This window comes from Sciurus vulgaris, assembly GCF_902686455.1.
Source record: "Sciurus vulgaris genome assembly, chromosome: 4".
Lineage (NCBI taxonomy): Eukaryota > Metazoa > Chordata > Mammalia > Rodentia > Sciuridae > Sciurus > Sciurus vulgaris.
The window spans coordinates 55,112,905-55,346,235 of NC_136464.1; the positions used below are offsets into that span (position 1 = coordinate 55,112,905).

General features: G+C 44.2%; 4 protein-coding genes and 2 long non-coding RNA genes across 15 annotated transcripts; 4 read left to right on the plus strand and 2 right to left on the minus strand.

The window, feature by feature from the left end:
- Positions 1–8,468: 8,468 nt before the first annotated feature.
- On the plus strand, positions 8,469–13,417 carry LOC306659526. Its single transcript, XR_013763325.1, has 3 exons — positions 8,469–8,721; positions 12,743–12,818; positions 13,109–13,417. It is a non-coding gene; the product is annotated as an uncharacterized lncRNA (long non-coding RNA).
- A 3,677-nt stretch (positions 13,418–17,094) lies between these two features.
- DDIT4 (DNA damage inducible transcript 4) lies at positions 17,095–19,347 on the minus strand. Its single transcript, XM_079137131.1, has 3 exons — positions 19,076–19,347; positions 18,694–18,952; positions 17,095–18,421 (listed from the first exon to the last, which is right to left on the minus strand). The coding sequence occupies exons 2-3, from the start codon at positions 18,890–18,892 to the stop codon at positions 17,928–17,930; spliced, it is 693 nt and encodes a 230-aa protein (XP_078993257.1). The 5' UTR covers positions 18,893–18,952; positions 19,076–19,347; the 3' UTR covers positions 17,095–17,927.
- Positions 19,348–19,481: 134 nt separating this feature from the next.
- On the plus strand, positions 19,482–21,043 carry LOC306659525. Its single transcript, XR_013763324.1, has 2 exons — positions 19,482–20,429; positions 20,804–21,043. It is a non-coding gene; the product is annotated as an uncharacterized lncRNA (long non-coding RNA).
- Positions 21,044–50,563: 29,520 nt separating this feature from the next.
- Positions 50,564–64,312, minus strand: ANAPC16 (anaphase promoting complex subunit 16). 2 transcript variants are annotated; one of them, XM_079137143.1, is made up of 5 exons: positions 64,173–64,298; positions 62,568–62,612; positions 58,710–58,876; positions 53,070–53,144; positions 50,564–50,845 (listed from the first exon to the last, which is right to left on the minus strand). In XM_079137143.1, exons 3-5 carry the CDS (start codon positions 58,849–58,851, stop codon positions 50,730–50,732), a joined length of 333 nt encoding a protein of 110 aa, XP_078993269.1. In that variant the 5' UTR covers positions 58,852–58,876; positions 62,568–62,612; positions 64,173–64,298; the 3' UTR covers positions 50,564–50,729. The 2 variants fall into 2 exon arrangements, with proteins under 2 accessions (XP_078993269.1, XP_078993268.1); XM_079137142.1 differs by lacking the exon at positions 62,568–62,612 and having other exon boundaries at positions 64,173–64,312.
- On the plus strand, positions 62,855–169,751 carry ASCC1 (activating signal cointegrator 1 complex subunit 1). Of its 9 annotated transcripts, none has more exons than XM_079137110.1 (12): positions 62,855–64,104; positions 66,092–66,236; positions 67,856–67,955; positions 72,650–72,747; positions 75,090–75,268; positions 102,185–102,321; positions 110,342–110,461; positions 123,386–123,510; positions 125,081–125,116; positions 126,192–126,277; positions 159,957–160,114; positions 160,824–161,166. In XM_079137110.1, the coding sequence occupies exons 2-11, from the start codon at positions 66,125–66,127 to the stop codon at positions 160,071–160,073; spliced, it is 1,110 nt and encodes a 369-aa protein (XP_078993236.1). In that variant the 5' UTR covers positions 62,855–64,104; positions 66,092–66,124; the 3' UTR covers positions 160,074–160,114; positions 160,824–161,166. The 9 variants fall into 9 exon arrangements, with proteins under 9 accessions (XP_078993236.1, XP_078993240.1, XP_078993235.1 ...); XM_079137114.1 differs by lacking the exons at positions 62,855–64,104; positions 160,824–161,166 and adding exons at positions 64,371–64,488; positions 158,065–158,131 and having other exon boundaries at positions 159,957–160,085; XM_079137109.1 differs by lacking the exon at positions 62,855–64,104 and adding an exon at positions 64,372–64,488.
- On the plus strand, positions 169,640–193,688 carry SPOCK2 (SPARC (osteonectin), cwcv and kazal like domains proteoglycan 2). The gene is made up of 10 exons (XM_079137146.1): positions 169,640–170,095; positions 185,576–185,621; positions 185,868–185,982; positions 187,223–187,337; positions 188,728–188,842; positions 189,264–189,383; positions 189,960–190,178; positions 190,761–190,823; positions 192,499–192,636; positions 192,752–193,688. Exons 1-10 carry the CDS (start codon positions 169,907–169,909, stop codon positions 192,895–192,897), a joined length of 1,266 nt encoding a protein of 421 aa, XP_078993272.1. The 5' UTR covers positions 169,640–169,906; the 3' UTR covers positions 192,898–193,688.
- Positions 193,689–233,331: the final 39,643 nt, after the last annotated feature.

The following is a 233,331-nucleotide window of genomic DNA, read 5'->3' on the forward strand; positions in this document are numbered from 1 at the left end:
GAAGCGAAGTCCCAGAGGAGAGGGTAATCACAGGACAGTGTGGAGTGGCTGAGCAGGGGGCGCCTTGCCTGCGGATGTAGCCTTTTCCAGGTTCTGGAACAGGCTTTTTTCCCCAGAGCTGGGCAGTTACCAGCACCAGCAAGGCCAGTTAGCTGGCAGGGTTGGGTTTCCTGTCCCTATTCATGGCCCTCAGGCTCAGAGCCCCCTCTGCACCCAGCTCTCCTGTGCTGGGGAAAGTGAATGACTCTTACTGTACCTTGGGTCCCCCTACAATGTTGCCCATGGTGGCCTGTCAGCAGGTGCTGTGGAACTCATGACTTACTCGTCAGATTTCTTCCTCTACTCTCATCATGGAATTGGTCAAAGAGGCCTTCGAAAAAAATGTTCCTCTGAGACTCCCTTCGTGCCAGGCCCTTTGCTGGGAGGCAGGGGTAGGGTGAGTGAAAGAGGTCCTGCCTTCCAGAAGCCCACAGCTGAGCCAGGGAGATCCACAGAGGTACTGACCACCCTCTCAGGGCCATCCCAGCTGCAACAGAGTTGTCTGAGGCTCAGCTAGGGCTTGGAGGAAATGGTCACCTCTGCTGGGGGGTCTCAGCCTCCAGAACAAGGAACTTCTGGTGGAGCAAGAAAGAAAGATGTTTGATTCTTGGGCACCAGGAAGAGGCGGGGGCAGGGTTCTCTGTCCCAGCTGACCTGCCTCATTAAACATGACATGTTTTTGACCTTGGTGTCACTGCCTCATCAGCAAGGGTGGACAACATCAGGATGGCCGCACAGGGGTTTCCAAGACAAGCCACCACACTAGGGAATTAAAGGCCTCCAGAGTTCTGCTGGGACCCAATGCCAGGCCCCAGGGCCCAGGCAGGTATCAGTTTCCTTGTCTGTGAAATGGGGATAATGAACCAGGTTACCTTCCTCTTTCCTGGGAAGAGGATGATGTTAATGAATACCCAACAACGGATGTGACTATACCTAAGACCAAATGCAAGCTGCCTAGAGGCAAGGGTATGGCTGGGGTAACTCTTGGTTCTCTCTTCCTGTCCCGGACTGGGGACAGTGTAAGACCCACAATTCGGCTCTTCTTGGTTCCCACCTTGCCCTGGGTGGGTCCTGGCCAGAAAGCCCTGGTCTGTTTGCTGAGCAAATACCCCACTCAGTCTTACCTAAGACGCCCTCGCAGTGCCATGGATTTCTTGGTCCCTTCTAACACAAGATCCCTACTCAGAGTCCCTTCTCTAGGCAGCCCTCTCGTCAAGCGTGGGCATGCTGGGGCTCATCTCCGCTACTGGCATTTGTTAAGGAGTTAGGTTCTAGTTGGGGGACAACTAGAACCACTTCTGACCTCCACCCCATCCTAGGATGAAACTGGGGCCACAGTTCCCAGTGGGGCAGGCCCTGGGAAAAGGAGGCTCCGCCCAGAGGAGGCCTCGAGACGTCGCTCTCTGTTGCCATGGCAACCAACGGACACCCCCGCGAGCTTCCTCATTGGCCACTGAGATGGAGATTCCCGCCTCTGCCATCTGAAGGGACCAACCGAAAGCAGAAGGGGTTAGACCCCCGCTGCGGGATTAGCGGGTGACGCGGCGCCCCGTCGCGCTGCCGGGCCCACCGGCACGCGATCCGGTCCTCAGAGCCACGCGGGCTGTGATCAAACTGAGTCCCAGAGTCGGTGGGGCCGGGGGTCGGGGCCGGCGTCTCGCAGGGCGTTCCGGCGCGGCGCCGGGGACGCGAGCCGGTGCTGGAGCGCGAGAGGCAGGCGCTCCTCCCTGCGCTCGGCCGCGGGGAGGCTGGCTCCGCGGGCCGAGGAGCGAGGCCGAGGCGGGGCAGTTCTAAGGACGCGGTGGAGAGGATCCCACTAGGGAAGTGTGGCCGAGCTCCCAGAGGAGGAAGGAGCCTGGGCTCGGAGTCACACAGCGCGGGGTCGAATCCCGGCTCCGCAGTCACCTGCCGCGTGACCTTGCGCGCCAGTGCCTTCCCCTCTCTGTCTCCTAGGGGTGGAGGAGGAGCGGACGGCTGGCATTTGGTGCTGATCCCGGTGGTGAACACCCCAAGAATTTTCTCTCCCATCAGTCCCTCAAAACAACCCTGAAGTGCGCCTGTAATCCCAGTTGCTGGGAGACTGAGTCGGGACGACAGTGAGTTCAAGGCCAGCCTGGGCATTAGCGAGACCCCGTCTCAAAACAAAAACATTACTCCCACTAGCTAGATGAGGACACTGAGGCTCAAGGGAGCCACGTGGGAAAAGCCCAAGGTGGACTTAATTCCCAGACGTGAGTTGGTGGTTATCTGGGGGGAAGTAGGAGGTGCAGATCCCACCCCGCCCCCGGGCGTCCTGGTCGGCCCGGAAGGAAGGGTTCGTGCCAAGCTGTGAGACTTGGGTGGTTTCCTTTAACAAAACTGCGTCAGGCTCTCTCTGGGGGTTTAACTGCCAGGAACTGGTGACAGCGCTTTGACTACAAGAGATCAGAGAGGAGAGAAACCCAGCCTCTTGGGCAAAATTCCCTATGTCAGATTAAAGAAGATAGAGCAACCCCCAGCCCCCCACTTCAAGGGTAGGAGGGGAGAGGCACTTCTTTCTCTCCTAAGAAACCCGGTTGAAGTTCCCTCTGGAAGCCCCATTTAAGAATAACAGGCCCTTTGAACAGTCTGGCTAGGGGTGAGCCCTGGAAAACAGCACTGATGTGACTGGACCAGAAGAGTGGGCCCTGGACTTGGCATTAGAATGAGCTTAATCTCTGCGGCTCAGCTGGGCATGACACGTGCCTGTAATCCCAGCTGCTCAGAGGCTGAGGCAGGAAAATCTGCAAATTCCAGACCAGCCTCAGCGATTTAGCTAGACCCTGTCTCAAAATAAAAAATAGAAAGCGCTGGGGAATATATATAATTCAGTGGTAAAGTGGCCCTGGGTTCCAGTCCCAGTACTACCAAAAAAAAAAAAAAAAAAAAGGTCATCTTTTTTTGGTGCCAACTTGTATCTGCTTAGGTCAGGCAAGGTGTTCAGATCCCTACAGAAGGTGCCCTCCCAGAGTTTCCAGAAACCTGAAGAGCCACAAGAAGAGGCTTTTGCCCAGATTCCCTGCCAGTTCACTTCCTGGGGCCAGTTTGCCCTCTAGTCATTAGCAAACACTTTGGAAGCACCTAAAAGCTGATGTTTTTTGAGCCTGTAGTATGTGTTAGGTTGTAATGTTAAGTGCTGGACCCTGATCAACCCTTTTAATAATCAAAATAACCTTTTTTTTTTTTTTTTCCTTCTGAAATACTGTCATTGTCATCCCCATTTTGCAGATGAGGAAACTGAAGTTCAGAGAGTTAAGAAAGTTCACCATGTGAATTTCAGACTGTCTGATGCAAATAACTCAAAGCCCGACTCTAACTGGTTTATGCTAAGAAGGGAACTTACTGGCTCATTAAACTGAAAAATCTAGGCATAGCTTGATCTGGAGACCACAAAATATCAGAAAGACTCCTTTCTCTAAACCTTTCCACTCTGCCTTCACTGCCCTAGGATCCTATTTGGGCTTGGTCAGTGGTCTGCAGCTGCACATTCATATCCCAAGTTCTAGTTCAGTAGAAAGAGGTTCCCTGTTGGGTCATTGCAACACAGGTCCCAGGATCCACTCTAGTTGAACAGTAGGGGACATGGGATCATGCTGATAAAAGAGGCAGGGCAGGAAGAGTTTGGTGCTGATTGGCAGCTCTGGTCACAGGCCCCACACCTGCAGCCTCCCCTGTACCAGTGGGGTGAAAGAGACACTGAGGAATGGGTGCCAGCTGCTAACTCAACCTGTGCCCTCCCATGCTGAGGTCGCAGGGTTGTGCAGTTGAAGGAAGGTGGGGGCTGGGCTGGAGCCCCAGCAGTCTGACTCCAGCACCCACACCCTGATACCTTACCCCTCTCACCACAGGTACCAGCATACCCGTGCTAAGGTTTCACCATTCATGTGGAAGGTGAACCTCCCTCCCTACGAGAGAGCCCACTCCTTCCTTACTGGTGCCACGTCAGTGCTCACCACATCCGGTGCCCATTGGCCTCCAGCCCTGCCTCCTGTTGGTCCCTGGAGGGTCCTTGGAGCCTTTTTGATAGCTGCAGCCTGTCTATTGCCTGCCATGCCACCAAAGGCCATCCATATTTAGCCAGAGTTATGCACTATCCTAGGGACCAATTGCTTCCTTTTTCTCCGCACAGGGAGGAGTTTCCTTGGGGCTTGGGACTCCGGTACCCTGTGTGGTCCTTCTCTGGGTCCAGACAGCATATTTATAGTAGGCAGCAACTGTGATTTTGAGGGGCCGTGGGAAGGCCTTACCTCCTTTGTTTTTCTCCTTATTGTTTTAAAATTTCATCATTAGATGGGATTCCACTCCTTTAATTCAGTTAAGATTCAAATGTGCCTGAAAGAGGGAACATAGTAGATCTTACTGTTTGTTCACACTTTAGGGTGAAGTAGACTACAGAATCCTTCTGGAGGACTGGTTTTGTTGTCATGAAACTTATTCATTGTGCCTACTCTGTGTCCTGCACACATATTATCTCATTTAATCCTCATAGCAACTCATGAGATAGGTATTACTAGTCTCCCTGTCTTGAAGACGGGGAAACTGAGGCCCAGGGAGGTTAAGGGTCTTGCCAAATGTCTACAAGCAACAGAGCAGGAACAGGAAGGCAGGAACCTGTTTCCAGAGCCTGCCCTGCCCATCCCTCACTCCACCAAGCTCACCCCTAGAACTTGGGTTTGCAAGTGTATTCATGCACATCTTTTGGACCTCCCTGTAATTCAGCAAGGGGGTTGGGGTGATCATCTCCATTTTCTGGAGAAGAATGTTAAGTGGCAGATCCAGGACTTAACCCCCGTATGCTCAGATCAGTGTTCCTGCCTGGACCCTCTGAGAGATGAGCCCCCTGGGGTCCTGGGACAGGAGGGAGAGCATGGTAGGGATGAGAAACTGAGATCCCCTCCCCCCTTCTTCTTCTTCTCTGCCCCTTCTCTTCCCTCTCACCTTCCTTCTACTCATTCATTTATCCATCTGAGCGCCTACTAAGCGTCAAGGCTGTGGGGAGAAGCCAAAAACCAGAACAAATGTCCTTTATAGGACTGACAGTCAACACACACACCCGCTTCTGGCTCTTTGACTGTAGCTCCCACGCTGGAGACAGCCCGTCTACCATCTTCCAGCACATCCCTACCACCAGAAGCCAGGCCGTCCTCATCAGAATATGAGTAGGGAAAGGCCACCTCACCAGGCAGGGACAGGCTGGCACACCTCGGGGCCTGTGGATGGAAACTCCCAGGGACTGAGGGAGGGTGGTTTCACCAGAGGTCCCATAAGAGGAACCCGGGCCTGTGTATGGATGTGGAGGGTGACAGGGGGCTCAGCTAGTCTCCCCCAGTGCTCTTTCCAGTGTGACTTCCTCGAGCCTCAATTTCCTCTTCTGTTAATTGACCTGTTCCCAAGTTGTATCTGGTTAGCTGCTTCAGCCTCTGACTTTCTCTTTTTTTGGGAGGTGGGTATTGGGGATTTAACCCAGGGGTGCTCTACCACTGAGCTACCTCCCCAGGCCTTTTAATTTTTTAAAATCTTGAGACAGGGTCTCTAAGTTGCTGAGGCTGACCTCAAACTTACAATCCTCCTGCCTCAGCCTCCTGAGTAATCCTTCTGGTTTTCTGACAGTGATTACATTTCCTAGTTTACAGATATGGAAACAAGACAAATGTTAGAAATGTGACAAGAGCCCACTGGGTCTTTTTATTTATTTATCTACTTATTAATTTATTTTATCTTGCTGTGTTGCCCAGGTTGGTCTCAGATTCCTGGGCACAAGAGACCCTCCTACTCAACCTACTGAGCACTGAGACTACAGGTGCAGACCACCAGACTTGGCTCCCCACCTGGTCTAGAGTCTAGGTATCTCCACTGTATGCCAGAATCTGAGTTGTGGCCTGGAAATACAGCAATAGAGATTTGTTCCACTTCTAGGACCACCGGTACTAGTAGGGGTAATAGACAAGGGAAGACGTGATGGTAGGACAAGAAGACTTGTTTAACAGGCGTGGAGGCTGCTCGGGATTGCCTTGGTCCCCACACTTTGGAATATCTAGCACAGCAAATGTTTGGGGGCTGAAGATTTGAGGTGGGGTCCCTGATCTCAGATCAACTGGGATGCTGACTGAGAGGGCAGTTGGAGATCCCCACCTTCATAAAACACAGACCAGTTGGGCACAGTGGCAAACACCTGTAATCCCAGCAGCTCAGGAGGCTGAGGCAGGAGGATCATGAGTTCAAATTCAGTCTCAGCTAAGCCTTAGTTTAGACCCTAAGCAACTCAGCAAGACCCTGTCTCTTAAAAAGACCTGGGATGTGGCTCAGTGCTAAAGTGCCCCTGGATTCAATTTCTGGTACCAAAAATGAAAAAAAAAAAAAAAAAACCAAAAAACAACAACAAAAAACCACACAGACCAAGTATATTCTCAGCCTCTGCCTGCTGATCTTAGGCCATGATCTGCCTGCCGGGAGTCTCAAAGTCTCAATCCCAAGGGTTTCCTTGTCTTGGGTGGTTTCCAGCCCCACCTACTTTCCTGGAGCCCCAGTTCATCCATCATTCCTGCCAGGCGTTTACCACTGTCACTCTGAGTAACTCCAGGGACCAGGGTGACCTCACCTGATCCTGATTCAGTTTGAGTCACTCTCCCCATTTCTGGAAGGTGGCCCTCAGCCATTCTGATCTCATGATCACTTGGACACCTGGGGCCTGTGGGAGAGGCAGGTCCCCAGCCCAACTCCCTCTGGTCAACCAGGTCTGTGTCATGCAGGGGATATGGGGAATCCTGAGAAGGAACCCCCGCTATTCAGCTTAATTCACACCCTCTAAACTCATATGTGACACATGCCTCTTCTGTTTTTAACAGGAAAAGAACTTTACCTGGGGAGACTTTTATTCACTGATCATTCAATTCATTGAGGTCGGCGCTCTGTAGACATCATCAGAGACTCGCAACACATTCGTCCTCATTTCCCAGATAAAGAAATGAAGCTAAGAGAGGAGAGGACTTTTTGACTCGAATGTGCTAAGTAAGCACTCTACCTCTAAGCTATACCCCTAGCCTGAACTTGATTTCTTCAAGGTCATAGAGCAAGGAAGTAGCCCAAGTGGGATTGGAACCTGGTGCAATTGACTCCAGAATTGTTTAACCAAACTGCACACCTGACTACCCCTGCAGCTGCCAGGTAGGAGAAGGAAGAGGGAGGTCACTCCATCCACCCGCCTGAGCCTGTTTACATCCTTTGTGCTGGTGTTGGAGGGGATCAAAGTGCTGATAGCAGCCAACATTGGTTTTCCCCTGTGGCCTGAGAGCCACCACTTCCCTAGTGTCACAGGCTGCCAGACCCAGGGGAACCCCACCGGAGGCATCCACATGTGAGGGACCAGACCTGGGCTGCTTGGTGGGAATCTGCCCCTCTCGTTGTCCCCCTCCCCCATCGCTGGTCCCTGCTCTGCTCAGATTCTCTCCCTACCGGGCTCCTGATGACAGTCTGTCTCTCCCACTTATCACCCTCATGCCAGGTGAGGTGGTGCAGTCCAGAACCATGCCACCCAGTGCCAGTGCTGCTGGCATGCACGTGCAGCTATAGAGCACTTGCAGTGTGACTTGCCCAGCTGAGGATCAGAATGTTTCATTTTACTTAATTTTAATTCATTTGCATTAAGGCTTTTAAAAATTGTTTTTAGTTGTAGATGGACACAATACCTTTAATTACTTACTTACTTACTTACTTAATTAATTAATTTATTTATTTATATGTGGTGCTGAGGATCGAACCCAGTGCCTCACACATGCTTAGGCAAGCTCTCTACCACTGAGCCACAACCCCAGCCCCTACATTAAGATTTAAAAAGTGATGCTCAATTCAGTTATTAGAAAAATGTTTATATATTCTTGGAACAACTTGGATATAGGTGAATATACTTTTTCAACTACAAATTTTATGAGATCTAAATACAGATTATTTTCTGGTGAAAATTTTGCAAGGGCTGTAAGTATAAAATAGGCACCAGATTAGTCAAAACAAATGTAAAATATCTCATTAATATTTTATATTGATTAATGTTGAAATGATAGTAGTTTATCAGCTTAAATAAAATGTATTATTGAAGTTAATTTCATCTGATTCTATGTTTTAATGTGGCTGCTGGAAAATGTTATGTTACTTATACAGCTAATATTATATATTTCTGTGGCGCAGTGCTAGCCTGGAGGTTAATCATGAAGGTTCAGATTCTATTGCTGTGTGTCCTTGAGCAACTTAACCAACCTCTCTAGGTCTCAGTTTCCTTACCTATAAAACAAGTAGCACTTCCCTCATAGAGTTGTTCAGAGGAATATATGAGGTAATGTTTGTAAGGCTCCCAGAATATATTAAGTACTCAGAAAAAAAATCATGATAAACTTCCTTTAACCATGACACTTCAAAGTGCAAGTCAGTGAATCTCAACAGTATATATGGAGCCTGCTGTTTACCAGGTCCTGGGAATTTGGTAGAGAACATGCCCAATAATGCCTCTTCTCTCAGGGCACTCCCTGACCACTAAACAAAGACAGGGTTAAGTCAGGTGCTGTGGAGAAACTGAAACTCAGAGATGTGCAGAGGGTTGCTGCCTTAGCAGGGTTGGCTTCCCCGGGGAACCCAGGCACTTGAGCTAAACCTGAAGGACCAGGAGCCAGCCAGGTGACTCTCTGAGGGGCGGGTGTTCCTGGCAGAGGGAAGGGCTGGTGCAGAGACCACAGCCCCGGGCCTGAAAGGGCCGCCTGTCCTCTGTTCCGTGGTCTGCCTCGCCATGTTTTCCATGTCCTGCATCCAGCTCTTTCCTGGCCACTGCACTGGCCCCGTTTTCATGGCAACCTTTGTAAAACTGGTCACATCCTTCCCCTTCCATCTGATCTGCACTAGCTCTGCCCACGCGACTCTCTCCCCTCCTTTGACCCGCCAGCCCTATTCTGGGACGTTTCCCTGAGGCTTCTGCCCCCGCTGGTCCCTCTCTGGGACTCTTCTAGACTGGCTACTTGGTCGGACACCACCCTAGTGGGGCCCACAACCCCCTCTCCTCCTTTGCTTCTTTCTAGGTCAGTCTGCCTCCCACACCTCGCCCCTCTCCCAGGGCAGGACAGAACTGGGTCTCCCCCGCCTCCAGGAATGGGGCTGAGCCCCTTGACAAGCCGGTGGCTTGCCAGAGCCCCACTCTGGGGACACAGAAGGCAAGTCTTCCCAGGCAGAGTGGAAAATCCCTTGCTGGGGGAAGGGCCGTGGAAATTTCTTCTTCACGTCCTCCTTCCAGACTTGGACTAGTCCCAGAAAGCAGTCAAGCATTTACCCAGTGACCTGCAAGGCGGCTCTGTTCCTTCTCCCCACCCCCACCCCCGGCGTGGACTGGGGAGAGTGACCCGTGGGGCTGGGGAAAGTAGCGACCAGACAGCTGGCAACTGACCCCTGCCTTAAAGAAACACTCTGAGACATCACCCAGTCCCCCTCTCTAGGTTCAGGGATGAAGAACAAGGACAAAGGCAGAATTCTGCAAACCACAGGTCACCCCATCCTGGGCCAAGCTTGTTCTGCAGCCCTTGTTTCCTGGTTTCTTCATCTGTAAAATGGGAATAAGAATAATATTATTTACTAGCCGGGCACGGTGGTCTGGCACTATAGTCTGGCACTGTAGTCTGGCACTGTAGTCAGGCACGGTGGTGCAGGCCTCTAATCCCAGTCACTTGGGAGGCTGAGTCAGGAGGATCGTGAGTTCAAAGCCAGCCTCAGCAAAGGCAAGGTGCTGAGCAACTCAGTGAGACCCTATCTCTAAATAAAATACCAAATAGGGCTGGGGTGTGACTCAGTGGTCCAGTGCGCCTGAGTTCAATCCCTGGTGCTAAAATAATAAATAAATGAATAAATAAATAAATAAAATCACCTACTTCATGGAGTCAGCGATATAACAAGTGAGCTGAAGCTGGAAATTTATCTGGTAAATCCTGGTTATTTTCTTCCCCAGCCCCGAACCTGCCTTTCCCTGTAGCCCCATGTGGAATGTGCAGTTCTCAGCCTGTGCCTGGGGACCTGCCCCCTGGTTGTTTATAGATTGTGTCCACAGCATACCACCTGCTACTGTTGTTTTGTAACAGGGTCTCACTGTGTTAGCCCTGGACGACCTGAGCTCAAGCGATCCTCCAGCCTCAGTCTCCCAAGCAGCTGCATTTTCAATTGTGATAAAGTCTAACTTGTCTGTCTTCTCTTTTATCACTTGTACTTTTGGTGTCCTATCTAAAAAATCACGGACTAATCCAAGATTATGAAGATTTACTCCTGTATTAGTGCTTCCATTTAGGCCAGTGATCCCCTCTGAAATACTTTTTGTGTATATACACTTTTTCCAATTTATTTATTTTTATTTGATTCCCTCCATTCTTTATTGGTACATGACAGTTGTACCTAATGGGATTTATTGTTAGATATTCACAATCTAACAATGTAATTTGACCAATATCGATCCCCAACTCTTCCCCCTCCCTCCCTGCCTCTCACCCCTTGGTCCCTTTCCTCTGCTCATCTCCCTTTGATTCAGATAGATAGATAGATAGATAGATAGATAGATAGATAGATAGATAGATATAGATATAGATATACATTTTAGTTGTAGATGGACACAATGCCTTTATTTTATTTATTTTTATGTGGTGCCGAGGATCGAACCCAGTGCCTCACAGGTGCTAGGAAAGTGCTCTACCACTGAGCCACAACCCCGGCCCCTCCCTTTGATTTTCGTGCAATCCACCCCCACCTTTCTTTTCCTCTTTCCTCTCTAGCTTCCACATATGAGAGAAAACCTACAACCCTGAACCTTTTTGAGTCTGACTTAACTCACTTAACATAATGGTCTCTAGTTTCATTCATTTTCCTGCAAATTACATAATTTCATTTTTCTTTATGACTGAATAAAAGTTCATTATGTATATATAGCACATTTTCCTTATCCATTCATCTGTTGATGGACACCTAGACTGGTTCCAAAATTTGGCTATTGTGAATTGTGCTGCTATAAACATGGGTATGCATGCATCACTGTAGTGTGCTAACTTTAATTCTTCAGGATAAATACGGAGGAGTGGTATAGCTGGGTCATATGATGCTTCCATGCCTAGTCTTTTGAGTAAACGCCATACTGATTTCCATAGTGATTGTACTAATTTACAGTCCTACCAACAGTGTAAAAGTGTTCCTTTTTCTCCACATCCTCTCCAGATTTATTATTATTTGTATTCTTGATGACTGCCATTCTGACCAGTATGAGATAAAATCTTAGTGTAGTTCAGATTTGCATTTCCTTAATTGCTAATGAAGTTGAACATTTTTTTCATATATTTGCTGGCCATTTGTATTTCTTCTTTGAGAAGTATCTGTTTAATTCATTTGCCCATTTATTAATTGGGTTATTTGATTTTTTTTTTTAATGTGGTGCTGAGGATTGAATCCAGTGCCTCACATGAGCTATAATTCCAACCCTATTTGATTTTTGTTGGTGTAAAGCTTTTGTTTTGTTTTGTTGTTTTTTGGTACTGGGAATTGAACCCAGGGATGCTTAACCTCTAAGCCACATCCCCAGTCTTTTTTATCTTTAATTTTGAGACAGGGTCTCGCTAAAACGCTGGGGCTGGCTTTGAACTTGCGGTCCTCCTGCCTCAGTCTCTGGAGCAGTTAGGATTACAGGCATGTGCTACCACACCCAACTGGTATAAAATTTTTTGAGTTCCTTATATATTCTAGATATTAATCTATATCAGAAGAGCAGCTAGCAAAGATTTTCTCCCATTCTATAGGTTCTCTCTTCACATTCCTAATTGTTTCCTTTGCTGTGCAGAAACTTAAATTTGATGCCATCCTGTTTATTAACTCTCGGCATTACTTCCTAAGCTTTCGGGGTCCTGTTGAGAAAGCCATTGCCCGTGCCTGCATACTAGAGTGCTGACCCTACATTTTCCTTTAGGAGGTGCATAGTTTCTGATCTAATTCCAAGGTCTTTGATCCATTTTGAGTTGATTTTTGTGCAGGGTTGAGAGATAAGGGTCTAGTTTCATTCTTCTACAGATGGATACCCAGTTTTCCCAGCACCATTTGTAAAAAAGGCTTTCTTTTCTCCAATGTATGTTTTGGCACCTTTGTCAAGAGTCAGATCACTGTAGTTGTGTGAGTTTGTCTCTCCACATATGTATATACATACTTTAAAAATTTTTTTCAGGGGCTGGGGATATAGCTCAGTTGCAGGCAAGCACAAGGCCGTGGGTTCAAATCCCCAGCACCACAAAAAAAAAAAAAAAAAAAAAAAAAAAAAAAAAAAATTTCAGATCTGGGAGTGTAGCTTAGTGGTAGAGCACTTTCTCAGCATGCCCAAGGCCCCAGGTTCTATCCCTAGAATCACTGCTAAAAAAAAAAAAAAAAAAAAAAAAAAAAAAAAGTCAGGTTTAGTGAGATATAATTTACATTCAATGAAAGTCATAAATTTTAAGTGCAATTAGTTTCAGTTTCATCTCTCTCTCTCTCTCTCTCTCTCTCTCTCTCTCTCTCTCTCTCTCTCACACACACACATACACACACACACACACACACACACACACACCCCACCCTGTGGTTTTGGTCCTGGGATTGAGCCAAAGGTTGCTCTACCACCGAGTTACCTTCCCAGTCCTTTTTATTTATTTTGTGACAGGGTGTCCCTAAGATGCTGAAACTTTCGATCACTTTCGATCTTCCTGCCATAGCTTCCTGAGTACCTAGGATTACAGGTATGTACCACTGCAGCTGGCCTTTTTTTATGCTTTTACTCACTCTAAATTTTTGGAAAATTTTTCTTAGGAAATCAAAGATAAAGAGAATTGAATGTGTGCTATTTTTTTCTTTTCCTTATGCCCTACAGTTTTACATGTGTGTGTGTGTGTGTGTGTGTGTGTGTCTCAGAGAGAGAGAGAAATATTTTAATATCAGCTTCTTTAGGGTTCCCCATGCATCCAGTTATATGTAGTTTGAATGAATGAATGAAAAAAAGAAGTAACCATCTCCCAATCTCTACCTTCAGAGCCACCGGCACATCATGGCCACAGGCTGCAACTGCTGCCCGAGAAGTTGCCATGAAGCTGCCGAAGGTTGGGAAGGAACTGAGAATTTCTCAGCTGGCTCCTTGCATGGATGTATCTGGGGCTTAACAATCTGCTTTCTCATTTGTGATTCCTTCATAAAGAGACCCCCATTTAAAAATAATTGCAGCATCCTCTAATGATCTATTCTTTGGGCTTGACGTCTGTGTCTTGTGTTTCCTCAGCCTTCTCCTGGGGTGTCCTGGCAGTTACTTGGCTACCTCCAGCAGCACAAGCAGGATGTGGTTGACCCAGATGCACTTGAGCTGGGGAATCAGGAGGGCTTGGAGATTAAGTGAGAAGCCTGGGAGTAGGAGACCACACTTCCCAGCCTGGCCCTTCAGGCCCACTCCCTAAGCCGCCCTGAGCCTTGGCCTTTCCTATTGAAACATGAGGCGCAGTGAAAGGAGCCTCGTACACAGCCCTTAATATAGTTCAGACATGTGGCTGTCTGAGCTCGTTTCCCTAAAGTGATATTTTCATAAGAATCTAGTAAGGTTGGGCTGGGGTATGGTTCAGAGGTAAAACATGTGCTTAGTATGTATGAGGTTCTGGGTTCAGTCTCCAGCACCAGGGGACAAAAAGTATTAAGGTCATATGTGTAGACATGATTGTTGCTAAGATGGTGACTTTTTTTTTTTTTTAGTCATCAAAGGAACTTTGTTTTATTTATTTACTTATATGTGGTGCTGAGAATTCAACCCAATTCCTCACAGATGCTAGGCAAGTGCTCTACCACTGAGCTACAACCCCAGACCAAGATGGTAACTTTGAAAAGATTTTAGAGGAAAGCAAAACCAGAGGGAAAGAGAGCCGCAGGGTTGGGATAGGAGGATCCTACTAAATGATGCTTACTGTGCAGCTAGCCTCACCACTGCTTAGGCCACTGCCCAACTGCTGGCCTCCTCTGCCCATAGTGAACACCAGCTAGCTCTTCTTTATAACATCTTCACTATTATCCCCATTTACAGATGAGGGAACTGAGGCTTACAGAGGCAAAGTGACTTGCTCCAGTTTATCACCTAAGAAATGTCTGAACCAAGATTCAAACTCAGATTTCCCCAATTGTAATACATATGACCTTAACCAGTAAGGACACTACCTCCCTCTAAGACCTCAGCCTTCTGTCTTCCTCTAAATTAGGCAGTAGGCATAGCAGAGAGGGCAGGGACTATTTCTACCCTCCTTCCTTCTCCTTAACCTGAGAGTCTGAGATTGATGGAAGAATCTTATGTTCTCTGAGCCTAGGGAGAGTGGGATGCTTGAGGGTTCAGACAACCAATATTTAGTTGACTACCATGTGCCAGGCCCAAGGGGAACATAAGACTATCCCACAGAGCTGTGTGGATGCAAAACAAATATCTACAGTGATATCAGAAAAGTGCCAAGATTTTGCCAGACATGATTTTGCATGCCTATAATCCCAGCAACTCGGGAGACTAAGGCAGGAAGATTGCAAATTCAAGGTCAGCCTGGGCAACTTATTGAGAACTTGTCTCAAAATAAAAAAATTTAAATAAGGACTGGAGGTGTTACTCAGTGGTAGAATGCCCCTGGGTTAAATCCCCACTGCCCCCCCCCCCCCCGCAAACAAAACAAAACAAAACAAAAAGCAAACAAAAACTTGCCAAATTTTTAACACTGTCATTGTGAAAGATAAAGATGGTTGCGGGGTTGAGTCATAAAAGGGCTGCAGCTTGCTCTGGGCATTAAAAGGGCAGGATTGGCAAAGAAAACAAAGTGACTGCATCCCTAGTGGAGAGCACTAGAATCAGAAGAGTTTGCATTTGGGGAAGTAGGCAGACTATGCTGATCTGTACCAAAATAAGACAAGCGGTGGGAGGTAAGCCTGGGTAGGGAGTACAGGGCCAACTATCAAAGGATTTGAAAAGCAGACAGTGAAATCCGGCGGAAGCTATTGCAAGTTCTAGAGCAGTAACACGATGAAGTAGAAATAGGAATAAATAGGGGAATCCTATATAATGGGAGTTAATACAAACTTTATGGTTCAAATAGAAGAATTCCTGAGAGCATCTTCCTAAGTCGGATTTTCTGTGTAAGATGTGTGTGTGGTACTGGAGATTGAACCCAGGGGTGCTCTACCACTGAGCTACAAACCTAGCTCGTTTTATTTTTTATTTTGAGACAAGGTCTCACTAAGTTGACCAGGCTGGCTTTGAAGTCATGCTCTCTCTGCCTCCAATTGCTGGGATTGCAGGTATGCTCTACCAGGCCCAGCTATATTGTATAAGTCTATAAATTTTATTTACTTTCAGGCAAAACAAGAAAGAAGCCCAACACCTGGGGCAAAACTCCCTGCCACTTCTTAGGAGACCTAAGGCCTAATTGACTTAGGCCTCAGCAAGTTTCTTCCTTTGCTGTGAAAGCCAGGATTCAGGCCTCTCACTTGGGCACCCTTTGTCCTGCCTGGGAAACTTTCAGGCCTTGTGAGGATGAGGAAAGCCAGTCTTGCTTCAGGAAAGCATACTAGTTGAGCTCTCTGGGGGATCCCAACCATTACTCCTGTCTCATTCTGAACTTCTCCAGAAAGGAGCAGAGTATGCTCAATTGCCTCCATGGCTTGGAGACGGGTCACCGGGCCTTCCAGTTCCTGCCTCCAAATACCAGTAAGACTCTCAGGAGACAATAGAAGATGATCTTCCTTGTTCTTCTTTTGAAATTAGGAAAGTAGGGGCCCCTCAGACATCACTCAAGTGCTCAACCTGTATCATTTCCAGCCCTGAACCCAGCAGGCTGAAAGGCCAAGGTCAGCCCTTGTTCAAGAAGATGGCTATTCAAGGGCTTGGGCCTCTACTGATCTGTAAAGCATTACAAACCCCTGCCCTTCCATCCAGAGAGTGGCTATTAGGAGAATGTGCTAAGAATGGTGGTGGGAGGCCTTCCTCAGACTATGCTCTGGGCCCCTTCTCTGTTGTCATCACCTTCCATTCGCTAATCTACTTCTAACCCAAGTTCATCCATTTTGGGGAACAACTCATGCAATTCTACCAAAGAGGTGTGAGTCTTCTAAGCCATTCCAAAGTTCAGGAGAATCCCTTTTGAAACCTAGGTTCCTGGGGCCCTACTCTTCCCTCAGGCCAAGGGATCTGTATTAACCAGGGCCCCAAACAATCTGACTCCACAATCAAGTGGCAGAACCACTGTTTTATAGTCTTGGGCAAACAAGGCCTGTCTGGGACCAGGAAGAGAAACAAAGGAGATAACAACTCTCCAGAGGCCAGTTGGTGTGGGAGGGAGGGAGAAGTGGGCAGGACTGTAGCCTTCAGCTGGCCCAATCTCAACTTCTCTGATAAGGAAATAGGGGCCCAGAGAGTGCCTGAGTCCAAGTCACCGAGGGCATTGTCTTACACAAAGTTGTGTGTTGGTGGTTCTGCACCTGTCTGGGCCACACCTCCTCCCAGGCCACTCAGGTCCCTCTGAGCCCTAAGTTCCTTGTCTAGTGAGAGGCTTGCAGTTCTTTTCAAACTCCTCCTTTTGATCTTTTTTGTATCCAGGTATTAAATTTGTAATTTTAACTTCTGCAGACCAAGTAGAACTATGACTTTTCTCATAAGATGATAAACAATCTCTTCTTTGGGACCTTAGGCTCAGGAGGCCGTTGTGCCTGGACCTTCTAACTCAAGCAGCCAGGTGAACTCTCCCTGTTGAGACTGGCTTCCAGGGAGGTCTGACTCACCCCTTACCTCAGGGTGCTTTCCAGCACGTTCCCCTGGTAGCTTTCAGCCAGCACAGAGCCAAGGGAGCCAGGGTTCTTGGCACAGATAGCACAGTCCATATACTTGTTACCAGACTGGCAGGCAGTCCCGGAAAGGGCCAGTGGTGGACCCTAGAGTCTGAAGAAACCTACTTTTTATCAGCATCCACCCACCTCCTTTCCATTTCAGGGCACTGATAAGATTCAACCAACTGTTTTAACAAACATGTTTATTAGAAAAGTAAAAAATATTGCATAGGTCTTAATACTTGAACATCAAGTGTATTCATGAACAGTGAGTATCTTCATGTAAACAGTTCTAGATGGAAGACCCAGATGGCACTCCTCTGGGGAAGGGGTTCCAGCCCCCAGCCCCACTCAGCCCCATCCCCTCACAGTTCAACTCTCCAGAAATGGGGTGGGGATGGGGTGGACGCAGCTCTCAGGTGTATTTTTTCTTCAAGTGTCAAAGATCTCAAGTGATCCCAACACCTGCCCTTCCTTCTCTTACATTCATGCGTCTGTAAGATAGCTGCCTAGAACAGGTCAGTAGTGAAGCTCCGATCCCCAAACAAAAGATACAAAAAAACAAACACACTTGGTCCCTTCAGACCATGATACAAACTGCCTCCATGACCTCCCCCCTCCCTCCTGGTCACTACCATGAACACACAACCCTCAGAGGCCAGAGCAGCCCAGCTGCCCTCCTGCCTGTCACACCACTGTTGTTCTAACTGTCAGTAATAATAAAAATAATAAGGTACATGCTACATACACATCCAGCCAGAAGCCTGGTTGGCCCGAAGCCTTTGTTTCATGCTACAGTACTGAGGGGCATTTGCCCCACTGGGGAGCCACCTGTGCAAGACCCAATGAGCTTCCCAAGAAACACTACAGTCCCCCAACTCCATCTCTTTCCCTCAGGTGGCTGTTGTCAGTTTTCTAACACAGGCATCAGTCCCTCAGTCACTGCCTGCTAGTCTCTACCCCAAAAGGTCCATTGTCTCTGCCATGGAGGGCACTGTGCCCCCCACCCAGGCCAAAGTTCAACACTCCTCAATGAGCAGCTGCTCTGAGCTGTACAGCTTCTTCTTGATGACTCTGAAGCCTGTGCTCAGCGTTAGGGACTGGCTGAAGCCAGGGACGAAGGGAGAGTTGGCGGAGCTAAAGAGCCCCTGGATCTTGGGCCAGAGGCGAGAGTCCAGGCGCAGCACGAGGGTCAGCTGGAAGGTGGGCACCAGACTGGGGTCGAGGGCCAGCTGGCCCACACTGTGGCAGCTCTTGCCTTGCTCCACGCAGACGTCCAGCAGTGCCCCCCGCAGGCCGCAAGGCTCGCTGTAAGCCAGGCGCAGTAGTTCTTTGCCCACCTGGCTCACCAGCTGGCCGGGCATCAGCAGGCGAGCAGGGCGCCGCGAGCCCAGTCGCGCCTGGGACAGGCTCTCCTGCAGCAGCTGCATCAGGTTGGCACACAGGTGCTCATCCTCCGGGTCGCTGAGCAGCTCGAAGTCGGGGAGGGACACGCCATCCAGGTATGCCGAATCTGGAAGGGAGAGCACACCAGGAGGGGTATTAGAGCAGCTTCCACGGGAGATTTACAGGCGGGGGAGGTGCTGTTTTTCTAAGAAAGCAGAGACTCTGCCCAGTTCGCGCATCAGTTTCCGCTCCACACTCTATACACTCTACTCCAATACCCACCACGGGCAATCTGGGCCCTGTTGGGATAGGAAGCCAAGATGGTTCTGACCCCTTCTAGAGCGGTGCTTCCTCACCTCCCCGGACCCTCGTCTCGTTCAGCACCAGCCCACTGCTCACCTTCCTCCGGCCCGAAGCCACTGTTACTGCTGTCCAGGGACTCGCAGTCCGAGCTCTCTAGGCTCGCGCAGCGGTCTAGCCCCTCCTCTCGGGCCGCCGACCCCCAGGCTGAGCGCGGCGGCCGATCTGGGGTGGGAGTTCGGGACGAGGATGAAGAGGAGGAGGAGGAGGACGAGAAGCGGTCCCAAAGACTAGGCATGGTGAGGTCGGACGCCAGGACGTTTGCCGATGAGCACAGGGTACCGGAGCTCAGAAGCCGCTGAAAGACAAGAGGGACACCGCGGAGCGTCAGTCTGGGGTCTGGACGAGACTGCGAGCGCTGGGACTAGTACCGCCGAGGCCGTCCCACGCAGAGAACGGTACACGCAGAAGGGCCACTCACCAGCTAGTGCGGTCAGCGAGAACTGCTGGGACAAGTGCGTCCTGCCGCTTGAATGGGTTGCGCGAACTGGTGCCAACCACCGAGCGCTGCCCAGACCTGTCCCTTCAACCCACTCGCACCTCCCCCTTGGCCTGCTGAGATCCCTAGCACCAGCGCAGAGCAGCCTATAAGGTCTAGAGCGGAGAGGCCACGCCTCCTCCTCGCCGCGGTCCAATCCAGACCCGGGAGTGTGGCCCACCTCGGCCAATGGGCTCCGGGCGCACGTTCGCAACGTTCTCTCCTGCCCGGTGACAGCGGCTTGGCCCCGCCCCTCTTGAGCCCCGGAACCCTCCCGGCAGAACACCGAGCCGTGGCCACGCCCCCTTTCTGGAAGGGATCCGCGGCAGCTGCAGCTGCCAAGGTCGCTGAGGGCGCTCGCGGCAGGGGAGGATCAAGGAAAGACTTGTTTATTATAGGGTCGCGTTGCTGGGGGAGGGGGTAGCCTGTGACCGAGCTCGAGGGAGACTGGGGAGTGTGGGGGGCGGCGGGCAGGAAAAACTGTTACCCTAGCATCTGGGAGCCTGAAACCTAAAGGCACAACTGGGCGCACAGTGGATGCCCGTGGGACCGCGGCGCGGGGGGCAGACGTTAACCCGGCCGGCTCTCGCGCACGTACCCCACGCAATCCTTGCCTGAAGAAGATCCGGATGCGGGGTGGAATCCAAAGCCTGAGCAGCTCTGGGCTCCGTGCTCCCCCACCCCCGCGGTCCCACCTGCCTGTCGGCTTGTTACCCTACAGCCCCAGAGGATGGGTTCCTGAGATCCGTGCCCCACCCCCAAAACGAGCCTGGCCCCCAGCCCTGTCCGCTCCCGCTGCACTACTGTTCCCAAGGAGAAGCCTTGGGTAGGTAGTCATAGGAATTCGTTTACGGGCTCCGGCTCCTAGCGCCTGGTCCAGGGGCTGAGAACAGGGACCCACAACAGACCGACACACTGACCCACCCGCGGGCCCTAGGGACTGACAGCAGCGCTGCCCGGCCCCCGCCTGCTGCGGCCGAGAGCCCGGGGCGTCCGTCAGGTCCTAGAGCCCTTTGTCCCCGCTTTGTCTAAAAGACTCAGAATTCATCGGGACCGGGAAACCGATCTTCAGACAAGCATTGCAGAGAGTGCAATGGCCATCCCGGGTTTCGTCATTCAGGCGGGGCCACAGGAAATTTGGCCTGGCAGCGATGCTCTAGGGCCGATAGTGGTTGCTGAGGGTGGGAGGAGGTTTGGACGAACTCGACCTTTATTTCTTTAGAGGTTTATCAATCCAGGACACGCGGACACTGATGGAAGAGAAAACCAAACTTACATCAGACACTCTGGACCGCTGGTAGGAGCCAAACCTGATCGGATAGACGAGCCTCGCTCCAGGGCAGACTTGCGCGTGACATATGACACATGCCAGAGAAGTCAGGCCACTGCCATCTCCAGTCCCACCACACCCCCACCCCCAATTTTTATTTTTTTAAAAAAAGCCCGACTATGGGGCAAACTAAGACTTAGTACCGCAAAGGTCCAGAATCCAAGCCCTACACTCCAGCTCCCATTTACAGGTGGAGAACCACTTTGGGGACAAATTTATGGGCGGGGGCGATCAGGGGCCTCAGATTAGGAGATAGCTGCAGAATAGAATAGTCTTTAGCTCTGGGGCTTCCAAGGCCTGAACACTGACCACCTCTTCCTATGCCTCATCCTGTCCTTTAGGTTCTGCCACTTGCTGGGAGCCTTAAAGACACCAGATCAAGGTGATTAGATGAAGGAGGAAGAGGCTGGAGCAAATCACCCACGACTGTGGTGGAAAGAAAAGAGTTGGGGATGGCGGTGTGTGAGAGTCTTCCTGTTGCTCAAGAGAGAAGATAAGGGAATTAATCTACCAGAGGAGCATCCATTTTCCCATTAGGCTGACTGAGTTGGGGACACCTGAGCCAGCTGAACAGACTAAGGTGGTTTTCTTCTTTTTCTATTTTGTGTGGGACATGGACCCAGGGCTTGATGCATGCTAAGTACAGCACGCGCTGGACACTGAGCGTCACCGCTAGCCCTTCTTTTTCTTCTTTCTCTCTGTCTCTTTTTTTTTTTTTTTTTTTTTTGGACAGGAAAAAAAGAGAGAAATATTTCAGAAAAATTTTGAACATTAACTAAGAAAAACAGAAAAAAATTTAAGTGGATATTAATAAGCAAAAGTATCCAGAGTCAGTTTGGGAAGGTCAGTTTATTAGGAATCACTCATTCATCCATCATGGACTATGTGCCTAGAGGTGTGCCCAGCATCTTTTTTTCATTCACTGTCTCTTTAATACCTATTAATAAAACAGTTTTCTCCCCAATGGGAAGTGTGATGTTAATAGGCACTGGGTAATTTTCTTTTCAAAAGAAATCCATAAATGTTGCTCCCTGCCACCCCTAATAGTGGAGAGTGATGTACTCTACTACGAGCTACATCTCCAGCCCTTTTATTTTTTATTTTGAGACAGGGCCTTATCAAGTTGCCCAAGTTGACATCTAACTTGTGATCCTTCTGCCTCAGCCTCCCTAGTTGCTGGGATTACAGGTGTGTTCCACCCCTCTGGCTGGTTTCTCTTGTTTTTTAGTGTGTGTGGGGGGTGGGTAGAGGGAGGACCAGGGTCCTAGCCCTGGAGGTGTTTCCCAGAGTAGGAGGGAGTGTGTTTCAGAATAAACAACCTCCTGACAGAGGCTTAGGATGGAGGGGTCACTGGCTTCCCGTGTGACCCACATACTGAGATGGAGGGGGACGAGGCCCTATATATTGTCTGCCAGGAGAACCTTTGAATCTAGAAGCAGGATTCCTTAACTTAACCCTCTGTGGAGCTGGAGTGAAGGGTCTCTGGAGCTGGAAAGCCTGATCGCTGCATCATACACCCTTTTCTGCCCTGAGCACTGCCCTCCACCCCCATGGAGCCCTTCTGGGAAGGGCAGTTCAGCTTCCAGCCTCTGAAACCAGGCTTCTGCAGAGCCCTCAGAGAACCTGTAAACTTGCATTTGGAGCTGGCTGCAGGCCAGGCTTGTCCGGACTTGCTTCCACCGGCGCCCCTACCCCAACCCTTCACTCTTAGATGCCTCCTCCTCTCACACTCTGCATATCTCTTATTAATGAGTGTTTCCACTTGGAACGCTCCAGGATAGTGTCCTGCTCATCTTGCAGTAGTCAGCACTGTCCAGGTACATAGTAGAGGCTCAGTCAATGTCCCTTGGATGAATAATGAATGAACACATAAATGGATGGCTAGGTGAAGCTCAAAGGTGGCTTCTTCCAGAATTGCACAGATCTACACCTGAATAGCCAGGATCTAGCTGGGCCTATGGGATGGCCTTTCAGAGGACCTTGATGCTACCTTCCAGTCCCCTTTCTGACAAGCACTGCCAAGGGCCTTGGACATGTTTGAACATTTCCATTTCAGGTGGGGTCTGGCAGCAAGGCTTCTAAGCAACTTAGTTTTTCCAGCTGGAACATAGTCAGCAGCCCTAGGAAGCGAGGGAGAGGTGGCACAGTACAGAGGACTTTCCCTTTAAGCCTTAAAATGGTATTTTTTTGTAGGGGGCAGACTGTGCTGGGGCTTCACCCCTGCTAGACAGATGCTCTATACCCTTAGCCTAAATATTTTTAATTGAGTTGAGGATCATATATGGAATTCACCATTTCAAAGTAAACAATCAGTACATTCAAAATGTTGTGCCACTGCCACCTCTGATTCAAAATATTGTCATCGCAAAGGGGACAGTGTACCCATCAAACAGTCGCTCATCTCAAAACACCTTTGACGTTACTTCTGAGTGGCTTACTCTGGAGAGTAGTGTTCCAGTGTGCAACATGGATTCTACATTGAGGTGACCCTGGTGGGAGACTGACCCACCTGCTAGCAGGAGTGGGCTATTGTTGCAACCTAGGCAACTCAGACTTCTGGAGCTGGTGACCAAGCCCCACGTTCCAGTCTCTGTGTCCTGGGCCCTGACCATGTAGAAACCCTGTCTCTTTCTGGGTTGTGCTCTATTCCCGTGGGACCCACTGCAGGCTGCAATTTAAAGTCAATGAGCACTCCCTCCCGGACACCTGCCCCTCCCTGTGCAGGCGGTTCCTGTCCCATGCACCCGTTCCCAGGGCCTCTGTCTGGCACATTGCCTCAGTCGGGTTTGGGAAGTTAAACCAGATCTTGGAGTGGGGGTGTGATTCTGGGAACCCCAGAATTCAAGATGGGAACCCCCGAAGGCCAGCCAGCTTGCCTGTACAACTTGCAGTGCCTCCTCAGTCCTTTGGAAACTTCTTCTGGGGATAGTGGAGGTGGAGTGGGGAGCCAGTGGGTCAGGGCTGTGGGGAGAGGGTGGAGTGTTGGTAGGAGGTGGAGACAAGAAGCGAGCAAAAGTCTTCCCAGGCCGTCTCTGGCTCTTTTACTTAAAACAACAACAAACAGCTTGGTCAAAATAGCAAGATTATAAAATGCACCTGGCTTCCTAGGACGGTTTTTGAAAAGCTGTGACAGCCTAGGGTTTCAAGTAGGGTTTTGATTGTTCTACTGAAGGGTGAGTTAAAAACTCAGTGGGGAGTCTTTTTGCAAATGAAGCTGCTTTTTGAAATGGAAATACTAACAATACAATGTATTGCAGCCTTTCAAAGAAGCTTTTAAAATTTGTTATCTACGAGCACCCTGAGGAACAAATATAGTGACTTCTACAGACAGGACACTAAAGCCCAGAGAGCCCAGTAATCCTTCCATCAGCCTGGGGCTTTCAAGCCTAATTAATAATTGGAATCAGGATTTGGGGTGTAGTAGAGCTCGAGGTTAGCATGCACAAGGCCCTAGGTTCAGTCCCCAGCAAGCACATGCACATGCACTTGCACACACACACACACACACACACACACACACACACCCCAACACACACCCCAAATTGGAATCACTGGGGGAGGTCATTTCCACAAGCCCAATCTGAACTGGGCAGGTTAGGCGTGATCCTATTATACAGAATCATCTAGGAAATTCTGTGCTCATTTTTAGTTAGGATGTCTGTTTTCTTGGACAGAAAAACAGGGCCTGGAATGAAAGCTGGGTGGCTCCCCAGCCTATCAAAGGCCTCCTTGTGGAGGCAGGGTGGGTTATGGGTGGGTGAGGGCATACAGCTGCAGAGACAAGGCCCACACATGACAATAGTGAGCTCACAGATGGCCAATTCTGTTACAGAGTCCTAAGTTTCACAAGAAGTCATTTCCTCTGGGGACAGGGCAGAGGTAGTGTTAACTCCACAAAGGGCTGGCTTGATAAACCACTCATGTCCACCGACTGAAAGAAGACTTGGGAGCTGGGAGAGCAGCTTTAGGATTCTGCAGACCCATGTTTATTCCCGTCAATAGCAGAGGTCCCCACAGCCCACTCATCTCATTCCCACCAACCAGGGTGATCAAGGGAGTTGCCTGAGCCAGGTTTAAAACCTTGTCCTTCTGTCTCTTCATTAACCAGTGGTTCTCTAGAAGGAACCCCATCTGCTTTAGTACCAGCTTTCTGCCAGCTTACTAGAATCCTCTTCCATCCTGGGACTGAACCCTCATGAAGAAAGAAAGTAATGAAGGAGGAGGGCTAGGCAGCCCCCTCTTATTTAGTACCTGAAGCCTAAGTTAAATGACCGGTCATTTCCTGAGGCCAGCCCAGGCCCTGCCAGTCAGGGGACAGAAGTTGGTAGGCCTGAGTTGACTGTTGCGCACCAAGGATGAACAGGCTGTGCAGCCCTGATGCAGTCCCCAGAAAGCAAAATGTGTCTTTGAAGCCCAATATTTTTATGAAAAACAATATAACTCTGCATTCTATTTTATATTTTATCTGTTAATTTTAGTAGCGAACTTTTAAATTACTTACTATTGAAAGTAATCTCTCCCTCCAAAAATATGTTAATAAAAAGAAACACTGTGTTTATCCTGTGGCTTCATGAAGTTTTAAGATTTTCATAACCCAGTTTTGAAAATTCAGAGCTAGAGAATCTCAAAGGCCTCTTCAACCTCCACAAGGACCACAGCAAAGGAAAAAGATATGACAAGTTCAGTGAACCTGCTGTTCCAAAAATTCCAGGCCAAAAAAAGACTAAGAAAAAAATGACCGGGTTTGGCCTGTAGGGGGTTCACAGTCAGGGGTCTGGAGGAGGCCTCCCTAGTGGAGAAGGCCTCTACAGAGGGCTCAGCACTTTCTGAGGGTCTCCAATTGTCAAATATCAAAGGGGGAATGGGGGGGCGGGGAAGGATGGACTTTGTTCCTCAAGCTAGGGAGTTGCGGGGTGATGGCAAGGATGATCAGATGTCACAGTGTGGGCAGCCAGAACCCAGGCTTACCGATGGCCTAGACAGCCAAATCAGCTTACTTTCTTTTTCTCTTTTTTTCAGAGAAGAAACTGTATGTGTGTGGTGGGGGAAGGAGGGCTGTCCAGCCTCTGAGTCTCCCAAGGGGCTGGGGTGGTGAATAGGGCCAGATTAGGGTGTTTCAGCACAGAGATTTGCTCTCACTTTTAGGACTCTGGCATTAGAATGAACCTTAAAGTGTTCGAATGTTAGGGCCAGCAGGCCTGGGGGTGAACCCTGTCTGCTTCCCCACTCTACTGAGGAGGAACTGAGCCTTAGGAGATGCAGTTAGGCCTCAAGAAATTCTCAGGAATTTTTCTTGCCCTTCCTGGGAACCCCTTCCTCACCCCTTTGTTAACCCTCTAACTCACCCAGGAAATGCATTTTTTTTTTTTTTTTTTTTTTTTATCTCCAGTGACCTTAGAAGTCAAAGGTTTGGGAAACTCAGGTCTGTGCAAAAGGCAGTCACCCAGGGTCCGCATTCTGGACCTTTCTTTGGAATTCTTTAACTGGCAATTGGCAGGAGCTGCCAGTCCCACCTGACAATTTTGCCACCTCCTCACAAAGATCTTTGACCCATATGGGGTTTCATATCCTTTAGGATTTTTATACTCTGCTAGTAAAAGTCATATTTGCACAGCATATGTGGACAGGTCAGGGTTCATCAGTATTATTTTACAGGTGAGAAAATGAAGAAAGTTCAGATAGGTACAGTGACTTGCCTAAGGTCACACAGCCAGTCAGCATGTCCTGATCCTTGGCCACCAAGGCTTCTAATTATCAGCCAAAAGGGAATATAAAGGCTGGAAGGGGGGATGTGGAAGGGGGTGCAGAACAGGTGGAATGGACACCTGCAATCCTATGGAGTTGTTGACACAAAAACTTTCTCTGGGGTTGGCTCTTGTTTTATCTGATCAAGTTCTTCCTCCTCTTGCAGAATTCAGCAGGGCCTAGCCGTGCTGACTCAAATGGCTAGGCAGATTGACACCCAGGGGTTTCCCTCTGGCTAGACACCTTCAGTTCCAGAAGTAACAGTGATTTTCTCACCACATTCCCCCCTCCCAGAATTCTCTCCCTGAGGACTCAGATGCCCCACAGCAAGGCCCATCTGGGAAGGTGTGAGAAGGGGGACCCCCTTCTGGCTCTAGCTGTTCCATTTGCATCCACAGAGAGACAGACATTGACACAGGAACCCAGGAACTACTGCTGATTTATTTATTTATTTTTTTTTTTTTTAATTTAAAATACAAATGCAGAAACCGGTCTTGGTCTTGGTCGCCCATGCCTGTGACCACGCTACTGGGGAGGCTGAGGTAGGATGATCCCAAGTCTGTGCCCTGGCTCAGCAACTTAGGGAGACCTTGTCTCAAAATAAAAAATAAAAAGGATTGGGATGTAGCTCAGTGGTAGAGGGCCCTGGATTCAATTTCCAGTATCCAAACCAAACCAAAAATGTAGAGAAACAAAAACTTGTAGGGTCGGCTCTGGGAACTGGTGCCTACAAGAGCTTAACCCACTTTCCTGAGGTCCGCAGTGGCTTATCTGGGGCCAGGGGGGATCAAGGCAGGGAAGACCCCCGCTCCCTCCCGCTTCTCTCCCACAGCCGAGGTGCGCCTACAGGGGAGCCTGGCCGCTGAGGTGACAGATGCTGAGCAGCTGACTTGGGGGAGGGGTCTTTCCCCACCACCCCCTGCTGGGGGGTAGCGAGAACGTGACTTGGAGAACGTGCGTCTGGGGAGGGGGGAAGGCTGGGGATTGAAGGCGAGTGGGACCAGGAGAGGGGCGGGGCTGACCCGACCCCGCCCCCCGCGAGAGAAGGTAGGCTCCGCCCACCTCCCGGGAGGAGATGCTGAGCTCAGCGCTTCGGGGGCGGCTGCTGAGTGGGGGCGGGGCGGCGGGGCCGGCGCCTTTCTGGAGAGGGCGAGGGGGAGGGGGAGACGGAGAGGCCGGGAGGCCCTCACAGCCCTGAGGCCGTAACGAGGGGGTCCTGCTAACAAAGCCATCTCTGTTGCGCTGGGGGAGGCCTCCTGGGTGCACGCAAAACCTAAGGGGTGTGCGTGAGGGGGTTATCTGTGAATCACTACCCTAAACCCTGGCTTAACCCGTCAGAGAGGCCAAACCGCTGTGCTCCCTGACCTCCGGGTTTCCGTGGTGGTGTTAGGGCGCAGGGGAGCAGGGCCTGCCCCTGTAGGACTGCAGTTCAGCATGGCCCCAGCCACCTCCAGCAGGGACTTTTATTTAAGGCAGCCTTGTAAAGAGCAGAGCAGATCAGCTTGGGAGGGGAAGCAAGCAAACCCTTTGTCCCCACCTGGCACAAATGGTTACCCAGGGCAAGTGGGTGGGGGCTATTTTTGAGCTGACCTACATACCTATTTGCCTCTTTATCTTTTTATTATCACACATGGTTATTATGGGAGCTTTTCTTTAGCACTTGGTGCAGCCTCCGTGTTTGCTGAGGGCTGCACAATGAAGCGTGTTGCCTCACTCGCCCAGGAAGTTTTAAGAGTGTCTGGGCCTGGGAAGAAGGGCATCAATGGGCCTGCAGAAGCTTCCCCAAGCTCTTTCCCCGTGGAACAGCATCCCAGCCCTGATACAGCAGACTCCAGAGCTGGTCAGCTGTGGAGGCAGAGAATGAGATTCAGATTTGGTAACACTGTCTCTGGGTTTTCCTGGGGACTTCCTAAAGCTTTAGGAAGCTTTAGGTTTTTGCCAGGTTTGACCCTGTGATCCTGCAGCCCCACACTATAGCTTTCCTTTATAAATGCAGTGACAGCCACAGAGAGGAGTGGTCAGACGTGGTTTGGGGTTTGCTGCACTGATTGTAGAGACACCTCTATTTTCTTAGGTCCAGGTAAGGAGAGCTCAACCTTTTGTTTGCCCTTGTTCAGCCTCAGTAGGGCCTCCCTCTCCATTGCCTTTAGAGAAAGTCTGTCTCCTTGCCTCAGCCCAGCAAGCCTCCAGGGTAGGCCCTTGCCTATCTCTAGATTCATCTCCCTCCCACAGCCCAGGAGGGGGAAATCACATATGCTTCTAATTACCTCCGAAAAGCTCTTAAATTTTTCATAAAGTACAGTATGCCTAGCTTTGTGTATACACTTTGCACGGTAATATGTGTGTAGATGTGCAAAATATATACAGCCACAGAAGGTGGATCATAAAGAGAACATCAACAAGTATAAGCGTATAATTTACAGTATTTTTATCATGCTAAAGAGAGGCAGACATATAGACCTGGAAGTGAGGCTGTCAGAGGTAAGATAGATTTCTATCTTGTCTTATTGTGTGCCCCCTCTGGGGCAAGGAATCCTTGGCTCCTGAGAAGAGTTGGGGAGGGGGATGCTTACACACATTAACCTGCTTTCTTTCATTGGGATTTTCCTTTCAACACTGATATAATTGGCTTTGCCCAGGTTCCCTGTGCCCTGAGGGGTGCCATTCCTCCGAGGTCTCAATCTCCTTCCAGTTTGTTCCTACCATCACAACAATTACAGTCAGCCCTCCATATCCATGGATTTGACCAACTGTGGATTGAGAATATTCAGGAAAGAGAAAATCACATCTGTACTAAACTACATTCCTTGCCATTATCCCTGAACAATACAGTATAACAGCTATTTACCTAGCATTTATCTTGTTAGGTATTGTAAATAATCTAGAGATGATTTAAAGTATATCAGAAATTAGGCATAATTTATATGCAAATCCTATGCCATTTTATATAAGGGACTAGAGCAACTAGAGTGTGGGTGGGTTGTGGTATCAGCAGAGAATCTGGAACTTATCCTCCATGGATATCAAGAACAACTGTACTACCTGAACATGGTCACACACACCTGTAATCTCAGTGGTTTGGGAGGCTGAAGCAGAAGGATCGTGAGTTCAAAGCCAGCCTCAGCAGTTTAGCAAGGCCCTAAGGATGTGGCTCAGTGGTTAAACCCCCTGGGTTCAATCCCCAGTAAAGAACAACTGTATTTCTCTCAGATGTCCTAGCTGCCACCCACTGTGTCAGCTCATCTCTCCAGGCCAGGGTCCTTCAGGATGCCCTCCATGAACAGATTTGGGAAGATCCGTGCCCCTTTCTGGGGAATGAAGGACTGGTCATCAAGGCCAGAGCAGAGGCAGCCTACATGACTGCAGCTGAGTTGTTTTCTTCTCATTCAGTAGCTTATATTAAAATGATCCTGTCCCGGGTCTGATGCCCCATCAGACTGTGAACTCCCTCTAGTGAACATATATTTTATTATTTTTTTATTTTAAAATTATTTTTGATTTTTTTTTAGTTGTTGATGGACCTTTATTTTCATTCATTTATTTATACACAGTTCTGAGAATCAAACCCAGTGCCTCACACATGCTAGGCAAGCCACAACCCAGCCCCATGAACATTTATTTTAGATTTGTGGTGCTGGGGATTGAATCCAGGGCCTTGTGCTTGTGAGGCAGGCACTCTACCAACTGAGTTATATCCCCAGCCCTATTTTAGATCTTTAAACACCTCACCATTATCATACCACTCCCCTCTACATACCCTGTCCCAGTGTCAGAAACATATGGTATATAGACACAATGAGGATTTGACCCAGAATTGAATGGAACTAGAGTCTGCTCATGACTCGAGGTCCGAGTGGAATCAGCAAGAGATCTCCCCGGACAGTGGGGAACTCCGTTTCCTACGACCTTGGATAACTCTCATTATTGACATAGAAAGTTAAAATGGAAAGGGGGATTTCCCTTATTGCACCCTGGAGGAGACTAAATGGGAAGCGTCCAGAGTGACACAGGATGGGAACCAGATCCTATGGTCTGCTGGCATCTCTCCATTGTGTCTATCATCTTTCAGAGAGGCTTTCCCGGTGGTCCCCGTCCCTTCTTGCACTCTGCGGGTAATTTCCAGTCTTTTTATTTGTGTGTCTCATGCCTCCCTTTGCCACTAAACTGCAAGCTGTAGGCCAGGGACTGTCTATTTCATCCTAAATCTGCCACTGTCCAGCCCAGGGGCTTTCCAGCAAATGCGTGGGAAAAGAAAGAATGAATGAGTGTTCCTGTGGCCTGAGGCCGGAGAACATTTCCCTGGGGGGCGCTGAGGCTGCACCTTGCCAGGAGTTCCAAGGCCACACCCTACCTCGAGGAACTTAGCACGGGGGAGATAGACACCTAGTAAATGACCTTGACACGGAGGAGATGTGTAACCTGGGAATGACAAATCAGAATCAAGCAGTGGTGTGGATAGAGGATTAGAGGTTTGAGACCCAGGATGGTGGACCAGTTAGATAGCTTTTGCAAATATGGAAAACCACCTCAATGTTTCTGGTGGGAAAACATTTAAATAAAGTATAGTACATCCAAATGATGGAAAACCACCGGGCGTTCAAAAGGGAGAGGTAAAGAAGACTGCAGCACATACCTACAATCCCAGGGCCTTGGGAGGCCCATTCAGGAGGATCTCAATTGCCTCAGCAATTTAGCAAGGCCCTGTCTCAAAATAAAAACGTGAAAAGGGCTGAGAGTGTAGCTTGGTGGTAAAGCACCCCTGGGTTCAATCCCCAGTACTGGAAAAAAAAAAAAAAAAAAAAAAGGGAAATTTAGCTGGGGATGGGGTGCATGTAGCTCAATGGTAGAGTGCTTACCTAGCATGCCTGAGACCCTGGGTTTCATCCCAATACCTTAACAACAGGAAAAACAAAATTAAAAAGGAGGGGAGAGTATATTTTTGAAAGATGTCCAAGATACACTTGGGTGAAAAGAACAAACCACAGAACAATTTGTACACTATAATCCCATTCTGGAGGAAAAAAAGAGCATTCCCTTGTGGACACATGCTCTTAAACATGCCAGCAAACATCCAGGACACGGGGAGACTGTACACAGGGTTATCTCTGAGGGATGGAGAGGCTTTTTTTTGGTACTGGGGATTAAACTGGGGATAAACCACTGAGCCATATCCTCAGCCCTTTTTAGTATTTTATTTGGAGACAGGGTTTTGCTGAGTTGCTCCGGGCCTTGCTAAATTGCTGAGGCCGGCATTGAACTCACAATCCTCCTGCCTCAGCCTCCTGAGCAGCTGGGATTACAGACGTGAGCTCTGTGCTGGAGAGGCTTTTACTTTTACTCTGCGCCTCTGCACTGTCGGATTTCTACCATGAACACAATTACTTTCACAAGATTTTTTTCAGGGGGCAGGACTAGGGATGAAACCGGCCCTTGCACATGCTGGTAAACACCCCACCACTTAGCTGCATCCCTCACATAGCGTTTTTTTGTTGTTGTTGTTGTTTGTTTGTTTGTTTTTTCTATTCCAGGATTGAGGGCCTTGGGCAAAGAGGTGGGGTGACTGGTATAGTGGAGGCCCAAAGAGAAGTCCTGCAGAGAGGGGAGATGGACAGATTCCTTGGCACCTCGGGGTATGGGACGTGGGAAGCACAGTGCCGTGTGGGAGAGGCTCATTTGAAGTGTCTGACCTCCACCGTGCCCGTGACCCTGCGCTGAATCGAGGCCAAGGCCAGGAAACTCTGTCATTGGAGGAAGAAGGGCTAGGAAGGGAAGAAAGTCGACCTTTAGGACCCCACGGATTCCCTGGCCGTCAGCACCATCCTTCGGTACAGGCCGTTCTAGCTGCGGCAGGGAAACAAACAGACCCAGGAGGGGCGGGAGCCAAGCCTGGCGGGAGGAGGTCCTCGTTTTACCAGTGGCGGTGCGGGCCCTCCTCATGCTTGCTTTGTGGCTGCCGCCGGCAGGCCAGGCGAGCATCCAGGCCCCGGTGAAAGGCCAGGACTTCTGGCCCCTTCTGGAGGCTCAGCCCCTTCCCAGGACCCGGAGCAGAGGAAGCCAGAACAATGCTGTTCATGGAGAGATGGGGGAGAGAACTGAGTGGGGGCTGGAGAAGGTTCTTGGCTCAGATAAGCTAGTAAAAGCCAGCAGAAGGTCAAAGATAGAGGAATGTTCTGTGACTTCTAAGAGAGCAGCTCATTTATCTCATAAACACTTGCTCAGAGCTCAAATCCAGTTGTAATATTGTCCCTGCACAGAGCTGGAGAGGGACCTGCAGGGGGACTGTGCTTGGAGTCTTGTCTCCAGGGTCTTTCCGTGAAAAGCCCCCCACTGAGCAGCTGAGGTTCGTCGTGCCTATTTAGTCTGCACTAGAACCTTCTTAAGAAGGCATTTTTACAAAGCAAGAAACTGAGGCTGGGCAGGACGTGCCTTGCCACGACCACCTGGGGGAAGCTTTAAGGTGGAATTCCAACCTGGGCGTGCCTACGTACATCCCACTTATAATTTGGTTGCTTGGGGCTCAGAACACATTTTCCCATCGAAATAATGCTGTAAGTGGTGGTTTGGCGGCCACAGTGGCCTGGCTCACCCCAGGGACAGCCGGAATTAATTCTATGTTTCAGTGTGGTTGTGGATGAATCAGGCTTCTGTGGGCTAGCCTGGAAACCCACAGGAGAGGGGAAATGCATTGGAGGGTGTGCCCAGCTGGGAACTCTTGCCCTTCCTATAGCGCCTGACTCAGGGTGAGCAGGGGATATGGTGGCTTGGGAGCACTTGTCCGTTTCTGGAGCGCTGCCAGCAAGCTCTGGTGGGTTACTGGTTCAGAGGAGTGGGGCAGGGGCAGGTTATAAGACAGAGTGCTACCTGAGCACGGGGGTTAGTTTTCAGACTCTGGAGATTGTGAGTCCTTTCTTTCTTTTACTACCTTCAGCTCCAAACAGTCTTCTTCAATCTTCTTCCTCTGGATGCAGCAAGGTCTAGGGTTCAGGGCAGCTACTGTGAGAAACAAGGATCTGACCAAGGTTTATAGTGACTTCAGGGCAAGCATTCATTCAGTCATTCAACAAACTTTTGCCATGAATGTACTGGGCACTATACTCATTCCTTCATGGAATTTCTCAAAGAATCCTGGACAGGAATGAATATGGGTCTCAGACCCAGAATCTTAGCATTGGAAGGAATATTTTTACAGACAGAAATTGTAGTCATTCATTAGTTCAAGAAGCCATGTGTTATGCTAAATATGGGAGATCCACAAAGCGTGAACACTGAGGTCTAGAGAGATGGGAAATGATTTGCTTAGTGTCTTACTCCAAGGTCCTAGTGCCTGGACCAGAACCTACTCCATCCAGTCTCTCCCCTTGGCCTTCCTGTCTCAGTGTGTCCTAGCCATCTTTTAGGATTCTATATGGGGCCCAAGGCCTAGGGAAGGACCACAGAGAAGCAATGGGTTTCTTTCTGACTGGAAATAATAATGATGCCTGGGTGCTTCCCTGGAGTGAGGTGTGAGGGATTTTCTTGCTGCTGGAGTTCAGAAGTCTCCAAAGAGGTCCCTTGGTTTTCTCAGTGAACCACTTGCTTTCTAAACTCTAGGGTCTTCACAAGCACTTTTAGCTTAGCTTGAACTGTTTTCCCAGCCTCCATCTGGTGAATTCTTGTGTATGTGTGTGTGTGTGTGTGTGTGTGTGTGTGTGACTAGATATTAAACCCAGGGGCATTCTACCACTGAGCTACATCCCCAGCCCATTTTATTTTTTATTTTGAGACATAGTGTTTCTAAGTTGCCAAAGCTGGGTTTGAAATTGTGATCCTCCTGTCTTAGCTGGGACTACAGGCATGTGCCATTGTACCTGGTTCATTCTTTTTAAAAATACATTTGAAAACAATTTTATGTAGTTGACATAATAAACTAAGCATATAAAGAGTATGCAATCTAAGATTAACATTTGTAAATTGGCATACAGTGATTGTACAGTTGGGTGCAGTGGTGCACACCTGTAATTTCAACTACTCTGGAGGCCGAGGCAGAAGGATGCAAAGTTTGAAGCCAGCCTCAGCAACTTAGAAAGACCCTGAGCAACTTAGCAAGACCCAGTCTCAAAATCAAACATTAAAAGGGCTAGGGATGTGGCTCAGTGTTAAAGTGCCCTAGGTTCAATCCCCAGTACTTAAAAAAAATTATGTATTTATGGGTTAGAGTATGATGTCTCAGTACGTGTATACAGTGTGTAAGGATTAGATCAGGTTAATTGGTATATTTAGCACCTTAAACATTTATAATTTCTTTGTGTTGGAAACATCCAAAATCTTCTCCACTAGTTATTTTGAAATATGCAATTAATGGTTGTCAAACATGGTTACCGTGCTGTGCTGTGGAATGTTCGAATTTACTCTTCATATCTACTTGCACCTCTCTCTCTCCCTCTCCCCTCTGGCTAATTTTTTTTTTTTTTTTTTTTTTTTTTTTTTTTTTGTAGTTGTAGATGGACAGCATGCCTTTACATGCCTTTATTTGTTCATTGTTTAAAATTAAGCATTTTTTAAAAATATTTTTTTAGTTGTCAATGGATTTTTTTTTTTTTTTTTTTTTTTTTGTGGTGCTGGGCATTTGAACCCAGGGCCTTGTACTTGCAAGGCAAGCACTCTGCCAGGTGAGCTATATCCCCAGCCCTGGGTCTTTGTTTTATTTATTTATATGTGGGTGCTGAGAATCAAACCCAAGCACATACTAGGCAAGTGCTCTGCCACTGAGCTGCAGCCCCGGCCCTCTGGCTGATTCTTAACTTCCTTCCCCTTTGGGCCTTAGCTTGACAAGCTCTTCCTGAGGAGGCACTTCTAGGCCCTGAGTGTTAGGTCTCTGCTCTGTGCTCATCCACAGCGTTCTGGGCTTCCATGAGCCCTTGGGATTCTTTTTATTTCTTTTATTCATTTATTTCTGTTTAAAAATTTTTTTCATACATGTATATAGGGTAATAATATCTGTCTCATTCTACCGTCTTTCCCCTCCCCACCTCCCCACTCCTCCCCTCACTTCCCTCTGTATAATCCAAAGTTCCTTCATTCTTCTCTCCCCACCCCCCGACTATGGATCCACATCTGCTTATCAGAGAAAACATTCGGCCTTTAGTTTTTTGGAATTGGCTTATTTCATTTAGCATGATATTCTCTAGTTCCATCCATTTACCTGCAAATACCATAATTTCATTCTTCTTTGGTGCTGAGTAATATTCCATTGTGTATACACCCACATTTTCTTTATCCATTCATCTGTTGAAGGGCATCTAGGTTGGTTCCATAGTTTAGTTATTGTGTCTTTCTTTCTTTTTTCTCCCTTGTGCTGGGGATTAAACCCAGGTTCTCACCATATCAGGTAAACCCTCTACTACTGAGCTATGTCCCCAGCCCTTTTAATTTTTTATTTTGTGATGTTCTCGCTAAACTGCTCAGGTTGGTCTTAAACTTGTGATCCTTCTGTCTCAGCCTCTCGAGTAGGTACTGAAATTACAGGGGTGTGCCTCCTTTCCTGGCCCCTCAGAATTATTCTTATTGGATGTCTTTCTTTCTGGACTGTGATCTCAAGGAGGGGCCTTCCTATGTTGGTGTCCTTGCATGGGGTAGCTGTGTGTGCATTCGATGTTGGTGCCTGGTACAGAGGAGGTTCTCAGTGCTTAGTTATTGAACGACCCTAACCCATTGCTGGAGGAAAGGTCTTCTGGCAATTGACTGTCCTTCAGGTCATTCAGCAACTGTAGATCATATCCAAGGCCAAGGGTGTGATTGGTTAAAGATGACTTGGAAAGAGATGCCTACAGTCTGATAGGGGAATTTATAATCCAGAACGTACTTGGAAAGTTGCAAAAACCTCTAGTAGCCAGAGAGCCTGTGGTGTGGTTTCGATGTGGTTTGAGTGTGTCTCCCAAAGGTTCATGTGCTGGAAGCTTCCACCCAGTGTGGAAGGGTGATGGGACTTTTAAGAGGTGGGGTCTAATGGAAGGTAATTAGGTCGTGGAGACTCAACCTCATGTTTAGATGAAAGAGCAAGGGTATTGTTATAAAGTGAGATCATCCCACATGCTCACCCCTTCTGCACAGGATTGATTCTATTTCCATTTTACTGCCATGTGGTGATATAGCCAGGGAATGCTTTCCAGGATGCCAGCACCATGCTGTTTAGACCCTCTAGCCACCAGAACTGTGAGCCAAGTAAACCCTTAACTTTATAAGGTACCCAGCCTCAAGTATTTTGTCATAACAGTACAAAATGGACTAAGCTCCCATTCTTTCCTATGTGTATATGTGAACTTTGGCAGAAAGACTAGGGGAATCATCGTTGTGTATATTTGCCATGGTGTTGCAGGGTCCTTCCTTTTTGTGTCCTTATCTTTTTAACACCCTGAATTCATAATCTGAAAATTGGCTCAGATATGAAAGTGGGCAAGAAATGCTAACTTTTTTTGTGTGTGTGGTGCTGGGAATTGAACCCAGGGCCTTGTGAATGCAAGGCAAGCACTCTACCAACTGAGCTATGTCCCCAGCCCCCATTCCCTCCTAAGTCCTCTCTCTCTCTCTCATTGTGTCTTGGCTTCTTGGACTGTGACCCAGTGCCATCTTGAGCTCCAGGACCCTGCACAGCACTGGACAATCCAGAGCCTGGTGTGGTAGCTACACAGGCTGGTGGTGGCAGTTCGAGGAGTCACGCAGGCAGCATACGATCGAGCTCTGGATCACCTACTCTTAACTTGCAGCTGTTTTAGAGGCTTCATTAAGAAAGCACCTATTGAAGCTGAGTGTGGTGGCACACGCCCGTAACAGCTACTTGGGAGGTTGAGGCAGGAGGATTGAGACCAGCCTTGGCAATTTAGGGAGACCCTGTCTCACAATAAAATAAAAAGAGCTGGAGATGTAGGTCAGTGGTAGAGCACCCCTGAGTTCTAGCCTTGGTACCACTAAAATAAATAAAAAGCACCTATCGGGGCTGGAGAGCAGCTCAGTGTTAGAGCATATACCAGGTCCTGGGTTTGATTTCCAGCACTGCAAAATATATAAACCAATAAAAACTTTTATAAGTGCCTATTTTCAAACTTCTCCGGAGAGAAACTTTGAAAGCAAGAGCTTACATTCATTTCAAGGGTTTGAAATAATGCCTCAAAATCTTTTACTTCTGAAGTGATAGGAAACCTATATCCAGCAACCTCTGACAAATACTGGTGAGGTGGCACACATCTGTAATCTCAGCAGCCTGGGAGGCTGAGGCAGGAGGTTGGAGAGTTCAAAACCAGCCTCAGCAAAAGCAAGGTGCTAAGCAACTCAGTGAGACCCTGTCTCTAAATAAAATATGAAATAGGGATGGGGATGTGGCTCGGTGGTTGAGAGCCCCTGAGTTCAATCCCCAGTTCCCGCCTCCAAAATAAATAAATAAATAAATAAATAAATAAATAAATAAATAAATAATTGGATTTCCAATTTCCCTGAACCTCTGCCCTGTTATCCCCAAGATATTTTTGTTATGAAGGATATGAAGTGTCCACAGGCCACACACATAGAAGATGCTTTGGACATGTGGGATGTGACAGAATCTAAGTGCTCATAGTCCACCAGCCCTGTAGGGAGGACACAGTGGAAATGGCTCACTCAGGTGCAGCAAGGGCTGAGGCCTGGAGAGGCACAGCACTAGGACCCAGGGGCCGAGTGAGGAGCCAGCTCAGCAGGAATAGTGCACAGCCAGAACACAATGTTCTCGGTGTACCCACAGGAAACCCCGAGAAGAGAGCTGCGCATGGCCTCTGCTGGGCGTGTGCTGCTCTCAGTCTTTTATTCTCTTTCCTAACCTTGGTCCCCACTTTCACATCCTGTAACCTGCAAAGCTTCCCCGCCCCACCCCTCTGGGCTGGTCCCAGGCCTCAGGAGAGCAATCAAGGCAGGAAGCCCAAGGCCTTGCCCAGTTTCACGTTTTCAAATAAGACCCTTTTGCTGCTAACCTTGGTTTCCTGAATGGACCGTTTGTGATGGAAACTTTTTACAGTGCAGAAGCCAGACACGGGACAAAGCTGTGCTTCCAACCTTGGCGAGGGTCTTGGCCCGGGTGCAAGGGAAACAGCTGATGGTGCAGGGTCACCTCCTCCCTTCCTCCCTAAGGCCAGGCCCCACCTGGGCGGGGGTGGGCCCCCACTGCCGCTGCATAAATCAGGAGGAACTTGGAGCTGTCCTGGAAACCAGCGCCAAGTTTGCTGCAGAACATCCTATGATGTGGTTCCTAGTTTTTATTTCCACGAATGCTATAATATGTTGTCCCACTGAGCTATTTTTATTAAATGAAAAGTTTTTTTAAAAATTAAAAAAGCAAACCTCTGCAAAACCCACAGGCCTGTGACAGGGAAGGACAAGGTGAACTTTTCACTTCCTTCCCTGCAGCCTATCAGCTCTATCTGTGGTTTGGTGTCGCCCACACTTTTGTGCTATATTCAATCTCAATTTTTGCCTTTTCTTTCTGAGGCCACAAGAACAAGAACAAAGCTGGTATTTTTTTTTTTTTTTTTTTTTTTTTTTTTTTTTTTTTTTTTTTGTACCAGGGATTGAACCCAGAAGGGCAGAAGGGCTCAACCTCTGAGCCACATCTCCAGCCCTCTTTATTTAGAGACAGGGTCTGGCTGAGTTGCTTAGGGCCTTGCTAAATTGCAGAGGCTGGCTTTGAATTTGTGATCCTCCTGCCTCAGCCTCCCGAGCTCCTGGGATGACAGGTGGGCACCACTGTGCCCAGCTAGGCTCTTAAACCTGTGTCACTCCCACAAGTTATATGGACCCCCACCAACCCCTAGCTAGGGTCTTGCAAAGCCCTAAGCAAGGGGATGTGACTCAGGGTGAGCACTTGCCTAGCATGTGTAAGGCTCCAGGTTCAATCCGCAGTATTTTGCCAAAAAAAAAAAAAAAAAAAAAAAAAAAGACTTCTAGTGAATTCTCCCAACAGATTGCAAAATGGAGACCCCCGGCCTTTTGGCCAGCCCTAAGCAAAGTCAGGCCCAAGAGTGAACAGCAGGAGAGTCTGCAAGAGGGCCCACCAGAAGTCTAGCAAATTCCCAGCCAAATTCTGGCCAACTGTGCTGTTGGGGGCCCTGCAAGTAAGGAATAGAACTCTATGTGATAGATAGACTGCATTTCTGGCCCCTTAATTAGGGTCCCAACCATTGAAAATAAGACTGTCCTAACAGGAAGCTCCATTAATAGGGCTCCTTCCACTTGGGTGTTTCAGAGCCTTTTCCCAATTATCAGTTGGCGAGAGTGTGTACTCACTTTGGGTCTATAAAGAGATTTTGTGTGTGTGGGTGGGGAGTACTGGGGATTGAACCCAGGGCCTTGCACATGTAGACAAGCACTCTACCACTGAGCTACATGCCCAGCCCCTGTGAAGAGGTTTGACTGGGTGCTCCCCTGACTTGCCCAAGCTCACAGATGCCCTTCTTAGGGTAGGGCTTCCAAAAGCAGGTACCCCTGGGGTATCCCTCTCAAGGTTTGACACTCCCAAAAGACCTGGATTCTAGTCTTAGTATGACCAGTGCAAGTCATTTTCCATCTTGAGTCTTTAGCACACTCACTTAAGGAGAGTTGGGTTATACATCGCTTTTGTGTATTGAATTGTGTTCCCCTCAAAATTCATATCCTGAAGTCCTAATCCTGGTACTTCAGAGTGTCGGTTTATTTGGAGATAGATTTTTTTTTTCCTTTGATACCAGGGATTGAATCCAGGGACACGCAACCACTGAGCCACATCCCCGCCATTTTTTATATTCTATTTAAAGACAGAGTTTCTCAGAGTTGCTTAGGGTCTTGCTAAGTTGCCAAGGCTGGTTCTGAACCTGTGGTCCTCCTGCCTCAGCCTCATGAGCGGCTGGGATTAGTCTGCCACTGCACCTGGCTGCAGAGGTCTTGTCAGAGGTAATCAAGTTAAAATGAGGTCAGTAAGGTAGGCCCTAATCCTAATCCCAAAGGACTGGTGTCCTAATAAAAGGAGACATGCATAGAGGGAGGACTATGCACAGGGACACTGGTAGAAGATGGCATCTATAAGCCGAGGAGAGAGGTCTGGAACAGATTCTTCCCTGCTGGTCCTCAGAAGGGAGCAACCCTATTGACCCCTTGATCATGGACTCCCAGCCTCCTGAACTGGGAGATAAGAAGTTTCTGTTGTTTAATTCATGTAGTCTGTGGTATTATTATTATTATTACTACTGCTACTACTACTGTTTTTGGATGGGGGATTGAACTCGGGGAGCTTTACCACTGAGCCACATCTCCAACCCTTTTTTTTTTGTTTTGAGTCAAGGTCCCACTAAGTTGCTTAGGGCCTCACTCAATTGCTGAGGCTGACCTTGAGTTCGCGATCCTCCTGCTTCAGCCTTTGGAGTCACTGGGATTACAGGTACGCACCACTGCACCCAGCTCTTAGGCTATAGGGTTCTTTCTGGCCATCCCTGCCATATCTTGGTGGCTCCCTGCCATTCCACATAGCCTTTCTATTTCCCTTCCCAGTGAGTAAGTGACATCATGTGTGGGAAGTGCTTGGCACAGTGCCCACATACGGCGACTTGCTAAGCATGGTGAATGTTCTCAGGCCCTGAAAACTACTTGGACCCACCCTGAGTCCCTGTGTACCAAATGAGAGGCATGTGTTCCCAGCCCACTCTCCTCCTTCATTACTGAAGACTTTGCCACCCCAACCCCCAAGCAGCTTTCAGATCTAACAGCCGTGTGGCATGGTGGTGCAGCCTGTGATCCCAGTGACATGGGAGGCTGAGGAGGATCACGAGTTCCAGGTCAGCCTCAGTAACTTAGCGAGACCCTGCCTCAAAATAATAAAGGACTAGAGATGTGGCTCGGTGGCAGAGTGCCCTGGGTTCAATCCCCAATATGAAACAAAACAACCACAAAAAACAAGAAAAACCCCAAACAAACCAAACCCTGAAAATATTCAGTTGGCACCTTCCTGGAGCCCAAGTCTTTTTATAATTATTTTTCGAGGTACTGAGGTTTGAACCCAGGGGTGCTCTACTATTGACTTATAGCCCACCCCCTTTTAAATTCTGAAACAGGGTCTCCCCAGGGAGCCCCAGCCAGCCTTAAACTTTTGATCCTCCTGCCTCAACCTCCCTAGTCACTGAGATTACAGGTGTGCGCCATGCCTGGCCCAGTTCTTTTTTTTTTACTATTTATTTATTTGTTTATTTTTTGGTTCTTTTTAGTTAGACATGACAGCAGAACTCATTTCAGTATAATTACACAAGCAGGGAACACATCTTATTCTGGTTAGAGTCCCATCATACAGATGTGCATGGTGGTGGCATTTGCTGTGTTGTTTTCATATATGTACGTGGGACACTGTCAGATTCATTCCTCTGTCTTTCCTTTGCTATCCCCCTCCCTTCCCTCCATTCCCCACTGTCTAATCTGCATTTCTATTCTTGCCCTCGCAGCCCCCTCTTATTGTGGGTTAGCTTCGACCTATAAGAGAAAGCATTCCACCTTGGGTTATGTGGGACTTTCTTTCTTCACTTCGCATGATAGGGAGAGAAAGGCTTTCAGGGCCCAGATCCATCCATTTGCTGGAAAATGTCATGGTCATTCTTAATGGCTGAGTAATATTCCATTGTGTATATATACCACATTTTCTTTATCTATTCATCTATTGAAGGATCCCTAGGATAGTTCCATAGCTTAGCTATTGTGAATTAAGCTGCTATGAGCATTGATGTGGCTGGTCACTGTAGTATGCTTATTTTAAATCCTTAGGGTATATACTGAGGAGTGGGATAACTGAGTCAAATGGTGGTTCCAGTCTAGTTTTTCTGAAGAATTTCCACACTGCTTTCCAGAGTGATTGCACCAATTTGCAGTTCTTTTTAATTTCCAGGTTTTTTTTTTTTTTTTTTAATGGAGGCTCATTTTGGCCACAGAACCTGCAGGTCTAGGAAAGATTGAAGAACTCAGGGTGGAAGATTGTTTCTCTATCCTGGGGTAAGAAATTCTTTGCCTGTGGATGAGCTGGTCCCCAGGGTCTGGAAACCTCTGGGGCTAGGCCTCATTTGCCTGACGAGGACGATGGCTGGAAAGGTCCTGAATTGGTCTTGACCACTGCAGGTGTCAGGGGCTTATGCTTTCAGACCGCAAGGCACTGCCTTCCTCCTTGATCCTCCTCCCTCCTTCCAGCTTCCAGGATGAATCCCCCTTTGTGTGGAGAGATAGTATGGGGACAGTGTCCTGTGTTCTTTCTGAATCCTGAGTCCATGGGTCTCTGGAGGCCATTAGGGTCCTGTCCTCGAGCTGCACTCTCAGGCTGGTCAGAGGGTCTGATTTCCTTTCCATTATCAGGAGTCCTTTGGGGAAGCATTCTGTGGCCTAGGGCATTGAAGTGGGGTCACAGGATGAGCCTCCAGTCCTCTCTGGGCAATGACACTGGTCTGGGATGATAAAGTCCGAGGTTATGTTACAATCCTGAGTTGCTCTGATTTTGTAGAATATTCCAGATTGACTCTGTTTTGGAAACTCTGCAGAGAGTTAAGTGGGGATTGTAGGACTTGAACAGCCCCCAAACATGACCTTTTGGTTTGCTAAACAAATGAAATGCCTGTATGGTTTATCTTCAAATCTGTGCCCAGGGATTTCTGAGAACAGGAGGAAGAGAAAGGCTTTCAGGGCCCAGGGAAGAAAGAAGCAGAAACCATCTGGGGGGAAACATCTCTCGATGATGTCTATATGCTTTAAATTTGCTCACTCCAGGCTGCTTCTTATCCTGGTTTCTGGCTCTGAGCCCAGAAGGGAGGTTCTTTCAATAATTCTCTCTGAGCTTAGGACGTATGCCTTTCCCTAAAAGTCAATAAATAACTACAGAGCTGTGAATGCTTAGTTTCTAGACAGCAGAAATCCTGTTCCCCACCTAGTGGTCTGCACAGGTCACATCTGATGCACTACAGCAGACTATGGCCCTAACCCTCCCGGGCTGGAGGAGTCTGCTTCCCCAGTGATTTATTGTGAGTGTCGGGATTCTTGGCTTCTTTCTTAGGCGTCCCCTGGCTGTTTCAGAGAAATGCTCTTCTGATGGAAAGTGCAGCATGGTGAACAAGACTCAGAACAATGTGCTTCTTGCTTCCTTCTCCTGAGACATCTCACCACTCCCCTGTTTACGCCCGGCGTTCCAGCCACACCAAATGACTTGGAGTTCCACAGACGTGGCCCTGGCTTTGCACATGCTGTCCCCTGTGCTCGGGACACTTCCCCTCTCTGCTTGGTTAACTCCCATTCGTCCATCACACTTGCGCCCAGACTCGCCTTCCGGAAGTTGTCCTTGTCCCCTCCTCAGCATTCCTGGCTCCCACAGCTACCTGTGTAGACCAGGGCCACGGATATATCCCATTGTGTGCATTTCCTGTTTCTGTTTACTTGTTTGCTTTCTCCCCTGGTCCAAGTGGCTTCAAAATTCAAGCATGTGGGCTGGGGCTGTGGTTCAGTGGCTGAGCACTTGCCTAGCACCTGTGAGGCGCTGGGTTCCATCCTCAGCACCACATAAAATTAAACAAATTAAAGGCATGATGTCCATCCGCAACTACAAAAAAATTACAAATAAAAAAAAATCAACTCCAGAAGAGTCACATTTGATGTCACCCCTTGCACTGACTTGTTGGACCCCAGAATGAGGCTGGGGAGTCTGTATTGTTATTTAGCTTAATTATGAGGACAGCCAGGTCTGGGGACTACCGCCTTCTCCTTCTGTTTTGGATGGAACCCAGGGCTTCGTGCGTGCTAGGTAAGCACTCTACCACGGAACTGCATCTCCAGCCCCTGACCTTTTGTTTTTGTTTCCCTGCATGCTACTTGTGCCATGTAGGCCCTCCATATATATTTCTTTCTGGCAACCTCTCTTATTTTCACTTCCCTTCCTCTCCTGCCTAGACCAACAATTTGCTGATGCCCTTGCCATTACCATGCAAAACCTTAACCACCAACTATTTAGTTTTTTCCATTCCCACTGCCAGGCTGTGGACTTCCCCAAAGATTGTGCTATGCAGTTCACAGACTCTGAGTGCAACAGGGCACTAAATGTGCCTGGTGAGCCTCCTGACCCTGGGACAACTCCTGACCCCACTATTCCCACTTCCTCCTGCCCCTTACCACCGGCAGTATTCTAGTTGCCTCCTCCTTCACAGAGAAAATAAAAGCCACCAGATGGGAGCTCCCTGGACTTCCTGCTACCTCACCTACACATGTGCTCACATCAGCCTTATTCTTTTTCCCTCCTTCACTCCAACCAGGTTCTGCATCCCTTCTCCTCCCACTTGCCCAGCAACCTTACCCTCAACTGTCCCTTTTCTCTGACTCTCTCTGGACTCTGTGCTGTCTTGTCCCTCATTTTTGCCACCCTTTTCTGCTAAAGTCTTGAAGGTCTTCTAGAGTTGGTCCCATCTTTTCTCCTTCCACTCATCCTCCTACCCATAGCTGAATGGCTCACCCCACTAACCCCTGAGGTGGCTATGCTCAAGACAAAGTCACCAACAGCCTTCTTGGTAAGACCGAGGTCTTCTCCATCCCTTCTCTCATGGAATTGCTTGGCTGCGTCGGATACTACTGTTTGCAGCCTTCTCAAAAATTCCCCCCCCTGGTTTCCGTGATGCCACATTCCTGCTGTCTCTCTGGGGACTTTTTGCCAGTTGATTTTCTGGAATCCTCCTCCTCTGCCTTCCCTCATATGTCACTGGTCTTGGGAGATCCCTCCTTGGTGCAATTCTGTTCTCACTCCATGGGCTTTCCCTCTGGGTAATTCTATCCATACCCTACCTTTGGTTTGATAAACATCTCTAGGCTGGTGAGCCCCAAATCTAACCAGCCCAGTCCACACTCCTATCCTGTAGGTCTAGAGCTGACTACCGGATGCCTCCTTGAGCCTGCTCCTCTCTCTGTACCCTAATCTTAGTGAATGGCGTGACTAGTCCCTCAGTTCCTATCTCAAGAAACTTGGATGTTTTCCCTGAGTTCTCCAAGTTCCACCAGCCACCAAGTCCCGTGGAGGACACATTTGAGTAATCAAATCAAATTGGTCCTCTTGTCCCCACATCTTTTTTTTCTGGCAGTGGTCATCTCTTTCTGTATTTCTATACCAGCTTCCAAGAGATCTGGATCTGAACACCACTGATCCTCCGTCATTCCCTCCTACTGAGTTTTCTAAAGTGTAACCAGCTTGGAGTTCCCTTACCTCGAGCTCTTCAGTGGTTCCCCACTATCCTCTGGTTGAAGTTCAAATCCTTAGCAAAGTGCATCAGTCTCCTCTCCTGCCCTTACACTCTGAATCAACCGTGACAAACCATCTGCAGCCCTACAAAAGCACAATGCTGCCGCTCACCCCTGGGCCTCTGCACATTTCATCTCATGCCCTCCACTTAGAAAGTCCTTCCTTCCCACAACTGCTTTTTCTTCATAGTCCTTCTAGAAAGTCTTCTCTGATCTCTTGCCAAGATGGATTAGTTGTCCTTGCTATGAGATTTTATAGTACTTCATGCTTCCCCTGATCAGAGTTTTTACACTTAAATTATCTTTTTCTCTTAGTGTTTATGTAAACACCTTGAGGTTAATAACCATGTCTTTTTTGGGGGGGCGGGTACTGGGGATTGAACCTTGTAGTGCTCTACCACTGAGCTACATCCCCAGCCTTTTTTATCTTGTGTCTATCTATCATCCATCTATTTCAGATGCTGGAGATCAAACACAGGGCCTCACACATACCACGTAAACCCTCTACTACCGAGCCACATTCCCAGCCTCTTTATATTTTATTTTGAGACGGTCTTACTAAGTTGCCCAGGCTGACCTTGAATTTGTGATCCTCCTACCTCAACTTTGTGAGCGCTGGGATTACAGGGGTGTGCCACCACACCTGGCCTGGGTCTCGTTCTGTAACATCCTCAGCATCTACATATGCTAGACACAGGAAGTGCTCGGTAAGTATCTGCTGAAAGAATAAGACATCTGAAAAGTTACATCCCTCTCTTTCTTAGGGTAATAAATTGTATGTTGCTTCATTACCTGCTCTAGACAGCTTTATTACAAGGAAATAGGCTAAATTGGGAAAACAAGTCCTCCTAGGAAACTTGACTGGAGAAACTAAAGCATCTGAGAGGTGGAGACTGGCTGCGGATGCCTGCACATGGCACTACCACCAGGCCCGTGTGCAGGAGCCCATGAGGAGGGCGGGGAGCCACCAGCATCATCTGCCTTGGCTCATCACACACACGGTCATGTGAAACATGGCTGCTCTGGAAGAGATTCCATTTGTTCCACAGCTTCTACCTGACAGTGTAGTAGTAGCATTATAGAAGGAGCCTGGGCCTCAGCCTGGGTAACAGTTTTCCCTCTGCCCACTAATTATCCGAATTGCCTCAGATATTACTCCATTATGGATTTTACACTGGAAACAGTAGTTTCAAAAAAAAAAAAAAAAAAAGGTAAATGCTCATATATGTCATTTATCGCTTAACAAATACCTATGTAAGGTATAACTCAGTGGTAGAGTACTTGTTTAACGTGCATGAGGCCCTGGGTTCTATCTCTAGCACTGAAAAATCAACACCTTGTTATATACCTACTATGTGCGGATGCTGTCCTAGGTACTGGGATCTGGCAGTGAATGAATGATCAGGCTGCAACTTCCTGTCTGTAAGCAAGGGGGGAACTACATGATCTCTCCCAGCTTTAATGATCTGAGACCCCACTTTGATCAGATGTGAACAAACTTATGCATTGAAGGGCTAATGGCAAAACAGCAGGCTCCAGTCTTCCTCCCCCTTCTCCCTTGGAGCGACCTCCCTCCCAAACTCAACATTGGGAAAACAAGAAAAGGATTAGCATCATTTATGTTCTGCTTGCAACCAGATTTAACTCTCCCAAGTATCTGTCATTTAAGACTTTTATCTCTTTTGTGGAATGAAAGGTTTTGCCTTGGTCAGAACTTCAGACAATTACAAGGAGGCCTGGCAAGTTAGTTTAGGCAAAGGTAGGTGCTTTGGCAAAGGACAAAGCACAGTATCTCTCAGGTTTGCAGGAAAGGGCAGGTCACTGGTCGTTTCTCCCTTCTGGGAGGTAGGGCTCTCTTGGTCCTATTTCCTTTCCTTCACAGAGGTAAAGGTCCTCAGCCTGAAGGTGCCAAGTTTCTACCACTTCAGTATCTGGTGCCCTAATTAGGAACAGAGGATTCGAGAGAGAGCCTTGGACCCTGAGTCTGATATATAGTTCAAGTCCACTGTCATTCCAGGTGAGTGACAGGTATGGGATGGTACTAATACATAACATTCTAAAGTGTTTCGGGGGAAACTCTGGATTTTTAGCTGGGTGCAGTGGCACACACCTGTAGTCCCAGCTACTTGGGAGGCTGAGGCAGGAGGATCATTTGAGCCCAGTTCAGGGCCAGTCTGGATAACATGGAGAGATGCTATATCAAACAAACCAAGAAAACCAACCCTCCACAAAACTCTGAACCTTAATGTTGCCACTGGATAATTAAATGTGAAGTAAAAATGTTTCAGTTTTTTACTATATAAAAGTAAACGAGCCATTGTTTATTATTTATGTCTCACTACTATGAGACACCAGTTATATGGAGTTGTCAGACTGATAACGAACAATTTCTTATCAATAGCAAGCTCTGACTTCAGATTCTGAAACATATGAACCAATGGGCAGAGACAATCCACAAGACCCAGCTCCCTTGTTTATTAACTGCAATACTGCATTGATATCTTACCTTCTCTACCCATTTCTTCAACTGTAAGTTACTTGTCTCATTTATCACAGGATTGATGTGAGAAGCCAGACAAGATATGTAAAAATGCTCTGGAAACTGCCAACTGTTTTATGCACAGGAGGCATGTCTCCATCAGCCTCCCAAGGCTGGCTAGCTGTGCAGTCCTGGTTGCTGGCTGCCCTCTGACCTCTTGCCTTCCTTCTTGCTCACTCAGGTATCCCCAGCCTTCCCTAGCACCTAACAATATTTCCCCAACTCTGAATCTTAAGAGTATATGTGGAAAGCTGATTCTTGTCTGCTCCTGAAGGAGCCGTTCCTCCATCATGCTTGAAAGCCCTTCTTACCAAGACCTGGAAGGAAGAAGGGAAGGTAGTGATAAGACTTATTTTCTCCAGGTAGTTAATTCATTTTATCAATAAGAGGTTTTAGAATTTTTCTCTGTGCAACGTTCTGAGCTGGGTTCAGTGATAAAGCATGATCTCAGCTTCACAGTCTGGCAGACTTGAATCTGCATCCAGACATGACCAACCTTAGCTGTGCAGACTTACTCTGAACAGATGAGCCACAGGGCCCATCTCTGAGCTCAAAGTATGGTACCAGGAGTTGTAGATGATAGGACATAAAGATCAATAGAAGGTGCAAAGAGGGAGATGCCATATTCAAAAACCAGTGAGGGTCTTGTTCTTGACAGGACTCAAGAAGTACCTGAATAATCGAGGTGAACACTGAAAAAATTTCAGTTCAACTTTAAGATCTCTTTTTTTGGACCAGGGACTGAACCCAGGGGTGTTTAATCACTGAGCCATATCCCCAACTCTATTTTGAGGCAGGGTCTCACTACGTTGCTGAGGCTGGTTATGAACTTGTGATCCTCCTGCCTTAGGGTCCTGAACCACTAGGATTACAGGTGTGTGCCACTGCATTGTGCAGATGTCTTTAATTTCTAAGGTCATAAAAAGAAATATCCAGCTTAGGAGACATTCTGTTAAAAACTCAAATACTGTTGGGCATGGTAGCACATGCCTGTAATTCCAGCAACTTGGGAGGCTGAGGCAGGAATATCACAAGTTGGAGGCCAGCCATAGCAACTCAGTGAGATCCTGTCTCAAAATAAAAAATAAAAAGGACTTGGGTTTAATCCCTAGTACCCTCCCCCCCCCCCCCCAAAAAAAAAGTTCAAATACCAAAGTGTAAAGATGGGGTGATGCAGTGTCTGTTCTGCACAGCTTTACAAATGAAATAAGAGAGATTGTGATCACTTCCCAATTGTCACTGAAGTTCTAATTTAAAGGTTTATTGCAGTGCAGGTTATTTTTAGTTTTTCCCTGGTTATCAGCAAGATGACTGGTGATAAGCAGCAGGGAAATAACTGCTTTTATACATGTGTCTTGTTTTGGTTGAGTGATATAAAAAGGTGAGCTTGTAGTTCTCTGTGGTTTGCTTTAGAGACAAGAATAGCAAGCTGAGCTATCAAGCAACTCTGATTTATCCCAGGATCCTACATTCCTTCTGTCTGAGTTGTGTGACCTGAGCAGGTCTTCATCTTCACTGGGCCTAGACTTTACCAACTGAGTGAAGTCACCCGCTCCCTGTCAGGTAGTCTGTGTTAAAACATTTTGAACTCCTGAGATTAAGATTAATTGCTACTGGGATTATATTTATTTATAATTAAGCAACTCTAAGAAGGTCAGGCCTAAGTTGTTTATGAGGAGAAAAGCAAATGATAAGGCAAAATATGTATACAATGTAATAAATGATTCCCCTAATTGTGCAGTGTAGACACTGGGATCCCCTGCAGAGAACCCAAAAGCAAAGCAAAACCAAACCCCACTTCTCAGCCTTCCAGGTTTTCCTCTATAACGGGTACAAAACCTACTCAGATACTGATAACATAAATTTAGACCCTTCTACAAAGGAAAAAAATCTGAAGCAAAGCAAATCTACCATGTGCTTAGGAGAAATAGTTTTTAGATTTTTGTAAAAAGTAACTTGACCTCTTTCCCTATACCAAATCCCACGGACGTTGAAAGGATAAAAACACCAATCTGGAGTGCTTTCAAAGGCTTTGCTACAGAATTGCTTGAGTCTACCAATGAGCTGAATGGAAGAGTTCTGTGTTTAAAAGGATTTTGCTCACTGTTTTATTTTTACAACTGTTGCTATATTAAAAAAAAAAAAAAAAAAAAAAAGTTTTTTTTTTTTCCAGTATGTCTAGAAGAGGTTAGAAAAAAGTAGAATCTATAGAATGTCTAAAAATAGGAAAAAGAAAAAAAAGAACATTTAAAAATTCCTCATTTGGATAGGTCCTGAGTTGAAATCACATTCCTCTGTGAAAAGAAATGTTTAGGTCAGAAAAGTATAACTATAGATCCTCACCTTGGACTTCACCGGTGAAAAATTTCCAGGCACCGTATGACGGACAGAGTGCATACCATTTAGTTGGCTAATTCTGGCACAAATCCTACTTAGCTTGTGAAAATTTTATAAATATCTCTTAAACCCAAACCTCCTGGCTCTCTGAAATTGATTGTCTTAATCTGATTCCCAATATTTTTTTAAACAAATAAACATTTTCCCTGCAAGATCACATATTTAAGTATTTGTTGGCTGTGGATAGATACAGGGAAAGCAAGTAGATGTGAATTAGCAGTTTGGTGATACAGCCGTGAATCTGAGAGGCTGCATAAGCTGTGACAGTCTCTTGCCGGCTCTGCTCTGGCTGGGCTCCAGGGGAGACCATCTGGGCAACATCAACCTGAGGAGGGCGTGAACCCCAGCAGCTGCTCAATGGGTTTAAACCGCCACTCGTCGGCCTCCAGCTCTTCCACCAAACCAGCTAGTTTTTCCATCCGAGCAACTTGCTGATCTGTAGAGTCAAGGAGATATTACTACACAACAATGTATTTCCCATGACACTGTCACCAACCACCAACAGGATAACTGGTTTAAAAATAATTTCTAGTTGGATTTTCCCCCTCAATATTTTGGTAATGGGGTCTACTTATATTGATCAGAAAATTTTTCTTTTTCTTTTTTTTTTTTTTTGGTACAGGGGTTTGAACCCAGAAGTAGTTTACCACTGAGCTCCATCCTCGATTCTTCTGTTTATATTCTTAAACTTTGAGGGAGGATTTTGCCAAGTTGCTGAGGATGGACTCAAACTTGTGATCATCCTGCCTCTGCTACCCGAGTGGCTGGGATTACAGGATGCAACGCCAAGAAAACTTTAATCTTAGCCAAGTGCAGTGGCACACACCTGTAATCCCAGTGGCTCGGGAGGCTGAGGCATGAGGATCGTGAATTCAAAGCCAGCCTCAGCAAAAGTGAGGTGCTAAGCACTCAGTGAGACCCTGTCTCTAAATAAAATACAAAATAGGGCTGGGGATGGGGTTCAGTGGTTGAGTGTCTGAGTTCAATCCCCAGTACCACCCCCCAAAAAACCCCTTTAATCTTAAAAAATAGAAAAAACCATTCCCAATCATTCTCCATTCATCTTCACTGCCTTCCCCACCAGCCTCAGTGCTGGAGAGTAAACCCAGGGCCATGCACATGCTAGCTCTACTACTGAGCTACATGACCATTTCCCATTTTAACTGCTTTTGACCACACAGTTGAAACATTCCAGATCAAAATAAACATTTACTTAATCATTCTGCATATTTTCAAGTATAACATGTAGGCATTTTTTTCTCTTGTAGGTGTCATGCAAAGGATCTCAAACTCTCATCTCCCTTCTTCATTCACATCATAGCAGCCTCAGTGACCAAGTTTTCTTATGGAAGGTGACTTCTGTACTCTATTCTTTTTCTAAAAAGGTTTTACAATGCTAAAAGTCCATTATCGGGCTGGGGATACAGCTCAGTTGGCAGAGTGCTTGCCTTGCAAGCACAAGGTCCTGGGTTCAATCCCCAGCACCGCAAAAAAAAAAAAAAAAAAAAAAAAAGTCAATCATTGCAGGCCTGGAGACATAGCCTCAGTGGTAGAGTGCTGGCCTAGCATGTGCCTATGCCTGTGTCAGATCCTGGGTTCTATCCCTAGTACTATGAAAAACAAAACCAATCATCACATTTTTGCTATGTGTTCTTTTTTTGCTGTACTGGGGATTGAACACGGGGTGCTTTACTACTGAGCTATATCCCCAGACCTTTGTAAATTACTTTTTGAGTCAAGGTCATGCTAAATTGCTGAGGCTAGCCTCAACTTTGTGATCCTCCGGCCTGAGCCTCTCAAGGACCTGGGATTATAGGCAAGTGCCAGCATGCGCAGCTGTGCCCTTTTCTTAGTTGTTTTTGTGGTACTGGGTATTGAACCCAAGTCCTCATTCATGCTGGGCGAGTGCTCTGCCACTGAACTATATCCTTAGACCTGTTTTATTTATTTATTTATTTATTTATTTATTTATTTGGTAGAACTAGGGATTGAACCCAGGTGTGCTTTACTACTCAGCTACATCTCAGTACTTTTTATTTTTAAATTTGAGACAGGGTCTGCTAAGTTGCCAAGGTTGGCCTGAAACTTCTGATTCTTCTGCCTTAGCCTCCTGAATGGCTGGGAATATAGGTGTGTGCCACAGTGCCCAGCCCTGTTCTAGCCTTAAAGAGGACTCATCCTCCATGCCATAGTGATTCAGTACTGGAGTGGGGGCAACTACGGCTTTCTCCGCTACGTAATGCTTTCCATGGAGAAGTGGTGTGGTGGGGGAACAGTCCCCTGATGTATGAAGGCGTAGATGGGGCAGAAATCATACTATAAAGACCATGAGGTATACACAAATGCTTGAAACTGAAGAGGTAACACGTGGAGGACAACAGTAAAAGGTTTCAGAAAGGAAAGGAAAAGACAACACAAGAGGAGCAGGAAGTATCAACTTCCCTAGAAAACCAACCCCTCTGACTCCAACTTTAAGTTTCAATGCAGACATTCAGTCTGATCATTAAGACCTTAAAATGTTCTTTCATTTAAGAAGTCCACTTAAATAATTTTGCTGAGTTTGGGGGGTTTGTTACAGCATGCCGACTTTGAAGAATCTGCCTCCCTCGCCCTCCATGAATGTATTTGCAGAGCCAAGTACACAGCACGCAGGTGCTTACCGTGTTTCACCTGTTTGAGCGTGGATGCCACTTGATAACTGAAAACAGATTCACAGAGGAATCTCTCAGAGCCATCTATAAATAAAAGAGGAAACAGTTTTAATCTGCTCTACAGGTTTTATGGCTTCAGATAAACCAAGTAAACCTGACCATTCTTTTCCCTGCTTTTACATTCCAGGTCTTCTTTTCAGTGTTAACAAAAAGGATTTGTGTTTTAATTAGAACTAATACCGCTCTGTCATAAAGGCTACTTCTTCTATACCTAGAATGCTAAAATAGTCCCTCTACTTGTTTAAGAGTTTAAAAATAGTGTTTAAAAAAACAAAAACAAGAAACCTCAGTGTGATGGACTGGTCAGCATTTTCCTCCTCCCAACCTGATAGTTTCTTAATGTTCTCTTCTGTGCACCAGGCAAACATTGCAGTTGACACATTTGACCATGTGGCACCTGTGCTATCAAAATACAAAGTTTCACACAAACTCCAAATCATTTTCATTCTAAAAAACAAAGCTGAGGGAAAAATCTTTGTTGATTTTTCATATATCAAACTACATCAAAACACTGCTGGGAACTTTCATTCTGTAAACACAAATTTTAACCTTGATTTTCCAACTGAAGCAAAACACTGCAATTTGGATGACGATAAGAGTGTGGTGCAAGTTCAGAACCTAGAACTGTCCTGGTGCCAAGGACTGCCAATGAGGAGGTGGCTAACTTGGTCACCACAGTACTTGGAAGATGATTGTGTAACAGCATTAGTTCATGTTATTCCTTGTCAGGAAAAGGCTGATACAGCAAAACATAGCCCCAAAGATACATATTTCACGTAGGAAAATTAGATTTTTTTAAAGGGCAGCAGTCACCACTTGGGGGTATATATCTTATTGCAGAAATTGTACAACAAATGGAGAGGGAGGACATTGCTGTCTTTTTTGAGGCAATAGTATATGCCAGCACTACCAGATGTCAAGCATTCAGCCATCAATCATGGACTAGTGTGTAGGTCAGGTATTAAGTGACAAGGGGAGAGGACAAACACTTTCTGGCCTCATACTGAGTTTCACACAGGCAAACCTTTCAGAAGTCATGGTATCAACTAGAAAAGCCACAGATATTGTATCCAAATGGCTTGAATACACAACTAGGAGGGCTTTCTTCCAATGCTATTTTCAAACTGATGCCAAAAAAAAGAAAGAAAGTATAATTCTTAAGATGTACATTATCTTGAAATAGAGTTACAGTCTGCAAATCCACATATTGTAAAATACATAGGATACAATTCCTTCTCTTCCCACTTCTCTGACTGAATGTAAATCATTTGTAAGTACACTGTATAAATTAAGCTGAGCAAAACAATTTTTTCATTTTAATTAACTGTACATTATGATGAATATCCAAAGATCCAGTTAGTTTATTTTTTGGTGCTGTGGACTCATGCATGCTAAGCAGATGTTCTACCACTGAGCTACACCCTGCCCTGGACTATCCAGTTTAAAGATCTAGGCATGCTGATTACATCACTGAGTTGGGTTTTTTTTTTTCTTCTCAAGATAAGAACAATTGGCAGCACACACAGTGCATAACTATGAATTTCACTATGGGAAGAGGAACTGTTGTGAACATTTGATATCAATGATGCAATTTTTTTTAAAAAAATAATGTTTTCTTTTTCTTCTGCTCCCCCCACTTTTTTTTGGTGGCACTAGAGATTGAACCCAGGGGTGCTATACCACTAAGCTACATCCCTAGCCCTAGTCCTTTTTAGATTATGAGACAGGGTCTTGCTAAGTTACACACACTGGCTTTGGAACCTGGAATCCTCCAGTCTCAGCTTCCCCAGTTCTGGGATTACCGGAATGCACAAATCCATCTGGCTTCAAGTCTGATTTGATTCTGAACTTTAGGATCTCACACAAGGTAGTGGGAATTACGAGCTGTAAGGATCAAGCCAACATGTGGGCAGAAGCTCTTGGAAGTGCTGCCTCTCACTTATATTTTAATCATAGATGTTATTAAGATAAAATGCTTACATTACAACATTTGCATATTTTCCTCGGTAATCAACTTCAAAGAAAAAAAAAGTAAGTTTATCTTTCAAAAGGGTACCTACATATCACTCTGCCTATCAGACACATATTACATGCCTATCAAACATACTTTTGTTGATCTGTAGCTCTGTATTAAGCAAAGTCCACTGCTTCTTAGCCATATCCCATTAGATGTGCTATCTGTACCAACCTAAAGCTTGGAATTTCTCCAGAGAGAAGTCAGCCTGGGGCAATGTGTCTTCCATTTAGAAATTGTAATCAAATCCTTTGTAAAACATCAAGTAGCAAATACATCTGCTTTCCTCTTCATGGATGAGCAAAGGTTATAAATGGCGAACAGTTCAGTAAATTGCTCAAATCTAATACTATCACTAACTCCAATAAATATTATGCTAACAAATTCATTTAAAAGACTACTACCTCACCAGAAGGAAATTAGACCATGCCAGATAGTATATATTTCAGTGGACAACAAAGTCACTAAATACAGCTACTTCTGAACTAATAACTCGTTTAGGATAATCTTAGCCAAGGTCAGGAGAGCTAAAATCAGCTGTATGCTGCTCATGTGGGGTGTATGTTATCAGAGAGCTCATGCTCCAAAAAGTTAATTTGCAAGTTTAACTACAGGTTATTTGGATTTATTATCATCAACTTGGGAAGCTGCAATGGCAAATTGAACTGAAGATTATAAACAGCATCTGACCCATCTCCTAGCTACTTTTGTTCCTTACTCTTTACAAGCAATCCTTCCTATTTTATATTTCTACAATTGTAAGAAAAATGGTTCCCTGCATGTGTATTAGATTAATTGCATAATAATACCATCTATAAACGTGGTAGAAATGCTTCCAAATCTAACATCCTAACCAACACACACTTAGGAGTGTTGTACTGGAAGATGTATATAGGCTATATGAAATACTATGCCATTTTGTGGAAGAGACTCCAGTATCTGCTATTTTAGTATCCATAGGGGTGGGGTGTATTAAGTGGGAGGTAGGAAGGAGGTGTGGTGTGGTGGTAGGAGTAGGGTGCTGGTGGTCCTTGAACAAATCTCCTGTGGATTCTGAGGGATGACTGTACTCTTCAATTTACTATGCTTGAATTGATTAAGATAGTCCAGGGACTGCCCTCTGGTTTTTTAAATTTTTGTACCAGGAATTGAACCCAGGGGTGTTTAACCACTGAGCTATATACCCACCCCTTTTTAAAACTTTTTATTTTGAGACAGGGTCTTGCTAAGTTGCTTAGGGCCTCACTAAGTTGCTGGGATTATAGTCGTGAACCACCACAGCTGGTTCTGTTATTTTTTTAAGTCTGTTTTTAAGTGTAAACAGTTTTAAATTACTGGTGAAATTTAAAAGCTAAGAAGAACTATGATTGCCTTGTGAATTTGAACTAAATTAAAAGAACCTGACACAAGCCAGGCATGGTGCCACATGCCTGTAATTCCAGCAACTCAGGAGGCTGAGACAAGAGGATTGGAAGTTTGAGGCCAGCCTCAATAACTTAGTGAAGCCCTAAACAACTTAGTGAGACTGTCTCAAAGTACAAAACAAAACAAAACGAAAAAATGCTAGGGATGGAACCAACCCCCCCCCCCAAAAAAAAAATAAATAAATAAAAGCCAAAAAAACCAACATACTCCTCCATGAAGCAGTAAAAATGGATAGACTATAACTTGTTAGAACATCAACATTAAGACAAAGTTCAGTAGCTTTTCTTCCTTAATGTTTCTACATAATCTGGTACATCCTAACAAAGAATGCTGATAGCTTTAAGACTATGGAGGTACCTCTAGTGTTAAAATTTCTCTTGTAGGTAGAATTTAAATGACTTCAAGATAATCTTAGAGTGCTATTTTTAAGCATCAATTTCTCTTCTGCTGCTATAAAACTCATTAAGCAACTCAAGTGCCTTCAACTTTTGTTTTGTGGGAAACTTCCTTAAAACCACATCCGCACATAACTAAAATCATAATATATTTTAAATGCCAAATATAGTGAACAAGGCCCTGTTTTCTACCTCCACTCAGAGTTGTGAAATTAACTTGAGTATTTCTGTTTTGTAGTGGTACTGAGGGTTGAAGCCAGGGCCTTGCATATGCTAAGCAAGCCCTCTACCACTCAGCCATATCCCCAGCCCTTCCTATTGCATTTTGAGATGGGGTCTTGCTAGGTTGTTCAGGCTGACCTTGAACTTGTGATCCTCCTCCCTCAGCCTCCAGAGTAGCAGGGATTATAGGTGCTCAGGTGCTAACTTAACACAAATGCAGATAATGAAAAGGCAAAAGCCTAAGCACACACACCTCAAACATCTTATTCACTATATGTGCTGCCTGGTCACTTATTTCACTTCCGATCAGAACCTCAACAACTCTAGACAGCCTAATGCTCCTGGAGTCTTCCCATTTTTCCTGTCATAAGTGATTCTTCATGTTTGCCCTGAATGGCTGGGGATGTAGCTCAGTGGTAGAGCACCTTTCTGGCATGTGCAAAACTTGGCTTTGATCCTTAGCACTAATAAAAAAAACCAAAGAATCAGCTCTAGTGCTTGGCCTGGTTTAATGCAAAACTTTGCTTTTTATTATGCCTGATATAAATGAATAAAGAACCCCCCAACTCCTGATACAGTTTGTTTCAGAGACATTCCAAGGTTAATTTAAAATATATTTATATAAATATGCTAGATTTAGAGCAAAAAAGATCAATATATAAATAAGCATCAAAGTGCTTACTTAAGTAGATTTTGAGTCCTTAGTAGGTTCTTTGCCAATGTTTTTCAAAATATGGTGAGAAGATTACCCTCATGGAAAGGCCCTAAATGTTGGTCAAAAATGTGCTAGACTAATTGTGAATCTCTGAAGTTGGCCCAGCAAAGTGCATTTTAAATAAGCTCCTCAGGTGAATTTTAAGCTCCCTATTAAGAATTATTAGTCTTGTTCCTAAAGTGACAGAAATCTCAAAATTCCAGTTACCCATGCTGATTCATGCTTACTGACTGTACCCTTATCTTGACCAGCCAGTTTGCAAATGTTAGCTGAATAAGATGGAGGATGACTACGTAAATCTCTCTGGTGCAGACAAACCACACTGCATGTCACACAGTGGGACGGGGAATCATCTTTACCTAATAGTGTATCAGTTTTTTTGTCTCAGAACCTCTCTGGTGGGGCTTATCTGTCTGTAGATTAATTACATTAGAAAAAAAAAAAAAAAAAACACATTAAAACTTACTAACAATTGAGAAGTGGACAGGGGCCAAGATAAAGCAAATTGGAGAAAGAGACTGAGAATTCCGGGCTCCAGTGCTGACTCTGCCTTTAACATGATCAAATCACTTTTAATGTTTTTGGATCTAAGGAACTCCAGATGACCTCCCTGCATTCAAAAGTCCTTTTTAGCATCAAAATTCTGATTCTGGAACAAGAGTTATGTTTGAAGATATTACTTTGGATGTGGAAAAGAGATGAAATGTGGAGCTGAAGTCAGGGCAAACTCATCTCTAATCTACTTAATAGCTTCTTTCTAATTAATATTCATTGCAGGTCTGAATCCAGTTATTCAGCAAAAAGCAGCATGAGATCACCTTCTAACATCTCTCCAGCTCCTTTGGGGTAGGTGAAAAGGGCTTTCCGTGGTGGGGCAAGGTCTGAGACACTGAAACCCGATGCAGTAACAGAACTTCCACTGACCCCACCAGCTGAAGAGGAGGATGAAGAGGCTGCCATTTCTTCTAGAGGAATTCTCACTTCACTGAAGAGAAAGAAAAACAGCAATTGGCAAGTTTATAGATGGAAGACTGACAACATTTCACTCTAGCTGCTGTAAGGGCCAGCATATCATTTTGTAAAGAATTAGCTCTCCTTTTTTTCTAAAGTCTCTACTTCCAACAATCTTTTATTGAAACTTCAGGCCAAAATGTCATGCAGGTTTTGAAATGAAAATATGCTTAACAATAGTTTGTCTACTAAAAAAATTACTTCCTACCATTAGCAAACTGTTTATGTCATTTGAGGTGGACTGTAGGTGATTTATAAATTATGGCAGTGCCAAGACAAAAATGTGATTGAGGACATAAATTAAGAGGTTAAAACAATTATCTTCCATAGGACAGTTTGTCTTGGATTCATCCTGACCAAACCACACCAAGAAGTTCACTCATAAAATTTTCCAAATAAGATTCCAGAATAACACTGTGTTCTGTTCCCAGGGAAGGGAAATTGGTTAGGAAATACACATTGGCACTTTCACCAAAATTAAAAAAAAAAAAAAAAAAAAAAAATTTAATCTAAATGTAATACCTGAATTTATCACTTGGTGGCGTCCCAAAACTGGAACAAAATAGCTCAGGAAATGAATGATCCTGGAAATCCTGGCCTTTTATTACTATAACATCTGTGCATGTTTAATCCTTTGTCTCATCAGAAAATTCAAATGGAGGGCTGGGGATGTAGCTCAGTTGGTAGAGTGCTTGCCTTGAAAGCACAAGGCCCTGGGTTCAATCCCCAGCACCGCAAAAAAAAAAAAAAAAAAAAAAAAAAAATTCAAATGGAGCCAGGTGTGTGACACACACCTGTGATCCTAGCTAGTCAGGAAGCTGAGGCAGGAGGATCCCAAGTTCAAGGCCAGCATGGGCAACCTGGCAAGGCCCTGTTTTAAAATAAAAAGGGTTGGAGGAGACTGCTCAGTGGTAAAGTACTCACTTAGCATGCGTAAAGTCCTGGGTTCAATCCCCAGCATCCCAATGTAAATGGGGTAATCTGTACTGAATACATGATTTCCTAAAAAATGTTCAAAATGAGAACACTCTGGCACAGAAGCTTATGCCATTATAACAAAAGATTCTAAAGTATATACTTTCTATTTAATTTATTTATTTTGTGGTACTGGGGATTGAACCCAGGGTGTTTTCCACTGAGCTCTATCCCCAGACCATGACGTTTATACTTTCTAAAAGAAAAAGATCTAGCACCATGCTAATAGAAGTTTCTGCTGTAATGGAAATGTTCTAATGTTTTATTTCTGCACTGTCCTATGTGGTAGCCACTAGTTTCATGTTGTGGCTATAAATTAACTGTGCCTGAAGAATTATAATTTCAATTTTATTTAATGTTAACTAAAATTTCAATAGCCACATATGGCCAGTGGAGTTCTAGTATTTAATTAAAAAATGACTTTAGCCAGGTATGATGGCACGTGCCTGTAGTCCCAGATACTCTGAGACCAGGGAATCGAGAGTTCCAGGCCCAGCCTTGGTTACTGGTTGATTTTTCTTTTCTTTTCTTTTTTTATTGCAGTAGTTGGGATTGAACCCAGGGCCTTGCACATGCTAGGCAAGTACTCTACCGCTAAGCTACATCCCTAACCCTTTTTAAAATTTTATTTTGTGACACGGTCTTGCTAAGTTGCCCAGGTTGATCTTGAACTTGCAATCTTCCTTGATGCAGCCTCCTGAGTAGCTGGAATTATACGAATGTGCCACAGTGCACGGCATGATTAATTTTGGTTTTTGAACTTGAGCCCAATTAAAAAAAAAAAAAAAAGACTTTAAAAGGATTTAAAAAAGTGAATTTCCTATGCAATTTTAGTTGAAAGTCAGGGGCTGTGCTCAGTATGAGAGTGCTTTCCTAGTATGTACAGGCCCTGTGTTCAAGCACTAGTGTGTGTATGGGGGAGAATCTCAGTTAAATATTTTTCATTAACTTTTTTCCTTGATAGTTGTAAAAAGAATGGGATTGTAGCTCAGTGGTAGAGTGCATGCTTAGTAAGCTTGAAGCCCTGGGTTCAAACCTCAGCACTTACAAATAGGAAAAAAAAAAAAAAAAAAAAAAAAAGGAGGGAAAGCTATGCTAATATAAATTCTATCGATATAAAACATCCAGCTTCCTAGTAAGGAAAATAATATACTGTACCTGAAATGTTGGCTGTGTCCTTAATTTTATGATGATGATTTAAGGCTGTCAGAGAAGCAGAGCTTAGTTTCTAAGTACATAAGTAATACTGATTAATACTGAAGTAGAATATGAGAACAGTAAGGCTACTGCTATAATTAAACCATCAGCCTATTAAAAATGCAAATTGATTAATGACATTTTTAATCTTGTTACTAGATTACTTTTCTTTTTTCTGTGCTTTGATAATTTTCCACATTATATTCATATCCATAGAGTCAACAACTTTTCAAGTTAGATACATATCCAATCTTTGACCACACTGGGTCAAAATATGGTTTGATAAGTTTTTAAATGCTTTTTGAAAGAATTTAAGCAGTAATGGACCAGTCCAAATCTCTAAATGGATTCCTGGTGGGATTCAAATAAAGCATACACACAACTTAGCCACCTTCTGGAGAGTAGCTTAGTCTCTTATTTCCCACCAGTTCAGAGTAGAACCCACTGTGAACTGTTTCTATATCTCACCTAAGATTTAAAACTCTAATCTTTTTCTTCCCCCCCGATAAATGCTCTATTCAGCTGAAAAGCTTTTATACTTTATATTTTGAGATCAGCTGCTCAGCAGAGCACCTAAGCAACTGCCAGAGTGAGGCCAGCTTCAAAAGCTAGCCACAGTGTGACTTCTAAACTGAATATAATCAAAGGGACTTCCTTTTATCCTATTTTATTTCAATTTCTCAGAACTACTATCATTTCATACACAAGACAGTCAGGGTTGAAAAATGGAGCACAGAATTAGAATTAGCATAAAGGTAACTTTAAATAAGCAGTTTTCTGCTGAGGTGGAAAGATACACCTAAGCAATTTCCAATTCTATAGTTTTTTTTTGTGTGTGTGTGTGTACGTGTGGTGCTGGGGATTGCAGGACTCCATGCCTACTAGGCAAGTGCTCTAAGTAAAATTTTGTTTTGGTGCTGGGGAATGAACCTAGAGCCTTACATATGCTAACCATATTCTCTACAACCGTGTGATATCCTCGTTCCCTAGGTTGTTTTGATGCTATCAGCAAGTCATAAATGGAAGTAGTCTAACAGTAAACTCTGGATTATAACTGCTCTCTAAGGGCAGGCATTAACTAATCTGTCTGGACCTAGCATATTGTGTGGCCTATAATAAGTGGTTGTTCATGTAAGTAAACATTTGGGGAACAAATTAAATATTTCACAGGAAACACAGATTTCTCAAAGGTCATTTAATCCAATTTCCTCTTTTTATAGATGATAAAATGAGGCACAGAACATTGTAGCTTATCTGCTGTAACATTTTTGAAACAATAGCTTTTTTGATAGGTTATGTGTCATGTTCAAGGCAAACTCAGCATAGTGGTTAAGAACTGACCCCGATGCCAGTCTGCCTAGGTTTGTGTCCTGTTTGTTTTTCTCTTCTTTCTGGTAGTGGGGCTTGAACCCAGGGCCTCATGAATGCTAGGCAAGCAAATTCCCATTGAGTTACATCTTCAATCCCATGTCTTGGTTTTGCTAAGTACTTACATGACTCTGGATAAATCACTTCATTGTTTTATTTCTGTGGTCTCACTAGTTAACAGGGGAATAATAATGGCATATAGATGTTATGAAGTTGAAATTAATAACGTAAAGCAACTGGAACAGTTTCAGGCTTGATAAACAATATTAGCTATTCAAAAATTATTAATGGATATTTACTCCTGAATCTTTTTTTTTTTTTTTTTTTTGGCATTGCGGATTGAACCCAGGGGCACTCAACCACTGAGCCTCATCCCTGGCCCTTTTCATATTTTATTTAGAGATAGGGTCTTGCTAAGTTGCTTAGGGCTTCACCAAGTTGCTGAGGCTGGTTTTGAACTCATGATCCTTCTGCCTCAGCCTCCTGAGCTGCTGGGATTACAGGTGTGTGCTACTGAGCCAGCTACTCCTGAATCTTTTTTTCCTATAAAGTTACTAGTTCATTCTGTATACTATATACCAACATACTTATGGGAAAAGTTTTATTTCTCTCCATCCGACATAGGCACAGCTAGATCAGAGAGAGGGAAATGTCCTCTATTATGCACTTGACATACTTCACTATTGAGTTATACCCTCAGTCCTTTCATTTTATGGTTCATGATCTTAGGAGGAAGTTTGTGATTTTGGGAAGAGGGTAAGTACTGTTTTTCTAACCCCAAGACCTGGTACAGAACCTGTATCATTGTGTTTTCTGGATGAACGATTTATAAATAACAGTTATGATTTACAAATAACAGAAACAGGGCCAGAAGCTCAACAAACGTTATGCAGGGGACACAGAAGTTTGGTGTCATGAGGGTTGACATATCATGTTTTCTTTTTCTTCCTCGTTGTGCAGATGTATTTACCCAACTCTGTCTTCCACTAGGTTGCCAGGCCCACAGAAGGTGCTCTGTAAGATTTTGCTGAATAAATTTTGGTAATGAAGTATCCTAGGACTTGGCCCTATCAGGGAAGCTGGGACTATTGGCAGTATACTCATAGGAAAGCAACGACATTTTGGGAGACACAGTACAGCTCGATTAAACATTACTTTAAGTAAGACAGGGATGACCTCATATTTATAAACTACTTTCCTTTCTTGTAGAAACATGCCTATTTTCTTAAAAAGGATTCTTCCTTTTAGAAAATGGCTCAACGATAGATGGAAAATAGGCGAAAAGTTCCCGTTGTAATTCAAAGGCAAGTTACTACAAGCAATCGTTAAATTCATCAACAAAACGTTCTAATGTATTCCACTTAAACAGCTGGATTACGATCCAAACCAAATAGATGCTACCGCTATAACTGGGTGGAGAGGCAGGCGGTGGAGAGGGGAGGGGTCCAGAACTTCAGTGGTCTCAAGCTGACTCCAAGCCAAGGTAACGTCCCATCCAGCTCAAGCTCAGTCTCTAAAAAGCGACGCCAAGCGGCCGCCCCACTGCGCAGGCGCCACTCCTTGACGCGCATGCGCATCCCGTCCTGCGCGGCCTGGGAAAATTCCCTTTTCCACGCCCGCTGGGGCAGTCTCCTGTCTCCTCCGTTTTTCTAGTCCGTGCAGGTAGGATCCCAGGGGTCAACTCCCTTCCCAACAAGCTCCCGAATATCTTTGAATCTTCACCTACTTACCTCAGCGGCTTTTGCACTTGCCCCTTCAGCCCCGCCCCCCGGGCCAGCCAGAAAGGCCGCGCTTACAACGAAGGGACGGCGGCGTGCTCACGCTTACGCAGAGGTAGCCTACGGCGGCGTGCGCGCCCGTGTTGTAGTGGGCGTGGCCGGGGCGGAGAGGAACTGAATACCCGCTTCCGGAGATGACTTCCGGGTCTCTAGCCTCTTATGGGTGCTTTGGTTTTCTTATGGCTGCTGAGCGCTTTTTCATTCCTACGGTTTGGCGTAGTACTTTTTGGTTTGCTTTTATGATTCAGGCTTTCAGTTTCCCCTAACGGTATTGCAGAAAGATCCTGCTTTCCTCTTCCTCTCCAAATCTCCTTTTCCCCCTTTCTTCTAAGCAATTACACAGCCCAGGGCGGTACAGGAAAGGTAGATGCGAAGTTTGCAATCTCTTCCTCCAGAGCTCGTAGTCTGAGGACCCGACCTCCGTGGAGAAGACATTTTGTGTGTGTGTATGTTGGTTGGAGGAGGGTCCTAGGGGAATACAGAACTAGGGCGTAGTATCAATGGACTATTGCTAATTATCATCCCTCCTCCTCCATCCGGTTAGATTTACTCCATGTAATTCCACAAAACCTCTGCTTGTCTCTAAGCAAATTGCCAGTTAAAGGGACTTGCTGAGGGTTGGACTGAGGATTAGTGTGCTTAATAAGGATTATGAATATTCTTTGGAACTCTTAGTAAGTTTTGGGGGCTTGAAGACTCTCCAAGCTAAATTAAAAAAAAAAAAAAAAGATTATCCAAGCTGTATGTAATAGGGACACTGGGTAAACTTAATCATAGCTAGCCCACAAGGGACTTTTGTTTCTGAATTTATTTTTTTTTGTGGTGTTGGGGATGGAACCCATGGCCTCATGCATGTTAGGCAAACGCCATATACCACCGAATTACATTCCCGTCCTCTCCGAAATCACTGATTTATTAAGTAGTGACTAGAAACTTGGCTTCTTGGTAGGCTATGTACCATTTGTTGAACAGTGGCCTGAAGAAATTGGATTCCTTTCCTTTGCAATGTATTGGTCTGAGAAACATATTGGTTAAGCTTTTTTCTTATACTGGTGATTGAACCCACTTTACCACTGAGCTACATCCCCAGTCCCTTTTATATATATTTTTTATTTTGGAACATGGTCTCCCTAAGTTGCTGAGGGTCTTGTTACTAAATTACTGAGGGTGGCCTTAACTTGATATCCTCCTGTCTCAGCCTCCCAAATTGCTGGGATTACAGGTGTGCACCACCTGCTAGTTAAATTGTATTTTCACAAGCAACTGGAACTGATTGTTAGTTATATATTTCTAGCACTTCTGAAAGTTCTTAGCCTTTACCCCATGGATAAGTACATTAAATAACTTTTATTCTCTTAATTACAATATTCAAAGGGTTAGATAAAAGTTGAAGTTTGCAATTTACTCACTTTAGGTTAAAGTAATGAAGAGACTTCTGTTCTCTCTTTTAAAGTCATGGGCCCAGCTGGTTAAGGTGATGCATGCCTGTAATCCCATGAGCTCAGGAGACCGAGGCAGGAGAATCCCAAGTTCTAGGTCAGCTCGGGCAACTTAGTGATACCCTCTCTCAAAATAAAAATCAATTGAAGTCATGAGCAGGCTGTATATAAAAGCTTTTTAATCATTTTTTTGGGGGGGGTGAGAGTTTATTTATTACCTTGCTATCTAGAATAAACCAGGAATGGAATGGAATACTGTGGAAAATACAACAATTGACTTTCTGTTGGAGAAATCAAATGGAAATCAGTACTTTTGCTTAGGATATACTGTGAATAATGCCCAGTTATATCATTTTAAGCCTATATAATGACTCATGAAATAGATATAGGGTTTTTATTTCTCATTAAAAAATATGGTAATTTATTTTTCAGGATTTCGATAGAATATTATTTGGAGACGGTGTCATGGAAGTTCTGCGCCCACAGCTTCTAATAATTGATGGACGAAATTACAGGAAGAACCCTATCCAAGAGAAGACTTACCAACATGAAGAAGATGATGAGGATTTCTATCAAGGTAATCCTAGTTACTCTTAAGTCAGGTTAGAAGTAAAAGGTACTGAGCTGTGGATGTAGCTCAGTAGTAGAGTGCTTGCCTAGCATGTGTGAGGCCTGGGTTCCATCCCCAGCACCACAAAAAAATAAGTTTAGGAACAAAGGTGCCTCATGGCCTAGCTATGGTTAAGTTCAACGGTGTTCCTACCACACACACACACACACACACACACACACACACACAGAAAAAAAGAAAAAGAAAAAAAGGACTTTTGTAGGGGCAGTTCTTCATTTTGTTTCACTATATTTCTGTATTGGCACTAAAATTGGAGATGTTTGGCTTCTCATAGTCAAACATTGTGTGGATGCAGGGTTACTGAGTTTGTTTGACTGAGGCCTTCTTGTAGTTCATAAGTCATGTTTAATCTTTGTTCAGAGACTCAAATGTTACACGGGGTAATTATAGTAAATATTAACCTCTAATATTCTGTGACAAAGTTAAATTCCTTTTTCTGTGATGTAATACATACTATACAAATAAATGAGCATACATAAAGAATTAGTCCAGAGACAATAAGGTTAGCAGTTAAAATTATGTTATTTTTCTTTTTTGTAGTCACAGATTGACCATTCCAAAGTTACAACTAACTTTATTTTAATATGGGGTAATTTTAGGAAATAAAAAGTTTAGATAGGTTGTAAATATTTTCAGGATAATTACCTTGAACTTGGATTTAATGCATAAACAGGGCCTTTGCAGATTTTTTGTGACTTTTCCCTTTTTGGTTATGAGCTATTCCATTGACCCTAAGGCTTGAGGGTCAGTATGCCCTATCATCCTCTTCATTCTCTTATCAGCCTTGAGGCACTCATCTTCTTCATCTGTCCTCTTTTCCCTATGTTTGGGCTGAATGGAGTAAGTTCTCCTAGTATCTCATTCACTGAAGTAGTCTTGTGTCTTAGTACTAAAAAATCACTGAATTGTATATTTATTTTGGAGTACTGGTGATTGAACTCACGTGTGCTAGTCAAGTGCTCTACCACTGAGCTGAATCTCAGCCCTTTTAATTTATTTTGAGCCCGGCTCTCCTTTTATTGCCAAGGCTCTTCTCAAACATGTGACCTCAGCCTCCCAAGTAGCTGGGATTACAGGTGTGTGCCTCTGTGCCCAACTGAATTGTATACTTTAAAGAGTGAATTTTATGTTATGTGAATTATAAAAAGATAGTAAAAAAAAATTGGTTATTGTAGCTGAACTTTCTTTTTTTATTTTTATTTTTTTGGTGGTACTGGGAATCAAATCCAGGGCCTTGCACATGCTAGGCAAGCACTGTACCTTTGAGCTACATCCTCAGGCCTTGTGTCTTAGCTTTTTAAGAGAAAATAATTAAATACTGGTATGTATATGCCACTTTATGAAGGTTCCAAGACCGAAAGATTTTAAATAGTCTTTTTTTTTTTTTTTAAATGAATTTCTTCCAAGAGCAGGTCAGCAGGAATATCAGATCTGTGTTCTGTGATGTAATGTGTTGGGATATTCTTTATGCCTGTCCTTTGTGTTTTTAAAACCCTGTGAGAGATTGACAGCTGGGGAGAAGGAGCAGCAGCAATTCTGAGGAGTTACTGTGGTTTCTGTTGCAGACCCTATGGAGTATGCTGATGAGCCTTGTGATGCCTATGAGGTAGAGCAGACCCCGCAAGGATTCCGGTCTACCGTGAGTGCTCCCAATCTGCTCTACAAGTGAGTGAGTGAGGTCCCCAGCAGATCACAGGGTGGCACTTCCAGGAAACTCAGCAGGAGGCTGACGCTCATCTTCCACACTTATTTCCATGTTTGCTTAATGATGGCGTAGTATTTTATGACCTAAAATGTCAAAGGCCTGATTACAGATTAATTTCATTATACCATGTATATTGCCACTTCTTGTTGATATTACCTCTTAAATATCTTTTGAATCCACCACTTATCTCTGTCTTCATTGTTAGCCCTATGCCTTTCCTGTGGATTTCTTAAAATAACCCATTTACTGGTCTTTACACATTAGTTCTTGCTCTTCCAAGGCAGTTCTTCACATTGAAGATTGAATGATCATTTTGAAAGACAGATATGATTATTTTACCACCTCTGTTTAAAATCCATCAGTGACCTTCCGTTGAAGATGGAATTCTAGTCCATTACAGTAGTGGCCAAAATCTTGAGCATGACCTAGGGGGAATCCTCATTTTTTATTCTCAGTTCACACCACTCTTTCCCTGGCTTTGACTGATACCCACCTGGTGTTCTTCAGTTCCTCAAATGTGCTGTATTCCTTTCTACCTTAGAACTTCTGCATATTCTGTTCCTTTTGCCTTAGAATCCTCCTCTTTTTCACCCAGTTACATTCTCCTTCCTTAGGGAAGCTTGCTTTAACATCAGTCATTCCTGTCATCTGCATTGATTTCTCTACTGTTAGCATAACACTTCTACTTTTCCTTTATAGCATTTATCACAATCTGTGTTTGTATTTGTTTGTGTGCTATGTGATGTCTCCTTCTCTAGGTGGGAAGCTTCTTGAGGGAATGAACGTGTCTAATCAATTAACTCCTAATGTTTATGAAAGATTGCTATGATTTTTCAAGGGTTTTCTTTTCTTTTTCTTTTTGTAGTGCTGGCAGTCTTGAACACAGGGCTTTGTGAATGCCAGGCAGGCATCTACCACAGAACTACACCTCCAGCCCCAGGATCATCTTTATAAATGGCTTGGAAGTTTGTGATCATTGCAGTCTGTGCTTGTTTGTCTGCATGTTTGCCCATGTTCTGTCCCATATTAACCACTAATAGAATATCGTCAACTTATGTGGCTGACTTTTGGGCTTACGCCTTTGAGCATAGACTGGTCTATGACATCCATAAGTTATTGTTATTGTTTTTCTGTGTTTTATTAGATGAAATAGATCTATTTTAGGAGGAGATCTACAAATGTGGAATCATATATTTAATCTCTTTTTTTTTTTTTGCGGTGCTGGGGATTGAACCCAGGGCCTTGTGCTTGCGAGGCGAGCACTCTACCAACTGAGCTATCTCCTCAGTCCCATATATTTAATCTCCAATCAGCAAATATTTCATTTTCATCAACCTTGAGAGCATTTTGAAATACTTATTAATGATCAAATTCTGGAATGTAGCCAATAGGAAACTAAAACTAACCCTGAGTCCTTACTGTCTTCTCAAGCTATGATAACATTTTTCCCTAAGAAACATAATTTTACAAAGTTGTGACTCAGTGTCCTGACCAAATCAGTGTAACGTGTCTTAGTATGTCTGCTACCTCTAAGTTGTGTAAAACTTCCTTAGAAACCTGATTCTAATGTGATCTTTTGAATTTCATATATTCTGAATTCTCATTATATACTAGATGACTTGCATATTAGATTAGATGTTGGCTATGCTAAATCTAATTAATAGACAATATTTACTGGAAAATTTTTTCTTTCTTTTTTTTTGTTTTTCAATTGAACCCAGGAATGCTCTACCATTGAGGTACATCCCAGTCCTTTTTATTTTTTGAGATGTGCTCTCACTAAGGTGTCGAGGCTTGCCTCAAACTTGCAATCTTCTTGCCTTGGCCTCCCTAGTTGGAATTAATTAACACATGTACGTACCATCTGTCCAGCCTACTAGGAAGATATGTTTTCTTTCTTCCTCTCCCTCCTTCCCTCCCTCCCTCCCTCCCTTTCTTCCTTCCTCCCTTCCTTCTCGTCCTTCTCTTCCTTCCTTCTTCCTTTTTTTCCTTTCCTTTCTCTCTCTTTCTATTTTTTAAAATATTTTTAGTTGTAGATGGACATAATAACTTGATTTTATTTATTTTTTTATGTGGTGCTAAGAATCGAACCCAGTGTCTCATATGCACTAGGCGAGCGCTCTACCACTGAGCCACAACCCCAGTCTGAAGATTGCTTATAAATCATTTCCGTAGGCTAATTTGGGTCAAGGAAGAAATTATTTGACCAAACTAATTTATAATCAAAACCTAATGATGGCAACACTTGTCCATGGATAATCTAATGGTGTGGTTCACGGCCTCAGGTGCACTTTAGGATCACCCAGGCAACTTTAAAACTCTCAGTGCTTAGGTGCACCCCAGACCAGTTAAATCAGTCTTTGAAAGTGGAATCCAAGCATCATTATTTTTTGAAGCCCCTGCCCCAGATGATTCCAGTGTGTAGCCAAGACTGAGAACCATTTGATCTGGTAGGAATCTCCACTTACGTATTCAACCAAGGAGCTACCTTTTCAATGCTTATCTGTATTATTGTAGTGAATATTTTAGACTTCCAGGTAAACCTCTTTTGAGAATTGACTGCACTTTTAACATAGGCTTAACAAGGATATCATGGACTGTGTGGAGCCCTGTGGCGTTCCTGGGAAGCTCTTTCATATATGATCACATTTAATCTTTGCAATAATCTTATGTTATCGGTATTATTCTCTCTGTTTTTTTTGTTCATTTGTTCTGGGGATTGACTCCACTTTGCACATGCTAAGCATATATTCTACCACATTTACTCTATTTTTGTGAGGGAAAAAATAGGCCTAGAATGGTTAAATGACTTGCCCAAAGCCTCTTTGACTTCAATCACTTTTTTTTTTTTTTTGGTGTAGTGGATTGTACTCAAAAGCACTCAACCACTGAGCCACATCCCCAGCCCTTTTTTGTATTTTATTTAGAGACAGGGTCTCACCAAGTCGCTAAGTGCCTTGCCGATGCTGAGGCTGTCTTTGAACTCGTGATCCTCCTGCCTCAGCCTCCTGATTTGCTGGGATTACAGGTGTGTGTCACCATGCCCAGCCCATCCACTTCCTTTTTTAAGGTACTGAAGCCTACAGTATTATTAACAGTTTGAGCCAACTACAGTTTGTGATAGGTATGTCTGCTAGCCACATACCAACAAATGGGAGCTTGTTTGAAGAAACTTCAATCCTCTTTTTAAACAAGTTCTTCATTTTTATTTTTCTTTTTCTTTTTTGTGGTGCTAGGGATTGAACCTACTGTCTTGTGCGTGCTAGATGAGCTACCCACTGAACTACATCCACAACCTAATATATTATTTGAAAACAAACACAAAACAAAATAAAAACCAGAGTAGGGAAAGGAGGGGCGATAGGAATAGGAAAGACAGTAGAATGAATTGGACATAGCTTTTCCTGTGTTCATGTATGAATACATGACCAGTGTAACTTCACATCATGTATAATCACAAGAATGGGAAGTTTTACTCTATGTGTGTATGATATGTCAAAATACATTCTACTGTTATGTAAATCTAAAAAGAACAAATTATAATTAAAAAAGAGTAGATCTTAATGGAAATAATTAAACTTGGTTATTCCACGTAAAAACAAATGAGAAAAGAGTGTAGCTTAGCATACGCGAGGCCCCAGGTTCAATTCCCAACAGCCCTTACCCCAGGATAGTTTTAGATATAAGTTACCCATAGTATTGGTTGTGTAATGAAATCATATGAAATCATAGAAGCTGAAATAATGTTAATAGCAAGCTCTTTCCCTTAATTTTACGGTCCTGGGGAATGGTCTCTTAGTGCTTTATAGACTCTGCAACATCTCTCTTAAGATCCATGATCTAATTCACTTTAACACATCTAATTATTATGGCTCCAGAAGATAATCCTAGATTGTCAGACTTATTTATACTAGGAGGCTAGACAAGTAATGTAAACGAGGCAGTAAATGATTGAGGCGAGGTAGGTGAAAGGTAGTAGGGGATGATGGGGATTGTGATAGTTCATGTCCCCTCCTCAGGCGGGTTCTGGAGGATTGGCTGCAGCCTATTGTTACCCTGAGTTGTCAAATCTTCTAGTTTTTCTCAAGAAGTTGCAAATATGTATATTTTAGATGAGATCTCCCAAATAAAACATGTCGATGTTCTGAATTCAGCTTCAGGTCATATGTTTGCTCTTTGTGCTTTTGAATCTATCCTGAATGGTGAATCTTGTTTTTTTTGCTAAGCTGTTTACCCTTATTTAATAAATCGAGGATAATTCCCTTAGGATGAAATCATAATGTTGTCAATTTGTTCTCCAAAATGGATGAGATTTTCCTCCCTCAAATTGTAGACCCATTGAATGCTGAAAGTGCCCTTTGAGATTATGCCAGAGTTCATTTCACTGCACCGCAGACCCAGATTTTGAATCATATTTGAGCAAACAGGTAGGCGTTGGGCATGGTTATTCCATCCACACCTTGAGTTAGCAATAGGGCATCATTTTGCCAATGAGTGTAATATAGCATGTTCTTCTCTCAAAAATTGATCTTTTACTAAAGGACTTTTTTGTAAGTATCTTTGGTCACACAGAATTTAAAACAGCTGGGATTCCTTATTTTGGAACATTTTGATTTAATTCCCTCTGTTACTTTTTTTTTTTTTTTAATTACAGGCATATAGTTGGAAAGAGAGGGGACACTAGGAAGAAAATAGAAATGGAGACCAAAACTTCTATTAGCATTCCTAAGCCTGGACAAGATGGGGAAATTGGTGAGACTCAGTATATGTGTTGCATTTATAATCACTTTTGCATGTGAATGGAGTAATTAATCCAACTGAGATGTTTAGTGACTTTGTTCTCTGGGGTCCAGTAGCTATTGGCCTTATTATGATATATCAGTGTCAATCTTCCAAATGAGATGAGATGTAGACAGCCTCATCTAGATTTAATACCTGGACCTTGACTTTTTTTTTTTTAAATATATATTTTTAGTTGTTGATGGACGTTTATTTTTGTTTATTTATATGTAATGCTGAGAACTGAACCCATTGCCTCACACATGCTAGGCAAGAGCTCTACCACTGAGCTACCACCCCAGCCCTGTACCTTGACTTTATACTTGACCATGCACTGATAAAATGAAGCTTCCAGATTTCCTTGTGTATTAGATTTTTTTTAATGCTTTGGTAGCTTGAAATGGAATTTGTGAATTGTTTCAAGTTAGAGCTACAGAAAACCAGTGAGGTAAGAGAATATGAAACAAAGTTCAACCCTTTAGATATGTGTTCTCTGTAAGATTTTTACTCTTGTAGACCAGGAAGGAAATCATAAGATTAAGATAACATAATCTGTTTCAAATATTGCTCAGGTGAGCAAAAACAGTTTGTGAGTATAAATCAAGCCACAGGGTATCTGTACAAGTGTCAATGTGAATTAAGGACCCAGACTTTTGTTTTCAGTGACTTTGAGGGGCACTGTAGGGACAACATACTGAAAAACTCATTCTAAAATGACAAGGCTTTTTCAAAGATGGCAGTAGCCTCCAGTAATCCATTTCCTTCTTTTCCTTTCTTTCCTTTATTTTTGAGATGGGGTCTTGCTACATTGCCCAGGCTGATCTCAAACTCCCTGGGCTTTGGTGATGTGCCTGGCTCAGCCAGCCTCCCCAGTACTGGCTCTGTAGGCACATGTCCCCATGCCCAGTGCTAGTGATCCATTTTCCATAAAGACTCAAATTGTATTACATTTTGGCAAAAAAAAATTATAAATACTCTTTTCATTTTGTTCTGTGTAAGAATAATTACCTTGACAGATACTTGCAGTTGCCTTTAGAGTAATGTTGTTGAAAAGAACTTTCTTCAATGACCAGAATGTTCTACGTCTACCCTGTCCAAAACAGCAGCCCTTGGCATGTGACTATGTGTACTTGAAATATGACTGAGAAACCAAATTTTTAATTTATTTACTTCTATTTAATTTAGCTTTCTGCCTCTGGGCTCCCATATTGAGCAGCAGTGCTGGTTTTCCCTGGTCCTTTGATATAGTAAACAAACTCTAGTATAAGAACTTTTAACATCTTGGAAGGACTTTTATTAAAATAAATACTCATTTTATTAGAATTCTAAGTATAAAAACTTGACTTTTTCTTTAAGTTTTAAAGTTTAACAAAAATTTTTTTTTTTTTTTTTTTTTTTGGTACTGAGGAATGATCTACCACTGAGCTGTACTTCTAGCCCTTTAATTTTTTTTTTTTTAAGCAGGGTCTTGCTAATTGTCAAACTGACCTCTAACTTGTGATCCTTCTGTCTCAGCCTCCTGAGTGACTGGGATTACAGGTGTGCACTACTGTGCCTGATTGAACATCTTCTTGTGGTGGGTGTTCCTAGGAGTGGAATTGCTGGGTCATATGGTAATTCTATGCTTAATTTCAAAAAAGTCTTTTTTAGATGTTGATAGACCTTTATTTTCTTCATTTGTTTATATGTGGTGCTGAGAATCGAACCCAGTGCCTCACACATGCTAGGCAAGTGCTCTACCACTGAGCTACATCCCTAGCCCTATGCTTACCTTTTTAAGGACCTGCCAAACTTTTCCGTATCAGCTATACCATTTTACTTGCCTGTTAGCAATGTGTTCAGGTTTGCTTCGTAGGTTTTGAACTCATTTTTCTACTTTTTTTGTCTGTTGGTCTTAAAGATACTCTTTTATTCTTTTTTTGATACTGGGGGTGGAACCCAGGGCCTCATGCATACTAAGCAAATATTTTACAACTGAACTAAATTCCCATCCCCCTTTTTAAATTTCTTTTAAGGTAGAGTCTCACTGAGTTGCCTAGGCTATCCTCAAACTTGTGATCCTTCAGCTTCAGCCTCCTGAGTAGCTGGGATTATGTGTACCACCATGCCTGTCCAAACTTCCTCTATTTTTAAACTTCATTCTGCTTAGGTTGAATTTATTAGTTGTTTTCTTAGCTTTGGCACTGTCCCCGTTCAGATGTGTATGCACATTCAGAACCTTCTTTAGTTGCCTAGAGATGATTGTATCAAGAGGGCATCTCTCTCCCAAGCTGGGGGCCTTGGAGTGTTTCCATTTTTGTTTTCTTTGCTTGCAGTGATCATTGGTCAGCATCGAAATGGTGTAATTTCAGCCCGAACTCGGATTGATGTTCTTTTGGACACTTTTAGAAGAAAACAGCCCTTCACTCACTTTCTTGCATTTTTCCTCAATGAAACTGAAGTTCAAGAAGGATTCCTGAAGTTCCAGGAAGAAGTGCTGGAAAAGTGCTGCATGGTAAGCAGTAAGCAAAACAAAAAGTTAGAAGAAAAAGTCAAAATAAAAAAAGTATAAAAATGGTTCATAATTGAAATAAGCATGAAGATACAAATCTCTTCTCTCACCATGAAACATAACTGTTTCTGAGAGCTGGGTGCAGTGGCACTTGCCTATAATCTCAAGCTACTTGGGAAACTGAGGCAATAAAGTCAGAATTTTGAGGCCAGCCTCAACAATTTAGTGAAACCCTGTCTCAGAATTGGAATGAACAAAACAAAAAGGTTGGGATGTGACCCTGAGTTCAGTTCCCACTACTGAAGAGAAAAAAATTGTCATGCATATGTGAACAGTGAAGTGCTTATGACTAGGATAATATTAGCAGATAATTCAGATTAAAAATCAAATTTTAAAATCCCTTTTGAATATAGTTTTAGTTGATTTAAAAAATAAAGTTAAGATGGGCATGGTGGTATATGCCTATAGTTCCAGCTACTTGGGAGACTGACAAGCTGGAGAATCTGAGTTCAAGGCCAGCCTGGGCAACACAGACCTCATCTCAATGAAAAAAGTTCATCAAATTAAAAAACAAAGTATGAAAACAATATAGTTTATTATAGAAAATACAAAAAATACTAATAAAAATCATCTGTAACCTACCTCTGAGAGATGGTATTGTGGCATATATTTTGTAATATTATATTTGTGTGTGTACACTCATATTTAAAAGATAACATTTGGCTTATACCTGATTTTGTATTCTGCGTTTTTATCATGAACATTATTTTGTCATTGAACAAAAACCTTAATTTTTAACCTTTTGAGACCAGGTAGGAAATTATTACAGTGATAATTAAAATAACGTAATATAATTTTAGCTGTTCAGATGAATTGATTTTATCTTTTGAGATGAAGTTTCAGTATGTTGCTGAAGCTCAAATTTGTGGACTCAGGTAATCCACCTCAACCTCCCAAGTCTGGTGTGTAATTAACTATTCCATAATATAGATATATAATTGTTTAACATTTGTTTTATTGTTTCTATTATTTTACTGTCTATTTTTTCATTATTATAAATACTTGCTGTAATGAGTAATCTCCATTCATTTTGTTCAGTTCCTTACTTAAATTCTACAGAAAGAGTATTTGTGTTTGAGTTTTTAAAATATATACATCTGAATTACCTTTAGGAAATTTTATAGAACCTTATATTCCAAATTTTAGTTTTCTTTTAAGTTTCTCTTGCTACTTTTTCTGATACTCGGTATTATCATTCTTATAAGGTTTTTTCCTTTGGTACTGGGGATTGAACCTAGGGGCACTTTACCACTGAACTATATCCCTGGTCCTTTTTATTTTTCATTTTTGAGACAGTCTTGCTATGTTGCAGAGCTGCCCTTGAACTGGGATCCTCCTACCTTAGCTTCCTGAGGTGCTGGGATTACAGGCATTACACTGTGCCTGGCTTGTATAACCCATTTTTAAATGACTAACATGGCTTTTAGGTGCTGAAATATGTTCATATCTAATAGTCAAATGCTCTAATATATAGAGAAATGTAGATGTTATTAGTGAATCATCAGAGCATCATTTCTCAAAGCAAGATGATTTCAGCTGGGCATGGTGGCACACACTTGTAATCCCCGCAACTCGGAAGGCCAAGGCAGGCAGATTGCAAGTTCAAAGTGAGCATTAGCAATTTAGTGAGACCCTAAGCAACTTAGTAAGACCCTAAATAAAAAATGAAAAAGACCTGAGACTGTGGCTTAGTGGTTAAGTGCCCCTGAGTTTAAATACACAATAAAAAAGACCTGGGAATGTGGCTCAGTGGTTAAGTGCCCCTGAATTTAATCCATGGTATCCTTCCCACCTCCCCCCACCAAAAAAAAAAAAAAAGGCAAGATGATTTTATTCTTGATGAGAACGGAGGGTTGGGTAGATCAGGAGTACTGAAGTGTCAATATAGGCTGCTAATTTTTTGGTGGGCAGAGGCTTGTAAATTTTGAAATTATTTTACCTTGTAAATACTCACCAGTTGAATATTCTTTGGAATGTAGCAGATACCTAATATGAGACAACTGAATTGAAATAAATTAGTCTTTTTTTTCTCTTTGTATATATGTATGCACACTTTTTCATTTTCTCCTTTTTTTTTTTTTTTTTTTTTTCTTTTGGCTGCTGGCATGGGCTGACACAGAACAATATTGGAAAGATTACTTTAATTTGGCCTGAATGAGGTTGTCCACTATAAATGTCATGCTGGCCTTAATCAGTCTGAAGTACTTCCTTCCTGCTTTCAGGAAGACTGCATACTGACAGGGCCTGCTTTTTTGCTTTTACATCAGGTCCTGATAACAGCAGGAAATAAGTACAGCATAGAAGAGGAAATAAGTAAGGGACCATTATCTACATTATATGGAAGGGATTTTAGTGATATTAGGATGACAGCAGATGGCTATAAAAACTTGTAGGCATTTTCCAGGAGTACTTTAAACTTAGGTCTCCAATTTAGGTGAGTTTCCTTCTAGAAACTTTGAAGAACATATATTTGTTCATAAAAGTAGCAGTTGTTTCCTATGTTGCATTTGGTCTGTTTTGGTTCCTCTGAAACTCACCTGACATTTCTGATAGAGTTTTATCATCTCTAAAATAGGGATGTTCTCTGTATTCCCTTATGTAAGACATGGGAAAAGGATCATAACTCTTTTTTGGGGGAACAGATGGGGTCTTGTTATGTTGCCCAAGCAGACCTCACAGTCATTGGCTCAAGTGGTCTTGCTACCTCAGCCTCCCAAGTAGATGGGGTGGGCTACAGGTATGCACCACCACTGCTGGCTAAAAACAGAAATTTTTAATTTTGATGGATTCCAGTGGTTTTTCTCTTTTTTTATTGTTCATGCTTTTTGTGCGTCTAAAAAAAAACCTTTTCTCATTGTTGATATCCCTTTTTTCATTGTTGCTATTGGTAATTTGTATCCTCTCTTTTTTATTCTAGTTCTTATTTATTTATTTATTTTTTGGTACCAGGGATTGAACCCAGGGGTGCTTAACCACTGAGACACATCTCCAGCCCTTTTTTAAAAAATATATATTTTATTTAGAGACAGGTTCTCATTGAGTTGCTTAGGGCCTTGTTAAGTTGCTGAGGCTGGCTTTGAACGTGTAATCCTGCTGTCTCAGCCTCCCAAGTCACTAGGATTACAAGTGTGCACCACAGTGCCTGGCTCTTATTCCCGTATTGTCTGTCTTGATGCTTATCAACAATATTGGTCCTTTTTGAAAAAACTGACTTTTGATTTTATCAGTTTTTCTCTGTATTTTTTTTTCTATTTCATTTATTTCTGCTTTTATCTTTGTTATTGTATTTTTTCTGCTTAGCTCTGTATTTAATTTGGTCTTTTTTTCCTTTTTAGTGTAGAAACTTAAATCAGTGATATGAAGTATTTCTTCCTAGTGTAGGCATTTAAAGCTGTTATTTTCTCTCTGCATGTTAGATCCATCCTCCAAATTTGGATATGTTGTATTTTCATGTAGTTAAAAATATTTTCTAATATATCTGTGATTCTTATTTTAATCTGTTATTTAGAAGTAGAGATTTTCATATTTAATTTTGATTTCTAATTTAATTCTCCTAATTAGATAGCATTCTATTTGTTTTTCTAGTTTTCAAATGCATTTAGACCTATTTTCTGGTCCAGAATATGATCTCTCTTGGTAAACGTTCTAGGTACCTTGAAAAACATGTATGTTCTGATGTTTTTAAGTCAGGTGTTTGTCATACTCATTTTGGGATGCTTTAACAATAATACCACATACTGGGTGGCTTAAACAACAAATTTATTCCTCACAATATTGCAGGCTGGAAAATCCAAGATAAGATGCTGGCTAGTTTGGTTTCTGGCTTGCAGATGGACATCTTTATATGGTGGGGCAAAGGGATTATTGGAGAGGAAGGGAGCTCTGGTGTCTTTTTCTTCTTATAAAGGCACTAATCCCCATCATGAGGTTCCATCTTCATAACCTAATTCAGTGGTAGAGCTTACCTAGCATGTTTAAGGCCCTGGGTTTGATCCCCAGTATTGCAAAAATCAAAAAAGCCAAACCAAAACAAAGTGAAACAAAACTACAGTCCATACAGTGTTCTATAACCTTTTTAGAGTTCATGCTAGTTGCTTAGTGATCATTTGTGTCTTCTGTAACTATATTAATTAAGTAAATTAATTCTTAATTTCTGAGAGAGGAGGGTTGAAATCTCTAACTGTAATTGTGAATTCACTTTCTCTTTTCAATCTATTGACTTTTTTCATGTTCTCTTGTTGAGAATTGATCCTTTTATAATTATGAAATGTTCCTCTTTAGCTCTGCATTATTCTAAAGTCTGATGTTAATAGCCATTCTAGCTTTCATTTGACTAGTATCTACATATTATTAATATATATATATTTCCATTCATTTTATTTTACCATATTTGTACCTTTATGTGCAAAAAATCTTACAGATCACATCCATATTGGTTTTGGATATATATTTTTTTTGTTTTAAAATCTTTTCTCACATCTCTGCCTTTTAACTGGAGTGTAAATGGAGGCCATTTACATTTAATGTATTCTAGCTATGGGTTGGTTTAAATCTACTATCTTTCTCCCTCTTCCTATTGTGTGTGTGTGTGTGTGTGTGTTTGTGTGTGTGTGTGTGTGTGTGAGCGTGGCCTAGGGATTGAACCCAGGGGTGCTTTGGCACTGAGCTACATCCTAGTCCTTTTTATTTTTTATTTGAGACAGGATCTCACTTTGTTGCCTAGACTGGCCTTGAACTTGTGATCCTCTTGCCTCTGCCTCCTAAGTAGCTGGAATTATAGGCATGTGCCTCCACGCCTGGTTAGGCCTACCCCCTTATATTTCCTACCATTTTTTGACTTGAGGGTTTTTATTGTTTATGCTAGTTTCTGATAAGAAATTTGTGGTCATTCTTTGTTTTCTGTTTATAATCTTATCTTTCTTCCCCCCAACCCACATTGGAACTAATTTCAAATTTATAGAAAGTTGTAAAAGATAGTATAAGGAATACCCATATATGTTAATGCCAGTGTGATCTAATACTGTCCTTTATAGCATTTCTCTCATCTAGTACAAGGTCCAGAGTCAGGTCAGGCAGTGCATGTAGTGGTTTTGTTTTTGTTTTTGCAGTGCTGTGGTTAAACCCAGGTTCTCATACAGGATAGGTAAGTCCTTGAACCCTGAGATACACTCCCAGACAGCATGTAGTTTTTAGTCTCTTTAATCTCTGTGTGTGTAACTAGGGATTAAATCCATGGGTACTTTACCTCTTAGCTACATCTTAATCCCCTTTTTATTTTTTGTTTTGAACAGTGCTTTGCTAAGTTGCTGAGGTTGGCCTAGAACTTGGGATCTTCCTCTTTAGCCTCCTGAGTCACTGGGATTACAGATATGCACCACCATACCTGGCATCTTATTATCTTCTTATACCAAGAACATTTTCATAGCCTTTGTGAATTTTATGCAATTAACAGTTTCAAAGAATATAGTCCCCTTCAGCTTTTTTCCCTAAATTTTGTGTTTATTTCATGCTTTCTTATGTTTAACTTAAAGTTATGTGTTCTTAGTAGAGTTCTGTATAGATGATGATGTGTCCTCAGGCTATCACATCTAGGGACACATAATAATCATCTGTCTTTCATAGGTGATGTTACACTGAGTGAAGATATTGCCTAATTTATCCTAAGTATAATGACAATGTTTTATTTTTGTCTTTGCAACTAACAGGCAGTCAGTAGGGAGATACTGAAGGCCATGCAAATATCTTTATCTTGATCAACATCTCCTCCTGGGTCTAGCATCCATAGATGATTCTTGCCTGATGCAGTTATACCCTTTTGATTGCAGAATGATCACTTTCTTATTCTGGAGTTCCACTCCATATTTAGTATTCAACTTTCTGTACTCTTATGTAAGGTGACCTTCTTTTTCCCATATTTATTTATTTATTTATTTATTTTGCAGTGCTGGGGACTGATCCCAGGGTCTTCAACATGCTGAGCACACACCATTGAGCTATATCCCCAGATCCTTCTCTGCTCATCCCCTGCCCCACCTCTCTTTTTTAAAATTTTTTTATTTTTTGGTACTGGTTATTGTACCTAGGGGAGCTCTACCATTAAGCTACACCCCCAGTGCTTTTTGTTAGTTTATTTAGAGATAGGGTCTTACTAAGTTGCTGAGGCTGGTTCAGGCATGGCAGTCTTCCTGCCTCAGCCTCCCCACTTGCTGGGATTACAGGTGTGTACTACCATACCTGGATTCCCTTACTTTTAAATTTTCTATTTATTATTGGTGTTGTTTCATGAGTTTTTCTTTTTTCAAGTACTTATAATTTATTGCTGTGCTTTATAATTTTGCTGCTTAAATCATCTCAGATATGTATCTTGAACCTTTCCTGAATTTGTATCTTCTCTGGGTCTTTTTGTGCCTGCTTTTGCTTAAATTCCTGTGCAGTATTACTGCTTGTATTTTATTATTTATTTATTTAATTTAATTTATTTTTTTGGTATCAGGTTGAACTCCAGGGGCCTTAACCACTGAGTTACATCCCCAGCTCTTTTTAAATTTTGAGACAGGGTCTCTCTAAGTTGTTCAGGTCCTTGCTAAATTGCAGAGGCTGACTTTGAACTTTCAATCCTCCTGCCTCAGTCTCCCTAGCCACTGGGATTTCAGGCATGTGCCACCATGCTTACCATGTGGCTGTTTTTAAATGTCATTGAGATATCATTGAGTCTTCCTTCTGCGGCTTCTTGGAACCATAGGATTTCTGTTGCATCCTCTGCTTGTAGTCTCTTGCCCCCTGATGCTCATAGGTCTGCAGCTCTCTCACACCATGGTGCCTCCCACTGCCAATATCCAGACATGCCATCTTTCCCATCTCTCTGCCCTGGAGTTCCAGTAGCTCTCTGAGTCTGCGAAGACAGAAACCAGTTCTCAAGCAGACCTTAAATGATTTAAAACATTGGGCAGGTTCTACTCTTTTTTGCTTTCATCCTGAGGGTGGAAGTAGGGCAACTTCTTATTAGTGGGATGAGGTGGGGCAAGGGTGAGTGAAAATGCCCCAGAATTCCCTACTATTTTTAAGTGTGACTTTTTCTTGGTCAGATGTGTGTTTGGTTGTGGCAACTTCTTAACTGGTCTCTAGAGTTCTCACAAAAGCAATTTGGTGTGTGTTCTGTTTATTTGGTGTTTCTGTGGAGGAATGAGGGCCTGGAGCTTTCTCATCTGCTGTCTCACTGATGGCATTTCAGGTTTGGTTAATTTTCAGCTATTATTTCTTCAGATATCTTTTTCTCTTTTTTCTCTTTTTGAGCTTTAAGCACATATATATTAAACTACTTGATAAATTGGTACACAGGTTGCTGAAGTTGTCCTTTTGTTTCCCAGACTTTTTTTTTTAATCTTTGTTTCAATTTGAATAGTACCTGTATCTATGTCTTCATGGTCACTGATTTTTTTTTTTTTTTTTAAGTATCCAATTTATTGTTAATCCCATTCAACAGGATATATATATATATATATATACACACACACACACACACACACACACACACACACATATATATATATATATATTAATCTCTTGAAGTTCTGTATGATACTTTTTTTTCCCCCCTTTTGGGTACTAAGCATTGAACCCAGGAGGGTTCTACCTGTGAGCTATATCCACAGCTCTTTCTTTTATTTATTTACTTTTTAAATTTTTTAAGACAGGGTCTCACCAAGTTCCTGAGACTGGCCTCCAATTTGTGATCTTTATACTTCAGCCTTCCAAGTTGCTGGGATTATAGGAGTGTGCCACTGTGCCCAGCTCCATTTTTTAAAAAAAATTTTTTTTCTCTTCTTTCCTTAGTATCTTCATGTTTTCCTTTGAATAGTTGAGTTTATTCATAATGACTTTGTTTTTTTTTTTTCCCTCCCAGTGCTGTGGGTCAAACCCGGGGACTTGCATGTACTAGGCAAATGCTGTACCTCTGAACTGCATCCCCAGCCATGGCTATTTTAAAGTCATCTTTGAGGCTGGGGACATAACTCAGTGGTAGAGCACTTGCCTAGCATATATAAATGCCCTGGTTTCAATCCCCAGTACGACACACATTAAAAAAAAAAAAATTGTCTACTAATTCCATTATCTATCATTCTAGGTCTGTTTCTATTGACTGATTATTCATCAGAGTATTGGTAACATGTTTCTGCTTTTTGTGTATCTGGTCATTTTTACTGGATGCTGGACATTGCAAATTTATTTTATTGAGTGAAAAAAAATTTTTTTTGGAGGATAGACCTAGAGTAGTCTTTTTTAGAAACATTTAGCTTCATTACTAAGGTGTGACCCTCTTGGAGTCTCTATACAGTGCTCTGTGTATTGAGTAAGAAGTCTCTCCACCTTGGCTGGTGGGAACTTGAGTGTTTCTCTGGGCTTGAGCTTTGGGAATTTTTTACTTTACAGCTCCCTGATAGTTGTTTTTTATATGTATTATAGATTTTACCCTATGCATGTACAGATTGTTATTCACCTGAAGTCTTTTTTTGTTTTTCGGTCGGGGGAATACTGGGTTGTGGCTGCCACGTCCTGTGTGGATGAGAAAAGGAGGACTGCTGGAGGACAATGTTGGCTATAAATCAATTAATTACCCATAAACTTATCTAATCAATAAACATACAAGAGCCAATACTCTTTTTAAATGGGAGGGGGCATGATGGGTCGGGCCATACGAGATCTGACCTCTAACAATGTGGAGTAGCCCAAATGTCTTTTATTTATAGTTGCCCAGGTAAAGGGGTCTGGAATGGGAGGGACTTCTGTGATAAACAGGATGAGGTGGAGTTGTGGGAGCCAATTTGCTCAGGTAAACAATCAGATAACCAAGCAGGGAACCACTCCCACAATGCCACATACTCCTCGGCAATCTGGGACAGGCCTGTCTGCCAGTTCCTAGAAGTTAGACCTCTGTGTCCCGAGGCTCAGCCTCGTCTGATTCTGCTGGATAAGGATGGCTTCCCACACTGGGCATTGAACCCAGGGGGCCTTTGCCACTGAGCTACATGTGTGGTCTTTTTATTTTTTATTTTGAGATAGGGTCTTGCCGAGTTGCTTAGAGCCTCACTAGGTTGTTGAGGCTGGCTTTGAACTTGAGATCCTCTTGCCTCAGCCTCCTGAGTTGCTTGGTTTACATTTATGAGCCACTGTGCTTTGGCTTAGCTGAAGTCTTAGGGAGACCTTTATGTAGGTTTCTGGATCCCTTCTCCCCCTCTCATCGCCCCCCATGGCTTTCTCCTGCAAATTTTGGCCCTGCAAATTTTCTTAGCTTTAGCATCCCAAGTTCATTGGGGCCACTAAGTAGGCTTTGTTTTGGTTCTCCACTCTGAGCCACTGTCAGAAAGTTGCCTCTTTGCAAAAAGCCATGTTGGGGCCCAGTTTGTTTATTTCCCGTTTTAGGGATCACAGTCTGGCCATGTATGGTGTCCAATATCTGAAACCATTTACTTTTTACATTTTGTCTAGTTTCTAGTTATTGATCGTAGCAGGACAAGTCCTATATGTTGGGGGCTGTGCCATGTTGACGATGCCAGAATGGTGCCTGATCACATCGGCAGCGAGGAGGTTAATTGACATAAGCACACTCAGGTGATTTATCATCCACACACACAATGTATGCGCATGTGTTCTCGAGCACTCCTAATTGTGCCTGCTCGGACTTCTAGTATCTGGCCTAATCTTTGTGTAAAAGGCGTGGCCCTACTCTCCGCCTCCTGGAGGTGATATAAGCGTAGGCGGAGCGAGATAGCGGAACACAGCAGCTAGCAGGAATAGGGCAAGAAGAAAGAAAAGACAGCGGAGCAGCAGCTAGCAGAAAGAAGCGGCAAGAAGAAAGAAAAGATAGCACAACAGCAGCTAGCAGAAAGCGGTGGAAGGCAGATCGCAGAGCGGAGAACTGAGACGCATCACTAAAGCACCTTAGGTAGACGCACCCTTAGTTCACAGGATGCAGGACGCACCAGTGGGAAGCAGTAGACCTTAAGTGAGGCGTAGCAAGTCTCTCTTCCTCTAAGCTCTAAGTAAGGCCTGTCCTTCTCTCAAAGTCTCTCTCTGAAAGCAATGTCTCTCTCTCTCTCTCTCTCTCTCTCTCTCTCTCTCTCTCTCTCTCTCTCTCTCTCTCTCTCCTCTCAAAGCAAGTAAACCTCATTTCCTCTATCCTCTATAAACAAGCAAGCAGGGAAGCAGCCCAGAGATAGAAGTGGCTCAGTTTCCAGTCCACCACCCATAAGACCCGTGCTTATTGCTGCAGGCGGTGACAAATATCCACGGATTTTGTACCGCAAAGAGCCAGCGACACTGTAGGAGTTAATTCTTTGTGGGTAAAAGGAAAAGTTATAATACATTTTCTTATTGAGGTACATTCACATTTTTGATGTATTCACTACATTTTGTAATCATTGCCACTATCGAATTCCAGAATATTTTCATCACCTGAAAACAAGCTCATATCTATTAAGCTGTCACTCCTGGTTGAGCTCTTCCCCCAGTTTCTGACAATTGCTAATCTACTTTTGGTTGCTGTGAATTTGCTTATTTTGAATATTCATATAATAGAGTAATACAATATGTGGCCTTTTGTGTCTGGCATCTTTCACCTGATAAACAGGATTGTTCTGTGTTCTGGGATTTTATGAGGAATGCTGCTATGTAAGCATTTTTTTTCTGCTTGTTAATGTGTAATGATATAAATGATTCTGACTTTATCAGTAATTTTATTCACTCAGTCAGAATCGAGTGATATATGTACAATAGCAAATAGTTATTTGTGTGCATTGTGCTAGATAGTGTTCTAAATGCCTCCAGTGTTTATTTTGTTTAATCTTCAGCCCATACCTAAAAAGGTAGGTATTTTTATCCCAGTTTACTGATGAGGAAATGAGGTGTAGAGAAGGCAGCTTGCCAGAGGTGCCACAGCTAGTGTGTGCCAGTGTTAGAGGAGGTGATGCAGAGTTGGGTGGGATCCAGTATCTGCTCTAGATTTTATGTTTTCATCAAACCTATAGTATGATAATATCCTGTCAGTCACTGAGGAAAATTTATCTGAATCGGAAAAAATATCCTGTTTAAATTGAGGATATTTTGATGGTTGCTTGTCTGACAACCAACTACACCAATCTTTTAGCAGATACTTTCACATGGGACTAAGCTTGATTAGAATTGTGTGATAATTTGCAGTCTTTTAGAATTTAAAAAGGGACAGCAGCGCTTTGCTCTTGTGCTTGGGTGTTTTGACTTCCAGTCTTTTCCTGTTTTCCTAATTGTTAAAAAGAGATGTTGTGTGGATTGGATATTATTTAAGGACTTTTGTTTTTAGGGATATCAACCTTCCTGGTTCAATACTAAAAAAGGCAAGACTCTTCATCTTCTAAAAATTCATTTTCTTTTTTTTTTTTTTGGTTCTTGGGATCAAACCCAGGGGTGCTTAACCACTGAGCCATATCCCCAGGGTCTTGCTAATTTGCTGAGGGCCTGCTGAGTTGCTGAGGCTGGCTTTGAACTTGAGATCCTCCTGCCTCAGCCTCCTGAGCTGTTGGGATTATAGATGTGTGCCACCACGCCTGGCCTAAAATTTTTAAAAAATTAATATTATTTTTGTTTATTTTTTTGAGAGGGTGAACGTTCTTCTCCTTTATAGCTCATATCAAATAAGTCAAGTACTTTCGGGACTCTCTGAGGTGAAAGATTCTTATGTTGAAATACCAGTTATTGTTTACATTTGTACTTTGCCCTTTGAGTTTTCCATTACTACATGATAAATTACCACAATTATCACAGCCTTAAAAGAATACCCATTTATCACCTCTCAGTTCTGTATTAGTTCTATAGTTCTGTTCGAAAGACTCAGTGGGCTGGACCGAGGTCTCTGATTAGGGTCTCACAAAGCTGAATTCTGGGTGGGTAGCCCAGTGTGTTATCTGGAGGTTTTGGAGAAGAATCACTTTTAAGTTCATTTGGGGTTTTGGCAGAATTTAGGTCCTTGAGGCTGTAAATTAAAAAATTCAAAAAAAAATTTTTGGTATTAGAGATTGAACCCAGAGGTGCTTTACCACAGAGCCACATCCCCAACCCTTTTTATATTTCATTTTGAGACAGAATCTTGCTAAGTTGCTTAGGGCCTCACTAAGTTGTTGAACTTGGCCTTGAACTTGTAATCCTTCTATCTCAGCCTCCCAGGTTGCTGTGGTTATGGGGTATGCCACCACATCTACCTTTGTGCCTATAGATGTGAAGACCCTGTTTCCTTGACACATGGCCACCCCGGCTTCTATCAGGTCCTTACAGTTTCTCAAATCTTTGTGACTTCTGCCACCAACCAAAGACTCAGCTTTTTATAGTGTATTTATTTATAATATCATTTATACACACACACACACACACTAGATATAGATAGCTGGATTAGGCTTATTGAGATAATTGTTCTCCTTTAAGATTAGGTGAACCATTTAACTTAATCATAGGATTGATGTCACATTCACAAATTCCACCCACAATCAGAGGGGGTAGGTTATCAGGGCAAAGGTTTTCTGGGGTCATTGTGAGAATTCTGCTTAGCACAGCTTTAAATGTTCATTGTTTAACTCTGTTGTGAAGGTCACATTTTTGTTTTAGTAGGCACCTCTTCTACTGCCAGTCTCATCCTACCTTTCTATCACACTTCCTTGAACTTTTCTTCCTGTCAAGTAGCTGGCCTCTTTTCCCTCTTTGTGGCATGCTTGTCCTTGACCTCACCCTTGACACTCCAAGGAAACTGAATATACCTTTGTAAAAGTCATTTCCTGAAATTACCTTCCTTTGTGCTCATCAGTTATATAAGAAATGTTACTTGACTACAGACATTATCACTGTGATCCCTGCGCTTCAGTTCCTGAAGCCTGAGTATTTAATGTGGAATTTGGCTGCTCACAGACATTGGTAAAGTGTTTTTCATCTCTGTGATCTGCAGATAAACTGCATCTTATTTTATCACGCTTTCTACTGTCACATTAAGATTCAAAGATGTCTCACTGTCTGCAGGTTCAAGAAGTATATTACAACCCTGTGTATCTCTCAATCATCCTATAGCGAGTAATGCTGCTATAATTCCACTTTATCTCACAGCAGGGTTCAGCAGAGAGCGCATCAGTAATGAAAAGCAGTAATTCAAAACTGTGTGGTGGAGCATTCTGAAGGCTTATAGATCTGTCTGAAGCAACAGGGGACTTCTCAGGCTGTTAGAGAACCCGAATAGGTTATAACTCCAGAGACTACATAATTCTGTTTGCATTGTAATGTGGAGGCTGACACCAGCAGAAATGGCTGATAGGTCTGGGTTCCACCTCTACTCCTCCAGGTGGGATTATTTTTTGTAGTTAGGATTGTTTACTGAAGAAGAAAATTATGTATAAATACTTAATGTATAATATAGGATTCTTCATATATAAGGGGAATTGCAGGATTTGTAGGTATCTTTATGAACTCATTTAGAATGAAGATGATATAATTGTTTTTGGTCGTAAGAAAAATTGAAACTCCTGAGTTCTGATGTTGGGTGGAAAAGAAAGAAAAGGAGATGTTTAAAAGATCTATGTATTTTGCCATTTGGATGAGATTGTAGTTATGAGCAAGTTTTTGTTTTTTAATTCATTTGTATACTTTATTAAATGCATACCATATACTAGGTAGACGATTTAATACTGGGGTGGGGGTGGTGGCGGCAGCTGGGAATCTACCTTGAATTAGGCATTGGTTGTACCTATCACAAAAGTTAGTATATTTGGGAATAAATGTAGGTTGATAGATGTGTATATATATATATATATATTTATATATATATATATATTTTTTGTGATGTTGGGGATCGAACCTGTGGCCTTGTACTTGCAAGGCAAGCACTGTACCAACTAAGCTATCTCCCCAGCCCGATAGATGCATATTTTAGTACATACATATTATGTACTAACAGTGGACTTCGCCTTTAAGGTTCCCATAGTTTTCATGGGGGAAATAGACTTCTTCCAGAAATAGTTCACAGTATTGTAAGGTGAGTACTATTAGAGGGCAGTACAGTGTTACCCAGAGGAGAGACCGTAGTGTTGGAGAAGGCTCGCTAAGGGAGGTGACACCTGCAGGAAGTCTTGAAGGAAGGATAGGAGTTTGTGCCAGGCCAGCAAAGGGTAGTGAGGAGCATTTTGGCACTTGTGAGCGTTCAGGAAAGGGTGAGGAGTTTGTTAAGACTGGAAAGTGGATAACTAGGGAGGAGGTGGGAGTTAAGAGTGGAAAGGTAGATGGCCTTCATGTTGTGAGAAGTCTTATATTTGAACAGTTTCCATAGATGGTAAGGAACTTGTAAGAATTTTAAGCAGAGACTAATGTGGCAAATTAAGCATTGTAGAAAAATTCTTGTGAAGGCAGTGTGAAGGATGTGGTAAGAGTTAAGGAGTGAGGTACCAGAGGCTGGTACCAATTAGGAGCCTATTGAAAGAAGGAAAGAAGGCAGGGTGTACCATATGTTCAGGAGGGGACATATCCCATAGATATTTTAATCCTTCTCTGAAGTAGGGAGACTAGTATTACTTATATCATAGTTTTAGTAGGAAGAGTGAATTAGTTAATGAGTTTAAGGTATTTAGAGTAGAGCAGGACACATAGCTAGTGCTGAATAAGTGTTAGGTGGTATTATACTCATTATAATATTTGTTATACTAAAAAGAACTTGTAATAATCCCATGGATTATAGCATGGAGGTAAGGGAAAACATGGCATCAAGTAGCAGCTGAGGTTCTAGGGATGTTGCTCAGTGGTGGCGTGCACACCTAGCATCATCCACAGGGCCCTGGGTTTGATCTCCAGTACTGGGATGGGGTCGGGGAGGCAGCTAAGAATCTACCTTAGATTAGGTGTTGGTTGTACCTATCACAAAAGTTAGAGTAATCAGTGTCAGTATTGGGGAATAGATGTAGGTTAGTAAGTGCATTGTTAACTACTGCTTTCAAGCAATTTTTTGAGGCTTGATAAAAGTAGGCTTAAGTCTTCATTGTGTTCATGGAAGGTAAGTGGGTACATCCTAGTGAAAAGAGGTGCCGTTTACTCCTCTGTGATGGGTAAAGATTTAGAAAATGCATTAGAAAGTTCTTTTTTCTGGTCATTAGAAAAGGTGATGCTTGAATATTTGTCCTTTGTTGTAAGGAAACTCTCTGCTTTCTTGTAATTATGTCTGAATGATAGAATTTTTAAGCCAGAAGACTCAGAACTCTTTTTTTTCCTGAAGCTTTATACAACTTAACAAAGTATTTCATTAATAACACATAGTGGCTCTCAAATCAAAGTTATCTTGATTTGAGATGAATAATGGAAATGAGTCAGCAGAGCCCAGTTTAGCTCCCAGAGTTGCTTAAAATGAGAGAAAAGATAGTATTTGTCTAGTGTTGCATAGTCATTTAAAAAGCAAGAAGAGAATGCCTGTATTTATTCCATACCGCTGTGTGCCAGAGACTTCACATGTATTTCATTTAATTCTCAGAACACACCTGATATGGAAATAGAGCTACTTTCTAGAGGATGAAATTGAGTTTCAGAGCATCTCAGTAACTCATCTTGGGTCAACTGCTGATAGGTGGCAGAGTTAGAACTTGAACAGAGGCTTGTCTGGTTGCAAAGCCAAATGCTCTATTTACCACTCTGCCTTATTTAACTTTCTTATGCGAATGAGGTTTATATCTCTTGCCCAGAAGTGGTTTTATGGAATTTGGCCATGAAATAATAAGGAAAAGAAAATATAATGGGCAAAAGGAAGAACCGCTGTGGTTTATTTTCTCTTTTCCCTCTTCTTTTTCCTCCTCCCCTCTCTCTTCTCCTCTTCCTCTTTCTTTTCGTCTTCTTCCTCCTCCTTCCCCTTTTCCTCCTCCCCCTCTATTATTCAGGTTGAACCCTGGGCTATACCACTGAGCTACCCCCCCTCGCCCTTTCATTTTTAATTTTGACACAGGGTCTTAAGTTGCTGAAGGTCTCACTAAGTTTCTGAGGCTGACTTGGAACTTGATATCCTCTTGCCTTAACTTCCCAAGTTGCTGAAATTACAGGTGTATGCTGCCTGGCTCCTCTTTTTCTTTACATAGACTATCCGGAAGTGGATTGATGAATCCTTTAAAATTTGTTTTGTTAGCAGACTTATTTATGGATTTTTTTTTTTTTTTCTTGCGGTGCTGGGGATTGAACCCAGGGCCTTGTGCTTGCAAGGCAAGCACTCTACTAACTGAGCTATCTCCCCAGTCCTTTTTATGGATTTTTGTGGGACTACTTTAAAAAAATCGTTGGACCTTTGACTTAGAGGTTAAATAGGCCATCTCCCTTATTTTATACAGGAGAAAACTCGGTTCTAGAAAAGTGAAATGACCTGCCTAATTATGACTGGTTTGTAACAAGAGTTGGAATTAAAAACCTAAGACTATATTTCAGGTTAGGGCACAGACCTTTGTTATACGGGCATTCCTAAAAGATGATATGTGTGTATATAACTTGGAGATTACTATTTCTTTTTTGTCTTTGGCAGTCAGCATGTACCATCAAAAACAGAGTGCTATAAATTATTTACATTCTGGTTGCTACATTTTGGATCAGATTCTTAGAAGTTCTTTTCTTAACATCATGTTAATGGAGCATGACCTTATGGTCTAAGTCTGAAGAAACACTTCCCTATTGCTTGCTGACAGCCCTGGCAGATGCACCTACATTATGTTCCCATCTGTGTGAAAGGGTGGTCGAGCTTTAAGGAAGCAGAGAGAATGCTCCATGGTTAACTGATCCATACTACTCTCTATTGACTTTCCCCACAAGCTTGACATTTTTAGAATTATATTGCCAGCAGTTCTGCCTCAGTGGATCCCAGAGTGCTGGATTAAAAGAGAAATCAGGGAAGGGCCTGTGTGATGATGTGGTGATTGCTGGTGGTAAATCATAAGCTACAGTTTGATTGTACCTAGGACTGCTGAGTCAGGACATGACCTTGAGTTCTGAACTCTCTCTGACTTAGGCCTGCATATAGGTTTTCTGTGGAGGTAGCTTTTAGATGCAAAAGCTCCCCCTCCCCTTATATAGCAAATAAAGAAACTGAGGCTTGGAGATGTTATAACTTAGCCATAAAGAAGCATATTTATATTCATCTTGACAGATCTGCCCCAGGAAATTTCTGTTACTTCATTCTTTACTTCTTTCTGCTGGGTAGAAGGTCAATACCATTAGAATTTTCAGGCGCCAGCCTGGGTGGCCAACCTAATGGAGCAAAATAGTTCCAGCTTCGAATAATGGTGAACTTGGAGCAGGGCCCAGTGTAATTAAACCCCTGGAGTAGAGAATTTGATATTGGTCTTTATTTCATTGAACAGGCTTGTGGCAGAAATATGATATATTCTGAGCAAAGAAAAACAGTGACTCTAGAGATTCAAACTTGAAAACAAATTGTCTTTACTCTTACATTTGCACTTAGAGGTTTGTTTTTGTTTTTAATATAACACAAGATAAGCTGGGTGGGGTCCCAGCTACTTGGGAGCCTGAGGCAGGGTCTTTGCACATTCTTGGACAGCTTCAGCAACTTAGTGAGACTGTATCAAAATAAAAAAGACTGGAGATGTCGCTCAGTGGTAGAGTGCTTGCCTAGTGTGAATCCCTGGGTTCAATACCTAGTACCACAAGAAAAAAAAAAGAAAAGAAAAGAAAAAGAAAAGACTATGCAGAAATAAATGAATACATTTATAACCAGTGTGCAGGCTGGGATATTTAACCTTCCTGTTACTCCACACTTCCTCATCTTGCCTGTCTGCATACCCTGAAAGACATTTATGTCTTGACTTTTACAACATCACATCCTTAGTTTTGTTCTATTACTCAAATGTGTATCCACAAAGATGCCTTAGAAAAACTTTTTTTTTTTTTTTTTTTTTGCACTAGGGCTTGAACCCTGGGTGGTCCACCACTGAGCTACATCCCCCGCTCTTTTAAAAAAAATATTTTTATTTTGATATAGGGTCTCACTAAGTTGCCCACGTGGCCTTGAATTTGTGATCCTCCTGTCACAGCCTCCCTGGGATTATAGGCATGTGTTACAGTGCCTGGTTTAGAAAATCATTTGTGCGTTTGTGTCAAAGTGGGGTACAGAGAGCATATGGCTCTGGAGGGCCATCATTTTCTTTCTTTTTGAACTCTAGAGTGAGGTGCAAATGGCATGGCTATTTATCCCTAAATACTTCAATATATACTTCTCAAGATTAGGAGTCTTTTAACTTTATAACTGTAAAGTTCTCAATAAATTTAACACTGATAGTTTTACCTAATTTACCATCCACATTCTAACTTTGTCAATTGATCTGGTCATGTCCTTTGTAGCATGCCCCCCTCTACTGCAGGATCAGGTCTAGGATTATGGTTTGTATTTACTTATCTTTTCTCTTTAGTTTCCTTGAATCTGGAACATTTCTCTTCATTTTGGGTTTTTCTCATATTTCCTCATGAGTAGACTTAGGTTGTGCATATCTGTGTGAGTACTGCATAAGTGAAGAAATCTCCTCACACTTTATGATGTACTTCATTGGTAATGATAATTTTGAGCCCATCTGCTCAAAGGATTGACTAATTTCTTCATGTATAGTTACCTCTAGTTTTCCTTTCAACCCATAAGCAATTTGTAGGGAGATGTTTAAGACTAGGCAATTTTACTCAATAAAACTTTCCCTTAGATTTAGTACTCTGTAATGATTCTTGCCTGAATTTTGCTGTGTATCTGCAGAGTTATGATTTTCCAACTCCAATATTTTTTCTTTTCCTTTCCTTTTCCTATTCTTCTCTCCTTCTCTTTTTTTTTTTTCCTCTTGCAGCAATGGAGGTTGAACCCGAGGCACTCTAACTACTGAGATACATTAACAGCCTTTTTAATGGTTAGAGATAGCGTCTCACTAAATTGCCAAGACTGGCCTTGAACTTGTGATCCTCCTGCCTCAGGCTCTAGAATAGTGGGATTACAAGCGAGTGCTGCTATACCCAGCCAGTGTTTTTTCTGTTTATCACTTAACATTCAGTATTCTGCAGTAAAAATAACCCTCTCTTCTCATCTGTTACCTATCTTTATCAATTATTGATGAAGAATCACATATTTTTACTTTTTAAATATCTTATGAAATTTGTACATCTGCTAATTATTTCAGTGCTCACACTATTTCTTATTTAACCAATGGGGGCCCCTTTAAGCTGGTTCCTTTTTGTTTTTGTTCTCCTGGCATTTCCATACTTTATGGTATGACAAGATGTTCCAGGATTATCTTCCCTGCCCCAGCCCTGGAATCAGCCACTTCTCCATGAAATCCAGGTTCCTTTTAGTAGGAAGTGGCACCAGAGACCAGAATTTGGGTATACTGAGGCTGTCTTTTCTTTTAGCCCTTTCAGTAGAATAGATCAGGAAGTATAGGTACATGTATATACATACAAATGTACATGTTTATATGTACACACATGCACTTACATATGTATATATTTATGCATATACATTTTAGAAATCCAGAGTTTACAAAGTTAGCCCCATCTTAGTTCATTCCCACAAGGTCTTTCTTGCTCTCCTCCATTCTGTATTTGTATGTCCCTCCCTCCACAATAACAACATCTTTACTCATTTGCTCAGTCCCATGATGCATATAAAATAGTTTTTATTTGCTTTTCCCATACTTCCACAAGAAATACACCTAAAAAGAACTCAAGAAAAAAATTCAGGGCTTGTCTGTAGTTCTTACCACCCAACATCTGCTGAAAACTGAGAAATGAAGAATATTTTGTTCACTAGTTCTCCCCTGTCCTTTTGTCTCCCCCTGTATTGGGGATTGAATTCAGGGTCTTGCTGTACCACTGAGCTACAGCTCTAGCCCTTTATTTTATTTCAAGTCAAGTTTCACTAAGTGACCCAGGCTGGCCTTGAAGTTGTGATCCTTCTAATTTAGCCTCCCGAGTAACTGGGATTATAGCTATATTACACTGTGCCTGACTTCATTTCTATTTTTTTTTAAAGAGTGAAATTGCACATCTTTCCATGTTTGAATCATTGATTTTTTTTTAAAGTTCCTATATGTTAGGGATATTATTAGCCCTTTATCTTGAGACATGTTTTGTTATTTTCTTCCAGTATGTTGTTTCTTTTGACTTGATGATTTTTTTTCCTTTGTAAAAGTTTTATTTTATTCTTTTTTTTTTTTTTTTTTGTGATAATAGGGATTGAATTCAGGGCTCACACTTGCTAGGTTGTATTACTGATCTACATCCCCAGCCTTTTTTTTTTTTTTAATTTAGAGACAGGGTTTTACTAAGTTGTTAAGACTGACCTTGAACTTATAATTCTCCTGCCTCAGCTTCCCAAGTAATTGGGATTATAGATATGCACCACCATACCATGCTAAAGTTTTCTATTTTGAAGTAATCAAATTTAAGTCTTTCATTGCAATTGGAATTGTAGCCTTTTTCTACCTTCAGGTGAAGGAAGAATTCATGTTTTCTTCTGGTACTTGTGTACTTTCAGTTTTTTACATTTCAATCTCTTATTTGGAGTTTATTCTTGTAAAATCAAAGAATCGATATCATTATATTATTTTTCCAAATGGCTGTTCAGTTACCTCAGCATAGTTATGTATAGGGATGTAACTCAACTACAGAGTGCTTGCCTGGCATGCCTGAGCCCTGGGTTCCATCCTTAGAGCCTCAAAAACAAAACATATTTGATTTGATGTGCCATCTTCATCAGATGTTCTGTGTAATCACAGTATTTTTAACATTATAGGTTGAAAAACCTTTGGAAAGTCATCAAATAGAAAAGGTCAGATAGGATACAACCACATATAAACTGTTCAGTAAGGAGAGCTTTGAGTTACAGGTCATAATTCCTTGTTTCAGTGTTATTTGGATGCTTTGAGAAAGAAATGGCATAGACACATATTTATATATAACAGCTTTATTGAGGTATATTTTACATATCACAAAATTCACCAATTTTAAGTGTAAAATTCAGTGATTTTTAGTAAATTTTTGTCACCACAATTCCATTTTAGAAGATTTCTGTTACCCCAGAAATCTGTCACCCTAGAAATTTCTGTCGCCTGTGCCTTTTTGCAATCCTTTCCTCACCCTAGGCAACCGTCTATCTGCTTTCCATTTCTGTAGGTTCGCCTTCTCTGGATATTTCAAATAAATGGAATTATATAAATAGCTTTAAAAAAATTTTTTTAAACATATTGTTTAAATGTTTTTTCCATATTGTTGTATATATTGGTAGTTCATTAATTTTTTGGATGAATAGGATTCTGTTTGGTTGTATTACATTTTATTATTAATTATTAATATGGCTGTATTATATTTTATTCTTTATTCACCATTTGGATATTTGGATTATTTCTTTTCTAGGGATATCATAAATAATACTCCTGTGAAATTCCTTGCAAGTCTTTATATAGACCTTTGTTTTAATTTCACTGGGGAGAATCTTCGAGTGAAATGGCTAGGTTGCACTCTAAACTTATGTTCCACTTTTTGAGTAACTGGTAAACAGTTTTCCAAAGTGTCTGTTTATTTTGCATTTACCTGTTACATAACTGAGAAACTGCTCAATTTTCTCTGAGTCCTCATTGTTTTAGTCAACTTTTTCATCACTGGGACCAAAATACCTGACAAGAACAATTTAGAGGAGAGAAACTTTAATTTGGCTCACAGTTTAAGAGGTTTAGTCTGTGGTCAGCTGACTGCATAGCTCTGGGCCCAACGTGAGGCAGAATATCATGGTGGAAGGGTGTGGTGGAGGAAGGAGGCTCAAGAAGCAGAGAGAGAAGAGAAAGAGAGAGAGAGCACACACTTCACTCACCAGGGACAAAATGTCGTGACCTCAGTGACCCACCTCCTTCAGCCACATCGCACCTGCCCAGTAACAACCCAGTTAATCCATATCAGTGGATTAATCCACTGATTAGGTTACATTTTTACAGCCCAACCATTGCATCCCTGAACATCCTGCGTTGTCTCACACTTGAGTTTTTGGGAACACGTCATATCCAATCATAAAACTTATCCACACTTGCTGTTTTTGTACCTTTTTGATTATAATCATTCTAGTGGGTATGAAGTGATACTTCACTTTGGTTTTGAGTTACATTTCCTTAATGACTAATGATGTCAGCTACCTTTTCATGTTTATTAGTAATTTGTATATCTTTTCTTTAGTGAAATTTCTATTCATGTTTTTTTCTCATTTGAAATTTGGATTATCTTTTTATCATTTTCTTTTTTCTTTTTTTTTTCGGTACTGAGAATTGAACCCTCATGTGCTTTTTTATTTTTTATTTTGAAACAGGGTCTTACTAAGTTGCTTAGGGCCTCAATAAGATGCTGAAGCTGGCCTTGAACTTGCAATCCTCCTACCTCAGCCTTCTGAGTCTCTGGGATCTCAAGTGTGTGCCACTGTCCATTTTATTATGACATTATGAAGAATTTTTAGCCAGTCACAGTTGAATGCACCTATAATCCCAGATACTCAGGAGGCTGAGGTGTGAGGATCACTTCAACCCTGGAGTTGGAAACTAACCTGGCCAGCATAGGGAGACCTTGTGTAAAAATTTTGAAAAAAACATGTTTATATTTATTATTATGATTTGTAAATATTTTTCTCCCCAGTATTTTTCTCCGTGACTTAGCTTTTCATTTTCTTAATGGTGCCTTTTGAAGCATAGGTTTTTATTTTTTTGTGGTACTGGGAATTGTACCCAGGGGCACTCAACTACAGAGTTACATCCCCGGGTCCTTTTTCATCTTTCAATTTTGAGATAGGGTCTCATTGATTTGCTGAGGCTGGTCTCCAAGTTGTGATCCTCCTGTCTCAGCCTCCTTAATCTCTGGGATTATAGGTGTATACCACCATGTCCGGGAGAGCACAGATTTTTAATTTTCATTAAGTTCAATTTATTTTTTTTTTCTTTGATGGATTATGGTTTTGGTGTCATATTTTAGAAAAGAAAGATATTAAAGCTACTTTTCTTTACATAGAATTTGTAATTTCTTTACAATAGAATTTGCTTTTATACTAATTTAGTGATTAGACCCATTCATCATGTGAATTTTACTGGAATGCATGAGGAGTTGCTTCTCAGACTTACTCACCTCTCAGTGGTGGTTCTATTTTCCAAACTCCTTTGGGCAACTGTTATTAGGAAGATGGTAAAAAGTGCAGGTTTATCCAGGCGCAGTGGCACATGCCTGTAATCCCAGCGGCTCAAGATGTGTGTGAGTTCAAAGCCAGCCTCAGTGAAAGCGAGGTGCTAAGTAACTCAGTGAGACCCTGTCTCTAAATAAAATACAAAATAAGGCTGTGAATTTGGCTCAGTCGAGTTCCCCTGAGTTTAATCCCTGGTACCAGGAAAAAAAAAAAAAAAAAGTGCTTTGGGGCTGACCACTTAGGTTTGATTTTTTTATTTCATCCCTTCTCAGCATAGCAACCTTGGGAAAGTGACTTATTTTGTCAGTGCCTCAGTTTCCTCACTTGTAAAATTGGTTGCTAATAGTACTCTAAGGGCATCTATAAAGTGCATAGAAAGTGCCTAGAGTCTGCAGAATAAGGGCCCAACAAATTAGCCATTATTAGGGGCCCGATTCTCAATGCTGTTTGGGTTGGGGTTGTGCATATTAGAATCATTTGGGGGGCTTTACATGCCTTTTCTAGAGTGACATTTGTGCTTTGGATTAGAGCAGTTGGGTGATAAGCCTTGCACTTATCCTTTCTTGACACTTTTAAAGCTGATTGTTCCTTAAAATCACTTTCATTAAATAAGGCAATTTGGGTTGATGTGTGGAATCACAAAACTCTTCATCAGATGTAAAAATAGCACAAGCTCCATTAACACTTAGAAAACAAATAATCTATTAAGTACTGTTGCCAAGGCAAAAATTAGGCAGTAAATTTTAGGCAAGCCAAGAACAGGATGCAAACTATGTGTGTGTGTGATAAATACATCTCTCTCTGCCTTTGGGGTGATTTTTACTAGGCCAGAGATCTGATTAAGGAACTTGCAATTCAAAGAATTCTTGCTTTGTTCCTGTTTGGGGAAAGTCTCAACTTTTTTCTTGTTTTCATTTATAGAATTGATATTAATGATATTTGAGACTTACCTACTTTTAAAAGGGATTCATGATCTGATATGTTCATTAGTATCAAAAGTACATAAAAGCCAACCCATAGTGACAAATCATAGTCCCCGCTACTCAGGAGGATGAGGCAGGAGAATCTTGTACACTTGAGTGTACAAGTTCAATAACATAGGCAACCTGGGCAACATAGAGAAACCACGTCTTAAAAGAGAAAGAAAGAAAAACATGTAAAAATCTCTTACAACTCAACAATAAATAGCCAATTTGAAAATAGGCAAATAAAGCAAATTAGTGGTTACTGGGGATGGGGAATGGGGAGGGATTATTTATTTAATGGATATGGAATATTTTGATGAGTGATGAAAAGGTTTTGAAACTAAAGAAGAACTGGCGGTTGTGTAACACCGTGATGTGCTGAAACTGTTGAATTGTTCACTTTAAAGTGGTTAATTTTATGTTAAATGAGTTGTACCTCAAATAAAAAACAAAAGATTCATGAGGTATACTTATCTTTTCTGCTTCCCAGAGGCAGAGTTATTAAAGTACAAGGAATGATGATGCTAGGAAAAGATGATCATGTTTGATGTGCCAGTTCCGTTATCTAACTATCTCTCCAAATTCAGTTTTCACTCATCTTTTTGCTTGACAGAATTTATTCTTCATTTTGTTTTTCTGTGGTGCTAGGCATCGAACCTAGGGTCTCATGCATGCCAGGCAAGCGTTTACCACTGAGCTATATCCTGGGCCCTCAGAATTTACTTTTAGCACAAAGTATTACACCTGAAAATACTGTAATATCTACTAAAAGATGAAATAGCCCTGTGTTGCTTTTTTTTTTTTTCCTTTCTTTAATAAAAAGTATGTTACTCATTGGAGGTGCCCATAAAGAGGCCCACTTGCCCTGAAACTAATAAAGCTGGTAAGAACCAGAAGGTATTCTTCAGCCTACATTTAGATGGTGTTCTGTTTTTCCTGGACCATACCAATCTATCAGGCTACCGTTTCCTTATGTTTTATTTAGGTGATGGGAACTGAACCGAGGGCCTCACACACACTAAGTAAGCAGTCTACCATGGAGCAACATATCCAGTACCTGAATGCTTTTTTTTCTCCAGTGCTGGGGATTGAATTCGACTGCTGTACCACTGTGGCCCCCCCCCACCAGCCATTCTTTCCTTTTTCTTTTGGGGTGGGGTGTCACTAAGTTTCTGAGGCTGGCCTGGAACTTGTGATCCATCTGCCTCAGCCTGCCAAGTAGCTGTGATTACAGGCATGCACCACCACATCTGGCTCCTAAATACTTTTTTACTGAGGTGAAATGCACATAACAGCAGATGAACCATTTTAAAGTGAACAGTTCAGTGGTGTTTAGTGCATTTATGTTGTTGTATAACTACTAGCTCGATTTTGTTCCATAACATTTTTATCACCTGAAAAGGAAATCCCATGTCCATGAAGCATTTGCTCCCTAATCATCCTGTCTCTGGAAACCACCCATTTGTGTCCTGTCCTTATGTATACCTCATGTGAATCTTTCATATAAATGGAGTAATACAACATAAATGACCTCTTATGCCTGACTTCTTCACTTAACATTATGTTTTCAAGGTTTATTCATATTGTAGCATGTATTAGTACTTCACTCCTAATTTATAGCTGAATAATAATCTATTATAAACAATTGTTTATCCATTAATTTGCTGATACACATTTGGACTGTTTCCTGCTTTTAGCTACGTGCATAGAGCTTCTGGGAACATGCATGTGTGTGTGTTTGAGTCTCTTTTTCATTTCTTTTGGGCACATACTTAGGAGTAGAATTGCTGTCATGTGATAATTCTGTTTAACATTTTGAGGAACTGCCAAAGTGTTTTTCACAGTGTCTGAATCATTTTACCTTCCTAGCATTGTATTTGGGTTTCAATTTCTGTGCATCCTTGCCAGCAATTTTTTTTTTATTTCCATTATTTTGAGTATAACTAGCCTAATTGGTATGAATTGGTACCACATCGTGGTTTTGATTTGCATTTTCTGTTGAGCATCTTCATGTGCTTTTTAGCCCGTGCATTATTCATTTATTTATTTAGTTATCTTTTTCTTTATTGAGAGCATCTGTTGATCCATCCACAAAGTTTTTAAAATTTTGATGAAGTCAGATTTGTCTCTTTAGTTGTTTACACTTTCGGTGTCATATCTAAGAATCCATTGCCAAATTCAAGGTCATGAAAATTTATTTTTTCCTAAGAGAAGCTTTAATTTTAGCTTTACTAATTTTAGGTCATTGATCCATTTTGAGTTAATTTTTTGTACTGTAGGGGTCTGCTTTCATTCTTTTCCATGTGGATATTCACTTGTCCCAGCATCATTTGTTGAAGAGACTGTTCTTTTCCCCATTGAATGGTCTTGTCACCTTATTGAAAATCAGTTGACCATGTATGTATGGTTTATTTCTGAGGTCTCAATTCTGTTCTTGCCATTTACTTTTTAATTTTTTCTTTGAGGTACTGGGGATTGAACCAGGGGTGCTCTATCACTGAGCAACATCCCCAGCCCTTGTATTTTGAGACAGAGTCTTGCTGTATTGTTGGGGCTGTCGAATGTGCCTCAGCCTCCCGAGTAACTGGGATTCCAGGTGTGTGTCACTTCATCTGGCACCATTTGCTTTCGTATAGACTAAATTTCTTGTTTTTCTCCCTGTGATAATAGGATCGTGGGGTTGATAGCTCCATTTTCCAGAATCCCAAAAAACTTCACCTCACTATTGGGATGTTGGTGCTTTTGAGTGAGCAAGAGATCCAGCAGACATGTGAGATGCTACAACGCTGTAAAGAGGAGTTTATTAAGTGAGTAATCTGCAAGAATGGGGAAGGTGGTAAACCTGGGCTGGTTTCTTTTTGGTATCACAGACTTGTTTTTGGACTAGGGAGCTAGATGACATAAGAACAAGGTTTGTCAGCTCACCCATTTGTAGCATTTAACATTGAACTATCTCCACAATGTTGTGTTACTACAAACTTATTGGCTTAAAAGAACACAAATTATCATCTGTGGGTCAGAAGACTTGTATGAGTTTCATTGGGCTGAAATTATGGTGTTGGCAGGGTTATAGTTCTTTCTAGAGACTCTGGGTGATAATCCATTTCTTTGCCTTTAAAGTTCAGCTTTAAGATTTGCCCACAGGCTAGAGGTCTTTCTTCTCCATCTTCAACTTTAGTAACATTGTATCTGACCCTTCCATTGCCATATCTCTCTCTCTGTGGCCACTGCATGTTGTTGGCTTTTAAGCACTCATGTAGTTTGACTAAACCCACCTAGGAAATCCAGGCTGATCACCCCATATCAATCTCCTTGGCCTTAATCACATCTGTAAGATATTTAAGATAGTGTATCTATAAACTCCAGAGAATAGGATGTGGACATCTGTGGAGGGCTATTATTCTGCCTATCACATTAGCTTAAACAGTATAGCAGCATTCTCTAGAAAAGTGTTCACTGTACTTCAGAAACACTTTTTCTTCTCTTTCCTCCCCAACCTCCTTGGTACTAGGAATTGAATCCAGGGATGCCCTACCACTAAGCTACATTCCCAATCTTTTGTATTTTTTGTTTTGAGACAGGATCTTGCTAAGTTGCTGAGGCTGGCTTGAAACTTGCAGTCCTCCTGCCTCAGCCTCCTGGGAATTTTAGGCGTGTGGAACCATGCCCGGCTTCTTTTTTATTATTTTTTAGACAGGTCTTACTGTGTTGCCTAGAATGACCTCTAACTCTCAAACCTCAAACCTCCTTTCTGAGCCTCCTGAGTTGCTGGGGTTGCAGACATGAATCACTGTGCCTGGTCGTTGCCTCCACCTCCCCACCCCCCCATTTTCTTCTTTTTTAAAAATATTTTTATTTTAATATTTTTATTTTTAGTTGTACATGAGTGTAGAACCTATTTTGACAGAACGTACATACATAAAGTATAACTTATTCTATTTAAGTTGCCACGCTCGTAGTCCTACGTGATGCAGAGTTACCCTGGTCATGTATGCAAATACAAGACTCGGAAAGCTATGTCCAAATAATTCTGTCTTTTCTATTCTCCTCCCCCGCCCTCCCCTTTGTCTAGTTTAATGGAGTTCTATTATTCCCCACCCCACAACCTCCCTTGTTTTGGGTTAGCATTCATGAATCAGAGAGAACATTTGGGTTTTGGTTTTTGGGGATTGGCTTCTTTCACTTACCATGATATTTTCCAGTTCCATCCATTAACTGGCAAATGTCATAACTTCATTCTTCTTTATGACTGAGTAATATTCCAGTGTGTGTGTGTGTGTGTGTATCACATTTTCTTTTTTTTTTTTTTTTTTTCACATAAGGGAGTTTATTAAGCACACAGTGTTTCCCTGCAGGGTAAGAGAGAAAATGAGAGGAAAAGAGAAAGGGCGCGCACACAGGAGGGTGAAATGGAGGAGACAGCATAAAGTGAGGAGGAGAGAGAGAAGCATGAAAGTGAGGAGAGGAGAAGAGAGCATATCACATTTTCTTTATCCATTCATTCGTTGAAGTTCACCTAGGTTGTTTCCATAGCTGGGCTATTGTGAGTTGAGCTGCTATAAACATTGATGTGGATGCAGCACTGTCGTATGCTGATTTTAAGTCCTTTGGGGATAAGCCAAGGAGTGGGATAATTGGGTTAAGTGGTGGTTCCATTCCATGTTTTCTAAGGAGTCTCCATACCGCTTTCCACAGTGGTTGCACCGATTTGTAGTCCCACCAGCAATGTATGAGAGTACCTTTCTCTCCACATCCCGCCTCCATTTTCTTCTTCTTTTTAAAAAAAAAAAAAAATTAATTTTTAGTTATAGATGGACCTGATAGCTTTATTTCATTTATTTATCTTTATGTGGTGCTGAGAATTGAACCCAGGACCTCAGGGAAGCACTCTACCACTGAGCCACAACCCCAGCCCCTTCTTCTTTTTTTTATTTTTTATTTTTTAAATTTTTGGTACTGGGGATTGAATCTGGGGTGCTTAACCACTGAGCCACATCCCCATTCTTTTTATTTTTTGCTTTGAGGCATGGTCTTGGTAAGTTGCTTAGGGCCTGTCTATGTTACTGAGACTGACTTTGAACTTTCAATCCTCCTGCCTCAGCCTCCCCAGTCTCTGGGATTACAGGTTTGTGCCACTATGCCTGGCTTTCTTCCTTTTTTAAAAGATGAAGCCTGGTTATGTTGCCCAGCTGGCCAAAACTCCTGGGCTCAAGTGATCCTCCTGCTTCAGCCTCCTGAGTAGCTCAGCCTTCCAGGTGCATCACTGCACCTGGTCTTCTTTTTTCATTTTTAAAATGCAAGTAATTTTATTTGAGTCAGTAAGGATATCAAAAATTGTTTAAGCAATTGGCTTTAACTCAGGCAAAATTCTGGGGACAAAATTGTACTTTTTCACTATATAAAAACTTTAATTTACACATATATCTGACGTCACAGCTTTTTTCAGAGAACCATCTCTTCCTCTCTCACTTTATTCCTTTCACCTAAGATGGATGAAGAAGATAAATTTGAAAACTGACTCACTCAAGTGGGTTTGTAAAAATTTTGTTATTATATGCAGGTCCCACACTTTCCTAACATGTTCTTATAGAAATGACTTAAACTGATTCTTCTTTAGTCAGTGATAGAAATGTCTATTTTTTCACTATCTTGCCTAAAATTCAAAATAATTTGGTGTTCATCATTAGATGTTTGCAGTTTTACTTGTATAAAGTGAAACTTTATTCTTTGCTTTACAAAGCAGGAGAGTTTTACCTGGTTGAAGTTCTAATACTTGAAAATATTCCCAGTTCACTTTTTACTAAATTGACTTGAAAGCAGTTGCATTTTCTTGTCTGTCATTGGGATAATCCTGCTAAGAAAAAAATTAAAGGTAGATAAAATATTTTTTAGAGAGGAATTTGTTCTTCTTACCTTATGAAAATCAGGTCACAGGGTTTTAATCGCTGAAGGTTTATCCTGAGCTAGGTGAAGATTTAACTGAATTCCTCCCTTTTGTATCTATTAGTGCCTTTTGTGACTAAATGCCAAATCTGAGCCTTTAAGTATGTCAGAGTTGGTGTGCATAAGGAATAAAGAGCAGTCTTAATAGTTCCTAAGAATTTTTGACATGACAGGATGAAAACAATAATTGTAGTTTTTCAAATTCAGCAAAGCTTTTGAAATAGGACAAAGTTACCCTGCCAAAAATCTGCGGTGCCTGCAGAAATTTGTTTGAAGATGCTCTTTTCAAAAAGCTGGAAAGCTTTGAAACCAGAAAGTGAAATAAAGCAGACGTTCTCCAACCCTCTTTTTCTACATTCTCCCTTTTTAAAAAGTGTATAGTGCAAAATTATCTTACTTCTGAGAAAGAAGATGACAGTTAGAATTGGTTGTTGGATCGTTTGGGAATCTTGTTTCCCTAAATGGAAGAGAGGTCTCCTTAAAAAGAAAAATATGCATTCCCCTAATTGCTAGAGATGTTGAACATTTTTTTCATATATTTTTTGACCATTTGTATTTCTTCTGTGAAGTGCCTCTTCAGTTCCTTTGCCCATCTATTGATTGGGTTATTCGTTATTTTGGTGTTAAGGTCTTTGAGTTCTTCATATAGCCTGGAGATTAATGCTTCATTTTAGGTGCAGGTGGCAAAGATTTTCTCCCATTCTGTAGGCTCTTTCTTCATACTCTTGATTATTTCCTTTATTGGGAAGAAGCTTTTTAGTTTGATGCCAACCCATTTATTGATTACTGATTTTATTTCTTGCACTTTAGGAATCTTATTAAGGAAGTCAGTTCCTGAGCCAGTATGCTGGAGTGATGCGCCTACCTTTTCTTCTAGTATGTGCGGGGTTTCTGGTCTAATACCTAGGTCCTTGATCCACTTTGAGCTGATTTTGTCAGGGTGAGAGATAGGGGTTAAATTCTGTTCTATTATATATGGATTTCCAGTTTCCCCAACACCGTGTGTTAAAAGAGTCTGTCTTTTCTTTAGTGTATGTTGTTGATGCCTTTGTCTAGTATGAGATAACTTTTTTTTTGTGGGTTTGACTCTGTGTCTTCTATTTTGTTCCATTGGTCTTCTTGCCTGTTTTGGTACCAATACCATGCTGGTTTTGTTACTGTAGCTCTATAGTATAATTGTAGGTCTAGTATTGTGATGCCTTGTTCTTTTCACTAAGATTTGCTTTGTCTATTCTGGGCCTCTTATTTTTAGCAATTAGAGAAATGAAAATTAAAACTACACTGAGAAATTTATGATTATACAAATGGTATGCCTTTAACCCGTGTACAAACAGACAAACAACATGTATCCCATTTGTTTACAATAAAAAAAAAAAAAAAACTACACTGAGAGTCCATCTTACTGTAGTCAGAATGGCAATTACCAAGAATACAAGTAGCAATAAATGTTGGCGAGGATGTGGGGAAAAAGGTTCACTCATACATTGCTGGTGGAACTGTAAATTGGTGCAACCACTCTGGAAAGCGGTATGGAGATTCTTCAAAAAACTAGGAATGGAACCACCATTTGACCCAGTTATCCCACTCCTTGTTATATATCCAAAGGAGTTAAAAAAAAAAAAATCAGCATACTACAGTGATGTAGCCACTTCAATGTTTATAGCAGCTCAATCACAATAGCTAAGCTATGGAACCAATGTATGTGGTTGAGATGAATGAATAAAGAAAAGAGATGAATGAATAAAGAAATGAATGAATAAAGAAAATGTGGTATGTATACACAGTGGAATATTACTCAGCCACAAAGAAGCCATAATGAATTTATGGCATTTGCCAGCAAATGAATGGATCTGGAGACTGTCATGCTAAGTGAAGTAAGCCGGTCCCAAGTAACCAAAGGTCGAAGCTAAACCACATAAGAGGGGCGGTGAGGGCAAGAATAGAAATGTAGATTAGACAGTGGGGAATGGAGGGAAGGGAGGGGGATAGCAAAGGAAAGACAGTGGAATGAATCTGACAGTGTCCCACGTACATATATGAAAACAACACAGCAAATCCCACCACCATGCAAATCTGTAAGATGGGACTCTAATCAGAATAAGATGTGTTCCTTGCTTGTGTAATTATATTGAAATGGATTCTGCTGTCATATCTCACTAAAAAGAACCAGTAAAAAAAGGAAAAGAAAATAAAATAAAAAGTACTTTTATTAAAGCCCTGGTGAGTAAATCGTTTCATCTGACTTTTTTTTCTTTGTTCTTACTCTTTGATCTTAACCTTTGCACTTGGTATATTTAGAAAAAAATATCAGTACATAATAGCTTCTCCATGCTGGACCCTTTATGATGTGAAGATTCCCCAATTAAACTGTGAAAAGGAAAACATTGAAACTAAGTAGACCAGTGCATAATGTGCTGTAGCTTAATATTATGGCATTTTAAATTGGAGTATTAAAATAAATGTGGCTTATATTGGAATCAAGTACAACTACTGTGCTACATAGGTATTATGTAGTTAGTTGGGTATGTTTAAATTGGGACAGTAGCTTTTAAATTTAAAGGATGCTATCTAACCAGGAACAGGATTTTCATTTCAGTTGTGGGCTAAAGGCTCATGTAGCTCTATAGATTTTGGATGAATTATTCAGTGTTTAGTAAAACTGAAGCTTTAAATGTGTCCCCTGTGACTTTTCTTTGTGAGATGTGGGACAGAAACAGCACAATGGCTCTTGAGTGTGTAGACCGAAGACGTAGCTAAAGCTCCTGTGTCACCCTGAGTGTTCTCTAATAGGCCTTGGGTCCACCAGATAAATTTAAAAGGGCCAGAAAGAGAGAGGAGAGAAAGTACCCAGGAACAATTGTGAATTCCCAATTATTGCTTTAGGTGTCACTCAGTTGAAAACTGGAATAGTTTGGGCACCAAGACAAAGAACATTTATCAGGCAAACCACTGGGTTTCTCTCCTGCTCTTCCATCTACTTGTTGATATGTCTTAAGAGGAGGTTGCAAGAGTTTCTGTTTCTACTCTAAAGCAGCTAACTTTGGATCCTATTTGTCTGTTCTTGGGATCATATCCATTTCCAAGAATTTAAGGTAGTTTATAGTGAGGGCGTGTAGACAAAAGAATCGTTAAAGTCAAGGGATGTAACTCGTGTGCTTAGCACATCTAAGGCTCTGTGTTCAGTCCCCAGCACCAAAACCAGCCAACCAACCAAACAACAAAAACAGGTAAAATCAGAGAGATCAGAAACTGTAAGGTTGGAATGGGTAGAAAATTCTACCTGAAAATCAAGATAAGATAGTAATTGTGTTTACTCAAACTAAATTTTGCATACTCAAAGTAATTTTGAAAAAAGACATACTGATTTTATTATAGTTGTTACCAGATAGAAAGCAGTGTAACAATTTTTTAGAGTATTCACTCTCAGGGCCGCAGAAGCCTGGAATACTGTTTACTGACCCAAAAGAAAGAACTTGAGGACTCAACAGAGAGGATTTGGATATTTATCACTCAGGTGCTCTTCAGCAGCAGTAGGCAGGGTACAGTGGGGCTGCACACTTACCAGCAGGGGCAATATACATAGGCTAGATGGCATGCCAGTTGTATATTCGGAGTTTTTCAGATGCTTTGTAAGTATGTGACTGCTTCACACCCAAGGTTGTTCTGCTTTGATCCTCACCTAAAGATCCAGAGAGAAGGGACCTGGTTAGTCTCCCTCCTTCCCTCTCTAACACATTCTTGGGAGTCCTTAGTTCACCTTCAGGAACAACAAGCTCTCCTAGGCACTGGCTGCTGCCTTTTCTCCCAGCAAGGAGAGAATTATGCCAGGCATAGATGGGATATAGGAATGGATAAGATGGGGCCTAGGCTCCTGGGGCTTGGGAGGGCTCTGTGTAGTGAGCTGAATTTTAGTTGGGTTTAGTTTGGCACAACAAGCACTCTTCTAGTTGAAGTATATGCCTTTTTAAGGAATCTAGGAAGAAAATGGGGTGATGGGGTTTTATATAACTTAAAATTAATACATGTTAATTTTTGGAAAGCTAAAAATTGTAGATAAAAATAAAACATTAATTATAATCTTACCATCTAATAAGATTGTCCAGTTGTGTCTGTTTTTGTTTGATATTAAGCTTGATCAGTTTTTCAGGTATGTGCACCATGCTCTTTTGTTTCTAGCGCTCCCTTTTTAGGGTCTCTTTATGTTTTCTCTAGCCTTTTGTCTCATTTCTACTAGCCGTTGGTGATCGTTGTCTTAGAACCATTATTTTATCAGGTATTGCAAAATGGTGATTTTCCAATCTTCTTATTCCTTCCGCATTTATTAGTTGGAATTCTTTTCTAAAGAACAACTTTGGTCATCAGCTGTGGTTGATTAGGTAGCTGAATTTGTAGCTGTTTCCTTAGAATGGGCTCCTAGAAATGGAATTGCTTTGGCAAAGGTTTTCTATTCTTGAAGGCTTTTCGTAAATATTGCTGCATTGCTCCTAAATATATGATACTAGTTTATACATTTGCCATTGTTACATTGAGTGAAGAATCATTTTAGTAAATTGTAGAAATCATGAAGACAGATGTACCCCTAAGATATAGGCCAACACAGTAAATGGCTCTGCCACTCAGAGCTGTCGTCCCTTGGCCTTTTCCCTTGAAGAGTGCTAAAGAATGGATATTGGGATAAATATAGGGGGATACTGGAAATGTTTTCCTTGTTTTCCACTTGTGTGCATTGAACATTTATTTTGAAAGTAGAAGGACAGTTAGGTAATATTGTTAGGAAGAAAGAGAGATTTTTATTATAATATTGGATATTATTAACTGTGTTTCAAAATATATTAGCTGTCTTAGCTGAAGCAGTTATAAAAATCTAATTTTTTTCTTTTGCAGTGACATTTCTGGGGGCAAACCCTTGGAAGTAGAGATGGCAGGAATAGAGTACATGAATGACGATCCTGGTATGGTGGATGTTCTCTATGCCAAAGTCCATATGAAAGATGGCTCCAACAGGTATATTTCTGGAATATTTATTTATTTCAGTTGAGATATGCCTAAAAACATCCCAGGAAGTTCAATTTGTTTTGACTCTTCTTCTTTAGGATCTAATGTACTATTTTCAGGAGTACAGGAGTATTTCAATTCTTTCTTCTTCTTCTTCTTCTTCTTTTTTTTTTTTAATATAGTAAGCTAACATCTTGGAAGAGGAATTTGTTAATATTATGTTATTTGAATAGTGTGTGTTGATATTAAGTCACATTTTTGTGGAACTCAGGGCTTCCTATATTTTTTCCAGGATAATAGGAAGCCTTTTAGGAAGGGAGTATCAGGTGTAATGTAATGCAGATGTAGTGAATACCAGCACAAAATGGGAATGAAAATTTTACCAGTATCATAGGATTATTAAGATTAAATTAATCTATGTAAAGTGTTTAGGATAGTGTTCAGTGCACACTAACATTATCAAATTATTGAAATGTTTACTATTGTTAATTTTTGTTATTATCACATATAGTTCCCTCCTCAGAATTGTTTGCAATCCAGGCTATTCTGACTAGCCTAGGCATCCAGAGCTATTTCGAAAGGCATCACAATATATTAGTTGATTCAAGGCCTTTGGTGAGCAGAGAAACCCACCTTGAATTGGAACTTTGTTTTTGTGTGATCTTTTCAGTTAGGGGAGGGTAGAAAATGGTTCACACTGCACCAAAAATCCTCTGGAGAAAATCTAGGTGGGTCCCAAATTTATTTGCTTTCTTTTTTAAAATAATTTTTTTTGAAATAAACTTTACAATTTAAATTTTCTGAAACCAAAATTATAGCCAACTTACTGACATATGTACCTCAATCTGTTTGAATGCATACCCAGAACATGTCCTTCCCCAACTGTACACTGTGCAAGTATAAAGAGAGCTCTACCCCATAACATAAACTCTATGTAGTGTTAATGTTGAAAACTAAATATAATGGACAAAGGCTTTCTATTTTCCTAAGGAGAGCATTGAGTTCCAGAAACAAATATAACCACAAATGGCTGTTTGCTAAGGTGCCTTAGCCTGACAGTGTTTTTAGTTAGTTTGTGCAGATCCACTCTGGCTTCCTAACTCCAGATGAAACTGGTCTTCTACATCCAATATATATGTGGACAAATTGCTCTTTTCCTAAAAAACATTTACTATCACTTCTGTGTCCTTCCTAGAAAATTTATGCAAATATACATTTTCCAATTTTAATAATAATATTCTAATAATTACTGTTTATCACATTATTGTATACTAGACACAGTAATAAGTTCTTTACCACATTATTTTAAACCTTCTAACCAATTGAATTTGTTAATTAGTAACTTTGATATCTTTATTTATTTTCTATTCCACATTTTTATTTTGCATTTGCCTATTCTTGTAGAAATTTTGAAAGCTGAAATTTTTTTTTTTTCAGTTTTGTTTAACTGAGTCACTGTCTTATCCTTTGGATTGACTTTTGTCTCTCAGTTCGGGGCCTGTGTACCTCTTAATCCTGAATTTGGTAGTCAAATCACAGTGAGCATCATAGGCTTAGGGAAGTTCTCATTTTCTTGGAGTTTCACAGATTAGGACGTTTTGTAGCCTTTGTATCAGGGTAGTAATATTCATTGCCCCCCACTCCAATTCAATACAGAAAAACTCCAGTTTAGCTCTTATATTTTGATTAGTTTTCTTTGCTATACCCCTTTATTTCAGATTCAGTTCAGCATTTCCTTTAATATACTTTCTCAGTTCCCTTTTAAATTGGACCTTTCCATTTTTAAGTGTCACCTAAAGGTTGGTTTCTTTATTTAAAAAAAAGCCTGTGATCCCCTGTTCTCTACCTTGATTTTTTTTCTTATTTTATAAATTGTTTATATTGAAATTTCCCCTCCCCACAAACAGAATACTTCCAGAAGTGTTGATACTCTCCTCCTAATGACATGCATCCATCATTGTATTCAGCTTTTTCTTAGCCAGCTACATTAAGCTTCCTTGTATATCTCTAAACCCTAGGGCATCTGTTGCCAAAAGACACTTCCAGTTTTTATCTTCCACCAGTTTTTATCTTCCATAATCTCTTGGCAGCATTTGACACTATTGATCCTTTTTAAGATAATCTGTTTCCTTGACTTATCAGCTACCATGCTTTTTTTGGTATTCTTTTCATTTCTCTGTTTGGTGTCCATGTGTCTATCTTGGTTTTATTCTCATCTCATTCTGTCCTCCTTCCAGGACCCATTTTGATGTCTTCTTGGTGGTCCAGAGCTTGCAGCCGTTCTGTCTTCTGGATAGTTCTGGCTCAGGATCTCTCATAAGTTGAAGTCAAATGCTGAGGCTGAACTATCTATTTCTACAATGGCTCAACTCATGGGATTACTGACAGTGCTGGTGTTCCTTGTGCCTGTTGCCCAGTTGTCTTAGTTTCTCACCGAGGTTTCTCCATAGACTGCAGTTTTTCAGAGATTCAGTCCATGGTTGGCTGACCTCATAGCTTTGAGCCTAAGGTGAGGCAGAACATTAGGGTGGAAGAACATGGTGGAGGAAAGTAGCTCAAGGCATGGCAACCAGGAAACAGTGAGGTAGCATATTTGCTTTTTTATAGGATCTTTTATGACCTTTCTCACATCTTCATATGAATTGATAATCTCAATTATCTCTTTTCTCAATTCAGTTGAGGGAAGAAAGGGAAAGCGGGATAAAATGGGTATGGAGTCTATTTTTGTGTGTGTTCTATGGAAGATTTTGTTCTTTTCCTAGATACCTGGCATGTGCCTGAAAGGCATGCTAATGACCCTACCTTAAAAACCAGAGCACGGTTTTCCTTACTATCAGATCATGTACTAGGATATCCCCAAACATTTGTACCAGGTTAGGATTTGATATCTGGTGTGGATCATTTACTATGTGTTGTAAGTCATAGCTATCTAAATGTCTTCCAGTACTGTAGATCTACTATGGATAGGATAGATTTTTTTTTTCAATTTGTGAACAGAAATAGTGGATGATCTAAGATAGCCATTGTCAAACTTTTGTCTTTTAATCTCTTTTAACTCTTTAACGATTATAAGAACCCCAAATAGTTTTTGTTTTTAGGGGTTATATCTATCAGTATTCATCTCTTAGAAATTAAAACTTAGAAATTTAATGTTGATTCCTTAAAAAATAATAGTAATAAAATCATTTCTTATTTATGTAGATAACATTTTTTTTCTTGAAAAATTACTTTCTTATTCAAACTGAAAAATGTGAGCAAATAGGTATGGTTTTGCATTTCTATAACTCTTTAATAGACAGCTGGGTTCTTTTATCTGCTTCTGCATTCAGTCTATTGTGATATGTTGTTTTGATTGAAGTTTATTTAAAAAAAAGATAGCCTCACACAGCTATGTAGTTGGAAAAGCAATGGGTGGTATGTTAATGACCTTTTTAGATAATTGTATTTCAACTACTCTAAAACTTGACAAGTCATAGTTTTCTTAAAGGTTAGTTGCAGTGTAGAATCTGAAGCCATAACAAAGAGAATTTCATACTTTTACATTAAAATCTGTTGGTCTATATTGCATTTTGACTAGATCTTTATCTTCTGCACAATTTTGTGACATCAGCCTTTTGGGAAATAGTGGTTTTCTGAGTTATGCAGATCTTCCAAATGTTAACATATTTCATTATGTTTTAAAAATATATGTTAAAAATAAAAATAAATAAAAATATATGTTAATATCTCTACTAGTGTTGTCAAAATGTTAAAACCTTAGGAAACTGTCAAGCTCATGGTGGCAGATATGCATTTTCCAAAATTCTAATTTTTACTTGAAAGCTCATGTTTTATTATTGGCAGAAAATACTGAAGTTTTCCCCTTGAAGTTCTTTTTTTTTTTTTTTGAGAAAATGTGTGCTAAATAGCCAAGACTAAATAACCATAATTTGTTTGTAATTGTTCTTTCAAGTAAAAATGGTGCTCCATGGACCAAGACTAGTCCAGCTTGCAATTGGGTCCCCAGTGCTTTTCTTCCAGCCAGCCATCCACTTAGGGACACAGACCAAGTGCTTCCTGTGTACTGCCAAATTCATCAGAATTAAAATGAAGTGCATTCAAGGATTGAAATCTAATACAGTTTATCATTTTTGCTACTTTATCAAGGATAAGTGAAAATGGATTTTTTTAAACTCATGGACCCCCTGAAAGAGTATCAGGCACCTTCAAAGTATTTCTCTCATACTTTGAGAAATTTTTAGTCTAAGTAAAGTTTTATTTGTAATATTTAATTTGCATAGTTTCTGGGGAAATAATGACTGTCTTTTAGTTAGCACTTACTCTTGCCTTTCACTGGATTTAAATTGTATTATTTTCACTAAGTCTTTGCAACTCTGTATAACATAGATATTATTATGCCCATTTTGTAGATCAGGGAAGTTCAGAGAGCTTAAGTAATTTGGCTAAGGAATATATAACAAAGGCACTGCCTGAACCCTATGCCATAGTAAAAGTTTTCAGTGTGTGTATGCTAGGTTGAGTAGGATAGACAATGTTCTAGTTCTTATTCCTAGGGTAAAATGAGATTTGACATACTTAAAATTTTTGTTTGTTTATTTTTAAGTTACTTGGGGTTAAATTTAGTGCCTTGCATGTCCTAGGCAAACACTGTACACTGACCTATGTCTCTAGCCCTTTTAAAAATTTTATTATGTTAAATTGGCCAGTTTGACATCGAACTTGAGATCTCTCCTGCCTCAGCCTCCTGGTACCCACGTTTTGTTTTGTTTTGGTACTGGGTATTGAACCCAGGGGTGCTTAACCACTGAGCCATACCCTAGGCTCAAAATTTTTAAATTTTGAGATGGGATCTCATAAGTTGCTTAGGACCTTGCTTAAGTTGCTGAGGATGACTTGAAATCTTGCCTGCCTTAGCCTCCTGAGTTCCTGGGATTACAGGCGAATGCCAGTGCGCCTGGCCCCATTTTTTTTTTTTTTTTTTTTTTGTACTGGGGATTGAACTCAGGAACACTTAATCACTGAGCCACATCCTCAGCCCTTTTTTATATTTTAATTAGAGACAGGGTCTCACTGAGTTGCTTAGGGCCTTGCTAAGGCTGACTTTGACCTCATGATCCTCGGGCCTCAGCCTCTCAAGCCAGTGACTGGATTATAGGCATACACGACTGACCTGGCTACGTTTCTTTTAAAGTAGTAAAATTTCACATAACATAAAATTTATCATTTTAAACATTTTAAAGTGTATGATTCAATGGTATTTGAGATATTAACCTAATTGTGCAATAATTACCACTATCTAGGACCAGAACATTTTTATTACCCCCAAAGGAAATCTCATATTCATTGTATGCAGTGTCTCCCCATCTTTCTGCCTTCTGGCAACTGCTAATCTGTTTTCCCTATAGGTTTGTCTAGTCTAGCTAGTTCCTATAAATGGAATCCTACAATATATAATGTTTTGTGTTTGGCTTCTTTCATTTAACATCATTATTTTTTCAGTACTGGGTATTGAACCCCAGGCCTCATGCATGTCAGGCATGCTACTGAGCTACATCTCAGCCCTCAGGATGTTTTTAAAATTCATGTGTGTCATGTATCAGTATTTCACTCCTTTTTGTGTCTGTATGATAGTCCAATTGTTACCAGCAGTCAAGCCAGGGTATCTGTCTAAATCCCAACTGACTGGGTTTGGTCACTCACCTATATAAGAAATAAGTGAATGATATAAAAAGGAAAAATGAATTTAATGCAGTTTGGCCAGCAAAGCAGAAGCAACTACTGTCTCTCCGTGGGTCCTATAAAAGCATTATAATTTATAGAAATAAAAGCCAAAAGATATATATATGTAGACTTAGCTAGGCTGAATATGTCATAATTCCTGTTTTCTTGGTGTTTACCTGGTTGAGGGGGTAGCTTTTCAGTTTCCAATCTCAGAACGAGGAAGTTCAGAGAGAAAATAACTTACACCAGGAAGTTGGGGAAGAAACAACTTAATGCTTTAATTTTAATGGGACCCAGTTATACTTTATTTGGAGATATACTACCTTTTCTCTGTCCATTTATCATTTGGTGTATTTAGTTTGTTTTTACCTTCTGACTATTATGGATTATGCTATTTTTAGTTATTTTGAACTGACTCACTTCTTTTTTAAAATTTTTTTAGATGTTGATAGACCTTTATTTTCTTCATTTATTTATATGTGGTGCTGAGAATTGAATCCAGTGCCTCACACATGCTAGGCAAGCACTCTATCACTGAGCCACAATCCCAGCCCTTCACTCACTTTTAAAATGTATTAAAACCATGAATTTTTATATCTTTCATTAACCATATAGTTAGCATGACATCATAACCTCTTAACCTGACCTTTGTTCACTTGTTTTCATGTATTCTGTGATGGGACTTATTTAATTTTTGTCACTGCTATTGTTGGTACTGTTGTTAGAGTGCATGGCTTCTGGGGAAATGATTACTTAATTTTTTATTTAGCATTTACTGTTGTCTGACACTAAAATCATATTATCAGGCTAGGGGTGTAGCGCAGTGGTGGAGCGCATACTTAGCATGCACAAGGTCCTGGGTTTGATTCCCAGCCCTGCATGTGCACATGTGCACACACACACAGAATCATACTTATTTGATCTTTGCAACATCTGTATAAGATAAATACTATTATGCAGTTATGCACTTTAGAACCTGACTGTTGTAACACTATCTGTGCTACTCTGTGGGCATTCATTCAACATGAAACCATATTAAAAATTACATGGGATTATAATGTTTTATTAAATAAAATAGTGAATTTTTCCTAACTAGGACATTACTTTTGTTTTAATATACATATGGCAGAGACTTTACAGTTTTGGTCTACCCAGTTTTTGGTGACTCCTAGAGAGAATGAGAATGATCACTGGGAAAGAACTGATAAAATTATCAAGTTTCAATACCTTGATTGTTTCCATTGGATATGTTTACCTTTTGCTTCAAAGGCTAAACCCTCAGTGTTATAGATCTCCCATGTACAGAGAGTAATTGGTTTGAGAACAGAAGAAAATAAAAGCTATAGAAACTCGATGTCTTTTGGCGACAGTACTCAAAAATAATTTGTCACCATATTAATGGAAAGCTAAGGGCTGAGAAAGTGAATATACCCTTCCCCACGCCCCACAAATCTGGCCCTTACACTTCCTGTTGTCAAGGCTTTGTAGGTTAAAGGTGAAATACCTGTTGAATCTACTGGTGGAATCAACCAAGAACATTTTTGAGTAATTCTCATCACTTTTTACTACTCTGTATTTTCTCTTCTATTGTCTATTTTTCTTCATAAGAAGACCCATAGTTGTGTTATTTGAAGAAATTTGTAAATTTCTCCTCCCAAATTCACGATTTTCAAAGACTCACCTCTTATTTAATTCATTTTAAAAACCGAATGCCTCCCTTGTGCAAGGTATTTTGCAAGGCTGTGCCAATTGATAGAGAAGTAAGACATGACTGTTTTTAAGGTTCATTCAGTCTTGTATGCTGCTTTGTGTGAAGAGACACAGCTCAATACAAGAGGCGTGGGGGAGAGCATATTGTAATAAACATATGCACAGTCAACTTACTGGGTATGCTTTCATATATTATAAATGAAGGGTTCCCTTAAAATGACTGAATGTGAAGTAGTTGACCCTTATAAGAATGGGACTGTTTAGATCAGATTTTCCTCTGTAAACAGTTGAAACAGTGGACCTACAGTTATTGATGCATCTTTGGATTTGGTAAGGCATGACCAGGTCAAGAATTTAAGGAGCTAAGCAGCCTTTACTCCTTACTTGCTGGTCAATCGTTAGACTTTAGATGCTGAATACAGTGGCTGTTCTGACTGTCATTCTTTTAAGCCGACACCCTTGCCCCTCTAGAAGAATGGTTTCCTCACATCTTACTGAAATCATGGAGCCAACCCATCAGTTTTCCTTTTTCCCCGTCACAATTTACCTGTTGTCACATCTTCTACCCCACTTGATTTCATTATTATTTTTTTAAAGAATGGCATACATTATGTGTGATGAGGCTAATTCCTTTACTTACTCTTCTGACCCATTCCTTCTTAGCTCCCCAAAGACCTGGCACTATCAGTTAATCCACTGATTAAATCATGCCTCTTATAATCTAATAATTCACCTATGAAAATTCTTGCATTTTCTCACGTGAGCTTTTGGGGGACACCTCAGATGTAAGCCACAACAATAGCAACAATCAAAATTAGGGCTGGAGTCTAGCTCAGTGTAGAGCACTTACCTAGAAAACACAGGGCCCTGGGTTCCATTCCCAGCACCACCAAAAACACAAAAAACAAAGCAAAACAAAAAACCCCTCAGGTTGATGGGAAGTAAACTGCAAAACATCTGTAGAGGAGCTGGTGAAATATCTCAGTTGGTAGAGTGCTTACCTCGCAAGCACAAGGCCCTGGTTCAATCCCCAACACCATACACACACACAAAAAAAACAACAAACAAAAACAACAACAACAAGAAGAACAAATCTATAGAGTGAAGAATACTATGGATTAACTAAATATTATATCTTAGGAAAATGTTAACTGTAGAGTATTACATAATAAAAACAGATTACAAAATTGTTTATAAATATACATTCGTGTTTTCCCACAAGTGGGAAGAGAGAACAAGAGAAAAAAAAAATTAAAAACAATGTTGGATCAGGCACAGTGTCATGTGGCTGTAGTCTTAACTAATCAAGAGACTGAGGTGGGAGATGAGAGAAATGACAGTTTGAAGCCAACCTGGGTAACAGAGCGAGACCCCATCTCTGAATGAATGAGGAATGGATACATGCATATATGCCACACATAATGTTGGTATGGCAGGCAAGTGTTATTTGGGTACACTCGATATACGTTGTCTGGTTAAGATCAGTAGTAATCAGTATGTGTTCATAAGCAGTACAATTATGTTTGACCCTGCTCCGTTTCCTTGGGGAGCTTGTGTTTGTGATGGGGTAGAAAAAGGAGATTAAGATTAAGTAGATGTGCTGTACTCTTTTGAGAAGTTAAGTGAAAAGATGATTTGGTATTAAAAAAAAAAAAAAAAAAAACTGCTTCTCCCCACCCCCCTGCTATGACTTTCCAGCAGTTTTCCTTCCCAGAGCAAATATGCATATTATTTTATAGACATAAGCTCATATTACACATGCTGTTCTGCAGTTCTAGTATATATAACTTAGACATTACTTTCATGTCTGTGTGTATAGACATTATGAAATATCGTATCAGCCTTTCTGAGCTGTAGCCTATGAATCTTAGAATTTGTTTTAAAATTTCCTACCATTTCATTCATTTATGAATTACTTCATAATCCTCAGCCTAGCATTTAAGATCTCCCAGTATGACACCAACTTAATATTACAACTTTATCTTCTATCTTGTGTATCTGCCCTAGGCCCCAACCTGTTTTCTTATTTTCTTGTGTCAGTGTTTTCTCTTCTTGCCATTCTTCTTTTTCTCAAGTAGGCTATAAGATTCTAGCAGGTAGAGCATATGTGGTACTCAGCTTTCTATATCCAGTGCTTTTTGATATTTTGGTGTTGGGAATTGAAACCAGGGTTGTTTTGACACTGAGTTATAGCCCCAGCCCTTTTTATTTTTATTTTGAGACAGAGTCTCACCAAGTTGCCCAGGCTGGCCTCAAATTTGTGATCCTTCTGCCTCATCTTCCCCAGTTACTGGGATTACATGTTTGTGCCCCTGTGCCCAACTCCATTGCTTTTTTATAAGGCATAGCTTATAGTGGATTTTCTATGAATATTTATATTACTTATTTAAGTCATTTGGTCATTCAGCTGATATATAGCCTATTGTCTTTGTAGCCTGTTTTGGTCCTAAATCAGGTATAATCTCTTCTACTTTTAAATTACCTAAAAAGGGCTGGGGCTGTGGTTTAGTGGTAGAGTACTTACTTAGCACGTGTGAGTCACTGGGTTCAATTCTCAGCACTACATATAAATAAATGAATAAAATAAAGATCCATCAACATCTAAAAACAAATATTAAAAAAAAAAACTATGTAAAGGACTTTATGTTACTTATTTCCTTACCAAAGTCTACTTTGTAATCTTATAAAAAACAAAAACAAATTTTGTTATCTTAATAGATTGTAGATTTGTTGGTAACAGATTGTTTGCTTAGTTTTTTTTATTCTTGCAGTAACTAGCATAATGACTATATATAATAGGCATTCAGGAAGTACTCATCAAATAGAACTAAATTAAATTGCAGGGAAAAAGCCAAACAAAAGGCTGGACTTTGGATTTTTAGGGAGTCAGTGAACATTTGGCAGAATGAATTTCATGTCTGTAAAGATCACTCTGGATGCTTATGCTTTGTGGCACTTACAACTTTAAATGAAGAGCTTAGATTTAATGTATTTAAACCTGTCATCTGTTTTCATGCCCAAAGCACTGTCTACACAGTAAATCTGCTTATGAATAATTTTTGTCATAGCAACTCTATATTATTTTTAATTTGTTTATGAAGAAGCAAAGGCATAAGAATCTTTGAGACTCATCAATCAGGAAAGAATCAGTGAAGTAAGAATTGAAAGAATATACTGTCAGAAATATAGTGACATATTGTCAAATATAATATCTGTGGTATAAGCCTGAAATTTAGCAATTATGCCCAAGTACCCTTAAGTTCTCTTACTAGCACTCCAAAATATTTGTCATTCATGAATTCACACATGCATGCATGCATGCAACAACTTTATTGAGCATCGATAATGTGCCAATTAGACATTAATTTGTATGCATTAATAAAGTAGTACATGAGAAAAAAAGAGCCCACCTTCATGGAGTGCAGTGAGGTAATAAAAACAGAGCAGACCAGTTACCAGAGATGGATTTTGGTTCCTGTGTTACTGACTGAGCAGCACAGCCTGTCTGTGCATCATTTCCTCCTGTGTAAAGATAACAGGTTTCAAAGGACTTTAGTCCTTTAAAAATTCTGAGTCAATAAATTGGCAGAAATCCTAATTCTCTGAAAGACAAGTCTGGAATTTGCTATCTTTCATTTTTTTTAATATATATTTTTCAGTTGTAGGTAGACATAGTACCTTTATTTTATTTTTATGTGGTGCTGAGGATCAAACCCAGGGCCTCATGTGTTCTAGGTGAGTGCTCTACCACTGAGCCACAACCCCAGCCCTGGTGTCTTTCATTTAGTCTATTTAGTTTCCTCATATTTCTTGTTCCCTGTTTCTATAAAGTTGACCTGCTCCCCACTTTCTCCCCTTTAATAGGGGAGAGAGAACAGTTGAGGCATCATTCTTTTGTGATTATAATTGAGGTAGGTTTTGAAGTGCATGGTTATGTTCAGGCTTATGCTGCAATGTTTAGAAATATTTCAAAATTTTATGGTTCTCTGATGGTTTTAGTTAATCAGAAACGTGTTTTTTTGTGGTACTCGTGGTGGAATCCAAGACTTTGCACATGCTAAAAGCAAGTACTCTGCCACTGAGCTACATCTCCAGCCCAAAGAGAAGCTTTTAAACCCAGTATATCCTATTTGCTCTTCTGATTATATAACCTCACCATTCACATATAAACACTTGTGTTGATGGGGTTGTGTTTTCCTTTTTATGCTTTTTTGCATTTTCTTCCCCCCTCAACCCTGCCAGCCCCGTGGTGCTGGGGAACCCAGGGCTTCGTACATGGGAGACAAACACTCTACCAATGGAGCTACAGCCCCAGCCCTTTCTGCATTTTCTTTAATGAATATTTTATTATTATTTTTATGGTTATTATTATTACTGCACTGGAGATTGAACCCAGAGGTGCTCTACCACTGAACTATATCCAGAATAATTTTTATTTTTTATTTTAAGACAGGCTCTCACTAAGTTGTCCAGGCTGGCCTCAAACCTGCAATTCTACCTCAGCCTCCTGAGTTGCTGTGATTAGAGGCATGTGTCACCATGCATGCCATACATTATTTTTATAACTGGAAAAAATTAAGGTAACTATGTAAGGAAGTAGAACAGCTCCCCCCACCTTTTTTTTTCCAGCAGTGCTGGAGATTAAACCTCAGGTATTAGGCATGCTAAACATGTATTCTGTACCACTGAGTTACCCCTGAGTCCCACATTCTAATTTTGAATCTGCCCCTTAGTAGTTAATGTCATCTTGACCAAGTTTCATAACTTCTTTATGCCACAGTGTCCTCAGTAGTGAAATAGGGATGATAGTGTTTTATGAGGATTAAATGTTTTAGCACATACACAGTGCTTAACACAGTGCCTATACATCGTGTTTGTTACTTTTCCCAGCAAGCAGTTGCCTCACTGACCCCCGTGCTACTCCTCTTCCCCTCCTAAAGCTCTTTCCACTCTGCCACAATCAGCTTTCAGAAATGGACAACAGATCCCACCATTCCTTGTTAAAAGTCTTCCTGGGGCTCCTGTGGTCTGATCACTGCTGCCCCATCCAGCTCCTCTCCATTTTCCCTCTTCTCTCGCTCTGTTATAGATGTATTAAATAAGTGGGAGTTTCCGGATATGCTGTGATTTTGCATGCCTTGACATCTGTGCACATGCTATTTCTTCTGCTTAAAGTGCCCTTCCTCTCTGGTTTTGTCTGGGAATCTTTAATGATCCTTCAGGACTATGTTTAAACCTCCTGTGGAAACCTGGCCTTTTGTGTAGATTTGATCACTCCTTCAGCACTCACCATAATGTATTATAACTGTTTGTCTCCATGTCTGTCTGCTTGACAAGACAGTAAGTTCCATGATGGTAGGGCTGCAGCCTCTTCTTCCTCCTCTGATGAGGGACTTTGTGCAGTGATTGGCATTGAGCAGATGCTTCTTGCACATTGTTGAATTAGTAGTCATGAGTCAGGAGTTGACTAACATTGTGTACTTCTTTCTTCAATTTCTCTAGGCTGCAGGAATTAGTTGATAGAGTGCTCGAACGCTTTCAGACATCTGGACTAATAGTGAAAGAGTGGAATAGTGTGAAACTGCATGCTACAGTCATGAATACACTATTCAGGAAAGACCCCAATGGTAAGTCCTTGTATTGCTGTAGCACAGCCAGGCATGGTGGTGCATCCTACTTCTGCCACTAGGGAGGCTGAGACAGGAGAATTGCAAGTTCAAGGCAACTTAGTAAGACTTTATCTCAACATAAAAAATAAAAAGGGCTGTGAATGTAGCTCAGTGTAAGTACCCCTGGGTTCAGTCCCCAGTACCACAAAAACAAGAGTTATAGCACAGTTGTGATCAGTAAGGCTTTATGGTATTAGAGGTTTCAATAGAAAGGCCATCAAAGAATCTCTGATGTATCTTTACTTCTAGATCCATTAACTTGTTTTGATGAACCTAGTAGAAATGGGCAGTGACATATCTAGCATGTCTTCCATATCTTTTATTTCTGTCACATGTGGGATTGCCAGATTTAATAAATAAAAAATGCAAGTTCAAAACTGGAGATGTAGCTTCATAGTAGAGTACCTGTTTAGTGTGTGTGAGGTCCTGGGTTGGATCCCCAGCACTGCAAAATAAATAAGTAAATAAGTAAATAAATAAATAAATAAATATAAATGTATATATGTATATACATACATGTGTATATGTATGTGTGTATGTATATAATGTATGTGTGTATATATACATGTGTGTGTTCGTGTATGAGTTGAGACCAGTGGTTCTCAACTGGGTGTGATTTTACCCCCAGAGGATATTTGGGTTTGTCTGAAGATATTTTTAGTTGTCACAATTGTGCGGGGGTAAGTTTTTAGCATAGTCAGAGTTGTGCAACTGTTACCACAGTTTTAGAACATTCCATCACCCTGTCAACAAGATAATACAATTGAAGGTCACTCCGCATTTCGTCCAGTTCCCAGTGCTAATTCTAGGCACTACCAGTCTGCTTTCTGTCTCTAGGGATTTGCCTATTCTGGACATTTCCTATAAATACAGTCATGTAATATGTGGCTAGCTTCTTTCACTTAGCATAATGTTTTCAAGGTTTATCAACAGTTTAATACATATTAGTACTTTATTCCTTTTTATTGCTGAATAGTATGTCTTTGTATGAATGTATCACATTTTATCCATTCACCAGTTGATGAACATTTGTATTGTTTATAATTTTTGACTATTATGAATAATGTGCTATGAATATTTTGTGCAGGTTTTCGTGGGGGCATGTGTCTTCACTTCTCTTGGGTTTATATCTAGGAGTGGAATTCCTGGGTCTTATGGTAACTCTATGCATAATATTTTGAGAAACTGCTGACTTCTCCAAAGTGACTACACCGTTTTACTTTTCTGTCAGCAGTGTCTGACCATTTCAGTTTCACCACATCTTTACCAGGACTTGCTATTATCTGTGTGTGTGTGTTTCAATTATAGCTATCCTTGTGAGTGTAACCTCATTTTGGTTTGGATTAGCATTTCCCTGATGGTTAATAATGCTACTTGCAGATTTTGAACCTGTCATTAAACATTTCAACCTTCAGATATGATTTCTGTTTTTTAATTGATAGTCATTTGGTATTAATTTACTTGTTCTTTCGAAATTGTATATGTCCTCTTTTTCTTAACAGGGACCCCTTTTTTTTTTTTTAAACAGTAATGGAGCTTGATCCCAGGGCTTCACATGTGCTAGGCAAGTGCTCTACCACTGAGCTACATCCCTATCCCCCAGAAAATTTATTTTTAAGTTGTGAAATATGCTTGGGATTGGGATCTTTGACTTGGAGAATACTCATTAGAGAAATAGTTCCATAGTTAACTATGTATAGCTAAAGTGTATTATATTCGTGGACCTGTTAGAACTCTGGATAAATTTTATCAGTTTTGACCTGGTATTCTCTAAACCTGTATAAGCAAAAGAAAACACTCAAAGGTGAAAATATAATTATTTTTCAAGGTCTGTCAGTAGGCAGGAAAAGTTTGATATTTCAGAAAATATTCTGAAAGTTAAATAATTCTTAAGAATGCTTTGTATTTTCTCTTTCCTGTACTCTTCTCTGTGTTGAATTTTTACTTTAAAAGAACACAAAATGATGTGTTGCTTTTTTGTTTGCCTTTCCTTTGATATTCCTCTTCTTTTTTAAGGACATCTTCTGGGATATCAGCCTACATTGACACAAGAAGCCAGAGCATGGCTTTGTTTAGGCCAAGGTCATAGATTTTCTGTGTTCCTGGTTAGAATGCTTGTAAAGATACCTTTGATTGTAACTAAAGGGCTCTTTTTCATTCAAGGAGAGTCCTTAAATCAACCTGAAGCCTGGCTGCCATCAGTTTTGACCAAAGTGTGAACTTTTATGTATTTTTACATGCTTAAAATTACATGCAACTTATATTGGGTATGTAGATGGCAAGGAACCTTTGGAGACACAGTCTCATGTCAACCCTCTGATTCTATAAGAACTGAGGTCCATGGAGGAGACAAGTGTGCTTAAGAGTGTGGCTAGTTCCATAGTAATTAAGTATGTACATGAGTATTTAGAGAATGTTGAATGAATTAAATGTATACTGAATGAGTTGGTGACAGCGTTGGCATTAGAAACCATCACTTCACTTGTTCATAGCCTGTTGGTTTGCCCACTATATTATGCCACTTTCTAGGTAGTATATGAATATTTTGCTAGTTGTACCTGTGTACCTATAGAAGTCCAAGAGAATACAGATGCATAACCCAAGCTTCTCCTCTAACATTATCTTTGGACTATTTACAGCTGAAGGCAGGTACAATCTCTACACAGCAGATGGCAAATATATCTTCAAGGAAAGAGAATCATTTGATGGCCGGAACATTTTAAAGGTCAGTATGAAGCAGAACAAATTGGAAATCTTTGGCATGGTGTCTTACATAATAATATTCTAAAAAAGTACCAATCTTCTTGACTCTGTTAAGGCCTTGGTACTTCTGAGTACTTGAAATTGATGACTTAAGGAAAAATGAGCGAGGAGCCAGGCATGGTGGCACACGCATGTAATCCCAGCTTCTTGGGAGACTGAGGCAGAAAGATCTCAAGTTTGATGCCAGACTGGACAACTTAGTGGGACCCTGTCTTGAAATAAAATAAAAAGAACTGGGGATGCCCCTTAGTGGTAGGGTGCCCTAGGGTTCACTCCCCAGCACTGCAGGAAAAAGAAAAAAGAATAGAAATAGAAAAAAATCAGGGACTGAGGTGCAGCTCAGTGATAGAGTGAGCATTTCTAAGACCTAGCATTTCTGAGACCCGGGTTTCCATCTCCAGTACCACCAAGATGACAACAGAAAGGAACAGTGAGGTATCCCAACTAATTAGATCCATAGGAATAATGTTTTACTCTCTACTTAACCTCTAGATGTTTGAGTTTGCATTTATTTTAAGTGAAAAAGAACTGTTTGTCTTGTTCTAGTAGACTTTCCTCTTCACCCACAAAGTCGCTTTCCTAAGTTGCTATATAATCTATTTTTACTTAGGAGCAGTTCATGTCCTAAAAAGTAGGTGGTCCATTCTGACTGTTGAAGCTATGCTTTTCTGAGTGTTGCATTAACCTATGAAATTTAAATAGAAGGGGTTCTGCAGGATTGCATTTATCTTTCTCCCGCAGACTACATTCTGTAATATCCATGATTTATGCCCTTTCTGTCAGGTTAACATGCCATTGTTCCCCTGGGCAATGAGAAACCGTGATTCCAAGGGAGAATTTTTTGATTGTTCATTTCACTTGTTCTGTAATGGTTTAGGTCAGATATTTTCAAGGCCATGGGGTTTTTTCATAGACAAGAGGGGAGAGAATAAGCTTCAGCTTTAGAAATGCTTTTTCTTTTTCTTTCTCTACCTCAGCCTCTGTTCCCTTATCTCGTCATTGACAGTTTTCTTGCCAAATGCCTCATGTGAGCCCATTGTCTCTAATTTGTGACATCACTCTCTAGCAGCTATGAGCTTCTTTCCAGAGAGCTCAATGGGCCATCCACAGCAGGTATTCCAGCACCCACCCTGCCGAGCTGTGGCAATTCCTTCCTTTCCTTGATATTTTCCTCTTTTTAAGCATTTTTCCTGTTTTTGGAGTAGCTTTGGGTTTGAGTGGCAGCCTGCTTATGAATTTAGTATTAGTTAATTGTTTTTCCCAGGCCATAGCTTCAGTGTGATATGAGTCTTTCTTGTCTTCTATGTCCCTTCTTTGGGAATTTTCCAATAATATCACTAATTACTTTGCTTTTGTTGTTGTTAATTTGATTAATAAAGAAAATAGACTGAATAGGGAAAGAAATCTTTAGGAATTGCTCAAAGCTAGCTTAATTCTTAGGGGATTAAAATGTATCAATGCAAGTGAGGCCTGCAGAGCTTTGATGTTCCTAAGGAGCCTGTGGGTGGCCGTATATGCAGTATGGATCCCTCACTCCATGTTGAGTTTCTCTTATTCTGGCAAATCAGTTTTCCATTTAAAGATGCTTTTTCTTGAAATCTCCCAAACCACCCCAGTGATGACATGAATGTAGCTCCCTCTAGTGTTAACAAGCACCATTATACCAGTTAAACCAGTAGTACCTTTACTAATTCATGCCTAATCAGTTTTAGAGCTGGGTCCAGTGAGATACTGGGAGACCATTTAGTCTAATTCCACATTTTAATCTCTTAACGTGATATCTGCTGTGGTTAAAGTGACTTGGCAAAGGTAATACTAGTAGTGTTAGTGACTGGAATCTGAACAAAAAGATCCACAAATAGAGGGGGTCAATTATGCTGTCTCCCATAAGAAGACTTAGGGTTCAGTTAAATATTAGTTATTTGAAACTGGACATGTCTGTCTAAATTGGGATAATGTGTGGTTAAAACTTGTTTCATAAATGTTGTGCGCGCCAGGTAGTTTAAAATTGTGGCTGATTAATCAGCCTTTGGGGGCTGGTGGTGTATCTAAGTGGTAGAGCAGGTGCTTAGCATTGTAAGGCCCTCAATTTAGTACCCAGCACTGTCTAGCTGCAAAAAAGGGCAAACTTTTGTAACGACTATAATACTAACACTGACATGATCATATACCATCTTCTAGACCATGTGCCCTGAAGATGTGACAGTCCTAATTACATAATCCCTACCTTCTCGAGGTTTCCTGTCTTTGAGGAATATAGATGGTTAACAGGCAGTATAAAATGATGGTAGCAAGTAGTATAAGAGAAGTATCTCTGAACACAGGTAGTTAGGACAACGTGTTTTTTATTATAGATTCTAATATTTTACTCCTTAATCATTAGTTCCGGAAAAGATAATCTTACACCTAAAAGGGAATCAAATTTTCTTTGAGAATAATGGTAAATTTGGCACTGCAAAGTTTATCTCCTACCAAATACACAAGGTAATTAATAACTATATTTGTAAAGTAGCTATAGTATACTGTCTTTTGGATTTACCACAAATGGACATGTTTTTCTTAATTACAACATGAAAACCTATGACCGCTGAAGCCCTTGAAATAAAAAATGAATTTAGAAAGCCAGTGGATTATGTGTGTGTATTAAATTTATATATATGATTTTGTACCAGATGAAATTATTATGTTAAGAAAGAAAAAAAATCAATTTTCACTAACAAGATAGGAACTGACGTGGAGTAAACAGAAAGGTTAACTGCAATGGTTTTCAAGGAACCCAAGCATATGTGTGCAGCATATTAATAGCTACATAGGCCAAGGATCAGGAATGTCTATGCTGGGAGGTAGTCTTGGGAAAAAAAAAGTCAACTTCATCAACTATTCAAAGAGAAACAAAGCAAGAGAGAAAGTCATTGCTCATTGCTGTAAGAATTTAATGAGTAACAGCCAATTGCTATTCTACTCCATGAAGAGAATTGGTCCTTTTGACTCAGCATAATATTGTGTTCTGTGTACCTTAATAAGAAAAAAGAAATGTAGTGACTTTAGGAGGTCAAAGCCACATTTTTCTTTTGTACAGCTTTTTAAAGTTGTTGCAGCTGTAATAGACTAGCATCTGGTTATCCCCAGTTAAAATAAGATTTTTTTTTTAAACCTACGACAGGCTTTGAATGAAGAACTAAAAACAAAAGCATCATTTTCCTGTGTTATTCAAAGCAGAAAAGGAACAAACATATTCAACTATGGTGGTTTTGTTTTGTTTTGTTTTTTAATGGCGGACTGACAGTTCCAAAAGGAGGATGTATTAGTTAAGACTAGCTAGGCCAAATTAATAGGATGATGTCCTCTCAGAGAGTTTCTATTTCTAAGAGATAGCGATGGAGGTACTATTTGGGTAGCCATAGGCAGTGATCGCCATGAAATTGGAGCACTCATGGCTGACCTAAAGACACTGCAGGGGAATAACAGCTCCCTCACTAGCTGGAAGTAGAATGGTCATTAACTGCCAGCTTCAAGAGAGAGAAGTGATGGCAGTCTGCTTGGGGGGGTTATGAAATGGCCTTAAGCAATACCATCAGTTTTCTAAGATTTTGCTCTCAGCTAGTTGAACAGGGATATACTATTAACTGCTCACAGGCAAAGCATCCGACTGCTGTGCAGAAGAGGCATTCAAGCCCTATGTTGAATTCTCCAGAGAAGGTGTCATGGCATAAATGAAGGCTCAGTCATGTATTTGAAAAGGAATGGCAAATACTGCAGGTCCAAAATCAAGGGAAAATCAAAGTAAAAGTATCATTTCCTTAGACACTTAAAAAAATTTGGAAAAGGTAAACCAAGTACAAGGGAGAAGAATTTGTGCCTTTTCTACTTCAAATGTAAGACTTCCATTTAGAAAGAGAGGGAATGGGCAATATTAAACTAACTATGTTAATCTTTAATACTTTCGTTTACAATCGTTTTAAGTCTGTCTCACCACCTGGAGACTTTTCTTGAAAGGTGCGAGTGAGAGTTACTCAGGTATTTCATTCAGTTTCGTTTTGGTTCCATTTCTGTTCCTTAGAGCCTTTAAAAGAATAATCAGAATAAATAAGTTTTTTCTTTTTTATTAACACATATTAATTAGTACAGATTCATGGATTTCACAATGACATTTCCATACATGCATATGATATACATTTATCATGTTCATCATCTCCACCCTCCCTTTACCTCTTTCACTCACCCCTCTTTCGTGCTTCCCCACAACCCCACTTTCTGTTCCTCTTTTTACTTTCAGGTCATATTTTGTGTTTTACTTTCCACATATGAGAGAAAACATGGAATATTTTTTTTTTTGTCTGACTTGTTTCATTTCACATGATGTCCTCCAGTTCCATCCATTTTCCTGCATATAACAGGATTTCATTTTTCTTTATGACTCAGTGATACTCCATTGTGTGTGTGTGTGTGTGTGTGTGTGTGTATTTCATATTTCCTTTATCCTGTGGATGGACACCTTGGCTGATTCTATATCTTGGCTATTGTGAATTGTGAATAATGCTGCAATAAACCTGGAAATGCAGATATATCCTTTGTATGCTGACTTCATATCCTTCACATATATATACCCAGGAGAGATATATAGCTGGATCATATGGTAGTTTTATTTTTGACTTTTTGACAAACTTCCATACTTTTTTTCCAGAGTAACTTTACTATTTTATGTTCCCACCAACAGTGTATATGGGTTCATTTTTCTTTTTCTTTTCTTTGATTTTGGTACTGGAGATTGAACTCAAGGGTACTTAACCATTGGGTCACATCCCCAACTCTTTTTTATATTTTACTTAGAGACAGAATCTCACTAAGTTGCTTAGGGCCTTGCTAAGTTGCTGAGTCTGGCTTTGAACTCACAATCCTCCTGTCTCAGCCTCCCCAGGCCTGGGATTACAGGAGTGTGCCACTGTGCCCAGCATAGGTTCCTTTTTCTCCACATCTTCACCAGCTTTTTTTTTTTTCCTGTTTCTGGCACTAGGGATTGAACCCAGGGCCATTCTACAGTTGAGCCACATCTCCAAGCCACTCCCAACTTAAAAAAATTTTTTTTTTTTTAATTTTGAGAAGGGTTCTCGATAAGTTGCCTAGACTGACCTTGATAGCCTCTTGTCTCATCCTCTGGAGTAGCTGGGTTTATAGGTATTCCTGGCCAGAATTTTTTAGTTTTCCTGTTTTGATAATAGCCATTCTAACTGGAGTGAGAATCTCAGTGTAGTTTTGATTTACATTACCCTGATGGCCAAAAAATATTGAACATTTTTTTCATGTATTTATTTGCCATTTGTATGTTTTCTTTTGAGAAGTGTCTGTTCAGGTCATTTGCCCATTTTTGATGAGATTATTTGGGTTTTTTAAATACAGTTTTTTATATATTCTGGATATCGTTTCTTGTGCAGACACTTTTTAATTTGATGTAATCTCATATGTTAGTTTTTTCTTTTTTTTCCCTGAGCTTTTGGAATCTATCCAGGAAATTATTACCTGTGCCAATATCTTGAAATGGCTCTCTTATGTTTTCTTCCAGTAGTTTCAAAGTTTAAAGGCCTTAAAGATCTTTGATCCATTTTGAGTTGATTTTTGTATAGGGTGAGAAATAGGAATCTAGTTTTAATCTTTTACAGGTTTATATCTATTTTTCCCAGCAGTATTTGTTGAAGAGACTGTCCTTTCCCCAGTGTGTGTTTTTGGCACCTTTTGAGGGGCAATCATTTGGCTAAAGGTGCATAGATTTATTTCTGAGTCTTCTATTTTTGTTGCATTGGTCTATGTGTGTTTTTTATACAGGACCATGTGGTTTTTGTTACTGTGACTCTGTAGTATGTTTTAAAATCAGGTATTGTGATGCTTCCGACATTGCTCTGTTTTGCTCAGGATTGCTTTGGTTATTCTGGGTGTTTTGAGTATCCATGTGAATTTTTTTTTTTCTAGTTTTGTGAAGAATGTCTTTGGTATTTTGATGAGGATTGATTTGGATTTGTAGATTGTTTTGGGTGTATGCCCATTTTAACAATATAAATCTCCCCATCCATGAACATAGGATGTCTTTCTACCTTCTAGTGCCTTCTACAATTTCTTTTTTCAGTGTTTTGTAATTTTTATTGTACAAGTTTTTCACGTCCTTAATTGGGTATTCCTAGGTATTTTATTTTTTTGTGTGTGTGGCCATGATGAATAGGATTACTTTCCTGATTTCTTTCTCAGCAGATTTGTTATTGGTGTATATAAAAGCTATCAATTGCTAGGCATGGTTGTGCACACCTGTAATCCCAGCAACTCAGGAAGGTGAAGTTAGAGAATTATAGGTTCAAGGCCAACCTGAATAATTTAGTGAGACCCTATCTCAAAATAAAAAGAGGGTTGGGAATATGGCATAGGCCTAGCATGTGTGTGAAGTCCTGGTTTCAATCCCCAGTACTACCAAAAAAAAAAAGGAAGAAGCAGCTATAGATTTTTGTATGTTGATTGGTGAGAGTAGACGCTCTTGTCTTGTTCTTAGAGGAAATGCTTTCTGTTTTTTCCTGTTGAATATGATGTTGCCTATGGGTTCATCATATGTAGCGTTTATTATGTTGAGATATGATCCTAATTCAGGCCTTTTATTTATGAAGGGGTGTTGAATTTTATCAAAGGCTTTTCCACATCTATTGAAAGGATAATGGGATTTTTATAGTTACTCTATTTACAAATTATATTACTGTTACTGGTTTGTATACGTAGAACTGTTGTAACTTCTGAATGAAACCAACTTGTTCATGGTGTATGATCTTTTTAATTTGCTATTGAGTTGCAAGTATTTAATTAAGTTTTTTCCCCCTCTTTGTTTTGCATTTTGCACCATGAATAGTATGAAAATGAAAATGCAAAGTCAGTAGTTTTCATTTTTGGTTGTGTCCTTATCAAGTTTTGGTAGCAGAATATTCCTAGCTTCATTGAACAAGTTTGGAAGTGTTTTCTCCTTTTCTAATTCATGGAATAGTTCGAGAGACATTGGTGTTATTTCTTTAAAAGTCTGGTAAGATTCAGGAGTAAATCCATCCAGTCTTGGGCTTTTCTTTGTTGGGAGACTTTTTTTTTCCTTCAGTACTAGGTGGAACCTATGGGTGCTTACCACTGAGCTACGTCCCCATCCCTTTCAGTTTTTATTTTGAGACAGGGTCATATTAAATGCCTAGGTGGACCTTGGACTTGGAATTCTTCTTACTAATCCTCCCAAATTCCTGGGATTACTGGTGTGTGCTGAGCTGTTAGAAGTCTTTCTTAGTGCTTCAATCTCATTACTTGTTATTAATCTATTTAGAGTTTTTATATCCTCTTGGATCAGTTTTGATAGGTCACATGTGCCCAGAAATTTGTCCATTTATTCTAGATTTTCCAATATATTGGCGTATAGTTTTTCAAAATATTCCCTAATGATCCTTTGAATTTCAGTGATTTCTGTCGTAATGTCTTCTTTCTCATCTCTAATTTTATTTATTTGGGTTTTCTGTCTCTTTCTTCTGATTAACTTAGCCAGCTTTTTAAAAAATTTTTTTTTGTTTTCATATATCTTTATTTATCTGCTTATTTATTTTATCTATATGTGGTGCTGAGAATTGAACCCAGTGCCTCACACATATGAGGCAAGCACTCTACCTCTGAGCCACAACCGCAGCCCTAGCCAAAGTTTGTCAATTTTGTTTTTATCTTTTCAAAGGACCAGTTCCTTTTTTTGCATTGATACTTTGTATTGTTCATAAAGAATATTTTTTTTTTTTGATGGTACTAGGGATTGAACCCAGGGCCTCATGCTTGCAAAGCAAGCACTTTACCAACTGAGCTATCTCCCCAGCCCAAGAATAAATTTAAATGAGATCTCTGTTTTGTTTACTTTAGAGAAATTTTTATAAGGGAGTTTTTTTAAAAAGCCATACTATTTATTGGTTTTAGTTGAAAAAATATATCCATAAAGCTTGTATGGCCTGTTTAACAAATAATCATAAATAATACAAGTACTACCAAGGTCAAGTAGAAAAATGCCCCAAGACTAACAAAGACGTAATTAAATTTTTAAGCATTCAGTGTAGAGAGGTTTGTTTTGAGTGAATGTTTGGTTTTGAAGTGTTGAAAAATTAATTTTTACTTTTTCTAGGCAAGATAGAAAAGAGGTAAGATTTAGAACTATGTAGTCACTTTTTAAAAATATTTAATAGACTTTAGAGTAGTTTTAAGTTCACAGGAAAATTGATGAAAATAGTGTCCCCATATACTCCATCCCTACACATACACAGCATCCCCTGCTGCTCCACCGTGTACACGTGTCTCATTTGGTGAACCTACATTGACACATCATCATCACCCCAAGGCCATAGATTACATTTGAATTCACTCTTGGTATTATATAGTCTGTGGATCTGGACAAATGTAAATAAGTGACTGACGTGTATCTACCATGTACCATGTAGAGCAGCTTCCCTTCCCTAAAGATCCTCTGTTCTGCTTATTTACCCTCCCTCTCCTCAGCCCTGTCAACCACTGACCTTTTTCTATCTCCATAAAAGTTGGAATCCTACAGCTATAGCCTTTTCAGATTGACTTCTTTCACGTGATAATATTCATTTATGTTTCCTTGGTGTTTTTTCATTGCTTAATAGCTCATTTCTGTTAGTGCCGAATAGTATTTCATTGTCTGGATGAAACAGTTTTTCAGTTTACCTGTTGAATGCCTCTTGGTTGCTTCCAAATTCTGGCAATTATGAATAAAACTGTATACATTGTGTGCTGCTTTTGTGAGGATATGTTTTTGTCTCCTTTGGACAAATTCCAAGGAGTGCAATTTTTTAATCATATGATAAAAGTATGTTTAGTTTTTTAAAAAAGCTACCAAATTGTCTTCCACAGTGGCTGTATGTACCATTTTGCATTCCCATCAGTAGTAATTGAGAGTTCCTGTTTCTCCACATCCTTGCTAGCATTTGGTATAGTCATTGTTTTGGGTTTTGGCCATTCTGATAGGTTTATAGTGGTATCATGATTTTTTAACTTGAATTCTCTAATGATGATGTGGAACATCTTTTCATATACAGTTTGCCATCTTGAATATCTTCTTTGGTGAGGTATCTGTTCAGGTCTTTTAGCTACTTTTTAATCAGTTGTTTTCTTATTGAAAACAAAGAGTTGTTTGTGTTTTTTGGATAACAGTCCTTTATCCAATGTGTCTTTCATAAAGGCACATTTCTGTAAGATGTGGGGGAGAGGAAGGATGAAATAGGGAAAGTAGAAACTGTCTCAGTCTGTGGCTTATCTTCTTATTCTCTTGATACTATCTTTCACAAAGCACAAGTTTTTAATTTTAATGACGTCCTGCTTATCTAAAAAGTAGTAGCCATATCCATGGCATCTAGGTGGTGTTCTATGTAATATTCTAGGAGTACAGTCGTTTTGCATTTTTCATTTGGGTATGTATCTGTTTTGAGTTCATTTTTGTGAAGAGTGTGAGGTTGCTGTCCGGGTTTATATTTTTGCATATGGATGTCCAGTGTTCCAGCACCATGGTGGAAAAGATGGTTTTCCTGGGCATGGTGACACATGGCAGTAATCCTAGCTACTTGGGAGGCCAAGAAAGGAGGCTTGCAAGTTCAAGGCTTCCCTGAAGAACTTATTGAGACCCTGTCTCAAGAATAAAATAAAAAGAGCTGGGGATATAGCTCAAAGATAGAATGCTTCTGGGTTTAGTCCCCAATACTGCCCCACCAAAAAAATAAAAGAAAGACTATTTTGACCCTTTGTATTGCCCTTGCTTCTTTGTCAAAGATCAGTTGACTATATGCACATGTGGGTCCATTTTGGAGCTCTCTATTCTGTTCCAAGCATTTGTGTGTCTGATCTTTTGTGAATATCACACTGTCTTGATTACTGTATTTTTGTAGTCGGTCTCAAAGTTGGGTAGTATCAGTCCTCTGTCTCTGTTCTCTTTTAGTATTGAATTGGCTGTTCTGGTCTCTTGTCTTTCCACATAAACTTAGGAATCATTTTGTCACTATCCAAAATATAACTTTCTGAGATTTTTTTTTTGGGAGGGGATGATACTGGGGAGTGGACCCAGGGATGCTCTACCACCGATCTAGATTCCAAGCGCTATTTTTATTTTTAGGCAGCTTCTCATATGTTTCCCAATCTGGTCCCAAATTTACAATCATCCTGCCTCAGCCTAAGTAGGATTGGAGGTTTGCATGACTTCATGTAGCCTTTCTGGGATTTTGATTCTGATTGAGATTGTTTTGAATCTATAAATAAAGTTGGAAGGAACTGATACCTTGGTAAAATCCAGTCTTCCTATCTATGAGTATTAAATATCTCTTTATTTAGTTCTTCTTTGATATCTGTTGTTAGTTTTCTAAGGTATATAGTGCATATATTTTATTAGATTTATACTTGAGTACTTCACTGTTGGAGTACATGAATGTAAATGATACTATTGTTAATTGTAAACTCCACTTGTTCATTGAAAAGTGATTGAATGTTATATATTCATCTTGTATCCTACAAGATTTGTTAGTAGAAAAGGGTTTTTTTTTTTGGTAATTCTTTTGAATTTTCTACCTAGACAATCATGTCATATGCAAATAAAATACAGTTTTGTTACTTCCTTCCCAATCTGTACACCTTTTATTTCCTATTCTTGATTTACTACTTACCTAGGACTTCTTATGATACTGAAAGGCACTGGTGAGAGGGAACATCTTTGCTTTGTTCCTGATTTTAGCAAGAAAGCTTCAAGGTTCTCATCATTAAGTATGATGTTAACTGTAGGGTTTTGTAGATGCTGTTGTTTTTGTTTTTGTTTTAGGTACTAGGGATTGAACTTAGAATCTTGCACATGCTAGGCAAGTGCTCTACCATGAGCTTCTTTGTAGTTGTTCTTTTCTATCAGACTTCTCCAGACTGAGCATCCAGCAGTGTGTCAATTGCTGTTTAGGGCTTCCTACTCTGGAAGTTTCTCCTTCTGCTGTGGTCAGTTGTTATTCTTTGTATCCTCCTGTGTGTTTTTCCAGTTTGAGGGACAGCAGTTTGTCCTGTGACCTCATTTCTCTGGCAGATCTAAATAGAGTTATTGTTTTTTTAGTCTTTTCAGCTTTTTACTTGTTATTAGAATGGAATGGTGACTTCTAAACTCCTTTATGCTGGACTAGAAACCAAAAGTCTCATAACATTTTCAAAACAGGTATTAATGAGGACTGGGGATATAATGTGCTCAGTGGTAGAGCACTTACTTATCATGACCAAGGCCATGGGTTTGATCCTTAGCCAGAAAAAAAAATATTAATAATTGCAAAGGAATAATTACATTTATAAAGTATATTATTTTGAACTGAGGATGTAACTTTGTGGTAGACTGCTTATCTAGCATGTGTGAGGCCCTCCCCAATATCATAGACAAAAGTTTGTTATTTTACTTGAGGAAGAAAAAAATTTTACTATTTGATTTTATTATCCAATCCAGTATTCAACCATGTTATATATTGTTCTTTTTTTTTTTTTTTTTTGCGGTGCTGGGGATTGAACCCAGGGCCTTGTGCTTATAAGGCAAGCACTCTACTAACTGAGCTAGATCCCCAGCCCACATATTGTTCTTGAAAATAATTTTTAGTCTCTTGGATTTTTAGATTGTTTTTCCCTCAAAACCTAGAAATTTCAGGAAGTCTTTCATTGAATATCTTATTAGTAAATGTTCTGTTGCATTCTGTTAACAGGATTAATAACAGCAAATTGAATTTAGGATAAAAGTTAATCTCTCTTGACTTTTCACTATAGCTATGGTATCATTTTTACTACCTAATAAATCTGTGGCTTGAAATTTTAATCTTATATAAGTAAAGTCACTAAGCAAATATCACTTCCTTTATAAACTTTTTTGTTTTCAAAAGTAAATTGCCTCTATTGATTTCTCATATATAATGATTAAATTCTGCTAGAAAATAGACAAAATCATCTATTGAGCATCCTTGCAATAAAATGAACCTGCTTTGAAAATATATCTGCATATTGATCAATGAGTTCTGAAAATTATATTTTATGAAATTATGCTAATAATTTTCCATTTCTCCTTGTCCATTATTTAATGTTTTATTTTCTGTCTCAGAAGCTAAAACCCCATAGTTATATGTTATGAATTCTAATTTCCCAGTCTTTCTTAAGTTCATTAATTTATGAGTTCCCTGACCTTCAGTGACATGAAGATCAACCTGATTTCCTTGAATAAAACTGAGACTTTGTTCCTCTAGCTAAGATTAAATTTAAATTTTTTTTAAATTAAATTTAATTTTTTAATTTAATTTAATTTTTTTATTAAAAAAATTTTTTTAGTTGTAGATGGGCACAATACCTTTATTTTATTTAGTCATTCTATGTGGTGCTGAGGATCAAACCCAGAGCCTCATACATGCAAGGCAAATGCTCTACTACTGAGCCATGATCCCAACCCATCTTGTCTGTTATTTGATGTTTTATTTTCTGTCTCAGAAGCTAAAACCCCACAGTTATATGCATTATGAATTCCAATTTCCAGTCTTTATTAAGTTCATTAGTTCAGGAGTTCCCTGACCTTCAGACATGAAGATCGACCTGATTTCCTTGAACAAAACGGACTTTTTTACTCTAGCTAAGCTTAAATTTTTGTCAGGAAATTGAGAACTTCTAAAAAAGAGAAGTGATAATAGTTTTGAAAAAGAACCAAATGGAAATGCTAGAACTTTGGCAGGTGGCAGATGGGGAGTTGTATACCTATAGTTCCAGTGACTTGGGAGGCTAAGCCAGGAAGATTGCAAGTTTAAGGCCAACCTCTGCAACTTAGTGAGACCCTGTCTCAAAACAAAAAATACAAAGGATTAAGAGTCAGGCATGGTGGCACCCACCTGTAATCCCAGGGACTCGGAGGCTGATGCAGGAGGATCCAGAGTTCAGAGCCAGCCTCAGCAACTTAGAACAGCCCTAGGGACCCTAAGGAATTCAGCGAGACTCTGTCTCTAACAAAATACAAAAAGGGGCTGGGGATGTAGCTCAGTGGTTAAGTGCCCCTGGGTTTAATCCCTGGAATGGAAGGAAAAAAAAAAAAAAAAGGGGCATGTAACTCAGTTGTAGAGCTCTCCTGGGTTCAGTCCCTTGTACTGGGAAAGGGAAGAGGAGGGGAAGGGAAGGACTGTAAAATGCAATAACTGAAATTAGGAGTTCAGTGGGTAGGTTTAGCATCATATTAGACATAACTGAATATGGAAATAGTGAATTTGAAGTTGTATCAGAAGCAATTATCTAGAATGCAGTGTGAACAGAGAGAAAGGTAAAAATCACAAAAGAGAAGATACGTACATGAGAGAAGGAGAAGATCTAACATATATCTAACTGGAGTCTCAGAAGGAGAGGAAAGAATGAATGAAGCATAGGTAGTGGAAGATCAAAGAAGCCCAGTCAGTTCATTTTGAACAGGAGTTCTATTAAATGAACTACATTGTATTGCTTTTCTACAACTTGGGACCATATTGTGGACAACTCTTCACTATGTGAGCCCCAGCTGTTTTTAAACCAAATGGCCAAAATTTATTGGCAATATTCACATTATAAAGAACAAAAAATCAGGAAGTTCAGCCAACGAATGATTTTATTTTTTAATTTATTTTTAAAGGAATGCTTTTCTTAAATTGGTTATTAAAAATGAAAGATCAGAGTATTCAGGAATTTCTCATTTCACTCATTTTGTTAGTCTTCTGTAAATCTGAAACTGTGTCAAAATAAAAATTTGAAAGAAGGAAAGACAGTAATGCACTTAGGAGTTGAATAGGATACTTAGCCATTTGGGGTGTGTGTGTGTGTGTGTGTGTGTGTGTGTGTGTTTTAAAGTAGTCATCTTTCAGAATGGGTTTTTTCATTCTTGGTTGTACCTTGTTGCATTGTTTATGATAGGTACAGCTTTTTTAAAGAGTTGATCTTACCACAAAAATTGGACCATTTGATTTCAAAGGGCATAAGAATTTAACCCACGTAAAGAACAATTGCCTGATAATAGAATGTTTCATGTTAAAGCAAGTTTCTAAGAAGATAGCTGCATCTTTCATTAGGATGATTTTTGTTTTGATTACAAAATGAGGATCCATTTCTCTGTTCTCATTAAATACTCTACAACCATTTGCCTATGATCATCTTTCAAACTATGCTTTCTTTAATTCCCTCCAGCCTGCCTCTCATCTCTGTCACTGCAGAAAGTTACTGATAACCCCAGTTTGTTCTGTGCTTTGACCTCCTTTTATTTTTATCTCAGTAGTCACTTTGAGAGTGTTAAACCCTTTACTTCTCCAGATGCTTTTCTTCTCTTGGTTTCAGTGGCAGCTTGCTTCTCCTAGTTTTCTTCTTAATTTTGGATCTGCTTTTTAAAAATTCACTTCCTAATTTGTTACCCCTTAAAGTTTTATTCTCATCTCTCTCCTTTCTTTTCTACAGACATCTTCTTTGGATCCAAATCCTACTCATTCTTTAAAATCCATTATACATATTATCTCCTCCTTAATGTTAAGGGCTATTCCAGTCACTGGAACTCTTTCCACCTTTTTAAAAAAAATACCTTGATTTTATTTATTTATTTTTATCTGGTGCTGCGGATGGAACCCAGTGCCTCACACATGCTAGGCAAGCGCTCTACCACTGAGCCACAAGCCCAGCCACTCTCTACCTCTTAAGTCAGCCTCCGCCCCGCTTTGAGTGGAGACCTCTTATATATCCTTGACTACTTAGCATTGTGTCTTGCATCTAGCAGCATCCAGGGAATTCTTCTGGACTGACTGATTAAAACTGTTTTCTGCAAGCTGGGCCCCAGTGGTGCACACCTGTAATCCCAAGGAGGCTGAGATAGAAGGATCCTAAGTTTGAAGCCAGAGTGGGCAACATGGCATGATTCGGTCTCAGCAATGAAAGTGACTGGGGATATAGCTCAGTAGTAGAGCACACCTGGGTTCAGTCCCTAACACTGAAAATAAGTAAGTAAGTAAGTAAATAAATAAATAAATAAATAGGTGAATCAGTTAATCAATCACACAAACTTTAAGGGGGCTAACGTTTGATTCAGAGGCCAGAGTGTCTGTCCTCAGAGCCTCATTCTCATTCTCCCTTCTCAGGCCCTAATGCAGCAGTGAGAAACCCCTTTACCTTCTCCCCTCCCACCCGACCCAGGGCCCCAGAAGTGATTTAGTTCAGTCCAGCTCAACAAGCACTTGTTGACCAGTTCCCAGGCACTGAGGATTGATGCTTAGTAACTGTGGGGAATAAGGATAACTGTTACCATGAATTTTAACCCCTGTCCTGGCTGTCCAGCAGTCACCAAGGGTTTATAAAAAATTCCCATGCAGGTGTCAGAAATCCCAGTGACTTGGGAGGCTGAGACCAGAGGATTGGAAGTTTGAGGCCAGTCTGGTTGTTTAGCAAGACCCTGTCTACAAATCAAAATTTTAAAAGGGTTTGGGATTTCACTCAGTGATTGAGTGCTCCTGAGTGCCATGCCTACTACTGTAAAAACTAAACAATAAAACTAAAAAAACAGTTTTCCACAGAAGTCAGATTTTGGAAGGGGAGAATAAAAAATTTTTTTGTCATGCATCATTAGTAGAAACATGTTTGTCGGGGGGGTATTTTTTGCCCAACACTTCAGATCAGAAACTTTTAGAGTAGGAATTACACAAACTGGCTTGAAATTCAGATATGGTCTCTACCTGTTATTTGGCCCTCAAACCATGAATAATCTTTACATTTTTCAGTGGTTGAAAGAACATCAAAAGATATTTCACAGTATGAAAAAATGGTATTATTTATTTGGATTTCATGTAGTTTTTGTGGAACACAGACATATTCATTTGTTCACACACTATTCAGCACAATTGTGATAGAGACTGTGTGTCCACCTGGCCCGTTGTGGAAGAAGTTTGCTTACCACTGTCTTAGAGGTTAGAGTTTGTTTGTTTTGTTTTGTTTTTGTTGGTACTGAGGATTGAACCCAGGGGTGCTTACTCACTGAGCCATATCCCCAGCCCTTTTTTATATTTTATTTAGAGACAGGGTCTCACTGAGTTGATTAGGGCCTAGCTAAGTTGCTGAGGCTGGCTTTGAATCTGTGATCCTCCTGCCTCAGCCTCCCCAGACACTGGAATCATAGGCGTGTGCCACCCCAGTTTTTTTTTTCCTTTTACAGCACAGCTTCTACTTTATGATTAGATATGATGTACTTTCTTCCCCACTTTTTAAATTCATTCTAATTAGTCATACATGACAGTAGAAGCATTTTGACATTTCACACATTCTTCTGGTTTTACATCATGTAGAGTTACTCAGGTTGTATAATCTTATGTGCACATAGGGTAATGATGTCTGATTCATTCTACTATCATTCCTAGTCCTCATTCCTACTCCTATGCCCCCTTCCCTTCCTTCACTCCCCTCTGTCTAATTCAAAGTACCTCTTTTCTTCCCTGCCCCTCCCCTTCGTTGTCAGGTAGCATTCCCATATCAGAGAAAACATTTGGCCTTTGGTTCTTTGGGATGGGCTTATTTGGCTTAGAATGATATTCTCCAGTTCCATCCATTTACTTGCAAATGCCATAATTTCATTCTTCTTTAAGGCTGAGTAATTTTCCATTGTGTATATATACCACAATTTCTTTATCCATTCATCTGTTGAAGGACATCTAGGTTGGTTCCATAGTTTAGCTATTTGAATTGAGCTGCTTTAAACAGTGATGTGACTGTGTCACTGTAGTATTCTGATTTTAAGTCCTTTGGGTATATAGGAGGAGTGGGATAACTTGGTCAAATGGTGGTTCCATTCTCAGTTTTCTGAGGAATCTTTATACTGCATCCCAGAGTGGTTGCACCAGTTTGCAGTCCCACCAGCAATGTATGAGTGTACTTTTTTCCCCACATCTTGCCAATATTTATTGTTGCTTGTATTCTTGATAATTCCCAGCCCTTTTAAATATTTTATTCAGAGACAGGGTCTCACTAAGTTGCTGAGGGCCTTGCTGAGTTGCTGAGGCTAGCTTCGAACTCACGATCCTCCTTCCTCAGCCTCCTGAGCTACTGGGATTATAGGTGTGGGCCACCGCACAGATTTGATAGGCCCTGAGGATATCCTAAGGATGTTATAAGTATTTAGTTAGCAGCAATCAATATTATTACATTTCTGTTAACTTGATTCTTTTCTGGCAAATGTTTTGTTTTGTTTTGTGCCATTTGTTTTCTTTTTGTGGTGCTGGTGATTGAACCCAGGGTTGCTCTACCACTGAGCTACACTCCCAGCCCTTTTTATTCTTTATTTTGAGAAAGGGTCTCACTAAATTGCCCAGGCTGGCCTCGAACTTGTGATCTTCCTGCCTCAACCTCTCAAGTAGGGATTACAGTTGTGTTCTATGGCATCTGGCCCATGTTTCTTTTTAAGAATGAGTTTACTGAATTCAAGAAGGGAGACTTAAATTAAATATACCTATATCTCAGGTGCACAATCCTCTATTAACAAGTGAAGTTCACTTCTCAATTAAATTTGATGGCAATTTTATTACTATACGTAGCAAGACTCAGCTGATATGAATAATAATGGAGATTAAATTTATATTTACCTTTCTTTTATTTCAAAATACATCCCTGCTGGGCACAGTGACATGCACCCATAGTCCCAAATTACTCAGAAGATTGAGGCAGAAGGATCACTTGAGTCCTGGAGTTGGGAGTCATCCTGGGCAACAACATGGCAGTATTCCATCTCCATAAAAAGGAAAAAAAAAATGTATTTTCAATGAAAATTGTATTTTTACAAAAAAGATACGTCTAAAGATAATTGCATTCTTCCCTGTGATATGCACTAGTTAAGTTGAAGCATGAACAATTTCTTTTAGAAAGGAGATTGAGATAAGATATCTTGCCAAAATATGAGTGCTGTTACTTTGCTCTGCTAATAATAAAATATATCTCTTTTCTTTATCTTTTTTTTTTTTTTTTTTTTTTTTTTTTTTTTTTTGGTTTGATATTGGGGATTGAACCCAGGGGAGATTAACTACTGAGCCACAACACCCCCCGCCCTTTTTATTTTTTATTTAGAGACAGTCTCTTTAAGTTGCTTAGGGCTTTACTAAGTTGCTGAGGCTGACTTTGAACTTACAATCCTCCTGCTTCAGCCTTCTGAGTTGCTTCCACCATGCCCAGCTCTGCCTCCATTCTTGATGATTAAAAAACAAAACTCATAAGAATAGGAGATTGAAGAAAATTATTAGAGGCTTTCTGTATTTGGCCACTACTAGAGGCACTTTATTTTAAAGTATGATTGGATAAAGGTGATTGGATGATTCTTTAGCACTTCAGATTTATGTAAGGAAAAAGTGCGGTTTCACATGCTCCAGTTTGATTTCATAGCTTCTGATTTTAGGTTATTTTAGGGGACAGGTTGGAGAGAAAGATTCAAATCCAAGCAGTGTTTCACCAAGATTTTTCCTCTGAATTTAATTCATGAGTTCCTTTGCCTGGAAAGTAAAGTCTTCAGGTACTAATGAGGGCACCCAAAGATACAGCTGTCAGTGAGGTGAAGCCATTTTTAAAATAAATCTGAAAAATGAGCAGTTGGCTGATTTTTGACAGAAGCCAACATCCATCCATCCACATCCAGGGAAAGATGTGCTTTCCCTGTTCTGCTGCTGTCTCTTCACACATGATGTTTCTTCTGTGTGCTCTTCTGAATTAATCTCCCTGACTGTTCCTCTTTGCATTGGTGTTGGGATTTTTCTGGTGTTGGGATTTTTCCGTGTATGGTCTTGGCTCAGAGGGGTGATGATGACAGGGTTCAGAAGGGTCTCGCCAACACAGTAATGAGGGATAGGCCATGGTTTGGCAGAGACAATGATAGTGCAACAAAATTAAGAGGTTGGACATTACTTTTCTTAAAATAATTCCTGGTTCTTATCAGAATGAAATATAAATACTTGGTAGTGTTTATTGAATATCTATATTCATGCTAAATGCTTGCTTGATACATTGCTGGTGAATAAATAGTCATCTTTGGTCCCTCTGATCTCATTTCTTTGAATTCTTTGAGTAGGGTACCTGTCCTTATGGTAGCCAGTAATCTTCTGCGTTCATTTCTAGGAATACATTCATTATTTTGGGTGTAGTTTACAGATGAAGTAAATTGGGTTATCGTTCACTTTGGGTCCATTACGGTTTTTTTTCATTGTAAAATATTCATAATGTTTACCCTTTTAACCATTTTTATATACAACTCCGTTGCATTAGTGTGTACACGTTGCTATGCAACCGTCACCACCACACATCTCCAGAAATTGTTATCATCCCCAAATGAAATTCTGTACCCGTGCAGCAGCTCTCAACCCTCTTATCCAAGCCCCTCGTAACCACAACTCTACTTTCTGTCTCTATGAATGTGACTATTCTAGATACTTCATCTAAGTGGAATTATGCATTTGTCTTTTTGTGTCTGGCTTATTTCATTCAGCATGATGTTTTTCAGGGCTCATTCATACTGTGTCATATCAGAATTTCATTTCTCATTAAGGCCGAGTAGTATTCCATTCTGTGTATAGACTCCATAGTGTGTTTCTTTGCTGTAGTGTGAACAAACAAGTAGCAGAATGTAAATCTGGACACGGAGATGGTGACATGGCACTATGTTCTCTGAAGCAGCCAGCTGTTTAGGGACTGGACAGAACAGAAACATGTCAGATTGGGCAGCTTTGTGTCAAGAGTATCTGTTATTCCAAGTGTTAGAGGACTTTGATGGAAAAAGATGTGATGTCTTCTTAAGAAATGATGCCTCTTCCCCTTGTCCCAGCAGTGAGAAAGTTTTAGAATCAATACTCAAATGTGAGCATTATCATCATAAGTTAAAAGTGAGAAACAGAATATAAGTCAGCCAGAACTTGAGTTCAGAGCTTAACCTTCAGTTGTAGGTTAAAGCATCGATACCAGTTTCTTAGATTGTACTGGCCAACTCCTGTGGTGTGCATGGGCATGATAACCCTGTCTTGTCTCTCTTCCAAAGCCTTTTGCTTGTAAGACATCTAGCCACATGTTTGCAGAAGGAAAGGAGACTGTCTGAACTGCATTACAGAAACCTAAGTGTGTGTCACAATCTATAAAGCTAGAATGAGGTACTGAAGGCTTGTTTCTTTTCTATGGTTCTGACAGGGGGTGAAGTTATTTCATGTCTTGTCCAGTGAGGTGACTTAGTTGGAAATAACTTAGACGACTAAGTGGCGGTCTGACTCCCATCTTGCAAGGAGCCATTCCGAGCCTGGCCATTATTTGGACAGTTACTGTATGTCTCACACTCATTCCATTGCCTGATGTTGCCTAAGGACATCTTATTTGCTCTCTAACTTCTGAATGCTGTCCCTGTGTTCCAGAAGTTGGAGTGGAGATGGCCTGGGACTGATGACCTTGAGTTCTCCTCTCTCACCTTCTTCTTTTTCTGAATTTGTTGCCTTGCCAGGACAATCAGCAGTCAATGTCCAGCCTCCCTGAAGCCCCAGACCAAGAAGTTACCTCTGCTCTTGCCTCCTTTGCCCACTCCAGGATTCACTTCTGCTGACTTGTACTTCCTTTCAGCTGTGTCTTGCAAAGATCAAGTACTTAACTTCTGTTGCATTTATTTGGGGGGGAACCTGATGAGTAACATCTGAGGGAAGGTGGCCAAACAGGAAATAGAAAACAAAATTTGTGGTAACAAATTTTAATGAACATTAGGAAGACTTATCTGAAGAAACATCATGCTCATCTCTGAAAAGACACCTGCCCTCAGGCTTGGTGGTCATAGGTGTAGGTGTTGAGGAATCTGCCAGCTAGCAGCCACTTGGGCAGTTTTGTCCAGGTAAAGCAGGATAAAATCCATGCCTGAGGCAGAACTTCTTGGAGAAGGAACTTTGCAGCAGACTGAACTCTCAGGGACCATCTTTAATGCCAGTTCTGTGGAAAAGGTCAGTGTGTGTGGCGTGTGCCGAGGTCAGTACGGTGCTCCCACTGTGCCAGCACAGCCTCTTCTCTCCTCTGCTCCTCCCCAACCCCATGTTTTTTCTTGCTGTTTTTCAAAATTGAAAGGCTCTGCAGGGTGGGGAAGTCCCTTGGCATTTTGAATATTGAGGTGCTCAGCAAAACTGCCTGGCATCCTGTTTGTATATAGCAGTTTTAATTCACTCTCTAATAGGTCATTTGGCCTTACCCGCAGAGTCTTAAACTTGATAATCCTTACGTCAGCAGTGAGGCTCAGGCCAGACATCCAAAAGTGCAACCCTGAGTGATTATTTGAAGGAGGTTTTAAAGCCTTCATTTCCTGGCCCCATTTGTTGCCTCCTTAGGTCCAACCATTAACATTCCTTGTGCTCACTGCAGCCAAGACAGACAGGTGATTGGGGAGAGTAGAATGACTGAGGGAATTTCCTGTTCCCCTTTTGTGCAAGGAATGCCATCCCTGTCAGTGGAGATGGGACTTGGGCTCTGGGGACTTGCATGAGCTTTGGTACTGCTTTAATGGACAAGTGTGAAACTGGAATGGCATGCTGATGGGTTGAAAAATAGCATCTGTTCCACTGATGTACATGCACCCTTTTGCTGCTTTCCTTATAAAACGATCTGATGATAAGAATCATTCCTCCCACTGACTGGCCTTGACTTTGCTTCTTGGATCTGAGGCACCCTAGGTCTTCTGTAAGTGCATTATGTCATCTTTTTATTGGCTATTATTAGCTATTATTAATGACTCATAGCACTGATCACTGCAGGTCGAGGTTTCAGATTAAAAGTAGCATCTTGGGCAGAATTAGGGACTGTATTTGTAGATAGCTCTAGGATAGTGACTACCTGCCATGTTGTCTTGTATTCTGAAATAGATGTTCCTACCTTGGTCTTTAAAAATATCACAACCCTATGTGATCAGATTAGGACTGCAGAGTACCAAACAAACCTCTTATTTTTTCTTTTAAGGAAACTATTTTTTGGCTTTTGGAATGATGAATGGAAGGTTATAGTAACAATAATAGAGCTTACTATAGTTTAGATCTATAATGTCCTTCAAAGGCCCATGTGTTAAAAGTTGGTCTCCAATTATGGCTCTGTTGAGAGTAGTGGAACCTTTAAGAGGTGGGGTCTCATTAGGAAGTTAGATCATTGGGGGTGTGCCCTTGGAGGAGATACAGGGACCCCACCCCTTCCTGTTTCTCTCTTTCTCTTCTTGGCTGCCTTGAAGTAAACAGCCTCCTCCACTATGCGTTCCTGCCATGATGTACTGTACTTCCACAGGCCCAGAGCAGAGGGCCAAACAACCATGAACTGAAACCTCAGAAAGTGAGCCAAAATAAATCTTTCCTCCAGGTTGATTCACTCAAGTATTTTGTGAACACAACAAAAAGCTGACTAACACAGCTCAAAATTCTATCCTATAATTCTTCTTACTGTAAGTATAAGACATCCTTGTATCGTCCCTTTTAGATATGGAGGAATTGGGAAGGAGAGTGGCTCTGTAGTCATTCGTGGGAAGGCTATGAAGTGTAGTTTGCTCCAAAAACCTGTTTGTCTGGGCAGGGGTTGTAGCTCTGTGATAGAGTGCCTGCCTAGCATGTGTGAGGCACTAGGTTCCATTTTCAGCACCACATAAAGGTAAATAAATAAAGACATTGTGTTCATCTACAATTAAAAGAAATATTTTTTAAAAATGCAACCTATTTGTCCTCTTTTTTTCAGTAGACATTTCTTTTGTTTTTTCTTCCCTCCTTCTCTCCTTCCTTCTTTCCTCTTTCCTTCCTTTCTAACTTCCTTGGTGTGAGTCTACGGTGCTAGGGACCCATCCCAGTGCCTTATACTTGTACCCGGTAGGCAAACCGTATCATGAGCTACACTGTCAACCCAAAGAAATATATTTATTTTTTTTCCAGCTAAAGGAGTTTTTATGTGTATGTAAGGAACATGACTTACCTTAGGGTTAATAGGCTCAGTTTTATTATTTTATTTTTTGGTTCTTCTTGGATATATATAACAGTAGAGTGTCTTTTGACATATTGTACATAAGTAGAGTATAACTTATTCTAATTAAGATCCCATTCTTGTAGTTGTACATGATGTGGGGTTTCACTAGTTCAGTTTTATTCCTTTGTGATGACATTTAGAAACAATTCATATGGATGCAGCCTATATGGATTTTTTTTTTTTTTTTTTTTTTTTTTGGTGCTGGGGATCGAACCCAGGACCTTGTGCTTACAAGGCAAGCACTCTACCGACTGAGCTATCTCCCCAGCCCCAAAATATGGATATTTTTTAAGCAGACAGAAGGTTTTTTGTCCTGGATATGCTGGATCTCCATCTCCTTCTTGCCTCTGCATACCTGCCATTTATTCTCTTGCATGTGACCAGAAATAAAATAAAAGTTACAGGAAGGCTTGAGAATTTGAATTGTCTGATTCCTTGGCAGAAACTTGGAATCTTTTTTTTAGGTTTGGGGAAATTTAGCAAACAAATTTGAAATTAAACTTCCTTGTAGAAAAAAAGAAAACTTGTGATCCTAATTCTGAGTGAGATTAGTAATATGACATATTAAAAAAACCTTATGTTTTTCAAAATCTATTATATTTGTAGTCTCTTTATGTATCTTCCTATTTACTATCTAAAGTTTTATTTGTTTATTTATTTATTCATTCATTCATTCATCTAGTACCTAGAGACCTTTTTCATGAAGAATGCTTCTGAAATTTACCATTATTTGTTTTGTTGTTTTTCAGTTTGGCTCTTCCAAGGACTGTGATTATAGCTTTTTACATGATTTGTTTCTCAATCTTGGTTACTGTACCAAGTAAACTCTTTCTTCTCTGATTGCGTATGTCTAGCCTAAGGATGGAATTTCTTTCCCAGGTGGCATTCTTTGGTACAGATTTGTTATTCCACTTGAGAGGCACGTACATACTGCCTTGTCACAGCCTTCTGTTGGCCCATATTATAGGCCTGGTCACAGGAACTCTTCAATGGATCTCACAGTGTTAGTGGTCCTAGCCTGTCTGTTCCTTATCTTTTGAGTGGGTGTAATGATGCTCCACTCTGGTTTACATCATGGCAATTTTTTTGAAGGGTTAATGGCTGGGCTTCATAAGACTTTTAGATCCTTAGATGAAAGGTTATTTAACCACAGCAAGACTTTGTACTGGGAGCACTTTCCCAAAGAGCTCAAAGTGCTTGTCAGACTGTCTTTACTCATCCTTTTATTGTCCTGGTAGGGAGGCAGGTGGTTAAGCATTATGATAAAGTATAAAATCGTGTTATTACTGTGACTTTTATCTGTAAATGGGGTAATTGTGCAAAGGAGGAGTTGGTAAAACAGATTATGAAAGAAAACCACTGGGAAATTTTCAAATTAAGCATGAATTTACTGTTACTGTTCATGCTATTTTGAGTTTCAGAAGTCTAATTGCAGACGTACAAACAGTAGAAAGCATCCTTTCTTTGGAAGTGGGACCTAGTACATCTTTCCAAATATTTGCACTAATCAAACCACTTGTACTTGTTTTCAGTTGAACCAAATATTACTTAGTATACAAGAATGGCTAATAAATTGTGTAGGATATGTGTATGTGTGTGTATTTAAACATTTTTTTTTTTTTTTTTTTTTTTTTTGGTGCTGAAGATTGAACCTAGGGCCTTGCACATGTGAGGCAGGTACTCTATCACTGAACTGTACTCTCAGCCCCATCATATATTTTGAATTTTGGACTTTTAAAACAGAACCCCACCCCCCTTTGATGTGTGTGGTACTGGATATTGATTCCAGGGCCTTGGGCATGCTAGGCAAGTGTTCTACCACTGAGTATACCCCTAGCACTTTTTATTTTTTTATTTTGAAACAGGGTCTAACTTCTCAAGTGCTGAGGCTGGCCTTGAACTTGCCATCCTCCTGCCTCAACTGGTATAACAGGTGTGCACCCACTGCGTCTAGTCTGAATTTCCTCTTATCCAAGTTGAAGTTTGTTTGGATCACAAATAGTTCACTGAGACTACCAGCATGAGAAGTAGACTTTCTTAAAAGTGGGATCTTTGGCAGGGTGTGGTGGCCACACCTGTAATCTGAACAATTGGGAGACTAAAGCAGGAGAATTGCAAGTTTAAGGCCAGCCTTAACAATTTAGGGGAAACCCTGTCTCAAAACTAAAAACATAAAGGTCTGGGGATGTAGCTCAGTGATAGTGTGCTCCTGGATTCAACAGTAACAGAAAAGGAGGGTGTATCTTTGAGGAGAGTGACCACGACCATTACCAGAGCTGTATGTTAGAGGGCTGACTCTGGGGATCCACCAAATCAAGTCTCACCCCAAAATCCAAACAGAAAAGATAATGATGAAAAGCATGAAAGGAACTTTAATCAGTGTAACTATTTTGGGAACACAAGGGGATGTGTTTCCTTTGCCCTGTCTTTGAAGGATTCACAATAACTTTGAGGTTTTCTAGAAAGAGGAATGAGGCAAGAGTAAAGGGTTGCATAGCTAGAGGCTTTTCACAGCTGCCAGTATAGGTGATCTTGATGAGATGTGGTCTGGTTCGTAATTAATCTCAGGATTGGGTCGTGATTGGCATTTAGCCTGGGTAAGAAAGTTACTCTTGCCTGGCAGGGGGTGGGGGTAGCTTCCACTTATCACAAGATGTTTACTGGGTCAGACTTTGTCCATGAAATTCAAGATGACTTGGAGCAGAAGAGATGGGTGCAAGATGATGGCAGAAATGCCAAGTCTTTAATCCTGGTTTTAGCCACTCATCAGACATTTGCAGGCAAAAGTGAAGAATCTAAGGCCTTGTTGCACTACATTTTCTAAGCTTGAAGGAAGAGAATGAACTTCATTTCAGGAACCAGATATGCTGGGATCCCCAGCAGATTTACCATTATGCTATTGGGGATTGGCCTTTATTCAGTTTTGTAGCTTGAGGGTCATGTCACCATAGAAGAAATGTCTCTGAGAAAGGGTCCCGAAGAATTCCTGGAGAAGAGGGGAACTTGACTTTTACAGCAAGTGGGGTCCTTGATATACACAATGAAAGAAAATATAAGCACACGTCTGTAGAGAGACAGATTGATTTAGGAAAGCAAGGAATATACTTTCAGGGGAGAATGTGAGCCATCTTGATTGTGAGAGGCACACTCAGTGGGTTTCCAAACTCATTTTTTAAAGGAAACTTGGTGAGTGGTCATATGGTAAGTTACATGAGGCTGACATCAATCTGGTTGTCCTCAGGATCCTTAAGCTGACGTGGTCTCCATTATCTGATTGATAAATAATGTTGGAAGGTTCCCTAAATTATAGGTTTCTAAAAATGCCATATCTCTCTTAATCTGTTTATTGGTAGGCTAATTAACTGTGTGTGTAGGATAATTTTCATAAGTGGATGAATTCACAGTAACTCTCAGGTTTACAGATTTCCCAGAAACATGGGAGTGACAGGCATGGGAGAGAGACTAACTTAGGGCGTGACAGACCTGGAAAGGTATACAGAATTTTAAGATTTTATTTCTTTGTTGGGTGTGCGGTACATGCCTATAATCCCAGCTACTCAGGAGACTGAGGCAGGAAGATCACAAGTTTGAGGTCAGCCTTGGCAACTTAGTGAGATTCTGTCTCAAAATAAAATAAAAAGGACTGGGGTTATAGCTCAATGTATAGTTCAGTCCCAGTACTATGAAAAATAAAATAATATAATTTTTGTCCTTTATATTTTCTTTCTACCTATTCCTTATGTTTTTTTATCCTACCTCAATCACAGATATGAGAAGGTTCCTCTTGACCTTTCTCCCCACCTCTGTCTGGGATTTCCAGTCTCATTTTTGCAGCCTCTTCGCATTCGGAGTTATTTCTGGTCTTTGATGGTTGTGACATCAGGTATGAGAGGAAGGAGTAGAATGTCTGAAATGAATGCAAAGAAAAATGACCTTAGTTAGCCCTTAAATCTTGCCATTTGTTTTCTTTCAGTGGATACCATTACCTTGCCAGAAATCAATAATTTCCTCTGTGCTCTCCCTAGGAAACAAACATGTACAAACTAAAAGTGGTAGGATCCGCAGATCATGTGAACAGGGGACAGTAGGATGGTCGAACTTTATCTTGCAGTTCTTTGTCAAGGAAGCCTTGGTTTTAACACAAAATATTTCATCTCAGTGGCTTGGTAATAAGAAAAGTTTGCTTAATTTTTAATGATACCATGTGTATACAGTAAGAGATAGTAACTGTCTGGCTTTGCAATTTTCAGGATGTCATACTGTTTGGGTACTAAATTTTCTTCTTAAATCAAGGTAACACTTAGTATTGACTAGTTGACATCACAAATGCTGGCAGTCTTAAATCATTTATACATATCACACCCATGCACGTGCACACACAGACTTTTTTTCTTTTGGTGCCAGGAATTGATTCCAGGAGCACTTCCACCACTGAGCATCCTCAGTCCTTTTTTATTTTTAATTTGAGATAGAGTCTTGCTAAATTGCTGAGGCTGACTTTGAACTTGCCATCCTCTTGCCTGTCCACCTCCTGAGTTGCTGGGATTTACAGGCATGTGCCACTATGCCTGGCTCTTAAATTGTTTTAATTTCCTTATCAAGTATTTGTCTTGTGGTTTGTGTTTCTGTTCATTGTTGTGTTCCTGTAGAGGAGGTTTAGGTCTGTGCGTGTGTCAGAGAACAATGTTTTCATAAAGAAGGTGGTTTAGGTTTCAAAATCCCCAAGGGAATTGTTACAAAACAACAGAGGAAAAAAAAACTCAATGTAACTTAAATACCTTGACTAGATTCCTTTTTAATTTAAAATTTTCTTGTTAGATCTATTATTTTCTAAACAATAGAACACTTTGCTCTTCATGAACTACTTTAGCTTCAAAAGAACAACCAAATTTCTTTTTTTAAACTTGTAGTTTAAACATTTTCCTCTTTCCCTATTCAGGTACCTAATTAAATGGAGCTGTTAGGTTGATTTGTGCTTATTTTCATCTAGAATTCAATTAAAATTCTTCCAGCTGAGCTAAAGCCATCTGACTCTTCAACAAGGTCCAGAAAAGAGGTGGCAGTGAAAGCCAAAGAATGTGTTCCTGTCAGTCTTTGGGAGTTGTCTGTGTCAGCATTTCTCCCTGTGGCTCAAGGGGTCCATGGTGAGGGCAGTAGAGGACAGGGGTTAAAGGACTCAGATTCAAGAGTTATCCTGCCTGGGGTGAATCTCAATTTTCTACCTTACTTTGTAGGAAAGGAAAGGTTTCTTTTCTCTCCCATCACTCGGTTCAGGGCTGAAGCCCCTGTAGCTAAAGACAGATTAATAAGAGGAAATCATACAACCTTAAGTTTATATGCCACAGGAACCTTCAGAAATGAAAACCCAAAGAAACAGGTGAACATATATTTGTATGCTTAGGTTTGATGAAGAGTGGTGTGATGAAGAGTGGAGATACACACACACACACACACACACACACACACACACACACACACACACACACTTCTAGTCTCTCCTCTCTGATGATAGGATGGGATTCCTAGGGAAGAATTTCCTTCAGACAGATAAGGGAATATCAGAGAGCCCCTCCCAGAGCTTCCAAAGGAGAAACAAGGGTTGGTCAGAGAGGCCTTGATTCTAAGGCAGCATCTAAGTCCTTCCAGTCTCCTTTAGCTCAGAGTGCTCAGCATGCCAAAGCTCCACACTTTGAACATCAAGTGCTCAGTAATATTCCACATCAGGAACTGGAGCTGAGAAAGGAACCTAGATTTTGACAAAGTATCAGTGTCATCTTCTGAGCCCCAACATCAACAAGGCCTGTTTGTTCAGATTCTTCTTTGTGTCCTGTGTCCTTCACAGATAAGGATGTTCTTTTCCCCTGGTCTGGGAAGGGCACCTCTCCAAAGAAGGGAGAAGGGCAATGGAAGGCAAAAGAGACCTTTCTGCTCCTGCTGCTCTCTCAGATGCCACAGTGTGTATTGAGGGCAGCCTGTTCAGAACCCCTTGAACTTGCTGTGTGCCTTCCAAACCACAGGTTCAACTATAAAATGTGGGCTTATAGTCATGTCTGTTTCCTAGAGTTGTGAGGCTTTCATGGAGTGCCCTCAGCATGACACCTGGCACATGGGCTTGCTTAGTAAATGCTGGCTCTTGTGATCTGTATTTTATTTGTGTTTTTGTCAGTACAAATACATTCTTATGGTTCACCTTGATATTTTAATATATAACAGTATTGGCATTAGGTCACTTTGTTTTAAAAATCTTCTGTTAGGAAAAATGTAAGTTCATAAAAATTTAAATTTACATGGTAAACATCATAAGCAAACTCAAAAGACAAATGACAAACTGGGGCAAACTCTATTTGCAATTTGTAACACAGACAAAGGGATCATTTCCCTAATGTATAAAAAACTACAACTCACTAAAAAAAAAAAAGTGGATAGTTGTAAAGCTCTTTATGATGATATATTTCCACTTAACTGTGCCTCAGACTCCATGTCTTTAATGCATATTCTCAGCAGCCTATCATATCATAGCTTGGAGCACATACAGCTAGAGATACAGCTGTGGTGTATAAACAAACCTGCATTTTATTTCCCCCTATAAAATAGCTCCCTCTCAGAAATGCTCTATACTATTCGCCACTTATGCTGATTTTCCCTATCTCCTTCCTGTCTTAAAGTCACCGAGTCTTCTGTTTCATCACTAGTATTTCGTGTCTGCTCCAGGCTTTGCACTGCTGCTGTTAGTCTAGAGACACATTGTCTGCCTCCTGACTGAGCCACTACCACGGTCTCCTTGCATTTCCCTTGTTTCCTTCTCTGAGCATCACTATATGCTACACCTACGTTAATCTCCTTAACCATGCTTTTCATCAGCATACTGTAAGACCTTCGGTGTTTTCTCACCAGCTAGGATGAAGTCTAATTTGTAAACCTGACCTTCTGGTTTCTCCCTCCTTGTGTTTTTCTCACTGCCTCTTTGCAAGACCTCTCCAAACATCTAGACTGTCTGGTTGGCCTATCCCGAGATGCCCATTTCTGCCTTCATTCATCCAGTCTCCATCCAGTACTTGTCATGAGGCCCAGCTCAGTTCCCGTCTGCTCAGATGCCTTTCCTAGGTGCTCCAGCCCTCGGTGTCGGTTGTTTCCTTGTCTCTGGTGTATTTATTGAGTGTCTGTACTTTTCATCTCATACTAAATCTTTGTTGTAATATTCTTTTAGGTAAATTTTTTCATTGAAGTGGAACACACATATGGAAAGCATGCAGATCATAGAGAAAAGCACTCAATGACTATATAAAGTGAACACACCCATGTCAGCATTCCTTTCTTCTGATTCACACTCTGTGTCCTGTAGATCCGGGAGACAAAACCAGGTCATTTGCCTCTGCACAAAAATGCTTAACATCAAGTGCGTAGTAATATTCTACATCAGAAACCAGAGCTAGGAAAGGAACCTAGGTTTTGATAAATAAACAAGTAGAAATTTGAAGGAATTCATGGAATTTGCATTACTCACTAAAATTCTTTCTTAACAGTTAGAATTGAAATATCCTTTGATTAGAAGTAATATCATTTTGGTTAGTTCTGTTCAGGAATTCCTTGATGGTAACCTATAACTCAAACCTTTGAATCTAGTCTAGTCGTTACTGATATCATTGTTATTCTCTTTTCAGACATGTAGATGTACACAAACACCTACCACATTAGTTTAGTTGTCATTTTGCCCAACAAATATTTATTGATCATTTTTCCCAATAAATATTGATTGATCGTACTGTTATAGCATATAGTGAGAGTCAGCTCCTCCCTTCACAGGGCTTATAGTCTAGTATGTTACTGGAAATAATTGATAGAACTAACAGAAAGACTTACCACTAAAAATATAACAATGATTAAACAATAAAATGAAAATTATTTCTAAAGAATCTGTTACAAAATCATCACAGCCATTCAGAGAGAATAAGAACACAGAGATAGGAAAGACTAGATTGAAGATTGGTACTGCCTTGGGGACTTCTGGATAAGAAATCCGTCTGATGTAATGTTTTCAAAAGGTATAAAAGAAGATAGCTACTTAATAAAGGTGAATACAAGGTTAAGGACTGCCAAGAGATCTTTAGGCATACACCTGTAAGCCCGGTGATCTGGGTGGCTAAGGCAGGAAGATCATAAGTGTGAAGCCAGCCTTGACAATTTAGCAAGACCCTTTCTCAGAAAGGCAGGGTGGGGGCTGGGCTGGGGAGATAGCTCAGTTGGTAGAGTGCTTGCCTTGCAAGCACAAGGTCCTGAGTTTGATCCCCAGTACCGCAAAAAAAAAAAAAAAAAAAAAAAAAAAAAAGGCAGGATGGGGCCTGGGGATGTAGCTCAGTGGTTGAGCATCCATGTGTTCAATCTCCAATACCACCAAAAAAATCATTAGAAATTTTCTAATTTTCAGTAGCCTTTTACAATTTACTCCATCTTATTGGATCTTTGCCCATTATGATCTTTTACCCCTACAGGATTAGTTCATGAGTGAAACACCATTTCTACTTGGCCACATGGAAGTTTAGCACTCTTGGCATAGCTTATGCTGGCCTTAGTGAAGTGTGAGAATTTATGTTCAGCTTTTTCTTAATTTTTTGTAAATACTGCATTGAAATCACATCTGGTTGCCTTCATTATTACTATGTTTTATTGTTTCCTTTCAACCTGAAGGAAGAGATTCTCCCTGGCAGAGCATGATGTTTTAAGGTCACCCATATAAGACAAAATAAAGGCACAGGTAGGTCACTTCCAGCTCCTCCCTGTGGCATCTCCATTACTTAGAAACATAGGCAGAGAGAGAAGGTAGAGGATGCAAAGACTGCCAATCCTTAAAAAGCAAATCAGTCTGTAAAAATAAAAAAAAATTAATAAAAAAAAGAATTTAAAGAAAGTGTTATGAGCTCCTTTTTTGTTTTGTCTTGTCTTTTATTGCCTCTGTAGTTATATCTTTTCTGTACCTAAAAGACTTGAGTTTGCAAAGCCATAAATCTGTCAAGTCTCATTGATGTGGCTTTCACTTTAAATTAATGTTCAGCAAAGGGATTAGGAGATAACCCTTTCAGACTGAATTTCTTTACAGAAAAGGGTGGATATGGTTTGAACAGACTGCCCGGGCCAGGAAGAGAAGTTAATTGTGTAAATCAATACAGGTGAGAGCTGGTCACCTTTCTGAAAAACAAGACATTGCAGCACACAACCTCCAAATAGATCTTTGAGGTCAAGTTGATGTCATGTTGAAGAATCAATATTTACTGGGCTTTGTAAAGTTAGCCTTTAATGAACCTCAGGCATGTTTCTCAGCCATTAATTGCAGGAAGAGGTGACAGTGACTGAAGTTCATGGGTATGGGAGGTGGTATAAATCAGAAGTGAAGAGACAGTCACTTGTCAGTGTGCAGAGGTCCCACCCTAGGTTCCACTCAGGCATTGTTTGTACATGTATTGAAAGGCTTCTTAGGGCGGGAGTGTAGGTTAGTTAGTGGTAGAATGTGTACTTAGTGTGCTCAAGATCCCAGGTTTGGTCCCCAGCACCGGGAGGGTGGAAGGGAGGGAGGGAGGGAGACTGGCTGACTTTCCTGGGGTCTTACTGACATTTTAAGAAAGAGCAATTCTTGCATCCTAACAGAAGGTAAGATCTTTATTCTTTGTCACTCATTATCCAAGCACTGTCATTTTCTTGTGACATTTTCTGATGTCATTTTGGATTCTGCCTTATAAATGTGCTAATCACAAGGTCAGATACCTCTTAGAGTCTAACTCCTCTCTTCTTTGAACACACTTGGAAACTTTTTAAAGTAGAGAATTGTAGTAAAGAGCATGTACTTGAGTATGCCGGCTTGAATCCCTATCTAATTAAAGGTCTTTAATGAACATTTGTCTTCACCCTCGTTAGTTCAACTAGTGGGATGCTCCTCTGATTGTCTTCTGTGTCCCTCACTGGATTGTCCAAGTCAGCTGTAGGTCAGGAGCCCATCTTCTATTTATGTTAGGCATTGCTTCTAATAAATGTAGTTGACAAGAGAAAGTAATACCTTGTGTCAAGTTTTATTGGGACTGTAGCAAGTAAGTTACTAAGGAGTCTTATTTCAACAGTAACTGAAAGTCAGAAGCAGTTTTGTCAGGCTCTGTGAATCTGGGCATGCCTCTTGATGTTTGTTGCGATTTCTTGGTCATTTCTGCTCACTAGATAAGTTATTTGACTTTCCAGCCCTTTTCTTTGGTGCATTTTGCCAGGGGAGACTTTAGAATTAATCACAGGGAAAAACTGGCTGTTCTTTTCTCACTCCACCCTCATCCTTCCTCTCCAGGATCATTACTCAGAATCAATACTGAAAAGAAAAACAAGAGAGGTTTATTGAGATTGTTCTGGTTGTCTTTACAAGAGAGCCCCATGGCTGTGTCTCAGCTACTAGGGAGGCTGAGGCGGTAGGACTGTGGGCTATTCAATGGGAATCTGTCTCAAAATTTAAAAAAAAAAAAAAGTTTTAAAAAGAGAACCTGATATTTAATATATTCATTTGTAATTCTCTTTATTCATTCTGGGTTGTCAATTCTTCTTTGCAGTTGTTTGAGAACTTCTACTTTGGTTCCCTAAAGCTCAATTCCATTCACATCTCTCAGAGGTTCACAGTAGACAGCTTTGGAAACTATGCCTCCTGTGGACAAATTGACTTCTCCTGAGGTGGACGTTGGAAAACTGTGGAAACTGAACATCTCATGAGGTGCTGAAGAAGAGTGTTTTCACTTTAATTGCCAAGGGTGTGGGGGTGTGGAATTTTGGATGGCGATTTTCCTGGGTGCTTCCCCGCTAGACTTAACCCTGCCTTTAATGTTTACCCACACTCTCCACGTGGTCAGCCAGATGGTTGTGGGCACAAGATGGTTGTTGGCTTGTTCTTCTTTTTCTTCCTTTTTTTTTAAAAGGCAAAATACACATAACATAAACCATTGACATAAATCTTAACCATTTTTAAGTGTACAATTCAGTGTTATTAAATACATGCATAATGGGCAAACATCACCACCATCTCCAGAGCTTTGGAGTCATGTAAGACTTGAAACTGCACCCACTAAGCAATATTCCTCATTGCCCACTCCCCCTGCTTTCTTATGGTTTTGACTGCTCTAAGCAGTGAAATTCACAGTGTTTTTCTTTGGCTTATTTCACTTTGCATAACATTAGTAGAGTTCACCAAAATGCACCCTTTTTAAGGATGAATAATATTCCATCAAATGTACATACTTTACTGCCAAAAATTTCATCTTTAGCAAAGTAACTCCTTTTTAAGTTATTTTGCTCAAACTGTCCATTTTATTTGCAAGTTGGTCCTTAAAATATTGGTTGGGTTTCTGTTCCTCCACCCATCCCCACCCTGGCCTTCCTGTGCCCCCGTGGAGTTGTACTGTAGCTCTTTTCTGTTTGCTTCTCAGGGCAGCAACAAGGAAACAGCAATGTCAGCAGACTGCGGAGTATGTGGGAAGAATGTCCGGGCAGAGCAGCAGAGAGAGGAGTGCTCCCAGATGGCTTTGCCAGCTGTCCCATCAGTCCTCCCAGGTGCTCTGCTGGGGAGCTCCAGTCCTCCTCCCTCATCACATTCTTTGTCCATGTCCTCTCCTTCCTCCTTCCTTCCTTCCTTAATCTTATCTTGATTCTTATTTTCTGTTCTTTGAGTCTGCCTCTCAACCCTGTGTGTCAGGGTAGCTACGTTGTGAGGACTGCATCTAACCACGATCGAGGATTTATCATTTGTGAATAAACGCATGTGCCAAGTAACTGTGTTTTCTGTTAGTATTATCGCCTAGTTTTAGTTTGACCCCCTTAGTGTTGCCCTTACTTACCACATACCTAGCTGTATCATTCCTGCAGGACTTACATATTAGTGCCTGTAAGGGTCAGGTTTTCCCAAAAGGCCTTCCCTTTCTGCTGGTGATAGCATTTTTTATTTAAATTGAGAATTCACCTCACCTCACACTCTTAGGTGGCAGATGGCAGTTAATGCTCCCAGTGATGGCACTGAGCTGTGATGTAGCCCAGGAGTTCAGTGTCCCTTCTTGGTCCTGTCTCTCCCCTGTGCTTCTCTTATAAGTCATTGGACAGCCTTGACCAGGGATAAAATTGTCTTTGGGATGCCAAAGATTTATGACTTATGTTTGCAGGAAATTAAAAAAAAAAAAAAAAAAAAAAAAAGGTTTTGAAATCTAGGTGTGATGGCACATGTAATCCCAGCCATTCAGGAGGCTGAAGCAGGAGGATCACAAGTTCAAGGCCAACCTTGGGCAACTTAGTGAGTTGTAGCTCGGTGTTAGAGCACTTGCCTGGCATGTACAAGGCCTGGGTTCAATCCCCAGTGCTGCAAAAATTTTTTAAAAGCCAAAGAGTTTTATCATGGGAAATGTAACAATGTGTTAAATTGTAAATTCTTAATTTGTTTTTTATAATCCAGACTTAACTACTGTCTATACATTTGAGCATATATACTGTATTGTGAAATAATTTTAACAAGTTGTTTGTCTTTTTCATTCCTGTTCTCATGAGTGGAGTTTCCAGAAGCTACATGACATGGTGACATTGCTCAAATAGTTAATGGAACATATATACTTCTGTATTGTTTTTTGTAGAATCTTGTATGCTGTTATTGGAAGAATAGGAAAATTTTAATTCATCTTTTGAATTTTCTTTCTAAAAGTCTATACAAATTTTGGGGGCAATGTATCATTAAAGGAAATAAATTTTAACTATTGTTACAGAAGGGTAACAGCTACTATTGATATAGAACTTTTATGAAAAATCAAGAGCAAGTGTTGGTTAGTTGGTTGGTTGGTTGGTTGGTTGGTAGGTGCTGGGATTGGGGTGCTCTACCACTGAGCTACATCCCCAGACCTTTTTATATTTTATTTTAAGACAGGGCCTTGCTAAATTGCTGAAGCTGACCTCGATTTTACCATCCTCCTGCTTCAGCCTCCTGAGTACCTGGGTTTACATGGTGTTAATGTAACACCATGCCCAGTTACCCTCATTTCTTTAAAGAAGATGAGGGGGGAAATAAAAATCTGTCACTACAGTTGTTTCACAGAATCTATTTGCTATACAAGGACCTTTGTGATGGGGAATACTATTGATTTGGGGGAGGAGGGGCACAGTGAATTACCGTAAGTGAACTTCACAGTCTTAGTGGTTACATTATAAATGTTACTTAGAATGATTACTTTTTAATGGAGGCCCAGGGTTTCCTAAACTGGGCATTGGGTGGAATCCAGTGTCCTAATGAAGCAAACTCTTGCCATCTGCTCTTGCCCTGTGCTCTTTTCCTGGAGCTATAGGGAACCTGATAGCACCAGAAGGGTATCAAGGCAACAGAACACTTCTCAGATAAAGTCCACCTTGATACTACAGGAGTATGATGTCAAAGCCCATGGCTGGTAGGAGCGAAGAAAGCAGCTGCTAGGGATTTTATTAATAGCTTTATTAATAGCTTTTTTTTTTTTTTTTTTTTCCTTTTCCTTTTGGTACTGGGAATTGAACCACTGAGCCACCTCTCTAGATCTTTTTTTTTTTTTAAGGCGCAGGACCTTGCCAACTTGCAACCCTCCTGCCTCAGCCTCCAGAGTCTCTAGGATTATAGGCATGTGCCACTGCACCCAGATTTAATGTTCATTTAGAACAAAATAAGTTCACTTTATGAATAATCATTAAGCATGTTTTGTGTTTTTGTCAGTATATGATTTACTTTAATTTAAATGTTGTTTAAGAAATAACTTTATCATCCATAGGTAGAACTACTCCTTTGCATTTTAAGCACATATCAAATATGAGAAGTGAAGTAATTTTTCACAAATAATAACAGCTAATATAGGTAGAATTTTTTTTTTTTTTTTTTTTTTTTTTTTTGGTACTGGGGATGCTTAACCAAAAACTGGTCCACATCCCCAGCCCTTTTAAGATATTTTATTTAGGGACAGGGTTTTACTAAGTTGCTTAGGGCCTCACTAAGTTGCTGAGGCTAGCTTTGAACTTGTAATCCTCCTGCCTTGGCCTTCAAAGCCACTGTGATTATAGGTATACACCAACATACCTAGCTGGAATATGTTCATTTGTCATTTGTGCATTAACTCAATCCATTTAACTTAGTATTATTACCTTCCTCATTTTGCAAATTGAACTTAAGATTAAGAAATGTGTCTAGGGTCATACACTTATACCCATGGTTCTCAAAATATAGTCTTTGGACTCCTGGGAGTCCCTGAGAACTTTTTAGGAAGGAGATCTGTGAAGTCCAGACTATTCCCACCAGAATACTAAGGTGTCGTTTGCCTTTCTCACTCCCTCAGAGGCTGTGTCATGTGGCTACATCACTCAGATGGTTAATGGAACACATACTGTGTATTTTGTAAGTTGGTGGGTTTAGTGTATCAATGTGTGTGTTTTCAGAGATGGATTAGTTCAGTCCCTCAGCACGTCCTACCGTGCTGTTACTAGCTGTTTTCATTTATACACGCAGTTATGGGCTGAGCCGTGTCCCTCCAGAATTCCTATATGAATGTGCTGTATGTAGAAATGGGCCTCTGAAGAAGTGATCAAGTTAAAATGAGGCTGTTAAGGTGGCCCTAATCCAGTCCGACTGACGTTTCCTCTTTTAAGAAGAGGAAATTGGGACACTCAAGAGACTCAGGACTAGTACAAGCATAGAAAGACCACATGAGGACACAGTGGGAAGGTGACCATTTGCAAGCCACAGAGATTGACCTCAGGAGAGACCAAACCTGCTAACACTTTGATCTTGAACTTCTAGCCTCCTGAACTGTGAGAAAGTAAATTTCAGTTGTTGAAGCTACCTTGTCTGCAGTACTTTGTTATGGTAGCCCTGGCAACCAGACACCCTTGCCAAGTGCACAAGCTGATAAGAGAATCTCCCTGACTTCTTCTAACCAGGCATTGAAGAGATTGTGAAAATGTAAAGAAGTGCCACTCTCTAATTTGGGGGACAGTGGAAATATAGTTCATTCTCATAAAATACATTTTAAAAACGTGAAATGGATGTTATTTTCTAAAGCAGCTTTAAAAAAAATTCTTAGTTTTATTTTCAAGTAAACGTCTATATATCAATCAATATACAGAACATATCTGTGTGTGTGTGTCACATAAAAGTTCTTTGGGGTTCTTAATAATGTTTGAATGTAAAGGGCTCCTGAGGCCAGGAAGGTGGAGAACTGCTATACTATACTGTACTTCCTTCCAAATGGGATCATGTTATCCATATTACTGTGGTTTAGAAGTGTCCCACAAAGGTCTGTGTGTTAAAGGATTGGTCACCAACCTGTGACATTGGGAGGTAGTAGAACATTTAGGAGATAGGCCCTAGTGGAAGGGAGTGAGGCCATTGGAGGTATTCCCTTGAAGAGTATCTTGGGACCCTGGCTGTTTCTCATTTCTCTTTGCTTCCTGGCTGCTGTGGGGTGAACAGGCCACCTCTGTTTTATGTTTGTGCCTTGCTGAACATACAGTGCCATGACAGGCCCAAAGCAACAGGGCCAAGTGATTGTGGCCTTAAACCTAAGACAAAATGGACTGATTTATCCCAGGCTTCCTCTCTCCTTCCTGGCTGCCATGAGCTAACAGCCTTCCTCTGCCATGTCCTCCTGCCATGATGTTCCACCTCACCTCAGGCCCAAAGTAGTAGAGCCAACTGAGCATGGACTGAAATCTTTGAACACTCCAATCAATAGCAAACTCACTTAGCAGTCATGTGACTTCACAGAGCCTACAGTGCTTTTTGTATTGTTGACTGACTTGAGAAAAATGTATGGTTTGATTCATGAAATGAAGAGTCATTTAGATTGCCTGACTGGTCATCTGACTGCTGGGAGGCTTTACTCACAGGAGTCTAGATTTCATCAAGAGATGACTTAGTGTGGTGTGACCAAGGAATGTGTGTTGTTATTATGACGCACTGGGGATTGAATCCAGGGGTGCACTACCACTGAACTGCATCCCAATCCTGGTTAATTTTTTATTATGAGACAGTCTCACTAAGTTACTGAGGTTGGGCCTGAACTTGTCATCGTCCTGCCAAGGACTCCTGAGTTGCTGGGATACAGGCAGCACCAGCACGACAGGCAAGGAATGTATATTTTAAAACTTTGCCTCTCTGGGTAAATCTGATGATGGCCAGATTTTGGAAGTCTAGCAGACGATCTAATAGCATCCATGACAGTACCTCTACATCTAATAGCATCCATGACAGTACCTCCACATCTAATAGCATCCATGACTACCTCCACATGTGGCTCCCACCAGAAAGGAGGCTTCCTAGTGAATCATAGGAGGTATTCTAAAACAGCCCTGCAATAAGGGTTTCTTTTTTCAGATTGAATCGACCTGCATACTGTTACCTCCCACAGGAATTGTGTGGTCTTGAAACTTTTCTCTACCACACATCCACCTCTGTAATAGCACAAGTTCACTGGGATGACAGTGATGACAGCTTTGTCAACACACATAGAAAGAACAGTATCTTTTCCTGCATAAAGAAACCTGTAGTAGATGTTTCATAGTGTCTCAAAATGTCCTATATTTGAAAATGTCCTATATTTTAGAGCTGTATGTAGCAAAACTATTGTTTATGAAAATTTTGTTCTTTAAATTCTAAGTAGGTTGTAACAGAGTGTCAGTCATTACAGTAAGTAATTCATTTATTCACTCTATTATTTATTTTGTGCCAGGTACTATAATGGGAATTAAGGACATGAAGATGTCTACTCTCATGATGAAAATAGCAAAAAAGTAGACAAAGTTTTAAGATAATTACCAAATGTGATAACTGCTGAGCAGGAAGATAGCAATTACTGATAATCAGTGACTGAGAAGAGAATATCCAAAGATCAGACACAAGAATGTGAAGATTTCAGAGCATTCTTCATAGCCCAGTAGATAATGTTGCAAGTCAGATGAATGTAGATTAGCACATTGGGCAGCTGAAGGAGAAAAGAAATAGGTAGAATATAAACAGATCTTCCCTGACATTTTCAGAATTTTTATTTAGTTATAGACAGACACAATACCTTTATTTTATTTATTTATTTATTCATTTATTTTTATGTGGTGCTGAGGATCAAACCCTGAGCCTCACACATGCCAGGCAAGCACTTTGCCACTGAGCCACAACCCCAGCCCCTTAAAATCTTTTCAGCAAGAAATTAATGAAACTATTATTTGGATGGGCTTAATTATGTAATTCTTGTATCATTTGTAGTTTACTTTCTATTTACTTGTGCTTTATCATTGTGTATTTATACTTCATAAGTTATTTCTCAGCAATACATTTTTTGGCAAAGCTCTTAAATAACTTATTTGACAAAAATGATGATTATCTCAATTATTTTGTCACAGTAACCAAAAAAATTTTTTTCAGTGCTGGGGATTAAACCCAAGGGCTTACACGTACTAGACAAGTACTCTACCACTGACCTGCTACATCTCTAGCCCCCGATACATGTTCTGTAATGAGCTTTTATTATCCAGTAATGCGAGGTTGATTACATTGATTGTCAGTGTATACATATCTACATAATTTTTACATCATTATTTTAATGTTTGCACAATAGTCCTTTGTAGGTACTTCGTAGGTACTTTTTAAAAGTCCTTTGTAGATATGTTTTTTTAACTAGTTGATCCCTGAGTAATAGACATTGCGGTGGTTATTGAGTTGGTTTCTAGGTTTAGCTATTATGAATAATTCTGGAGTGAATGTCTTTGTGCATGTATCTTTTTGTGCTCATCTAGACATGGGAACAAAGGGCTTTTAAGATGTTGTTAAATTTAGGTTTCTTATTGGAACAGTAAAGAAAATCTTCATTTTGTATTGTGAAATATTCAAATGCAAATAGAAAAATGCATAAAATATATTTACCATTTAGCCAGTACACCCAGCAGTTCCTCACATTTGGGGCCATTGATTTGAAAAGACTGAGCTGCCAGTAATTCTCATTATATTAGGAAAATCTTTTCTTTTTTATAAACTAACATTATTGGCCATTTTCTTACAATCTTCATTTGGAAATTTAGATTCTGCCTTTTAAATTGCTTTACCTCTGGCTCACTAACAGTCTTGGGCTGTGGTTGTTTGCTAATACTGACCTAGCTTGAAGGTGTGGAAGAAGACAGGTCCCCTGGAGGAGCGGCTTAGGAGTGTAGAAAACATTCTGACCTTAAAGGGTCTGAACGCAGCTATGGTCTTGTTGATGGGCATCTTGTCAACACCTCCCCAATCTTTATTTTTTGAGTGTGTTGGGGAGAGCTGGGGGTTGAACCCAGGGCCCCAACCATGCTATCCAAGTGCCCTAGTGCTCAGCTATGTCCCTAGTCCTTTTTATTTTTTGAGACAGAGTTTCACTAAGTTGGCCAGACTGGCCTTGAACTTGCAGTCTTCCTGCTTCAGCCTCCTGACGGGTGCCACTGTGCCCAGCCCCCAAACTCTAATGGGCAAGTTGGTAACTCTGGCAGATGAGGGGCTTTCCAAAATGACACCAGAGATATAGCATCACTGCCTTGGAAATACGTAGTTAGCTTTGCTAAAATACTAGGGTTGAGATGGTTGAAAAAGATGGCAAATTTTGATAAAGCTTCAGAACTGGGGACATTAGAGCTTTCTCTCATTCCAACCTGAAAGAATGTCCATTATGCCCAGGCACTTAGTATGTCATTTTGCTTGAATTTCACAGCAATCTTATGATATAGGTAGTATTTGCATTAGTTGTAGACAGAAAATGGGATTCTTGCTGGGCACCGAGTCACACACTCGGGAGGCTGAGGCAGGAGGATTACAAGTTCGAGGCTAGACTCAGCAACTTAGGGGGACCCTATTCCAAAACAAAAAGGGCTGAGAATGTAGCTCGGTGGTAAAGTGAAGCTGGGTTCAATCCCCAGTACCCACCCCCCAGGAAAAGAAAATGAGATTCTCCCATCTCCCCCCAGGCTGTGTGAAATAAGCTGTATTCTTCCAGTACACAGCCCCACTGCCACCCATCTATTGTGAGGTGGGACCTCACAGGCAGGGCCTGCTGCCACTCCACCACTACTAGATCCACCTGCAAAGGAGACAAGAATACGCGGAAAGGGAGCTATTGTTTTCTCTTTTCCCAAGGGAATCCCAACCCCAGCCACTGAAACATTCAAAGTTCCCAAGCAGGCAGGACTCTGACTATAAACCTTGTAACCTGTTTTTTCCTTCTGATTAAAGTCATGTTTCTCATTGCCTTTGATTTTTTAAGATCACAGCAGCCAAGTCTTTTATAAAAACACAATCCAGGGCTTGGGTCCCAGAAGTTCAATATATTTTATCCTGTCCGATTATCTGTTTCCTCTCCCATTCATTGTTAACGTAAACGTCACCCTCATTTCTGTTCTGATCCTGGGACTCTGCCCAGCCTCCAGCCCTCCCAGCTGGTATGTCAACACATTTCTATGGGCAATGAGGGAGGGTCAGAGTTTTAACAACAACAACAACAAAAAACCCTAAACACCTCCAACAAAACCAGCTACCCCCATCTTACCCACTTCCCTACCATAGGCTTATTACAATCAATGAGAAGTCAAAACCACAAGCAAATGTACCTTTTCCAGATTTGCAGCTTCAAGGCAGATGAAATGGCCAGACATTTGCCTTTTAGGGTTGCCCTAAGAAGAGCTAACAAAAGGGTAACAGACCCTACACAGCTGCTTGGGGAGAAGGACATCTGCCCCTGTTTCACCAGCAATTCAGTGCCCAGGCCTTGCCTTGAAAAGAGCAGGAGGGGCTGGCAGCAATAGTTCTGAGGCAGCCAGTTGTTATATGGCTTTTGTCTTAAGGAAGCCACCCATTACGGTAGAGCCGTAACTCGCAGGAAGCCAGCTGTCAGGGCTGTGGCGCAGGTCCCTCAGGGTGGGAGGCAGGGGGAGGGAAAACAGACTGCGGCCAAATTCCCTTTTAGACACCTGAGCCTGGCAGGATTTGTAACCGGAGAGTTTTGCGTCTTTTCCCCAACCCCATCTTCCCTGGGGAGATCCGAGCCCTTCTTTCCACTTGGGGAGACTGCAGGGACATCTCAGGATTCTGCTGCCTTGGTCTGCAACTCCCTGAGCGCTTGGGCTGCGCTGCGGCTGGCTGGCGCTGGGCGCTCTGATCCAGCGCTCGCTTTGAAATCTACCCCCTCCTTTTTTTTTTTTTTTTTTTTTTTTTTAAACCAGGTATGATGATGTCAAACGTGATGCCGATGCTACAGTTACAGACACGGCCCCTGCTGGCGCAGCCTCTCTGATTCTCTCTCCCTCCGCGTCCAGCGCTGGGCTTTTTCAGACAAGTGCATCTTCTAACCAGGTCACATTTCAGCCACGACCCACCATCCGTCAGTCACTAGAGTCAGACCGCAGGAGGAGGGCTGAGGAGGACGGCAGCGTTTCCTTCACCAACAGCAGGGTGGAGGGAAGGACGTTTAAATCCTGCAAAAGTCAAGACTCCCCAGGTCCAACCCAGACCACGATGCGCGCCCCGAGCTGCGGACGACTGGCACTGCCACTGCTGCTCCTCGCCGCAGCCGCCCTGGCCGAAGGCGACGCCAAAGGGCTCAAGGAGGGCGAGACCCCCGGCAATTTCATGGAGGACGAGCAATGGCTGTCGTCCATCTCGCAGTACAGCGGCAAGATCAAGCACTGGAACCGCTTCCGAGACGTAAGTCCGCAGGGCGCCAAGGGCCGAGGCCCTGGCGCAGGTTTGGGGAGCGAGCCTCGGAGTGGAGACCCCCGCGCGGAGAGCGCTGGAGCCGGCACCGCGCGTCGGAGCGAGGCTCCGGCAGCCCAAGCCTCCTGCCGCCGCATGGGCTAATTACGCCGAGAGTAAACAGCACCAAGAGAGTCCCAGCCCCGGGCCCCTCCCCGTGTCCCCGCGGCCAGCGGCCTTGGGACCCCCAGTCTCGCACCCGCTAGAGCAAGTCCCAGGCGAGGAGACTCTCCGGGTGCGCGCGCTCGAGACAGGGTCTCCCGGCAGGCCGGGCGTGGAGATGGGTGTGGGGTGCGAGGACTGGGGCCCTGGCTGCGTCTGGACCCCGACCTGCCCTCTCCGTTTTTTGAGCCGCCCCCAGGCCTGGCCCCGGCCGGGTGGGTGCGGCGGGCTCCACGTACGCGGCACTGCAGAAGGCACAGGTCTGGGTGGGGCCGGCGGGGAAGGTAGCGCCGCGTCGCGTGGGTGCCCTCTGTTCCTACCTTGGGCTTTGCGGGAGGGGGACAGAAGGGGCAGGAACCGTTGCCGGGGCCTTGAGTCACCCTTATAAGGGTCCTGGCCACCTTTATAAGATGAGATGGTGGAAGGTGTGTCGGGGGCAAGTGACAGCGGTGAAAATGTCCGAAGCCACCTCCGGGTGACTGCCAGACCGGTTCTGGGGTCCCCGAGCAGAGGGGCGCTCGTACGAACCGAGGCTGATTTTCCCGGACCAACCTGGGGGCGGTGGACGACCCAGGGCAAGGAGAGGGCTCACAACGGGAGCGAAGGGTCTGTGGCCGGGTGGGCTTGAGCAGCAGAGGAGCCCAGAAGCAGGGGCTGGGGGGCCCCTGGCGGACGCCTGCCCAAACCCCGGCTTAACCTTGAGCCGAACTTTGCCGGGTGGGGGGCGGGGAGGCGCGAGGCGGCTGCGGACTAGTCGGTCGCTGCAGCACTTTGTTTACCGGCACCTGTAGATCGGAGGGGAAATCGGAGGCGGCATTCCCAGGGGGGCCGCGCCTGCCTCCGGCCTGGCGGGTGGGGTGGGCAGGGGTGAGAGAAGGAGGGTGTGGCCGGTCCCGGAGAACCGTGGGGGGCGCGGTGGGGGATGGGCCGGATGTGCCAGAGGAGATGCAGCTGGTCCGGGTGACCTGGTGCTAGCTGACGCCTGGACCCCAGAAAGACTCTTCTAGGATCCCTATTCCCCATTCTTACTTCTCGGGATTGCCCTAGATTCTATCATCGGACCCACTTAGGACAACACAGGTCACACCTGACCTTCCTTGGTTCCTCCTGAACTGCGTGCATCCACAAGTTCCTTAGAAATTTTTTTAAAACACATGGCACCACGCTTATGCTCTCCAACCACATGATGGGAAAAGGCAGAGATATGGATCTTTTTGTTATCCTGAGACAAGTGACTCCCCAAAGTCAGACGGCAGGTTGTAATTCACAAAGGAGAGGAGGAACCATAGGCAGCAAGGTTTCAAGGCTGAGGGGCCTGGCCCCCAAAGGGGACTGTTGGTCCCATGTTTGCCCACCCAGGGTTGGTCCAGCCCGGGAGTCTGGAGCCCCAGCAAAACCTTCCCCAGGCACCTGCTGGCCCAACCCAGATTAGCCGCAGTCTCCTGCCGCTGCCTGGGCAGCAGCCCTGGGGCCCAGCAGTGAGGGGGCGGCAGCAGGCTGGCCCATCCTGAATCCATGTGTCACTGGTCCAGGCCTCCCTCGGACTGGCTGGCTGTTTGATCTGCCGAAATGGGACTAGTGAAGGTCAGAGGGAAAAGAAATGCTTAATCAGAACAGTGATGGTTTAAAAATAAAAGATTTCTTCCACTTCCCTTCCTCCACCTGCTTCCAGTAGCCAGCCCGGTGGGTGAGAATAAATATCTGCTTGACCCCCCCTCCCCAGCACAGGGTTGCCCACCTGTCTCCCTGTATTGGTGCCAACCGCTTCCCCCTTCCTCCCATGCTTATCAGAAGAAAGGCACCCCATTTGAAATTCTTCAGGTCCTACCCCCATAGGATTCATGGAAAGCTTTGGGGCACATATTGATGGAGGGGCCCTCCAGCTTTAGTAGGGCAGATATCCTTCCAAACCCCTTTTAAGGTAGCCCTGCCTGCAGAAGGACAGGGTCAGAGAGAGAAGTAGGACAAAGACTGGGTAGGAGGGCCTGGCCATGGGGATCTGTTGGCAGCTTCTGCAGAAAGGCAAGAAGGAGGCTGCTAGCCCAGAGCCACTGCATTGCATAACTCCAGTGGTACCACAATGTGAACGGCGCCCCCTGGAGTTGTGCAGTGCACAGACTGGAAACAGGAACTCTGCCAGTACTACAGACACTTCTCATCCTTCCTGTGCCAATAAAGACTCTTCCTCTCATCCTAAGGGCTGACGGTCCTCCAGCTGGGCTCAGTAGCATCAATTTTTATATACATTTCCATCAGGCAGCTGACTTGAAAATACAAAAAACTTGGCTCCCCACAGGAAAGAAGGGAATTTCTTTTGAACCTCTAAGGGGTTGCCAGGTTGAGCTTGAACCAACCACAAAATGGCTCAAGGTCTTCTAGTTTGCCCAGGTGGGAAGGAGGGATATTCTCAGGCAATAGGATTGAGGGAATCGATGGTGGGAAATATCTTTTTAAATAGTATTGAGAACTGAGTGGATGATTGAAGGGTCAGCAGAACAGAGAAGAGGAAGACCTCTTGGGAATGCTCCAATTTGGACTTGGTCAGAGCTGGTTAGGAGGCGTTCAGTTTAGCATTCTTTCTTTGAGCACTCGGATTATAGGGGAAGCAGGATTTGCCAGCTGAATAAATCCTCCCTCCAGTGGGCACAGGGCTCTCACATCTAATGCCCGGTGTCCTGCTGCCAGGGAGGAGGACATTTGTGTTCAAGGAGATAGGGAGGCTCCCCAGTCCACAAATCTAGCTGTGCCCTGCCCTGAGCTGTCTTGGGTTTTTCCAAGCCCTGCTCTCCAGTGCTCCTATCTCCAGATTCACTCCCTGCAGAACTGGGTGGGACTTTACCGCAAGTCTTTGGAACAAAACATGCAGGCTCTCGATGAGGTGGACACTCAAGAGGAGATGGTCCATTACACAGCATCTGCGGGGCAGGCTCCCCAGAGTTTGGCGAGGAAGAACTGACTGTTCTCTTTCTTCCTGGCTCTTCTCTCCTTTGTTACTCCACTTCCATGAAATTTTAATTGTATTTGCAAGTGTCTGGCGTAGTGCTTGGCACCCAGAGGCACACCGTTAATACATGTCCCATTGCTGATTGCAAGGAGCATCTTCCTGTCCCTGCAGTGGGCACTTTATGTGCACTGTGTCCTGTGCCTCTAAACAGCCCATGTGATACTTATTGTTCCTTTAGAGTCTACCCATTTTCTGGTAGAAGAAATTGAGACACAGAGAAATTGATAGTTTCCTCAAGGGACAAATAGCTAGGAAGTGGCAGACCAGGGATTTGAAACTAGGTCATCTAATTCAGCTTTGCTTTTTGGGGTACACAAGGCCTAATCCTTAGTGACTATGAGAAGAAAGGGTTACCCTGAAGAGCAAAGTCTACCCTGGCTTGTGTCCTCTCAGTTTCCAAGGATGCCTTGAGCAGGAGCAGGACCTCCTTGGAAGGTGGACCAAAGCCCCCAGTGTTCTACAGCCTGTCACCAGCGTGTCCCCCACCCAGGCCTAACAACACCCCAAAGGCAGCTCTCCACCCAGGAGGATGCGGAGTGCAGTGTTCCAGGACTGCCTGGGCTTGGATTCAGTTTCTGGTCACAGGATGCCAAGCCTGTCACATCACCCCTCTGAGTTTAATGGTTCCGTAGTGAAAAAAAATGAAGTGAACGTGTACCCATGGAAGTATCCTCTCCAAGGGCCGAAGGCATCCATTTCAGGAAATACCCTTCCCCATAGAAAAACCCCCAGCTGGATCATCGTAGTTCTGGAGCTGGCCTGCTCTGAGCCTCAATCTCCATGCCAAGGACGTCACTGTAGGCTAATTCCCGTATTCACAGCAGATCTGAGCGCCTCCCACTTGCCAGTGACTTCACTCTGACCCTGGGCATTGACTCAGGGGTATTAGTATCTGCTGGCTGCATGTGATTTTCCTGTTTTGTTTGTTTTTTGATACTGGGGATTGAACCCAGGGGCACTGTATCACTGAGCAACACCCCCAGCCCCTTTTTATTGATTGATTGATTGATTGATGTGGTTCTGTTTATTGAACCTAGCTGTGGTATATCCCTAGCTTTTCTTTTAAATCTGAGTCAGGATCTCACTAAGTTGCCCAGCCTGACCTCAAACTTGTGATCTTTCTGCCTCAGCCTCCAGAGCAGCTGGAATTACAGGTGCGCACGACCACACCGGGCTGATTTTATGAGCACCAAGTAGGCCCAAGGGAAGTATGAGTCACAGAGAGAGTCCTGGAGAGCTCCCCTCCCCGCCTCCTACCCACCACACCTGAACCCATGCAAGTGTGGGGGTGAACTGCACAGATGTTGGTGGGGAAGTGGGGTGTGTGAAAAGAACCCAAAAGTGGGTCAGAAGGGAGTCTGCAGTTGGGGCTCAGAGATGGGAGCGGGGGTCCTTCCCTGGTCTCCACCTCTACCTTGGTTTTTAAGTCCTCTCTCACTGGAGGCGTGGCATCTCCAGAGCACAGTGAGAGACTCCTGAAGGCCCAGTGGGACATGGAGCCTGGGAGGTGAGGGAGAGAAGAGCCCCGCTGCCTAAAGGGGCTGTGTGCTGTGCACACACCACCTGCTCTTCCAGGTGTGGAAGAAGGTAGAGAGCCAGCACCTTCGTTCTCCAGGAGGTCAGAAGCTGACCCAGGTGCAAGAGGCTCTGTCTTACTCCAAGCCCCAAGGGCCTAGGGGCAGTGCACTGCTCCTCTTCCTAGTAGGACACACCAGCTGTGTGACCTCTGGGCAGTCACTCTGTCTCTCTGGGCCTTGGTTTTCTCATTGGTGTAATGGCAGGCTCAAGAAAATAATCCACAGACCCCTGAGCAATCTGTGACTCCAGGGAGATGATACAAGGGCCTGAGCCCTCCACCTGCAGATATGTCCTCCTTGCCACCACCACACGCTGGGCTGCAAGTCTTTGGATTCAAGGAAGAGATCTTCAAGAAAGAGAGAGGATCTGTGACTAGGTCAGGGTCAGCTGTGCATTGACTGCAGACTGAGAAACCTGAGAAAAGGGGCCATCTGGTATCCCAGGGCCAACGCCAGGCCGGATGCACACACCAGTCATCTCAGTCCCTTTGGGCTGGCTGTAACAATGTGTTGTGGGTGGGGTGGGTGAAACGACAGCGTTTCCTTACCATTCTGGAGGCAGGCGAGTTCAAGATCAAGGCATTGTCACCTTCGGGGTCTGGCGAGGGCCCCTTCTCGTTCACGGCAGAGAGGACAAGCTGCAGTCTCTTTTCACTTAAGGACACTGATCCCATCGTGGGGCTCTGCCTCATGACCTCCTCTAACCCTGATCTCCCGAAGGCCCACTCCTAGTACCATCCTACAGGGGGTAGAGTTCCCTGTGAATCTGGGGGTGCAGCCGCTCAGTCCATAGCACGACCTCTGCGTGCTTCCTTGTAGGTGCAGCGTGGGTCTGGTTAGTGCCGTGGACAGGGGCAGTGAGCGCCCAGGCCTGGCCTAGGTGGATTTCAGATACTCCCCGTCCCGCCTTGGTGGCTCTGAGGTGGAGCAGCTCCCACCCAGCGCTCCGTTGCAGGTACAGCGCCTTCCTCGGGATCCTGCAGCACTTATTGGCCAGGAGCTGCTTGGCATTGGTGGTGCTGCCTCAGGGCGTCTCTGACACTGCAGGCTGGGTCTCCAGAGTCCTCCTGCTGGTGTTTATAATGTGTTTGTCACTTCTCTCCCGTCCTAAGCCCCTGAGGGCGGGTCTGGGAATAGACTGCTGGTGTGCCCTTCCACTTATCCCCAGAGCATTCCCGGGATGTTTGTGCCCACAGTGGGCACGCCACAGGAGGAAGCGCTGGCACCGTGGCATGTGAGCGGCAGGAAGGCTTCCTTCCCGCTGCCTCCAGCACCTGCCACTCCTCTCCAGGTAGCAGCTTTGTGGTTCAGGCAGGAGGGTAACCGGGTGCGGTTATCTGGGGGAATCTCTTCCTCTTTCTGTTCCCCAGAAAGCTGGGACAGACACTCCTAGAACCTGGACCCAGACTCCAGTGATTGATTTGTAGGACAGGTTGTGAGTGAAGGCATGAAGGAAGATCGTCCCCCAGACCCTGTTCTTCGGGCCCCTGTGCCTGCAGCAGCTGCCCCCTTTGATGGGAGAGCTCACAGTGCCCCCACCTCAGTGCTGCCACAGAGACCTGTGGGTGGGCAAGCACCCGACTCCCCTAATGGAGAGCAGTGTCCCCAGCACAAGGCATCTTTCTCCCTCCGGCTCTACCCCAATGCCTGCGAAGAGGTCACCGCTGGACTCAGCACAAAGGCAGGCCTGACCCAGCCAGTGTCTCACCCCTGCTTGGGCACAACTTCCGGCCCTTCCCTGACTCCTTTTTCCCTAGCACAGGTCAGAGGATGTGAAGAGTGAAGTTGCTCAAGCTCCTTTTCCACTCCTCTGGAAGCTCTCAGTTTTGAAGAACTGGGGAGCCTCAGCAGCCCTCAGCACTCACCCCGACCTCTTAACCTGTGAACAATGAGTTCATGGGAAGGGCAGGAGCCAGGGCCCGCCTCCTCTGTGGCCTAATGTTCTCCCACTGGGCCAAGCCCCTGTCCTCAGCTCCAGTCTCTAAAGTCTTCCTCAGGGGTCTCTGGGGTTGAAATCCTGCCCTCCCCCATACGCCAGAAAGGAAACTGAGGCCCGAGGCTGCTCAGAATAGAGCCCAGGCCCCTTCATGTCTCCCCCCTGTTCTCTGCCTTTTTTTGGGGGGTGGGGTACCAGAGACTGAACCCAAGTTGCTTAACCACTGAGCCCTTCTAAATATTTTATTTAGAGACACAGTCTCGTGGAGTTGCTTAGAGCCTTAAGTTGCTGAGACTGGCCTTGAACCCATGATCCTCCTGCCTCAGCCTCCCGAGCTGCTGGGATTATAGGGGGTGTGCCACGATGCCCAGCTTCTCTGACCTTTATAGTTTGCAGGGGCCACTGGTGCCCCTGGAGTCCCAGGGAGATCAGACCCCTGGCATCAGGTTGGAGTCCCAGGGAGATCAGGCCCCTGGCGTCAGGTGGGTGTTGGTGTGGGCATACCTGAGCCCAGGCCGGGCTCCTGGCATGCAGGGAGTGATGATAAGCACATTTTTGCCTTCCAAGGAAATTCCTCCGAGGGGAGAAGAGGTGGGAGGCGGGAGTCTCCCAGATGCCTGTCTCCTTCTGTTTGTCCAGGCCTCATGCACCACCCGGGCCGTCCCCTCGGGGAGAGGGTATTTAGTGACTGCGCTTCCCAGGCTGCCCAGCTGCCTCTTCCCCCACACAGGGGGCACTGTGGGTCAGAGGGGGGATGACAGGCTCAGTTGAGAAGTCCTGAGTGGCTCCCTCTTCACGCCTCTCAGCTCCTTTCTGGGCCCCTCTCTGTTCCTCTGTGGCTGTTTTCAGAGAAGGGCAGGGGGAGGCCTGAGCACAAGTTTCCCCCACCCGGGGCCTACTTCATGGGCCCCAGCACAGGCTCCCTGACCTCAGGAATGAGGAGCAAATAATGTGAGGGACCGGGCCTCTCAGGTGTTGGGTGAGGCCTGGCCCACTTCCACTTTTAGAAATTCTTGACCTGTAAAGAAAACGCAGAAATGCCCTAATGGGGTTACAAAATTGTGGTTTATTGAAATCTCCTGATAAACTTCTTTCAGTTCTGTGGATGTCCTCTGGAAGACAATGGCAGAGTCTATATTTGAGGCCCCTTGTGACCTTGAGACCCCCAAGGCCTCTGGCCCTGGCCTGCTCCTAGGCTCTCACCATGTGCCTTCTAAGTGCGCAGTTTGGGAATGCTTTCTCAGACATCGTCCCTGAGTCCCTCCACCTGGGTGTCTTGTATGGCAAGGGACCATCCCCATTTTATAGGCAAGGAGGATGAGTCTGTCCAGGGCAGGCGACTCTTCCTGGCTGTCAGTGGCAATGCTGAGTGGGCCCAGCAGCTGGCTGGAGGGCCGGTCTCCTGCACACACTGCAGCAGAGGGGCAGGTGGAGATTTACAGGGCGTGGCTTTCACCCCAGTAAGCTGGGCTCCTGGAGAGCTGCTCCTCCTTTGCTTGGTTTGCTGCGTGTCCCCTCCCCCAGCAGATGGGCAGGCTGGGAGAGGCTGGGTTAATTCAAGCTGCGAAGTGAGCGGGTGATTTGGGTGCTAATTAAAATGACAGGAAGTAAACAGCCTTGGAAACACCCAGCATGCGCCCCCTAAGCCCGCTAGGCCTGCGCACTCCCATCTCTCCTCCAGCTTGGCGCAGTGGGCCCGTCTCCATGGCAACTGGGCCGAGCTGCAGAGATCAAAGCAGGAGATGGGTTAGCTCCAAACCAGCTGAACCAGGGGCGAGTGAAAGGATTTCTGGAAAGAACCTGGAGAAGGGAGGCCCTTGGTGTCTTCCCCCTCCATATCCAGTCCCTCCGCTCCTGGCTGTGGGTCTCCCTACCCTGGGGCTGAAGTGGAGCTGATGTGGTAGAAAAAGTCACTCATAGGTTGGGATTAGGCCTCCTGGTTCCATCCCTGGCCTGAGATGTTCTTCAGCAGCTAGCATTTATAGAGAGCTGGTTAGGGACATAGATTCTGGAGTCAGTTCTGTGTGCCAATCTTATTCTGCTGTGCAATTGCTGTGTAATCCTTCACAAGTCACTTAACCTCTCTAAGCCTCCATTTTATCAAGTGAGAAATGGGAATAATAATGTTAAGTTTCTCTTAGGGTTACTGTGAAGAATAAACAAGTCAAATGAAACTGAACATATGGATAGATATACCCAACTGGAGGGGTGGCATTGAATTAGTGGCACATATACAGCAAACTAGGCAAATGAAACAAGAAGGCAATTATAAATTCAATGGAAAACAAAAAGTTATAGCAGAAGATAAAAATAATCATTATGTAGCCAAAAAAGAAGTAAACAAGTCAATGAATGAAAAGTGCTTAGCACAGTACCTCCCCCATGTTACTGCTGTAAAGACGGTGGCTGTTGTTAGTACTGTTATTACTCTGCACTGGGTGCTGGGCACAGAGAGTTGAACTTTATATGGTCTCTGTCCTCAGGGAATTGGCACCTAAATAAGGCAAGATCAAACAAAAGCAACACTTCCAGTGGTCACTAGAGCCATAGTAGACTTGTATGGGGCCCAGTCAGCCAAGGGATAACTAGGTGGGGTTAGGGAAGATGATGCCTGAGCTGGGTTTTGAAAGCTAACTTGAAGTTCCGGGGCTGGATGTGAACACACGTTCCAGATGGAGAAAGTGGCTGAGTGAATGTCTGGCCTGTGGACATGGGACCCAGGTAGCCAGGGACACATGAAAAGATGGGTCTTCTTCTGTAGGTAACAGGAAACCAGGGAAGGGCTTTGACATCTAACATTATTATATTTTTTCCTTTCATTTTCAAGTAATGCACATTTCATCGTAGAAATCTTGGAAACTTGGGAAAAGCAGAAAGGTGCCAAAATGTACTATATCGGTGCCCTGAACACTGCCACTCATTTTGATACTAATCTTCTTCACTGACTCATTTCATTTTTTCCCCTCAAAATGAGAATAGACTGTCTATTCTAGAATTGCTTTCTAGAAAGACCTCTGTCCAGTGGCTGCAGCGGTGTGGAAGTTGGATGCGCCCATCTAACCGAGGCCAGCAGGGGGTGCTGCAGTAACACAAGTCTGCAGTCGGGTGGGCCAGGGCTGGAGAGAGGTAGTAGAGAACTAGGAGCAGCGGAGGGTCCTTGGGAGGAAAGGGCTGTGCAGAGTGTTCAGCATGGAGAGGGTGATGTGGCATGCTACAAAGGACGAGACCTGGGTTGGAAGTCAGGAGACTGGATTCCAGGGATTTGGCTGTTCCTTTGCCCGGGAAGTGTTTGTTCTGTATGAGGCACCCCTGGAAGGAAGAAGAACCGCTGGGCTGCTCTTTCCACCCAAGGCCCCATTAGAGGTGAAGAAACCAGAGAACCTAAGCAAAGTATCAGACGCGAGATGCGTAGCTTCGGCGGATCTTGGGCTTGGGCCCTGGCCAGGGGCCTTACTCTGCCCACTTGGAACAAGCATAGGCTTAATCAGAGCCAATCCACCCGTGACCGTCCAGGGTCTCAGGTGACCCTTGGGCATTAGAAAGTTTAAAAAGCTCCTTCTATGATTCTAAGGGACAGTTCTTACTGAGGCCCACCTGGTCCAGGGGAGGAAACTAAGCCTGTGTGGGGAAGTCACAGGCCCAGGACACCAACAGACCAGGTTAGAGCAGACTCCTGGTCCACATTCCTCCCTGCCAGTCTCTGCACCCCCCGCTCGAGTGCACAACGCTGCTCCTAGTACACATACGAGGTGGGATGGGGTTGGGAGCTCGGCTTGGCTCTTCATCACTCTTGTGGTCCCTGACTGGTTTCTTTGCCTCTCTGTGCCTCAGTTTCTCATTTTTTTATCATATTGATACAAAATACTTGGAGAGGACTTACATGAAAAGCATCACGTGATACAAGCCAGGATGGATTTATACACTCCAGAAGTTTCTTCCACCTGTTTGCTCTGTGGTCCTAGGTAGCGGTGCTCACCAGGTGAAATGGACAGGCTCCTCTGGTGGGTCTTGGCCCATTTCCCCTCTGGTCTGACCCTTTCCCCAGGGCCCTATAGAGGGGTTCTTCCAAATCCCTTTCTGTCAGGTGAGGGCAGAGGGGCAGCAGAGCCCGAGTAGGACTCAGCCTCCTGCTCCTGAGGAGACCCTGGGGCCCTCCTTAGACCATTTCTTTTCTTTTTTCCTTTTCTTTCTTTCTTGTCCCTTTTTGCAGTACTGGGGGTTCCACCCAGGGTGCTCTTCCACCCTTTTTATTTTGAGACAGGCTTCACTAAATTACCCAGGCTGGCCTTGAATGTGTGATCCTTCTGCCTCAGACTCCCGAGTAGCTGGGACTACATGCAGCGCTCCTGTGCACTCGGCTTTATCGGACCATTTCTCACAACTGCTAATGAGCCCATTTGGGTGCCATAAATAGACACTGCTGCACCAAAAGGCCTCGTTCACACTTGCCAACACACACCTCTTTTTCAGCTTATAGAAAGTGCCAAGCCCATCTGACCTCAGGGGCCCCTTAGTGTGGGTGTCCCTCAGCTTTGCCCCACATTGGCCCCTCCCATGTGCCCACAGGGCATCCTCCTCCCATGCTCCCTGCAGGACTTCCTCTGGGGGCCTCTCTGTCCCCACCTTTCAGGGGCCCCTCATCTTTCTTCTCCTTTTCTCCACCTGTATCTGTGGTCTCTCTTGCTGTCGTAACAGCTTTGACTTGTGGTCTGTGTCCTGCACGCCAGGCACCATCTGCTTTAGTCCCAGAGCAGGGCCAGGAGCTAGGTGCCGAGCTCCTCCAGGCCTGGCGCTCGGCTGGCCGGGGAGGCGGGGATTCAGAGCCTCCTCTCTCATCCCTCCCACTGGCTGCTTCCATGGTCCTGGGAGTGAGGGTCCCGGGATCCAGAATCCCCGGCCTCGCTCCTGTCAACCCGCCACAGTGGAGGCACAGGACTTAGCTAGACCCCAGGACACGCTGGTGTGCAATAGAGGCCCCCCGCAAGCTGGACCAGGAGGAGCCCCTCGCTGGCAGCTGGGGGCATGGGTGGATCTCTGGTTCCTTCCTTCCCTCCTCCTTTCTTTCCTTTCCCTTTCTGTCCCATTTCCCCTTCCGGCTTCTCTCTTCCTCTCTCTCCCTCCTTCCTTCCCTCACCTCTTTCTCTCTCGTTCTTTCTCAGTACTGAGGATTGAACCCAGGGGTTCTCTGCCACCAAACTACATCCCAGCCCTTTTTACTTGAGACAGGGTTTTGCTACGTCACCCAGGCTGATCTCCAACTTTCGATCCTCCTGCCTCAGCCTCAGGAGTTGCTGAGATTATAGGCGTGCACCACCACTGTTGGCAGAGCTGCTGGTTTCCTAGAGGTCCTAGTCCCATCCTCATTGTCCCCCGAATTTCTAATCAGAAATCCTTGATCTTGACCTTCGAGAACGCACTTTGAACTGAGTCTCACACTTCTGCCCATGCTCACTAGAGTTTAGGCAGCAGGGCTAGGCTAGCAGACTCCAAGGCCCTCGGCCCTCAGCTGGTGCCCCAGGGGCTGGAGGAGCCAAAGGCCCCTCCCCTCCTTCAGTTCTGGTGCAGGTGGGTTAGGGGCACATATCTTGGTGGTTAAGGGCAGCTGACACACCTGCCTCCCAAGGCCCAGCCATTTTCCTCTCTTTATAACCTCATCCCCCTCCTCCTTCCCATAGAAGGGGAGCAGGTAGAGGGACCCAACCTGATAGTCTGCTTTTGCCCCTTCTTGTTATTTTTTTCCCCAATACTGGGGATTGGACCCATTGGACTGTGGCTCAGAAGCCATCTACCTCTGAGCCACATCCCAGCCCTTTTTTGTAATTTTTTTTTTTTTTTTTTTTTTTGAGACAAGGTCTCTCTAAGTTGCTTAGACTGGCCTCTGACTGATATCCTCCTGCCTCAGGCTCCCAAGTAGCTGGGATTACAGGCATGCTCCACTGTGCCTGGCTTGCAATCCTTAACTTCCTGTCCTCGTAACTCTGGCCTCAACCCCTTGGCCACTGCTGGCCTCTGCTTCCAATCTGTGGTGGGGTGGACACCAGGTGAAGAGGACCCCTTACTCTGTGGTGTTCCTGGACAAGAAAGGCTGGGTCTGAGTTGGATTTTTTTGACCTGAGCCAATGGGGGAACATTGTATGCACAGCCATGGAAGCTTTCCCAGGGGCTTCCAGGGGCTCAGCTCAAGCCCTGGGGCACCCAGGAAGCCCCTCCTGGATCTTCCTCCTGCCTGCTTCTGGGCCCAAGGACTGAAGGACACTTGCTGCTTGGTCATGTTGAAGGGGCCTCGGGTGGGCAAAGTGAAGGGGTAGGGAGAGAGAAAGGTTAGCATCAAAGGAGAGAGAGACAGGGAGAAATAGCGAGCTGAGCGGATCCTCGAGGGAGAAGTCAGTTGTTCCCTGACCCCCCTTCCCCTTTCCGCTCACCACCCTCCCTCTCACTGTGGAAGAGGCAGGAGGAGGGCCTGGGCTCCCAAGTGTGAAAACTGGAGGCTGCTCACAGGAGTGGGTTTTGCTGCTTCGTTTCTGGGTGGAAACCATCTGGTGTAGGGTGAACCGCCTCAGCGTCCTTATTTTTACGTGCTGCACACTTGTGGCTTCTGTGCGCGTTCTGCGCACACACGATACATGTGCGGTGCACCTGGGCCCGCCCGCATGCCCACACGTTTGCAGAAGCACACACTCGGAGGCACGACTGTACCCAACACAGCTGCCTCAGTGGGACAATCGCCTGAACAGCCCTGGCCCTCTCTGGCCTTTGAGCCAGATGCCCCACTCCTGCTGGCTTCCAGGAAGGCTTGGGAGGCCGGAGCCTCGGGCTTTCAAAACCCCATGGGAATTCCCTGTCACTGCTCCTAGGTTCCTGCCGGTGCCTGAGTCCCATGCCGTCTCCTCTCAGGTGTGACAGCTCAGTGTCTGGTCCCTACCCACCCCAACCCTGCAGTGTGACCTCTGCCCCCCTCCACTGCACATCTCTGATGGGAATGGGGTGGGACTCAGCATGAAGGGCTGCTGGGCATGGCTTTTTGTGCCCTCTGCACAGGGGGCTGTGCCGGCTCCCCGGCATTCACACAGGCCAAGTTCACACATGTACGTCCATGGTCTGTGTCAGGTCATTTTCTGGTCTCTCCTGCACACGAAGGGGCCCAACCAGGTGACCTCAGATGGCCTCTTCAGGTTTGTTTTGACCAGCGTGACCAAGCTCTGGGGTCTGTTGAGGGGTGAAGGGGGATTGGAAAATAAAGATTCACAGACACAGATCTCGAAGATTAGTTTGGGATCAGGTGGAGCTCTGCTCTCTGATGGAGATGCAGGTCTAAAGAGTTACATCAGCCATCTTTATTTATATATGTCTCATCAGGTTAAAGACTATGCAACTGTATTCTTTGTATTCAGGAAAGTTACAGAAACTAGGACATCTATGTAGCTTTTCCATAGTTGCAATCCACAGTTGCAAAGTGCAATGTTAGGAGCTCTGCATAGCTCTGAAGAAAGTCCAGTGTTAAAAGTTACTATAGGCGGCAGGAACTGGAGAAGCAGAGCTGGTGAATCGTGGTTGTCCAGTTCCTTCCTTTCCAGGAGCTGTGTGCCTGAGGTCAAGGTCAGAGATGATAGGACTCTTGCACGGAGCCTCCTCATGCAGGGCATTGCTACAGTAGCCAGGCATCCTGTGCCCTTGCAACAGAAACATTCCCAGGCACCCAGCATGCCACAGCCATGAGGGCATCAGAGACCCCCGATCTCAGTAACTGCTCCCCCATCCTCCGTCACTGCTCTCAACACTGGTGCCTCTGACTGATGACTTGAAGGGGGACCATGATAAATAGGGACGCTATCGTCACTGGCGTGGCCACCCCCATGGCTCAGTGTGCCACCTGAGCTCTGCAGAGAAGGCAGGGACCTTGAGTGAGAAACAGTCCCTTGCAGCCAAGAGGAGAGGGTGGGTCCTTCCTCCCACCCCACTCACAGGGTGTCAGGTGTCAGGAGGGGAACCTGCTGAGGAAGGGACCCTAGAAAAAGAAAGAGTGCACCCTGTCTGGGTCACTAGGGCACAGACATAAGAATCACTGTCCCCGGGCAGTACAGGCCCTTCAGACATCTGTTCTGGTGGTGGTACCTGGGTGGGGTTGTCACCCTCTCAAATCCACCAGCCTCATCCTTCTGCTCCTAGGGTGAGCTCACAGTTGTCTATGGTGAAGATGTAGGAAGACTGGCTTGCAGTTGGAGTCCCTAGGGATCAGAGACTATAGCTATCAGAGGATGTTGCCCAGCACCCAGGGGCACATGAGGCCGGGGGTACCCTGGGACCTCATGGCCTCAGGGTGGGCCTCACACTGAAGTCCTCGTCTGTCTCTCTTTCTCCCTTGCTCATTTCCATGGCCTGCTGCTGCATCCTGGCTCCAGGAGGTGGAGGTGAGTCCTGCCTGGGCCCTGGCATGTGACCTGCCTAGGCCCTGTGCCGTTCCCTCCCCCGGCACCCCCCCACCCGGACTTCTCTTCCTCTGCTAACATCCAGTCTGGGGTGGGAGAGTAAGACCCTTATGGGAGTCTGGATGTGGGCTTAGGGGGCAGAGGCATAGGGGAGGCACCTGGAAGGGCCTGGGTGGACAGGGGTCCTCTGGGCAGACACCACGACGGCAGCAGTCTGCACGTGGACGCCGTGCCCAGGCCTGTCCTCTACAGTGCAGTGGCCACTAAGCCTCAGCTCTGGGACGGGAACTTTAGCCCTTCCCCTCTCCCCCTCCCTCTGTCCTCTAGGATGACTACATCAAGAGCTGGGAGGACAATCAGCAAGGAGATGAAGGTAACGTGCCCCTCCTCGGTGGCGAGAGGGGATTGACCCTCGAGAGGATGTAAGACCAGAGGGCTAGTCCTGATTTGGCCTGGGGGACTTCTTGACCAGCCAGGCCCTGGCAAGGGTGGGACTTCAGAGCTCAGGAGCTCTGGTTATCAAGGGCTGCAGAACGGAGGGGCCTCTCAGCTCAAAAACAGGGCTGGGGGCGCCTGTGTACTCCCAGGTGATCTGTGTCCCAATCTTGTATCCCTGCAGCCCTGGACACCACCAAGGACCCCTGCCAGAAGGTAAAGTGCAGCCGCCACAAAGTGTGCATCGCCCAGGGCTACCAGCGGGCCATGTGCATCAGCCGCAAGAAGCTGGAGCACAGGTAAGGGGTGGGAGACCCACTCACTTGACCCTCTCTCGTGTATCAGCTACCTGCTGCTGCGAAACGAAAACTTAGTGGCTTAAAACAACCAACATGTACTATCTCACACAGTTTCTGGGTGTCAGGAATCCTGAGATGGTTCTGGCTCGGGGTCTGTCACAGGTGGCAGTCACAATGCTGTGGGGGCTTCCAAGTTACTCTCAGTGTTGTGGGTCAGAGGCCTTTCCGCATAGGAGCGCTGAGCCTCCTCACAACATGGCCGCTGGCTTTCCCTAGAGTGAGTCCTCTGAGAGAGACCGCAAGAGGAAGCCACACCTTAGGAGAACAATTAACAAATACTGTGGGACCCAGGGAGAGTCACAGCTCCTCTCTGGGCCTGAGTGTCCATATCTCTAAGATGAATAGGTTCGACCAGATCAATGAGGTTCCTCCAGCTCTGACCTGCAGGACTTCATGAAATAGTCAAGGCGGGAGCTTCTGAGGCTTACAGCAGAGGAAGGGGGAGGGGCATTTGAAGAGTCTTAGCTCCAGCCAAGGACAAGACCCTGCCTAGCTCCAGGACCCCTGGAAAAGGCCCCATTTCCCTCACCATCCTCCTGTATCATGGAAGACGAGACTTGCAGGTCGTACTCTTAGATGCCCGAGGGGCCTGGCATGGACAGTGGCTGGCGAGGGGCCCCTCTGGAGAGCACAGCCCCAGTGGGAAGGGGGCAGCAACTTCTCGCGCTGACCTATTCTGGCTACATGGGGATGCAGAACAGGGTCTGCCACATGTTCCTCTTGTCTCAGAAAGGCCAAGAATTCAGGGTTTTATGTGAACTTTCCCATTTTGCAAATGTTGGTGAATAACTCAGCGATAAGCAACCACCTCTACACCTGGTGGCCAGACAAGATGAGCTGTGGGCCTGCTGTGGCCTGTGGGTTTGCCACCTCTGATTTGGTCTGATCCCCCACACCAAGTGAAACTCCCCTCACCTCTTGCAGTCAGCCAGCCTGCTCCCCAAAGGCCCCTCTTGGCTCAGTAACCCCTGGGAAAGAGCCAGCTGCAGTTCATGGCCTACACACTAGGCCCCACCCTCAGGAGCTTGAGGAGGGCCTGGCAGGGTGATGGCAGAGGGTGGCAGGGGTAGGGAGGTGGCTGATAGACTGCTGGGCCAGCCTCTCGCTGACACAGATCTGAACTTCTCCTATCCCTCTCATTGTTTCCTCCCTTCCCATGTCCTCCCACCATCTCCTGTAGGATCAAGCAGCCTACCCTGAAGCTCCATGGGAACAAGGACTCCATCTGCAAGCCCTGTCACATGGCCCAGCTGGCCTCTGTCTGTGGCTCCGACGGCCACACTTACAGCTCAGTGGTGAGAAGTCCCGCACCCAGGTGTTGGGGGGGTGCACCTGAAGCCACAGGGAGCCGAGGGGACACTGAGCTGGGGCCTCCTGAGGGCCAGTGGGGCCTGACGGCTCAATCCGTGCATCCAAAGCAGCCATCCTGCAGGGCACAGGAGGGACCTTGGCAGCCCTGGTTGGAGTGACCTGAGAGATGGAGCCAGAGCCTGTCCCCAACCTTGGGCAGGTGCAGAGAGGGGGAGGGGCTTGGAAGAGATACCTGGGCAGGTAACTGCAAGTGGAGTAATCAAGGAAGGGCCTCTCAGAAGTCCCAAGGAAGTTGCTCTGCTGACCAGGTGCTGGGGTGAAGAGAAGGCCACACAGAAGCCACAGTGTCACCAGCAGCAGGGAACCTTCTGGGCAGGAGGGAAACCTCTTCCATGAGAAGACAATATGGGGAACAACCATAATCAGAGGAACACCTTATGGGATTTTGTGAGGATTAAATGAGTTGGTGTTTGTGAAAGCATTGTATGAACTTCAGAGAACCAAGGATATGCGGGTGCTAGCGAAGAACATGCCTACTAGCAAGAGGAGGTTGGGATCGCTTGGCCCTGGGCAGGCACACTCTATTGGCTAGGCTTAGAGGACAGAGAGATGGAGGAGGAAGAGGAGGAGGAGGAGGAGGAGGAGGAGGAGGAGGAGGAGGAGGAGGAGGAGGAGGAGGAAGGTTCATGTCCTATGTCGAGGACAGAGCAGGCTGTTGGGGGAGGCTGCGGTCCAGGGTCACCCTGTCCAGTAGGGAGGCAGAGGCCTTGGGTAGGTCTGGCTTCCCTCCCAGCCCCACTGCCCTGGGCACGTCACTGGGCCTCCCTTTGCCTTGATGTTCTTTGCTGAGCACAAGAAACCAGGGCCGAAGGGACCAAGGGAGATAATGTAAAATGCTACAAATGACCCACTTCACAGTGCGGTCACCCCAGGGGGAGAAACCAGTGCAGCCAGGGGAAGAGACTTTACTGGCAAGGAATGGAGGAGCCCCTTCCAGACACTGGCCGGAGGCTGGGGGCAGTAGATGTTCAACAGATGGTGACTGTTTGTTATCAGGAGAGCTGAGGGGTAGCTGTGGGAAGAGCCCATTCCCCAGGGCCCAGGGACTGTGACACAGAGGAGGCTGGGCCCTGAGAGCTCTAGGCAGCCAAAATGGGGCATGGGGGCGAGCGGTGGAGAGGAGATGGGTCCAGGAAAGGCAGACACTCAGAGAGAGCCGGGCGGACTCCTGTGCCACCCTTCCTGGGCCTGCTGCCTCTTCCCCTTGGTCTGCAGAGGGACAAGGAGGGCCTTCCAGGGGGTATGAGGCCCAAGGGTGGCCATCTGCAGGGACCCATGGGGTGAGCCATCACCAGCCCCGCCCTTCTCGTGCAGTGTAAGCTGGAGCAGCAGGCCTGTCTGAGCAACAAGCAGCTGGCCGTGAGATGTGAGGGCCCTTGTCCCTGCCCCACGGAGCAGGCGGCCACCTCCACCACCGACGGCAAGCCAGGTAACCAGAGTGCAGGGCCACAGCCAGGCGGGGGTGGGCTGCGCCGCTGGGTCGCAGAATGGAAAAGGAGAGGTGGTAGAAACAGGGAAAAGCCCGAAGGCCCCGTGCTCAGGGGCCCAGGCTGCAGAGCAGGAGGCCTGGACCTCAGCCCTCATGTCTTCCCTGGGGGTATGAAGGTGGGTGGAGGGAGGGACTTGGCCACAGGAAGCCGCGCCTTGCTCTCATTGCTGGGAAGGACAGTGGGGAGGGGAGGCGAGCTGCATGAGGCTGGGAGAGGAAGCTCCCCACTTCCACCCCCGTCCCTCCTGGGCCCTGGTCATTGACCAGCCTCCTGGCCCACAGGGCAGGATCCCAACTGAGATCAAGCCTGCTGCCTCCACCACACTCACCCCCACACCCTCTTCTGTTCTGCCACCTGCAGAGACCTGCACAGGTCAGGACCTGGCTGACCTGGGCGATCGGCTGCGGGACTGGTTCCAGCTCCTTCATGAGAACTCCAAGCAGAACAGCTCAGCCAGTGGAGCAGCCAGCCCGGCCGCTGGTACAGGAGCTGGTGGCCCTCCCGGGAGGAGAGGGAGGAAGGGATAGGCAGGGCTGAGGAGACAGTGCGCACAGGGCCAGCCTACCCTTACTCCTTCCTGCCAGACCCTCAGCCCTGAGTGTGGCTCCCCAAATGGGACCCCCATAGATGGGGAGGTCAGCTTCAACCGCAGCAGGAAGGACTGGCTAGCTAGTAGGAAGGACTTTGAAACATGGGTGGGGACCTTAGACCCTCAAGTGGGTAGCCAAGGGAAAGTAAAACATTATTTTTTTCCTGGGGTTGGGGATATAGCCCAGTGGGAGAGCACTTGCCTAGCATGTACTGGGCCCTGAGTTCAAGGAATCTCAAAATTCTTTGAAAAAAAAAATTTTTTTTCAAGTGTTTCTTAAAACAGGATTTTGAGCGGTTGAGGTGCAGACCTGTGTAGCGGTCAAGGTGAGGACTTTTGGCCGTTCTTGAGTTTCTCAACCACCTTAGATTCTAGGCTGGCCCGATGCTGAACTGAAGGCTGGGGCTGAGACTGGGGGGAGGGGCAGGCAGACGCACACAGCGTGTCTGAATCCAGCTTCTCTCCAGGGCTGGACAAGAGCCTGGGGGCCAGCTGCAAGGACTCTATCGGCTGGATGTTCTCCAAGCTGGACACCAGTGCTGACCTCTTCCTGGACCAGACAGAGCTGGCTGCTATCAACCTGGACAAGTATGAGGTCTGCATCCGCCCCTTCTTCAATTCCTGCGACACCTACAAGGATGGCCGGGTGTCCACTGCTGAGTGGTGCTTCTGCTTCTGGAGGGAGAGTGAGTGTGGGCCCTGGCCCTCTGGGTGGGCCCTGCCCCCGTCAGGCTCTCTGGGAGTCAGTCCCAGGAAGGAGGCTGGCACTGTTTTCATTGCACTGTGAGGCAGCTTGGAGAGGCTGGTGACTTCCCCAGGCCCCAGAGGTAGAGGCTGACCACCAGTTATTCTCAGTCCGGATGGTCCTTCTAATGTTCCCTCTAGTCTTAGGTTTCTCCTGGGGTCTCCCCACCCAGGGTGGCCACATGATCACCCCACCTCCTCTATTGAATCCTTCTGACTTATCCTATGGATCCCCAACCCTCAGAGATCCCTAGGCTTCTTGGGGTTCTCAGCCCATCCTGTAGCCGTGATGTCCTCCTCTAACGAGAGACTGGGTGTTTGTGTGTTCATCCCTCAGAGCCCCTGTCCTGATTTCAAAACAATAGAGGGATCAGGGCATCTTACCACCGCCCTGGGGTGGCCCTGTGTCTAAGACTGCATTTCATCTTACAGAGACCCTGCTGGGGTCTCTAAGCCTTGGGAGGTTCATCGTGTTCCATGGGCACCATGGGACAACCCCTCAGAGGCTGCCTCTCCCCCCACAGAGCCCCCCTGCCTGGCGGAACTAGAGCGCATCCAGATCCAGGAGGCTGCCAAGAAAAAACCAGGTGACTGTTGGACAGGGTGTGCACAGGAGGCAGGGAGGCTCCCCGGAATTCCTCTGAGGTTTAGAGGCTGAAGGACTCCCCTCCCCTCCCCCACCACTGACTTTATGGCAAGAACTGAGCCTGGATGAGGCTCTGGCCCAGGCTCTGGCCCAGGACACAGACAGGGAGACACCTTCCTGTTTCTGTCCACATAGTGGGCCAGGGTCTCCCCATCTGCCCCTCAGTAACTGTGTTTTCAGCATTATTTTACGGCTATCCATAGTGGGACTGGAGGTTGAGAGGCAGAAAGACCCTAGAACCTTCCATTCTGTTCACTTCAGCAAGTGCATATGTAAAACTTGAGCAGGCCCATCTGTGGGAGACGCACGCTCACATGCTCCACAAATACCCTGGAGCTCCGGTCAGAACTGTTGGACAAGACAGACAAGGTCCCTGGCCAGTAAGGCCTTCACGTAGTCTAGCTGGAAACATGCAACGCACAAAATCCCACCCCAGAAGGACAGAGCTGCTGACTGACTTGTGGGCAGTGCTGAGGGAGGTTACAGGTGGATGTGAGTTAGCCTGAGGGGTCAGCAGAGGCCTCTCTGGGGACCTGGAGTTATGGGGAGACCTGAGGGAGGAGAATGAGCCAGATAAGAGCAAGTCAAAGACAGGACAGAGCTGCAGATTCTTGGAGAACAGGGGGCAAAAAAATAAAAGACCCATGTGAGTAGAATTTGATAGTCAAAGGGACAGAGGTTCAAGGGGCAAGTCACACAGGGCCTTGTAGCTCCTTGAGAGCAGCTTGGACATTAACTGGGTGGATGAGACCACTGGAAGCACCCGTAAATGCCACAATGGCTGTGGGGCCAGTGGCCGGCAGGGGCTGGTGTGAGCTCATGTCTGCAGGACTCTGGCCTCTCTCCCCTATTCCCAAGCAGACCTCCCGTGCCCCAAGGCACCTCCCCCAGAGGACTGTGTTACCCTAATTGCCTCTGTGTCTCCTTCCCGAACCAAGTGGGCAGTCATCTCAGAACGGGTCTGGCGAATGGACAGAAAAGCCGCAGTTCAGGATCAGAGGGAAGGGAGTGGCCCTGAAGGCAGGTCCCATTGAGAGGGACTGCGAGGAGAAGGCCAGGCATTCCATTCCTGGTCAGGGACAGAAGGCAGTGGGATCCAGGCCGTAGGGCATAGTGAGAGCAGACTGACTGTCCTGGAAGATGTGGGCCATGGAGCCACCACAGAGACCCCAACAGGTTATTTAGGGAAGTGGGTTTTCTTTTCTTTTCTTGGTACCAGGGATTGAACCCAGGGGCACTTACCCACTGAGCCACATTCCCAGCCCTTTTTTATATTTTATTTAGAGACAGGGTCTTGCTGAGTTGCTGAGGCTGGCCTTGAACCTGAGATCCTCCTGCCTCAGCTCCTGAGCCCCTGGGATTACAGGCGTGAGCCACCCCTTTGGGAGCGGTGTCGGCTGGGAGGACGAGGAGGAGAAGGAGACCGTGGGTTTTCTTGTTTCCTGTCAGGAGAACTGGAGAAACCAGCCTTGGGCACCTGGGTTTGTTGAGGGGGCAGTGCTGTGCTGGCCGGGCTGGGGGGCAGTGGGCCCTGCTCGTGCCCAAGGCTCTGTGGCTGCACTGCAGAGTCCACACCAGGGCCCCTGTTCTGACCCTGCGGGCCCTGTCCCACTCAGGCATCTTCATCCCGAGCTGTGACGAGGACGGCTATTACCGAAAGATGCAGTGTGACCAGAACAGTGGCGACTGCTGGTGTGTGGACCAGCTGGGGCTGGAGCTGACCGGCACCCGCACGCACGGCAGCCCCGACTGTGGTAAGGGCTGGGTGGCGGCAGGGGCTTCTGAGGACCTGCGCTGGGATGGCCAGGCTGAGTGGGGAGAGAGGTGGCCAGCAGGTTCCTGATCTAGCTTGGCTTGTGTCTTTCACAGACGACATCGTGGGTTTCTCAGGGGACTTTGGGAGCGGTGTCGGCTGGGAGGACGAGGAGGAGAAGGAGACAGAAGAAGCAGGCGAGGAGGCCGAGGAGGAGGAGGGCGAGGCGGGCGAGGCGGACGATGGAGGCTATATCTGGTAGATGGCCCTTGGGAGCCGTGGCAGGCCAGGGTGCTGATGGCCAGGGAGACGGGCCAGCAGGGACCTGGACAGCAGCAGGCAGCTTAGCACGTGGATCCGAAATCAGTCAGAAGGACCCTGGCTTGGCGGGGAGGCCTCGAGGTGTGAGTGCATGGTATGCGTGAGGCATGTGTGGCTGGGCGGGCGAATGCGTGTGTGCGTGTGGCATGCGCTGACCAACGTGTCCTTGACCCCTCACGCTCCTGGCAGCGTGAGTCACCCAAAGGCCCTTCAGCTTCCCTGTAGTTTTCTTTCCATCTGTTGTTGGTTTTAAAATACACACACCACACACACACACAACCACACAGGCAAAATCAATGAACTGAAATGCCCGGTCCCTGTCCCTACCCCAACACTCTGGGGTTCCCACCCTGGCTCAGCCAGCCCTGCCTACCCTTCTCCCTCCCTCTGCTGGGGTCAAAGGTGGGGAGGGCAGGCTGCTTCCTCGGAGCTGAAGGTCTTCCCAAAGTTGGGCGGAGTTGGTGTGAAACCAGCCTCAGATGATGGGCCGGGACACTGGCCACAGCAAGACCTGTCCCTCTGCTGAATTCCCAAGCACTGGAGAGACTCTTCTGACCCAAGCCAGAGTGACCAAAGGGGGCTGAGAAGGAGCTGGGGGCACAGGGCGTGGGCACAGGGGAGAGGAGCCCTTCCCACAGGAGGGGTGGAGCAGCGCGAGGAGCAGGGCACGCTCAGCAGAGGGAGGCTGCAGGCACAGATCCGGGCAGGCTAGCTGCCAGGCCCCAGAGCAGCTCCCCTTTGGCACAGTCTGGTGGGGTGCTGCTTTTGCCTCTGTCCCTCATGCCAGGGTCTCCCTTGTCCACTCCAGGGAGCCTGAAGACCAGGAGCGGCAGATGTGTGCCCACCTTCCTGACCCCCTAATTCAATGCTCCCCTCCTGCTCAGACCAATAGACAGACATGTCCCTGGGACCCTGTGAAGAAGAAGCAGTTGGAAGTTGCTGCCTGCTGAGGCATGATCCTTCCTCACCTCTCCTCAAGGAGGAGAGGTACCCCTGGGCCATCCCCAGCCCCGTTCCTCTCAGCCCCTAGGGCTCCCTCTGCCCCCTGGGCTGCCTTAGTGAAGGGGCTCCTCCACGTTCTATTTTGAAGCCCTGTAGTGTGAAAGAGTAGTGGAAAGTCTGTCTGCGGGGACAAGGTGGGGGCAGCTAGGCCCCAGGCCACCCCTCATTGTTCCCCAGATCTCCTGACCAGCGGAGGCCATCTTACCCGAGAAGCCCCCTGTGGTTTCTTGTTTGTGCGTTTATAGTTGTATCTCCTAAGCAGTCCAGTTCTGCCTAGGGAAGCAAATTCCTTAATGTCTTTGGTGAAGAATCTCTTACCCAGGCTCGGGACTCTGGCACCCTTGGGTGCATGTAGAGTGCAGTGTGTGTGTGTGTGTGTGTGTGTGTGTGTGTGTGTGTGTGTGTGTGAGTGCGCGCACATGTGTGTGAATCTGAGGGCCATCCTGGTGGCCTGGGAGTGTGGGGAGGGCTCCCTGCTCTCGCCAGCGTCTCCCTGCATCTGCTGAGGGTCAGTTGGATTTTTTGGAAGAACCTTGCCCTGTCCACCCCTTTACTCCACCCGGGAACCAACATCTTCTCTTGGGGGAAATAACAAAACTCCACTTAGCCCCATAAAGCGCTTCTCATCCTGCAGCACAGTTCTGATCTTTGAGGTGTCGCGCTGTTCCGGACCCCCCAAGTCCCTTGCCCCTGCCCACCCTGCCCTGTGCTCCCACCTCCTTCCTCTGGTCCCCTGCTCAGTCACATCAGCCCTCTGCTAACCAGTGGTGGCCACTCATCTGACTCGGAGCTACTTGAAACTTCCTGCTCTTGCTAGGATCTGAGTCTGTCTCTTCCTCAGCCCCAGCTGGACTTCCGGAACTGTCTGGGGTGGCTGTGGGGAGTGCCCGGCTCTCTGGGGTGGGGAGGGGATGCAGAGGAAGGGGCCTCACACCTCCTCTTACTGCTGCCCTTCCCTGCGGGGGGCCTGCTCTCTGTGTCTCTGGGTCTTCCGATTGTGCACGTTTTTCTGACCTTGTAAATATGTTTTAGAAAGAAAGTGAAAGGCGTTGAACTAGCCCCTGACAGGCCTGCAGGGGTCCAGGCTTGCCCTGCCCATGAAGCTTCTCACTCCTCAAAAGCAGACAAAAGCAGCTGCTCCTCATGGGGTGAAGGCCTCCAAGTGATTTCTTGTTACACAAGCTTAAGGATTCCTGGTGAGCAAGGTTGTAGGCTGGTTATCCCTCCCTCAGCCAGGTGGATTCACGCCCTTGACCAAGTTGCCTGCCCCAGCCCCTCCCAGCCCCTGTACACGGATGTCCTCACCCCTTCGACCTCACTCCCCTGGTGTAGGCAGGCCGGGCAACGAGGGCTGCATGGACGAGAGCTCAGCCTAGTTGCAGCAGAACCAAGCCTGGCCCCAGAGCTGCCGTTGGCCATCCCGGGCCACCTGGGCCCAAGGATGGTGGAAGAGATGGATGTGTAAGATGGGTAGGTTGTGGTTGGAGAAAATAAATGTGCCTTGAGAGACCACTCACAGGTCTGAGGGTGATGGAGGAGGGGGTGGCCTGGGAAGCTCAGGAAGGGGGCAGAGCTGGAAAGAGGGAGAGACAGCTTGGCTGCCCCCTACTGTCCTGCTGGGACAGTGACCACACGTTGGGTGGTCACCCTTCCTCACTCCGTGACCTTTCCGAAGCTCCTTCTGCTTCCAGCTTCACCCCTGGGGGTAGGGGTCCATTGGTATCAATATGAGAACCCTTCATTTCACCAAAGCCTGAGCCCACAGCCCTTGGGGAGAACAACTGGCAGATTTCTGACATCCGCATCTGGGGTCATCATGGGGCTGCGGGCTGGCGGGGGTGGGGGGTCCCAGGGAAGAGATGGTGGGGGAGGAAAAGGAGACCAGAGACATCCCAAGGAAGTCCCCAGCAGAGCAAACTGCTTCATAGCCTGCAGCCTAGTTAAACTGTGTGATGTGCAATAACTGAGCTTAGAGTTAAGAATTGTGTTCAAGTGCTTGGATTTCCGTCCATAGATTTAAGTGCTGAAATCGTATCTCTCAGTAATTTTAGATTGTCTTTTTTAAACAAATCGAGAAACAATGTGTTAGATCTGTGTGTGCGTTGATGGGCACTCAAGCGTCCCTTGGATCACCCCACCCTCTCCCTCTCCCCTGCACCCCCCACTCCTCACCTGCCACCTCCCACATGCCAGCCTCCACCCGCCTCCACTTGGGGACCCTGCGCCTCGTGTTGTCTTTATCTGCCTATTACTCAGCCTAAGGAAACAAGTACACTCCACACATGCATAAAGGACATCAAATGTTATTTTTAAGAAAATGGAAAATAAAAACTTTATAAACACCACCTGCTGGCAGTACTGTCTGATTATTCTTCCTTTTAGTGTTTTCCCAAAACCACATCGCAAATGAAACCCTATGGTCCAGACTGTCCCAGTCAGCTTATTTCTTATTCATTGTCACATGTGAGACCTCAGAGAGGGCAGGGCAGGGAAGAGGGGCCTGATTTATCTAGGGAGGATCAATATCAACTTTAGAATATTTTTGGTATTATTGAAAATATATATCTGCAATCCACTATGGGATATTGTCAATAAGTACATCTCTGTTGCAGTGCAGAAGTCAAACTATATGTCCAGCTTTCTCCATTTAACATATTATTATCCTATTAACCACATTATTAAAATCATTTGAAGACATGACTTTACTAGTCACATAGTATTCCACAATATAAATGTACTCTAATGAATTTAACCATGTCCCTGTTTTTTGACATTGATATTATTCCAAACTTCTTTTTTTCCCTACATTTTTAAATTGGTGCATTACAGTTGTACATAGTGGTGGGATTTGTTTTTACATATTCATACATACACAATTTAACAGTATGATTTGGTGTTCCCAACTTCTTGATATAGATAGAGCTGTGAGGGTCTTGGGGCCCATCCTAGATTGTTTTCTCAGCTCAGATTGCCAGAAGTGCAATGGCTGGGTGAAAGGTATGATTTTTGTTTGGTGGCTTGAACCCAGAACCTTGCACGTGCTAGGCAAGGGCTTTTCCACTCAGCTACATCCGCTCGACCCCCACTTTTTTTTTTTCTTTTTGTGGTACTGGGGATTGAACCCAGCAGTGCTCTACCACTGAGCTACATCCCCAGCCCTTTTTATTTTTTATTTTGGGACAGCCTTTCACTGAATTGCCCAAGCTAACTTCAAATTTGTGATCCTCCTGCCTCAGCCTCCTGAGTAGCTAGGATTATAGATGTTTGGTGTTGTGCCCATCTTGTTTTCTTTTTTGATTGTTGTAAAACACACACAATAGAAAAACTACCAGTATAAAGTACAACTCAGTGCCATTTAGTACATTTGCAATGTTGTGCAGCCATCACCATAGGCTAGTTCCAGAACATTCATCAAGGTATGAACTTTTTTTTTTTTAATTTTAACAGTGCTGGGGTTCAAACCCAGGGCCTTGCACAAACTACTCAAGTGCTCTACCACTGAGTTACATCATCATCTCTTCCGTCCACCCCCGTCATATTTTGAGATAGGGTCTTACTAAGTTGCTAGACTGGTCTTGAACTTGTGCTCATCCTGCCTCAACCTCCTACTCAGGGACTACAGGCGTGCACCACTGCACCTGGCTTAGGGGATGAGCTTTTCTAAGACTTGGACTACATCCTCCCAAATTACTTTTCAGAGAGGTGGTCGCTACCGCCCTGTCAGTAGGGAGGGCAAGTACTGTGTCAGACATCCATCTATGCTTGCCAGCATTATGGAATTTGAATTTTTAAAAACTTGATCAATTTGGCAAGAGAATAACTATGTACTATTTTTATTTCTTTGATTATCAGAACTGGGGGACTGTCATTCTGTGACTTTTCTGCTTGTAGGCCTTTCTGCTATGGTTTGGATAAGTGTCCTCTCAAGGCCCAGGTGCTAAAGGCTCAGTCCCCAGTGTGTGGTATTTTGGGGAAGTGGTGGGGTCTTGTGGGAAATTTCAGATCATTTGGGGGCATGCCCTGAAGGGGCTTAAGGGACCCTGATTTCTTCTCTCTCTTTCTGTCTGTTTCTTGGCCACCATGAGGTAAGCAGTTTGCTCTCCCATGAGCTCCCGCTATGATGTGCTGTCTTGCTATAGGCCCAGAAGTAATGAGGCCAAGTCATCATAGACGGAAAGGTCTGAAACCGTGAATCAAAGAAAATTCCCTTTCTATAAATGACCTCAGGTGTTCCTTACAGGTGATGAACATACTTGTCCATCCCCTCAGTAAATGCATCTCCCTTTTAACTGATCCTTTTTCAGGGGATGGGACATGGAAGCCAAGCATAGGAACTCCAAACTCTAGCCCTTGGACATGCTAACTGACCTTGGGTAAGTCATCTGTTGGATGGAGAGAGAATGACCCACCCCACGGGAACACCCCTGAGGGCGGGAGAAGTGCTTTCTGAGCAGGGGAGTAAGCCCTGGGAGCAGCCTGCAGCCAGCACAGGCGCTGCTCTGGGCTGCAGCTCTGGGCTGCAGCACTGGATGCTTAGGCAGGAGTCGGGGCCCCAGGGATGGTTTTGTTCTTCAGTGTGACTCATTGCCACCAGTAAGGGCAGACTTGGAGCCCCGCAAGTCTTCCTGGAAGGAAGCGTGAGGAGGATGTGATTTGCCAAAGGCGCTGCTCCCAACAGCAGGCTGGAGGAGGCAGTGGGTGGAGATGGGAATGGAGATCCTTAGAAAGCATTTCGCTCCCTGGGCTCGTGGGAACCCGCGGTTTTGGAAGTAGAGGAGCTGTAGGGTTGAAATTGGTGAGTCAGTTGCCTCTCACATGCCGTGAGCTTCTTTTACCAGGCCCACAGGGCCCCCGACTGTTGTTTAGAAATAATTTAACAATTTGTAACATCATTTGTGGGTTCTTTTCCTACTCAATACTTTCGCATTCACAAATAACTAGTTCTAGGAGCAGGCAGGAAATTTTATTCAGTGACCAATGAACGGAGGAGAGGAGCTTGTTCTCTACGGACACTTTCCGCCCCAACAGGTCTGGAGTTTGGATTTTCACTAGGACTGGGTTATGAGGGTGTGTGGTGTGCACGCTGCCGTCAGAGCTTTTCATGGGAAGGGGAGGATGCCAGGCATCAGGGTGCCAGCCCTTGTCTTCCCTAACTTGTGTATGTTTGGATGTCATGGCAACAGTGGGTGTGGTTTTGGTCTGCTGTGAGTGAGCTCTGCCATTAACATAGACCAAATGTCATGTTTTTCCACAATGTCAGAATTTAAGGAAGAAGAATAAATTCACAAACTCTATCATTTCATCAGTTGCAATTCACGGAATACTGGTGGATCACTTGATAGTCATAAGCCGGGCAACCACAGGTTCTTTTATTCCAATCTTAAGTACCAATGTCTGTGACACTCAAGTCACACATCACACTTTACCCAATGATATGCATAGGTTGCAGAGAAGCTAGGGAAGGGTCAAGGTGGCCACAGAGTTCAGGAGGCTGCTTCAAGTGATACAAATGCCGAGTCCCTGCAGGGAGTCAGCAAGATGAAGAACCAGCCAGAAGAACTTATTCAGGGGGCAGAGCTGTCAGGCCAAGGAACTTACTGTAGGAGGGCAGACAGTTTCAAAGTGGGCCGTGTGGAACAGGAGTCAACCTAAGCTAGCTCCAGGGACGCGGAGAGTGGGAGGTTTATTGCCTGGCGGCCTTGTAATGCATTCACCGATGGTCGAGGATGGTCAGCGTGTGCCCCTGCCACAGGCTTAGGGTGCTTCTCCCTTTCCAGTTTAGCAGGTTATATGTGGTGAAACTGATGGACCTGGTTTATCAGATATGGGGTTGATAAGCCCATGCATCCTTGTGTTCTGATTAATTTGATAAGTTCACAGGTGATCACTTTCATTATCACTATTAATTTATTTATATGTTTATTCCTTATGGTTGTGCGGGGCAGAAGGGGGTTGTTTACTTGTAAAAATAAGGTGTGGAGTCATTCTAATGTAGCACCTGTACTCAAAATGGAGTAACTCTTAGCAAACTCTTGGCTTTATAAAATGGAGTGAGTCAGGGTTAACCACAGCCTGAAAACTGCTGTTCTAGACATGGTGGAGTAACTCAGCAGGGCACAGCCTGTGGTTCACATTACCACTATAACGAGGTTATAATGAGACTGAATTCTTAACAAGGCATCTGGATCAGATCAAGCTGGTCGGAGTGCCCCACCAGTGGTTGGAAGTGTGGGGTCAGTAACTGGCTTTGCCTTTTGACTTCTGCAAGCAAGCAGCATCTGCAAGTAAACAGAGCTGATAGGACAAGAGGTGATCAGTGATTTGGGGGCTCAGGGTGGTGACAAAGGAAGTAACGTACGTCAGCCCTGGAGATAGATTCTGTTATTAAAGCTCACTTTGCAGATGAGAAAACTGAGCCTCAAAGAGACTAATCTGACCAAGAATACGTGGCTGGTAAAAACCACTCTGCTTCTTGTCGGCTGCCCACACAAAGCAGGCTGCTGTTGGTGCCTAGTGACGGGACCCCCTCCTGTGGGCCACAGGCACTTGGAAGAGGAGGCTCACTCACCCAGGTAAGTCTGTTGGAACAGGCCTCAAACCAGCTCCTGGAGTGGAGAAGGAATGATCTAGTGGCTCGGCCCTAGGTGACATTAGAAGTGTTTTAGGGGCTTCTGAGCACACCCCAGAGGTTCCCATTAACTGGTCTGGGCTGGGGCACAGGCATCTATATGTTTTAAAAGATCCCAAGTAAAGCTAAAGTGCAGCAAGATGCCTGTGATCCTCACAAGGCAACAGAAGCAGGGAAGCTCCACTGGTCAGGACAAGAGAGGACGAGACAGGAAGTGCAAGAGCCCAGGGCAGGAATGAGCCTAGGAGGAGAGAGGACTGGCCTCCACTGCCAGGTGGGGGTGATGTGAGTTTTGGAGGCCAGTTCAAGGGCAGGAGAGCCTCAGCGGTTCCCTGCTAGGAGGGCCAATGGCCACCCAAGCCTTGGTGTGGGTCATTGTACTGCGGCGTTTCCCTGAGCTGCTTGAAGGAACCTGCAGCCTGCTGAGGGTGCCCTGGGCCACTCCATGGGAACCTCTGAATGTCTGTCCCCAAACTTCAGGGAATGTTTGGCTTTTGCTCTTGGTGGATCAACATTTGTCTGGGTGATAGGGAGCTAGAAGCCAGGCAGGGTCCTGGCTCCTGAAACAATACATCCATTGTCACCATATCCCAGCAACCTGGATTGCGAGAATCCCTGGGGCCAGCAGCAAACAGAATGTTGCTGGGGACAGACTCAGGGCTGACTGGCAGCAAAGGCAGGGCTGTGACCATTCAGGAAGCCACTGCGGGAACCCAGCTGCACAGGGCACCCGCTGTCCACCTCTCTTCCCTGGACGTGGCCAGTCCTCAGCTAGCCCCCGTCCCCTTCCCCACCTTGGAGGAAGGTGGAGCACCCGGCTCTTCCTCAGGGGTTAGCCTCCTGGGGGCGGGGCCTGTGTGTTGATTTCTTCTAGGTGAATAACTGAGGCCTGAGAAGGAAACTAAAAAGGGAAAAGCCAAATGCACACAAATCCGTATCGGTGGCCTTCCCTTCCCACCTGTCACCGAGCACTGTACTTACGCTTGAGGCCTCACAGCTCTGGGGGCTCAGAGGCAGGGCATGCTTGAATCAAAACACAAAAACCCTAACTTTGTGTATGTGTGTTTTTTTAACTGACACCTAAAAATTGTGCCTCTTTGTGGGGAAGAGTGTGGCATTTCAGCGCATGCACAGTGTGTAATGATCAGATCAGGGTAGCAGGCCTATCCATCACCTCAGACACTTGGGATTGTCGTGTGCTGGGAGCTTCAAAATCCTCTCCATAGCTAGCGTGAAGTCTGCAGTTAATGCTGCCAACCATTGTCACCCTCCTGGGCTCTGGGACATGAAAGTTATCTTTTCTATGCAATCGCACACCTGCACCCATTAACCCTCTCCTCCACCCCCTCCTCCCCAGCCTCGGGTACTCGCTACTCTACTCTCTACCTCTGTGACAGCGACTTTTTTAGCTACTCCATATAAGTGAGAACAGATGGTATTTCTTATGTCACTTCCACAATGTCCCCCAGTTCCAGCCGTGGTACCACATATTATAGGATTTTGTTCATTTTTATGGCCCAGTAGTATTCTGCTGTGTGTATGCCCCATCTTTTCTTTATCTGTTCACCTGTCTGTGGACTCCTGCCTTAATCCCACCTCTTGGCTGCTGTGGATAGTGCCACAATAGATGTGTGAGCACAGACGCTCTCCTTTCCTTTGGATCTGTGCCCTGCCGTGGGATTGCTGGATCACACCACAGCTCCACTCTGTGCTCTGGGAAGGTTGTTGATTCACGTTCCCAACAATGGTACAGGAGGGTTTCCCTTCCTTCCGCATGATTTCATTTATTTTTTTGTCTTTTTTATAACCGCTATTCTAACAGAGGTGAGATGATACCTTTTTTTTTTTTGGTACCAGGGATTGAACCCTGAGCCACATCCCCAGCCCTTTTTATTTTATTTTAATATTTTTTTAGTTGTCGATGGACTTTTATATTATGTATTTATTTATGTGGTGCTGAGAATTGAACCGAGGGCCTCACACATGCTAGGCAAGCTCTCCACTGCTGAGCCACAACCCCAGCCCCAAATAAAATTTTTGTGGTGTTGGGGATTGAACCCAGGGCCTGTGCATGCAAGGTACTTTACCAACTGAGCTATATCCCTACCCCCCCTTTTTATTTCTTATTTCAAGACAGGGTCAGTTGAGCTGCTTAGAGCCTCACTAAATTGCTGATACTGGCCTCAAACTTGCAATCCTCCTGCCTCAGACTCCTGAGCTGCTGGGACTACAGGCCAATGCACCAGGCTAAAAAGTAAAATCTTACTGAGGCTTTGATATACATTTCCCTGATGCTTAGTGCTGTTGACTACCTTTTTATATATTTGTTGACCATTTGTATATCTGCTTTTAAGGAATGTCTATTCAGACCATTTGCCCATTTTAAAATCAGATTATTATTATTTTTTCTGTTGAATTGTTTGAGTTCTTTATGTACTTGGGATATTAATCCCTTGTCAGAAAATTGGTTTGAAAACATTTTCTCCCATGTGGGGGTTGTCTCTTTGCTCTGTGTTTGCTTCCTTTGCTGTGCAGAAGTTTCTTAGGAAAATATGGAACACTATGTGAATATGTGTGTAGTCCTTGTGCAGGTCCCGTGGATCATTTCAATTTAGCATATGTGCTGCCAAAGTGAGCGTGACTTTTTATATTTTGAGCATAGTAGGTGAGGGAAAGGAGGAAAACAATGTATGTTTCTGGGCTGGGGATGTAGCTTACTAGTAGAGCACTTGCCTAGCATGCCCGGGCCCTGGGTCTGATCCCCAGCACTGCAGGGGAAAAAAAAAAAAAAAAAAAAAAAAAACCTCAAAAAATAAATGTTTCTATGTTTTTAGAAAATACTCTTTCATGTCACTGAGTCCTCCCTACAGCTCCATAAGGCAGGCCTGGCAGGCATTATTAGCCACCAAGCCCCGTTCATGGATAAGACTCTTCTCCTCCTCCCCCTCCTCTCCCCTCCCCCTCCTTTCCCCTCCTCCTCCTCTCCCCTCCCCTTCCTCCCCCTCCTCCCCTTCCTCTCCCTCCTCTCCCTCCTCTCCCTCCTCTCCCTTCCCCCTCCTCCTCCCCCCTCCTCCCCCTCCCCCACCTTCCTCGTGGTGTTGAGAGTTGAATCCAGATCCTTGCTCAAGCTGGACTCGAGCTCTGCCACTGAGCTACACAACCCAGCCCAGAAAACATTTCTAAATGGTGAACTCAGTTCTTCATCAATGGTGCACCAGGCCTGGCCAACTCTGTTGGTGTGATTCCCCGGGGGAGATAATACAGGAAGATGGTGCAAAGGACAATCCTGTGCTTTTAGAACTAAGTCATGAGCGGATATGGAGGGACTGTGGGTGCTGGGGAAGAGGTGTGGAAGTGAAGACACTTGGATTCTTCCTGTCTCTGCCTCTGGCCTTGAGTCAGCATCTTGCCCTGGGCCTCAGTTTCCCCACCAGTGAAATGAAGGGATTGAGCCCAGCACAGTGGCACATGCCTGTAATCCCAGCAATTTGGGAGGCTGAGGCGGGAGGATCACAAGTTTGAGGCCAGTCTGGGCAACTTAGCAAGACCCTGTCTCAAAATTAAAAATGAAAAGTGCTGATGATATAGCTCAATGGTAGAGTGCCCCTGGGTTCAATTCCTACCCCCCTCAAAAAAGATGAAGGGATTGGGCGAGATTACCCAGTATTGTGATTCCGTGAAAGAGTGCAAAGGAATGAATCCAGAGAATGTTTTCGTTAGGTTCAGCAGGATTCATTCTCTCTCTCTCTCTCTCTTTCCACAGTTGCTCTAATTAACCACAATGGCTCTGGACATTGCTGTACATTGCAAATGTATTTTGCAAAGCAAAATTAAATTTTACTTTAAAAAGAAGGACAGAGAAGGATTGTGTTTTAGTCAGCTCTGCATCCCTGTGACAAAAAGATCCGACAAGGACATCTTGTCGAGGAGGAAAAATTTATTTTGGCTCATGGTGTCAGAGAGTCAGTCCATGGTCAGCTGATTGCATGGCTCTGGGGACCTGAGGTGAGGCTGAGCATCATGGCGGAGGGCATGGCAGAAGAGAGCTGCTTAGGACACTTCAGCCAGGAAACAGTTCCACTCACCAAGGACAAAACATGAACTCCAAAGGCACGCTCCAGTGACCTACTTCCTCTAGCCATACCCTATCTGTCTCCGGTTACCACCCAGTTAATCCATTCAAGTGGATTAACCCACCAATCAGGTCCCAACTCTCGTAACCCAATCATTTCACCTCTGAACATTATTGCGTGGTCTCACGCATGAGCTTTTGGGGGACACTTCATATAAATACCATAACAGATTGCGAACAATGCCAGTCATTTTCCTGATGACTCAGGGTTTTTATTTATAACATTTGCTCCAGGCAGAGCATGCTTGGAATCTTTGGCGACTGTGGCGAGAGTTTGGAGCATGGTACTTCTTGCAACTGGGGAAAAAGGCTGGAAGAGACAAGCATCGTCCTTTCAGCCTGGACACGCTGACCTCTGACAGTTGAGACAGGCTGTGTGGGGGGTGAGCCTCCTCACTGAAGGAGTCCCAGGGGGCAGCTAGGGCAGACCTTGACCTCAGGCCAGAGCCTTCACATGAACGACAGCAGTCCTCACGTCACAGATGATGTCACCAAGCGAGCTACAGGAAGCACTCTCACTCTTCCTCGTTAGAGGTGGTGTGTCCGAGGGGGGGCTTCAATACGCAGGTGTGACTGGTTACATCACTGGCCACGGCCATTCCCTCACCTCCGCACCGCTCCCCTCCCCAGCCACTGGGGTGGTGCGGCCCTCAAATCGCATGGTTGGTTTCCCTGGCAATCAGTCCCCATCCTGAGACTCTCCAGGAGCCCACCAGAAATCTCCTTATTAGAACAAAATATGTCCCCACCACCCAGGAAATTCCTAGGGATTTGGGAGCTCTGTGTCAGATGCTCCTGTTACTCAGGAAATGACCATGTTCTTAGGAGCTCTGGGTCAGGAGCCGGGCAAAGACCAAATCTATTTTAAATCAGTGTCCCCATCACACCAGTCACCAGTGAGGACAGCATCCTGCCCACCCTGGGCTTCTCCCCAGATCTGCCAGGCAGCTGGCCCCAGCTGGTCCTCAACATGTGTCTCACCCGAGGGTCCTGCCCAGGGCCAGGCAGTGCCCAGCTGCTCAACATGAGGCGTGTCTGCCCAAGGACCCTCCAAACCAGCCTGGAGGGGCCCACGCCAGCAAGGCCAGGCCCCTGAGTGGCTGGTGGGGCAGCAGATGCCCTGTCCCTGTCGCACCTGGAGGAGGGCGTGACAGAGACAGACAGACGCACACACAGCTGGCGCCTCCTCTCCTCAGCAACACGTACCCAGCAGGCTCTGGACTCCACTCAACTTGGGTCTCTGGTTTTTCTCCTTGTCTGTTCCCTCTGCCTACATGCCTGCCTCCAGGGGGCCTTGACCTTGCTCAGGACTCAGATGGTCACATTCAACCTGAGATTCTTGGACTCAGAGGATTGGGATCATCAAATTTCAGGAGTGGGTCAATCCCTTCCCCAGAGCTGTACCATCTTTGCCTATGGAGAGGGAAGTGCCCTTGGCTGGGTTTATGGAGCCCCTGCTGATTGTCAGGGCATGGGGAAATGGCGTGCGGAGGTGGGGAAGAGGGAACCGAGATCAACGAGGCCCAATATGGCTGTGGAGTCCTGCAGACCAGCGGGAAGACAACCTCCCTCACAGGAACACCAGTCTGAGTGAGGCTCTTGCTCGTGCACGAAGGGGCTCTCCCAGGGGCCTATGGGGTGACGTTAGAGAGGACTGGGAACAATAGTGCCTTGGCAGATGGGGCTGAGGCTGCTCAGTTCTCCTGCACATGACTTTGTATTTCCTGGGAGGCAGGACAAATTTCCTGTGAAGCCTGGAGAGGTCACTGGGGCCAATCTGGCAGGGTTTGTCTTTTGATCCTTGTTCTTGACTTTCAAGACCAAGGTCAAGGCCAGCTTGAGACTGGGCAGAGCAGCTGACACAGTGACCTCACCACCTTTCTGAGACTACCTGCTTGCCAGCTTGGCCTTTGGGGACTTGGTTATCAGGAGCGTTCCCATGATTCCTGGAGTAGCATGGCTTAGGCTGGACTTAGGCCAAACACTGCTTTCCTTTGGGGAGTCTGGAGCCTTGGTACGTGCCAGGCAGGGGCTGCCGATGCGACCTACCTCCAGAACACAGCCTGGCCCTGAGTCACGAGTGAACGTCTCTGGGAGAAAACATTGCACGTGTGTCTTAGAGTTGGTTGCAGGAGGAGTGTGTCCTGTGTGGCTCCCGGAAGTATCTGCTGCCTCCTGTCTGATGGCTTTGCCAATTTTCCTATCTTAGCTATGAGTGTGAATATATGTGGACCCTACAAGTCTTCCTAGTTAAAAATCATACCTGGGCTGGCGCTATGGCTCAGCTGATAGAGTGCTTGCCTCGCGTGCACAAGGCCCTGGGTTCAATTCCCAGCACCACAAAAATAAATAAATAAATAAATAAAACAACAACAAAAAAAACCCTCCTACCTAGTGGTGGTCTCAGGGACCCTGATATGGGGGCTTCCCTGGTTGATAGGAGCCACAGTTAATCTCATCTTTCTGAGGATCCTACAGAAGAGACAGGTCCCTTGGGCATGAGAAGAAGAGGGCCTCGAAACTGTTGGGTGTAGGGGCTTTTGGCCTGGGCTCCTGAAGATTGTGACCCGCTAGCCGAGCCACGTGAGGAAGAGGAGGAGCAGGAGAAGGAGCAGGTTTGGGCTTGGGCAATGGTGCCAATGGCTCCATTCACTGAGGGCTCGTTTGGTACCAGGCCCTGTGCCTGTCTGAGTCATGTCATTCACTCCTCGCAGAGGTGACAGAAGAGTCTGAGCACATGGGGAGCTCTGAGAGCCATTGGTGATCTGAGAGTTGGTACAGGGACATGGAGGAGGATCACCCTGTCCCCAGGGGAGAGAGCCTGACATGCAGTCTCAGGTGCCAAAGCCCATAGCACCCCTCGACTGTGGCAGAGGCCACAAGATGACCCCACATCTGCTCTCCCCTTCTGCAGTCACAGAGCCCCTGCTTCTAGCTAAGCATGTGCACCCAGGCAAGGACCACATTCCCCAGCCTCCTTTGCAGCCTTATGCCCAGGTGATCCTACGGAGAGCAACAGGCCATGAGCAGAAGTGGTAGGTACTGCTTCCTGGTTGTGGCTTTCAAGAAACGCGGGTGTGCTCTCCCCTCTCCTCCTATTCTTCCCACTGCCTGGACTATGGATATTGAGGGGGATATTGAGCTTTTTAATCTGGGCACCCTGTGGTTCAGTCAAGTTGACTCATGAAATTAGCCATCACCCTCTAGCACCCAGCCTGGCATCTGCCTCTTTTCAGGTAGTGACTAACAAACAGCTCTTGGATGAATGAATTCCCAGCTCAACTCTGATAGACTATCACCAGTGACCTGGCCTGCTGGCCCCTTCCTTTCCAGCACTCCTGGTCCAAGTATGTCACAACTACCATGGTGTCAGGGTGATCTTCTTCTACATAAAATCCTCAATGGCTCCCTATGTCCCCACCAGGTAAAAAGTTCCTTTGGTCTTGTGAAGTCTGGTGATTTGGCCCTGGTACTTTGCCAAATCATCCTAAAAACATGGAGTGCTGATATGCTCACCAGAAAGTGCACAGGGACCACTCTGAACTGTAGGCCGCAAATTGTCTTCTGAGTTTTCGACTTCTTGGTCAGCAAGAACAGGGTTTTGGAAGCACCATATTGACCAGGCCCTTTGGTTTCAAGTGACAGAAAACAAATTCAGATTGGCCTGGAGAGTTGCTTTCACCCAGAGGCTACACATCAGTCCCAGGAAGGTCTCGACTGTGTCCATTGCTGTTGCTGGTTTTGGAATGCTGTGATCAGCCAGACCCAGATCACGTGTCCAGCCCTGTGGCCAGGGTCCAGGTCTGTGACCAGAGGAATGTGACCAGGGATGCTTCCTGAGAAGACACAAAACCAACAAGCTGCCTTACAAGAGAGCGGAGTAGTTTAGCTTAAAGAACTGCCCTACCCTCGGATATAAATAATGCCAGATACTATCCTTAGTATTCATGGCTAGGAACCCGGAAACCTTAAAGTTAAACCTTAAAGTTTTGGGATGTGCACTATTTAATTCCAGCCTGTTGACCCCACCCAGCCACAGGCCACCATGCTAAGCTCATTGCTTGGTGGTCAGCGCAAATGTGTCCACAGCGCACATGTGAGTGTGCGTACCCCTCACTTTCCCACCTTCGCTGTCGGTCGCCCCGTGTGTGCTGACCACCCACCTGCTCTGCTGGTTCCCAAGGCCCAGTTCAGGCTCTGCCTCCTCCGTGAAGCATTCCTGAGTCTTCCAAGCAGCAGGGATGGCGGTCTCGAGCCTCCTGTCTCATCCTCGGTATTCTCTACAGGTATAGCTCAAAGAACTTTCCAACAAGTCGCCTGTCATCCAGATGGGAGGCAGTGAGCACCCTAAGCGTTCATTGGCTTATGCATTTTTGTCTGTCCCTGTTTTCATATGGTGTTCCCTGTGTCTCTCTATGATGTCTCTTTTTTTTTTTTTAGTATTCTTTTTAGTTGTAGATAGACACAATACCTTTTTATTTTATTTATTTGCTTATTTTTTTAATGTGGTGCCGAGGATTGAACCCAGTGCCTCACACATGCAAGGCAAGTGCTCCACCACTAAGCTACAACCCCAGCCCTCAGTGGACTTAGGACTCACTCTAAGTCTGGGATGATTTTATCTTGAGAGTCTTGACTAGTTACATCTGCAAAGACCTATTTCCAAATAAGGTCACATTCTATGGTCCCAGGAGGATGTGAATATTTATAGGACAGCACTGTCCAGCCCACTACAGGGACCATTGCAGGACACCAGTGAACACCAAGTGACTACAGTAGAGACCAGACAGGTGAGCACAACCTCGTTCTAACCGCGGTCAGATCCTACTTTGCAAAGAAGCCAGAAAGCTGGATGTTTCTGCAAAATATCCAGATTTTAAAATGCTGAAAACATTTTAAAGCATTATGACCCATACGCCTTCTTGTTTATAGACAGTACATCAATGAATCAAATTTGGTCCTCGGAGTTCCATTTTTTGATCTGTAGTGAAAACTTGGCTTCTTTGAGCCCCGGTGAAAACACCGGCCTCTGCACTTTTGCAGGAAGCCACCAGAGGGCGCGCCAGCCATTGCGTTAAGCAAGGCCTTTGGCAACCAATCCTGGGAGGCAGCCAGGGTTGAAATCCAGCAGAGGCGATTTTCAAGCAGTGGGGCTGGGGAGAGGAAGAGTTAGGGTAGGATTAAGCTAATGGCTGAAATGCATTTCTTTTTTTAAAATTTGTCCTAATTGGTTATACATGGCAGTAGAAAATGCATTTTGACATACTGTACACAAATGGAGCATAACATTCCTCTGGCTGTTCATGGTGCAGAGTCACGCCAGTAGTGTAATCATACGTGTATATAGGGTAATAATGTCTGTCTCATTCTACCTTCCTTCCCATCTCCACCGCCCCACCCCTCTCCTCACTCTCCTCTGCATGATCCAAAGCTCCTTCATTCTTCCCTACCACCCTCACCCCTACTATTGATCATCAAACCCTTATCAGAGAAACATTCAGCCTTTGGTTTTGGGGGATTGGCTTTTTTCACCTAGCATGATATTCTCTAGTTCCATCCATTTACCTGCAAATGCCATAATTTCATTCTTCTTTAAGTCTGAGTAATATTCCATTGTGTATATGTAGCACATTTTCTTTTTCCATTCATCTGTTGAAGGACATCCAGGTTGGTTCTATAGTTTAGCTATTGTGATTTGAGCTGCTATGAACATTGATGTGGCTGCGTCACTGTAGTATGCTGATTTTAAGTCCATTGGGTATAAACTGAGGAGTGGGATAGCTGGGTCAAATGGTGGATCCGTTCCAGGTTTTCAGAGGAATCTCCACACTGCTGAAATGCATTCCTTTTAACCTTCACTCTCATTCTTTAATGGCTGATATCTCTTGTCCATTGACGATGCCTATTCCCTTGGCAGATAAAACAAGTTGTAAAGAAGCAAAGAAATGGCTACAGAAAAAGAAATGAAAAGCCAACAACACCTGTTTGGTGGATTTTCTTGATTCTAAATCATCATGTAACTTATATTGACACATGCACACGGCAAGAAAAATTTCAGGCCATGCAACATGTAACTGCTCCCCTCCCAATCCCTGCTGTCTCCAAAAACGCTTCCAAAGGTCATCAGGCGTCGGATGACTTTGTTGCGCATGGATAGTAAGCTTTCTCACAGGTGAAATTCTGCATGTTTTCACGGGGAATCGAGTGCAGCACTGCAGATGGTTACTGACTCCTGTGTCAGTGTGATCCTGGGAGCCCTTATAAAAGTCATGAATGAACATGCGACAGCTCTGGGGAGGGAGACTTGCCAGGACTTCATCACACCTCACGGGGCTGGACTTGAGATGCAATGTGTGTGATACGTTCCCAACACTTACTATACATTTGTTTTTACCTTTTGTTATGGAAATGTTCAAACATTTGCAAAAATGAAATAGTATTGGAGATTTGCATGTACTCATGCCCCGCCTCCACGCTTAGCAGCTGGTGACCAATCGTGTCCCCAGCCTCCATGTGCTTTTAGTTTGTTTGCTGAGTACTTTAAAGTAAATCTCAGGCATTACATCATTTCATCCAAAAAAAAAAAAAAAGTGTTAGTTATTCACACTTTGTGCTTGTGTGTGTGTGTGTGTGTGTGTGTGTGTGTGTGTGTGTCACCAGGGACTGAACCCAGAGCCTCGTGCATGCTAGGCAAGCAATCACCCCTGAACCCCATCCCCAGCTGTAATTTATTTGGTTTTGAGACAGGGTCTTGCTAGGTTGCCTTCACTGATCTTGAACTTGCGATTTTCCTGGAATCGCTGGGGTCAGATGGGTGCACCATTACGCCTGGATATTTTATTCCTTTGTTATTGTTGCTCCTCACTGTTGGGGGTGGGACCTTCTCCCATCAGCAGGTTCATTTCTGTTTTTTATTCATTTTCTTTCTTCTTTGTCTCCACGTCCTCCTCTTCCTCCTCCTCCTCCTCTTCCTCCTGTTTTTTGATGGTACTGGGGAATAAATCCACAGGTATTCTACCACTGAGCTACACCCTCAGTCTTTTTACTTAAGTTTTTTCTTCTTCTTTCTTCTCTTTTTTTTTCAGACAAGTTCTTGCCAAGGTGCCCAGGCTGGGCTTGAACTTGTGATCTTCCTGCCTCAGCCTCCTGAGTAGCTGGGATTACAGGAGTGTGCCCCTGTGCCCAACTCTACTGATTTTTAAGAAGTCAGATAATGTGGGTTAAACTCAATACTATATCCAGATACTTCCAAGGACTGGGGCTGTCACTCAGGGGTGGTGTGCTTAGCATGCATGAAATTTTATGTTCACTCCCCAGCAGCAAAAACTCCCCCACACCCCCGAACGACCCTCACTACTGCTGCTACCACCACTAGTAGCCCAAACTACTTTGCAGTCTGACAACGATGGCCACGGCCAGAGCCCATCTCTTGGCTGGCGCCCGAGTTCTGTGCCGCTGTAGCTCAAAGTGCTCATGGTTTAACTGAGGGCTGCTATGGCTGAATTTTGGCAGATAAAGGGTGATCTAAGGGTTTCAAGTCAAATGAACAAGGTCAAAGGTTACAAGCTTTCCGCTGGGCTGCTTTTGTCCTTGCCTGCCTTGGACACTGGTGATGGCTCTGTGTGAAAGATCGTGTTTTCCAAAGATGGTCACAGCATCTCCTGAACTGCACGCTATTGAGTGACCTTGACTCTCCGTTCACTGAGAGATGACATCTCTGTCCTGTATCCCTGATCCGACAGGCTGGTGGCTAGCTCATAACCCAGAGGAAGCAACAGAAGCAACCCAGGTGCCTTCTAATACTACTTAATGAAGGTGCCGCTTGGCGGCAGGAGCCCTGGGCTGCTGTGCAAGAGACTGATATGCAAAGAGAAGCTTACCTGTCCCCTGGGTCCCCTACCAGTCCCTGTCTGACTGCAACCTCACTGACTCCTGAGCCCATCCCGACTTCCTGGCCTACAGGAACCATGAGGCTGATAATTGGTTGGTATGATCAGACCAGCAAGTTTTGGGGTGATTTGTTACCCAGAATGCTCTGGGGATTTCTCTGGAGCTGGACTGTCAGGACCTCCTGGTCTTGGAAGGAGCGAACAGCTTTCCGCACTTCAGATTTCAATAACCCCATCATCCTGCTGCTTCTTGTTTCCGATTGTCCAACTGCATGGCTGACTCTTCTTTTTTTTTTTTTTCTTTGGCACTGGGGATTGAACTCAAGGGCACTTGACCCTGAGCCACATCCCCAGCCCTGTTTTGTATTTTACTTAGAGACAGGGTCTCACTGAGTTGCTTACGGCCTCACCACATTGCTGAGGCTGGCTTTGACTCTTGATCCTCCTGCCTCAGCCTCCCGAGCCCCTGGGATTACAGGCGTGTGCCACCCACAGAGCCCTGCATGACTGACTCTTGGGGATGTGTGACTCCCTGTCCTTTCAGTGAGAGGTGAAGAGTTTCTAACCCACTTCACTCTGTTCCTCTTCCTGAACAAGGCCTACAGAGTTGTCCCCGGACAGGGTGGCCGGGATTCGCACAGCCTCAGCTTCAGTCAAGGCTGTCCTCAGGGAGCAGGAGACGTCCCCCGAGACACGAGACACGTCACACTTCCTCCGCACACGGCCCCACCTCTCCAGAGAACTCTGCACGCTCTGAAATTCTAAAAGCAGTCACTTAATGTTCTCTTAGGGACACTGGGGATAAGTAACTGGCCACACGTTTGGTTTTGCCTTAGTTGCTGGAAAACATGTGACTGAAGTTGTGACCCACCATGATAAGGAGATAGATCTTGCTGATAGAAAAACAAAGAAGAAAGCTCACTTAGGGACTTTGAATTTTGTGCTATGGCCTCCACACTAGACACAGGCATGAAAGAGGGACTTCACAAGACATAGGCTTTATGACATGAACATCTTGGCATGGAGTAACATACCCTTCTATATGAACCAATTTGGGGGTTCCATAGTCATTGCCAAAAGGTCACGAGACTTCTAGCTCTTTGTCGAAAAACATCCTTAAGCACACACATAAAATCTGGCATTAGGGTCTATCAGTACACAATTTATAAATAAATTACGCTCCATAACTGTAGGTTTACTCTTAAAGGCTACCTAACAGTTTCGTGGCTACATTTTTACTTGTTTAACCAATCCCCTGCGGGCCTTCTGATGTTCCTCTGTTTTTAAACTGTACCCAAAATCTCTGTGGCGAAATCATGAACATCTTGTCCCAATCTTCTTTCATGCTTGCTGTGTCTCCTTGTGGTGATTCATTTTTGTGGTACTGGGGATTGAACCCAGGAGTGCTCTACCACAGAGCTATGTCCCCAGTCCTTTTTTATTTTTCATTTTGAGACATGGTCTCACTAGGTGAATAAGGCTGGTCTCCAACTTGGGATCCTCCTGCCTCAGCCTCCCAAGTCACTGGGTTTATAGGCATGTGCCACCATGCCCAGCTGGGGCTCCTGTTCTTGGAGCTACTTGGTCTTCTCTACAAGAATGTGTTTAAATACACGTGCCTTTTAAAAAATGACAGCTTCATCACCGGAGCTGCCCCAGCTGTGGTGTTGGAGAGGAACCAGGCATCCACCTCACCACAGCTCCCGGGGCAGGGCCCTGAGAACAGGGGCTGGCAGAAGTCTCTGGGTAGCAGGGTGTCAATGGTGCCTGTGATGCAGGCAGTGGGGGGCCAGGCAGAGGAGGAGCGGTGACTTCCATCGCGGGCAGAGGGAGAACAGGGCCAGTGTGTTCCAGTCTGGAGTCAGGATTGGGCAGGGCCAGGGCTGGGAGGGGGCGGGGGTGTGGGAGAGGGGGCGGAATGTGGCAGAGGCCACTCCGGGTACTGTGTAGGCGCTGGAGGAGCAGGAGGGTGGGAACAGCTGGCTTCCAGGGCCTGGGCTCGGGCCTGATCTTTAGGACCACAAAGCCAGCCCTTGAGCAGCCCGGGAGCCCTGTGCCTCTCCTGTGCCCGTGGCAGTGACTGGAGGCTGTGGGAGGTGAGCAGGGGCCCAACACAAACAGCCACCAGAGAAAGAGGCCTTTGTGGCTCGCGGAGGCCGACCCCCAGACTGGCAGGATGATGCCAGCTCTGTGTGGCCAGGCAAGCGGCAGGCAGGTGCTGCTCGCAGGCTCCCTGGCGTGGTGGCCCGGGGGAGGGGCGGGAGGCTGTGCCTGCGAGGGGCGGGGCTCCCTTCCCACCTCCCTCCCCCCCTCCTTTCCCTCTGTGCCTCCCACCCTGGCACTTCGTTTGTTCTTACGTCATTTTACTCTGAAGAGGTTTATCTCTCTATTCATTTTGACAATCGCACAGCTAGAGAAAGGGTGGGGGCGTTCCTCCGCCCCCGCCACCCCCAGTGACCTGCCTGGGCAGCGGCACCGACCCACACGCGGTCAGACTCTTGCTGCCATCTGTTTGTAGGAAAGGGCCTCCGCCGCAGTGCTTCTCAGTCTGGAATACGTGGTGTGTGTGTTTGCTTTTTTGGAGCCGAGATTGAACCCAGGGACTCAACCACTGGGCCACATCCCCAGCCCTTTCCGTATTTTATTTAGGGACAGGGTCTCACTGAGTTGCCTAGTGTCTCGCCGTTGCTGAGGCTGGCTTTGGACTCTTGATCCTCCTGCCTCAGCCTCCCAAGCCGCTGGGATTATAGGTGTGTGCCACTGCACCGGCTTGGAGTGGAATATGAGGAACTGGGGGTGGAACTCAAAGCCTAAACATGCAGGCGAGAACTCTCCCAATGAGCAGCACCCCTGTCCCTATTGTCATTTATGTTGTCCTTTGTTTTCCCAACTGTTGCAGGGACTAGAGGGAGGGTGTGGGGTTGGGTAAAAAAGAGCGCTACCACAAGAGGGACAGGGAGGCCAAACCTCCTGTGTGTGGGAGGTCACCCATTGAATTGTCTTGTCTGCAGCTTCCATGGTGCCCCAACTCTGCAATATGCTTTTAATTTAATTTAATTTCTATTTATTTTTGTCACTGGGGATTGAACCCAGGGGAATTTTACCATTGAGCCACCTCCCCAGCCCTTTTTATTTTTTATTTTGAGGCAGGGTCTCACTAAGTTGCTGAGGCTGGCCTTGGACTTTCAATCTTCCTGTCTCAGCCTCCTCGTCGCTGGGATTACAGGCGGGTGCCACCACGACGTGCTCTTTTAAATAGAGCCACACCCACACCCTTCCAGTGAGAGGCGCCCTCTAGTGCATTCTTCTTAGTGCTGCAGCAGGAGGACCAGCACCTGGCCGGCGGGCAGGTTGGGGAGGAGCTGCTTTACCAGGGAAGGTCAGGGAGGCCTTCCTGAGAAGGTAACTTTCACCTCTGACCTGAGGTGAGGGCAGGAAGGGTTCCAGGCAGAGGGGACTGCCCCCAGGGTCAACCCCACCTTGCCATGCCCCGGGGCGTCTAGCCTGGCCCTGGTCGGCTGGACCCAGATGGGGCCCGGCCCACCTGCCACAGGTTTCTCTTTCCACAGCCACCAGCTGGTGGAGAGCGTGGGCAGAGGCCTGCTCCTCTGTTCCTCCTCCTCCCAGCCTGCCCTGGCCTCACACCCACCCCACCCTATAATTTCCCTGTCTGCCATGGGAGCCTTTTTGAGATTTACCCAAAATTGTCTTGCTCAGGGAGAGAATTTGGTCCTCAGCCTTTTCTCTGAGACAGGGTGTCAGCCATCACCATCACCCTGTAGAAACCTATGGCACAGTGGTGTGGGCAGCAGAGCCCTGGACCCAAGGCAGGGGGCTCAGGCCTTGTGCCACCCTGCTGTGACTTGCTGGGTGACCCCAGGCATGATACTAACCCTCTTTGGGCCTGTCCAGAGAGAGTTCAACCTCCTAGGGATCTTGGATGGCAAGTCACCTGACACTGTCCCTTGCTGCAGGGGGGAAACTGAAACTGTGTTGCAAGAGGCCAGGTGTTAGAGATGGCGTCAGGCATGCGGGCTGTAGGTCATGAGAACAAACCAGGCCTGGAGAGCAGAAGACCTGCCTTCTGTCCCATCTCTGACCTTCACCAGTCATGAAGACTGGCTGTGGAAGACCCTCTGAACCTCAGTTTCCCCATCTGTAAAATGGAGATAGAGCTGTCTTTACTGAGTGTTGCAGGAAGTTAAAATGAGACAAACAATGCATAAAATATTTTCTGGGCAAAGGGGGCAGGAATAAGACCCCCATCTGACTCTGACATCCAAACCTCCGTCAAGTTCAGAGTGCTTGAAGGAGCAGAGGCAGGGAACGCATTCCTTGGTGGCCAGCAGGAAGTCGAGTAAGGTGATGTGACAGTGGCAGACCTCCAGTGGCGTCTGTGTGACAGTGGTCAGCTTTACAGATAGGGAAATGCTGAAGCTCAATCTCTCTCTGTATCTATAAATACAGATACATCTATTAGCAATTTACCAAGCTAGAAACTACCACTATTGCTTTTTATCTATGAGGGAGGTAGAGGCAGGTGCCCATGGTCCTGTTTTGTGGGTGAAGAAATTGAGGAACCCAGCGGGAAAACTGACCTCTCCTTGCCTGTTCCCCAGGCCTGCAGGGGTGGGCTCTGGGGACCAGAACTTGGGTCCTGGGCCATCTGAGAGCCAAGCAACCTCCAACTCTGAAATTCAAAGTTGGATTTGGTTGCCGTGGGACAAGGTGTTCTGAGGAGGAGAAAAACAAGTCCAGACCATTTCCTGGCCGGGTGCTGAAAGCCAATGCCAACTCCTCCTTTTGCTCCATAAATAAATTTTGTATTTAAATAAATACAGAACAAACAACACGGTTTTTCAATACATTTCTGCAAAAGAAAAGAGCATTTATTCCATCCCGGAAGCTCGTTCCTTATGTCCAGCTCTTCTGTGACATCCCAGGAACAGCACTGGAGGGGTTCTCCTTTCTCAGATGGTGGTGTCCTGGGAGCCAGGCGCATGAGGTGGCGCCTGTTCTGCAAGCCATGGCCAGCTCTGCACCCGCCATTGCCCTGGAGCTCACTGCTGAGACGTGCCAGTGGATTTTCCCTCTGGAACAATATTCTATGTGTCTCTTTGGTTCCCAGGATAGACAAGCAGCTCATTTTGAGGCAAGAAGAAAAGACAAGGGCTTTGGAATCGGCTTTGTCCTAGCTTTGTGATCCCGAGGAAGTGACTTGGCTTCCCAGTTCCTCAGTTGTCAACCTTTGGAAGCCAGTTTGTTTTCTCTTCTGGGTTGTCTTTTCAAAGATACTTACATAGCAGGTGGCATTGGAGGATAGAGAGCATGACTCCCTTCTTCCCCGAGGGCAGATTGCTCAATTTCTGGGATTAAAAAAGGCAGATTTGATTGAGGCTATCTTAGAAGATCAGGAGGTTCCAGCCAGGCATGGTGGCACATGCCTGTGATACCGGTCACTCAGGAGGCTGAAGCAGGAGGATAGCAGTTTCGAGGCCAGCCTGGGCAACATAGTGAGACCCTGTCTCAAAATAAAATGTAAAAAGGGCTGAAGGGCGGGAAGGGAGCTCAGTGGTAGAGTGCGCCCAGGTTCAATCTCCAGCAAAAAAAAAAAAAAAAAAAAAAAAGAAAGAAAGAAAGAAAGAAAGAAAAAATACAAAGGAAAAAAGAAAAAAAGAAGGAAGAAGCAGATGAAGGGTTCCGTCACAGGCTTCCTCCACTTGGAGCATAAACCCACTGTGAGTTGGGCATCCCCCTGAGCCCAGCTCCAGTCTGCCCTGTGACAGGAGGAGGCCAGAGAGTCAAGGTGAACTTGGACTTGGATTGCCTGTCGTGCTTGAGTGACAAAGCCCTTTGCTGCTCTGGAGGATGAGGAAGATGGGAAGTTCAAGGCTAGCCTTAGCAATTGAGCAAGAGCCTGTCTCAAAATAAAAAGGGCCGGGGACGTAGCTTAGTGGAAGAGGGCTCATGGATCCAGTCCACAGTACTACAAAACATAAATACATATAAAATAAATCCTTTGCCTCTGACCCCGGAGTCTTGGGTCTTCTGCCAGCATCACGAAACCAGGCAGGCCAACTTCCTTCCCAACTCGCAAGAAGGGTAGGAACCCTTCTACCCTGGACCCCCACTTCTCAAGACGGTCAGTTCAGTGCTTATAACATCTGCCACGGTGCTGGGAGGGTCCAGGGCCAAGCTAGATGGGGAGTTAATCACTGGTGGTTATGACAATTTTACCATCATTGTTGGAAGTTGGTTATTTACAAGCTACTCAGAATTCCCACTCGGGATGCTAGCTGTGCAGCTTGGCCTTGGCTCTGGGATTAGAAATTCCATTTCTTCTGGGGGGTCTGGGAGCTGGGACAGGGCCCTAGACTTGGGGCAAGGGCTGCATGCAGAAGGGAGGAGGGAAGTCCCTCTTGACCATCCCCACAGTCCCCTCCCCTCCTCTGAGGCGGCTCTGTGACCACTATAAATTGTATCTTTCCAGACTTTCCCTGTGCATGAATAGATTCAGAGAATGGATTATTTGTTGAGTTATAAATGATTTACAGCCTATGTATTGTTTCCCAATCTTCCCTTTTCACTTAAAAATATGTCCTGGACACCTTTTTACATCAACCTACTTAGATTTTACAGATGCTGTATTATTGCTCAACTTTCTTTCTCTTTCTTTTTGGCAGTGCTGAGCCTGGCTGCCCTGCTTTGGAAAGAGGCTCCCTCAACAGTGACAGGACCCAGGAGCCATGAGATCCTGGGGGGAGGGGAAGCAGCTCATCCTGGACTCCTCCACCCCTCAACCTCAGGGCCTCATAGGTTGCTGCAGCCTGTCACGTATTCTTGTGACCCAGGTATTGCAGGCCCTGTCAGGCCAGCTAAGGCAGAGGGCCTGGGGGAGGCCAGCCACGCCTGCGCAGCTCCCTCATCTATATCAAATATATATATTTGTATTGGCGATTGAACCCACGGCGATATGTGGCTGAGCTACGTCCCCGGAGCTTTTTAGTTTTTATTTTGAGACAGGGTCTCATTAAGTTGTTTAGGGCCTTGTAAATTGCTGTGGTTGTCCTCAAACTTGTGATCCTCCTGCCTCAGCCTCCCAAGTGGCTGGAATTTGGGCACGCCTGTCACTGTCTTTGGTTCACACACTACAATTTTGCAAATGACTTTAGGTGAGCGGGAATCCCATGAGGCCACGATGGAGGAAATACCCCCTTTGCCTTCCTCTGCTTCCTGGAAGGTTGTGAACATAGGCGTGCGTGTGTGTGTGTGTGTGTATGTGTGTGGTGTGCACGCACGCGTGCGTGTGTGAGCATATGTGCATATGTGGCGGGTCGTCAGGGGAACATTCTGCCCAGGCAAGATCTGTGCCAGTAAGCCAGGAAAGAGGCAGGGAGGGCGGTGTTGCCCTCCACGTCGCCTGGGGTGGTGACTTCCTTGCTTCCAAAAGAAGAAGTCCAGTCCTGGCAATAAATAGCCCTTGTCCTAAACCCCAGTCCTTAGGAAACTGCCCACTCTCTGGACTGACAAGGAGGCTTTGTCAGGCGTGGCGGCCTCAGGGTAAACAGAAAGGCGGCCAGCGAGGATGCTCAGGGCGCAGTCTGGGGCCGGGTCGCCCCAGGCTTGGTATTCAGCTCAGAGCTGTGTGTGTGGCCAGGTAGGGCTCTCTGTGCCCCCCCTTAGGAGTGGAAGCAGAAGATGCACCTGAAGATGGTCACACAAGCCCCTGAGAGGGCACAGCAGGCCCCAGCAGCCAGGAAGGGCGACTGGGGAGTGGGGCTTTCTGCACTCTTGCTTTGAGCTGTGTGGCCTGGGCAAGTGACTTACCTTCTCTGTGACTCAGTCTTCCTATTTGTGAAGTGAGGATGATGAGGAGACATACGCCCAGGGTCATAGTGAGATTGGATTAGCCTAGTGTCCTTCCAACACAGCACAGGGGATGATGGCAGTCACCACCACTTGGTTGTTTAAAACTGTGTCAGATGGGCTGGGGTCGTGGCTCAGTGGTGGAGCGCTTGCCTGGCACGTGTGAGGCACTGGGTTCCATCCTCAGCACTGCAAAAAAATAATTAAAGGTACTGTGTCCATCTGGAACCAAAAATATTTTAAAAAATACATCAGAGGATGGGGCTTCAAGCAAATCATCTATGCTTTGAGTTTTAGGTTTCTTTCTTTCTTCTTTCCCCCACAATACGGGGTTGAACTCAAAGACACTGAGTTAAATTCCCAGACAGTTTTATCTTGTTATCTTGTTTTGTGATATGGGTTCACAAAGCTGCTCAGGCTGGCCTTGAACTTTCGATCCTCCTGCCTCAGCCTCCCGAGTTGATTCCAGGAGTGCGCCTCTGTGCCCAGCTGTTTCTTTTCGTTTTTCAAATCAGTTAGAGCTCTGTGTGAAAGGCCAGAGGGGAGGGGAGGGGAGGACCGTGCTAACCAGGGCTGGAGAGTTGGCGCCTGGATTGAAAGTGCCCTGTGGGGAGACGAGGGTCAGGGGTCCAGAGCAGCCAGGAGAGAACCAGACCAAGCCCAGATACTATGGCTGGGGCGCTCTGCGGGTGGAGCATCGGCACAAGGAGAAGGTCTTCCTCCCCTCCCAACCCCCGAGCTTCCCTCCTCTTCAGTGACGCAGCAGAAGGGCCCTTTCTGTGTCTTCACGGCTGACAGATTCCTGAGATTCTGGCCTCTCCCCAGCCTCACCCCTGGGCCGAGTCACACCAAGAAGGCCTCTGAGGTGTGTGTGAGTAGCCTCCTGGCCCAGAGCCCAGGACAGGATGTCCATGGGCCAGACGAGGCTGACTGAGGGACCTGGGAGACGGGGTTGGAGAACTTGCTGGAGTCACTGGCCTTGCTCCTGACAGACTGGCCCCTCAGGTGGCTGTCGTTCCCCCGCAGGGAGCCCTGTGCATGCCGGGGTCTGGGGTGGGGCTGTGAATGCACACAGCCAGGTAGTGAGAGGTGAGGACAGAAGTGGGAGCCACAGACATGGCCTGGGGGACACAGGGGACCAGATCTCAGCTTGACCACTCACCAACTATGTGACTTTGGTGCCAGGCCTTCTTGTCATTGAGAAATGGGAGGCTGAGGTGGAGGATCACTTGAGCCCAGACGTTCAAGGCCACTTGAGCCCAGGAGTTCAAGGCCAGCCTGGGCAACATAGTGAGACCAGGTCCAAAAAATGAAAAAAAAAATCTTTTTCTAAATCAAAACTTAAAAAAAATTTAAAAAAGCAAAACCTTTTTTTAAAGGAAAAATACATGAGAATCTAGGGTTAATCCAAGAGTTCTTAAACTTAGCACCTAAAGCAGGAGCCAATACAGAAAAAAAATTTTAATATATTTTTTTGAGATAGGATCTCACTGTGTTGCCCAGACTGGCCTTGAATTCCTGGGCTCCAGTGATCCTCCTGCCTCAGCCTCCCATGTAATCACCTGGGATTACAGGTGCAGGCCGCTGTGTCCAGCTTTCTTAAATTTTTGAGTGTTGTGTTTTACAATGAAGTATGTGATGCGTTTCGAGGGAGTGTCTGAATGAGGTGCGAGGTCCAGGCTGACGTTCCTGTCACCTACCTCCATCAGAGTGAGTCCTCGGAGCTCAACAGTGGCGTTCCACAGGGGTCTGTGCGTTCTGTTAGTCTCAAGCTGTATTTTTCATTCCAATAAAATATGTATTTTTACATTCACTGTTCTTGTTTCCTTTCTTTTGACTTAGACTCCATAATTGCTATTGCTCTGTGTGTGTGTGTGTGTGTGTGTGTGTGTGTGTGTGTGTGTGTGGTGCTGGGGATTGGACTGGGGTCTCATGTGCTCTACCACTGAGCTATACCCTAGCCCCTTAAACTTTTTTTTCTTTCTTTTTTTTCTTTTTGAGACAGGGTCACACTAAGTTGCCCAGGCTGATCTTGAACTTTCGATCCTTCAGCCTCAGCCTCCCATATAACTGGGCTTAGAGACATGCACCCCACACCTAGTTCATTCGTTCATTTGTTCATTCGTTCCTTTCTTCCTCTTCTTAAATTGACTCCTCCATGGATCTCTAAGGAGAATAAACGTATTTCTTTTCTTTCCTCCAGATCTTTCTTCAGCAAATTCATTCCTCATTGTTGAGTTGCCAGGTTTCGCAGCCTTACACATCCTTCTTTGATTTGGAATGTGGGTTGCTGGGCCACTTACGAGCAGGTGGTTGATGTGTGTTTTGTTTTCTTCCTGTCCCTCCTGTGTATCATGGCAATCTCAGACTTTGTCCTCCGAGAGTCTCTGTTTTAGTCGTATTTTGGTTGCTGTGACCAAAAGACCTGACAAGAACAATATAGAGAAGGAAAAGTTTATTTGGGGTTCCTGGTTTTGGATGTCTCAGTCCATAGATGGCCGACTCCATAGCTTTGGGCCCACGGTGAAGCAAAACATCATGGTGGCGGAAAGCAGCTCAGGACATGTCAATCAGGAAGCAGAGGGTCTGCTCATCGGGGACAAAATATAAACCCAAAGACACACCCCCAATGACCGACTTTCTCGAGCTACTCCCCACTTGCCTGCAGTTACACCCAGTTAATCTACATGAGTGGATTAATCCACTGAATAGATTACACCTCTCATAATCTAAGCACTTCACTTTGCCTCTGACTATTCTTGTGCTGTCTCATACATGAGTTTTAGGGGACATCTCATGTCCAAACCCTATTAATAGGCTCCAGTTTTTTTTTTTTTTTGTTATTGTTTGTTTGTTTGTTTGTGGTGCTGGGGATTGAATTCAATTGGCTGAGCCACAGACTCTAAATTGCCTGGGTTCCTGGGTCACTGCATGAAGGGGAAGTTGCCTTGGAGGGTGAAGATTAAAGGGATTAAGATGGGTGAAACCCCGGAAGCGCTGCCTGGCATTTCGTAAGGCCTCCATAGATGTTCACTTTTAAAGCAGCTATGTGACTTTAGGCAAGATGCTTGACCTCTCTGAGCCTATTTCTTAATCTTCAAAATAGCCTCCAGGGTGGAGTTGTCAGAAGGATTAAGTGAGATACAAATTGAATGCCTGGTTCAGGAGAGGCACAGGGTGCTGGTCCCCTCCCCTGTCCTCTGCGGCTGTGTGGCCATTGTGCTTGCCTCCCTGTTTCTCTTGGAGGCTCCCCTGAGCAGGACTTGGCCAGCGTCCTCTGGTCATCCTTCCTGTGAGCCCTCTGCAGGGAAGTCATTGCTTGAAGCATCTGCTCTTTGTTTTGTGAATCTTCCCACAGGCCCTGAAGGAGCAGGACCCTCCCTCCGCCTGGGCGTCTTTGGGGTTTATGCCCACACAGACCGAGGGTCAGCCCCTCGGAGTCACCCTGACAGTGGAGGACTCGCAGGACCTGAGCTTTTCACCCATCCAGGTGACTAGCTGAGAGGCCAGACTTGAGGGACTTCTGTGTCACATTCGAGGAGAGAGAATGATCCTCCCGGAACAAAGGGAAGAGGGAGGCTGCTTGAGAGAAGAATCAGAGCATCAAGGTGCCTGCGACCCTGCAAACTGACAGCTTCGAGCTGTGACCAAGCGCTCATGCCCCAGGGCACAGCCAGAACGGATGTGCAGGGAGGGCCCTGCAGAGCTGCAGATGAGCCAGCAGGTGTCAAAGATTTCCCTGGGGCACAGTGATGCACGCCTGTAATCCCAGCCACTGGGGAGGCTGAGGCAAGAGGACCACAAGCTTGAGGCCAGCCTGAGCAATTTAGCAAGAGTTCCATCAAAATTTTCCTTTGGTGTAGAAAGGGGACAGGTATTAGAGAAGGTAGTGGTTGAAAACGGCTGGACTGAGTGAGTCTTTGACTGATAACCGGATGTCTGCTTAGCTTCATAACTTGTTGGGGACCGTGCCAGGGCCTCTAGCCTTGGTGGTGTTAGCTGGGTTAGCCCCGCCGGGTGCTTTCAAGCAATCCGCATCTGACCCCACTCTGGTTCAGTGGAAACCCAGCTCCACTCTGGACCAATGGAATCCATTTCCGAGGACTTGGGGAGGTGGGTAAAAATTCCCAAAGTTGGATTCAGGACCTGCAGCTGAAATGCAGACCCTCGCATCCCACCGAGATCTACTCAACCAGAAACTCTTGGGGTGGGCCCAGCAATCTGTGTTTTAACCAGCCTTCTAGGGGAGTCTGATTTTCAGAAAAGCATGAGGGGGGCTGGGGAGATAGCTTAGTCGGTAGAGTGCTTGCCTTGCACAAGGCCCTGGGTTCGATCCCCAGCACCGCAAATAAAAAAAAAAAGCATGAGGGCCAACAGGAGATTTTAAGATATATGCAGAGCAGAAACCACTGGGTTAGTTTAGGGAGGTGACTCGTTTCTTTTTCTTTTTCTTTTTCTTTTGGTAAGTAGTGAGAGGAGAAGCTCTGAGCTTGGTGTCCTCTGCAGTCACTGACTTCTCTTCTTTACTGAGGCCCAGACTGCAGCATGCAGGGGCTGGTCTCTGCTCCATGGAGGGAAAGGGGACACATTTATTCTCATTCTTTGGGCATCTTTTCCACACATGAGTGAGAACAGGACAAGAGCTCTGGTCACAATTAACACTCCTGCCCACTCCTGCTCTTCTCTCACCACCACCAGGGAGAGAGCAGGCCACCCGCAGACCTGCTCCTTGCCAACGCTGCTGATGGGGACGCGCCGGCTTGGGGCCTGGTGGCTGTGACTCAGTTCCATTCATGCTACATTCGCGCCCTGCATAGAACTGTTTTCTTGGGTTTGGCATCATCTTCCAGGTCCTGAGTCTGGAAGAATTAATTTCTCATTGTGCGGTAATAGAGAAGTTGTGAGAAGTGGGCGGGGGAGTGGCGGGGAGATCCTCGAAGTCACCGCTTTCTTCATGTTGACTTCTTTCTGTCTTTGCAATCGAATGCTCCTCCTGCGCCTCCTGATGCTTCAGCCACCAAGTTACTCTGCTTTGTTGTGGGTCATCAGAAATGAACACCCGCCTGGGTGTCTTCAAGCAGACTGGACTGCAGGGTCTCTCCAGGTGAAGCCAGCGGAGGATGGAGACCAACTGATAACTCTGTGAGCCGTCTGCATTTCTAGTGTGGAAATGCAGGTGTGCATGTGTGTGTGTGCGTGTGTGTGTGTATACATATGCACGTGCATGCAACCCCAGGTCCCTCCATCCCTTTCTCCCACATGGGGAGAGAGCTGTGACCCATACAAGCCAGCTTCTGCCTAGTGAGGGAAGCAGCAGAGTCCAGAAACCAGAACAGGTGGTTGTGTCCGGAGGCTGCCTCTGGCATCAGTGGGGGACTCTCTGGACCTGTCCATCTCCATTTCTGAGCACGTCGGTCTCACCCCACCCCCACCCTAGGTTCTGACTTGGTCGTGACCCCCACCCCTTCCTGCCCAGCTCTTCGCCTCTTGGTCTGCCTGCTGGCGCCATGGGCTTTCTCCTTGGCTTCTTCCAAGTCTGCTGGGCTAAGGGGGATGTCTTGGATTTATTAAAATCAGCCCCATATTGGGGCCAGATGTTGCACAGCAAACGAGGTGGACAGGACTGAAGTGGAGACAGTCGCGAGCGCCGGGACCTTCTCAGACCTTCCTGAAAAAGCCCCTTTCTGCTTCTGTTTCGCCCTTGCTTCAGACTCAGCTTGGTTTCTCCTCCCAACTCAAACATTTGGTTATGCATTTTTGTAAACTTCCGCGTCTCACTCTGGGGCCAGCAGACTGGTGTTTGCTGGGCTATTTCTTCCAAGCCCTCTCTGCAGAAAGGGGTGAGGAAGACCAAACACCCGGGTCCTGGAAAGTGCCAGCAAAGACGACATGGGAAGTGGGAGGGTGGACACCGACTTTGCAGAGGGGACTGGCAGGGACAACTCGCTGCGAGGCTGGGTGGGCAGCGGAGAGGCGCCAAGGTGCGGGCTAGTTTCTGTCGTAATTGCGAAAGTTGTATCGCTAATCAGAACAATAGTTAGAGTAATCATAGTGACAGCAAAGAAAAATAGCTGTGTGAAACACTGTGCCAGAAACTTTGCGGTACCCTCCCACCCAGAGCCTCCCCACACCCGCTGAGCCGGGCCCTGTGGCTTTATTGTTATCACCACCATTTTGTCCTTGAAGATTGAAACTTGAGGAGTCTCAGCTGTTAAGAATGGAATTGGGCTTTGAACTTGAACTTGAACTTGGTTCTGGAGGCTGCACTCTTCATGCCAGGTGATGAATACAAGGGATGAAATCTTTTTTAGGGTGCCGGGTTGTGTGTGCTAGGCCAAGTGCTCTATGACAGAGCCATACTCCTATCCCCTTTAGAAATTGCTAAATCTTCAGATAAAGGAAGGAAAAAAACATAACCTACTAACTAACCATTTACTGTCAACAGTTGATTTATATTTTGCAATCATTTGTCTATGCAGACATATTCACATCATAGATATTTTATTTTACAAAACAGAATCACATGGTATTCATTATTTTATAGCTCACTTCTGTCAACTAATATCCCTTAACCATTATTTAGTCTTCTGCATGACCATTTTATTGGCTGCAGAGAATCCATTGCATATGCTACCACAATTTATTTCATCATTGTCCCTATTATTTGACACATAGTTGTTTTCCAATTTTTCATTATTATAAACAAGATTTAATGTTTAACATCACATCTTAGCATTCAGCCACAGTGTTTCCTTAGGATAAGTTCCTGAAACTTGTTTTGCTGGACAAAAGGGTATGGGGCATGCTTGGGTATGGGATCTTCATTAACACACTGGCTTCCAGAAGCCTCTCATTAGATGAATGCATGTTTCCCCACACTGTCACCGGCACTGGGTTTTACTATTTTTTTAAAAAATACTATTGCCAACTTGAGAGAAGGTTGTTGATTGGGTTTGCCTTTCTTTGATCTCTGCTGAGTTTGAGTTTTATTCCCATGTTTATTTTGGGCTTGCCTCTGGAGGGGAACAGGAGATTTTTTTAAATCTAGGAGCTCTTCCTGTGACATTTCCCTGCCTGGCTGGCATCAAAAGCTTAGTCATAAAGAGAGTCTCCTTGGGTGATTGCATCTTCCTTGGTCAGGTCAAGATCCAGTGAGCACTGTTTCAGAGGCAGACATCTGTGGGGATGGCCCGAGAACCAGGACAGCTGGGTGGATAAGCAAGTGCCTTTATTTGTCTCCTCAGTCAGGAGAGGGACAAGGGTGCCAGGGTGCTGAGCACATGTGTGTCCCCACCATGGCACAGCACAGCTGTTCTAAGGTCAAGCTCAGGAGGCAGAGAGACCTGGTTTGCAGCCAAGATCCACCCTCATCCCATCTCCTCAAGTCTTAGTCTCCCAATTGGTGAAATGGGTGATGATATTGTGCCCACTTCACAAGACTAGGTGGCTCATCAGATGAGATCACGCTGGGAGGCACAGGGCACCTTGTTATCATTCATACATGAGCACCCGAAGGGCTTTGAGAGAGGAATATTGAGTGAGAAGCCATACTTCAGAGGTTTACAATGTTCATGGATACACAGCTAGTCTTGTCATTTCTGGGAAGAAAGATCCTGAGCCCTCCTTGTTTTACCCTTTATTTCCCCCCACTGACCCGGCTCTGAGCACAGCAGCTAATGCTTACTAGTACTTAGTCAGTTCCAGGTCACTTCCACCAATTAACTTTACTCAATCCTGACGATGACCCTGTGAGATAGATCACAGTCTTATCCCCATTTTACAGATAAGGAAATGGCAAATACAGGCTGAGTACTTTGCCCAAGGTAACACAGTTAGGAAGTGGGCAGAGCCAGGGTTTGAGAGTGGCAGGCTGGCTCCAGATGCTGGGCTTTGCAAAAATGTTGGCATCTCTGAGTATGGAGGGAAAAAATGCCCAATCTCACTTAACTTCTCCTTCCACTTGCCCTCTAAGAGGTCACACATGGCACTACCCCAGCTACGCCAGCACCTCACGCTGCACTCTGGTGGAATTTCTGGAGCTCTTGGAGTCCTGATAAAGCTCCCTCTCCAGTGACTTTGCAGTGTCAAGGGCAGGACAGAACTGGTGAGTTATACTTGAGGCCCAATCCACTTTGAACTGGGCAATCCCACTGGTCATGGGCAGGAAGGGACTGACACAGACAGCCAGCTTTATTGTTCTTGGTTTGGAAATTTATTTGTACAGATGATAATAAACACAGCCACATGGACAATGTCAATGAGTGTTCTTTATTGGAAAGTATAAAAGCACATAATCCTGAGTCTGCCTGGGGAGATGTGACACGGGAGGTCTTCTACCAACACAGAGGCCGAAAGCTTTGGGAGCCAGGGAGCTTGTTCTGCTTTCTGTACCCCTGCAGCCACACAGTCCACACTTGGGGGACTGAGTTGTTCCTGCTGCTTTCTGTCTCAGTGCCAGGGGAATGAAGACTTCCTTTTAGGGTGATGAAATGTTCTGGCACTAGGTAGTCCTGATGATTGCACATTATGAATGGACTAACTGTCACTAATAGTAAATCTCATGTCATATGTGTTTTACTGCAATACAGTAAGTATGAACGTGCTAGTTGACCTTCATCGCCATTTATTCATTCTTGTCCTCACTCGTTCGTTCAACCCCGATCTGGCTAGGTCAGCAAAGTGAGCGCTGAGGTTGGGGCTCAGACTTACTGTCCTGGGAAAGCTAAAGGCACTGGCATCTGTGAGTAAGAATCAGGAGCTTCCCCCTACTCCTCCGGCGCCTGCATGTTGTGGCACGTCTCCTCGATTGTTCCTCTGCTCCCCAGCCAAGCAGGGCAGGCGTGGGGAAGCTGAGGTCTCCAGGCCAAGCGTGAAGGCAGCTCCTTTTTGGGCCAGCCAGATCCCTCAGGGGCCAGGGACGGGAGATGCGCTCCAGATGGGCCATGTTCTCAATGAACTGGTTTCATCCAGCGTCTCCTTGGTTCTCCAGTGTCCGTCTCTCCATTCATAGCGATGAGAGGCAGGGGGCATTTTTTCCTGGAAGGGAAAGGCTTAAACAAATCAGCATCAAATCAAAAGAGAGAAGGTCTTAAAAACAGCAGGAATGGAACGCACGAGCGCTTCCCAAAGGAAGAGAGAACTGGCCCCTTCTCACTCCTGCAACCTCCAGGGGCTGCTCCCGGGCATGGCAGGCTGTCTGCGGCCTCTGGTGTCCAGTCCTGCAGGGGCAGCTTGCTTGCTGCATGGGGCAGGCACTGGGGGACTCTAGTATTCATTCCCAGGTTCCATGACAAGCTTTATTTAGATCCCAGACTTTAAACAGTTTTTTTTGTTTTGTTTTTGTGTTATTTTTGGAAGGGGAAAGTTTATTTTGGCTCATGGTTTTAAAGGTCTAGTCCACGGTCAGCCAACTCCACTGCTCTGGGATCTTAAGGTGAGGTGAGTGTCATGGCGGAAGGGCGTGGTAGAGGAAAACTGCTCAGCTCATAGCAGCTGGGGGAGCAGAAAGAGGGAAGACTAAACTATCTGGTCATTCAATGATTAACGAGCAGCATCCAGAAGAGGCGAACATGGGCTGAAAAGCCCTGACCATCTTCAAGTTCCAGTGACTCCGTGAACCAGGCACGCTGTGCACACATCACCCTTCCCCTGCCCTTGACGGTGTCCCCCCTTACACACGAGCAACAAGACTCAGACTCATATGCTGATGGGTTTTGATGGGAGACCTTTGGATTGATGGATTAGAGGGTTCTGGGGGGAGGGTGGTTATAGAAGCAAGCTCTCTTTGGCAAGCTTGCTCTGTCTCACCATGTGACACCTTCCACCATGTTGTGATGCAGCCTAAGGCCCTCACCAGACGCCAAGCAGAGGCCTGCACCATGCTCTTAGACTTCTCCAACTCCAGAACCATGGAAAAAAATTAACCTTTATTCTTCATAAATTACCAGATCTCAGGTATTTGGTGATAGTAACAGAAAATGGACTAAGACACTCGCTGCTTAGGTTTCAAGAGAAATCCAGGTGGGTGTAATCAGAGATGGCAATGGGATGGTTGGTGTTGACAAGGCAGCCCAGACAGGGCAGTAGGCTGCACACTGACACTTCACTCCTGAGGGCTAAGCATTAAGGAGACTATCAGGATGGTTGGCCCAGCCCTCAGCATTCCACCAGGACTGGAAACCAGTGGCGTAAACTCAAATGCCATGGTGGCTGGGAGCTGTCATATGAATGGCAGGGCAGTTGTGGCCCTCTTGGCTTGTGACTTTCTCACCTTGAACAGACAGTTGTTCACAGAGAAGTTTCCTTACTGGAATTAAGTCAGCAGTTCAAGTGCTGTAACAAATGGTAATGAGCATGCTGCCTCAGCCTTGAGAGGGCAGGGGCTGGGGGGACACTGCCCTTCTCCCAGACGCAGCCCACGATTGCTGTGGGAATGAGGGTGTCAGTGACTGGCTCACCCCAGGGTGCAGATGCGGTCTGCCCCCCCCCGCCCACACCTCACCTTTCATTGGGCTCTGGAAGCTTCCAACCACCTGTTTCTTTGCTCCAGGGCCTGAGGCTTTTTTTCAGACATCTCTTATGCTGTTGGGCTGGGACCCACAGAGCAGGGCTGGGAGTTAACCCGCTCCAAGAACCGTCTTCAGCCTAGACTGACAGGGCTGGTGTGGGACACTCCAGGTTCCCTCGTTTCACCCCTCGCGGGGGTAACCCCAGGTCTGGACTTGATATCATTTCTAGAGGATTCTGCTCCAGTTTCTCAAGGTGACAGCTGGCTTTGCAGAGCACGCTTGCTGTTGACCCCTCCCTCCTCCCTTCAGGGCTGTCTGCATCTTCCAAAGAAACAGCTGCACCGCCCAAGCCCTCATCCCAGAGTCACTTTTTGGTTGACTCAAACCAAGAGGCACCCCCATTCCAGAGGAACCAGAAATCTGTTTTTTTTTTTTTTTTTTTTTTAATGCAAACTCCTTAATTTTGCTTTCTAATGCTAATTGTTAAAAACAAAAACAAATATTGCAGCTGCACAGTCAAGGGGTAATGTGGTCCACGATCAGTGGTGTGCAGGGCTATGTGTGGACCTGGGCTTGACCTGATCCTGAGGGTTCCCTGAATTCTTGGGCACCCTAAATTCTTGGTGTATATTAATGACAGTGCACATTAGTTTATGAAAGCTTTGGGCTGTGACTGTCCTCAGGGGTGCTCTTTTTGACAACGTTACTGTCTTCCTCCCAAGTATCCTAAGAATGAGTCCCTTATTGTCACTTTCCTGTCCTCCCTCCCTCCTCCCTTCCTCCCGCTTCCACTCTGACTTCAGGGCAGGCCTCTCCTGCTGACCCTTTACTACCAGCATGTTCTGGTAAACCACACGGCAGCACTTGGCAGTTTCACTAGCTACCAGAGGGCTACACCTCCAGGGAACCCACTTACTATTGGTATCTTCTGTTCAGCTGTTTCAGAAATGGTTCCTTTAAGAACGATCTCGAACTCTAGTTTCTCTTAAATGGTGCCTGTGGTGTTTGTGCCTGACCTAGCTCAGAGTTCCCACTCTCTCTAGGGGTCACCACAGGCGTGACCCAGCTGAAGCAGTCAAGAGTCAAGGGTTTCAGTGCCCAGGAGATTTCAAGGCAGCAGCATAGAGTTTGGGCTAGGAACTCTGGCCCAAGGCGACCCTGAGGCTGCTACGGCCTCCAGCCCCCTCTGGCATCCTGGCCTGTGGCTCTTTGAGAATGTCATGAAGGTGGAATGGGGTCTTTAAACGTGTCCCTGGGAGGCTTCTCCCTGGCTTCTTCCCCTGTCACCTTCTCGTCTGCTTCTTGTGACTTTTGGTCCTACATGTGCCTGTCTGCAGCTTCGTTACCTATCAACTGTTCTTCAGAAATCCCAGAGGCTTGAAAACATTGTTGTTGGAGAAAAAAATCATGATAAAAGGATTCCACCCATAAAAATGGATCTTTCTGTGAAGGAATCCTTAATGTAGGTCGGCACAGGCCTCCTCAGAGCCTTTAATAAGCTAATGTGCACTGTGACTTCCCAGGAGCAATTCTGTGACCATCCATGGGGTGACTTTGCTCTGGCTCCAGGCTGGGCCAGGGCTGGCCTGCCACAGGTCCCAGAGCCCTGCTGATTCAACTGCCTTCCCGATGGGTTTCTGATGACTGTCACTGCCTTCGAGCCCCCGTGGTGTGCTCCGCTCCTCTCCAGGATAAGCTGGGGTGCAGGGGAGGAAGATTCAGGAGCCCAAGGGGTGTGGGAAGGAGGAGAAAAAGTGGTGGCTTCCGGCCTGTGTTGGTAGCTGAGGAGGTGAGTGGGTGGGTGGCCAGGCCTCTCTGCTCTGTGATTAGGACAATTTGGTTCTCTAGGGGCTCATTTGTGGCAGGAAACCCAGCCAGAAGTTAACTATATCTGGTCCTCAGTGCAGGGGAGACATCAATGGCCCCCCATAAACCTGGGAGATTCTATTCAGGTTGGGGTGTCACCAGGTGGATTCAAATATCTTGAGGGTTAGGCATGAAATGGTTTGAATTTCCAAAGGCTGGATTGGGTCCAATGGCACAGATTCATGCTGAGTTTTGGGGAGGGGTCCCATCCCCCCACGTCGTGTCCCACTGTGTTATCACTTATTCCTGCAGGAACCACTGTCCACGGGGCTCAGCTCTCCTCTGCCCCTTCACAGATGCTGCTGTTCCTATAGCCCCCCCGCCCCTTTAATTTATTTTTTGGTATTACTGAGGATTTAACCCGGGGTGGGAGAGGCTCCACCACTGAGCTACACTCCCAGCCTTTTTAATTTTTTTGTTTTGTTTTGTTTTGCTTTTGGTTTTTTTTTTTTTTTTTTTTAATTCAGGGCCTCACATATGCGAG

What these genes read in the sequence shown, in the direction of transcription:
- ASCC1 (XM_079137110.1), top strand. Translation starts at nt 66,125, where the DNA reads ATGGAAGTTCTGCGCCCACAGCTTCTAATAATTGATGGACGAAATTAC. An exon ending in TGATGAGGATTTCTATCAAG is followed by an intron (nt 66,237 to 67,855) that starts GTAATCCTAGTT and finishes TTTCTGTTGCAG; the next exon opens with ACCCTATGGAGTATGCTGAT. An exon ending in GCTCCCAATCTGCTCTACAA is followed by an intron (nt 67,956 to 72,649) that starts GTGAGTGAGTGA and finishes TTTTAATTACAG; the next exon opens with GCATATAGTTGGAAAGAGAG.
- ANAPC16 (XM_079137142.1), bottom strand. Translation starts at nt 58,851, where the DNA reads ATGGCAGCCTCTTCATCCTCCTCTTCAGCTGGTGGGGTCAGTGGAAGT. An exon ending in AGCTGGAGAGATGTTAGAAG is followed by an intron (nt 53,145 to 58,709) that starts GTGATCTCATGC and finishes TTTTATTTATAG; the next exon opens with ATGGCTCTGAGAGATTCCTC. An exon ending in GCTCAAACAGGTGAAACACG is followed by an intron (nt 50,846 to 53,069) that starts GTAAGCACCTGC and finishes TTGACTCTACAG; the next exon opens with ATCAGCAAGTTGCTCGGATG.
- DDIT4 (XM_079137131.1), bottom strand. Translation starts at nt 18,892, where the DNA reads ATGCCTAGTCTTTGGGACCGCTTCTCGTCCTCCTCCTCCTCCTCTTCA. An exon ending in TGGCTTCGGGCCGGAGGAAG is followed by an intron (nt 18,422 to 18,693) that starts GTGAGCAGTGGG and finishes TCTCCCTTCCAG; the next exon opens with ATTCGGCATACCTGGATGGC.
- SPOCK2 (XM_079137146.1), top strand. Translation starts at nt 169,907, where the DNA reads ATGCGCGCCCCGAGCTGCGGACGACTGGCACTGCCACTGCTGCTCCTC. An exon ending in GCCACACTTACAGCTCAGTG is followed by an intron (nt 187,338 to 188,727) that starts GTGAGAAGTCCC and finishes CTTCTCGTGCAG; the next exon opens with TGTAAGCTGGAGCAGCAGGC. An exon ending in CACCACCGACGGCAAGCCAG is followed by an intron (nt 188,843 to 189,263) that starts GTAACCAGAGTG and finishes TGCCACCTGCAG; the next exon opens with AGACCTGCACAGGTCAGGAC.